At 47.9% G+C, this 278119-nt stretch overlaps 17 protein-coding genes across 26 annotated transcripts in view; 11 read left to right on the forward strand and 6 right to left on the reverse strand.

Moving 5' to 3' along the window:
- Positions 1–5933: 5933 nt before the first annotated feature.
- On the forward strand, positions 5934–22868 carry ACE (angiotensin I converting enzyme). 2 transcript variants are annotated; one of them, XM_065651139.1, is made up of 25 exons: positions 5934–6143; positions 9429–9596; positions 10923–11010; positions 11386–11529; positions 11767–11958; positions 12116–12213; positions 12411–12583; positions 12863–13086; positions 14580–14724; positions 15052–15150; positions 15382–15504; positions 15989–16200; positions 16727–16863; positions 17165–17323; positions 17725–17812; positions 18016–18159; positions 18386–18577; positions 18899–18996; positions 19274–19446; positions 19894–20117; positions 20321–20465; positions 20661–20759; positions 21172–21294; positions 21854–22050; positions 22323–22868. In XM_065651139.1, the coding sequence occupies exons 1-25, from the start codon at positions 5934–5936 to the stop codon at positions 22508–22510; spliced, it is 3843 nt and encodes a 1280-aa protein (XP_065507211.1). In that variant the 3' UTR covers positions 22511–22868. The 2 variants fall into 2 exon arrangements, with proteins under 2 accessions (XP_065507211.1, XP_065507210.1); XM_065651138.1 differs by having other exon boundaries at positions 21854–22041.
- A 7096-nt stretch (positions 22869–29964) lies between these two features.
- On the forward strand, positions 29965–62290 carry KCNH6 (potassium voltage-gated channel subfamily H member 6). Its single transcript, XM_065650909.1, has 14 exons — positions 29965–30124; positions 33099–33329; positions 40574–40729; positions 47255–47466; positions 51563–51991; positions 52689–53088; positions 53379–53578; positions 56015–56267; positions 56728–56921; positions 57763–57862; positions 58151–58438; positions 59321–59501; positions 60573–60771; positions 61042–62290. The coding sequence occupies exons 1-14, from the start codon at positions 30049–30051 to the stop codon at positions 61327–61329; spliced, it is 3207 nt and encodes a 1068-aa protein (XP_065506981.1). The 5' UTR covers positions 29965–30048; the 3' UTR covers positions 61330–62290.
- Positions 62291–63088: 798 nt separating this feature from the next.
- On the forward strand, positions 63089–79659 carry DCAF7 (DDB1 and CUL4 associated factor 7). Of its 2 annotated transcripts, XR_010607522.1 has the most exons (8): positions 63089–63433; positions 69365–69523; positions 69931–70042; positions 71096–71214; positions 71827–72036; positions 72600–72717; positions 73232–73462; positions 78744–79659. XR_010607522.1 is itself a non-coding variant. In XM_065651333.1 (7 exons), the coding sequence occupies exons 1-7, from the start codon at positions 63296–63298 to the stop codon at positions 73402–73404; spliced, it is 1029 nt and encodes a 342-aa protein (XP_065507405.1). In that variant the 5' UTR covers positions 63089–63295; the 3' UTR covers positions 73405–79659. The 2 variants fall into 2 exon arrangements, 1 of the variants encoding a protein (XP_065507405.1); XM_065651333.1 differs by having other exon boundaries at positions 73232–79659.
- A 5977-nt stretch (positions 79660–85636) lies between these two features.
- On the forward strand, positions 85637–123959 carry MAP3K3 (mitogen-activated protein kinase kinase kinase 3). Of its 2 annotated transcripts, none has more exons than XM_065651041.1 (17): positions 85637–85814; positions 91281–91402; positions 91751–91840; positions 94333–94373; positions 97217–97316; positions 97760–97873; positions 100844–100964; positions 108480–108613; positions 109261–109334; positions 110135–110202; positions 110439–110531; positions 111356–111547; positions 112756–112904; positions 114633–114764; positions 115388–115517; positions 116766–116943; positions 119334–123959. In XM_065651041.1, the coding sequence occupies exons 1-17, from the start codon at positions 85811–85813 to the stop codon at positions 119560–119562; spliced, it is 1971 nt and encodes a 656-aa protein (XP_065507113.1). In that variant the 5' UTR covers positions 85637–85810; the 3' UTR covers positions 119563–123959. The 2 variants fall into 2 exon arrangements, with proteins under 2 accessions (XP_065507113.1, XP_065507114.1); XM_065651042.1 differs by having other exon boundaries at positions 109261–109322.
- Positions 123960–126153: 2194 nt separating this feature from the next.
- On the reverse strand, positions 126154–137413 carry LIMD2 (LIM domain containing 2). Its single transcript, XM_065651228.1, has 5 exons — positions 137291–137413; positions 129636–129772; positions 128019–128063; positions 127671–127810; positions 126154–126873 (listed from the first exon to the last, which is right to left on the reverse strand). The coding sequence occupies exons 2-5, from the start codon at positions 129675–129677 to the stop codon at positions 126714–126716; spliced, it is 387 nt and encodes a 128-aa protein (XP_065507300.1). The 5' UTR covers positions 129678–129772; positions 137291–137413; the 3' UTR covers positions 126154–126713.
- Positions 137414–139994: 2581 nt separating this feature from the next.
- Positions 139995–159327, forward strand: LOC135998167 (E3 ubiquitin-protein ligase RNF113A-like). 3 transcript variants are annotated; one of them, XR_010607520.1, is made up of 12 exons: positions 139995–140096; positions 140824–140900; positions 141011–141115; positions 141705–141812; positions 142081–142190; positions 142396–142502; positions 143038–143127; positions 144000–144093; positions 144735–144841; positions 145344–145586; positions 153427–153566; positions 157001–159327. XR_010607520.1 is itself a non-coding variant. In XM_065651299.1 (10 exons), the coding sequence occupies exons 1-10, from the start codon at positions 139997–139999 to the stop codon at positions 145430–145432; spliced, it is 987 nt and encodes a 328-aa protein (XP_065507371.1). In that variant the 5' UTR covers positions 139995–139996; the 3' UTR covers positions 145433–146896. The 3 variants fall into 3 exon arrangements, 1 of the variants encoding a protein (XP_065507371.1); XR_010607521.1 differs by having other exon boundaries at positions 145344–145446; XM_065651299.1 differs by lacking the exons at positions 153427–153566; positions 157001–159327 and having other exon boundaries at positions 145344–146896.
- Positions 147310–157433, reverse strand: STRADA (STE20 related adaptor alpha). 4 transcript variants are annotated; one of them, XM_065651294.1, is made up of 13 exons: positions 157393–157433; positions 157085–157180; positions 155809–155866; positions 155073–155101; positions 151839–151941; positions 151293–151414; positions 151043–151151; positions 150803–150926; positions 149864–150035; positions 149142–149246; positions 148641–148882; positions 147988–148030; positions 147310–147462 (listed from the first exon to the last, which is right to left on the reverse strand). In XM_065651294.1, exons 2-13 carry the CDS (start codon positions 157118–157120, stop codon positions 147310–147312), a joined length of 1296 nt encoding a protein of 431 aa, XP_065507366.1. In that variant the 5' UTR covers positions 157121–157180; positions 157393–157433. The 4 variants fall into 4 exon arrangements, with proteins under 4 accessions (XP_065507366.1, XP_065507368.1, XP_065507367.1 ...); XM_065651296.1 differs by having other exon boundaries at positions 157109–157180; positions 157393–157432; XM_065651295.1 differs by lacking the exon at positions 157393–157433 and having other exon boundaries at positions 157085–157371.
- On the reverse strand, positions 157919–168180 carry CCDC47 (coiled-coil domain containing 47). 2 transcript variants are annotated; one of them, XM_065651292.1, is made up of 13 exons: positions 167917–168180; positions 165481–165743; positions 165272–165379; positions 164921–165095; positions 164495–164616; positions 163833–163898; positions 163378–163479; positions 162934–163044; positions 162267–162352; positions 160970–161028; positions 160143–160252; positions 159804–159971; positions 157919–159492 (listed from the first exon to the last, which is right to left on the reverse strand). In XM_065651292.1, exons 2-13 carry the CDS (start codon positions 165736–165738, stop codon positions 159412–159414), a joined length of 1446 nt encoding a protein of 481 aa, XP_065507364.1. In that variant the 5' UTR covers positions 165739–165743; positions 167917–168180; the 3' UTR covers positions 157919–159411. The 2 variants fall into 2 exon arrangements, with proteins under 2 accessions (XP_065507364.1, XP_065507365.1); XM_065651293.1 differs by lacking the exon at positions 167917–168180 and adding an exon at positions 167441–167538.
- A 131-nt stretch (positions 168181–168311) lies between these two features.
- DDX42 (DEAD-box helicase 42) lies at positions 168312–185366 on the forward strand. The gene is made up of 18 exons (XM_065651290.1): positions 168312–168362; positions 170216–170452; positions 170959–171109; positions 171722–171783; positions 172838–172874; positions 174149–174298; positions 174557–174661; positions 175233–175352; positions 176061–176237; positions 176739–176867; positions 177730–177829; positions 178504–178551; positions 179070–179167; positions 179940–180216; positions 180875–181101; positions 182267–182377; positions 182777–182878; positions 183322–185366. Exons 2-18 carry the CDS (start codon positions 170232–170234, stop codon positions 184051–184053), a joined length of 2847 nt encoding a protein of 948 aa, XP_065507362.1. The 5' UTR covers positions 168312–168362; positions 170216–170231; the 3' UTR covers positions 184054–185366.
- Positions 185367–186917: 1551 nt separating this feature from the next.
- Positions 186918–192717, reverse strand: LOC135997883 (parathyroid hormone/parathyroid hormone-related peptide receptor-like). The gene is made up of 13 exons (XM_065650793.1): positions 192655–192717; positions 191762–191867; positions 191188–191298; positions 190970–191094; positions 190723–190817; positions 190175–190361; positions 189572–189725; positions 189361–189421; positions 188782–188848; positions 188417–188515; positions 187904–188041; positions 187766–187807; positions 186918–187280 (listed from the first exon to the last, which is right to left on the reverse strand). Exons 1-13 carry the CDS (start codon positions 192715–192717, stop codon positions 186918–186920), a joined length of 1611 nt encoding a protein of 536 aa, XP_065506865.1.
- A 4263-nt stretch (positions 192718–196980) lies between these two features.
- LOC135998030 (G protein-activated inward rectifier potassium channel 1-like) lies at positions 196981–201356 on the reverse strand. Its single transcript, XM_065651076.1, has 3 exons — positions 200718–201356; positions 198586–198802; positions 196981–197573 (listed from the first exon to the last, which is right to left on the reverse strand). The coding sequence occupies exons 1-3, from the start codon at positions 201354–201356 to the stop codon at positions 196981–196983; spliced, it is 1449 nt and encodes a 482-aa protein (XP_065507148.1).
- Positions 201357–203471: 2115 nt separating this feature from the next.
- MPP3 (MAGUK p55 scaffold protein 3) lies at positions 203472–219620 on the forward strand. Its single transcript, XM_065651439.1, has 19 exons — positions 203472–203561; positions 206585–206686; positions 207154–207272; positions 207769–207846; positions 208119–208199; positions 208492–208629; positions 209364–209445; positions 210183–210268; positions 210944–211018; positions 212044–212240; positions 213132–213196; positions 213995–214015; positions 214999–215040; positions 215437–215601; positions 216082–216162; positions 216559–216652; positions 216949–217057; positions 217490–217612; positions 217882–219620. Exons 2-19 carry the CDS (start codon positions 206662–206664, stop codon positions 218059–218061), a joined length of 1761 nt encoding a protein of 586 aa, XP_065507511.1. The 5' UTR covers positions 203472–203561; positions 206585–206661; the 3' UTR covers positions 218062–219620.
- Positions 218211–224445, reverse strand: LOC135998272 (ras-related protein Rab-18-B-like). The gene is made up of 7 exons (XM_065651438.1): positions 224366–224445; positions 223119–223174; positions 222925–222986; positions 221775–221847; positions 220719–220837; positions 220438–220504; positions 218211–219861 (listed from the first exon to the last, which is right to left on the reverse strand). The coding sequence occupies exons 1-7, from the start codon at positions 224428–224430 to the stop codon at positions 219686–219688; spliced, it is 618 nt and encodes a 205-aa protein (XP_065507510.1). The 5' UTR covers positions 224431–224445; the 3' UTR covers positions 218211–219685.
- Positions 224446–224519: 74 nt separating this feature from the next.
- DUSP3 (dual specificity phosphatase 3) lies at positions 224520–234021 on the forward strand. The gene is given in 4 exon segments (XM_065651435.1): positions 224520–224606; positions 224608–224741; positions 230164–230390; positions 231991–234021. Coding segments are annotated over 4 exon segments (639 nt in total). The 5' UTR covers positions 224520–224534; the 3' UTR covers positions 232197–234021.
- A 2251-nt stretch (positions 234022–236272) lies between these two features.
- SOST (sclerostin) lies at positions 236273–239459 on the forward strand. Its single transcript, XM_065651322.1, has 2 exons — positions 236273–236492; positions 238778–239459. Exons 1-2 carry the CDS (start codon positions 236273–236275, stop codon positions 239197–239199), a joined length of 642 nt encoding a protein of 213 aa, XP_065507394.1. The 3' UTR covers positions 239200–239459.
- Positions 239460–260898: 21439 nt separating this feature from the next.
- Positions 260899–265135, forward strand: MEOX1 (mesenchyme homeobox 1). The gene is made up of 3 exons (XM_065651301.1): positions 260899–261370; positions 263683–263855; positions 264575–265135. Exons 1-3 carry the CDS (start codon positions 260923–260925, stop codon positions 264695–264697), a joined length of 744 nt encoding a protein of 247 aa, XP_065507373.1. The 5' UTR covers positions 260899–260922; the 3' UTR covers positions 264698–265135.
- A 12834-nt stretch (positions 265136–277969) lies between these two features.
- The window catches only part of ETV4 (ETS variant transcription factor 4), a 7656-nt gene continuing 7506 nt past the window's right edge, over positions 277970–278119 (forward strand). Inside the window, exons 1-2 of the mRNA XM_065651140.1 lie at positions 277970–278014; positions 278102–278119. The exon at positions 278102–278119 is cut by the window's right edge and continues 79 nt beyond it. Coding sequence (XP_065507212.1) covers positions 277970–278014; positions 278102–278119 — 63 coding nt within the window. The remainder of the gene's footprint in view (positions 278015–278101) is intronic.

The following is a 278119-nucleotide window of genomic DNA, read 5'->3' on the forward strand; positions in this document are numbered from 1 at the left end:
CTGGAAAGGGCTGATTGGGTGTCTGGGCAGAGCGAGGGGAGGATTTTCCAGCTGAGACCCTTGGAAAAGTCTCAAAGGGGATGGAATTTGAGGGGTCCATCCTTTAGGATACCTAGCAAGACAAAAAGCTTTGTCCTCTGCTGACAGCAGCACTGCTGTAATACAATACGAAACAGCTTTATAAATGTTTATAGCCACATCCAGCCAAAATGTCTTGACTTGCAGCAGCCAAAAGGACAGGAGACCTCAGCATTACATGATTCAATGTACACGGCTGCTTGTCCTATCCCCACAGTGGGGGTCCCTGCACCCACTACCACGAGCAAGAGGACTCAGTGGCAGCCGGTCTGGGGACAAACAAGCCCCTTAACGCTGGCCAGCACCCTCCTCTTCTTCGGGAACAGCGAGCCCTTTGTAACCAGCTCTTTAATTAAAGACATTGCCAGAGGCAGAATGGCTTTATTAAATCTGCCTGAGCTTTCCCTGAGCTGGCTATAATGAAATCCTCCCGCATTGCTGGGACCGTGACGTGCCAGGCGGGTAGAAGAGCCAGTGCTGGCTGTCCCAGCATGGACCCGTGGGGCTGGGGGACAATCAGGGGTGTTCAGGGATGCTCAGAGATACTCAGGCATATCGGGGATGCTCAGGGATGTTCAGAGATGCTCAGGGACATTCAGGAATTCTCAGGGATGCTCAGAGATTTTCAGGGATGTTCAGGGATGCTCAAGCATGCTCAGGGATGTTCAGGGACATTCAGAGATGCTCAGAGATGCTGAGGGATGCTCAGGGATGTTCGGGGACATTCAGGGATGCTCGGAGATGCTCAGGGACATTCGGGAATTCTCAGGGATGCTCAGAGATGCTCAGGGATGCTCAGGGCTGCCACGTCTTCCTGCAGATCCGGGAGTCAAAGCAGCACAGCAGTTGCTGCTCCAGCTCCCCAGGTATCAGCCAAGCCCGGCACCCACTCCAGGTTTGTCCTGGGCTGCCAAGTACCGGCGGATCAATAGGAGCACTATCAACCGATAATTTGTGGTAAAAAAACCCAGTAGTTCCTGCCCCTCCCCAGTGTGGGCAGCTTCCCCTCCCTCTGCCTGAGATTATCAAATTACCATTTTGCTGATCTAACCTCTTTCGGGTTGTTTTTTTCCCCCTTTCTTAAACCAAGTTTTTATCGCTAAGAAATGCTAATTTGCAAGATGCCTCCCCGGAGGATCGCGATTCAAGAGCCCAGCTGCCTCGGAGGAGCTGAGCTGCCACCTGAAACAACCCCAGCCACTGCAGTTCCCTGCGCAACCCCAAACCTGGGGCAAAATTAACTTTTTTTTTTTTTTTCCATTAAATATAAGATTTTTAAAAGCCGTTTTGGAAGGCTGTGCAGCTGCCAAGGGAGCGGCTCTGGGGTAGCTCAGGATTAAGCACAAATTGTCCCACTGGGTCATGTCGGGGGGTGGGTCCCCAGTTCTCTGGGGTCCCACAAAGGCTGAACGATGGGTGATTCCCAGCTGGGATGAAGCTGGATGCTTCCCACGTCAGGGATCGGCGCAGCTTGGCTGGAAAAGACCCTGGTTCTCCTCCTGGCTTTAATTCCACCTCCTCGTCCTCCTCCTCGCTGGGTACAGAACTTTGCTGAGCCAAGCAGGTGATAGGATCAGTGCAGCCACTTGCAAACACTTCATCTTTTTCAGAAGAGGCTGAAGGCACATTTATGGTGATTTTTTTTTTTTTTTTAATAGCAGCTTGGATAAACAGCCGCGATAACCTGCACCGGGCTCGCAGCAGATGATTAATGCAGTCACGCTCGCTCGCCTCGGGGCTGGGATTGGTTTTGGTTATTAAAGAAGAGAAAAAAAAAAAAAGAAATATTGGACTTTGCCATGTTTTATTGGGCTAATGGGTGTGGAGGGAACATGCTGGCCTCTTCGCTCACCCTGTATCGGTGCCCAGCTGGTGAGGAAGATGGGGGTTCAGGCATGAAGGATGGGGAAAGAAGGATGAAGAATGAGAGATGAAGGAGGAGGGATGAAGGACGAAGGATGAGGGATGAAGGAGGAGGGATGATTTCTGGCCAGGCTTTTACTTCTTGCCCCGTGATGCTCCTGCCCACGTGCCTGGCACTGGGTTTATCTCCTGTGCTGTGGCCGGGGGTTCCCAGGGGCTGATAATCAGGGTCTTGCATTTATTTATGACTCTCCCAAGACACGGGCATTGTTTAGAGGCCCTGACCTGCTACCTGCCCTCAGGACACAGCATTTTCAGGGCTGTGCAATGTCATAGAGCATCCTTGGGCTGCTGGCACTGATCCCAAGCCGGGGGACAGAACCAGAGATCCTACAGTGGAAACCACGTCTCCATCCCCTTCTCATCCACCTCCTGCCCCACTGAGCTGCCAACCTGGCTCATGGGTTTCCCCTGTGCTGGCACCAGCCTCCCCATGGCCAGAAACCCTTGTCCTAGGGCAGGCACGTGCTGGGTGGCGTTTTTGCGGAACAGGGTAAAAATCATGCCGATAAGGAGAGTTTCTGCTGCGTTCAGCTCCGGGCAAGAGCTGAGCGATAAAGTGTTTCTGGCGATAAAGCAGCGATCAATCCTGCGGCGCTGGAGGTGAGCGCCCCGTCCCCGTGCAGGAGACACACACAGGACTTTAAATCTATCTTTTATCCAGGGAAAAGCTGGAAGCAGCCCCGTAATATTGCCAAAAACCCTCAACAGAGATAATTTGCATCCAGACAGCAGGATCCCTGGGTCCTTCTTGACATCCTGGTCCCCAAGCCCAGGTGACATGGAGGGGGCTGCACTGGCCACAGCACTTAGCCTAGTGGTTCGTGATTGTTTTATTAGTCACGGGTTGAAATAAATCACAAAAAATCGGGTTGCTTGGGGTGTTTCGTTTATTTTAAGAATCAGAAAAAAACCCTGTTTGTTTAGATGAAAAATTCGGATGGGAGATGGGGTTTTTCCCTCTTGCTCACGGCAGCATCACCGCATCTGGGAAAGCAGCTTAGCAAATTATGCACTATGATAATTGATTGAATTCATCAGCAAATGAAGCAGAAGCCTTTAAATTCAGGGTTCGGAGAGGGAGGGAAAAAAGCCCCCATCATGCAGTGATTTGTACCAACCAGCACAGGAGCCATCGAGAAAAGTAACACGCCTGTGTAGCTGGTAAAAAAAAGTGATTTTTGAGGTTTAAATCAGGAAGGAATCCTTTCTTTCCCTTCCAGAAGCTCCTTGGTTGCTCAAGCAGAGAGGTGGATCAGATGGGAGTTTTGAAGCACTCTTGAAGGCTTTGAGAAATGAGATGGGGAAGCCAAAAATGTGACTCATAATAAAAGGGAAAATGGGCTTGAGTATCCCCAACCAGAGGCTGTAGAGCTGTGACATACCCAGTACAATCACCAAATCTTCCCAGTCATCCCCAAATACCTGCTTTTTCATGTGACCACCCCTGCTCACCCTCTCCCATCACACCCCAATACCTTTCAGCTCCCCTGAGGAATATTTGCTGCCAATACTTGGGGACACCAGGGCTGCAGGCAGGGAGATTTTTGCGGCTGGGGAGCTTGTCCAAAATGCTGGGAGCAGCTCAGGCTCCTTCGCAAGTGAGGCACCCCCGCGGTTGCACCCCTGACAAGCTGCAGGGATGCTCTGGTCATCGCACACGTGTCCGCGCACACGAGCTGCAGGGAGGGGGGCACAAGGTCTCCGTGCAGCTGGTGACAGCGATGCAAGCCGATGGGAAGCATCCTCCCGGCCCAGGGACACCACGTCTCGCCCGGCGTCCCCTGAGCCCGCGTTCCCACGAGCGGTTCAGCATCCGTCTCCGTGGCAACACATTTTTCACTTCCTTCGATGCCTCCTGCCCCTCCGGGCTGCGGTGCCGGCAGCCCCAGGGAACCCTGCGCGCTGGGCACAGGTGGGTGTCCAACACCCACCCCGGCACCCTGAGAAGGGCGGGGACAGTGGGGACCCATCCCCTGCTCTGCAGGGTGCCCCTTGGGTGTCTCTGAGCCCACCCTTGGGGCGCAGCACGGATTTGGGGCAGCACAGAGGCACCTCCAAGCTTGCAGGCATCTCACCTGCCTTCCTGGGCCAACAGCCACTTCATCCGCCGGCGCTCTCCCACGGGTAGGATGATTTTCTGCCTTTTTCTCCTAGCCGGAGCTTTTCAGGAAGGGATGTCACAGAGCTGCGGGCATCCTTGGAGATGCAGCTGTCCAGAAAACCTCTGGCCCAACACAAAGTCCCGCAGCGTCGGCCTTGGAAGATGCTCACGTGCAAAATGACAGCAACCTGCTCTTCCCCTGCGGGGTCAGAAAAGCCTCCCTCCCTGGGATTTCTGGATACCAGTGAGATTGCAGAGCCCGTTTCAGCCATGCCACTCACCCGAGATCCCCGGCGGTGCCGGAGGTTGTGCCGTAACGCCCCCGGCACCGGGAAAACCCCTCCCCGGCACAGCTGGGAACAGCGCTGGGGGGCACAGGAAATCTCCATTCGTCGGCGCTTGGTCACCAGCCAAACTGGAGCCAAACCAACCAACTTTTTTCCAACTTCCCAGTAAAATGGAGTTTCCAGGGACCTGTGATGGGTGGGGAAAGCGGTCGGCAAGGGGGGGCTGCAGGAGGATGGCGGCTTCGCCCCCGGCTCCGCAGTGTCTGGGCTCCCAGGTGGTGCTGGTTCTGTTGCGCACCAATACAGGCTTGGAGTTGGGGGGATGAAGGTTTTTTTGGATGCCCACATCAGTAGGGCAGGGTGGGAAGCTGTGATTTTTGGAGGGAGGTTTAATAGACATCAGAGGGTCACAGGCTCCTAAATCCCTTTCTTTTTTATTTTGGAAATGGGTCTGCAAACACTGTAGGGTCCCCAGCCCTGGCAGGAGGACGTGTCCCTTGTCAAGGGGCCGCGCTGGCCCCGTGGGGTCACCCCATGGGGCCGTGGTGGTGCCCAAATGCGCTGCAGCACCCAGCGGGGCCGACAAGTCAAGGGGTTTCCATCTGTCCCCCCCAAAATAAGCTGTCCCCTCTGTGGCTTGTGTCCACTGTGTCCCCATGGGGTGGTGGCCTCAATGAGGGGCGTTGGGGTCAGCCAACCCGAGGCCAAAGCTCAGCCTGGGCACGGCTCCCAGGGCTGAGGCCAGGCCCTGGGGGAAAGGGATTTAGTTATATAAAAAAATCTTTTTTTTAAAAAAAAAAAAAAAAAAGGGAACTATCAAGCCCACCAACACGGGTCTGGTTTTCATTTTGCAGGAACTTTTTGTTACTCTTTTGTATCAGCCTAATTCCCCCAAGTCCAAAACACTTGGTGTGATGCGATGGGTTTCCCCTCACAGCCAGCAGAAATAATCCTTTTCTCCGAAAAATGAGGTTATGCCGGGAGGTGGGTCACCTTGGCAAGAAGCAGCGGGAGATGGACCTTGGCTACGCCCCAAGCCACTGCGCTCGCCCTCGTGCCCCGCAGCGGGTGGCCGGGACGCTGCCGAGGGACACTCGCCGCGTGACACCGGCGTGGGGAAGGGACGTCCTGCCAAGAGCCGCGGTCCGGTCGGGCCGGATCCCCAGGAGGGTCCCGGGACCCGCAGCCATGGCGCTGCCTCCCACCCACCCCATCCTTCCTCCTCCGATCTCTTTTTCCCACCTTCCCCTTGATTCCCCTCTGTGTCCTTCCCTCCCTGCTGTCCTGGCTTTGTCCCTCCTGGCGTGGCCAAGCACCAAAAGGACTTTGCACCCCAAGGCAGCGCTCGCTCCCCGCTCCTTCCCGCGAGCCTGGGAGCTGCCGAGAAGGAGAGCAAAAATGCTTTGGTCTTATCTGCGAGGGGAGGCAGGCTCGGTGGGCAGGGTTTGCGCGAAGCCTGCTGGCTTATAAGCAGCCAGCAGCCGAGGCAAAGCCGTCTCGCAAGGCACCGAACGGGTGTCCCCCCCCTTTTTCCCGTCGCGATGTCCCCAGCGCTGGGGCTGCTGCTGGGGCTGAGCCTGGTGGGTGCCCTTCGCCCCGGGCTTGAGCCCCCCCAGTCCGACCCCACCGAGGAGGGGGCTGTTCTCTTTGCCAGCGCCTACAACAGCACGGCCGAGCTCGTCCTCTTCGAGAGCGTCTCGGCCAGCTGGGATTACTACACCAACCTGACGGACGAGAACGCTGCTCTGCAGGTGGGTGGTGGGAGGGGGGGGCGATGCCACCACGGGGGTGTCCCTGGCAGTGGGGACTGGGGCATGGTGGGGACACTTGGAGCTGTCCCCTTCGTCCCCGCAGGCTCCTTTAGCAGCACCCCGGCGTGGCAAATCAGGGCTGGGACGTGTAGTCCGGGAACAAGAGGGTTTTGCGTGAAATTTGCCCTCGGAGAGGCTCTGCCCCAGAGCGGCAGCCCTGGTCCTGGAGCAGAGTCTGGGTTATTTTTAGAGGTGGTTCCCTCCTCCCTGCACCTTCTACTTTCCTCCCCCCGCTTTCTTGGACGGGGGTCAGGTGTCAAGTGTCCCTGTCCCTCTCCCTGCCCGGTGCCACCACGTCCCCGCGCTGTGCGGTGCCGGAGCCCCACCGTGTCCCAGCACTGGGGCTCTTGCTTTGGGGCAGACACCAGGAGCCCAAAGTGTGCACAAGCAACAGGGTGGCATTGAGACCAAGGCTGCCACCCCCTGCCCCTGTGTCCCCACCCCAGCTTTGGGCAATCAGGCTATGGGGGACTTGTCACCAGCCCAGAGCGCTGGTGGGGAGCGATGCTGTCGGCATCCCGCAGGCGTGTTTGCTGGGGGGTTGTGTGTGTTTGGGCTGGGTTTTGTGGGGCAGGGAGTTCGAGCAGCCCGGAGGGAGCTGCAGAATGGTGTGGGCGGGGGAACCATAGTCCCCGGACAAGCTGCAGAGTTTTTCCCGACTCTTGCTGTGCCCAGGGAGCTGCTGGGTACCCCGGTGTGGGGCACAGCCACGGTGCTGCGTGCAGTTCAGAGATATACCTGCCACCCCGTATAGCTTGAGGTGCACGGGTCAGTGAATCCCTTACGTGCGTTCAGGAACCCAAACATCGCCCCTGCACCCCAAGGGCTGCCATACAGACCCGAACACCTCCGGATGCCACGGGGCTGCCCCGCAGCAGGAAGGAAACGTGCTTTCCTGCGCCGGGGGAAGATCAACGATGGGTCTGGCTGCTGCCAACTTGGCAAAACACCCCAGAGCACCCAAGTGCCCCTTCAGCCGTCTTTCGGCGAGCTGACGCGATGTCTGGGCACAGACCCAGTGGCTGCTGCAGATGTTGTGGTGGTGACGGGGACCTTGGGGCAGAGCAGGAGCATCCTGGCCACGCCAAGTCCAAGGTTAGGGCCAGAAAAGCACATTGCATGGACTTTTCCCAAAGGGTGTTTCCAGGCTAGCTCTCACCCTTTTCTGTGTTAATAAATGCCAGAGGATCAGGGCCAGGTGACAAGGCTCCCAAGCCATCCCAGGACGCGGAGAGGACCTGTCCTGAGATCGTCCCAGCGATGGGGCAGCGGGGAGGTGTGCGGTGGCATGGGGAGAAAATGAGCCCTAAAGGGTTAACAGCCAGCCAGCACCGCCCAAAGGCTGAATTTTGGGGATCTGGAGAACTCCTGGGTCAGGCAAACCCCGCACAGGTCTGTGGCGCAGCAGGAGCTGAGCCAAGGCCACCATGGTGTGGACTCCTCCAGGACCTGCCACCAAAGTTGGCCACAGGACAAAGTGACAGGGCGCAGGAGGCTGAAGGCAGCAGCCCCCGGCCACGCAGGGACGGACAGAGGGACAAACAGGGAATTCAGCTGTGGGAGGGGGAGATGAAGCATCTCCTGCAAGCTGGGGCTGTGAGCGAGAGGCGTTTGGGGTTCAGGGGCTGCTCGTGGGTGCGGAATGTCTCCGGGTGCCCAGGGCAGCCCCAGTGCCCGGGGTCGCATCCTGCTGAACCTTCCCTGTGCAACCGGGAGCAGGGAGGGACTGGGTGGGGGTCCCTGAGCCTCCCAAAGGAGCAGCGCCACAGAGAGAGCTCCAAGTTGGGGGTGAAGGGCCAGGGCTGGCGGGCACGGCCGTGGCGAGGGGATCTCAGGCAGCACCACCAGCCTTGGCTCGCTCCTCCAGAGCTGTCAGGAGAGTTTAGGGTACGATTCGCCTGACCAAACACAGGCGTGTGTTCAAGGAGAAGACAAAACACAGCTGGACTCTGCTTCCTACAGCCGCCCAGCTCTGCAGCGGCGCCTGGGAAGAGGTAACGACATTCCCTGTTTCGTGGGGTCATGCAGGAGCATCTTGCTCTAGTACAGGGCGGCCGTGGGGCTGGCGCATCCCATCACATTCATTGGTACCCCAGTGATGCTGTGGGTGCTGGGACGTCTGAGGGAGGTGGTGGGTGCAGCCAGGGTCACCGGGTACTTCTGGCATCTCCATCCCCGTGACTCCCGGCCGCGTGGGTGCCTGTCCTGGGCAGCCCCCCACCCTGCCGCACCATAACTCCCTTCCAGCCGAGGGAATGTAAAGATTAAAATAAAACAAACCAGGCTCGCTGGAGCCAGGCTAAAAATGCCATGAATATCAGCTAATGAGCTCCATAAATCACGCTGGGATGGCACACGGGCAGCGAACAGGCACTCTGCACCTTCTCACTCCATCTTGAGCATTACTCCTCTTGAAAGATCAGTGTTTCTCAAAAATACAGCTGACACTGGCTGGGCTGGGGTGTGACCACCAGCAATACACCCTGTCTCTAAATCATGGCCATCAGCTGCGGCTCCAGCTGCCTAAATAACCCCCCATGGTGCTGGCAGCTCCTGGTCATCCCACAGCCCTGGGGAGGGAGGTGGAGGCTGGCAGGAGAGGGGTGACAGTGAGAGTCCCAAAACTGGGGGCAAATGGGTGCCCCTCTGCATGGTGAGACCCAGACATGGCACTCACAGGGCACAGGCTGCAGAGAGCCAGAGGAGAAATACCTCGAGTTGGCAAGGAGGTGTAGGAAGGAGAAAAGTGAATGTGACATCTTTGCAGCTTTCCTTTGGGCTTCTGCAAAGGTGAGAAATAGCTGGAATAGGAATTAAATGAAGCTAGAATGCAGAGCTCCTCCTGAAACTGGGGTCTGGAAGCTGCCAAAGCCAGCCCGGGAGCACCCGGATAACCCGCCCGTGTCGGGTGGACACTCCTGTCCTCATATCCCCACCCCATCTGGGCCACAACACCCTGGAGCTACTTCCAAAACGTCTTCAAAGGCGCCTTGGCGGGTGCTCGGCGGGAGCGCCGCAGGCAAGCGGGGGCTGCAGACGTTGCCACATCAGCTGGAAGTTCATGTCTCTATCTATGAATGTCATGGATCGTGGACAGCCCTGTCTGCCACCTCGCGTCCTGTCCCCTCTGGCTCCCGCAAGCCCTGATGGCTGTGAATTTGTCCCCCAAACCATCACCTGGGTGCTGGCATGTCCTGAGTCCCCATGTCCCCTCTCACCGCGCAGGTCCAGGCATCGCTGGAGGAGCAAAACTTCACGGAGCTGTGGGGGAAGAAAGCCAAGGAGCTCTACGGCAACATCTGGAGCAACTTCAGTGACCTGCAGCTGAGGAAAATCATCGGCTCTATCCAGACCCTGGGACCCTCCAACCTGCCCCTGGAGAAGAGAGAGCAGGTGAGTGAGGTGCCAGCAGAGCCCTGGGCACGGCTGGGGTGCTGCAAATCCCCTTAAAGGGATTTTTCCCAGCAATCCAGACACTGTTGCTGACCCATTGTCCCTCCATTGCGTTTTGGGAGTGTCTCTCTGGCTTTTGCACAGGGAAGATGGTGATGGGGAAAGGAGATAGGGTGGTATATCCAGCCTACTGGCCCCACCATCCAGCCCTAACCTCATCTCAGAGCTATCCGAGTGGGAACCGGAGATTTCCTGCTTACACAGAGTGGCCTTGGGCGTCACCTGGAGACCAGCCAGGCTGTGCCCATGGCTGGGGGCCAGCTGGCTCGACCCCCCGCCCCAGGGCTCCTGAAAAGCGAGGCTGCTGCAGCCACCTGCCTTCTGAGCCGTCCCTGCCAGCCCGGGGACGTGCCTTTGTCCCACAGCTCCGCACTAGGGACACCAGGACATCCTGAGCGTTCCCCATCACGATCCTGAGCTTTCAGGATCGTTTACCTAAACGTGACCTGATTTCAATTTCCGTGCATGAAAATATTGCCCAGGCTGAGGCTGACGGCCACTTGCCTCCACACGAGCGCAGGAATGTTGGAGCTGTCATCCCCCCGCAGCCTTCCCCACTGAAACCCCGGCAAAGCAGGGTGATACGATCCTTTCCGGAGAAGCGTCGGCCCAGGTTCCTTCCAGGAAACCCATCCCTACCCTCTCCCAGATAACACAGCATCACGTCTCCTCCCCGCACATCATCCACATTTCGCCTGTCCCCAGCAGCTCCGTCCTGTCCCCTGGTACCCTGTCCCCATCCCCTCCAACCAGAGCAGAGGGATGGAAGTGGAGAGACGGACGGAGCGGAGGAATTTCCTTCCCTGGGAATGGGCTCCCCGGGCAGGTTCCAGGAAACCTCCTGTTGCTATTGTTTGCTGTTGTTGAAGTTCACAGAAATAAATCCCCCTCCTCCTCCTGCTTTGCTTTTTTTTTTTTTTTAACCCACTTAGATAAACAGGCTGTGCCGCAGCCCCGCTGACAAAGAGCTTTATAAATAGCCCCGCTCTGGGACAGCACGAGTGCTCACGACACATTTGAGGGGGGTTCAGCGAGCGGCTGTGCATGGGTTGTCTGTCCCAAAGAGCCTCTCTGCTTCCAGCATGCGAAGGGTGCAAAAACCGTGGGTGATAACACGCTTATCTCACCAAAACCGTGCTGTGTAAACATACCGATCCTCCTCCACATCCCTTCAGACACGCACTCCGGAGCTGGGAAGTCTGTAGATCCCTCCTGAAGGGCCATCCCCATCCCTTTCCAGCCCCAACGCCTTTTCCTTCCCCGCAGTACAACACCATCCTGAGCGACATGGACAAAATCTACTCCACGGCCAAGGTGTGCCCACCCAACGGGACCTGCTGGGACCTGGAGCCAGGTATGGTCCTCATCCCTCTGCTCCCCATGGCCGTGGGTTTGTCCTGGTCCCCACCAGCAGGTTGGGGCTGGCAGGTCCCACCCACGTTTATCGAAGTTGTTCTGGGGCAAGGATGGATATTTGGGTCTGGCATGATGGTGGCAGCACCTCTGCAGAGCTACTGCAGGATCATAGAATCATGGAATAGTTTGGGTTGAAGGGACCTTCGCAGCTTCCCCAGTGTCCCCCCTGCCATGAGCAGGGACATCTGCACCAGCTCAGGTTGCTCAGAGCCCCGTCCAGCCTGGCCTGGGATGTCTCCAGGGATGGTTCAGCCACCACCTCTCTGGGCAACCCCCTGTCCTGCCCCTGTCTCATGTCCTACTTGTCCCTCAGACATCTCAGACATCATGGCCACCTCCCGCAGCTACAAGAAGCTGCTCTACGCCTGGGAGGGGTGGCACAACGCCGCAGGCAACCCGCTGCGCGCCAAGTACGAGGAGTTCGTGCAGCTGAGCAACGAGGCCTATCAGATGGACGGTACGGGCAGAATGGGGTGGTCAAAGATCAGGGGTGATAAATGGGGTTGAGGCAATGGGGTGGCCTGTTGCTCTCCCCATCCCGCATGCAGCAGGCACCAACTTCTATTTCCCAGTGCCAACAGTTTGGGAAAGGGACAAAAATCCTACTGCTGTCCCACAGTCCCAGCTCTTGGGGCCGGGTTGGGGGGCAGCCCCTGAGGGTGGGAGCCAGGGGTCATCACTGCCTCCCTGGCAGGATTTGAGGACACAGGCAGCTATTGGCGCTCCTGGTACGATTCACCCACCTTCGAGGACGACCTGGAGCATCTCTACAACCAGCTGGAGCCCCTCTACCTCAGCCTGCATGCCTTCGTGCGGAGGAAGCTGTACGAACGCTACGGCCCCAAATACATCAACCTCAAGGGTCCCATCCCTGCTCATCTCCTGGGTAAGAGGAGGAACCACCCAACCTGTGCCCAAGGGTGCTGGTGGAGCCAGAGAATCACATGCAGGGCCATAGTGGGACAGGGATGTCCCAATTCTCGCTGTGTTTCTCTTCCTCCTGACCTACCACCAGCTCTGCTCCAGCTCTTTTATCTTCTCAGGCAACATGTGGGCTCAGCAGTGGAACAATATCTATGACCTGATGGTCCCATACCCTGAGAAGCCCAACCTTGATGTCACAAGCACCATGGTGCAGCAGGTGATGGGCTGAGGGACTCATTGGTGGCAGCGGGGGGACAAAAAACGGGGTGTTGGCCAAAGCTTGTTCATAACATTGACCCCATGGGAGTGGTTTCTCATACCTCATACCCCATGGTGCTGGGAGAGCATCAGAGGTGATGTCCAGCATGTGGGCAACCCTTCCTCAGCCGTAACCTCCTGCCTGCTGCCCACCAGGGCTGGAATGCCACCCGCATGTTCCGGGTCTCGGAGGAGTTCTTCACCTCCCTGGGGTTGCTGGAGATGCCCCCTGAGTTTTGGGAGAAGTCCATGCTGGAGAAGCCAACGGATGGGCGGGAGGTGGTGTGTCACGCCTCGGCCTGGGACTTCTACAACCGCAAGGACTTCAGGTGCGTGGGGGCATGTAGGGTCCCCAGGGCTACAGGGTGAGACCCTCCTCCATCCCCCTTGGTGGTCACCATTTTGGCCACTCCAAACCTGGTTGTGTGGCCCAATCTGCCAGCTTGTGGGGCAAGGTCTTGGGGCACCATGCTGTCCTGCTTTGCCCTCCACTGGGTCTTTTGCTTCCCCATGGGGTGCTGCCACCCTCTCAGGGACTGTGGAGAGTTCTTCCCAGGCAGCCGAGGTTCCTCATCCAGCTCAGGCAATGCTCTGTTTTCACCTGTCAGGATCAAGCAGTGCACAACGGTGACCATGGAGCAGCTGTTCACGGTGCACCACGAGATGGGCCACGTCGAGTACTACCTGCAGTACAAGGACCAGCCCGTGTCCTTCCGCAGCGGGGCCAACCCGGGCTTCCATGAGGCCATCGGCGATGTCATGTCCCTGTCTGTCTCCACGCCCAGCCACCTCCAGAAAATTGGTCTCCTCAGCAGTGCCACTGAGGACACAGGTATGGCAGCTGCCCTGGGGAGCTGGGTGGCCTGGAAGGCTCAGGCACTGTCCATGGCACCAGGAAGGGTTTGGGACATGTCAGAGAGGGCTACAGTCTGGTAACACAGCCCAGAGAAGGCAAGACCCTATGGCTGGTTGTGTGCCTTTCACCCATGCTTTGTTCCACATACAAACCGTTCTTGTCTCCATGGGTCCATGCAGGATCCATCTTGTCTCCGTGGGTCCATGCACAACCTCATCTTGTCTCCATGGGTCCATGCAGGATCCACCTTGTCTCTATGGGTCCATGCACAACCTCTTCTTGGCTCCATGGATCCATGTAGTATCCTTCATGATTCCATCCTTTTCACCCCCAAGCGCAGGAGAGATGTTCTTCAGAGTTTGTCTGTGCCCTTTCCTTCCCCATCAGAGCCCCAAACTTGAAAATAGCAGCTTGGTGCTTGATCGGCTTTGACCTTTCAGGCATTGCCCCCCTCCCTCGCCAAGAAACATCCACCCCAGGAGCTCCTGGTGTAGCTCAGCAGAGGTGGCACGAGGACAGTGAGCGGGTGACATGTCTGCCTGCCAACCAGCACAGCGGAGGAGGACTCGTCACCGCAGGGCACTGCCCGGCTTGGCAAGAGTCTCTCCCCCTCGCAATGTCTCTCAGCCAACACGTCAAAGCAGATGGCAGCAGCAGAAAACAAATGTTCGTAGACCTTTGCCGCAAGCGTCTGCTCTGCAGAGGAGGAACAGTCCCGGGACCCTCCTGCCTTGTCATTAAATATGTTCCATGACGGGGAAGCTGTGGCAGCAGCCAAGGGCTTTGGGCCGATGCTGCATAAACACCATGGAGCAGATGGTCCCGGCCTCAAGGCATCGCCACCAGACTAACCGGCCATTGGCAGCCGTGCTGCCACAGTGATGGCAGCCAACAGTCCCTCAGGGCAGTGCTGCCAACCCCCCTCTGACCCCACAGCTCCAGATGGGTCTCCAGCAGGTTGTTTTCCAACCTTCCTTCCCCAGATCTCTTTGTGGTGAAGGGGAAAGCAGATGTCGCTATCTCCTGTGCTTTCCATGATATGGTTGTGACTGTCCCAACATGGACCCCAGCTCTCGGTCCAAGCCGTGAGAACCTTTGCAGTGGTGTGACAGCTGTGCAGACCAAAGCTCCTTCACCCTGTGTCCCCCAGGGTGAATGTGTGAAGAGGGAACCATTAGACTTGAGCTCACTAGAGACCTTCTCACTCTGAGAGACAAAGGGGCACTGCAATTGTCACTCCTGTTGTCCCTACTCTGTAGAAGGGCACGTGTTGCCCCAACCAGGAGCTGCATCTAGAAGAACCTCCTGTGCCCTATGCAGCTTTTGCTAGGGAGCAAAAGCAGATGTTGAAATGCTGTCCCCATTTCTCATCCAGATCTGCTCACCCTCTTGCCCACAAAAAGTCTGGTGACCATAGTGCTGGCCAGCCAGATTCCTTCCCAACCTGGTTCAGGCTCTGTTTCATGCAGAGAGCAACATCAACTACCTGCTGAAGATGGCCTTGGAGAAGATCGCCTTCCTTCCCTTTGGCTACCTCATCGACCAGTGGCGCTGGAACGTGTTCAGTGGCCGCACGCCCCCCAGCCGCTACAACTACGACTGGTGGTATCTGAGGTAGAGTCAGCAGAGGTGGATGGGAGTGTGGAAGCTGGGGATGTGCAAGGAAGGAAGGCAGGAAAGAAGAAAGAGAGGAAAAAAGGGAAAAAGTAGCCATGGAGGTGGTTGGAGAATGATGGGGAGGTGGGATGGATGGATGGATGGATGGATGGATGACTGGATGGATGGATGGATAGATGGGTAGATGAGTAGGCGGATGGAAGGATGGATGGAAATACATGGAAGCACACTCTAATTGTGTAGACTTCTTCCCTTCCCACTCCCTGTCTTGGTTCATCTGCCTCCCTCTTTCCAGCTCACGCTCTTGTTCTCTGTTGTCTGCAGAACCAAATACCAGGGTATCTGCCCTCCAGTTTCAAGGAATGAAAGCAACTTTGACCCTGGAGCAAAGTACCACATCCCTGGGAACACCCCTTACATCAGGTAGAGGAGCTGCTGGCAAGGGGATGGGGTCTTGGGGAACAGGTGGAATTGGGGCTCAGCTCTATGGGCAAGGGACTGGGATGTGTCACTCCTGCTCAAGACACAGACTATCCAATACTTGGGACCACAAATAGTTGGGAGCGACATGTGGCCGGGTGCCTTGTCCCCACCCTAGGACTTTTCTGCTTCCTTTTGTTGCCCAGCGCTTATCTTCATGGGCTTCCTTGGCAGGTACTTTGTGAGCTTCATCCTCCAGTTCCAGTTCCACAAGGCGCTGTGCCAGGCAGCCAACCACAACGGCCCCCTGCACACCTGTGACATCTACATGTCCAAAGAAGCCGGAGCCAAACTCAGGTGGGGACAGAGGAGGGTCGGGACAACCTCCACGGGCAGATGTGTGCATGGAATCTGATGGTGTGCAAAGGAAGGAAAGAAGAAAGGAAGGAAGGAAAAGTGGCTGAGGAGATGGCTGGAGAAATAGCTTTGCAGATGGATGGATGGATGGATGGAAATACATGGAAGCACTGGGGTGGGGTGAGTGGTCCTCACCAGAGCACTGCTATTGTCCCTGTCATGAGCTCCCACCCAGACAAGAGGTCACTCTTGTGTACATTTAGTTCCTGTTGCCTCCCTGGGTGTTAACAACTGCATGAGTATGTGATGGGGAGTCCTCATTCTCACATGCAGGACAGATGGGGGGCTTCAGAGGCATTTCCCAGGTTCATGTCCCACTCAGGAATAACATCTCCAGCCCTTGCGATGCTGAGATACCATCACCACTTTTCTCCCATCCGTCCCCTGGCCTCATGCTGGCTCTTGCTGTCCCACTCCTCTGCAGGGAGGTGTTGAAAGCTGGGTCTTCCAAGTCATGGCAGGAAATCCTCTTCAACCTCACCGGCACGGACAAGATGGATGCTGGGGCCCTCCTGGAATACTTCAGCCCTGTCACCCAGTGGCTTCAGGAGCAGAACAACAAGACCAATGAGGTGCTGGGCTGGCCCGAGTTCGACTGGCGTCCCCCTATCCCTGAAGGCTACCCTGAAGGCATTGGTAAGGCTGCAGATCCATCCTGGCTATGGGAACGGGCAAGAAGAGGTATCCCAAGGGATGTCACTAACCCTGAGGTGGGACAGTGTTGGGGGAGGTCTCTGCTGTGGGTGGTGAAGGTCATCATGCCAGCAAAGAGAAATAACCATCTCCACATGATGTCCTGCAGGGTGTCATCAGCCAACCTCTTGACATACCGTTGTCTAAAGCCATGGCCCTGCTGCTGTAGTAATGCCATCAGTCATGGCGTGACAGGTCATCTGTTTTCAGCAGCATCCTTTCTGCCCAAGTGGGAGGGTCTAGAGCATGCACCATGTCCCGTTATCCCATCCCCTGTCCAATAGAACACCCCAGCAGTGCCCCTCTGCCCCCATTTCTTGGCTCAACCTGCTCCCCAGTTGTGGTAGTCTTCAGTAGACGTGCAGTTCTGGGAAAAGCTCAACCGTGGCTTCTCTATGGGGTGGTGCTCTTGCAAAGAGAAGGACTCTCCTGACTCTCTTTCTCTTCCCCCGTTTATCTCCTCCTCTAGACAAAATAGCAGACGAAGCACAAGCTAAAGAGTTCTTGGCCGAGTACAACAGCACGGCCGAGGTGGTGTGGAACGCCTATACTGAGGCATCCTGGGCCTACAACACCAACATCACCGACTACAACAAGGAGATCATGGTATGGGAATGACCCTGAGGTTGTGTGGGGAGAGGTGATGGCCAAGGCAGGCATCTGGTACCCAGGGCACATTTCAGATGAGCTCTGAAAACCAGGGCAGCCTCTGCCCCTAGTCAAGGAGTAACCTTCTCACCCAGGAGGTGCCTCTTCCATGAAAACCCCCATCATGAGATGAGATACCCACAAGGGCAGCCATGGGGAGATTGTCAGACATAGCATACCGGGTGGTGCTTCTAGTGATGGCCTGTATCTCAGGGATCTCCTTGAAGTAACTCCTCTCTGTCCCCTCCTGCACTTGCAGCTGGAGAAGAACTTGGCCATGTCCAAGCACACCCTGGAGTACGGCATGAGGGCCAGGCAGTTCGACACCTCCGACTTCCAGGACCAAAGTGTCATACGCATCCTCAAGAAGCTGAGTGTCATTGAGAGGGCAGCCCTGCCTGAGGATGAGCTGAAGGAGGTGAGCTGCAAGGGGACAGAGCAGGGATGGGGTGTCCCTTGCCTCTGCCCTGTGTGGAGACACAGGCTTCTCCCAGCTTTTAGGAAATCACACCACCTGCCCTTGAACAAGGTGATAGTTTGGTACCTTCTACACAAAACCAAGATCCTTGTCTCCAGGGTTTCCCACTCCAAGGTCACCTATCCCAGGCTGCAGTGGGACCTGGCTGCTTGGGTGGCAATGGCACGTTGCTTGCTGGCCCCAGTCCCTCCTGTATGGACATCACTTTGCCTCCATTTGGGGTCATGCTTGGCCTTGGAATGGACCAGAGAAAAACCCCTGGGGACATCTCAATAGGCTGTGACATTCCCTGAGGGCAGGAGCAAGGATAACCAGCTCATGTGGCCTGATTTTCTTTGCAGTACAACAGCCTCCTCTCAGAAATGGAGACTACATACAGTGTAGCCAAGGTCTGCAGAGACAACGAAATCTGTCACCCCCTGGATCCTGGTAAGATCTGTCAGGACGTCCAGCAAATCATCTGCAACAGGCCCAGAAAGGAGGGATTTTTTAATTGGGACGTGGAGAAAGGTCATGAAGGGGCCTTCCCACCTTCTCTGTGATGGCCCCTGAGCAACACGTTGAGTCTAGCACCATTACATCAGTCCAGCCCATCCAGCAGCATCACTTTGGCTTCATTGTTCTCTCTTCAGACCTCACAGACATCATGGCCACCTCACGGGACTATGACGAGCTTCTCTTTGCCTGGAAGGGCTGGCGGGATGCTTCTGGGAAGAAGATCAAGAGTGACTACAAGCGATACGTAGAACTGAGCAACAAGGCAGCCGTGCTCAATGGTCAGTGCTCCACTCCCTTAGAGACACACTATGGTCTTAACAACCTGTGAGGAGAGGATTGGGCTGATTGTCCAACTCAAAGCCAAAATATCAAGGGCGTGGAGGTCCCACCAACTCCCATGAGATCCACTGTCTCGTGGATATGGAGGGACCTAGGGTGGCTGAGCAGCAAGACAGACTCTTGCTCAAGGAGTGTCTAACAGCTTCTGTTCTTCCCCTGCCACAGGCTACACAGACAATGGGGCCTACTGGAGATCCGTGTATGAGACCTCCACCTTCGAGGAAGATCTGGAGAGGTTGTACCTGCAGCTGCAGCCCCTGTACCTCAACCTGCATGCCTACGTACGCCGAGCCCTATACAAAAAGTATGGTGCAGAGCACATAAACCTCAAGGGTCCCATCCCTGCTCACCTGCTAGGTAAGGGCTCTGCTAGGCCCTCGAGCAGAACTGTCTCTCCCACCAGGCACAGCTGGCTCCAAGTCATGCCAAGAGTTGAGGTTGGTCTCTGTTCAGCTCTGGCCAAAGGGCCAAGGCCCCATGAGAAGAGTCTGGAGAAGCCAGTCTGCCCCAGCATGACTTGACCGCTCCTGCATGGACAGGGTCCTGCTCACATCACCCTTGTGCAGGCGGGGACCAGGCAGGGTGATACTCTTCACGCAGGAGTCAGGAGTAACTGGTTGACTTTGCTCTTCTCTCCATTTCCCTCCTGCCATGCCGTTGTCTTCCTGTCCTTCCCAGGCAACATGTGGGCCCAGTCATGGTCCAGCATTTTTGACCTGGTGATACCTTTCCCGGATGCCACCAAGGTGGATGCCACCCCAGCCATGCAACGACAGGTCAGTGCTTCTCCAGGTTGCTCTGGACACAGCACCCTTTGGTCATTGCCATCATCAGTGTTGCCAAATGCTCTGGTGCTGCCAAAAGCCTCCATGGCTCATCTGTATTCTCTCCCCACCTGGATATTCCAAGGGCTGGATCCAGCCCTAGTCTCCCCCAAAGATCTCCCCTGCCCAGAGGAACAAGGCTGGCACTGGCCTCCCATCCTTCCCAGCCCCAGCACCCCCAGCATCCCCTGTTGGCCCTCACCAGGTCCTCTGTCTGCTCTGTCCCCAGGGCTGGACACCCAGGAAGATGTTTGAAGAGTCAGACCGTTTCTTTACCTCTCTGGGCCTCATCCCCATGCCGCAAGAGTTCTGGGACAAGTCCATGATCGAGAAGCCAACAGATGGGCGGGAGGTGGTGTGTCACGCCTCAGCCTGGGACTTCTACAACCGCAAGGACTTCAGGTGCCTGTGGGGAGCAAGTGGTGGCCCCAGCTGACATGGTGCTGGGGCACATAGCAGTGTCTTTGTAGAATAAGGGCATGTGGCCCAATGTCACCACAATGTCTCTTGCCCTGTTGCTGTGGCAGCCCCACTATGGCATTGCCACTGGTACCCAAGATGCAGGTATTGCTGGCAGGAGATCTCACGGCAGATGGAGGGCAATCAATGCTTTTCCTGCCATGGAGAATGGAAAAGCTGGTGAACAGGGACAGGGAATGGGCAAGGACAGCAGGAGATGCAGGAGAAAATAGAAATACCGACCCAACGAAAAAGGACCAGTCCAGCCTGACATCAGGGGACACATGGAAAGGGAGGTCAAAGGGAAAAATAGCTCATGGGGCTGTGGTCGTTCTTGGAGATTTTCACCCCAGCATTGCCCTCACTTCTCCTCCCATCCCGCATGTCCAGGATCAAGCAGTGCACCGTGGTGAACATGGACGACCTAATCACCGTGCACCACGAGATGGGTCACGTCCAGTACTTCCTGCAGTACATGGACCAGCCCATCTCATTCCGCGATGGGGCCAACCCTGGCTTCCATGAGGCTGTTGGAGATGTCATGGCCTTGTCCGTCTCTACCCCCAAACACCTGCACAGCATCAATCTGCTGGACCAAGTCACGGAAAACCAAGGTGAGCTGGCAGGGGAGCACCACACTGCAAAGGTGAGGGGGCTGCTGGGGACAGCTGGAAATGCAGAGGGTCAGGATGGGCTGGGCAGGGTGGAAGGGGTCAGGGACATAAACCTGATGGGGACACCCTGCTCTTGGGCAGAATGACCCATCTGCGGTGGAGAGGTGGGTACAGCCTTGCTCACACCTCCTCACCCTGGACAGAAAGTGACATTAACTACCTGATGAGCGTCGCCCTGGACAAAATTGCCTTCCTGCCCTTTGGGTACCTCATGGACCAGTGGCGCTGGAAGGTGTTTGATGGACGGATCAAGGAGGACGAGTACAACCAGCAGTGGTGGAATCTCAGGTGTGCTTGAATTCAGACCCCTCTTTGGTGCAAGGACCATTGTCCTACTGTTTTCTCCCATGGCCCAGTTGGCTGTAATGGGACGCAATGGAATATCCAACCCCTCACTCTGTCCTCACACCTCTGCTGTGTCCCCTCCCACCTTACCCCACTTTCTCCTCCCCATTCTGGGCTGATTCTCCGTTTCTGGCCCAGGATGAAGTACCAGGGTCTGTGCCCACCAACACCAAGATCTGAAGATGACTTTGACCCCGGGGCAAAGTTTCACATCCCTGCCAATGTCCCCTACATCAGGTGAGTACACAGGGCTGGGGCAGGAGGAACACCGCTTGGACACAGAAGCAGGATCTGCAGTTCAGATGTCAGCAATGGCACCTTGTTTAATGGCTGGCGGGATACTTGGTTGTTCTGAGGGTGTCTGGCAGCTCCAGGGACCCTGGCAGGACCTCTGAGAGGAAGGATTTGGGTGAATTTCTCCCTGTCTGAGGAGGACGGGCTCATGCACCCAGGCAGCCATAAAACACATGTTAAAGGAGAAAAGCCATCAGCAGGTTGGACTGAGTTGATTCAGGTGAAGGTCCAAAGCCAGTGATGCTCCTCCAGACTGAGAGGGTACAACCAGGGGACGAGGGGGACCACATCGTCCCTTGCACAGCCACAAGCAGGGTCGATTCCCAGGTCCTCACCCCTCTACATCCTCCACCAGGTACTTTGTCAGCTTCGTGATCCAGTTCCAGTTCCACCAGGCGCTCTGTGCGGCAGCCGGGCACACGGGTCCCCTGCACACGTGTGACATCTACCAGTCCAAGGAGGCTGGGAACCTCTTGGGGTAGGTGTGTGGGCAAGATACTTACGTCCTCAAATACCTTCAAGCCAGCCCAGCAAGACAGGAGGTACCACAGCCCCTGGTCATCCATCCCCTCCCTACCCCGGTATGAGATGCTCTGGTCCCCAGTCCTGGGGTACAGGCAGGGGGGACCTCTTGGAAGGGGCACCTTGGGCTGGGTGCTGGGGCTGTGATTGCAAAAGCTGCCACTAGATGGTAGCTGGAACCCTGGCAGGGGGAAGGCTCCCTCCCTCCTCCTCCTCATCCTCCTCTGCAGCCCCCAGTTCCTTAGGGAAAACAACCCCCTCGCTTCAAGAAAAGCTCCTGCAAAATTAACCCTTTCACCCAGGAACTACTCTGCATCAGGCTGGATTCACTGAAGGGCTTTAAACCATGTAAACTCCCCCTTTTCCCCAAGCAAAACTTCCTTCACTCTGCTCCGGGGTCACCGACTGTACCCAGGGGTGCTGACACCAAAAGCCCCAAGCCCTGGGGAAAAGGGAAGGGCTGGTGGCCAAGAGGGTGATGGGGAACTCACTGGAGCCGATTTCTCCTGCCACAGGGAGGCCCTGAAGCTGGGTTTCAGCAAGCCATGGCCCGAAGCCATGGAGCTCATCACGGGGCAGCCCAACATGTCAGCTGATGCCCTGCTGAGCTACTTTGAGCCACTCACGACATGGCTGGTGGAGCAGAACGAGAAGAACGGGGAGGTCCTGGGCTGGCCTGAGTACAGCTGGACTCCTTACGCAGGTACAAAGAGCTCAGCCCAGCACAGCGGGTCCATGATGGGGCAGAGCTCAGCCCTCACCACGGCCAGGATGGGGCACATGGGAGAGATGGAGCTGTCTTGATGCTCCTTGGCCACCCCAAAAACCACAAAGTGTTTGGATGCTTCCCCTTGATTTCCCATGGAGCTGAGTCTAAAGGGGACACAGCATCCAAGAGACCAGAAAAGGGAGAGCTGGTGACCCAGCACATCCCAGCCCAGAGCCACCGGTACCAACCATGTCCCTTATTTCTCCATTTTCCAGCCCAAGCCAGCGCCGACCGAACTGATTTCCTGGGCATGTCCCTGGCCAGCAATCAAGCCACAGCGGGCGGCTGGGTCCTGCTTGCCCTGGCACTCGTCTTCCTGATCACCACCATCTTCTTGGGCGTCAAGTTCTTCTTAACCAGGAGAAAGGCCTTCAAGTCCAGCTCAGAAATGGAACTGAAATAAGCGAGGGAGCACGGACAGGGTGCAAGCATGGGCATTGGGGCAGGCTGGCAGCCATGCCATGGGCACATTTGCCAACGAAGCCGCGGGTTTCCACAGCCCAGGACTCCTCTCTCCAATCAGGTCAGGCGTTTTTTTTTCTCCACTATGCAAGAGCCAAAGCAGAAAAGAGCTATTTATTTGTCAACGTCTGCATCCGGGGAAGAGAAATTCAGGCACCGGCAGGCACGGAGCCGTCACGGGCTGCCCCAGCACCCAGGGCTGAGAGCTGGTCCAGCCTGGGCATCCATCAGCCATCTCCAACCTGTGGGCAAAGCCACAGGGACTCCAAGTGACAGAGTGCAGTTTGGGGAGGGACAGAGCACATTCCAGCCACTGGTTTGCCCACTCCAGGGCTGTACGCTTGCATGGATGAAAAATAAACCCATGTCTTGTCACCCCCAGAGCAGCAGCTCGGCTCCTTCTTGCGGGTGGGCTCGGAGTTCAATGGGATGGAGCTGCCACCCCAAACCACTGCAACCACAAGCCCCTGGGGACCAATCTGGCTTTGGGGTGACACACCTGCAGCACCCAATCTCCCCCATCCTCACCATGATGGCTCAGCATCCCCACTGCCCCTAAACCGCGGCTCCCATCGCAGCTGACAGCTCATGGAGTACATGCCTAAAGAAGGAGCTAAATTGGGGCCAGAAATCCCTAAAGTCCAGGCTCAAATTGTTCAAAGCATTGGGGGGTCACCAAGCCCAAGCTCAGACAGGGCTGGATCTTGCGGCTGCTGTGGTTCCAGCACAGGAATGACATGTTTTATATAAGAGCCAGGGGGGCTCAGAGGTCAGCGATCGCCTCCAGCTCCTGATTATCTTGGGATCAGCCACGCTTCAGGCTTTCCCCCCTCCTCCTCCCAGTCTTTCTTCTCCTTCTGTAAATAAAACTTCCTATTTGTTCTGCAGTGATTAGGTGCAAAACTAATCCCAGGCTGGGGATAATTGCAGCCTTACAGAGCCGGGATCTGCTGCAGCCTGGAGCAGCAGGGGAAATGAGGGGATCTGGGATCCACCAGTCCCCCTCCCATCCGACGACCTCTGCCCTTGGTCATGGGGAAACTGAGGCCCAGGAGAGGCTCATTGAACCCGGGAAAGGTGCAGAAAGCAGGTGTCTGTCCACCCACGCTCTGTTTTTTGTTCGCTTTCAATCCTCCTCCCATCACAGCACGCCCACGGGGAGGTGAAACCCCGACCGCTCATTGTTCCGCAGCCACCCTGGCCGCCTGCGCTCACCCCACGTTCTTCCCATGGCCGTGCCCTGATGCATCTGCTTTATATCCCGGCACACCGGGCACTGTCCTCTCCCCCCTCCCCGGCAGCGCGATGCTTGCACAGCAGAGACCTGGCACAGTGAGAGCTGGGGTTGAAGCCAAATGTATTTTCGGGCTGGAAAAGCGGCTGGTGCAGGTGTGCTCCATCCAGCTCAGCTCTTCACTGGGAAGTTTTGAGCCCCATGGCTCCTTTCTGCCCCACTACTGGCAGAACAGAGGTCTCCAAGATCATCAAGTTCTAGAAATTTCATTAAAATTGCTTTCTGGAGGAAGAAGAATATATCCACACTGAATACTCACTCAGGGATGGCAACACAAGCTCAGCCCTAACTAGACATCAGAGAATCCATTTAGAATCCGACCGTCTCCTAGAATCCTGTTTCTCCTGGAACCGCTGCCCCAGGCAGTGCTGGAGTCACCATCCCCGGAGGGGTTGGACAGATGGAGATGAGGTTCTCAGGGACATGGGGCAGTGCCAGGGCTGGGTTAATAGTTGGACTCCATGAGCTTGAGGGTCTCTTCCAACCAAAATGATTCTACAATTCTATGAATGGACACTGGAGGCAGCTACAAGGGTGGGTGATGTGTGCACTGAGCTGTGGTCTCCTGGCCAAAGATAGACAACCCAAGCCCACAGCCCATCTAGAAGAGACAGCTGGAGACCTGGTTGCCTTCAACAGAGGTCCAAGGTCCACACAACAGAGAAGACAGACACCAGGTCACCTCCAGCACAGGTCCAAGGTGCCATCCAGGATCTGGGGCAGGACACTCAACCCAGGGAGAGGCTGAAAGTCCCACCTTGACCTTAGATGGAGCTGCTGGGGGGCAGGCAGGTGGAGCTTTTCATGGCAATGACAGCCTGCTGGTGCCTGCAGGGTTCTGCCGAGCTGGCAGCAGTGTTTTACGAGGTACCTTTAAACGGAGGATGATTTCCCCTTCCCCGTTGCGATAACATCTGGAGAGATTTTGCTGCCTTCTGGCTCCTGCATCATGCTTTCTGCTGAAATTAGGAGGCTTAGCAAAATTATTCCCCAAGGAGAAAATACAGAGGGAAAGAAAAAAAAAAAAAAAAAGGGAAAAGAGCAGAAGAGGAGATTCCTCCTCAATTCGCAGAACTCCTTGACAGGGAGCTCGGGAAGCAGCAGGTACCCCAGGCTTGTGGGGGCTGCCCTGCACCACCCTGCCCATGCATGAGGCTCCTGGAGAGGAGAATTGCTTAAAAATCACACCAATTTAAAGCAAGAAACACCCTGGGTTCCCTCCACCAGCCTGGGGACCCTTTTGGCACTGCAGAACCCCTTTAATTTTTTGAGGTTCCGTTTTTCTAGGTTTCAATTTTTTAGGTTTCTCTATATTTTTAGGCTCATTATCCGCCATGGGAAGGCAGCTGGGGGGGTTCCCACACCCCGTGGCCCCTCGGTGCTGGTGGGGGCCTGGCCAAGCCGGGTCTATTCTTAGCCGGCGGGTGGCCGGGCAGGAGCAGACAGGGTGCACGGGGCCGCGTTCCTCACATTCCCCTTCCCCGGGGACAAGGAGCGCCTGGAAATGTGCAGCCGCAGCTTGGCAGAGGCCGGGGGCCATCAGCGGGGGCCACCCTGGGCGGGAGACATGGGGGAAGCGGCGTGGGGGGGTCCCAGGGGACAGCAGAGGTGTCACAGGGATGTGGGGAGCGGTGGTGGGGACTGGGGGGGATAAAGGTCCATTTGGAGGTGATGGGCAAGTTGGGGACCCAAAAGACACCCCCCCCCCGCAAAAAAAGCAAGATCAATCCCTGCAGCTTTTCCTGTTGCTTCCGAGTGGGACATGGCCCTTGTTGGGGAATAACATCCGTGACTTGGTTTAATGTCACCGAGTCCTTCCCAGGTTTGCAGGGCCCTCCCCTGCGATGGCGTGGCAGAAAGCCCAGGCTGACGAGGGTTAATTTTGGCTGCACATTTCACTGTTTTTCTTTTGGGGTGTTTTGTTTTGTTTTGTTTTTATACTTAGTGAAACAAATAGTGAAAGGCTGGAAAAATAACATCACAATTTGGAGCGGTGGGGTGGAGGAGGGAGTCAGGACAAGGAGCATCCTTCTCCCTGCAAAAGCCTTTTACAGCCCAAATTCCTCCTTCTGCTGTCACATCCCTGGAGCATCCTCCAAAATTGAAGGGCAAAGCCGGGGCATGAGCCATGCCAGGCGGCTGGGACACCCGAAACTGCCTGGGGACAGCCCTGGTGGCTGCAGGCAGCTTTGGGGACCGCGACAGCCCCGTCTCTCCCTCGCCGGCTGTGTTTGCAGTGTGGCTCTAATTACAGAAATGTGGAGAAATGCCGTCTCTCGGTCGGCAAACATTTCTCCCGGCAAGCGCCAGCCAGCAGCTGCCGTGCTGGGATTCAAGTGAGCGCCCCGTCCCCTCCATCCCACACCTCCCACCCCAAATCCACGCCCCATTTCATGGCTGTAACCCCCTTGCCTGACACTCCTGCACCTGCCCAGGGCAGCCTCTCGCCAGGTGGGTGATAAATCCCTGCGCAGATTATAATTCCCTGCACTCCCCGGTGACTCCTTATGCACTTGTGCTGCAGGAGCGGGGAGGGGAAGGACACCCTTGGAAAGCACCTAGGGCTCATTTGTCCTGGAAATCGGGTGGTTTCCCACCGATTTCCCAGAGTGTGAGAATGAAGGATGGAAGGGGAAAGGAGCAAAACCTCAAAAACACTCGAGGAGGAGGAAAGACGTGAGGGAGAGAGGAGGAGAGCAGGGTGAGGAGAGCAGGGCAAGGAGAGAGAGGATTATTGCTCAGTTGAATTAGAGGGAGCCCTTCAGCTGCCTTGAACAGCAGGAGAATTTGCCCAGAGACCCCAATTCTTCCTGTTTGGGATAAAATGTAAGCACAGGATTAACTGCAAACATATGCTTAAGACCCAGAAAATCGAAAGAAGTCTGGGCAGAAAATGCTCCGAGGGCAAGGAGGGCACGGACCGGCAGCCTCGTGGATGAACCGGCTCTGCTGGGATGTGCTGGGAGGGACTGGGAGAGTGGTGGGGGGACTGGGAGAGCCATGGGGGAATGGGGAGAGCCACAGAGGGGTTGGAAGAGCCATGGGGGCACTGGGGGTTCTCCTGGAGCTCAATTAATAATAAAGTGAAGGGAATGACGTGACTCAGCTCCACCTGTGAGGGCTTCATGGGGCAAAGGGTTGGTCAGAGAGGCTGTTCCACCAGCCACACGATGGGATGGGACTCTCCAGCCAGAGACAGGAGGATCAAAGTGGTCGCACTGCCATGGCCAGAGCAGGACAAGCTTTCCTGGGTCACCCCACAGCCCTGGCAGAGGGGGCTGGGGACACCAGGGCTGTGCCCTGTCCCATGCCCAAAACCCCGCCGGTGCCTCTGTGCTCCCCTCTGCAGCCCCATTCCCTGCTGGGGGGGCTGCGAGCCGGCACGTGGCCTTATCATCAGACACATCCGTGTCCACGTGATGTGTCCGTGAACATCCCGGGCTGATTTATGGGATGAGAGGAGGGCAGGGGGCCAACCTTAAATCCTGACTGCTTGGTGATTAATAATCATAATTACGATCATATTAGCTGTAGTAATAATAGTTTGCCTTCCTTTGCAGAACTGGTCATCCAGGAATCTCAGCGCAGTTTCACAAGGTTGAGTGACCAGCATCTCTATTTTCTAGCGAGGAAATTGCGGCACAGAGCTGTCTCCCTTGAGTCACCCAGTATATCAACAAGAAAACAGAGAAGGCAGCAGCCTGGACACCGTGTCCCTCTCCCTCCCCCATGCTATTAAGCCGCATCTGTGTAATATAGAGCAAAACATCCTCCACGACTTGCAGTAAATCATGGCAGAGGCAGCGTGCAGAGTGGATAGGGGGAGATAATGGGTTTTTCACCCTCTTCAACAATAGAACAAGTTTTTCTCCGCTGGGAAAGACTGACTTCTATGTAAGATGGAGATAAAAGCAGTACCAGGGCTCTGAAATGGGCTTGCAGGGCACCTGCCTTTGCTCATCCACTTGCATTGCTGGCCCAGGGACAGGAGGAAACTCTGGCGGGCAATGCTGTGGGTCAAATGCCCCATGGGCATGGCCTGACCCCGATGTGTATTGCTGAGATGCACTGGAATATTAATTGAAAATCCCAGCAAAACACTCCTGCTGATGATAATGGACCATAATCCTCTTAGACCAATTTCATGCCTGAAAAATCGTGCATAACAAAATAATAATAGAAAGCCCCTTAGTGGACACTGTCCTTAGCAGTGGGCCCAGGGAAAAAGTGCCGGCCAGATGAGATTACTCAGGAAGGAAAGCGAGCTGGTCCCCATGGCCTTCACCTCTGAGGGGCACGGAGAGGTGGGCAGAAGAGCTGAACTTGGGGCTGGGGCTGAACAGCTGCCCTGGCAGCGCAGCACTGTGGTGGGACCCCTCTGTCCCACAGAGACCTGGGGACCCACTGGGACCTCTCTGCCCTACGGAGCCCATGGGACCTTCCGTGGCCACAGAACCCCGAGATCCCCTGGACCCTCTATGTCCCCCTGAGCCTCCAGGACCCCCCAGACGCCATGTGTTCTCCTGAGTCCTCAGGACCCTGCGTGTTCCCCTGAGCCCCCTGGACCCCCTGGACCCTCAGTGTCTCCCAGGGACCCTCCGTGCCCGCAGACCCCTGTGCCAGGCCGGGCCCCGCGATGCCAAGCCCCCCCATACGAGCAGCCAGCCCCCCCCGCCCGCCCGGTCTTTCAGCACCACGGCGAGTGGACAGCGCCGGGCACGGGGCCCCGCCCCCGGGACCCCCCGGAACCCACCGGGACCCCCCAAACCTCCTCCCCGGCAGCCCCAGCACCTCAGCCCTGCACCCCCTCTTCCATCCCCCTGCACCCCATCTTCCTCCCCCTGCATCCCCCGCCATCCCCTACTCTGCCCCCCCCGCGCCTACCGGCACCCTCTCCCGTGCTGCACCCCCTCCTCTGCACCCTGCACCCCTCAGCACCCTCTCCTCTGCTTCTGCACCCTTGCACCCACAGACCTTTCCCCCCCTCCAACACCTGCACCCACCGGCACCCTCTCCTCCGCCTCTACACCCCTGCACCCCAGCATCCCCTCATCTGCCCCTGAACCCCCCACACACCCCCTCCGCACCTACACGCCCCCCTCCACCCACCACCCCTTGCACCCCGGCATCCTCTGCCACCCCCAGCACTCCAGCGCCCACTATCACCCTTTCTTCTGCCACCCCCTGCACCCCATCACCACCCTCCCCCATCACCCCCACTCCCCAGCACCCCCCAGCACCTCCTCCTCCAGCACCTCTCTCCAGCCCCCCAGCCCTCCTTCCTTCACCACCCCCTTTCTCCAGCGCCCCCAGCGCCCTTCACCTGCACCCCCACCAACCCCCCCATCCCCAGCACAGCGTCCTGCCCCAACACCCCAATACTCCAGCACCCCTTGTCCCAACACCTAAAGGACCCCCCACTCCATCCCTCCCATTACCTTCTGCACCAGTAACTCAAGGACCTCACCTCCATCCCCCCAAATACCCTCTGTCCCAGCCCCTCAAGGATCCCCTTCCCTTCCCCCCCATCACCCTCTGCCCCAGCACCCCAAGAGCCCCCCTTCCATCCCCCCCAGCACCCCTTGTCCCAGCCCCCCAAATCCCGCACCCCCAGCACCCACCTGCTCCCCACCCCCGATTCCACCCCCGAGCACCCCCAGTCTGCGGGGCCGGTGCCGGGCGGTGCCAAACGGCTGCCGGTGCCGAGGGACCCCGGGAGGGCACCGGGGAGACCTGGGGGGCTCCACGGGGGGGGCGGTACCATCTCCCCGGCCGGCAGCTGTTGCTGCTGACGGTTCCCCCGGAGCCTCCGGCGGGCCGGGGCAGCGGTGACTAAGCACTTTGGGGGTTTCTACACTTATTCTTTTATTCTATTATTTTCTCCCCCTTTCAAGCGGGTCCTCCCCCCGCTTCCTCCCCCTCTCCCCATCCTCATCCTCCCCGGCCGCCCCCGCCCGGAGCCGGGCGCGGCAGGGCGGGCGGAGGGGTTCCCCCTTCCGGCCACCGGGAGCATGGGAGCCCCGGGCCGGCGCGGCTCCAGAGCTCGGCCAGCCCTGGGGTGAGGCGGAGCGGGGCCGTGCCGTGCCGGGCCGGGCCGTACCGAGCCGCTCCGGGCTCGGGCCGCGCTCCCCCGCCGCCCCCGCGGGAAGTTCCGCCGCTCCCGGAGCGCGCAGGGCGGCGGAGCGATGCCGGTCCGCCGGGGCCATGTGGCCCCCCAAAACACCTACCTGGACACCATCATCCGCAAATTTGAAGGGCAAAGTGAGTACCGCACCCCCCCACACCCTCCGGTCCCGCTCCCGCGGCTGCGGGCAGCCCCCCAACTTCGGGAAACAGCGGGGAGAAGCGGGGGGGGGACACAGAGCGGGGCCACCCGTGGGGTGTCCCCGGGGAAATGAAGGCGCCCCTCTCATCTCCCGGGGGGGGAGAGGGGTGGGCGACAGCCAGGCAGTGTCCCCGCGGGTATTTATAGACAGGGTGACACAAGGGGGGACGAGCGGTCCCAGCCCGGTGGTCCCCCGAGGGTTGGGGACACCGCGGCCCCCCGCAGTCCCCGGGCTGGGAGGGGGTCCCCGGGGTGGCGGGGAGGGGTCCCGGCTGGCAGGGCTGGGGGACAGGGGCGAACGGCAGCGCCGACGGGCTCGCTGCCTGTTTGCCTTCAACTCGGCGCAGCTCGGAGGCAGCCGTCCCTGGTGAAATGTTGCCATTTGCTGTTGCTCGGAGTAATCCCTTCATATGAATTTTTGGGCTGATTTTCGTGTCAAATCTAGCGAGGAGTTTGTGCGCATCGGGGAGTGCTGGGGTTTGCGTGGGGCTGGGTGGGGGCCGTGGGGAGGAGGCGGCGGGGGCTCCGCTCCCACTGTCTGGGCACCCCAATGGGGTTGGGTCCCCCCTACGCAGCCAAGGATGAGGGGAGGGGGACAGGGGACTGGGGTCACCCAACAGCTGTGCCCAGAGGGATGCACCCCCCACTGCCCCGGCTCGCTGTGCTTTTTCTCTAGTGTTTGCCGGGTGGGCAAACGTCCCCGGCGCTGTCATGCCTGCCCCGGCAGTGAGTGACGTGACCCTGGGGATGGGAAGCGAGAAAAACTGTCCCTGGTTCCTATCAGCCTCCAGTGGGAAGCGGCAGCTGGGGAGCAGCGGGGGCACACGGCGCAGCGTGCCAGCGGGGAAGCAGCCAGGCCCCCCCGTCCCTGCCTGTGCCCTGCCTGTGCCCTGCTGCCATGTCAGGCACCAACTGGGCTCTGCCCAAACATCACGCCGTGCTCCCCTGCGGCACCTTCGGGGTGTAACAGGTGTTGGGTGGGAGACACCAAACCAGCCCCCCAGCCTGGTCACATTGCAGTGTGTCCTCCCCTGCTCATGGGTGCCTTCACACCCCCTGCACTCCCACGGGTGCAGCAGCACCCAGTGAGTCCCCGCTGGAGCCGGAGAGGCCCAGTGCTTCCCTCCCAGCGCCGATGCAGAGCCCCGGTACCATGGGGGCAAAGGCAAATCTGCAGGTGAGGGCAGGGCAGAAAGCAAATGTGGGGTGAAAATACCCCCAAGGAGACCAGGCTCTGCAGCTCCTTCCCATCCCAGCCTTGGTCACATCCCCCGTGCTCAGCACCGCTCACTCCGGCGCCCTGCCAGCCCCGTAAATCCTGTCCTGTGCCAGCCCAGCCTGCAGCCAGCCTGGATGAGGCCCGTGGGGCTGGCGCTGGATGGGGAAATGTTCATCACAGGTGGGGATTGTGCCCCAGGAGGGCGGCTCTGGGGGAAGGTCCTCTCCTTGTGCTGCCTTCCAGCTGGCAGAGCGATTTGGATCGAGAAGGATCGGGAAGAGGGAATAGGGAAACATTTGGCCGCAACGGTTTGTGCCATTTGCAGCGCCGGCACCTGCGTCAGCCCTGCGTGGGAGAGAGAAAGGTGCCGGGGTGGGAGTCCCCCAGGAAGGGCCACCGAGCGCCGGCACAGGGTGGGATGAAGCAGGAACCTTCAGTGCAGCATTCCTGGGAGCACTGGTTTTACTGGGAGGCATCTTCACTCTGCAGGTGACATTAGAGAGAGCCCTAATGTGCCAGGAGTGGGTACCCCCAACCCACCGGGTCCCAGGACTGAGTGCCAGAGCTGTGTGGAGCTCTCACTTTTGGGTGAAATTCCTCCCAAGGCTGGAGCGCAGCCGGGCTCTGGAGCACACAGGCTGCAGATGCCATTCCTGGGTAATCCAGGAGATTAATTGGGGTCTGGGCTGGGAGGCAGCTTCCAAATGGACCCTCTGCTCCGACCTGGCTCTGGCTCCAGCCTGGATCTGATGCCAAGCACTGAGGGAGATGCTGCTGGGGGAGCACGGCATCCATCGCATCGGCATCCATTGCATCAGCATCCACAGCTCTGTCACATCCCAGCAAACCTGTCCCAGAGAGGGACTTCCCCAGCCCAGCACCCCCTGATCTCCTTGTAAGAAAAAAACCAAACCAAACAAAAATCAAACCAAATCAAAGCTCTAGGCTGGGTCTCCCCCATGATAAGGACAGGAGCGGCTGGATGACGTGGGCAGCGCTGCCACACACCCCGGCATGACAGCGAGTCCGGCCCCAGCCCAGGCAGCTGCGGCACCAGGAGAGGACAGGGCAGCACCGCTCCCTGCCTCAGTTTCCCCTCTCCTCGACCTAAACCCTTTTCTTCTTGAGCACAGGGACCACGCAGCCCAGCAGGATCTGGATTTCAGCTTCAGCCTGAAGGCACAATTATCCTATAAAACATTAGGAGAATCATTAGCGTGATGGGTTTCACCCGGCTTCCCATGAAGCCAAGTCTCGCGCTCACTCCTCCTCTCGCCCCTCGCCTGACTTCAGTAAATCTGAGCAAGGGTGGGAAGTCTCTGAGATAACTCAGGTCCCTGATAAGCTCCTGGGGAGGGACGGACGCTGCAGCTCGTCCCTCTGCCTGGGGACAGATTAAACAGCAGCGAGTCCCTGCGTGCGAGTGCTGAGACATCAAGGCTGTGCAGGTTCACCCACCCCAGCAAAAACTTCCTTTAGTGGGGACCCACCGCTTTGTGTCCCCCATGGTCACCGATTTGCATTAAATTGGGGGAATTTTGTCTCTCTGAAGAGCAGGGCAGCACCCAGACCCGTCGCCCATGTCCCCATCCCTGCACAAGCCCCACAGCGGGTGGCATCAAAAACCCCAAGCACCTCCCATGCACCCAAGCTGTCCCCACTGCCCCCCTAAGCCTCCTGCCTCCCCGCAGACCGCAAATTCCTCATCGCCAACGCCCAGATGGAGAACTGCGCCATCATCTACTGCAACGACGGCTTCTGCGAGATGTTCGGCTACTCGCGCGTGGAGGTGATGCAGCGACCCTGCACCTGCGACTTCCTCACCGGCCCCGACACCACCAAGAGCTCCATCGCGCAGCTCACCCAGGCCCTGCTCGGCTCCGAGGAGTGCAAGCTTGAGATCCTCTACTACCGCAAAGACAGTAAGAGTCACTTTTTTTTGGGGGGGAAGGTGTCATCTGCCCCGGGATTTGGGCTGTCAGAAGCCGGTGGTGGGAGGTGAAGAGGGTGTGATGCTACCCTGTTTCCCTGAAAATAAGATCTACCCCGAAAATAGGCTCTAGCATGATTTTTCAGGATTTTTGAGGATGCTTGAAATATAAGCCCTACTCCAAAAATAAGTTACAGTTCATTAAAAAAACTCAATTTAAATAGTGTCCAGGCACCTATACATGTAAAAAAGTACCATCTTTTGGAGCGAAAATTAGTATAAGACACTGTCTTATTTTTGGGGAAACAGAGCACCAGAGCATCGGGATTGCACCCAGCACCAGGGCTTTGCCTGAGGCGAGTCCTTGGTGGCACCCGGCCATCTCTGCTGTGATGGGACACTGTGGGCGTTGGCAGCTCGAGCGATGGAAGTTGTTCCCGGATTATTTGCGAATCGGGTTGTTTGCGAGCCTCTGGTGACGGCTCAGAGCTCCCGGGGCAGGCGATGGCGTCGCTGCTGGGATCTCTGTGTCACAAAGAGGATCCCATGGGAAGGGGACAAGGGTGTCCCGGTCTGCGCTCCCAGAGGACATGAGACAGACCCTCCATCTCTGCCAAAAGCGGGTGCAGGCGACGGCCTCGGAGCCGCCTCTCCAGCCAGCAGGATGCGGCTGTGCGTGCACAGATGGAATTACGTTAAGATGAAAATGAAGCTTTGATGGAAAATACCTAGTGATTAGTTCTAATACTGCAGGAAGTTAAATAAATATTGGGTGCTTGATGCTGCAAACCCGCAGTGGCCAGAGCTCCCAGGGGCGGGGAAAATACAGATTGGGTGCTTGCTAGAGGTTAAAAATATGAAGTATTTCCTTTCTTTTCAACCTCTGGAGCTTTCCCATTGCTTTAGATTGTATTGATGGGGGCTTGGCCCGAGCAAGGGGCTGCATCCTGCCGTTGGCAGCTCGCGGAGCAATGGAGAGCAGGAGAAACAACTGGAAGCGAAGGGAAGGAGAGGGCAGGAGTGCTGGCTCCCAGCCCAGCGCCCTATCTCGGGGCTGGGACCCGGTGGTCCTGGCCGCCCTCCCAGACCTTATCTCCCGGCTGGCAGCCAGGTGCCAGCGTATCGCCCCGGGAATTATCCTGGCAGCACCCCATGTGTTAACCCGCAAGATCAGGCCGCTCACCAGCCACATTTCCCATACAATTTTCCTTCCGTCCTCTCCAAGCGACCCGGTTGAGGATGTTCCCGGTGGTGCCCATTCTGGGTGAGGTGATGCTGGGGCTGGGGTGTGAGTCCCCCCTTGGTTTGCAGGGACCTGGCCGGAGCCCAGCGCAGCCTGGGAAGCATGAGGAGACGCGGGCACACGCTGTCCCCTTGTTCCCATCCCAGCGCTATGGCAGGGACAGCATCTGCAGCCCTGTCCCCCTCCCTTGGGATAGTTTCCCCATCCATCCCCGATCCAACGCCATCCTCAGTGCTTTGAAGCTCGAGGGATGCTCCGTGCTCTCCTCGCAGCCCTGCTCTTCCTCTAGGCCACGGGAAACTCTCAGCGCAGCTCTGAGATGCTTTCTTCTCTTTTTTTTATTTAAGAAAAAAAAGCCCAGAAGCAAACCCTTCATGTCTATTTTTAAAACCCAGCCCCACCGGCAATATGCTTTCCAATTGTTTCCCCCCAGCACTCAGCCTGCGACCGCTCAGCCCATTATAAATGGGTCTTATCGGCAAAGAAAAGGCTTTCGCATTATAGGGAGCTGCTGCTTAATTAGCCGGCGGAGGCTCCGAACCCGCCTGTCCTCTTTTTTATACTGGCGGCACCAATCTCCAGCCTCAAACCTGCTGTTTATTACTGCGGTACTCCCGGCTCTGCAGCTCGCGGGGTTGTTTCCTCGCTTTTCTGCTTGCCAGAGACATTATTATACCCCAAATGTGGCTGTCAGAGCTTCCCTGGCAGGGCCAGGGTGGGATGGATGGAGGTGGGTGGGATGGGGGGCACCCATGGGTGCACAGGCAGGGTGCTGTACGATGGTGTCCGTGGGGACGGCCCCGCTGCTCGGTTCTTGCTCATTTGCCCACGCTGTCATTAGGTAATTATAAAAGGAGCCATGGGTGCTGATGGCGAGCCCAGCTCTGGGCAGCCGAAACGGAGCCAAGAACCAAATCCCAGCGGGGGAAGATGGGACCAGCCCAGCAAGGACAGTTGTCCCTCCCTGTCACCGTAGCCCCAAAAAGGCTTCGGAAAGCGGGGAGAACCCGACCGTGGCACATGTGGGCTCTAATCCCGCGCTCAAAGCCGGGAGATCAGTGAAAAGTTAATTTCCTCACAAGATGCTGCACAGCTGGGTCATCACAGGATCCCCTCCTGCTGCGGCGAGGAGCAGCCACGGCCACCGCTCCTGGCGACACGGTCCCCGCGGTGGCCAGGGCTGAGCCGAGTGCCCTCCAGCGTCCGCTGGGGACGGCACGGGGGGCTGAGCTGATCCAGCGTGGGGGTATTTCCCCCGCAAGGGTGATGTGCTTGGCAGCAAAGCCACCAACAAGACCCCCGCACGGGGTCCCCGGCACGGGGCTGGTGGCCGCAGGTGCCGCGGCGCTGGCATGGCCCGAGCGGCAGCAGCTGGCGGCGCCCGCTCCCGCTTCGTCGGCATTAATGTGACGTTATGAATATGAAAGGGGAGATGTAGGGACGAGACAGCTGGAGCAGCTGGTGGGGCAGCCGCCCTCGGCCCCTCTGTCCCTGTCCCCTCCCACAGGAGCAGTTTGTGCCGGTCCCCTGGGGCCGGGGATTAGGGACCAGATCAGCCCAGCAAACTCATTACACTGGTGCTGTAAGCGGGGATTTCCCGCGGGGGGCTATGGAAGGAGCGGCGGGACATTACAGAGAGATTAAGGCACCTGGTGTCACCCAGGATGTCCCTGCACAGCTCCCTATGGGGGCTCACAAGAAGCAGGAGGGAAAATCCTGCCAGGAGCTGCTGGATCCTGGCACCACTGGGGCTGGTGCCGGTGGCCGCTGGGAACCTCTGCTGCTGCCCATGGGGTGGACAAGGCAGGACAGAGGGGACAAGGCAGGACGGAGGGGACAAGGCAGGACGGAGGGGACAAGGCAGGACGGAGGGGACAAGGCAGGACGGAGGGGACCTCCCAGGTGGCGGCGGAGCAGGGAGACACAGCCAGCCGCAAAACCCCAACCCCAACTTGAGCTCTTTGCTTTTACAAAAACATGTGGGTTTTAAGCCAAGCCGGAGCCGCTCGCTTTGCGTGCCTTCAAGGGTCAGGCTTGGCAGAGCCGGGCTGTGACCTCGGGAAGGGGACAGACACCATGGCCCAGCTCCAGACTTATAAACATCCCGCCTCGCGATGACAAACGCTCTGGCCTCGGAGATCCCGCAATGCAGGGACGATTCTGCCATCCTGGGCACGGCTGCACCGCAGCTCCAGCCACCCCCGTGCCCCAGCTCTGCCCCAGGGACAGCGCGATTGGGGTACAAAGCTGGAAGAGACACGTTTCCCATCCTCTGCTGCTCCTCAGATGCTTGGAGCAGATGTCCCATGAACAGAGGGACAGGCCCAGAGCATTCCCAGCACCCCCAGGGACAGAATCACAGAATCATTTTGGCTGGAAAAGCCCCTCAAGATCATGGAGTCCAACCGTTCCCCCAGCCCTGGCACTGACCTGAGAACCTCATGTCCGTCTGTCCAACCCCTCCAGGGATGGTGACTCCAGCACTGCCCTGGGCAGCCTGTTCCAATGCCCCACAGCCCTTTGGGGAAGAAATTGTTCCCCAGATCCAACCTCAACCTCCCCTGGCGCAACTTGAGGCCGTTTCCTCTCATCCCAGGAGGCTTTTTTCTGACATCCCTGCCCCAGCAGAGCCCCTGATTCCCACCCCGAACCCTCCATCCCCATCCTTGCTGGCTGTTACATTCCCAGTGGCCCCATGCGTCACGGGGACGTGGTCCACGGGATGGCCGGACAGCCCCGGCAAACACTGTCAGCGCTGCAAGCTTTGGCCACGCAACCCTGCGCTAAGCTGGACTAATTCCTACAGCCAGTGGGGATTTAGCAAGTGGAAGACCACGGGCTTGGATGCGGCCGCTCGCTTTGTTTGCAGAGGAGGTTAAGCTGCCTTTTGCCAGCCCCCTGTATTGATCCAGGACTTCTTTTGGTTCCTGGGGATTGGAGCATCCTTCCACCCACACCCCAAAACATCTTGCTGGGCTTGAAGCATCCTTCTTGCAGCTTTGTTGGTGGTACCCTCAGCCACTCAATATTCCTGGTTTTCTGCACTTCCCTTGAAAGTTTCTACCCAGCCCTGATGTTGATTTATCCCCGGACAGGAGCAAGGCTCAGCCCTCCTGAGCATCTCCCCGGCTTCGTCCCCATCCCGGTCCCTGGTCCCTGTCCCCTCCGTGCCCTTCCCAGCCCCTCTCCTCCGCCCCGTTATATAATACCACTATAGATTTAGCCACTCTGCCATGAGACCCTGCAGATTAAATCTCTCGGCCCGGGGGGAGGGAAAAGAGTCGGTCAGAGCTCCGAGGGCAGATTAATAGCTTGCTTTTTTAATATTCATAACAATACTCGTTTGTGTCCGGCTCTCGGAAACCCCCATGTCCTGTTGATTAGTTTAATACTGATGATACCAACAAATGCATTAACCACTAGAGGCTGCGGAGGATAAGAAGGCTGGGGAGGGAGGGCCCCCGACTATGACATTTTTAATGTTATTAAGCGCTCATTTTCATCAAGGTCAGAAGACAAGATGGGTCGGAAAGCGCAAACCTCCGAGCGCTCAGCTTGAGGGAGGTGGGCTGGGTGTTTGGAAGATCAAACCCACCCCAGGGTTTTAGGGCATGAGCTGTTTTTCCCAGCCCATGAAAACCCATCACATTGGGTGTGGAACCTTCCAAAACACCATCCATGTCACATCCCTCCTGCTGAGCCCTTTCCGCAGCCCCTGGGCTGAGTTTTGCCCCCGGCAGGCACACAGGCAGGTTGCGATTGCCCCCAGGGTTCCTCCAAGAGATCATTTAGCAGCTGGATAAAATTAGATGGATGGAGACAGATTAGCTGAACAGCTGAAGGGAAGAGACGGGCAGATGGATGGGGACAGTCGATCGAGGAACCAGGGTGGGAGCGTGGAGCTGGGGTCCCTCCCGGGGCCGGCTCAGCCCACCAGCACCGCAGCATGGCTGCGGTTACTGGCTTTTGTGGGGAAGGATGGGGAGGTTTGGTATTTGCACAACCCAGACTGGCTCGCTGCAGGGAAACTGAGTCAAGGCACAAGGGTCTCCACAGAGCTGGGGGTACCCCAAATCACAGCTGCCCAGAGACCCCAAATCCTGGAGGACTGCTCTGCCTTTGCGCCAGGCTTAAAGGAACACACTACTCCTACCTCCATCCTCTGCGTCATCCCCTTGGTGCTGTCCATGCCGTGGGACATGCGTCTGAGCCAGGAACCGAGCTCCTGGCATGTGGGACTGTGCCTGGTGGGGCTATTTTTGGGGTGATCCCCCTGGGATCAGTGTGGGGCTCCCAGCAGCCCCAGCCAGGGCTGCTCAGGCTCAGCAGGATCAAACCAGGCACCAGCTGCCTCCCAGCCTCCTCCCAGCTGCTCCTTATATCCCTCCAACTGGATGTAACTGGGCCCAGTTTTCAGCTGTTCGGCATCAGACTGGGATTAACCCTTTCCATGCCACCTAGGACCTGCTGGGACCCAGCTGCCATGAGAAGAGCAGATAGGATCATGGAATCAAAGAGCAGTTTGGGTTGAAGGGACCTTCGAAGTTCCCCCAGTGCCCCCCCTGCCATGAGCAGGGACATCTGCACCAGCTCAGGTTGCTCAGAGCCCCGTCCAGCCTGGTCTGGGATGTCTCCAGGGATGGTTCATCCACCACCTCTCTGGCCAACCTGGGCCAGGCTCTCACCACCCTCAGGGCCAACAATTCCTTTCCTCATGTCCAGCCTCATCATCCTCATGTTCTTCATCATCATCCTGCTGAGCATCACACAGGACACCTCACACCCTCGGCATCACCTACAGGACACCTCTCGCCTTTCAGATCCCTAAAAATCCTGACAAAAGGAGAGAAAAGGGCTCGTTTCTTTCCATGCCTGCAGCGTGCCCGTGCGTCCCTTCGAAACAGCTTCATCTGCTGAAAACCCCCCCCGCCTCCTCCCCAGCTCACACGTTTAAGTGGATTTCCTCTCCCTGTGGTGAACAACGATGAAATAAAGAAAGAAAGAAATAATCCCAGCTGCCGGGCCCTTTAAACGGATTTCGCCGTATCCATTTCTTTCCCGTTCTTGTGCGTGTGTGTGTGTGTTTGTGTCTGTGCACATCCCTGACGTCACGGCAGATTTTGAAGTTGCCCGATGCCGGCCATCTGCTCCTGATTACGGGAGGCCCTGAGCTCCTTAAAATTATACGCAGAAAGGCCGACATCCCCCTCCCGGCCGTGCAGGATTGGGGTGGCAGCACATCCCTGCCAGATCCGGTAATCCCCGGTAATCAGAAAAGAGGCGAAATCAGGGATCCGCACCCGGCAAAACCTGCCGTGGAAGGAGGTGGCTTTGCTCGGTACCAGCCAGGCAGCGGTACCCGCTTGTCCCGTCCTTTTGAAGAGGTTTGGGGTAGGAACCCGGGGGGTGTTCGGGGGGGTTTTACCATGTCCGGGGTCCTCCCCGCAGCCCCCATCACTCCCAGGACACTGAGCGAGTCCCTGTGCCCCCTCGTGCCTCAGTTTCCCCATGGCAGGAGTGAGATAAGCCAGTGCCTGACGGCTCCGTGCGGTGCCTTAGGGGCTGTCCCAGGGTTGGGATGGGGACATGGTCAGGGTGGCCCTCATTGCCCACATCCAGGACATGAGACGGCTGAACTCAGTCCCCAAAAACTGCCTGGCGATTGCAGGGCAATTAGCTACGGGGCGATTATAAGCAGCGTGCTTAATGAGGTTAAACCACTACCTGGGACTTTCTGAGTTCTTAATTACCTACTCTTTAATTGCTGCTCTCAAGTACATTAATACAAATGACTGCCTGGGACAAAAAGGAAAAAAACAGGCGAGATGCGATCTATGTGAGCTGGGATGGGCTCACATGGGCTTCCAAATCCTCCGCTTCCCACCAAGATTCTTAAAAAACCACTTTTCTGCCAAAAATGTTTTGTGCTGGGGGAGTGGTGGGTGGGCAGAGCCCCCTGTGCATCCCCCCCTGAGCATCTCTCTGCTCGGCAGCCTCGTGTTTCCGCTGCCTGGTGGACGTGGTGCCGGTGAAGAATGAGGACGGCGTCGTCATCATGTTCATCCTCAACTTCGAGGACCTGGCGCAGCTCATCGCCAAGAGCTCCAGCCGGAGCCTGCACCGTCGCCTGTCGCAGAGCCTGCGCGGAGGTGGGTGTCACCGGGGACGGCGGGAGGGCAGCGGAACATCCTCGGGGTTCTCCCCGTCCCGCGGTTTTCTCGGGAGCTGCTGGGGGATGAAGGATGCGCCCGTGGCGGGGTGGGATCCCGCGCCGTGGGGCTGAGATCCGTGTTTCTGCAGCCGATCCGGCCAAACTCTGAGTGAAAAAAGGGCTGTTTGAGTCATCTGTGCTCCTCGTACATGTACACCAGCCCACACATGCCTCCCCAACCCCTGGGGACGTGGGGACAGGCGTGGGGACCGACCTCCCTGCACAGGAAGGTGCATTTTTATGGCGAGGGCATCTCGCTGTGAGCGGAGCTGTGGAGCCCCCTGCGCACCCCCTGCCTTGCTGCCTCCTTTCCATATTTAATGCTGGGAGGTTTTTTCCCATCAGTGGCTTGGGCCACCTCTGTGTGTCCGCAGCACCGTGTTGCCCAGGGCAGGACGTGCTGGTATGGGACGGGACCTGCGTGCGGGGTCACTGGGAAGGCCGGGGGACATTTGGTGTCACCGACGGCGTGGCTGTGCTATGGGGTTGTCACTGCAGGCGAAAGGCACAGGGATGGTTGCGCTGGGATGGCTCTGAGCTTTGGGCTGTTCCCCGCTGTCCCCGGCTCATCCCGGGGTTTTGCGGGGCTTTTGGAGGCAGCGGAAAATTCAAACTCCCTTTTTTTTGGGAAGGCTGGATCAACGGGAAGCCGTGGGGAGGGCGTGTGGATACCCAGGGATGCAGATGTTAGACCCAACCATGGGAAGGAGAGCTGTGGCTTCTCAATACCCTCCTGCTATATGGCCCTTGGTGCCAGTCACCTGTATTTTAGCCAGGGCAATAATCCTGCATCTGTCTTCATACAAACACTCCCTGGGGATGCGGGTCGCTATAGGGAGGATTTGGGCCTCAAACTAAAGCTGTGCGAGCAGCCAGAGTGTGTCCCAGGGGGTGGCACAATGGGACCAGGACCGGACCCAGGGCCACATCGGGGACCCACGGGGACCCTTCGTGCTGCCCGCTGTATCAGTAACATGAGTTTTAACGCATTCGCACTCGGTGCGTATTTATATCCCGGAGCCATGGAGGTGTTTGTATGTGTGTCCACGGGTCCCAGCGGAGACGCTCTGTGCGGTGATGGTTTTATATGTTCTCAGGCCAGACACACACAGAACTTACGGACATATGTGTGCGAATGTATATATTACCTGTGCATGCATTCCTATGTCTATGAAGTGATGCAATTTATATTTTTGGCATATCACTTTAGTACCGGTTAGCCTCTATGCACAGACTGCTGAGGAAATGCTAAATTCCAGCACGGGTGTTGCTTTGCATCCCCCTCAGCTCTCAGTACATCTTGATACATGATGCATCCATACCCCATCCCACCTTGAGCTGTACCTTTGGCTGCAGAAGGCACCCGGATAACAAGGGTACTTATTGCTTCCCTGCGCGTTGGAGGTTGCGCTGTGCATCCCCAGGAATGTTGCTCGGGTTTCCCACTCTGGTGCTGGGGAGCGCGGAGAGGCTGGAGCTGCTGGCGCCAGCCCAGGTCTCTCGCTCGTGTGCGGGTTTTCTGGCTCAGTCTTTAATTACACGGCCGCAGGCGGCTGCGTCGCCGCTCCCCGGCTCGCCGGTGCGCAGGGAAAGTCGGCAGCTTGGCTTCTTCCAGCTGAAAAGCTGCTCTGGGTGGCGGGGATGGGGTGAAGAGGGAGCCTGCATGGATTCCCTATCAGCGGGGGCGTTTTTGGGGAGCTGGGTAGGTCGGGAGCCTGTTTGAGCAGCTTGGTGATGTGTCAGGGCTCAGTGAGGGAAGCGAATCCTTTCACAACCGAACAGCTCCTGGATGCGCTGCTTTGTCCCAGGGGAAGATGTCACAACCGGGAGCACTGGGTCCCGCTGTGGGCACTGCCGGTGCCTCTCCACGTCTGGCCCCGTCCCCTCCTCAGCCTCTCCGCAGCCCCTCGCAGCCCCGCTGCCCTCGTCCCGCTCCCCGTCTCCGGCGACACGGTGTCCTGGTCCCCCGCGATGGCAGCAAGTGACCCCCCTGTCAGTGCTGCATCCCTCACCCAAAATCCAGAACAACTCCAGGAGCAAAATTGCTACCTTGTTTCCCCGAAAATAAGACAGGGTCTGATATTAATTTTTGCTCCAAAACTTGTTACTTTTTTACATGCACAGCTGCCTGGACGCTATTTAAATTGACTTTTTAAATGAACTGTGACCAGGGCTTATGTTTGGAGTAGGGCTTATATTTTGAGCATCCTCAAAAACCCTGAAAAATCATGCTAGGGCTTATTTTCGGGGTAGGTCTTATTTTCAGGGAAACAGGGTAGCACTACTGTTTTTAATGCCCTGCTAGCTTACCATCTCTTTTGTGTGTGTTTTTTTATTTTTTTTTCCCCCAAGTCTCACTGAGGAGATTTAGAGGCTCGATTTCCTCCAGGTCCAAATCCCTTAAGTGGCTTTACCCTCTTTAATTGGCTTAGGGATGCTCCGCACCTCTCCCATCTCACATCCACAGTTGTAGGGGACTCTCCTCCAGCCCAGCAGTGTTTTCTGCCAGGTCGGGCTCTGACTTGAGCACACGGCGATGTGATGGCACGGGCATAGCGAGTGTGTTGGAGGATGAAGTGGCACGTACACCTCCCAAAGTCACCCCAAACTCTCCGCAGCCTCTTCCCCTGCCCCGTCTCGCTCCAGCCGTCACGTGCAGCTAGGTTACATCTGTCTCTCTTGTGTTTTGTTTGTCTTTTTTTTTTTTTTTTTTTGTTTTTTAACAAGGTCAAGGTAGGAGGTTGAAGTTTAGTCTCCCGTCCCTGCGGCGACTCACAATCCAGCGGAATTCTCTGCCCACCAGTGAGTTTGATGGAGTAGCCATTGACTATGGAAAGGTAACCGTAGCCTTTGTCTGATATCAGCCCGTGCCTCAGGCCAGGTCCCAGCGCTCTTCCTCCGCTCTCCCCATCCCGCTCTCCCTCGGCTGCCGTGGCTCGGGCCATACCCAGCAGTAGGGACTCCAGTGCCGGGTCAGCGCTGAGCGCTGGTCCCAGTAAGGGCTGGTGGTGAGCGGCGGTGCTTTGGTGGCGTGGGATAGAGCTAGACGGTGCTGCCCCGCGGGGCCAGCGCCGCTGCCGAAGCTGGGAGGAAGGGCTGGCTCCGTAGTGTGAGTTGCCGGGGATGGTGGAGCTCCAGGGAGTTGTCCCCACCTCGAGGAGGGGACGTGCTGGTGGCTGCAGAGGCTGGAGCAGGTCTGCTCTGAGCAGGGACTTGCAGGCAAACCTCGAAAGGGCACATAGAATCGTTTTGGTTGGAAGAGACCCTCAAGATCATCGAGTGCAAGCGTTAACCTAACTCTGGCACACGTTTCCCCATGTTTTCCTGGCAGGGACCAGGCAGCTCTGGCTTAGTCCTGCAGCAAAGCCTGTGCTTGGTGTGATGGAGGGTGGCACTGTCACTGCTGGCACAGTGAGGCTGAAAATGTTGGTTGGACCTCTTTAGAGATTGCTGTTCTCGGTGGCTTCTTGACTGTCAATAGCGCTCAAGGTACCTCCAGGCAGAGACGTGTTGTTTAGTGCAAAGCTGCAGCTCGAGGCACAGGGCTGTGGGCAGGAGGCTTTTGCTCTGCTAACGCATCCCCGGACGCCAGGTTCTCACTGTGCTGGGTGTATCTGGACAGCATGGACCACGCTGCTTCCCCAAATCACAGATGTGAGGAGGTGAAAGGTGCCTGTCTTCTCAGAGGTTGTGCTTGTGGGAAGATGAAGACATTGTGTAGCGTTATCAGATGCTGAAGGCTCTGGGTGCCCCCAGTTGAAGCTGCAGTGGTTCAGGTGGACACACATGGGAGATGTGCGTTGAGGACAACCTGGTGATCCACAGCTTTGGTGGAGCTTGGTCAAGTGGCGGCAGCCCAGCAGATGCAGGGGCAGCCCAGCAGCCAGCCCCCCCATCCTAAAACCTGCAATAAAGTCTTTAGGGATGGTGAGAAGTGCCACAGTCCCTCCCATGCATATGACTGGTATGGGTACAGACCCACAGGTTTCTGCTCCAGAAGGTGGTTCCTTTGTGCACCCCATTGCAGAAGTCGTTAAAGGCTGGAAACTCTTTAGGTCTCCAGGGGAAAAGGTTTAGCGATGCCTGAGGGTTACTACAGGAGGAGGAGGACCACATACAGCAAAATTTGGAAGCCCAGCAGCTCCTCCAGTGCCTTCTGGTGCAGAGCACATCCTCTCCCATAGACAGGACCCCAGGGACTGACCCTCGGTGGTGGCCTGAGCCCTTGCCCTTGGTGAGGGAAGGGCAGGTCCACGTGTGGGACGTAGGGACACCTTGGAAAAGCTCACAGCAGGGCAGGTACTCCAGGCAAGCCTATCCCTATGGTCTCCTCTTCTCTTTTTTGCTCTGGCCTGCTCCCCAGCTGCGCAGCATCCCGCAAACCGCCCCGCGGCCGCCCAGCCTCTCCTAGGAGCTGGTAGGAGCTGCCAAGTCCCCAGGACTCGGTCACCCCACCACAAAGCAGGTCCTGGTCCCGGTTGGAGGTGACCTCAGGAACCGCAGCGCTTCCCAGCCCTCTGCTCCTCCTCTTACCTCCCCCGGCTCCCCCTCCTTCCCCCCCAGCACGCGAGGACTCCTTCTAATAAAACGCTTTCTCCTGGCTGTCTTAAAGCCTGGTGGTGACTCCTTGATTTTGAGGGACTTGAAGACATCGCCCAAGGAGAACTGTGTGCAGTCAGAGACCGAATCCCTCCTGGAAAAGGAGCGGAGGCCGAGCCTGGAGGCTGATCCCACCCTACAACACTCGTCCCCGAAACAAGAGCCTCCCTTGGTGGGCCCACGAGGGTCGTACTCTGCCTGGGGTTTCTTTCGGTCTCGCCCCGGGGGCAGCTTCCACAGCCTCCGCAGGGTCTCCTCCTTGGACAACTTTGAGGCTGCGAGGTCTGAGTTCCAGAGAAAATTCAGGGAAAGGAGGGCAAACTCAGGTAGGGGAAAAACCCCGGAGCTGTCGGTGCTACTGTGGGAGCCGTGGTCCTGGGTGATGGCCCCGGTGCGTTTTTGGGGGGAGGTCTCTTACCCTGCACTGCGAAGTGGAGATAAGTTGGGGTCTTCTCCCCCAAACCCGCTGGTGTCTATGTGCAAGCAGGTCCTGCTCTTTGGGTAGAGCCATCGGTGGTGTTGCCTGTGAGGTGTGAGGCCGCGTGAGTTTGCGTTTGGCTGCCCCACATGAGGGACATCCCGATACCATCACATCCAGACCTCTTGTTCTCATGAGAAAGATGATGACAAGTGAGATGGAGGTCAGGGAAGAGAAGCCTCAGTAATTGGGGATGGAGAGAGATCAGTCCGCGGTGTCTGGCTTGAGAAAACGGGGTGGGGGATCATGATCCTCAAAGAGTCACACGTTACGGACCCTCAGGAGGGGACACAACGTAGGGGGAGGGAAGGGGAATGAACAGGGAGGAGAAGGGTGGCAGCAGGATAGCTGGTGCTAACTGGGCACTTTCATAATGTCTTCAGACACCTGCCCGTGACACCTAGAATCATCATAGAATCATAAATAGTTTGGGTTGGAGGGACCTTCGCAGCTCCCCCAGTGCCCCCCCTGCCATGAGCAGGGACATCTGCATCAGCTCAGGTTGCTCAGAGCCCCGTCCAGCCTGGCCTGGGATGTCTCCAGGGATGGGGCATCCACCACCTTTCTGGGCAAGAAGTGACCAACACTTCTTGGGTCAATGTCAGAGTACAAGGGATAGAAGGGGTAGAAAACTGACAATATAACCCTGCCCTGGCTGTGGGAGATAGAGAGGTTGGGACACACTGGTTACGGTGCTTGGGGCTGATCCTGCAGCCCTGGCTGTGGGTACATGCTCCCTTCCATGACCACACATGGCCACAAGCCTGACCATGAACTGACCACATCTGGGGCTTCCTCCTGGTCCTGCACTGGGGTTACCAAGGGAAAACTGCTGGGATCCAGCCCCACTACAGCTCTTCTTCAAGAGAAAGCTCTGACCTCCATACCTGGAGCATGGGGGTGGAGGAAACATCTGAGTGGGGACATCATCCAGCTCCTGGCTCAGTTTAGTGGCCAAAACCCAAGGCAGCAGCTCAGGAGCTGTGCTGGGCAGGCTGAAGCATGCAAGGGTGGAGGAGATCCATCTCCTCCTTCATCCGTTTTCCTGCCAGTTTTGGCATCTCTCTCTGGTGGGTCTCATTGGAGCTGGTCTCCAACCCACCACAGTCTTCAGGGGTGGCAAAGAATATTGCGTGCCTCTATGATTTGGCAGCTGCTCTGAGCCCTCTGAAGGAGGTTTAATGGTGAAAAGATGGGTGATATGTCTGAAAAACAGCCCCCTCTCAGGAAGAAGCCAAGCCTTCATGGCCAGGCAGACATTGGTACCTTCTGGTGGCACCTTGTGGTGGTCCCCAACTCCTGAATGTCCTACACTGAGGTCAGGGCTCTGCAGATTGGCTCCTGCTCACACTGCCCTTCTCAACGCTCCTCTCCATCCTCTTCCAGAGACTTCCCACGTCAAACCCAACCCTCCAAACTCCACCTCAGACTCAGACCTCATGAAGTACCGGACCATCAGCCAGATCCCCCAGTTCACGCTCAACTTCGTGGAGTTCAACCTGGAGAAGCACCGCTCGGGCTCCACCACGGAGATTGAGATAATTGCTCCCCACAAGGTGATGGAGCGCACCCAGAACGTCACCGAGAAGGTCACACAGGTACGTGGGAGGTGAGATGCCACCGAGGCAGTGGTGGGGTGGTGGTCCAGCTGCTGGGGTATGATCACAGCCATTCCTGTGGGTTTTGGAGGAGTTTTAGCAGAGAGTGCAGTGATACCTGGAGTTTGCAGCCCAGGAAATGCCCGTATCCTTATGTTTGACTTTTGTCTCTTCCTCTGAATGGCTGAAATGCCTTTTTTCCCCCCTTAAAAAAGTATTTCTGGTGATTCGTGGCTGGGGAAACACCGGCATGAACTGCTAGTGGTGTGATGGTGGCTTCGAAGGGGACACACATGTATGCGTGTGTGTGCATGTGGCTTTGTCCATGGGGGAGGCTCTGGCCACCGTCTCCTGCCCCCAAAGCTGGGGTGGAGCCCCCCAGGAGCACAGGTGGCCCTGAGGGACTGGGCCAGGGACCCCCACCAGGAATACAGGTGGCCATGCCCAGGGCCACGGGATCCCCTGGGAGACAGCAGGTGGCACTGCACTGTCACCAACACGTGTGGCACTGCCCCGTCGCTGCAGGGGACACTGGTGGCAGCGCACTGTGTCTGTGGGGGACACACACGGCACTGTGCTGTCACCACGGGGACATCAGTGTGTGTGAAAGGTGCTGCTGCATCCCACAGTCCTGGGGTGGGAGCTCTTACAGTGGGGAAACTGAGGCACGGGAAAGACATGATATAAAAATATATCTAAGGACACCATTGCCAGCAGCAGCTGAGGGGCAGTTTAATGAAAATGCAGCCAAGTGACCCCAGAAAAGCCTCTGGGCTTGACAGTTTGTTCCATCAGAGCGGGATGTTCTGCAGGATTTTCCTCTCATCTCGGTGCAAAACTTTATCCCTGCTCCCCACAGCACGGGCCAGTTTTTAGGCTTGTTGTCCCCCTGACTTGTCCCCTTCATCCCAAAACCTCAGCCCCTCTGATCTGAGGGTGACCACAGTGACCCAGGATCAGCCCCTGAACACCCCAGTGCGACAGCAAGCAGCCTCCATGCCCGTCCCCATCACAAGGAACACTCATGCACCGGGGACCACAGGGGTGACACTGTCAGGGTGACACCGGCCGCTCGATGCCTGGTCATTAGGTGGTTGTGGGGTGATGGGATGGGAGCTGACGAGTGGTGGCTGCAGGGCCCACGCGGCATCCACAAATCTTCCCTTCACCTTAAATCTCCAGGCAGGGTGGGTTGGGATGGGGATGGAATGGGATGGGATGGGATGGGATGGGTTGGACCTCTCCTCCCCATGGCCTCAGGGGACCCAGGTGTCCTGCTTGTCCGCACCCCCATGTCACCCACGCCTCCCGCCAGCCATGGCTCCTCGTTCCTTGACACTAAATAATTCACCGGTGAGGTAGAGACGGCGGCGAGACGCTGGTAACAGCGTCTAAAAATACTGTCTGGAGGGCAGGGAGAAGCAGCCACAGGCTGGTCGGGGGCGTCTGTCCCCGCAGCGAGCAGGCAGGGAGGGCAGGTCACAAGTGCAATGAGGGTGCTGGGCTCAGCCCACGAGGGCTGCAGCTCTGGGACACGGCCAGAGGCACGTGGGGACACCATGGGGTTGGTGCCACCAGGCTGTGGTCCTGTCTCGCAGGTGGCACCTCTGCCAGTCCCCTCGAAGTGCCCCATGGGTGGTGGTGGAGCTGGGCAGGAGGGTGCTGGGGACAGGGATGGGGACAGGGATGGGGACAGGGATGAGGGTCCTGGATCCGTGCTAGGAGGGACATGGGGTCAGTGCCCACCTGCAGCCAGCACCGTGGGCCTGATCCTGCCCCGCCTCTTGTACCTGAGGGTCTCCTGGTGATTCTGGCGTGGCCACCTTCCCCAGCCCGCTGTCCCCCTTCCCATTCCCATCCCCAGCACAGCGGGGAGGAAGGCGCGTGGCCGCTGGAACCCACGGGGCTCGAGCGGTGGCCTGGGTTAGCCAGGGCCGTGGGAGCCCCCCCGCTCCGTCACCCGCACACACCCGGCTCCCTCCTCCCTCCCTCCTCCTCCTCCTCCTCCTCCCTCCGGCCGCTGCCTCGCTCGCTGCCCGGCACCCAGCACCCCGCTGCCGGCACCCAGCACCCCGCGCCATGAGCCTGCGGCTGCCGCTGAAGCCGGTAAGTGCCGGGGGAAGGGGAAGAGGGACAGGGCACCCAGTGGGATCGCAATGGGGGACACCCGGCACTGCCACCCCCAGAGACTCCCGGGGCCACCCAAGGGCGCACCTACAGCCCTCCTGTCCCCAAGGGGGAGAGAGGGACAAGGCTGCAGCTGCCTCCTGGCTCTGCTTTGGTTTGGATGCTGTTTTGGGAGCAGTTTCTTTTCCCTTTTCTGCCTCAGATCTTTGGGGTCCTGGCTTTTTATTCATTCCTGCCTGGAAAACAACAGGGCTTGACCTGCTCTTGCTTCTGCTGCAAGACCCGGGTGCCAGGAGCAGGGACATGGGGCAGGGCAGGTGCCCCAGTGTGGGGAGCAGCATTTGGGGCCCCAAATTCAGAACTGACCCTACAGAGCTGCTCCCGGCAGGGCAGCATGGGGGGATTTGGCTGCTGAGGGTGGGAGCATTGCTGGTTTTTGCAGACACATGGCCCAGGAGCACATCTCGAGTGTGCTGGGCACGTCTGAGCTTTGAGATCAAGCGTTTCGCTGAGGTCTCCTTGTCCTCTTCCCCGCCATCCCCGCAGCAGCCGGTCCCCAAGCCCAGCCGGTGCCTCATTCCCCTCCGCAACGATTGTGTTTGGGTCACTTTTTCCTATCCCTCCCCTGTCCCTTTGCCAGCGACGTCGGCAGCTCCCGCTGCCCCATTGGCGCTTGCGTCCCCACGGGGGCCCCAGCATCGATTGGCTTTGATTAATCCACGCCGGGCTCCCGAATGCCCTTCGCAGCCGCGTGTTTCCCACCCGCCCGGCCGAGCCCGTGCGTCCCTGCATGGGTGATGCCACGGCCCCGGTGCTGCGCCCGCCGTGCCGGTCCCTGCCAGGGCGTGCAGTGTTGGGGACCCCCATGGGGGACACCCAGACTTCGAGGCTCAGCTGCCGCCTGGGGCGCCGGGCAAGCTGCAGGCAGGTAGGAGCAGGGGGGACATCCCGGGCACGGGACCCACCGATGTCCCCAGGGTTGTGGGACGTGAGAGCGGCTGCTCGTGGTGGGATGGGGCTGTGGGGCTGGATCCGCTCTGGGTTGCAGCACCAGGAGACCTTGGGAAACCCTTGGACAAAATGGGTGTCAGTGCAGGAAGGATCAGGCCCTTTCTTCTGGATCTGTTGCCAGCGTTGTGGTGGTGCCCATCACTGTGGCTTCGGGACATGTGGAGCATCCTCTCTCCTCTCCTTCGCAACCTGGCAAAAAGCATCCTTTTATCTGGGGGCTTGGTGCCAGGAGAGAACACTGAGGTGCCCCTCGCCCTTCTTCCACAGGTGGCACTGGTGGGTGGCACTGCAGGGACACGCAGAGGACAACAGAGTGGCAGCAACAGGCAGAGAGGATCCCATTGCCCCCAGCTCCAAAAAAGCCCCTTCAAGCCACCATCTCTCAGCACCCAAAGCAGGACGGCCCCAGCCCGCCCGGTCCCTTGCATTGTGTCCCCAAGGTGGCTTCAGAGCCCATCAGGAGCTGGTGTTGGTCCTGGAGGAGGGAGCTGGGACAGGCCTAGGAGGTGTGGGGCCTCACTGGTGCCGTGGGAGCGTGTCCCCATGAGGGGAGACAGATCTGGGGACACATGACAATATGGGAGGGTGCCTGCATGCATGAGATGGTGTTTGCACGTCGGTGGCTGCAGGTCGCTCCCTCCCTGGGGATGCACTTTCCTCTCTGCGGGCATGGTAGGGTCTGAAGGCCATAAAGCAGGTAAATGGCTGCCCCAAGGGTGCTCTGGCCATCAGAGACAGACGAGGAGCTGGGCAGAGCTTGGTGTCAGCCATAGTGGGCAACTCACCTTGTGGCCTCCTAGAGAAACACATATGGAGGCAACAAAGGTGAAAAGGGTGTAGGAAACCCATTGCATGCTCCTTGCTGCCCCACCAGCACGTGGGAGCCCTTTGCCTGGCTCCTGGCCTTATCCGACCGCTCTCCTGGTCTCCTGTCCTTCTCACACCCATCTCCTGGCAGGTGCTGTCCCTGGGCGCTGATGTCCTTCCCGAGTACAAGCTGCAGGCGCCACGGATCCACCGATGGACCATCCTGCACTACAGTCCCTTCAAGGCCGTGTGGGACTGGCTCATCCTTCTGCTGGTCATCTACACAGCCGTCTTCACCCCCTACTCGGCCGCCTTTCTCCTCAACGAAGAGCAGGTGGAGGAGAACCACTGGAACTGCAGCTACTCCTGTGACCCGCTCAACATCATTGACCTCATCGTGGACATCATGTTCATTGTGGACATTGTCATCAACTTCCGTACCACCTATGTCAACATCAATGATGAGGTGGTGAGCCACCCTGGCAAGATCGCCATCCACTACTTCAAGGGGTGGTTCCTCATCGACATGGTTGCCGCCATCCCCTTTGACCTGCTCATCTTCCGCTCTGGCTCTGATGAGGTACAGGCCGGGCCTGGAGGACCATCAGGATGGGAGGGAACTCATGGATGGATGGGGATGTGTGGGAGAGGAAAAGAGGGATGTAGATGTTTTGATGTAAGCGGTGGATGGTTAGATCTGTAAGGAGAGGGGTGGTTAGTCAGGGGGATGGACAAGGATGTCATGATAGGTTTTTATTTAGCAGCTGGGACCTGGAATTTTATTTAGCAGGGTCAGACAGCCACACAGACCCAATTGTAAGTGCTCAGATAGTGTCTAACTGGGCCCATTCCCCTTGTTGGGGAGCAGGCTGGGAGCTCGGTTTAGGGACTGGGATCATGGGATGCCCTGTGGTTCCTGCGCTACCTGGAGACCCCACCTCAGCTCAAAGCCTGTGGGGTGGGGTGAAAGGCAGCTGTTTTGGGAGCAACGGCTGGCAAGGTGAGGACCCACCAGGAAACATGGGATTGGCCTTGGTTCCTCTCAGTTGGTCACCTGGAATCCCAGAGCTTGTCACCTTTATGGTCAGCAGAGGGAAAGTGCCCTTTCTGTGGCATGATTCATCTAACCCATTCCAGATGTCACCTCCAGGACAAGGTGACTCATGGTCTAGAAATGCATTCGTACCCTTCAAAGGGAGCACGGCTAGGCTGGAGACATGCCTTTGGCCAGATTCCTCCCCTGCTTGTCCCTGAGGTTTCTCCCCTCTCCCCTGCAGACCACCACCCTCATTGGCCTCCTGAAGACCGCCCGGCTGCTGCGCCTGGTCCGTGTGGCCCGCAAGCTGGACCGCTACTCCGAGTACGGAGCAGCCGTGCTCTTCCTGCTCATGTGCACCTTTGCCCTCATCGCCCACTGGCTGGCCTGCATCTGGTACGCCATCGGCAACGTGGAGCGGCCCTACATGGAGCACAAGATCGGCTGGCTGGACAACCTGGGCGACCAGATCGGCAAGCGCTACAATGATAGCGACCTCTCCTCCGGCCCATCCATCAAGGATAAATATGTCACTGCCCTCTACTTCACCTTCAGCAGCCTCACCAGCGTGGGGTTCGGCAACGTCTCACCCAACACCAACTCCGAGAAGATCTTCTCCATCTGTGTCATGCTCATCGGCTGTGAGTGCCCGCACGTGTCCCGCTGTCCCCGTCCCTGCTTTGGAGGTTGGAGGGGCTGCTCTGGGTTGAAACAGGGAGAGCATGTGGGATTTTAAGAGAGAATCTCCCTCCACCTGTGCTCCTTCTGCACAGACAAATGGATGGAATGATAGATAGAAATACAGGTTTCAGAAACCCACTGCTTTCAGGTCCATAGTAGATGCAGATTTTGAAAATCTGCTGGTTCCAGGTCCAATAGAGTTGGACATGCGCCTCCCTGTGTCCTGCTGAGTCCTGCTGTCTTGTTGCAGCTCTGATGTACGCCAGCATCTTCGGCAACGTCTCCGCCATCATCCAGCGCCTGTACTCGGGCACAGCCCGCTACCACACACAGATGCTGCGGGTTAAGGAGTTCATCCGCTTCCACCAGATCCCCAACCCCCTGCGCCAGCGCCTGGAGGAGTATTTCCAGCACGCCTGGTCCTACACCAACGGCATCGACATGAACGCGGTGAGTGTGGGGCGGGGAGGCCCCATGTCCTCATGGCACCTTGTCCTGAACAACCTGGAGTCCAGCTCTGGATCCATCCAAATATTTCCCATGTGGACAGGCTGAGAGAGTTGGGGTGTTCAGCCTGGAGAAGAGAAGGCTCCGGGGAGACCTTATTGCAGCCTTTCTGGACTTAAAAGGAGCCAAGAAGAAAGATGGGGACAGACTTTTCAGCAGGGTCTGTTGTGATAGGACAAGGGGTGATGGTTTTAAACTAAAGGAGGGAGATTGAGGCTGGACATGAGGAAGGAATTGTTGGCCCTGAGGGTGGTGAGAGCCTGGCCCAGGTTGGCCAGAGAGGTGGTGGCTGAACCATCCCTGGAGACATCCCAGGCCAGGCTGGACGGGGCTCTGAGCAACCTGAGCTGGTGCAGATGTCCCTGCTCGGGGCAGGGGGGGCACTGGATGAACTTTGAAGGTCCCTTCAACCCAAACCATCCTCTGATTCCATGATTTCCATCCTTTCCACCAGGATGGAGAGGAGGCAGAAGAAGACTTGGGAATGTGTCTGCCTGTCCACCTCCTGCCTCCCCCTTTCTCCTTCTCCCCTCTGTCTGTCCATCCCTCCACATTTATCCAGACATTTTCCAGGGCCATGAGGGCATTTCTTGGCCGGAGAGCAGGTTTGGTGCCGGCACGCTGGTGAGGAGCTCGGAGTCCCCATCGGCGCCGAGCGCTTTCAGGCCGGTGCCTGTTGGTGTCACAGAGCCGCGGAGCCGGTATCGATCCGGCTCCTCTCCACACCGCCGGTTGCTAAGCAAAACGCATCCCGCTCTCAGCAGCAGGGAAAGGAGGGCATTTAAATAAACCTCGATCCATTTTAATTAGAGCCCAGAGAGGCAGCTGTTTGTTAGCAAAGTGGGGATCAATGGCGGAGCCGCGCTGGAGAGACGCCGTGTCTCCGAGCCTGGCGGGGAGCCTTGTGCCGCCGGCTCCAGGGCACCGCAGGGGTGAGGAGGGGGCTCAGACGGGGTGTCTCAGGCTGAGACCGGGGTGACAGGACTCGGCTCACGGCCACAGGGTTCGGTGTGCAAATGTGGACGAAAGGATGAGACAAGGAGAGAGATGGGACCTGGTACTCCCCGTCTCTTGGCCCTGGGAGGCCGTTAGCCCCCTCGTTCCCAACTCATGCTCCCTTTTTTCTTAAGACTTGATCCTTCTCCATCCCTGAGCACCAGCAGGCCACGGATTTGCATGAATTCAACCTGTCTTTGGCTGCTGCCACCTCGTTAAACAACCGGGCGGCATTTGGGGATTTGCTGCTGGGAGAGCTTCAGGTTAAACCTCTCCCACGGAGGAGACGCCCTGGGCAATAACTAGAAGCAAAGCCATGGCACCCTACCAAGCAGAAGTTCTCCTGGCTTAGTGGGAAGCTGGGTCACAAATCCCCTGTGACTAGCTAAGCTTGTGGCTTGGATGTGCCGCTGCTTGCACTGATTCCTGCTGGATCCTGCTGAGACAAAATATAATCTAATCAATCATCCCATGGCCCGATCAATTCGTCCAGTCCTGATTTCCCGGTAGGAAAACTAAGGCACTGCTGCCAGCCTGTGAGATCATGATGGAGCCTGCTTGTCCAAGATTTGGCCACCAGTGGGATGTGAGAACAGAGCAAAGGAGGCCCCAGGGCCATAATAAACCACTGGCCCAGGTTGGCCAGAGAGGTGGTGGCTGAACCATCCCTGGAGACATCCCAGGCCAGGCCGGACGGGGCTCTGAGCAACCTGAGCTGGTGCAGATGTCCCTGCTCATGGCAGGGGGGGCACTGGGGGAGCTGGGAAGGGCCCTTCAACACAAAACATCCCGTGATTCTATGAGTCTATATGCTGCTCTCCAAAAAAATAACCCAAGCCCAGGTGGATTTTACCCTGGCACCATGAGTCATTGGTGGCAGCATTTTTCTCTACACTGTGAGTTTTACCTTGATTTCACCTTTAGATTTAGCTTTTGTTCAACACAATGTATTTGCCATGGGTTTATTTAGCTGTTGCTGCACACAACTGGCCTGTGCTGCTTCTTGGCATTCAGGCAGGTGCTGTTTAATTAGGACAGCGCCTCGTTACCAGTTTGTGCTCTCATTCAACCAAGATTAGTGGGCGTAAAGAGGAAAAGGTGGATATGCCACCAGTGGGTATAAATAGCTTGATCTGGTTATTATTATTATTTATTGCTCAGGAGGGCTCTCATCCCTGGCCACAAGCAGTCCAAGCCAGGGACAGGCAGGCAGGCGTCCACCAAGGGAAGATCAGAAGATGTCCCCAGCTTTGGCTTTTTGGGTTTGGGGGCTCCCCATTTGGCACCACCATGTAACACCATGTGTCACAGCCTCCCAGGGCTGCCACAGCTGTCCTTCCTGGGGACAGTGGTGTGATGACATCTCTCCCTTGCTGTCCACAGGTGCTGAAGGGTTTCCCCGACTGTCTGCAGGCGGACATCTGCCTCCACCTCAACCGCACGCTGCTCCAGAACTGCAAGGCTTTCCGGGGAGCCAGCAAGGGCTGCCTGCGCGCCCTGGCCATGAAGTTCAAGACGACCCACGCACCGCCCGGAGACACCCTGGTGCACTACGGAGATGTCCTCACCACACTCTACTTCATCTCCCGGGGCTCCATTGAGATCCTCCGGGAAGACATTGTGGTGGCCATCTTAGGTGGAGAAGTCCTTCCTTCTGGGAGGGCGATGGGCAACGGGGCAGAGGGTAATGGGTGAAGGATGGTGGGCGATGGGCAGTGCACAAAGGGTGGCAGGTGAGGGGTGAAAGACTTCTCCATGTCCTAGAGAAGGGAAGGCTGTTCCTCAACATCTGGCTGGTCACTACACCGGTGGACAGGGGATGGAGGATCCCAGTAGACATCAGGGAGAGGCCACAAAGGAGTGAGGAGAGCCGGGCACGACTCATTAGTCCCCAACCATCACTGATGACCCATTGCCCTGCCTTGGTATCCCCATCAGTGATGGTTTTCACAGTATAATCCCCAGCATCCACAATCAAGGTCGAGTTTTCTGGGCATCCCCTTGTCCATGAGCCCCAAAGTGAGGTCTGCTGGTCGAGCACATCTGGAACTGGGGTGGCTGCCCACCTCCCCCTAACGAGTTGTCTGTTGGCACAGGGAAGAACGACATCTTTGGAGAGCCCATCAGCCTCTACGCCCGCCCAGGGAAGTCCAATGCAGACGTGAGGGCCCTGACCTACTGCGACTTGCACAAGATCCAGCGGGAAGACCTGCTGGAGGTCCTGGACATGTACCCAGCCTTCTCTGACAACTTCTGGAGCAACTTAGAGATCACCTTCAACCTGCGAGATGTGAGTGCCAGGGCTGTCCTAGGGGTTGACATGGTCAGTGCCTTAAATTTGGTGAGAGGGCTGAAGCAAGGATGTCAGCAGGTGCTCCTCACTCAGCTTGGTGGTGGATTGGCCCGTGTTTCCCAAGGCACTCGCCACGGGGTCACAGTTTCCCCATAGCCCAGCAGAAATGTGCATATAGCACATTCCTGAACTCTTTGGAAGCCATGTAGGTTGTACCATGCTCTGCAGCACCTGGAAATCATGTCCAGGACTGCTCCAGCCTGGGCAAGTGGGTCACACACATCTTTTGAGGCTGCTGGAGTAAGAAATATTCTCATACTTCATTTAGCTGGGTACCAGCTTCCTCTGAAAATTCCTTTTTAAATAATCATGTCCGTGAAAGGCTTGGAGCATTTTTGCCATTGCTGTTTGACTCTTAAACTTCATGACTGGACTTTGTCCTTTCCTGCTATTTTTTTCAGAGACACTTTTCTGGTAAGTGTTACAGAAATTACGCATTCCAGCCACCATAACAGGGTTCGACTCTAGGTATCTGCATAAAGCAAAAGATACATTCCTTGATGACAGTGCTTTTTATTAATAGCGCTACAGCTCAAGCTGGGTGCCTCCAAAGAGGGGCCCCAAACAAAGAGACCCCACGGCAATTATACCCTTACAATGTCAGTTCCCCACCCCTTACACAATAGTTCAGGCCACTGGGTCGGACAGGGCAGTGAGACGAGCCAGAGGTAGCTGGAGAATAGCCCCAGGAGGATGCTGAATGGGCTGTAGCCCCCGTGGCACCCATGGATGGGACATGGCACCCTTGCCCTGGTGACCAGCCCCTCTCATCCCTCAGGCAGACAGCGTTCCCCGCACGCCGCTCAGTGAGGAGTACGACTGCACGTACCGGCGGGCACGCCGACGCAAGCACTCCCTCTGCCAGCCCAACAAGCCCGGTGAGTCCCTCCGCGTCGGCACAGCCCAGCTTGCAGGGCTGGGGAGCGGGATCATCATTTAATTAGTGCCCTGGCAGGCACCCCGAAGCAGAGGCGGCTGCTGGCGCCTCTGTCCATGCAGACCAGCCTATATGTCCCCACCACGGGGCATCCACACTGTCCTTCCTCCCTCCCTTCCTCCCTCTCCTTAGGATGCTCCAGCCCTATAGATACTCTAGAGGGACTAGGGGCTGATTTTGCCACGTGTGGTAGGTACCCCCAAAATTAACCTGTTGTGCTGCCCCACAGACCCAGACACGGGCATCCCTGATGCAGAGCAGTATCATACCTACTCAGAGCTCACCAACCCGCAGGACCCGCTGAGTAAGGACCGGTGGGACGACCTGGGCAGCAGCACCACTCACTGCTCCCAGACCAGCGATGACGAGGCCAAGACTGGCAGCCCTGCAAAAGCTGAGCCCTTCCCCACGTCCAAAAAGGATGACTTTGCTCTGCCCACGCTCAGCCTCGTCACCACCAGCGCCGGCGGCACGGAGGTTGGCAAGCAGGCGGCGGAGAGCAGCCAGTCCTACGCAGGTAGCCACGGCTGCAGCCCAAGCTGGCAGGAGGGTGGTGAGGGATGGTTGAGTACAGTGGCTTTGTCTTGGGGCAGAGCCAAGCAACCCAGGTAGATTTGGAGCACAAGTGTGATGAGGAGCGGTTGAGGGAGCTGGGGCTGTTCAGCCTGGAGAAAAGGAGGCTGAGGGGAGACCTTCTCGCTGTCTACAGCTACCTGAAAGGAGGTTGGAGCATGGATGGTGTTGGTCTCTTCTCCCAAGTAGCAAGTGATAGGACAAGAGGGAATGGCCTCAAGTTGCACCAGGGGAGGTTGAGGTTGGATCTGGGGAACAATTTCTTCCCCAAAGGGCTGCGGGGCATTGGAACAGGCTGCCCAGGGCAGTGCTGGAGTCACCATCCCTGGAGGGGTTGGACAGACGGACATGAGGTTCTCAGGGACATGGGGCAGTGCCAGGGCTGGGGGAACGGTTGGACTCGATGAGCTTGAGGGGCTTTTCCAACCAAAATGATTCTATGATTCTATGATTTGAGGGGAGCCATTCTTATGGCCAAGGTTCTTTGCTGCCTTTTGTCCCTGGTAGTATCAGCTCTGCCCCGCCCATGCTCTGCAGTTTCTCCTGGCACCCAGGGACCACTTTGGGGCTGCCTCAAATGCTATGTGCCTTCCATAGGTGTGTTGGGTGCCAGGGTGATGGACTGTCCGTGATCACCTTGTTTGCCAGGGTCACGGATGCCCATAAGCACCTCAAATGCCAGAGTGATGGACTCTCTCTGAGCACCATGTATGTCAGGATGATGGCTCTCGAGGAACGTGTTGGGTGATAGACTCTGGAGCACCTCCATGCCCATGGGGCTGGGGGATGCAAGACAGAAGTGCTGAGATGTCCCTTCTCCTTCCAGCCACCCCCTTGGACATCCCCAACATGTTCACCTTCTGGGAGGACCGAAGGCCGAACCACCACCCAGAGCCTCTGCAACACATCTCCTTGGTACAGAGCTCACGGGACATCCCTCTGCACAGCGACTACAGGCCAGGGCAGATCGAGTCCAGGCTGGAGCTCCTGCAGGCCCAGCTCAGCAGGTGGGCAGGTCCCTGGACAGAGGGTTGGAGAGTTCCCAGGTGGGCTCTGGGCCATCACCTGCTCTCCAGGGGTGGCTGCAGAGGGCTCTGTCTCAGCAGATGGCACCTCCTGACCCCTTGGGACAGTGAATTCCTTGGGGAGGCGGTGGGAGCACTTTGCAAATGCAGCAGCTTCTCAAACCACAAGTCCTGGCCCCAGCCACAGCCCAGCACTTTGTTTGTCACTGTCCCACCACCTCGGCTGCCACTGTCCCACCACCCCCGGGATCTGCCGCTTTGCCGCTGCCTCCAAACTCAGTGCAATCGCAGACACAAAAACACCCCCAGTCTCGCCACCCGAGCCCTTCGCAAGCCTCTTCTTCGTGTTGCAAACAGCTGCAAACACCCTCTTGCTTGAGCAAATGAGCCTTGTGCACATTGTTGCCCTCTAAATACGAAAAAAGACATGATTTTTGAACAAGAAGGAAGAGCCCACCCCGGAGACATGAGTTTAAAGTCCCCAGGTAGAACCCACCTGAGCGGTTGGCTCTTCCACCCTCGGCTGCTGCCCACGTTAAGCTCAGCTCACCGCAGAGCCCACACACAGATTTGTGTCTCGCCAACGTGCCATCCCCAGCAACAGGGACTTATTCCACTTTTCCATTTCCTTCTATTCCTCAGTTAAAAGTGGTTGGCACTGACCTGCCTTGCTCCCATCTGTCGGTACAGGCAGCTGGCCTGGAGAATCAATCCAGATTAAAACTAACCATTGCAATATTTTCCCCCCTCCGGGGTAGTTTTAGCTTTGTTCAGTTCCTCGCTCCAGATCCCAGTTTGGCTCCACAAAAAAAAAAAAAAAAAAAATTGGGCAGGGGATGATTGAGTGCAGCAGGAGAGAGATGGCAGGATTGATCTCTCTGTGGCAGCCCTGGCTTGGAGCTCTGCTAAAACCCTCACTGAACGGCGCCAGGCAAAGCATCATCACCCTGGGGCAGCCGAATCGGCACCTTCTCCCCAGTGCAATCCCTGCCTGGCTGTGGGTCTGGCTCTCATGGGATGCACCATGCTAACGCTGGGCTGCTCTGTCCCCAGGCTGGAGTCCAGGATGTCGTCAGACATTAACATAATCCTCCAGCTCCTGCAGCGCCAGCTGTCCCAAGTGCCGCCCGCGTACAGCCCCATCTCACCGTCCTCCCACAACCTGGCCATGTACGGCATCCTCCCGCGGAGCCTGGAGCCGCTGGCCCCCTGCGCGCCCTTGGAGGACGAGGAGCCAACGACCCTGGAGCAGGTAAGGCCACCCTTCCACCTCGGCCGAGCTTCTTTCCTTCAGATGGGTCTTGAAATGGGTGTAGATCTTCCTGGAGATGCTTCTGCCCATCGCGGATTTTGGGGCGCAGCCTGCCACTTCCAACACTACCAGGTTGCCTGGGGAGTGGGTTCCTCTGCTCAGGCAAAAAATAGCATTTTGGAACTTGGTGCCTGATGGGGTGAGGAGGGAGTGTGGCTACATTTTTTTTTGCTTTTGCCATAACCCACCTGGTTCCTCCTTTCCCACCAGAGCCCGAGCTACACGGAGGTAGAAAAGTTCCACTTGAAATCCAGGGACTCCTCATCAAGCGGGATGCACCTCGCTGTGGCATCCGACGAAACCATGACGGTCTACTCGGAGCAGGAGCACCATTCCCCACCTCTCCCAAACCTGGAGCCTCCCCACCAAAGGGCACCAAATACCCAGGGACTCTTGCGGGGCTCTCGTTTCCCTTCCCTCCCTGAGCACTTGGAGGCATCTTCCGAGCACCAGGACATTCAGAGACACCTCTCCGACCCAGTGCTTCCTGGAAGTTAGAGATGTGGGGGCTGCAAAGCAAGTCAAGAGGAACCTCAACTGCGAGCTCGGTCAGTTGATGTTGATTTTGACTGCAAGGGTACGACGGAGGACAATGCCATTGGCTCAGGGGTATAATTTGTAGCTGTCTTCTGCCACCGTGAAAGGAAGCGTAGAGTGGCTGGCTTCCAAGGTCAACGTTTTCCAGCGGTTCCCATAGAGTAGATTTCATTTGCACATTATAGCGAACCCAGAGCAGTTCTTTCTTACAGCCACCAACGTGGCTAGGCCACGCGGTAGCCACCACCTCTTCCTTGCCGCAGCTTCCTCTCGAGAACAGCGCAAGCCGAGCGAGCTGCAGTGACCGGAGGAGAGCAAATCCACGGCTCTTGGCTGCGAGGCCACTTTGCTGCCAGCTCTTTGGAGCAGGGACCATTGCGTTGGTACTGGGCTTAGCCCAGCGGAGCCTGTGGGCATCGCAGAAAAGGTGGTCACCGGTGGAGGAGGAGGAGATCTCCGCAGTGCGGTACTGGAGGAGCTGCAGGTGGGAAGCCCGAGACAAGGACAGAGGACAGAAGCTGCCCTTGTCCTACCTGACCGCCACCGGGAAACTAAGGGCCGGCAGCCCCCGCCACCTCAGCATGCTTCAGCATGAGTCCTAGGGCACTGACTTCTCCAGCAAGGCTGATCGCGCCTTGCAAACCCCAACACGCGCCCCACAACTCCCCCAAACAAACCCAACTGGTCACCGGCCTGGGCATAAAGCACAAAACTCGAAAGCACAATCCTGGAAAGCCCAAAAGCCTCAGACACCTCATCTCCAGCCCTTCCTCCCAGCTTCTCTCTTTTGATAAAGGTTTGATAGATGCTTCCTCCTCCCCAGCCCTTTCCCCGGCAGACTCCCGCTGCATCCCCCGTAGGAGAAGCCCACGTAGCCATGCCGCTCGGTTAGATGCTGTGACAGTCCTAGGCCGCCTGCTCAAGTAACGTATCGAGCTCCCTTTGAGAGTAGTAAAACTGTGAGCATCACTTCCTCTGGAATTTTAGCGTACACTTTGCTAATAAAGATGTTTTTGGCACCTAATGTGGATCAGAGCTGTGTTTGTTGGCAGCACCCGTGAATTCGTCCCCGGCGGTACAAAGCGCAGGCGCTAATCTGCAAAGATCCTTGTTGCTTCACCCAGTTGCTTCGCCCAGGGAGCGTGGGGCTAACGGAACCCACGCGCGGGTCTTACAGGTCAAGGATGGGACCCCAGATTGCCACAGTCCCGCCAAGGGGACTTTAGTTAATTAGTGACAATCTTCTCCCCATCCGTCACTCGGAGGAGGCGGGACTCGAACACGCGGCACCGCCGTGTGCTTGAAGCGCTCCCCGCCCGCCGCGGGATGACGTGACTGACACCGCTTCCAGCCAATCGTTTATCAATAAAGGCTCGAGAACCCGCCTCACGCCACTGCGACCCCTGGTAGCCAGTAAGATGTCGAGAATGAATAAAGCCTCCCTCTGGGGCGGGGTCAAGCACAACGGTAGGTCATCCCAGCGAGGGGGAGAGCGTCCGTTTGGGATGAAGGGCAAAGCGACCAATAGAAAACCGAGGAAGGCCAAACGGACGGGAGAACTACCCAATAGATGCTCGAGCCTTTAAGTGGCAGCCAATATAGCCAACCCGCACCCAGTGGGTGGGGCTTCCCGCGTGGCTTCCGCTCCCGTTGTGTGAGGGGCCGAATCCCAAACGGCCTCCGCGCCGCTCCCGCCGCCGCCGGGGTCTGGAGCCGGGCCTGGGGGCGCGGCCCGTGCTGCGGCCTCCCCCGCTCCCCTCCGGCCTCGCTGCGCGCCGGCTGGCCACTCCTCTCCCAGCCCGCTTCGCCTTCCCCCCGCCTTCAGCCGGGCCCATCGCTCCCCTCCGAGCCTACCCGGGTTTCCCCCTCAGCCAAGCCCGCTGCTCCCCTCAGCCCCGCCGCTGCCCGCGGCCCCCTCGGCCGAGCCATGTCGCTGCACGGGAAGCGGAAGGAGATCTACAAATATGAGGCGCCCTGGACCGTGTACGCCATGAACTGGAGCGTCCGGCCGGACAAGCGGTTCCGTCTGGCGCTGGGCAGCTTCGTGGAGGAGTATAACAACAAGGTAGGGGGGGACGGGCCGACCCTCGGCATCCCAGGAGTTCCGGTGGCTCCCGGGCACGACCCCCGCCGTTGGTGTGGCTGGAGGGATTATTCTTCAACAGAGCCTGGACCAGGCTGCCCAGAGCGGGTGTGGAGTCTTCTCCTCTGGAGACATTCAAACCCGCCTGGCCCGACCTGTGTGATCTGCTCTGGTGACCCTGCGTGAGCACGGCTGGGCTGGGGGATCGGCAGAGGTCCCTGCAACCCCAACTGCTCTGTCATTCTGTGATTCCCACCATGTCCTCGGCACTGGAGCCTTCAGGTGTTCCCCTGAGGTGCAGGTGCCGGCCTCGGTCCCCCTGCCTGAGTTCGGAGGTGTTAACTACAGCAGGACCTCAGCATTGCTGGAGCATCCTGGGAGGATGCTGCTCAGCGCTTTTAGGGACATGGTTTAGTGCCGGAGTTAGGTTATGGTTGGACTTGATGACCTTGAAGGTCTCTTCCAACTGGAAGGATTCTATGATTTTGGCTTGTTTCCTCCCCCTGGCCCCTCAGATTTTGGGAGACTGAGGCACTGTGGGTGGGAAGGGCCCCAGGTGCTAGTGCTGGTCACTTCTCAGCTGGGAAGGTCCCCCAACTTGAACATAACTGGCTTTTTTTCCAGCATGAAGGAAAGTGTATGGCCAGGACTAAAGTTTGTGCATATGCAGGGTGTCTGAGACTGTGTTACAAATTTTATGCTGTTCTCATTCTCCTTTCTTGCTGTGGAGGACTTCTGTGTGGTAACTTTTTTCGTAAGTACATAAGCCACTTTCATTGGTTCCTCAGTAGTCTTACTTTTCTCAGAGAACAAGGGTGTAATGAGGCATGAGATTATATCTTCAGTGTTTCCTTGCCAGATATAAGCCAAGAACCTTACACTGGTAATAGAGACAACGTGTTCACCTCTCCAAACACTTGTGCAGTCATTTCTGAACAGACTTTAATGTACTAGTCTGATATAATGAATTCATATAAATGGAAGAGAGATGAAGAAATGGGTATAGTTATAGAGCATCCTGAAGCTTGTGTGAAACTAAGATTTTGCAGTTACAGCTTTGTGTGTTTATAGCACGTGTGCTTTGTAGCTCTGTCAAGCTGTTTAATGGGGATTGTGGAAAAGGATGTCGGAAAGTTGATGTTGGGGCTTTGCAAGGATGTGATGAGGAGGTGACAGTAAAGCAAGGGTGACATCTCTTAGATTGTTAAATTAGGTTAGGACATCTCTACGTTATAGCGCTTGCAGCAGTCCTGGATGTGATACTTCTCCTGAGCACTTTGTAGTTCAGGCAGGATGAGTTGGTGTGTACAAGTCATCTCCTTGTGCTGTTGTGGTTCTGGGAGTGCTGCTGGGGAAAGGCAGGTCCCTGAGCTTAAAAACTTGTAATTTATTTAAAGACCAGCTTGAAAATGTTTTTAGTCTGTACTCTGAGAAGCTAAAATAACAAACTTGCAATCTTTTTTTTTTTTTGTTTAGAGATGGTAGAATTGGTTACTAAGGGGGGTATTTGTTTATGTTGCCTTTACCTCCTGAAGTTTGGCCCATTCCCTGGGGTTGCTCTCGATTGTGTGATCAAGTCTGCTTTTCACTTCAGGCTTCAAGTAAAGAAATTGAGTCAACCCCTCTTTCTCTACCCTTTATGCTCACAGTTGCTGCAGACAGAAATTGTGTAGGACTAGGTAAATTTCTGCTGTCTGGAAATATTCCTCAAAGCTTCTCTTGAACTCTGAGCTTCAGGACTAACTATTCTGTTGACTTCATATAAGCACCACATGCAATGAGATCTGTGTGGTGTAAAGAACTCAAAATTAAATGTATGACAATGAGATGCCAGTCTGGATGTTGCTGCTATAGAAATAAAGCTGATGTATGATTAAAAATTAAACTTGTCCAATAAATGCAGTGAAACATAACCTTCACTTTGCTGAGAGGTTTTGCTGTGCCTCTTATTTCAAAGAGCTCTGGGGGGTTTTTTTGAGGTTTTCTTGTTTGCTGCTTTTTGTAGTGCTTTCGGTAGAGGAAGATCATTAAGACAGAGCTGTCCTGGGTAATTGCAAGTGTTGTTATTGCTTAGAGTATTGATGTTGTCTCCTTTACTTTGGGGACCAGAACAAGCTGGGGGGTGGTGTTTCATCTGCTCTGTCTTTATGGTGTCGTACTGTGACTTGCACAGCTTTGCTCAATCTTTGAGAGGCTACTGAAACATTCAGGGAGTAGCTTCATGCTCCAGATTGGGAACTCTTGGTGCACAGTAGTTGTAAACTCTTTTAGCTCTGTCCATGTAAGCGATATAACTAAAGAAGCGAAGGGAAATAACTGAAGTTACCCTGTTTAAATAGCCCATAACATTATGCTGCAAAGGGTCTGGAGCAGTTGGTTTTATAGCCTGGCATAAGCAGAAGTTTAAGATTTTTACAGGGCATGCGTGAAAGCTTTGTCCTCCTGCATAATTTGCCCTTCACAGTTGAGATGTTTCATATTGCCAGCTTCTGATATCAAAATACACTTATAGGTACGGTTGGCACTAATTAAAAGGATGATGAAAACTCATTTTCATTTCAACTTTCTCTTTGCACTCATAATCTGTAGAGGTTTCTGACAAGCTCTGAACATTTCTGTTCCTGATGTTGCAATGGTTTGTTCCAAATAACTGGCTTTCTTTCTTAGCCTTAATATGCTTTTGAAAAAAAGTGGAAAAGTCTGGAATAGCAGTTCTAGCTAACTTAAAATGTAACCAAATGGGTGAATATATCTTTTCCTTATTACTCTTCTGTTTTAGTGTTTGTCGCAGCAGAAGTGCACACTGTGAGGGCATTACAGTGAAAGAAAGATATTCTTGTCTCATTTGTCTCTGATTTTCTGCAGTAATTACCAAAGCTTGAAGTGCTTACGGTTTACCTCTATAAAATGACTGTTTACACCTCTGTTTTCTGAGGAACTCAAATCTATTGGCTGCTAAACCCTAATTTACCGCTATCCCCAATTCCCACACTCTTCTAACCTCTGTCAACCCCCAAGCTAACAAGCTGTATAACTTTCCAGAAATCCAGTTGCCAAGGACTGTTTGAACCCCAAAGGAGTTTTGTTTCGGCTTGTACACCTGGGCTGATCAAATCAGTGGTGCAAAAAGAGACTCCGATTGGAAGAGCTGAAATTATTTGGGGTAGTGTTTGTTGAACTTCTTGGGTTAGGAAACTGCTCTCAGCCTTTAGTGTCTCATGGATCACTGGTGTAACAGGGGGGAGCAAAGATGTTCATAAATCCCACTGTTAACACTGTTTCACAGGCTCCCGGCTATGGCTTCATGCAAGAAAAAGAAGCCGTTAGCAAATTCTGCATTGTTTAATTCTGTGCCTGCTTCTTTTGGATCGTGTTGAAGAGAGATGTAATTTTTTTGGAAGCGAAGGAATGCTTATTAAAGGCACTTCTTTACCCAGATGCACCACTGCAATTAAGCCTCGAGTTAATAAAGACTTGAATTATGATAGGAGAATCCACATCCAATTTTAGCACATCTTGATGTATTGGAGAAACAAATAATTATTTAGCATTCCTGCCTATTGTCATAGCATAATTGCAAAACTAATGGAGATTTGAACACACTGGTCCTCGTTTTCCCACTGGAGTGAGTTGCAGGTAAATGTAGAATGGCTGAAATTGTATCCAGACTGACAGTTACTTTCCTGTTAGCATCACCTCACTCTTATCTGGGCTGGACTTGAGGCATTTCTTCGTGCAGGAGCTGGCAGCAGCAAATCTTGCCTTGCTTGCAGGAGAGGCAAGACTCTGATATAATCAGCATCCTGCAAATAATTCCATCATTCCATCTCCTCGTGTTCAGCCTGCACAAGAGGATGAATGGAGGGATTCTGTAATCAATGTATGTGATCAAGTATGAAGAGAAGAGTCGTACCTTTGAATATGCTGAGCTAGGAGAGAACAGAGCTTCTCAAGCAGTATTTTCTGCTCCTGTCTCCGGGCAGACTGATGCCTCCTGCTTGGAATTATCCCAGGCTGCTGCCAGGTCAGTGTCACACACCTGATCTTCACCACTTGCCACAAGCTCCAAGTGTTGATAATGCAATTTTTTGTTCTCTAACCTGGCCTGCCCCTAAAAATATCAGCGATCACAAAGATACTGGGTTGCTACACAGTCGTTGCTTTTTCTTCAGCTCAGAGGGGTTGAACATGATTGTGCAGTGCAGGAATATATAAATTCACACCAAGGAAAGTGGGTCCTGTGCTGTTTGAGGCTTTGCTTCTGATTATGAGTGTCGATTGTGTAGGCTTCGTACACTCATATCGAGCTGAAAACAGCATAAGCAAAGGAGAAGTGATTAGAGACCATTTGTCTTCTGATCCTGACCTTGCCACAAGATTTTCTATCACCAAGGACAATTTGCTTCCTTTGTAAAATCCGCTTAGTATTTCTGATCCCTAAAGGAGTTAGAAAGCTATTTGTCAATCACTTCAGAAGCCTGCGAGATTCTTGACTGATTCATACTAGAGTGCGAAGTAGAATAAGGAGCAGCTGGAATAAAGAGTGCAAGGCAGACACAGATTTTAGAAGCATACTTGGATATGTCTTTTAGAGTTCATTCTGGGGTGAAAAGGCTGGACTTTCTCATTGCAGCAAGGGGCAAGGTTTGCATTTTTTAAGAGCATCTCTAAATGGGCTCATAACCCCTAATGTTAGAGTTTAAGATCTGCTGAAGCATTTGTTGTTTTGTTTGTTGTATGGAAAAAACAAGGTACATTTCCAGTCTAATTTAAATGTGTAGTTTATGAACCAAACTGCATATCCCGGAATATTTAGGATTTTTCCAGATAAACATCTCAGTAAAAGTCCATTAAGCCACTGTTTCCAGGAGGAAGCTGCTCTGTGGAAAGTAGTAGGAAGTTCCTACAGTGAGCAGCTTACAAACAAATTGTAGTGAGTTGTCCCCATAATATTTGTGTTTTGACAGCATTTAGCACAGTGGGGCTTTCATCCTGTTTAGGTCTTGTACTTGCTGCTAGGTTAAACACATCTTCCCAGCACCGCATTGTTCTCTGAACACTTTCTGCCATGTCAATATTTTTCTAATAACATCATGTCTGGGACTTGAAGCATTACTTCAGGTGTTGTCATGACCAAGCTATGTGAAGATAATTTGTTTGCTCCATCTCGCATCACTCTCACAACTGGGCAAGTTAGCCCTTGCCACTGTCACATTACGGTGCAAAAACCCCCCTAATATGGAATCAAGTTATCTAGAATCTTTCAGACCTGCTTTCTTGGTCTTTTCACACAGAACGTTTGAATAATTATTTAAATATTTTGGCTTCCCCATTATTTTTTAAGTTTGAGTTCTATTTTATTTTCTGACTATGTGATTAATCTGTATCTTAATTTTGGGTGGTTATGACGGAACGTTTTAGTTAACGTGATGCTAAAACCAGCTAGATAGCGAGCTGATGTGATCTGTCACACGCTGCAGGGTTATGGCCAAAAACTCCACGATAGGGGCTTTAATTGTGGGTGGTTGTCATGCAAACCACAGCTTGTCCTGCTCTCTGAAGATGACATTGGCAGCATCAGTGTGGTTGAAGATGACTTGGAATAATGTTTGTGCAGTTTAAGCCTGCGATTTAAACCAGGCTTTGTGATGTGGAAAAGAGAAGGGTGGTCTTTAATCCTTTAGGATTGGATTTGGATTCATTGGAGATCAGCTCTTCAAAGTAAAGCGCTGTGGTGATTGCGTGTACTTCACTTTGCTTACGTGCCCCAGCTGGGAAGCAAAGCTTTAACGATTTCTCATTCCATTGACATGATGGTCCTTTTATATTGTCCTTCTGAAATATATTCAGTCTTAACGCTGTAATTATAAATCAGTATTTTGATAAAATTCTTTTAAATGTGGCTTTTTACAGGTGCAGCTTGTTGGTTTGGATGAAGAGAGCTCAGAATTCATTTGCAGGAACACCTTTGATCACCCCTACCCTACCACAAAGCTCATGTGGATCCCAGACACCAAGGGAGTATATCCAGACCTGTTGGCAACCAGCGGTGACTATCTGCGTGTGTGGAGAGTGAGTAAACCCTCCCTAGAAAAAGATGAACCATGATACTAATTGTGTGTTGCATATTGATCTCATTTTCACTCAAGACCAGGTGTTTTGAAGTGAGTTCTTTTCCTTTCAGGGTGTCTTGCCCTTGCTGTAGTGTGGAGGTTAAGACATAAAATCAAGTCAGAGCACTTAATAACTTGGGTTTTTAACCACAGTAATGTTACTAAATATGAAGACTATAGAAGCAGAATTATCATGGTAGTTGCTGTCTTAATTGCCTTATTGAAGACAGAGATGGTGATTGTTTTTGAGAGCTATAAGATGTAAAGCTGAGAGGAAAGAAACCCAGATTAACACTTTATGTTTTGGAAATGGAAGTGGAACAAGTTGTGATGTTATTTACGTCAGATGTTTCACTTTTTCTAAAGGTGGGTGAAACAGAGACCCGGCTGGAGTGTTTGCTGAACAATAACAAGAACTCTGATTTCTGTGCTCCACTAACATCATTTGACTGGAATGAAGTGGATCCTTACCTTCTAGGTGAGACTGACAAAACGCTACATTTTTGGCATGGCTTTTGAATTTAGTGTGGTGAAGCTGGGGCTGTGACTAACTGCTGTGTCATTGCGTGTCCACTGGTTAATCTGATCACTGACCAGTGAAGAAAATTCTACAGCATAGAAACTGCCATTGTCTTAGGTTAAAAATAAAGAATAAAAAAAATTGCGCAGGTCACAGAGACATTTTTGCCTTGAAAGGTGCCCTGTCCACAACAAAATTGGTTACTTTGGTTGGATTAGTTGTGTTCCTTATTTTCATATAGGGAGCCTCAGTCTTCAGGGCTGGAGAGCTGTTGTAGCACTAAGTAATGATGTATGAATACCTGAACTCCTGTGACTTATTTTTGGCGTGTTCTGGAGTGGACAGAAAACTATGTACCAAGATTTGTCTTTTGGGAAGCCATTAGAGCAGCAGGAGTAAAACCAGGAGCCATTAATTCAGTTGGAGGAGGGGGCTGAATGCTTAAGGTTTAATTATAGCCCGTGGGACAAATTGTGAATCCAAGATGACTGATCCAGCAGAGGCTTGTTTCCCAGAAGAGTGCAGCCGTTTATGTTGAGGGGATTTGCCCAGATTAACAGTGATAATATGTCATAGTAATTATTTACTACATGACTTATTTTTTGTGTGTTGCATCTCTGATCTCTTAAGAGCTTTACTACTAGCCCCACCTTCAGTCCACAGCAGAAATCAATTAATAATACGCTATCACAGCACTATGATGGAATTTTGGTTTTGATGTGCACACGAGACTTACAGGGTGGAAACGCTCATCTCGGTTGCATCAGGCTTCTGAATAGATTGAAGTAGACATGAGCTATTTACACTTTATTCCTGTGAGGAAGGTGATTTCTGTGGCTAAAAGGTTTGGGCACTTGGGCTGTTGGCTGTTTGACATTCTTGATTTTAATTGTATGCTGTTCTTGTAGCTATTTTGATCTGTAGATGTCAGAGGATATTACATTAATCCAGGAAGTGATTAAATAATTTGTGATAATATTAATTTTGCTAACAGAAGTGGTTTTCTTTCAGGTACCTCTAGTATTGACACAACCTGCACTATTTGGGGTCTGGAGACAGGCCAGGTTTTGGGCAGGGTAAATCTGGTCTCTGGCCATGTGAAGACCCAGCTCATTGCACATGACAAAGAGGTGATGATTTTTTTGGTTATTTACATTGCGTGGTTTTTAAGCAGCAAAAAAAGAAACAGCTTTTCTGTCTTCCTCCTCCTTCTTGAAAAATCTAATGATCCAAAAAGAGAATTTATTGAAGATCAAGATATACAGTTTTGAGTATCAAACTAAAACTGTACTAGTGGCTGTCAAAACTGCTGTTTGCTCATCATAGAATCTGAACTTGAGAATATGCTTGTTTTACTAGATTATGCTCCAGAACATTTTAGAAAAATGAGGTAAAACGTCAATTGTTTTGAAGTCAACTGCATATCAAAGGCAATAAGCAGCTTGCAAGATTCTCTCATTTTAACATAATATTATTTTTAGCAATTAATATAAAAAAAATCTGAGTCTGGGAAACTATGTTTAATTTTAGTGAATCATCCTATAATGACAATGCTTTTAGTTTTTTGCCTCCTTTTGGCAAGTGTAATAACTAAGAATTTGGTAGGAACACCAACTGTTTGACAGGATATGTTGCAATTAGATCTGCTATCCGTATACAAAATCCATTTTATTGCAAATTGAGGAGGCGGCGTGCTCACTAAACCCGAGGTTCTGTTTTTTCTCTGTCCTGTTACTGAGCAGGTGTATGACATCGCGTTTAGCCGTGCAGGCGGCGGCAGAGATATGTTCGCTTCGGTTGGTGCGGATGGCTCGGTGAGGATGTTTGATCTCCGTCACCTGGAACACAGCACCATCATTTACGAGGACCCACAGCACCACCCGTTGCTGCGTCTCTGCTGGAATAAGCAGGATCCCAACTATCTTGCTACGATGGCCATGGACGGCATGGAGGTGAGGCGGCAGCTCATCCGTACGTGCTAGTGGTTGTGATTTTATTTGGGAGGTGGCATGGTAGTTATTAGTAGACAGTTCGTTAAAATAAGTGGGGCAGTGTCAATACCTGAACTGCAGTATGATTGAAGATCAGTTCTTAGTGCACTAACTTCAATATATGAGAGAGAGAAATTTTGGCATTATAAACTTGAAGATCTCTGTGGCTCGTGTATGTTTCAGCTGGTTTTTAAGAGGGGTCGGTGAGCCAGTTGGGTGATAGTTTTCACATAAACCCTTAACTGCAAGTGTGTTAATCACATTGTTCTTTCTCAGTTCAGTACAGAAGGCTTAGTTTCTCAATTTGTTTGCCCTTGTTGCATCACTCACAAGCCCTCCCCGTGAAGTCTGATGCCTTTTGAGACACACTGACCACCTAGAAGCCATTTTTTGAGAACAGCATTTTCTCGCCAAGTGCATCCTTTAGGAAAGGGCTGTATTTATAGCCTTAGCTCAAAATATTTGCTCTTCTGAGTATTTTTTAAAATGCAAGTTATTCATTCAGTTGGGTTTTGTTTCTGAAGGTTGTGATTCTAGATGTCAGAGTTCCCTGCACACCTGTTGCCAGGTTAAACAACCACAGAGCGTGTGTAAATGGAATTGCTTGGGCACCTCATTCTTCCTGCCACATTTGTACAGCAGGTAAGTGTGATCCATCCCTGCCCAGCTGCGTGGGTGCATCTCTGGGAGTCTTTTCCTGCATTTGCAAAACACTCTCTCTGAAAGTTTATGCTGTTCTCTGCCTGCCTTTTGCTAAAGAATACCTGCAGTTTAGAAGCCATCAATTAGTGACTTTCCTAATTTTTGTGGAGAATAGACACCTGCTGGAGCTTATTGTGTGCAAGTGTTGAGCCCAGTGCCCACACTGTGCATCTACTTTGGCTAAGCTGTATTATTTTTATGCTCCTTAGTTTTTTGCAAACTAGTTCTTAAATGTTTTCAGTTCTGCTGATGTTTTTGAGCTCTGTGCTGGGTAATGTGTAATGATCCAAGCTTATTTTGTTGGAACATGTTTGTATCGCTGTATCTCTGGCTTGGTACTCATCAGGACTGCGACAGCCGTATCCTGTACAGCTCCTTGGACTATATGCCTGTTAGTAGTATGGAGATCTCGATATATCTTGATTCTACTTATGATTTTCTCTTCCCTATGCAGCGGATGACCATCAGGCTCTCATCTGGGATATCCAGCAGATGCCTCGTGCCATTGAGGACCCAATCTTGGCCTATACAGCCGAGGGCGAGATCAACAATGTACAGTGGGCATCCACCCAGCCAGACTGGATAGCGATCTGCTACAACAACTGCCTGGAGATTTTGAGAGTCTAACCTTCCTGCTTCATGCCACGTTGAGGCAGGGCTGTGTAATTTCCCCTCCCCTCCTAAAGTAAGAACAACACAAGTGGCCAGTATCTGTTGTTGCTTTGCATCTACTGTTACAAGAAACTGTTACGAGAATGAATGGCAGGTGTCTCCTGTCTCTCCAAGACTCTAAAATGCAGAGACGTGCTGAGCCTCTTGGACCTTCTGGGTTCTGGATTTTTCTTTTTGTGGGGTTTTTTTTTTCTTTCCCCTTCAGTTAAAGTTCTGTGTATTTGTTTGTTGACTGTGTTAATAAGCTTGCAGGCTTTTAAGTTGCTGCATATGTCCATGTGTTTGTCAGCCAGCTGAGGCAGCACATCCAATGAGTTTAATAGATGCAAGTGCAAAACGAGGTTGGGAAAAAGACATTGATGTTAACAGCCACCTTGGCAGGAATCTTGATCATTCCTGTTGTTGCTGTCTCTAAACTGTTTAAACATTTGTATCTTTTTTATATATTGGGCTAACTTTCTATTGAGTAAGGCTTTTCTCCCAAATTCTTACTTTTGATATGTGATCCACTTCCATAAGCAGGATCTATTCGTTGATACAAATCACAATGACGCTGCAGGCTCCCTGGCAGTCAAGGCCTGCCAGAATTAACTGTTGCCTTGCCTCTCTATACCTGATTACCTTGGCAGAATTTTCTGGTGCTGTGAAGTACAAAGCACTTGTTGCACAACTTCTTTACACTTTTCTGATACTAGAGGCAGTCATTACTACGGTAGGCCTTATTTTTAAATGATAACTGAATTTGTGTGTATCCTGCAGTTGTTAGCTAACAGAATGGTAATAAGTTTTGGAAAGAAGATACGTGCATGACTTAAGCTCCCAGGAGGTAAATGACTCCTGAAAAAAATGTGATTTGTAATGGACTTGGGACTGACACTTCCGATCAAATGATTTCCCCTCGGAAGGCTTACTATCTAAAGCAAAATAAAATGGTTTCACACTTTGTAGCTTGCTTGACTGGCAAATAATATGAGCAAGATTTTTGCGGTTAGCCTGTACCTTGGAGCTTTTTTTCGTTTGGCCTGTGTTCCAGGAGTTCTTGAAAGGAGCGCAAAGCAATCTTTTTATACAAAGTGTATTTTTTTGGTACTGTCAGGTCTCGTTGAATGAGCGAGATGAGTTGGAAAAGCTGGTCCACTATCCAAATGAAAGCTGCTTCTCTGAAACAAATGATTCCCTAATGCAGAACGATGGGTTTAAAAGGAAAGAAACTGGGCCATACAGGCTTAGGTTTGGCTCTTGTCATCCTCATATCTTTTGAGGATGTGCCTGAAGGCTTGTGTTTCTGTAGTGAATAGTGGATTGCTCTACAGCAGTACTTTTCAATCAGAGCTGAGTGGATTAGGCATGATAAAAATCTTTTAACGTAGCTACTCGGATGAATGTTCCGCAGAACTCCCGTGATGAAGACGTGACAACCATAGCTGGTCTGTAAGGCTATGCCAGCTGAGCTGTGATGTGTCAGAAACAATCAGAATTGTCTTTCCACCTAACAAGCGTTCACCTGCAACTGGAGGCAGCGTTATAAATAGCAGGATATAGGCAAACTTGCATCTTGTCAGTTTGTGCAGGAAAGGCAAGTTAGGAAAAGCGGTTGCTGTGGAACGGCAAAGCTGACATCGAAATTGCTGTCAAATACAGAACAGAATCTGAAAAGTTCTGTCATTCTGGACATACAGAAATATTCTTCTACAGGCTGCTTCTCAACATGGAGCTCAGAAAAGCACTACCTTGTGAATTTGATAGGAATTCATTAGGGACAGCTTTGTTCCATCACTCCTTTTTAATACTGGAGAACCAAAAGACTCTTAACATGATTCAAGCTCGTGTTTTGTCAGCGACATTCTGTGTTTAGTTGTGGGATTTTTGACAGAAAACTTGATTTGTCTTGAAGGTCAGTTTTTCATATGAGCAGCAATGCTGAGAGCAGCGTGTTCCATGGGCAGATTTGATCTAATGTCACAACAGCGTTAGCCAAACAATTAGGTTATCACTTTTTACGGTAACACTTGGTCTTCAACTGGAAAATACTTATGCAGAATGAAGTGAAAATGAGGATTTTCTTAGCAGAAGCATATAATTGCATTCACAACTTTAGATAGTTGTATAAAAATATGCACACAGGCTGGGTACTGTTTAATTACAAACAGTAGGCATAACATGCTGTGTTACTAAGAGGGAACTACCTGTAGTATTACTACTTTCTGTAGCCCCTTTTATGTTTCAAAGTCTCTTGTATAGATGGTGTGAGTAAAGGATGAGTGCATCTGTTGCTTAGCTTAAAAATGCATCTTTTGCAGCTGTAGAATTGTGCTTTAAAAAAGTCATGAGATAATTTAGTTGAAAGTGAAGTCACTAAAAGACTCCATAGGCTGTACTAAATGGCAGATGCAGTTTATTGCCAGAGGAATACAATCTGTTACGCTAAGATGATGAGAAAGAGAATATATAGAGGGGCTGGTGGTCTGAACAGCCAGGTTGTTTTTGCTACTGTTGGAAAACAATCTTGTTATGAACCTGAAGAGAATCCAGTGTCAGTCCTTCCAGCCAAAAAACAGCTTGAAGTTCATTTGTGGAATTGCGAGCTCATTCCAAACTCATCAAAGGCAAGCGAAGGAATCTTAGAGGCTCCAGTGGATTCTAAATAAAGCAGATATCCTGTTTGTTTAGCCAGTTGGGGTATCTGCTCTATCTCCAGCATATTGCTTTGGGCATAATCCATTCTCATTCTTCATATGAAATTACATTTGAAATCACTAGAGGCTGTTTTGGACCAGGGAAATGCTACTTAAAATAGCTTCTTTTCAAAGAAGTCACTTCAAAGGTTAATGACTGAAAAGACATGAAAATCCTCATGGGTGAGATGTTCTGTCGTGCAAATGGCACTTGCACAGCGAGGAGAAGTGAGAGACTTCGGTGCCCTTTTACCAGCACCTGCTGACACAATGGCAGGGAGCAAACTGTCTGCTTGCTGCTGCCAGTTTATTCGCCAGATAAAATAAAACCCTGAGACTTGTCACTGTAGCCTGTGAATCAGAAGATACCGTTTACCATATTTCACCCGCTTAACGTTCAATTATGTTGGGTGTAAAGCCCTCAGAAGCATGATTTTTTTTTTTCCCTGAAGTTTATGCAAATAAATACTTTGATATTTGATCTCAATTATTTTGTGCTTACTGCATGAGCAGAGAGTGCAGAGCAGCTGCTTATAGATGCTTCGTATCCCTTGAGTATGAAGTAACATTAAGGGAAAAATCTCAGCATCGGTGAGGTTTGCAAAGCAGAAAATCACATGCTGTTGGTACAGACGAGACTGATTCTGGGACAGAAATATTTTTCTCTGACTTAAGTGGTTGTGTACCACTGTCCAGTTGATTAATTCAAGATGCTAAGCTATCGTTTGGTTATGTTCTGTTTAAACCAAGCTTTCTGTAGATTCCTACGATTATGTGGACAACCTGGTGCTAGTACATGGGCTCTCAACCAGGAGATCCTGATCGTGTAAAACTCATTAGTGAGGTCAAAACCTGCAGAAAATAAGTTGGATGTTGAATTAGGGTGTAGTGTGCCAACTCTGTTAATTGTCTAAATGAAATGGGCTGTGTTTAGGTTGCATCTATGGGAGTTGTACTTCTATGTGCAGGGATTTAAAAGGCAAGGATTTGAGTGCTTTGACAATCTATTTAGAAAGAAAACCCAGTGGTTTCAGAGATTGCTATGAAAGGAGACTGATAATACAGGTTGTTCCTTATGGAACCCTGAAATGTACTTAACGGGGGAGGCATTGTCTCTCATAAGTCAAAGTTAATGATCCTTTCAAAACTTAGCTGTAATTACTCTCTGGAATGTTCTGGATGATAGTAAAAAGATCTATTTTTTGCCTGGTGTTGCAATGAGAAAGCCGCATCAGGCTGACTGTAGATCACTGCCTGCCAGAGACGAGGTGAGGGGAGGAGTCTGATATATTGGAATTCACAGATGCTCTTGTGCTTGTTTTAAATGTAAATGAAGAAAGCTGAGTGTGTCTGTTTTGTTCTCTTGCAGATGGCACTTTAACAAGTATATTTTTGGTAAGATTAGGGAGAGAGTCATCTTTTCCTCGGCCCTTTTATGGTAGGCATTTGTCCGTGTTTTGTATAAAATGTTAAATACAACAGTCACTGAAATCCTAAACTGGCTACGTTATCAGTATCTAGCGCACCCTCATCTGTTTCTACTGAACACCAAAAACGTGAGCACTTGACAACACTAACGTTAAACTGCAGCTCTGTACTCTGAGACTCACACAATGTTGTGAGGCCAACCCAAGTCATGTCGTGCTGGTCGTCACCCAGAGTCCGTTTTTGCTTTGCTTAGGAACTCAACAGTGTTTGCGAATCTTTCCTACTGTCCACGATGGCAGTAGTGGCAGGTTGGTTGTGTAAAGACGCAGCTGGATTCTTTGAGTAGCTTATTTTTGTGATAGAAAAAAAAATGCAGCTCTTGTCTATAAATGCACACAACCTGAATTTCTGGTGTTAGTGGTGGTTTAACTCTTTCAGGACATAGTGAAAAGAATGAATGGCCGCAAGGGCTCAGATTGCACAGATACAGTTCCATCGAAGTACCAAAGGGTTAGTTTTCCCACTACTGCTTAGCAAAATGGTCCTACCCCTCAAATCCACTCTGTTATCCTGTCAGTTAACACACGTTCTCTCTGATATTTCCTGTTTTCTACTCTCAGACCAATATTCAAGAGCAGGCCTGTATTTATAGTACTGCAGATGTTAAAAGGAGGTGTCCAAAATCAGTCCTGGAATGGGCAAGGTACTGTCAACTGTGTTCCCGTTTCTCTTCACGGAGATTCTGGGGAATTAATTGTATGTGGCACTTAAAGAGCACTTTTTCCTGCTTGGAGATGCAGCTGTATTTCCCCCTGCTTACCTGAGGAGAGTCAAATGGCTCATTCTTAAGGATATTGAGAGGAGTTTAGCATGCACATGACTTTTTTTTTTTTCGGAGGCGGGGAAGAGATGTCCAGAACTTCTGATCAGCACCTTTCACCAGCACTAAAACACAGTAATTAAAAATGCAACTAAATACCAGTCACTGAATGCTCATCCAGTGATCCGTGGCAGACTCCAGAGGCAAAGGCGCTTGTGCGTCTTGCTCGCTGCTGCCCGATATCGGATGGAGAAGTATCTCAGTGGCCTTTTGTGCAACCTCTGGTACTCGGCATCAAGCTAGAATTTCCATAATCATAAAAATGAAAAAAAAAATTCTGTGTGGCTTCCATCAAGTTTATTTCTTTTCAGAAAATCTAACAAAGTGAAGAAGCAAGCTATTTGCTGAAAAAATATGGTGGCCACGAGTAGCACTATATTCCAGCTCTTGTCCCTTGGAGTTTGCTTTCCTGTTTGCAAGACGTGCGACTCGAGTCTCCTCAGATAGAGGTGAGGATCTGTCACATCTGACCAAAGGCAGAGAAGCGAGAACCAGTGACGGAAAGAGTCCTAGTGCAGCTGAGAAGCGACGCGTTGCTTTTTTTGACAACCTGGTAAATATGAATTCCGAAGTCTACTATTTAAAAGGAACCTTTTTTTTCGGTTCGAAACTTGGGTTGCTAGCAGTGTAAAGTGTAATTTAAATCTGTTGCACCGAAGCTTTTTTTTTTTTTTTTTGTTACTGATAGTCAAGTAGGAGATGTTTACTTTTATGTGTGTTTTCCCTTCTGCTCTTCCCATTCACAGTCCTGTGTGGTAATTTCCTGAAGGTGTAATCTTTGTAGCATGATTGTACAAACATCCATATGAGATTCCTGACTTCTTGTTCTCTCTAAAAATATGTTAAAGCAATAGTAGTTTTACTTCTGTCCTCCTTTTCTCCACCTTCTGTATTGAGATTTGCAACTTTGCTATTATACTGTCCTAGAGGAATCTTAGTATCCTGCTTTTCAACAGCCATACGTTGTTGACATGGATAACTGCAGTGTCCCCATATCCCTTTATTTTTATGGAGAAAATACAAAAGGTTTTGTTACGATGGATTTTAACACCTGAGTCATGGAACCATATTGTTGAAACTCTGTAAATTTTAAGGCAATTTTCTGAAATCGCTTGAAAGTGGAATGTCGCATCCTTTTATGCTATTTCCTGCATCCTATGTAGTTTTATTCCAATTTTTTAACCTCCTTTCTAAGTTTCAGCCTCCTGTGTATTAGGTACAGTATTTTCTGCCTTTCATACTTTGTAATAAAAATGGAACATTTGTAGATTGACTGCAGTTCACTGTGTGGTGAGTTAAACTGGTACCTGTGGGGGTGAGCAGGGAACTACTTCAAATAAGCTGCTTCTGTCCTGTGTGGAGTTTATTGCTGTCAGAGGGAGGGTGGTATTTGCTTTACCTTGTCTCTGCAAAACTGCTGGAGTGTATTGATTTCTCATCCTACTGATACCCAAACAAACTTGCTAATTCGAGCTGCTCCAAGTTGCAAGTTACTCCAAATAATTAGATGGTTGGAAACCCGGTCACAACAGAACTTGAACAGAATGGTTAATGTGGGTGTACTTTAAATATTTGCTTTCTTAAAACAAACCTGCTGTGGGGTCCCTGTGTGCTTGTGTTGTTTGCGGTTGTTTTCCAACTTCTCTGCGTAGGGTTTGTTCCCTACACAACAAATGGTAATTATCTGCCTGCATGGGTTTGTTTTTAAGATGAAGGTAAGGGAGATTTTTCTTTTAATTCAAATAATTGGTCTCTGAGGCTTTTTGAATACAGGCACATTGAAGACAAAGCAATTAGGTGCTTATTTAGCTTGAAGTCTCTCCTGTGTGTGGCTGATCTCTGTTAAAGGGTATTTTTATTCACCAACTCAGTCACTAGTGTTATTGCTGGAACTGGGACTTAGAGGGAAACAGGGTGGCAGAACTTGGAACTTTGGTTTTACCTTAGACCTTGGTGAGCCGGAATGATGTCAGTATTTAGATTAACTGTAGTTACACTAAGCTGTTGTCTGACAGCATTGGATTCCTCTTTAATTCTTTGTGTACTTGCTTTGAAATAAAAGCTTATTAAGCTTCATGACCGCAGTGGAAAGAGTTGCCTGTAAAGATGCTACAGTGGTTTTTAAGCTATATATGGACTTTGTTCTAGTAATCTGTATTTGGAAAAGATGCTTTGCTTCTAATAATTGTTTGCCTTTTACCCTAGAAATGTATTTATATCCTCCTCTATTTTTTTTCTTTGAATCTGTGCTTTGGAATTCTCCAAGAAACTTTTGCAGCTTCCGCTCTGGTGGAAGAAAAACTTCTGCAAGTTGGAGCGGGTAGTGCAAAAAGTCAGGAACTGGTAGATGGTACGAGAAATGAATTGCCTGTCAGTGCGGCAAAACAGGTGCCATAAAGTCCTGTAGAAGGAATATGGGTAGAAAACAAGAGGAGAAGTTCTTTGCCTTTTGTAAATATTGAGGAACAGCCGAGATCTGGCAGGGCTGAGTTGCTTGTTCTGCGACCCCGGGGAAAGTCACTTCTTCTCTGGTACCAGTTGTATAATAAGTGAAAAGCACATAATCACTGATCAGTAAGTGGCTTGAAAATGCTTGGGGGGGAAAAAAAAAAAACAGCAAGAACCATCCACTGTAACAGAATATACTGCCTGTAAGTATAGAGAAAAAGTGGTGTCTGACATGATTTGAAGCCCTGATGCTGTTTAATCTTGTGCTTTTTCATTAGTGCTGCTCTGTAAACAGTCCAGACGGCCAGCTCAGAAGCAAGTCATGATTTTAAAAAGCACATTAAGTTTTAACGTCCTTCCTCCTCTTCCTTCTCTGTAGTTTTGCCCACTCCACAAGCAGAGCGTCCTTGGTTTTTAACCAGCTTCCGAGCCCCCTCTACTGGAGTCTTGTCAGCTGGAGGACGGGCACGGAATGGGACAGGTGCGCAGGGCTGGGAAAAAAGTGTTCGAGGCATAATTTAGGGAGTTTGATGTGCTTGATGTGTTCTGCTGGAGGTGAGGCAAGGTTTGGCCAATACATAAACTGTCCTGCAGTTGGATTACTATGTTTTGCGTTAACTCTGCATTCAGGTTTTCAATGCTGAGACCACCAGAAAAATGTTAGTGGAATCAGAGCCGCCTGGAATCGGTGCGATTTGCTGTCCTTTCAGATCTGCAGAGAAGAGTGCAGAACACTTTCATGCATCCTTTGAAGATTTATAGGGTTCCTCCTCCCTTCTTCCCTTCATTTTTTTTCTTCTTGCTGCTCCTGATCAGTGTCTCTGGCTGTGGAGACTGCTCAGCTCCCCAGGAAGGATGTGTCTACCTAAACAAGAAGGGAAACAGGAAGGAAAGAAGAAATAGTCCATCTGATAGCGAGGAGAAGCAGCTCTTTGAGTCAGGTATGGAAATGCTACCAAGATAGCAAATAAGATGATGGCATCGTGATTGAGAGACTGGGAAAAGACGCCGGGAGTTACATCCCAAAGGTCTACCGCAGACTTCCTGTGTAACTTTTAACAAGTCGCTGGCTCTCTGTGCGGTGCCCGTTAATCCCGAAAATAGGGTTTACGTTTCCTCTTCTGACTTCATGCCACATGACAGCATTAAACAATTAGGCCTCTATAAAGTTGCTTTCAAACAAATGGGCTAACTGTAAATATAGCTCCTTGAGAGTCTTGGTGAATATCTCTACCAATGATTTTTACATTAAATGGCCTCAAGCGATAGCTTTAATTTGAAGAATTAAGTATGTTTCCTAGTTGCTGTTTACAGGAATGAAGCTGCTCTTCTGGAAAGCTGCAGCTTTGAGAGGATGTGGGCGATCTAGGTGGAAAACCACAGAATATCAGTTTGTACCGCAGTGTTATTGGTAAAACAAATAACCTGATTCTTATGCACAGAATTAGTATAGCATTAAGTAGACAGTAAAGGTGAAAGATGAATTATTTTTTTCTCAAGTCACACAAATAAGAGTACCTATTTTGGTAGAAACTTTGATTCAAGTTCAAGAAGGCTGTGCCACCTTGTCTAGGGGAAAAATTAAGATGAGAGGGGTCTGCGGTGGTCCAAAAAGAGGCCTAATGGCTCTTGCATGTAGATGATGTCTATAAAATGAGAATAGAACCACAAATCGGCAGACAAAAATTGCTGGCTTAGACACCAGGCTTGATAGGTGGGTGAAGTGATGAACTAATAAGGACAAATAATTTGATTTTTTTTTTTCAATGTGACAAAGGATGAGGGAGCTTCAGTGAAATCCAGACATCCCGGGCAGCTGGAGGTGGAAAGATGGAGTTTTGCCGGGGTGGCTGTTTCCTACCGTCTGCTGGGAACTCAGGCCTTGCTCGCACAAGCTGTGCCTGGTTAGTCCAATACCTCTTGGATTTAAGCAAACAGAGTTCCTGCACGAAGGACGTTCTATCGGTCTCATTTAATGGGACTTCAACTGAGAATTTGATATGGAAACATGTAAGTAATGCAAGACAGACAAAAATACAAAAAGGCGAGGTTTTGACATCAGGGCTGGTGCAGTGGGAAATTCATACTGAATTTTACCAGTTCTGGTCCCAGGAGTAATCTCACTGAAACCTTTTTATAATGACCTTGGCACAAATAGCGAGCACGACAATTAAATTTGATGAACAAAAGTGGGAGGCTTCAATAATACGAGGGAACTAGAGTATATTACAGAACTGCTGACTTTGAAAAGTGAGAGAGATGAGAGGAAATGTAGCAGCAGAAAGTGCAAGGCTGTGAATTTAGAGATGAGGAGGAATTCGTGAAGGGTGCTAAGAGTGTATTGCTGCTTGGAAATTTATGTGTAAAGGAGCCTGGGATTTACTAGTTGATGAAGGGTAGTGATGAGCCAGTGTGAAGCTCTGAAAAAGCGTGTAGAAAAGTTGGTCCATGAGCAATAATGATGCTGTCAAGTGAGAGAGGAATTCAAACTGGAACAGGGGCAAAAAAAGGCTACCAGGAAAGTACCACAAATACAAAGCCTGTGTTATAAAGAGATAGTGGCTTACTTGCCTATTACAATGAAGCCTAAAAGGAGATATGATTATCATCTTGATGTATTTAGGGAGAAAATACCAGGGAAGAGGAAAGGATTATTTAAGTAAAAGGATAATCTTGACATGAAAACAAATGGCTGTAAGCTGGCCATGAAAATGGGATAGAATAGACAGGAAAGCTAGAGATGGTTTTCTAACATCAGAGCAATAAGACAGGAGGGACTAACGGGAAGTCTAAACACTAGCAGCATTAAACTGGGTTTAAGGTGGGAAGTTCAAGGTGGTATCTATGGAAGTGATCTAGTCCCAGCTTCTGCTCAAAGCAAGCCATCTTGAAAATAAATTAATGATATCACAGATACTGTTGTCATGCTCTGGCTAAGTCCTAAAAATTCCTCCTGGTCTGTAGGATTTAGATTCCTGCCTTCGAGAAATTTCCCTCTCCGATCTGGTTTTCTTCTTTGTGTGGCTTATCCAGTTGATATAACCTCTTTGACACTACTGCTGTGTTGCTTGCGAGCAAAACCACTTAAAAACCAATGCGCTTGCTGCGAGACGTTGGCCAGATTGAAAAGCAGCTGCTAAAACATCTGCTCGAGGTGTGTTTCCCAGCAGCAGGGTGGCCAGGGAAGAAGGGCTGCATGTTTTAAAAAAACAAAACCTCTCTGTCCCTTTTGCAGAAAAGACGCTATAAAAATATCACCCTGCAGGTGGAATGGAAGCAGAAGCTGAGAAAGAGGAGGTGAAGCCTGGATCTTCCTCTCAAAGGTATGACTTGGTTGAAATGCAGTTTGTGAACTTTGAGTAGAATTCCTGGGTTAGATTGGATGATCCTAGTAGCCCTTCTTTGCTCCAAAACCTATGAAAATCTGTTGTGTGGTATGTTTGCTTTGTTTTAGGGCTTTTCTCCCTCAAAGTTGTTTGTATTTAGTGTCACTGCTGAGCTTTTTTTACACAAATCTATTCTGCTTATGGTCTGTGTTCAAGTTCATGTGACAGGACTGCTAAATCTGAAAAAAAAAAAGTCATCAGGTGTCTTATATCAGCAAGTGAGTGAGGTCAGCAGTTCTGACAACAAAAACACTTTCTCATTAAGATAAACTCCTAAATGAAAGAGGAGGAAATGTGGAATTTTAAGTACAGCAGGTTAGAGGTCACTCCTGTGGGACAGATCCAGAACTTTATTTCCATGGTGGGTAACTTGAACAGATACAGAATGAGATTACAGCACTTAGAAACATCGTGATTGTGGAGAAAATTTAAATAATGGGTTTGAAGGCTTAAAAAAGGTAAGAGCTGTTTGCGCTGTTAATTTGACATTTGTCCCTTGTTGGGAGCTGTGGAGGACCTGGGCTGCAGATAGAGTCAAGGATTTTTTGTTAGAACAGCCACTAGGAGATAACATCTCTTACCACAACTGGCCTGGGTGATACTCTGGCTAATTGTCTCAAGCCTTTTTTTTTTTTTTTTTAACCAGAAGAATTGTGCTTTGTCTTTTGGGCTTTTTAACACTCTTGAACTATTTTTGGTTGGATTTTTTTTCTTGCCTCTTCAAGGTGCTTTTAAAGCAACAATTCAACTCGTTGCCAGGCTCTACTTAAGATGACAGAAAACCAACAGGGTCAGTGGGTGTGGGACATAATTCCTTCTCAAAGAGACTCTGATGTCCACCCAAAACAGTAGCTGAGGGGACACCTGGGCCACGGAAGGGGGGACAAGGGAGTGGGAGAGTGACCTGGTGGGGATGGTGAATGGGGTCAGGTTTGACGCAGCTCCGGGCGGGCTCTAGGACCCAGCTATAGGAGCCGGCTGTTGGGCGGGGTCACAGCGCCGTCAGACACCTTGATTGGCAGTCACTTGGGGCGGGGTCTGGACTGCCCCCGCCTAGTGGCGGGAGAGGAGGCGGGGCTACCCCGCGAGCGGAACGGGCCCCCGTGATTGGCAACCGGCGCGGAGGCGGGGCGGGCGGCTCGGCCCTTCGCACGCCGATTGGCCAACGCCGCCGTCCGGTGGGTGGCTCGGCGGCGCGGATTGGCTGGCGGGGGCGGGTCGGCCCCTGTGATTGGCAGGCGGCGGCGGCGGGTGCGCGGCGGCCGCCGAGCGGTTTGTTTTGCTCGCGGCCCAGGCGCCCTGTGGCGGCGGCGGGAGCGACCGGGACCGCCCGTCCCCCCTCGCCCCCCACACCCCCGCCGCCGCGCCGGGACCCGCAGCGCGGCCGCCGGAAGGAGGCGGCGGCGGCGGCGGCGCAGGGCCTGGGAATGTGGCGGCGGCTCTGAGCCCTCCCCCTCGGCCCGGCCGCCATGGAGCCGCGGCGGTGACAGCCCCGGAGCTCAGCGCGCCGCCGCCTGCCGGGCGCGGGCCCGCCGCCCGCCGACATGGGTGAGAACCGCGGCGGGGAACGGGCGGGGACGCCTCGCTGCCTCGGCGGGGCCTGCCGCGGGGGGGCGGGCCGCGGCCGGGGCTCCCCGCCGCACCGGGGAGGGGGCGGCGGGCAGCGGGTCCCTGCGCCCCTCCCGGGCGGTGCGATCGGGCCGCGGCCCGAGGGGGCTGAGCGGCGAACGGGCCCCTCGGCGCTGGGAAGCGGGGGGCGACCCGCGGCCTCGCCGCCGGGCCGGGGCCTGCGGGGGTTGGGGCTGCCCGGGTCCCGCTGCCCGCGGTGCCTTCGCTCCCCCGGGCCGGTGACACCGCTGGCCGTGGGCAGTCAGCGGATTTCGAGATATTTCTTTTAAAATCGTTCAATAACGGTGTTGGACTGGGAAACAGCGAGGGCCGGGCTGGTCGGTAGCGATGCCTTGAGCCGCAGACTTTGCCTAAAATAGGCCAGACAGAGGGACTGGGGAGCAGTAGGTCAGGCCTAAGAGTTGAGGGAGTTTTTGCCGCCTCTAAGAACCAGGTTGGTGAATTTCTAGACAGGGATTTATGTGCTTGAAGTTAATTAGGAAACTTTTTACTGCGGTATTAATTGTAGCTTGGGAGTCTATCAAAATACATATTTTTTTTTTTTCTTCCTCTATGAAGCTTCCATTGAATTCTCATTTGTCATACTTAACCCAGGCAGTAACACGTAAAAACAAGCAAAGGAGTTGCAGGAACTCTTTCGATAGTCAAATGTTGCCGTCACTGAATTTGAATGATTAATTCTTTTGGACTGTATGTCCTGTATAAAGAACTGCTATGGATTTTTTTGTGTGTGCGTTACCTGCTTCCCTTTTCAGTTTAAAGAGAGGTCTCATGTACTACAACTGAAAATTTAATTTCTCTGAACCAGAACTTGCTCATTTGCATTTTGGCAAGGGAATTACTGCCACCATCGTTAAGTCCTGAGCTGCCACTTTCATGTTTCTTCCCTACAACAAAGTTCAGTTTTCTAAGACTGTCCTTCATTATTTACTCTGTATGCACAGTTAGTTCTTTTTACTCATATTGTAAATTCATAAAGCGTTGCAAATATTGCCCAAATCACAAGTACAGCAAATTAATTTCCTTTGTACTTTTATTTTGTAAATACAAACATATGCAGATCCCCAAGCAGATCTCTTACAAAGAGAGGTGTAGTATTATTCGACCTGTGTCTTCTCTAAAGGAACCAAACAGATGGTACATGAGCTTAAAATAGTTGAAATGGAAGAAGTTGGGTTTCCACGCAAGTGTTTTCCAGTGACATTTGGATGCAAACACGTGAGTGCAAAGTGAAAAAGCCCAATTTCACGGGTGGCTCCACCATAGCATTCGATGTGCTGGAGTCATCGCGGCACAGCCGCAAACGTCGCTTGGGATAGGAAAGGCCTAAATTCATTAGGCAGTGGTGATCAAATAGTTTAAACGATGACAGATAACAGGCCGTGTTGCACCCTGCTTTTCTTTCATCTTGTTTTTTGTAAACCAGTCCGCAAGACGCGCGGGGTGGTTGACAGCAAGCGCTTGCTATCGCGATTTGTCGCAACTTTTTGGTGTGGCTGCTGCTGTGGGCGACTCTCATTGCCCTACAGATTGTTCCTCGGCAGCGTTTAAAATCCAAATACGGGCTTCTACTACCAAGAAACGTGCGTGTGGGTGCCCCGGCCCGGTGGTGTGTGCAGGCCCGGCTGCAGTCGAGTCTTTCCCTCGATCTCTGTTTTCCTGCCTGTGTCATTTCCTTCCCTTGGCTCACACGCACTCGTGGCCGAGCTCTGGAGCTCCCAGCTTCAGCAGCAGGGCTGAGCCTATAGCTTAGGACCAGCTTAAATCACCACCTTTTTATTTATTTTTAATTTGCGGGGGAGAAGAGTCACCCCAAGTATATACCGCATGTATCAGATTCCTAGAGAAGCTCTGATTTTTCGTTTCAGTCTACAAACCAGGTCACTCGCTATTTCCTCGCAGAACAGCATTTTGTTACCACTAAGACCGTCCACAGCGAAAGACTCAAAATTAAACATTTTCAAAAACTTTTCTCAGAGACTTAACGTGGACTCAGTTTGTCTCTGTAACTTGCAAAATGTCTCATCGCCCCTGGATCTGCTGATCACTTGCACAGACAATCAACTTTGTGGTTGCAGGCAACAAACACCTATTTGTTCACTTTTTTTTCTTTTTTAAACAAATGTAGCATCATGTCTTCTATTATCACACTATATAAAATAGCATCCTGGTTTATAGAGGTTTACAGACTTCCTGTTTTTACCAATGTGCAGATGCTTTTACTCTGAACTTTGCAATTTCATTTCAAAACCGTTTCCATTTCTGCCACAGCAAATACACTGACTTGCTCAGACCTGTGTTAGAAACCACGTATTAGTTGAAATAAATGCTTTATGTAGAGGAGTAGCTTTCTCTGTGAGCAGCAGTTGCCTTTTATCGATGTTATAAAAATCCTTGAGTGTAGTTTTTAAAACATGAAAAGCATTTCCTGGACAACATCTTTCCCGCACAAAGCAGAACTGTGTTTCCCAGACCTACTGGAGACCTGGCAAAACAGGGTCTCTCAGTGCGCTTCCAAAACTGCCTCGTTTTCCTTCGTAATAACTTTTGCATTGTGTGATTAATGTGACGCCACTGCACGTGCTTCCTTAAATCCATCTATGGAAATCTTCTATTTTGATGGAAATAAATCTATCACGATGCTGTCCTAAATGGCAACATTTTTCCCTACCCAAGCTCAGATCAATATTTGATGTTTGTTTTGTGTTCGAAAAAGATAAATACTCCATCGTTTCCCACCTCGCCAACATAGGGATGAATTACAAAACGTACGTTTTGGTACTACGGAGCCAATAGCTTAGTGTAAGACTATTAAAAAACATATAATCACGTAGGATTTAAATTCACCTGAAGTTGTTCCATCAGCCTTTGATTGTAGTACATTAAGTGTTGCTTTTTGCGTGATGAAAGTTGAGTTTCAGCATTAGCACTTGTCTACAGAGGAAACTGCATTTACGGTGAGATACGGACCTCACGGTGCACGAGCTGGGATGCTGGGCAGGTGCTGCCCTTCCCAGTTTAACCACAAAATCACAGAATATCCCAAGTTGGGAGGGACCCACGAGGCTCATCGAGTCCAACTCCTGTCCCTGCAGTGTCTTACCATGTTGTAAATTCACAAATTGCCTTAGATAATGGATAAATTCACTATGCAGCCGAGCTGCAGTCTTAATAAAGAGATATGTAATTGGTTAGATACGCATCCTTTTTGCTCGCTTTCTTATACAAATTTCACTGAAAACCGGGTGATTTATACAAAGCCTGGGCTTTGGGATCAAACACCTGTCGTCTGCGATTACATCTCAACTGTTGATCACTTTCCAGCGACCTACCAGCCTGTTGAGATGCAAATTCCTTGATTGACTCGGTTTCTTGTCATGAGTGCTTAGTTATAAACTGCTGTCGTAGCTGTTTTCCTTCTTGCCTAAAGGAAACTCTGCCAAGACAAGCTCTTCTTCATCCTCCTGGGATCTGGCCAAGCCCAAGTGGAAAACTTGCATCCCAGCTCTTCACGGCGTGTTTTGGGTGGTAGGCGCTCCAGGGCTCTGCCAGCCCATCCTCGGCGATATTTTGTTGTGCAAAGGTTTAGTCTTTGTCAGCCAAATGACTCAAATTCTGTGCTTTAATATCAAACAAGATTAAAGAATATAGAGCAAATTGCAGACACGCCACTAAGGTAAAAAGTTAAACGTTCAAATGTAAGGTTGGGACCAACTTAAAAAAAAAAAAAAAAAGTTGTGCTGTTAGCTACCTGGAACTTTGTTCATTCGTTTTCCTCCCACAAGGGGTTACTTAGTGCTGAGATAGATCCCAGCAATTATTTCCTTTGGCCGATGTGCTTTTCGAAAAGCAACCTCTCGCTTTGGTTGGGTTACTTATACCCCTCGCTCCTTTTGCACGCAGTTGGAATTTCACGGAGTGCTCTCCCTTCTCCGCTCCCACAATGTAGTTATTGTCTCATTTGGCTTGTCTTGGACAGCAGAAATTTGGTAGGTTTTGATTTTTTTTTTTTTTTTTTGGTATAGTAACTTTATTTTCTCTGTTCCGCTTTCCTTTAAGAGTGTTACTCTAATTAACACCTGCAAGTGTATTGGGAGATTTCCTTCCATTCCCCTCTACCATCTGGCCTAGGCTGGATGTTTCTGATTTTCTGGTGGTCCACCATAGAAGAATGTTTAGTACTTTGGAAAGCTAAACCAGACCTTATGGTTATACCAAAGATAGTGTTAGTGTGGCTTCCCTTCTGACTGAGACTCTTTAGATGTTACAAATAGGTATATTTTCCCCCCTTTTTGCTTCTAAACTTTGATGCTGTTCAATTCCTGCGCTCTTGAGAAGTTGCATGTGTCCCCCATCTGTCATCTTTAAGCGTTGCAAAAATCTAGCTTGTTATTCGGATATTGATTAATTATGAACCCTGTCTCCTGCATAAAACATAAGCCTTATTGAGAGACACTCATGAACAAACATGTAACATGAAACAGAAGAAACAAATAGCCCCAGCGAGTCCCTTTATGGAAAATACAGATGCGGGACGGTCCGTCATTTGCTGTACAGCAACTCTTCCCAGCACAAGATGTAAGTTATTCCCCATCCCAACCAGTGCCATGAATAAAGAATGAGCCTGTAGCCATGCTGGATTTTTAAAATCAAGCTTCAGTTATTTACAAATCGGCCTTCAAAAATGCTCATTTTGATTCCAGCACCTTAAAGTGACGTGTTTTGAGGACTTTGGGAGGAAAGGAGGAATCTAGCGCATCTTCCAGTGTTCTCGATGCTGTGCGATTAGAATCCGCTAGGGTGATCTTGAAGTCTCATGAAGTGGCTGGAACTTTGTTCCCTCAGCTTATTTTAGGGGAAAGAGAGGAATGTGTTGGGGAAATCAGTGGAAGGATTTGAATTCAGAGATACTCTGAGCTGACTCTTCATCCAGACTTTCATTTTTCTTTCTACTGGCTGTGGTTTGTTCCGCTAGCAAGCAAGAAGTCTAAGTTAACAGGATATAGAATCAGAAGGAACAGATTCTTACCAGGTTTTCCTTGGCAGAAGCACGTCAATTTGCCCTTCCTAAATGACTTGTGATGATCTAGCAAACCTGTCCAAGTTGTTCTGTTTGTTGTGAAGCGATTTGAGCAGAACCAGCAGCCGGGGTATTTATTCTGAACTTTATTGTGGCCAGATCCTTTTGTAACATTGGACAAGTGACTTAAAATTGATCCATCTCTTCATGATACAAGGTTGAGTTTGGGCTTTTTATGAGCAAATGAAATTACAGTGTATTTGCAAAGATCCTGGAAAGGATCATCTTTCCATGATCTAGCAGAAAACAAGAGCAGAGGCGTCACGGTTTGATATTCGCCTGACTAAAATTCTTGTGCATCGCAGATGAACAAGAGGCCTTGAAATCCATCATGAAGGACCTGGTCGCGCTCCAGATGAGCCGGCGTCACAGGCTGACTGGATACGAGACCATGAAGAATAAAGACCCTGCTCACTCCAACAAACAGGTAACGGAGCTTTTAGGGAGTATTTGGAATCGCGACCAGCGCAGGTCACGGTGGATCTGCTGCCTCTACCTGAAGAAGCATCATGGGTGGTTTAGCTTCTATTCTTGCTCAGGCTCTGTTGCCAACATGGTAGCTTTTAAAATTTTATTTTATTTACTTCTATTTACTTTATGGACTGGGGAGGGTACAATCAGAATAATTTGCAACATCTTAGTATTCTGCCTTACTGCCACATGTGGTTTTGATGGCGTTTGGTCTGTGTAGATTAGCTAAAAAGCGTCCCAAGCGGTTTTCTGGTTTCATGGTCATTATTGCCATTTTTTAAAAAGACTTCTCTTATTTTTAAAGAAAAAACACAATGCCAGCAGTCCACCCCTCTTGGGCAGCCCTGCAATAACAAACCAGTGTGCCTCTGCAGCGGAAGAAAAAAAAATCTCGGTAAGAAAACTGGCTTCCTATTCAATATTAGCGATTATAAATTAGGAGCATGTTTTAAATCTGTGTGCAGTGACCTTTACAGAATTCATTTAAGCAGGTTGGGGAGGCCAGGAAAGCTTTACTGACTTTGTGGTGATGTAGCGGTATGATGCACTTTTAATTGTAGTGGAAATAATACTTAAAGGGAAGCAGGGAACTGAGAAGCATAATAATGAAAAGGAAACGAGAATAATTTTGCTTTGTCAGTGTGTGCTGCGCATCATTTGGGTTAAATATTTAAATGCAAAAGCAACAAAGTGAAGAATTCTATGGCCATTATTGTCTTTAAAAAATAATTTGAGTTACTTGCTATGAAACTAGCAGGAGAAGTTGCCTATATCAGTAAAATAACTCCAGTTATATCCTTATTACAGGCTTAAGCTTTTTGGACCAGACTTTAAAGTTCACGTCTGTCTCTTCCTTCTGCTTTGTCTGCCCGTAATCTACTTGTTCAGCTGGGATCTGGGATTTCCTTGAATGTGCTGGACAAATTCATGGATGGAATAGTACAAAATCCTTTCCAAATCACTTTGAAACGTAAATTCAGAGATGTCTTAAATCAAAATATATAATGGTTATTTACGATATCGCATCACAGAACTGGAATGCTAAAGTACTAAGCTTGGATTTGATTTCTTACTCATCTCTTAGGACACTTTATGGGAATTGCTTTAAAAAGTGTGTTTTATAGGCGATGGGTTCAAAGGCAGTGAAAAGCACTGGTGTTTAACTCCTCTAGGTTCTCTCTGAAATTTAAACGCTAAGGTCTCTTTGAATATCTTTCCTTAGATCTTTGGAAAATAGAAGTGGCCAGTGTCTGATCCTTTTGGAAAAATCACCAGGAGATAAATGCCAAATTCCCCCTCCCTGTTCCCTTTGTTACAGATTACAGGTTTGGAAGCGTGCAGTGCTGTTGAGAAAGATATTTTAATTTCTTTAGGAACCAGCAAGTTGAAGAAAGGTTTCCAAAAAGCCCTGCAGATCTTTTAGTATTGTCTCATTTAACCAGTGAGAGCTTGGTCACTTCGCTCTTTCATGACCTAAACCACATATTCTGGTCAGAAATTTAATCTGAAAATCATTTTAATTCAATTTCATCCCAACAGTCCTGTTCAGTTCCCTTAGACTGGGCTACTTAGGACGGTGCAGCCTTTCTTCCCTGAAAATCCTTAATAGAAAGGGATCATTTCTCCATCAATTATGCCCAAGAAACAACTGTTTCATCAGTAGTTTGCTGGTGGACATCTTGTACTTTATTACTCCTCTGCCGTTTGTTGCATTTTTCATTTGCTGTTCACTTAAAACGAACTCTCTGGGATTTGCTTCATTCTGGTGTCTTCCCAGAGTGAGTTCTTCCTCTTCTCACATCTGAGCAAAGACCTTTGCTGAAGTTACCTGTAAATTACCCACCTGCAGATGATTTTCGCCCCACCTGGGAAGCTCGTTTGTCTGATGGATTCTGTACCCACCCCAGGAATACCGTGTACTCGTGGGGATTTCACGGGTCCCTTTGAACCGCATTCTTGACCACTGGGCCTGCCAGATATTTCCTCCAGCTAAAGAGCATTTCCTGGCCACGTTTTTTTTGAAGTTCCTAGATGTATGATTGCCTATTGTCTCAGGCTTTCACAGATGGCTTAATCTATTCCAATCGCATAAATCGCGCGGCAGAAATTACGGAGGCTTATCAGAGCAGATTTTTTTTTTTTCCCTTTTATTTTTATCTTGGTGACCTAAATTGGGATTGGAACTTTGATCCCCGGAGTTGAAAGTTCAACATGTTGACCCTTCCGTGCCACATAAACGTCTTCTGTGTTTACAGGTTGCGCAGTCGGTGCTTTTAAGACCCCGTTGCACTTTAAAAGGTGGCACATGGAGAACTTATTTGTAACTTCACAGCTTCAGGGGCTGCGTTTTTGCAAAAGCAGAGATTTAGTCTGTGTCTTAGGAATAAGGACTGTAGCGTGTTCCTTGTATTTCTCTATTTTTTTTTTTTTTTTGCCATTCAAGAAAACATGTTTGCTTTGAGAGTGCACAAGGAAAATTACCTTTAGTTCAGATAAATATGCTGTTAGACTCAATTTCAGATTTTTGCCGTGCAATGTTAAAGATAGATTAATTTTCCCTGAAGTATGTTTCTGTTTCAGCGACAATTAATAAAAATTACAACTTAGTTTTTACCCCTTTCCTTCCCTTTCTTCTTTAGCAATCCCTCCATTCCTTATGCTGCCGTGTTCACGTGTCAGCTACTTGTCCACAGCTTCGACTTCCATGGATAAATTATCAAACTTGTTTTGTCCTCATCAACCTTTTGAGGAGTTGATGCCTTCTGCAATCACCAATTGACCTGTTTTGTGTTGGTTGGGCCTTAAAATCATTATGTGATCCATCTGGGTGCTGTTACTTATGCCAGAGTTTCATTGTGAACTTATTTTTTGTTCTTTTTTCTACAGAATGATGTGAGGATAAAGTTTGAATATAACGGGGAAAGACGGTAAGTCTCTTCACGACTTCAGTTCTTTGCTCAGTAGAAGAGTTTGATTGTTAATAATTGAGGTTAAATGTTTTGTTGGCTTCACTTTCCTTGGTCCTGGATGAAAAACACGCAGTAAAGGCAACAGCAAACAGGTCATACACAACTTGGTTATTTTTTAAAATCAGTGTGTCCTGTAACAGTTTCCTTTGATTTGTTTTTATAATATCTATTTATAAGTAGATTGCAGGAGTATTTAAAAAGCTGTCCAGCCTGAAAGAAATTCAGCCTGACAGTTTTATTTCAGATATGTTCTCTTTTTGTTTCATTTGACTAAAAACAAACGAAACCGATCAAATTAGTGTCATTCTTTTCTAGTTTCTCACTTCCTGATGACCTGTCACTGTCCTGCTGTGACTGAGCAACAAATACAGCAAGGGAAAATTTTTTCATTGGTCTAAAAGTTTCCTTGTTATTTCCCCTGATACTTAGTTTTGAGATACTTTCTCTTATTAAAAAAAAAACCAGAATTAACTGGGGTTTGGCGTTCACAGTATTGTTTCCAATGGATAAAATAGTCTGGACATTTCAAAGTAGGTCTCAAAAAACTCCTTACCTGCTATTTGAGAGGAGCTCTCGATACTGTTATGGTTGTTCACTGATTCTGTGAATAGACAGAAAGGCTCCAAATGTCTTGAGCTCTCACAAAGGGGAAAAAGGGATCTTGATGCCAGGTTCCAATTTCCTTTTTCTGGAGAAATTAATTGGAGTGTAAGCGTGAATTTATATATAACTCTTCACAGACATCCTATGGGAATCCTTTGGCTTCTCCCATCCCAGAAAGTACTTCTGACATGAAGTAGTTCACAGTTTCATGATAACTTGCAAATTTAATGTTGTGGAGGTTGTACGTAGTGATCCTGGCAGCTGTTATCAGCAAAGGTTTCTGGCTGAGCTGCTGAAGATCCTCCTTTGTCAAAAGAAGGGATTTTTTGTTAAAACACAAAAGCAGAGGCACTCGCTGTTAAAGCAGACGGCGGAGAATAATTTATAAAGTCTTCCTCAAAAATTCAACAGTTTTCATTCACCAAATTACTCCGTGGTGAATTCTGTCACTATTTCTGGTGACACCGCGTTAGAACGAGGTAACTCAGAAGCAAGATCTTGTCACCGCAATCCTGTCGCCTTGCGCGTCTGCTGAATGCATTTGAGATGGCACAGAGCTCGGGGGAGAAGAAAGGGTTTTGTCGTGTTCTTTTTTTAATTTTTTTTTTCCTGAAGTAACATTAAAATGAAAAGGTTGATTGTGCGTTGGTCTAATTATGCAGTTACGCTCGCCCGAATTCCCCATTCCCAAAGCGGTGTGCAGTTACAGACAGCGAGCTCGCACCGAGAATATAAGTGTGTGTGCTTGGTTTCAGAGGAGCTGCCAGATCTGACCACAAATATTTAAGGTGGTCAGGCAGGAACGGGCTCCTTAAATCCTGCAGTCCATGATTTTGTGTTAGAAGAGTGCAGGGAGTTTTTAAACTAATAGAATTTGTGGCACCTGAGAACAGCTCTGCTTTTGAATGCATTGAGTGTAGAATGGAAGCCTTTATGAGGGGCTTCGCCTCAACTGAGAGCTAAATTACGTTCGTACAGTGCCAGAGTACTATAATTTCATGGATGGCTTTCTTGGTAATGTGTAGAAAATGTTATTGCGGGCTGCTTTTTAACAAGGACAATTATTTCTGGACGCTGTGGTCTGGTGGCACCTGGAAGCAGAAGGGGACAAGTCTGGTTGCGAGAGCAACCAACCATATGGGCCTTGAGCAGCAGAGAGATGGATATAAAGAGAATTTCTGAGCACTAATCATCCTTGGTTTGCTAGAATAGGGGGTTGTCAACTACCGTTCGTGTTTGAATCCTCTGCATCTTGACCTGGGATATTTTACTCGCTGATTCTTGTAACGAAGGGTAAAGAGTGTCCTTGTCCACGGCTGTCAAGGTGGCAACTTTCTGAGGACTTGGTAACTCCCTGCAGCAAAACATTCCACCAAAATAAACAGTTTGGGATGCTTTGCCAGAACTTCATATTCCTACTTTGCCTAAAGCATTAGAGTTTCCATTCCAAGGTAGGCAAAAACCCAACAAAGAAAACTATACCATCGTTTTCTAAAAAGCACCCATGTGCCACGGGATTCTGCAGGTTTTTATATGCATATTCTGGTTTACGCGAATATTCTGAATTATTGCAAGTCGGCTGTGCCACTGCTGTTACAGCGGAAGCAGTATTTAAATTTCGATTTATTTGGCCTCTGTAATTAAAGAAAAAAAAGCAATTTATTTAAATAAAGCAAGTTGTGAGTGACAAATGGTTGCACAGTTAGATTTGACTTCAACTCTTGAGAAAAAGCTCCGCGTTTTGGACATTTTTAGGGAGTGAGTTTTGAGTTCAGATACCGGAGGACTTAAACCAAATACTGTTTTGCTCTTTGGGCTTCTGCAGCTTTTAATTCAGCTCTCACCAAATGTATTTGTTTGTGTTCTGTGCCTGAGGCAGCGTTCTTTAAGCCAAAGTGCATAGGAGACTTATATCCTGTTAAGTGAAAGACATTTATTCAGTAGAGGATGCTTTTCTATACAGGAACAAAGGCGTTATATTTGAAATCTTCATTGGAACATTGCATTTTGTCAAACCGTTTGGAAACGGGCCGGAGATCACGGATTCCTTGCTAAAATAATTAATATCGCTTCAAATTAGAAAAGTTCGCTACCTGCCTGAGGATGAAAGGAGAACATTCAGCTGTGTTTTTAGTGGCTCAGCCATTGTGTTATCAAGTACGTCTCTGAATCCAGTCGGTGGTTCTCTTTCGTTGCAGAATTATCCCATTTGTTCGGCCCGTGCGCTATGAAGATGTGCAACAGAAAGTGAAAACCGCCTTTGGGCAGCCCCTGGACCTCCACTACATGAACAACGAGGTACGGAGCGTTGGCATCGCTGCTTGGAACACGTAACTCTCGCTCTGGGTGACGCCTCCTCTTCCCATCCCAAATTCTGTACCATTACATTTAATTTTTAGTTCTTCCCTCTAATACGAGCCAGAGTTGAATCGCTCAGCTCCAGAGGAGAATGTGCTGGTACGGACAGAACATCGCACCGTGTATTGTACGAACATCAGCGTCTCGCTTCCTTGTGTTGCTGTTGTTTGGGTGGGGGAGTAAATAAATGTATTTGAGGTATTTTGACTGTAAAAGCTACTGCAGACCAATATGTAGAGAGTCTGTGGAATAATTGAGCAATCAGAATCCTATTTGACATTCTGATTATTTTTTTTTAATGTTAGTTTACTTCCCCAATAGGTATTTAAACATGTTTTTCTATCTTTTCTAATGTGTTTTTTTTCCTGTTCTTTATTTTGCAGCTATCTATTCCTTTGAAAAATCAAGATGACCTGGATAAAGCAATAGATCTCTTAGACCGAAGCTCTAATGTGAAAAGCCTTAGGATATTACTGCTGTCTCAGGACAGAAACCATGTAGGTAACAACTCGTGTGACTGCAGCAAAATGAAGGTTTTTACCCTTAAGTCTCTGCAACATGACAGTAGCTTTATCAGAGAGTAACAGGGATTTGTAAAATCACTCTTTACAGAGACGAATGCATGTTTATCCTCTTTGCTTCAGCTTAGCTATAGGTGTCTCTTTTTTTTCTTTATATTACTGGCTTCAGCAGCTATCCAGCACTGCAGCTTTTTAAGCTGTGATATGGAGGCCATTTTATACCAAATACCCCATGACTGTATTCAGAAAACACTTAATGAGTTTGCTTTGCAGAGAACTTTTTTGCCTTTGATTAATAGCACAGTGTTGAAAGCGTGTGGAATTATCTTGCCTTTAAGAACACATCGGTTGTCTTCGAAGACAATATTAGCATTTTTTTCCTGGGTGAGAAGCCTCAAGACAGCACCCAAAGATTTTTTTCAGCGCTGTAGCCTAATGCATTGAATCCAGCCTTCAGTTGCTTTTAGCTAATAATGGTATATTCACACTTCAGATGAATTTGATTGTGTCTTGGTTCACGTTCATGTACCACAGGTGGCTGTGGCAGTGAGCGTCAACGTAGTTTGCTTTTTTCAGCAGAAAATACCATAACACGAGCAGTAAATCTTTAAGTCAGGCTCGCAAACCTGCCCAGTTTGGACAGTGAATTGAACTGTGAGCTGAAGAGGATGAAGAGCATCCGAAGTTTCCCTTACTCATGATGTGTGACTGGAGAACTTTGTTCACTCAGCCCATGTCTTTTTTTTTTTTCAGAATCAAGGTCATATATCTTTTCAAGCCAAAGACCTTGATAGCTTAAATATTTTATTTGCAAATTACAAAATTCTCTTGAAGAGTGTGACCCAAAAAGCTCCTCTGTTTGAAAGTTCAGTTGGTAGTAGCGTGTCGATTTTGAACGTTCATCCTTATTCGAGCTCTGCAGGCTGTGAGCTCAACCTCTAAGTAACCACACCTGTAATTCTTGGAGCTGTCAGGAGAATTTAAATCTACTTCTCACTATTTTTGAACTCAATAATCCATGTTAATAGAAATACAGAACCCTTTCCCAAATGACTGGATGCCAAAAAGTGTCGGAGGGGATGATGCTGTTCCTTGTCCAGTGCCCTTTCCCTGAGTGTTTGTTACTGGCTGGTGTGACCATAATACTTGGCAAGAAGGTTTTTGGTCTGACCTCGCAGAGTCAGACCTTGTTCTGCATTGTCAGGAAACAGTCTGTAAAAGGTGGCCTCAACTTTTGATAGAACACGGTGAAACAATCCTCTTTTCCAGTGTCTTCAGCTGGCAAAGCAGATGTTAAATGATAATATCTACATTTTACGTAAGCCACCTCCAGCAGACACTTAGTAAATCTCATTCCTACACCAGCCAGTACTGCAGTGTTGTCCTTTTATTAGCTGTTTTTTCCTCTTTTGCTCAAAGCAGAAACAAACAGCGAAGTCTTCAGTAAGTGCCACCGTTTCCCCCTTCTCCTCCGACTTCCTCTGCAGCTCGGAGTTGCCTGATGGTCGAGTCCTACACGTGATAAAGCAAAAGCCCCCGAGTCTGAAGGAGGTTTCTTGGCCGCATGATCTCATCCCACTGAGGGAGCGGGAAGCGTTATTTTTCCTGAAATACAGGATGCAGATTTTGTTTTGGTTGTGCTCTTTTCTTTTTCTGGGGATGGAAAGGTAACGCCGTGACTTTGGCACAAATCTGTAGATAAACCAAATTAACTTTACAGCAGTAGCTGTGTGACTAGTACTGAGAGCCTGTGTCTGTGAAGAGCATTTATATTAATGTCCTTGTGCCTCTTTCTGTGGCTCATTTGTGCCTTGTTTTGTCAAGCAACTCGCTTCTGTTGTCAGTCCTTTCTTTGTGTTCAGAAACTAACGGGAAGAACTGGTTCAGTTGAACACCTAGAGTGCTAAAGCCAGACTGTCCACATAAATTATGTGACCTCTGCACCCCTTATTCAGCTCCCATCAATCTATTCATGGTAGAGTTGATGTAGTTTAAATCATGCTCCTTCCTACTCTGTGCTAGGGCCTTATTAAATGAACAATTATTTGATACTTTACTTTTTTGATTGTGTGCCTTCACACCTTGTTCACGAGTGATATTCACATAATTTTCAGAAGACAGAATTAGTTTCTTTGGAGTCTCATTGGTTATGTTCACCTCAATAAAATAAGTGGTTTACAAGCATTAGTTAAAATCTGTAACACACAAGAGGGACTGTTCTATCCTCTTGTAGAACCAGGTGCTTTAGGACAAAAATATTAAAATTGGAGCTGTCTGCTCATATTGAGCACCTGCTTTGACATGTGTAGGGCGTCGTTCTTCTTCCTGCTTTGAGATGAAGGCACTGGAAAAATGATCTTGAATCAGATTATGCCTATAATAAATACGAATGAATAAAAAAATATGAATAAAAGCAACACAGGCAGCATTCAGCTTGGCACCTCCAAGCTCTTTGTACTCTTAAACTCTAGAACTTATTTTCACTTAGTCTCAATTGTCAGTTTACTTTTTAAGGATTGTGGGGAGTCAAGCTGCCATCTAACTGCTTCTGAAAGAGCGCAAGGTCTGGATTTTCTCTCTGCTGGCCACGAGGGCTGATAGAAATTATCGGTTCTTCCACGGTGTGGTTTCAAAGAGCGAGCTGAGCCCTGTTGGCTGCCTGGGTCGCTGCGGATGGGGACACACTGAGATTTGTTCATCCTGCGTTCGATCTGAGGCTGAGGGTAGCACGCTCTAGTTGTTCGACTCCTGTTTTACACCATCATCGTAAAGCTTTCGCTCTCGCTGCCTTTATTGTTCGTGTTCTGTGAAGTTAATAAGATCGCAGGCTCTAGAGCTGTTTCTCAGCTTTCTCGCTACTAAGCATAATGATATTTTTGAAGCTGCGGCCAAACTGCTTGAGCTCCTCGGTCTCATTTTATTTTTTTTGTTCGTTTTACCCCACAGACCAGTTCTTCGCCCCATTCTGGACTGCCCAAACAAGTCAGGATTAAAACATCCCAATCCATGGGGGATGTGAACACACCATATCAGCAGCCAGAGCCCAGAAGCAGGCATCTGTCTGTCAGTGAGTATTTTTGCCACTTCTACCTCTCTTTGTTTTGTGAAACATATATTTTGGGCACTAGTGTCTATGCTATAGCGTTCATGAAAGCTGTGAGAAACTGAAAGGTTATTCTAGGACAAGGCAGTTCATTTTCAAAAGCTCTTAATATGTTTACAATAGAATGTTTCAAAGTTCCTCACTAAGTCGTTGAACAGCTGAGGAGCTGCTGAAGGGGATGTCCTAACGCCAGATTCATTGAGGTTAGAAATTTGGAAAGCTTGCGTGAGTCCATTAAGTTTTTTATTTAGATTGGCAATTTCAGTTCATGAAACCTAGATTTGATTTTTTTTTTCCCTTTTTTTAATTTTGTTTTTTAAAGTTGGGCTTTGGAATCTGTCCTCACTCCTGTAATGGAGCATTTTACTAGTAGCACAGGAATTGTCACTGCATAGCTAATCATATCTAATGCCTGACCTAAGTTCTCTGACCTTTCACTGTCCTAATTACCAGATGTGTAGAGCACAAGGCTAATATTGTAGGTGAATGGCAAAGCTGCACAAAAAATAAGAAAAGTCAGAGTAATATGTACCTTTGTCTCATTTTCTTTATGTTTCTCTTAGCTTGGTGAACTCATGTTGAGTGGAAAGGTCCATGTAAGACTCCTGTAATTTTTATTGACTTCTATCTCTGGTAGATTTGTCTGAGTCGTCCCAATTTCTCTGTGATAACCCCCTGTATAACTATGCAGCACTATTCAATCATGCGCTCAAAGCTGTTAACTTTTGATATGGAAAAACTAAAACATCTGAGAATGCTTCAAAGTCTTCTGGGTCAAAAAAAATTACATGTGGCTTAGAATTGTGCTGCTTGGTGTGAAATTCAGTGAACAGGGAAAGAGCAGGAAGAAAGCGAGCAATAATAGAGATCTGCAGTATGAAGACAAGAGCCTAAGATGATATTCTGTGTAAACGACTTATGCTTTAGAAGTGAGAAAAGCTAAATTTTGCTGGAAGCAGAAGCAGAGAGTGGCTGTTTGTCACAACAGCTAATTTAGGGCTCGTCAGGCCTAATGCTTCAGATGACGGGGGCTGCAAATCATGAGGGCAGAACGAGGAGCTGGCAACGGCAGAGTTGGTTTGTTTCCAAGTTCTAAACCAGCTCCCTCTGGAAGAGAACTGCTTCAGTTTCATTAACTGCGTAAACTTGAGGCATAATTACAGGATTTCAGATCAGTGTTTTCAATGCAATCGTAGTGTCAAGTAATAAATCTGATTAAACAAGAACAGTCTCCGTATTGGATCTAAACCAGGGTAGATCCACACCGTTCTGACCAGAGGTAATCAGGAGATTAAGCTCGGTAGAGAAGGACTTGAGAACTAGACCAGTAGTTCCCGATTCTAAACTTGTCTAACAAACCTGTTTGTATCCTGTCTCGAGTCTGCTGATCCCCCTTTGTGCAGTTTGTTTTATTAATTTGTACAGTTTGCTGTTATGAATCACAGAATCACAGAATCACAGAATGTTAGGGATTGGAAGGGACCTCAAAAGATCATCTAGTCCAATCCCCCTGCCAGAGCAGGAAAACTTAGGTGAGGTTACACAGGAAGGCGTCCAGGCGGGTTTTGAATGTCTCCAGAGAAGGAGAATCCACAACCCCCCTGGGCAGCCTGTTCCAGTGTTCTGTCACCCTCACTGAGAAGAAGTTTCTTCTCACATTTAAGTGGAACCTCTTGTGTTCCAGCTTGAACCCATTACCCCTTGTCTTACTGTTGGTTGTCACCGAGAAGAGCCTAGCTCCATCCTCGTGACACCCACCCTTTATATATTTATAAACATTAATGAGGTCACCCCTCAGTCTCCTCTTCTCCAAGCTAAAGAGACCCAGCTCCCTCAGCCTTTCCTCATAAGGGAGATGCTCCACTCCCTTAATCATCTTTGTGGCCCTGCGCTGGACTCTCTCCAGAAGTTCCCTGTCCTTCTTGAACTGAGGGGCCCAGAACTGGACACAATATTCCAGATGAGGTCTCACCAGGGCAGAGTAGAGGGGAAGGAGAACCTCTCTGGACCTACTAACCACCCCCCTTCTAATACACCCCAGGATGCCATTGGCCTTCTTGGCCACAAGGGCACAGTGCTGGCTCATGGTCATCCTGCTGTCCACCAGGACCCCCAGGTCTCTTTCCCCTACACTGCTCTCTAATAGGTCATTCCCCAACCTATACTGGAACCTGGGGTTGTTCCTGCCCAGATGCAAGACTCTACATTTCCCCTTGTTATATTTCATTAAATTTTTCCCCGCCCAACTCTCTAGCCTGTCCAGATCTCGCTGGATGGCAGCACAGCCCTCTGGCGTGTCAGCCACTCCTCCCAGCTTGGTGTCATCAGCAAACTTGCTGATGGTACACTCAATTCCCTCATCCAAGTCATTGATGAATATATTGAACAGTATTGGTCCCAGAACTGACCCTTGAGGCACTCCACTAGATACAGGCCTCCAACCAGACTCCGCCCCATTGATCACAACTCTCTGGCTTCTCTCCTTCAACCAGTTTGCAGTCCACCTCACTACCCGATCATCCAGTCCACACTTCCTCAGTTTTGCCGTGAGGATGCTGTGGGAGACGGTGTCAAATGCTTTGCTGAAGTCAAGGTAGACCACATCCACTGCTCTGCCATCGTCAATCCACCTTGTTACGTCTTCATAAAAGGCTATGAGGTTGGTCAAACACGACTTCCCCTTGGTGAAGCCATGCTGACTGTCCCTGATGACCCTCTTATCCTTGATATGTCTTAAGATGGCACCAAGGATAAGGTGTTCCATCACTTTCCCAGGGATGGAGGTGAGGCTGACCGGTCTATAGTTGCCCGGGTCCTCCTTCTTGCCCTTTTTGAAGACCGGAGTGACATTTGCTTTCCTCCAGTCCTCAGGCACCTCTCCCGTTTCCCAAGACTTGGCAAAGATGATGGAGAGCGGTCCAGCAATGACTTCAGCCAGCTCCCTCAGCACCCGTGGGTGCATCCCATCTGGACCCATGGATTTATGGATGTCCAGATTGCTTAATTGCTCCCTAACCCAGTCCTCATCAACTGAGGCAGACTCCTCCATTGCCCTGCCTTCCTCTGGGGCCTCAGGGGTACGGGGCTCCTCAGGACAGCCTCCGGCAGAGTAGACAGAGACAAAGAAGGCATTCAGTAATTCTGCCTTCTCTGTATCTTCTGTCACCAGGGCACCCACCCCGTTCATCAGTGGGCCTACATTGCCTCTAGTGTTAGTTTTATCTGCCATGTATTTGAAGAACCTCTTCCTGTTGTCCTTGACCCCTCTCGCCAGGTTTAACTCTAAGGAGGCCTTAGCTTTCCTAGTTGCCTCCCTACATCCTCTGACAACAGCCTTATATTCTTCCCAAGTGGCCAGCCCCTCCTTCCATGATTTGTAAACCCTCCTCTTCCACTTGAGTTTGCCCAGCAGTTCCCTGTTTAACCACGCAGGTCTCCTGGCTCCCTTCCTTGACTTCCTGCGCGTCGGGATGCACTGATCTTGAGCTTGGTAGAAGCAGTCCCTGAATGTTAACCAACTATCTTGGGCGCCTTTACCTTCAAGCAGCCTTGCCCACGGGATTTCCTCCAGCAACTGTTTGAAAAGGCCAAAGTCGGCCCTGCTGAAGTCCAGGGTTGCAATTCTGCTCGGTATTCTGCTCCCACCACAGGACATTCTGAACTCCACCATCTCATGGTCACTGCAACCAAGGCAGCCCCCCACCTTTACTGCTTCGACCAGACCCTCCTTGTTAGCGAGGACGAGATCCAGCAGCGCACCTCTTCTAGTCGGCTCCTCCACCATTTGCATCAGAAAGTTATCGTCAATGCACTGGAGGAACCTCCTAGACTGAGGCTGGCTGGCTGAGTAGTCCTTCCAGCAAACATCAGGGTAGTTAAAATCCCCCATAACAACCAGAGCCTGTGACTGTGAGGCCGCTCTCAGCTGCCCGTAGAAGGCCTCATCAACTTCCTCACCCTGATCTGGTGGCCTGTAATAGACTCCCACAACAGTGTCACCCCTGCCAGCCTGCCCCTTAATTCTCACCCACAGACTCTCAACTCGCTCCTCAACCGCACCTGGACAGTACTCTATACATTGCAGTTGCTCTCTCACATAAAGAGCAACTCCACCACCACGCTTGGCTGGCCTGTCTTTCCTGAAAAGGGCATAGCCATCCATGACCACATTCCAGTCATGTGAGCTGTCCCACCATGTCTCTGTAATTGCCACCAGATCATAATCTCCTGACCGAACGCAGGTTTCTAACTCCTCCTGCTTATTCCCCATGCTGCGCGCATTGGTGTACAGGCACTTCAGGGAGCGAGCCGAGTACACCGATTTCACCCTAGGGGCCTGGGGGGCCTCCCGGTCTTTATTGATTCCAGTGTGCTGCCCCACTGATGCAAGCCCAGCTACAACCCCATCCCCCTTCAAATCTAGTTTAAAGCCCTGCAAATGAGCCCTGCTAATTCCTGTCCCAGCATCTTTTTACCCCTGTGGGATAAACCTTTCCCACGTATCACTGACCAGACTGGTGTCTTATAAAACCAGCCGTTATCAAAGAACCCAAAGCCCTGCCTGTAGCACCAGTCCCGAAGCCAATCATTTACGGACTCAATTTTTCTATTCCGTCCCACATCATCATCCGAAAATGGAAGGAGGGAAGAGAAGATAACTTGAGCCCCAGACTCTTTCACCATTTGTCCCAAGGCCTTGAAGTCTCTCTTCATTCCCCTCAGACTACGGGATGCCGCTTCCTCCCCATCTGTCTGAAAGATCAGTAGGGGGTAATAGTCCGTTGGGCGCACCAGTTTGGGGAGCGCCCTGGCGATGTCCCTGATCCGAGCTCCAGGTAGGCTACAAACTTCCCGATGCTGAGGGTCAGCTCTGCATATCGGGCCCTCCGTCCCTCTCAGAAGGGAATTGCCTACCACAATTACCCTTCTTTCTTTTTTATCGGAAGCAGTCTTGAGGCGTGGAGTCGATCGCCTCTTCCTATGTGACTTCGTAGGTGGCCCTTGCACCACATCCCCACCTACATCTTCTTCAATATCCAGGGCCTCAAACCTATTACGGAGGGGCACCTGGGGAAGCAAAGCAGGTAGGGGGGGGGGTTGCCCGCGACGCCTAACTGGAACTCGCTTCCAACCCTCCTCAGCTGTTTGGCCCCCTACTTCTGCCCGACAGTGACAGGGCAGGGGCTCTCTCAAATCCTCCCTCTCTGCCCGACAGGGCAGGGGGTCCATCACCTTATGGGGGGTTCCTCCTTGGGGCCTTTCTGCCTGGAAACAAACAAAGAAGTGCTGAAAGCTTGCGAAGTACGTGACTGAAACTGGGACAAAAAGAGTTTTCCCATCCCTTCTAGTTTGAAGTTAATGTGCATTAAAAAGAGCAACATTCCTCAGTCCTGTGAAGAAGGCAGAGGTATCCACACACATCTGAACGCCGTGTTTCTTTTTTCATGGACAAATTCAGCGCCAACAATATTTTATTTAAAAAAAAAAAAAAAAAATCTTTCTCCTTTATTGGCATTCTAAGGTATCCAAATAATGATGCCAAAGCTAACAGACTGTACCGAGTGTCTGTCGTGGGTAAACTGGATAGTAATAAGGGGCCCCTTCTGCATCCCAGTTGTACAGACTCTTTCCTCTTATCCCAGCTCGTGGTGCCTTCTGATTAGCCCGTCATCAGGAAAGCGTTGGTTTTGTTTTCTGAACATGGCAAAGTACCAGACTGTTAAATTATGAACAAGTCCAGAAGACTTCTGGTTCTGTCAGAGGTCTGATGGTAATTTGGCAATAGCTCAGTCTTGAGCAATTCTTTCTTCCTTCTCTTCTCCTGTCTTTGGTTTGGAAAAGGAGCATTCCCCTGTTTCCCGGTGTTCCAGGCATAGAGACTTTCCTATTCATACCGCATCGTGCAATGGAAGTCGAAAGTGGCTTTTTGCCTGCAGGAGATACATCTGTGTAATTCCCATCTCCTAAAGAGGACAGGCCTCAAACCTGCTGTCACCAGTTCGGAGGTTTGGAAGTAAAGATAACTTTCATTTAAAAAAAAAAAAAAAAAAGTTGCAAAGCATTCTGGCAGCGCTTGTGTTTTTTTCCACTCACTTCCTTTGATATACATTGATTTAGTGCCGACTTCCCTTTCCTGCCCAGCGCCGCTGGCCTTTCCACAATAGCGGCTGGGCCGGTGCCAGCGGGACTCGGGCTCCCTTTGGCCGCGGCATCGGGTCGGAAGGAGTGAAAGTGTGCGGCCCCCGAGCACGTTTGCTTGTTTATCTCCGCGCCAGTTGGCTCATCGTGTCACGTGAGCCCCTTGGAAAATCAGGTAGTAGCTCTAAGCAACAAATTTATATGTATTTTTTTGCATGTAGTTCGCCCTCCCATGCACTAAGCCATGGCAGCGTTGGGTCTTTTTTCTTCTGCAGTCCTCCGATTTGGTTTTCAATTTGCTTCTTCCCATGTGTGCCTTCGTTCTTTATTACAATAACTCCTCGAGAAAATATTTTCCTTGGGAGAGGATTTGCTGATCTTCATCCATCTTTCGTAGCACCTGGGTACACACAGTTAATTAAAGACAGCGTCGTAAAGAGCGCAGCTTGAGACTGTCTCTGCCTTCATGGGTGACCTTGGCTGGACCACAGCATTTCTTGGAGCTCACGGTGTGATTTGGGAGCTGCAGGTGCATCAGTCATTGCAAAAAGTATCGTCATCTTTGAGATTCGCAAGGAAAAAATAAATCCTATGGGTGAAGTTTCAGTAGGTAGCACAACAGAAACTCTTTGGGTAGTACTGTCAACAGATGAGTAAAATATTTTTCTCATTCTTTGGCCCCTAAATGTACCTTCTGTCCATCTAGCTATCTCAACTAATTAACAGAAATTGCAAAATTGACCTCCACGTGTTCTTACCCAAACTAGTCATACAGTTCCACTTTTCACACAGTAAAATATTGGGGTTATATCCAAAGGTAACTGTGCTCCCATGGGATGCTGAAATTGCTCAGTGTCAGTATGATTAGCTCAGCTGATGATGACTAGCAGGGACAGTGCTGCCACTCAGGGTATAATAAATGGTACTAGTTGAGGCAAACTTATAACCAAGGCAGAAAATCGGTTGCCCTGACAAGTGTTTTTAGTGGAGATTAGTGGTGAAGTTCATGTCCAAAAGCCAGAGATTCCTGGAGTCTTCTGCCTTCCCTGAGATGCTGAACTTATGTTCAGAAGGTTGAACAGAACAGGTTAAAAGTCAGGAACTGCTCTGTTAGGAGCTTCACCAATAACCTCGTAGCGTCTAAAATGATAATAGAGATGCTCACTGAACAATTTGCTTTTTGACACGACACCTCCTGGTTCCATTTCTGTCCAGACTGCAAGATTCACTCCAGAATTGATCACAGAGGTCTAGCGTTAGAGGTGAACATTTGGATTTTGTGTATGTGGAGCCTCATTTCAGTGAGCATAAATATCAAAACTGCCCTTCTTTCTGGCCCAGGTTCCCAGAACACAGGCCGAAGTTCCCCGCCTCCTGGCTACGTTCCGGAGAGGCAGCAGCGCATCGCTCGCCAGGGTTCCTACACCAGCATCAACAGCGAAGGCGAATTCATCCCAGAAACCAACGAGCAGTGTGTAAGTACAAGCATTAGCATGGAAAAAAAATATAAGTCCACGTGTTAAGGCACTCGCTGCTGCTCTCTGGGCTCTCTTTTTCACTGCAGAATATTTACTAGCTGTAGTTGCATTAACACCTACCTGTGTTTGTTTAAACAGTGCTTCAGGCTTGTTTTAAGTTCAGAGCCTTTGTTGGGCTGCCAGAAGCGGTTACCATGCACGTTGGGCATCGTCTCTCCGCCTCTGAATGAGCAATTTTGGTGTGCATTGCACATGTGTGCTCAGGTTTCCTATTTCCAGGTTCCTGTGACCCTCTTGCATTTGAAGCTGCGCTTTCCATTCAAAAACTAGGAAGCAAGGCCAAAGGGCAACGTGCAGGTGGCACCAGCAGAGATTCTGTTCCTGGAGTCGCTTGGGATCAAAACGCAGCACAAGGCTGACCTAAACTTTCGTTTTCACAGCAGAGTCCTTTGACACCTAAAGCACTGGCTCAAGTTTTCTCTCCTTAACAATTTCTGGGGGAGATAAAGGAAAAATGTACGTTCTGAATAGCTTTCGACTCCACTTTTCATCTGGACGTCCTCCAGGACTCTGATCCTCTTGCACATCCTCTGTCAGGCATTGCACGGAACTGATGTTGCCTTGTGATTTCTTCTGTGTTGCAGATGCTGGACCCTCTAAGCAGCGCAGAAAACTCGGTGTCAGGAAGCTGTCAGTCCTTGGACAGGTCAGGAGACAGGTACAAATGTACAAGCTGGTAGGAACTTATCTGCTCAAATCAAAATGCCAGTTGGACTTATGCAAAAGTCTGTTTTCCATCTCATAAATTTTACTGGAGAGAAACAAACTCATTTCCTACCTATATTCCAATATATTTTTTAGAGAGAATTAACTACATCTTCAGGCTGTTCTATTTTCTGGCAAAACCATACAGTGACAAACTGGTGCTTTGGTAGCTCTACATTATAAATACAAAGTTCTAAAGCGTGCTGTCTGTGTAGATCCTAGACTCTGAGAAAAATCTGTCTGCGGGGTATTTAAATCTCTTTTAGACAAGACTCTACTTGTTCATTTTAGGAAAAAAAAAAGCAACAACATATTCCAAGGTTACAGAAATATATCATTACACTAGATTCCTATGTCCTGCAAAATATAATATTAGTTCCAAAGGTAAATAGAGGGGCTCTTCCTTTGAAGAGTTTGCCATAAGCTGATGCTTTAAATCTCTTTCTTCCCTTTGCTGTTGGTGTTGCTTGAGGTGGTGCTGGGCACCTGTAATATTGGGCCTCAGCGTGTTTTTAAGTCTCAAACCAGAGGCTGGAGAACCACTGAAAAATAGCACAAACCGAGCAGAAATGTCTGCCCGCGTGGGGAAATAGTCTGATTTCAGCTTTGTAGATGTAGTGTGAAATTATTGCAGGGACACGGATTTGAGAATCACCGTTACCGATGTGCAAATACATTGGCTTTTATTTAAAGTCCTTGTAGGTTTGACTCCAATAGATTGCAAAACTTAGTCTTGCATTCTTTCTTTAATAGTCCTTCTTTCCGGAAGTCACGGATGTCAAGGGCACAAAGCTTTCCTGATAACAGACAGGAGTTCTCAGGTATGTCAGTGTCAGGTATAAATATTTGATCCTGACATTTTCTGCTGTTTGCTGGCTACCCTCCACACTTACTGGGATTGTATAAATAGAAGAACTGGGGATATGTGGGTTGAAAAAGCTATGAAGTTATTGATTACTCACCTCTGTCTAAAAAAACTGCTGTTACAGGAAAATTCTGTCTTTAGAACATATACTTTTTGAAGGAACCTCACTATTTTCCCTGCACCTCCTTCCAGACCGCGAGAATCAGATCTACGACAAAGCGGGGAAAGGTGGGACCTACCCTCGGCGCTACAATGTCTCCATGCAGCACAAGGACTACAACGATGGTGAGTTGTTTTCACACCTTCGATTCCAGGCTTGAAAAAGAAGGTGAGGCAATGGCAACCCCCAGGGACATGCGTAACTCCCAGCTGAAGGGTCTGGACGTGCCCTGGTCCTTGCGGCCGGCGCTGGAGTTAACGCTGCCACGTGTGATGACACATTTTCATTGCAACCCACGACGGCTGTTTGAAATTCTTAGTTTATTTTGCCCTTTTTGGTGATACCCAGGCTGAACAGTGACTGTGAGGGTTGAGCAGTGGACGTAGTTGTTACTCTTGGGGATATATAGTGGGTTCCTACCTCAGGGATTCATTATGTTTTGCTAACTCACAATGCAAACTTGCTTCTGGGTCTTCTAAAGATACCGCTGACTTAAAGAATTGCATCTCTGCTAGTCAGATAGCTCTGTGGAAATGAGATTCTCAGAGTTCCATCAGAGGCACGATCTTTGTTTGTCACTCTTATTTGCATGTTATCCAGAGAGATACTCCGTCTGTGTGGTTGTTAACAAGCCTTGGAGCTTGTGTGACTGCCTGTAATCCAGATTTTTGCTTTGGAAGGCAGATTTAGATCTTGCAGTACTGCACTGAGGGCATTACAAAGTGTTCTCTCCCTTCTACTTTGGGGACAATCCAAAGCTGTACTGAACTCAAGCAACATCACCCCTGAACTGTTATATTTTTGCATCTTGCCTGTTTGGCAGTAGATTCTGCTCAACGAGAAAAGACCAGAACATGTATTTTTCTCTCCCTTCTCTTCATTGCTCAACCTTCAGCCATTACCTTCCACTTGTAAGCATACTATTTAGAAATTTAACTCTTTTCTCCAGGCCGGAGGACATTTCCCCGGATACGGCGTCACCAAGGGAATCTTTTCACCCTGGTCCCTTCAAGTCGTTCCTTAAGCACCAACGGAGAGAACCTGGGCCTGGCGCTGCAGTACCTGGACCCGCGGGGACGCCTGCGGAGCGCGGACAGCGAGAACGCCCTTGGTGTGCAGGAGAGGAACATTCCCACCAAATGTAAGCGCTCACCCCATGGTCACTGGGGTTACAGGCAAGAAGAGACTGAATTCCAGACCCAATATTTTGCCGTAACTTCATTTTAAGCTGTTCAAAACCACATAATTACATGGCTGTGTGTTGAGATGGATCTGTCTCACCTACAAGACAATCCTCTTTTTCTTCTAAGAATGCATAGTCTTGCATTTGGAGCCAGCTTTTGCTTTAGGAAGCATTGGAACTTCAGCAAAGAAGTAAAAAAAAAATGTTGATTGGATCTAGATGTTCTACAGGGTTCTCAAGAGTCAGGCAAGCTTGTTTATTTTCACGATACATTAATGTTGTTGTCAGGCTTGTGGATTGTGTTTATTTTACTAGTTAAGGGCTGTATTTATTTCACTTGCTCCATAGGAGAAAGATTTACTTCTGTATTAATAGCATTCCTGGGTTCTTTTTTTGGGGACTTTACATTATCAAAAAAAAGAAATGGAACATAAATCATTACTGATGAACATCAGATATCCCTGTAATTTAAGGATTGAAATGAAGACATAAATGCAGCAGACTAAGCAACACACTAAAACACTGACTGGCAGTAAATCTGATTAAATTAGCCATGGCAAAGCTAATCTCTCAGCTCTTCTGTATTTTCACACTGTCCAGATGGCTGGTTCTTTTGTTTTTAAAGTTTCTTGTTAGATACAACGTAATTAGATGCATTGCACTGCATGAGTCTGGTAGGATCATGTTCAAAGTTAAAGCTGAAGTGCTGGTCTTTGTGTAATATGTTTTGGTATGAAGTGCATGCTGGAAAATTGGGCTCAAGTGTAAATCTCTGGGTCAGGATGTTGCTGCTTGTGCAGTAGAACAGTGAAAACTCAATTCCCTGCTATTTCCTGGTGCTGTTTAATTGCTGCCCCATCTCGTAAGATAATGATGTAGAATCCACCCTGCTGGTGGAATGAAATGTCATCACCCTCATAGAATAACTTGTCTACGGTCTATCTTTCCAAAATGTTTTGTAGTTTTCTTTTTAATGAGACACTGGTCAGCAGGTCCTGAGAGTCCAAATGGTTGGATTCTGTTCCAAGTTCTGACACTGGGAGAGTCCCTCATGTCTGTTTTCTTCAACTGCAAAACATCCGTTTCAAGGGATTGATCTTTGAAACGATCGCCATTATCTTGAAAAAGTATAATGAAAAGAAAAATCGTTACTGTTCTTTTTTTAGCTCCGAGTGCTCCGATAAACTGGCGACGAGGAAAACTGCTGGGCCAGGGCGCCTTTGGTCGCGTGTATTTGTGCTACGACGTGGACACAGGCAGAGAACTTGCGGCTAAGCAGGTCCAGTTCGACCCAGAGAGTCCCGAGACAAGCAAGGTAATTCTCATCGCAGCTTCTAAAACTTGCTGTGCAGACTTTGAGATCCTGTCAAGGGCCTGTATGTCTGTCCTCGAAAGCTGGGATCTTACTTGGTTTGTACTAGGGTTTCAAGTCATGTGGAGAGGAATAAGAGTCACTTAAAAATTACTTTTCCGTCTTATTAACTTCAACCTGAAACTAAAATCTGTTTTCTGGCTTCGTTTTTGGCTCTGCCTTCTCAGCTTTGTGGTTTGTTGCCAGGTTACTTGAGGAATACTAGACTGCCCTGTGTTCCTGGGTAGACATGGATGCGGATGAAACTAAACCCAGAAAGAGTAGAACTTTTTCCTTTTTTAAACAAAAAAAAAAAGCTGCACACACTTGCAAAACCCCCTTTCTGGGTTTATATGGTAGGTCCTGTATCGAGTGTATTAATTACTGGTCTCTGCTTCTGAATTCTCCCTGTCCTTAAAACAAACCGAACGGTGGTGTGTGAATTAATCAAGAACAGCAATGTGACAACACGTGAGAAATAGTGGAGATGGGAAGGGGCACCTTGAAATTATAGGCTGGCACGACTCCCTGCGCAGTGGATGCAGCTGGAGTGGCTGTTCGGTTCTTTGCTCGTGTTTTAACAATGTACCGGTTTGCCAATATTCAACAAATTCACTTTGATCTGGAATAACTGATCCATGAAGATTTAATTATTCTGATTTTATGAGACATTGGTGCCAAGAGAAGCCCTAACTTGGTGCGTTCTAAGTTACACTGTGTCTCTGTTGTAAATCAGACGGTAACTCTGAGCCAAGGAAGAACAGGCTGGAATATATTTTGCAGGCGCTAAAACTCCAAACCTTAAACTATCAGTTGGGCAAATTAAGCGACTTCCTCTGGTTCTATGTGTAACTGGGACTAATTTTGGGGAAACCATCATTCCTTTTTCCATAAATCCTCATGCTCTGGTACCTTTGATGTTCAGCCTGTTCGTTCTCTGGATTCGGCAAGAACCTGATACTTTTCCTGGGCAGCAAACATCTCTGATTCAGTCTGAAATTGTTGGCTTTTTGCCTTTGCGCTGTGATACCCTGTTGTTTGTGGCAGGAGTAAAGCAGAGAATCCGTTTCAGGTGCGTAGCTGCAGGTTCTTTGAAGTAAATGAGAGAGGAACTTGTTTCTGAGGTTGATTCAAGTAAAATCATCAGTGTGATTCAGAACAGAACTGGCTGACAAAAGAATGTTTTGGAATCAGTACCTGTAGTCGTGCTCTGTAATGGGTTGGGGTTCCTGCAGAGGGTTCCTGGCAATTCTGTAAGTAGATTCAGAGCTTTTTGCAATTTTTAATTTTTTTTTTATTTTTTAATTGAAAGTAACACTCACTGCCCTCAGCTTGGTGGTGAGAGGTAAGGTTATATCTGTGTGTAAAGGATGCTTGCCACCAATTTGGATGAAGGCATCCAGCTGACAGAATCAAGACAAGAAACAAAGTTTTTTCTGGTACTAAATCCACAGATGATGCTGCCTGTGTTCTATCAAAGCTTCTGCACCAATACTTGCCCAGTTGTTCTGCAGTAAGGATTAATGTGACACATGGGTCGTGTTTGCCTTTTCCAAGAAACAGGTGAACCAGTGCCATGGATTAGACTTCTGCACTGTTGTAGTGGTCTTCTCCTGCCATAACATGGACAAATTGATTGGGATGGAGTATTTCCTGGGGCCAGAACCTTATTTTCTCTTTCAACATCCGTAGGAAGTGAGCGCCCTGGAGTGTGAAATTCAGCTGCTGAAGAATCTCCAGCACGAACGTATTGTTCAGTATTACGGCTGCTTACGGGATCGAGCGGAGAAGACCTTGACCATCTTCATGGAGTACATGCCTGGGGTAAGAGCTGACACGAGCAGCACAGTCGCAGATCACAAAGTGAGATGGGTGGTTTTGTTAGTGGGTTTATTACTTGCTGTGATTACTTGAACTATGTAATCCAGTTGATTACTCTTAGGTATGCCCCTTTCCCATACTGGCTTTATAATGCCACCGCTTGCTTTTTATTTATGCTCTTCGTTTTGTTTTATTTTGTTTTCTTAAGTGTCTTGTACTTGAAATACATTCTCTTCGTGAGTCACTAAAGCCAGTTCTTTTCTTCAGTCTAAATTTGTTCTACCAAAGTCCTTCAAAGGACTTGGGCCAACTTGTAAACCGGGCTAGCTGAATTAGCAGAGTCATATCGTACAGCAAATTAGGCTCAAGCTGACCCTGCAAAAAGGGAGACTTTTGACCCCAATCAGTCTGCTGAACTATTAAGCTGTGCCCTTAATTTCTTAAAAGGGGTTTCATAGGGCAAGATGCTCTGAGAGCCTCACAAAAAGGCTTTAGAAGAGGCCAGAATTCATTGCTCAGCCGGTTGCATGCATTACACAGTCACAGCTCGCAGGAATTGAATGGAGACTGCGAGATTTGTGGTTTGTTCTTTCTTTGCTGATCCCTTCTGTTTGCTTTTGGTGCAGGGGTCGGTGAAAGACCAGCTGAAGGCGTACGGTGCTCTCACGGAAAACGTCACTCGGAAATACACTCGCCAGATTCTCGAGGGAGTCTCGTACCTTCACAGCAACATGATTGTGCACAGGGACATCAAGGGTGAGATCAGCTGGTGATTTATGTGTATAGCATTGCTAAAGAAACTCTGAAAAAAGAAACCAAGTGTTAAGAAAAGAGCTCCATGCCTGCTCTTGGCAATTCTGCTTACCGCAGGCTCTCGTGACTGTCCTGCCTCCTCTGGGTAAGCAACCCCCAGCCTTCCATGTAGAGCTGCTGGGATTAGTCCTTAATCTTCCTCTTCCCAATATAACCCTGTGGAGCCAACCAGTCTCCTGAAGAGTTAATGTCAACAGATGTGGCAGACACCACACGCATTTTTCTGTGCTCTAGAGGGACCAGGAGAGTTGCTCGTTGCAGGAAAAATACCCTCTTGTTCCTGCCTCTAAATCTTCATTGCATCCCCTCTAGGCTGGCAAAGAGAAATGAGCTGCTGATTCTTGAATAACAGAAACAGAAAACCTTGTGTACTGCTCACGTGATGCTCTTTACCAAATTTTTTCCTACCCGGTGGGTTAATGACTAGTTTGCACCCAACTAAGCCAAACTGTTAACTTGCCTGCAGGGTGCTGGATGGACAGGCTTGTTATTCTGAATTCAGCTCTTCCAGTGGGGAAGTGATAAAGCACAAGTGCATTTTATTTGAGGGCAGGAGTATTTCAGAGGCACATACTGGTTAATGGCAACACAGTATTCTTGATCTTATCATGGCTTTGGAGAAAGAGTTGGTTTTGGTGTCTAAGCCTTAGTTTTGGTCCACATACAAGCTGAGCTCTTCAGTTTGCTTTTTTCCCCTGGTGCTTCATGTTCAGGACCTCTGACCAAGTAAAGTGGAGATTGACTTGTTTATTGTAAGAGTTCAAAGCAGTTTAATTAGCTACATCTGTTACCCAGCTGACCAGAAAGCAAGGGTTCTACTCGCCAAAGCAGCATCTCAATAAAATCCTCTCCTACCCAGCCATGTCCTATGTGAGCCTGGGGCCCTGCATAGACTGAGCTGTTTACAGACAGAGGAACAATGCTGGTGCTGACTCAGCTCTCATTTCCCTTCCCCCTTCACTTCCTTGTGTTTTTCCCCTGAAGTTTTTCCCATTTGCAGCCATTAGCAATTGGCTTGTCTACAGCCTGAAATAAAGAAATGATGTTTAGCAGGTCACCTGAGGATTAATGGGGGGAAAAGCCATACCATGAGCATGGGTATTTCTGGGTTGGATATCAGCTCTGGAGGCTGCGGATCCAGCAGCTGGATTGCATGAAAACAGCTGTCTCAATTCTTTTTTTCTTGTCCAGGAGCCAATATTCTCCGTGACTCTGCTGGGAATGTGAAGCTTGGGGACTTTGGGGCCAGCAAACGGCTGCAGACAATCTGTATGTCTGGAACAGGCATCCGCTCTGTCACTGGCACACCGTATTGGATGAGCCCAGAGGTGATCAGCGGAGAAGGCTATGGAAGAAAAGCAGACGTATGGTGAGGCTTTAACTTTCTGCCCCTTGATCAAGTTACAGCCTTTCTGGAGCGAGATAAGACATACAAATTCTGTCATCCATATATCCAAAGTCAGGTTTTGCCTGGATCAAAAGCGAGACCAGTTTAAGGTGAAGTAGTCGATTTGGACTCAACACATGACCTTTGCAATGTCAACACACAACTGCTCATTTAGCTTTTCAGGAACAATTTCCACTCATTCCTGCCTCAAACTGAGCCGATTTTCTGGTTTCTGACTTTTTCTGGTGCGAGGTTTCCATCCTTTTTGTATCCCTTTTAAGAGAGAATGAAGGTTGTTTAGAGAGTGTCCATTCATTTTGCTATAAAATGAGAGAGATGCTTGTAACACTGTGGAAATGAAAGGAATAGAATTTGGGTATGTTGACAGAGCTTTAAAGGAAAGATGCCCAAACCTGGAATAACACAAAAGAGACAGGTCAGATCAGAGGTGAACTGAAGTATGCATGAATGGAAACTGGAGTCGTGCTATTATTGGCATAGCCAAGAAACAGCCTTTATCGAAAGGAAAAAGCAAAATGGTCCTGTGTCAACATGTTCGTTTTGGAGGCCTTAAAAAGGTGAGATTATAAAACTAAACACAACTACCAAAGGTGTGTTTGTCTCCACAGTAAAACAAGGTAAATGCAGTTTCCTGTACAAGCAGTGAGTGGAAACAAGAGCTGAAATTTGTCTCATATGCAAAGAGTTAAGTTCTGGATACTCTCCCAGTTGAGATGCTTGGGGAAAGAATGGAGCACGTGCCCTTCCCCCTGGGTCGGTGCAGTTGTGGATTTCCTCTTGGTGCTGACACGGGTCCGTTCCCATCAAAGAGATGCTGCCGTTGGCCGGGCTCCAGTTCCTACAATCCCCATCATTATTTCAGGGGGTCAGAACTTTCCAGTGCAGCGTTAGTCCCGGGGTGGATGCGTATGGCCGAGAGGCTCAAAGACGTAACAAATCTTGCCACCTGGCTTTCCGCCACTGCTGCAGGCCCCTCTCCAATTTTCTTTTTCCTAAATAGCAGAATATGTGAGCTATTTGTTATTGCTGGAGTGACTTGACATGAAAAACATTCCTGCTGTTTGCTGAATATCTCAAAGAAACCGGATCTGCTTAAACGGTATAAATCAGTCTAAACAATAATATATCCCTGCTTGCTCTTGAGCAAACCCCCAGCACTTGAGCACACATGGTTTGCATTTTCTGTTCTCTCTTCTAGTAAGTCTTAAATGGCTGGAAACCAGTGTAAAATGTTCACGTTGGATTTTAAACCTTGTGAAGAAGTCATTTCTTGCATATCCACTGGATTTAATTCCTTTCCTTCCTTGTCTTGGCAACTGATGCGAGTCTGCCTCTGAAAACGTCTTGTCTTTGCTTTCCACTTCAAAAGAGGGTTTAGTTTAGAGGTAGGAGAGGCAGCTTTGCCTTTTTAATGGAGTGGTGCGATCAAAACACAGGACTGGATATTAGAAGTTCACTTACTGCTTCTGCTTAATGCGTGGCCTGGAGGAAGCAATTAATCCTTTTTGAACCAAACCCAGTCACTGCCGTGCTGAAGAAACCCATCTTCCCCGTGAAAGTATTGGTGTCACGCTTGCTTTGGAAAGGTGGCTCAACCATGTCCGTCCCCATAATCATGTTCTTGCCTTTAATTAGCCTGCAGAGCCCCGTTAATTTTACTACGAGTTTTGCCTTAATGTAATGATGCATCTGCCCTACTGGCATTTTAACTTCCTACCTTCTCAGTTTGGAGCTGTTAAGACTTTAATTATTTTTTGACTGTCTACCATGCTCGGTTCCTTGTGAAGTGGAAATATGATGGTGGGTTTTTTTTCCCCACATGCACATTCTGAGGCTGTGCACTGAAAAGGGATTTTGCTGAAGGTGCTTTGTGTGATCAAACCAGCTCCGATTCACTGGACCTCAGTTACAAAGTACATTTCCTACCTTCAACTCAGCAAGTGCCTTTGAAATAGAACAGTAGCAGCAGCACCCAAAATACCACCGAGGTCAAACGGCGCCTTCGGGGCCCTCTCGTGTGTTCCTCCCGTCCCCTGCTGCTAAAGCAAATGTTTAGAGAGCAGGATTTGAGCAAAGCAGAGCTGGGCAGATGGCACTTCGGTGCAGTGAGATCCACAGTGGGAACATCTCCCTGCTCAGCACTTCCCAGCGAGCCCGACAGCAGCCAGAGCAGCGACGTTGGCAGGTCTGGCTCAGAACCTGTGCGCACACATGGTTCGCTGAGCAAAAAGCCATTTTCTAGCTGTTTTCAGAGCAGAGCTCTTGACGTTGCCTGCGTGGAAATTCTAACGCCGCGCGTTATTCTGTGAGTCAGTTCTCACTTTTTATTTTTTCCCCGTCTGCTTTTCCAGGAGCCTCGGTTGTACTGTTGTGGAAATGCTGACCGAGAAACCACCGTGGGCAGAGTACGAAGCCATGGCTGCCATTTTCAAAATCGCCACCCAACCAACCAACCCCCAGCTCCCCTCTCACATATCAGAACATTGCCGGGACTTTCTAAAGCAGATCTTTGTGGAAGCCAGGCACAGACCCTCTGCTGAAGAGCTGCTCAGACACCAGTTTGCACAGCTCCAGTACTGAATTACCTCCCTCGCTAAGCAGCTCCTGCCGGGCTTTCCGTGCCCCGTCTGGTGTAGTTGCGACTGCCCGTTGTGGTGCTGCATCTTCCAAATGCCAACTCCAGCCGTCCTAGTCCTTTGGGGGAATTATGCCAAGGAACCTGGGGTCTGCTCTTGTGCCTGATACCTTTGGTTGCTGGACTAATGTTTATTCTACCGACAGCTGTCCGAACAGAGCTGCGTTTTTGCCCTGGTTACCTTGATGTGAAATTGCAGCTGGCTGCGTGTTTTCTGCAGGACGAAGCGAAGAATCGTCTCACTGGTGGAACACGGAAGAAATCTGAACCAAAGTGGGAATTAGAAGAGCTACGCTCTTCAGAAAAGAAACATGCAACAGCCGTCCAGACCAGCTCGCTATATGTGGGTCACTGTTTTCCGGACTGCTGGGGCTTTAGAGGCGTCTACAGTACATGAATCCAGCAAAAAGCCATGTGTCATTGAGCATGCGCTCGCTATATAATTATCTATTTTTTTTTTTTCTTCTTAAGTATTCAGCATCTGAAGGTGTTCAGAAAATATTGATTCAGAAGTATGTGAATAGTGTTATTTTATAATTGAAAACCATGGATTTTGGGGTGGGGGTGAGGGAAGTCTTTCTAGCTAAATGTCAGGGTAATCAGAGAAGTTTCAGCAGAACGCAATCACTCCGTGACCTGAGATAAAGGTTCTCCCGCTGACGTTAGAAAATCCAGAGCTTGATTTCCGAGGCTTGATCTGTTGTAGAATTGAGACTGTGTCGCTTACTGTGTGTCCTCATAGCCAACAAACCTGTGCTCCTGCTCCACCTCCCTGGGACTGCTGGGTCCAAACAGAACCCTTCTGGCAGGGAGTTCTGCGGAACAGCTTTCTCCTGCACCTATTTTTTGTCTGGTAACTTTTTACCATCCTTCAAACCAAAGAGAGTTCACCTGGTGCCCAGGAATTTACTTCAGAAAAAGCTTAGGTGTTTCTTTGAGAACCTGGCCTAAAGAAGGTTGAATTTTTCACGGGGAGAATTAGCTGGACGCAAGTTTTACTTCTGCGCAGTAAGTTAGAATCAAGCTCAACCCTTTAGTGTGTGTGTTTTGTTTTACAGGTGTGCGAGTGTTCATTTAAGATTTCCATAAAATGTTATGGCCCTATTTAAATAAGCTTTTAAGTCAAACAGTGGACCAGGGAGAACGTGTAATACTGGCATATTTCTAAAATTGACTGAACATCCCCATGCAGGTACCAGCAAAATATATCCAAGTGATTTTGCTTTTGAACGGTTACCACGTCTCTGAGAACCGATGACTTAATGGCTTCAAATACCGTATGTTGATTTGGGCGCTAATAATCCTTATTTAACTCAGAAAAGACCGACAGTTTTTAAGTGCCGGGGATTCACGGAGTAATTATAAGTTATCCGTGTGAAATGAAACTAGGAGAAGCAAATTTATTATTAGCTAGAATGTTGCTTTATAGAGCAACGCTAAAGTTGTTCTGCTCTTCTATCGGAAGCTGTATTAAAGGTCCACGTTCCTCCGCTCTTCTCTCCCGTAAAAACTTGAAAATTACTTTTATAATGCAGTGAAATTAACAGTTTTTAAGTGAATGCTAATAGCAGAACAAGTAAGTTTTAGTGAAACCAAGCTCTTTGGACACATGATAAATATTGTGTTGAATTGAGAGGGGAAAAAAAAAAAAGAACCTTAAAAAACCCTAACCAAGCAAAAGCCCTAAAAGGGTTTAATAATCTGAAGAGTGTTTTTTCTGTGCCAAACAACGTGTAATAGGTGAAAACAAGCTAGTGGTGGTTTCGTTTTCGGGCCCCTGCACTACTACAAGGATGCACCGCTTAGGCTGCAGGCACTTAGGGATTATCTTTTACGAAAGCCCCTGCTCCCTAATTCATTTAATTCTAGGGAGAGCACTTCTATTGATCTTTCCCAAACCTGGAACTTCACTCCAAATTGTCGAGACACGTGCCCTGATGTTTGGCCTGCGCTTCAGTGCCGCTTGCACCGACGGGAAGCGGGGACGTGACGCTTCGCCTGCGCTTCAGGGAGCATTTTACACCGCTTTGCTGCGGTGTCGATGCTTTTGCGCCACTTTGCTGCACCGTAAATGGTTTTACGCCACTTTGCCGTGGTGTCGATGGCTGCAGAGGAATGTGAAATCGTTCCCGTAGCCCCGATGACAGGAGTAGGGTGTTCAGCACTCCCGTGGGGCCCGGTAGCGCTCCTCAAGCCTTGCAACTAGCACCTAAATATACCAAAGATTGGAGGATTTCGTTCACCACGCAGCGCTGGGGAGCGCGGTGATCCCATCTGCATCGGTTTCTCTCCACCCTTGGCTTGTCCTCACCAAATCGAGACCCTTTTCCGTGGTCTTTCCTTGCCATCCCACACGTTGCGTTTTGGGAGAGAACAGGGCGTGGGGAAACGGTGTCGCTTAATGTTTCAAAGCAACTAAATCCTCAGGATCTGTTGTGGTTTTTTACCTCATGCGCATCACGGAAAGCTGGTCCAGAGCAAAGAGCATCCCGGGCTGCTGGTCCTTTCCCCGCCAGAGCTGCTGGTCCTTCCACCACCTGCGCTGAAATGTGCCTACTCTGCCTATACACGTGTATTCCGGTCTGTATTAATGACAGTAATTAGCAATTAGTGACAGAGAACACGGGGTGCCAGCTTGGACTTTTCTCGTATTCCGGTCCCTGACCCAATGCCACCCGTTCGGCACAGGAACAAGCCAAAGCATTATTGTATGTTTGGAGATGCACTTTCATGAATGTAGTTTATATCGCTCTTTTTTAGCTCTTTTTACATCATGTAAACGGTGATGCCTCATACTTTTTTTTTTTATTTATATCGTAAAAGATCATATTTGGTGATTTTTATATATATCGACTGTTACGGGGTGGGGGGGGGAGGATGGGAAATAAATTTGACGCCTTTATGAATTTAAAAAAGGAAAAAAAGCAGCTGGTTTTGCAGAGAATTTGCTGATGGTTTATAACGAGTAGAGCCAAGCCAAAATGCGTTCTTTGTTTCCTCACAGCCCTCTTGATTGTGGAAAAGGAAGATCTGGATTCCTAAGTCTACTGCTACAGTGAATAAGTTTGGGGCCGACACTTATACTACAGTCTCTTAACACGGCCCTGGCAGGAAAACAGTCTCGAGTGGACATAAATGTAATTATACTTCTAAATTGAATTACGTCTGGCCTCTTTATCCTGGCAGAATTGGAAAAAGTTGGGAATAAACTCATTCATTTGAGACGGGAGGAGGGAGTGCCAGGCTCACAATAAGCTATTGTGTCCATTCCAAATGTCACGTCGTGATTTCTGCTGCTCCTTCCAGGGGTACAGAGTGAATATTGAGCGTCGGGATCCATGATGGAAGGTGCTGCAGAAATGGAGAATATTCTGTTTGAAGAAAAATACCTTACGGGAGTCTCATTGTCCTGAAACGGTTGAAACCGAGCAGGAAAATATCTGAGATTCCCGGCAGGAGGAACTCGGAGGGATGGGGATTTGGATTTGTTTGTCCCTGAGCTTGTTAGGAAACAAACCGTTGGCATTTTGGTCTTGGTGTGACGATTCTGTGCATTCCAGGTTATTTGCTTGTTCTCCGGTGAACCTGATCTTTGCCTGTTCTAACAGCAGCGAGTTGCAGCAATTTGGATTTTTTTTTTTTTTGACTAATATTCCAAAGGTCTTGAAGATGCTCCAAACAGTTCCCATTGCCGTTAATCACCAAAACAAATTGGCCGAGAGGGAAATTGGTACCTGCTCAGGTGCCACGTGTTATTTCCAAGTGAGCCTGGATAACTTGTGACACCGCAGTAAATATAAATATATATTCCCGCTGTACACGCTTTATCTGATGGGCAAAGGCCAGATAATTTGAGCTGTAGAGGGGCCTGATATCCCAGTGACTGGTGCTTAGGTTAGTAGCTGCTGGATGGAAAGGTTTTATAATATATATTTTAATACACACAGTCCTGGGGCTGTCACCTCAGTACCTGCCCTCGGAGCTGGGAGTATTCAGTCTGCCTTTAATTTTCAGAAGAAAAACGGGTGTATTCTGTGGTTTAATTGTGTTTGGGCTTCAGGTTTTTAAACCTCAGCCTTGTTTAGGTGCAAATCTCACTCAGCAGCTCTGGATTTCCCAGGTAGGAAAGGCAGGTGTGCAGTTTGGAAATGCAGAAAGGGACTTTACGTCAGGCAGGTATCGACAGATCAAATAAACTGTGCAGAGCAGGGAGAAATGGCTTTAACCTGGATTGTGCAGAAGACCTTGACCCAGTAGTCTATATATACCGACCGGGGGCTTGCAGTGCAAAGCCAGGCCAATGTATCATTTTATTTACAATAAAATTATCATTTATATGAAAGCCTTTTTTGGGTGGTTGTGTCCAATGCAGCGTCTCTGCCTTCCTGTGTAAGCGGTGCCTCAGGATAAGTGAATTAGACAATTAACTCGTTTTCCTTCTAACCAAGGACCTTGGATGGAGGAATTTTTTCCTTTCAGGAATTTCTTCTTTGGGACAGATGCAGAAGTGTCCTGTTTGTGAAGCGTTGCTTCTTGGATCAGGTAAGCGTGTCCTCCACAGAGCTGCCTCTGTGGAAGGGACAAAGACACAATGTTTTGGGCATTTTTTTATCTGTTTCACAGAAACCTCACAGAGACATTTTAAGGGGGTTTCTGTAGCGCTGCTGCTGGTTCACCCTGGGAAGGTCACTGTCATTTGTGACGTTGCACCTTTGAAATGTATCTGGCAGGTAAACTAAGCTCAATGTGTTTAAAGCATCTTCCTGCCTGTGTTACCCTCAGGGTTTCGTCGCGTGCAGAGTTTGCTGTTTGCCGCTCTGTTCTGTGAAACGTTCTGTATCGAGCGTGTCTGATCCTCATCAGATTCGCTTCCCTGCCTGGGTCAGGTGGCTGCAGCCTGTTTTGATAATATAGAGCCTGGTCATGGGTTCCTGCTCTCAAAATCAGAAAAAAAAGGGACTGCAGAAAACGATGGTGCAGCAGGCTGGAGATCTCGCACCTCCTGTGCTTGCACATGCTCTGCCCCTTCCTGCTACAACGACCAGAGTTTTCTGTGCTCATATATATATATACATCTCGTTAAAAATGTTTCCTGAGTGCCCCGCCGTGCAGAAAGGAGCAGCACCCGCCAAGGCCAGGGAACGGGGAAGCGAGGACAGCGAGAAAGCAGAAGCGACGCTGAGCAGTCAGCTCTGGTTTTCTCAGCCGACCTCGGGAAGGACGGGGCCGCAACCCCAGCAGCATCACCAGACCCTCGCCGCAGAGCGACCGGGGTCGGTTCCTGCGTTAGCAATGGCGAGCGCTGCGGGGCTGCTCGGGACGCAGCTTTTGTCACCGTGTAAATCGTGGTAGCACCTGCACGATGGGGACAGTTAAAGCTGAAACTCAGCGGGAGCCTCGTTGGGGTCCCTGCAGTGCAAATCGCCGGGTGGTCCCACCACTGTCCTTCAAAAATCACTTAGCTAAAAAGGAGAAATAACTTCTCCAGCAGGAGGGACGCCAGGCTCCTGGGGTCATCCAGCACATCTCTTCCCCAAAATCCGGCGTGACTGCAGCCACCCAGAGCGATGTGAGGGACGAGTTCCACAGGGACCTGGGTTAAGACCACGTCTGTACATTCTGTCTGTTCCTCCTGGGACCCCTATGGACCACCCACACCCTTCTTGTTCCCTCTTCCATTGAGCTCCCATTCCCCTGGCTGCGTCCGGACGCTCGCGGTGGTGTTTGGTGGCAGAAAGGACGGTGTTTGGTGGCAGAAAGGACGTGCTCAGCAGGAGCTGATGTTATCAGTTGATGGAACGAGGCTCTTGCTGTTACCTCAAGGGCTGTCGCTCTGCTGGTAGTCTCCGTGCTGTGTGGGCTCTGAAAGGTTTAACTCCCGTAGCATTGGAAAGACACGAGGTTCCCAAATGCTTACGCTTTCGAGCTCATCTCACATGGTGTGTGTCAAGGAAGGAGGTAAATAATAATTAAAAACAGACTCACCTGCTTTCCCTGGCTTTGCTGCTGTCCTGCCTGGCAGGGCTTGTTGGGCTCATTAATTTGTAGGGACTGTGCCGTCCAACCACGTGGGCTGATCCAAACCGGACCAGCCCCAGTCAGCCCAGTTCTGGTGCCCGTCCTGCCCCTCACACCGGCTGCGGGGAACGGAGCATCTGCTTACGGGGGCCGGGGATGGTGTTTATTGACACGGAGGGAGAAACGAGCAAACCACCCAATGTCTGCGGGGCGAAGGGGTGGATCTAATTCACCATACGGTGAATTAATTCCCTTTGAGGGTGGTCTGGGCTCCATGTGGAAGCTGGCGTGTGGTTACAGCTGGGGCAGCAATGCTGGCGTGCGGTTCGAAATGCTGGGGTCAGTCCCCAAAGGACCCGTCTGCCTCGGTCATAGTGTAACACGTATCCAGGATCAATCCTGTGTGGGCAGAGGCTCTTTCCATGGAACTGGGCAGTAAGAAGCAGACCTGACCCCTAATCCCACCTCCCCGGACCCCTGGGAACACGGGACGAGACAGGGAAGGCTCGGAAACCTTGTATTACAAAAATAAAAGAGCGCATGGCGCGATGTCACGCGTGAAGCTGCCGTGCCAGGCTCCAGCGCAGAACGTACCAATCGAAGGCAAATATAAAAAAGACAGAAACTGTTAAACAGTCGCAGGGCAACACCCTTAAGGCTGAACGATCCCAGCTGAACTGAGCTGATGTAAACCAAGGACCCTCCTTCCCCAGAGCCCCAGCAAGGCAGGATTGGGGTGGCAGGTGCTGGGAGCTCTGCTGTGACTTGTTAGGCCAGGTTAAGCCCCTAGATCGTCTCCTTTTCCATGGTGGCAGCCCCAAAATGTATGAACAGGGCTGCCGTTAAAGGTCTGGTCTCATCAGAGCCTGCAGAGAGAGGCCTTCAGGTGCGGGGGCTCTGCCCTGTCCTGATGGCCTGTAGTACCCCCCTAAGCATCCTCCAAACTGGCCTGGGCTCCCCCTCTTCCTTTGCCCCCCACTTGGGTCTCCTTTGCTTTACATCAGCTCAGTCAGCGCCCAGCTCAGCACCGCTCCGTGCCGTCCCCGCCGGGCTCCGGGGAAGGGTGGGCCGGCCCCGCTCACGCCGTCTTGGTCCCGCTCTCCACCTCCTTGTGCACCCACAGCTCCTTGTGCTGCTTGCGCCCGAAGCCCTCGTCGTAGTTGCCTTTACTCTTGAAGAGCTGCTGGAAGTGTGGCTTGCAGTAGAATTCCCCGTGGAGCGCCGCGTAGCTGCCCAGGCTGGGGAGGGAGGGCAGGGTTAGGCGGGCATGGGGACCCGGCTGCAGGTTGGGGGGAGCGTGTGGGGCTCGGGGACACCAGGAGAGGGGGGAAGGAGGAGGGGACATGCAGGAGAGGACCCCAAGAAAGGGCTGATTGCTCCCTCCATCCAGCTCGGGATGTCGGGGGCTGCTGCGAGCAGCATTAAGGTCTGTAAATGGGGGGGGTCCCGCAGGGCAGCTCGGCCTTCGCTCTGGCTCAGCTCCGCGTTACCGTGGGGAAAAAACCTCTTAGAATCATAGAATGAAACACAGAATAGTTTGGGTTGAAGGGACCTTCGAAGTTCACCCAGTGCCCCCCCTGCCATGAGCAGGGACATCTGCAGCAGCTCAGGTTGCTCAGAGCCCCGTCCAGCCTGGCCTGGGATGTCTCCAGGGATGGTTCAGCCACCACCTCTCTGGCCAACCTGGGCCAGGCTCTCACCACCCTCAGGGCCAACAATCCCTTCCTCACGTCCAGCCTGAACCTCCCTCCTTTAGTTTCAAACCATCACCCCTTGTTTTACCATAACGGGCCCTCTTCTTCCACACCAGGTGGGATTTAGCTCAGACCTGGAAGCAGGTGGGCAGATAAGCCCATTTTTTTCTGTGTCGGGTGGGCCGGGGGTCTTTAGCTGCCCGACAGGAGGAGGAAGGGCTGCGATGGGTGGGTGGGTGCGCTGTTTGGAAGGGTCTCCCCCACCCGGGCCAGGCAGGGTTGTGGTGACACCATCCATCTCCCCACCAGCAGAAACCGTGGCGGGCTGCAGCCCGGCTCACCTGAGCTTGGTGTGGCAGTGCTTGCAGCAGAAGCAGGCGTTGTGGAAGACGAATTTATCCGCCACCAGCCGCTCCATGGGGTAGACGGTTTTCTGGCAGGCGGTGCACATCTCCTTCACTTGTGCCTTCAGGCTGAAGGACTGGGCAAGGGGAGAGCAAAGGGAGAGATGACGTGGAAGGGGTTTGGCTCCCACCCTCTTCCCTGACATCCCCGCAGCCGTTTGCTCGGCGTGGAGCAGCCCCGTCTCCCCTCACCCCCCCTGTACCACCCCGCTGATGCTGGGCCCTGGGCTTTCCATCCTTTCTCCCTTGCCGTGAACCAGTAGGATGCGGTAAAATTGCAAGTACCTTGGAGCGCTGCACCGTGCTGCCTCCTGAGTTGTTCTTTGCCTCCTGAGGAGGGGAGGAGAAGAAGAAAGAACAAAATGAGAGCCTGGCCCGAGAAGCCTGGCGCTGGGTTGTGCTGAAGGAGGAGCGGCAGAGGATTTGGGGCACACGAGCAGCTTCTGCCTGGCTCAGACACGTGGTGACCGTCTCTGAACCCGCTTGCTCAGAGGCCGTGACCTCCGTCAGGTCCTCGCGTGCGAGTTGCTTTTTTCCAAAGAGAGGAAAATAGAGAGGAAAAAATCATTTACATCTGGCGTTCTGCAGCTCGGCAGGGGCAGGTGCTGCTCGGACCCTGCAGCTGCAGGAGGAGCGATCGGGCAGAGAGATCCAAACACGGAGGTGTCTGTACCTCTGTCCCCAAGGTCTGGGAGCAGAGCTCTCCCATCTGCAGCTGCAACAACTCGTCTCCTCCCAAATTGCCTTCTGCGTGTCCCCCTCGTCCCCCAGTCCTGTGCCTTCCCCAAGCTGGACCCCACTGGGTCCCAGTTTTAGCTGATGAAAATGCCCCCTTCTTTCAAACAGTCGGGATAAAAGGGTTAAATGCATTTTTAGCAAGCGTGGACCGGCCAGGACTGCTTTACACCCCCTGCGCTGTTTGTCCCCAAAGCTGGGGCAGTGTCACCCCAGAACATCATCACCCCAGAACATCATCACCCCGCTGCCTCCTCGTCCTCCCCCGTGCTGCTGCTCCAGCTCCGCTCGCCCAGCACTGCCCCATCTCTCTGCCCCCAGGCTGATCTTCCATCCCTGTTCCTCCTCCTTCCCCATCATTTCTCCTTTGTATTTTTGGAAAGAGTTTGCCTAAGAGCCGCACAGGAAACTCTCGCTTCGCTGAGCTGCCTCCTCAGACGTTTCCCAGCTGCTCTCGCTGGCTGAGGTCAGGGACGTGATTTTTCCTCTCACTCCCACAGGGCTGGAAGATGAAGCCAAAGTCAACAGAGGGACACGGGCGGCGAGGAGTCTCGGGCCGTGTAAAACCAGTTGCGTCCCTCGGCACTGATAAAACAACCGCAGGTGATCCCCTGGGGCTGGGATTTAATTTAGTGTTTCCAGGCTCAGCTGACCGGAGCGAAGGAAAACGCTGCCTCGTCGGAGCTGGGACGCATCCGTTCCCAAGGCTGCAGGCAAAACCCGCCGCTCGTCACTTCTCGGCAGCCTCCTGGCTCCGATCAGACGCGCTATCTATTCCATATCTGATATATCCTCCCTCGGGGAAGGGCCGTATCCTGTCCCAGCAGGAGATGTTCTTGAGCCTTTATGTTTTTCCATCTCCAGTCCTGAGGAGCTCGCATGCTCTCGATTGTGATCGCAGAAAGCCATGGAAACACAAACAAACAGACGGCAACCGGAGCCGAGAGAGGGTGAGCGGCTCCGGACGGACCAGAGCCCCGGCGCTGCCGTTACCGTGTGCTCAGCAAACAGCACCTTCTGCTGGGACCTTCCTGCCCCTAGTTTTGGTGTTTGAGTAGCGGTGATTGCGCCTTTGACCACCCCAACGTGGCAGGTCCGCAATGCAGCTGCTGTACACAACCCTCCATCCCCCCAAAACAAAACCCGGGTCGAAATTCTCATACGTACATGAGTTGGGGGTGGGCTGGCGGGTCCCGTGGCCTGGAACATGCTTCCTTCCCTTCCTCCGTCTATTTAATCCTGAGCTTGAAGTTTGTGGGCCGGTGTTCCCTGGGGAGGTGTCGAAGACAGACCTCTTGCAACACCTGGAAAGGAAATGTCAACAGGGCTGGTTTCGTCACCCCGAACCCGCAGCTCTGCAGGAGCTCAAAGCTTCTTCCGTGGGGTCCGTGCAGCCTCTTTGGTCTGGGGGTTTCTGGAGGGATCCCGGAGATACAGGCGCAGCAGGCTGGCCTGGAATGCTGCTCGGGTTTAGGAAGCTGGTGGCGATCTGGGGCAGGGGGGTGAGGTGCTGGGATGGGAGAGCGCGGCTGGAAATGTGGGCAGAAGGTGGTGCGGTGCTTCCGCTCCAAACCCACCCGTGGAAGGCAATCGCCAGGCAATCACAGGATAGTTTGGGTTGGAAGGGACCTTCAAAGGTCATCTAGTCCAACCCCCGTGCAATAGCCAAACCGTTAGCAGCAAGACCGCGTGTCCCAGCCAGAGCCACTGTAACCACTGAAGCACTGGTGTTACTGGAGCAAGAACTGCGATTTTAGTCTCAGTTTAGCCCAGAAAAGCCTTGCTGAACAGGGCGGATCGCAGCAGAGCGAGCAATGGGGATTTTGTCTTCTCTGGGGAGCCGGTGTCGCCTTTAGGCTGAGACCAGTAAGCTCTGGCCTCTGATGTGCTGGGTGCTCAGGAGGATGAGTTTGACAGGTCACAGACCAGCTTGAGCGCAGCAGAGAAAAATAAAAAACACACCAGCATGGGCAAATCACCCCTTTTGGTAAAAAAACAGCTGAAAAAGCACTGACAGCTCCTCTGGGGTTTTTCCCCATTGCACGTTGCCTTCACAACACCCATAAAAGGTCAGGTTTGGCGAGCCCTGGTTTGCATGTGCAAGACAGAGATGTGGGGTTGAGCAGATGATGCCGAGGGAGGAGCAGAGCGGGGAGCAGGAGGGTGACGGGGAGACTGCAGGTTTGCAATGATGGGGATCTCTTGGGGGCTGGCAAATCAACACCCCCCACTTCTGTCTGGGGCTGCTTTCCTCTTGTTCTCATAATGTCACCCCAAAACCTTTCCTGCTGCCCAAGGGTAGACCTGAGAAAGCCTCAGGGCAGGAGATGTACCAGGGTAGGGGGCTTGGGGCAGGGATGTCCCTGCTATGCCCAGTCTCGCAGTGACATTTGCAAATGTGCCCTGGGTTTTGGGGGTTCCCGAAAGTCCCAGCACCCAGCAGCTGACACCAGGCTTGCGTTGTGCCCAGCAAAGCACCCGAAATCGGCGGCTGCTTTCACATCCTGAGCAGGGGTGGGTGAGCTGGGGTTCCCCTCGCAGCCCTAGGGGGGCCTGGATGTCCCTTGTCACAAACATTTCACTGCCTCGTCTGAGAATACGGCTCCGATTTTACCTAAATCATTTCCCGTCCCCGCTGCGGTTTGGTTGTTATTTCCTGCTCGCCGAGCGGGGCGGGTGGCAGCTGCAGAGCCGAACGAGGAGCAGCCCCAGGGCTGCATGACCCGAGCCCACAGCTCCTCTTTGCCCCCCATTCCCAGGGACAAAACCTTCCCCGTCATGTCCCGGGGGTCTGTACGGTGCCTACACCCAGGGGGAACCTGCGAAACCCAGAAAAGCTGGTGCCCTGACCCCACACAGATGCACAACCCTCCCCCTTTTCACCTGCCTTTCACCTGCTCCCCTGCCTTTGCCACAAACATTTCTCCACCCCTGGTTTCCCCTCCTCTTCCCTCGCAGCTCATCTTCCTCCCCTGCCCCAGCCGCCTGCTTTCCCTGATCTCTCCATCATCTTCCTCCTGCCCTTCCCCATGAGCACACACTCCCTCTCTCCTTCCACCTCCTATTTGTTCTTTTGCTTCTCTCGTCCCCAAACCCTGTTCCCTTCAGTCCCATCCCACCCTGTGGCTTGATGTTCTCCATCCAGCCCCATCCTCCAGCTCTCCTTCCTCTTCGCATCCTCCTCCTCCATCCCTCTGTGCACGTACCCCGCTCCCAGCCTTCGCTTGGGACGCGAGGTCTCCTCGGTGTAGCCGTGCGAGTAGAAGTTGCTAAACGTCCTTCCTGCCGAAGGACAGGAGGCGAGAGGAGAGATCTCAAAGGGGAAGGGTGTGCTGAGGCGATAAGGGAAACAGAACAAGTGAGAAACCGCGGGAGGGTTTCTAGGAGGCTCTCAGCTGCTGTCGTCGCTCTTCCAAGGAGGCGTTAGTCTGCACAGGGTGGGATGCGAGCCCGGGGCCTCCAGGAGTTGAGGAACCCCAGTGGCAATAAGCTTTGCTTAAGGACACGCTGCCACGTTGATGTTACGAAGCCTTTGCCATTGCCAGGGCAACCCTCCGGTGTGCGGGGGTCTCGCTGATCTTCTGGGGAGCGCAGAGGACATCTGTGACAAAGCCAGAAAGCCTCCACGGTGGAGGCTGGCACCGAAACTGCTAGACCTGACTTTTCCAAATCTCTGTTCCCTAAGGCTCTTAGCCAGGTACACCGCCCAGGGAGAGCAGGACCGAGGATTGTCCTCTCCTGGTCGCTCAGGCAGCGATTTCAGGGCTCTGACTCGGGACAAGATGAGAATCCCTTTGCCTCTACAGCCCCTGTTCATCGTACCCCTCCTGGGACCATCTGATGGCTGGTGTGGAAAAAAAAAAACCACCTTTCCTCCAAGGGATCTGGGCTTGCACCAGCTCCCCAGGGAGACGGAGCAGCTTCTGACGGCAGCACTGGTGGCCGCAGCGTGGCAGCGAGGGAGGGGGATCCCGGTGCTCCAGAGAGGTGGCACCAGAGCTGGTGGGATGCACTTGCTGCCCGAGCTGCCGGCTCGGATCATCTCCGGTTCTGGGGGCTTTCTTTGGTGATCTCAGCACGTTGGTGTCTGACCCAGGAGCTTGTCTGGCATCTGCAGGGGCCGTGTGAGAGCGGATGGAGAGGAGCCGCGGCTCTTTTAGCGCTGAGCAGGGGGCGGTTTGGGGTGAGGAGGGCAACGTTCGTCACAGAAGCTGCTGGGTCGCAGAGCTTCTCCCCGGCAGCCTCTCCCGTCCCCTCTCGCCTTCCTGGGGACAGACGCAGGGACAGAAAAGCATTGAGGGTGGCCCCTCAAGGAAATTCCCCAATCCTGCCACCCAAGCACCGCGTTTCCCGCACCGGGGCGGGAGCGGGGAGCCTTTCCCGACCCACGGCTGCTCCCGCGGGCCCCAGCCCGGCGCTGGCCCCTCCGAAAGCCGGAGGGTTTCCGGCTCAGGAAAGCGAGAGGCCCCTTGCCGCCATCTGGTTCCCATTAGCGGCCCCGTGAAGTGGATGTTTACCGCTGGGATCGCTGTGCCGTTGCAAGAGGCTTTCCCGAAGGCAAAGAGCGGTGTGGGGGACCCGGGCCCCTTCCTCCTCCATCCCAGGGGGACGTGGAGCATCCCCAGCAGCACGGCGAGGGCACGGGCAGGGGCTCAGCCCCTCGGGGAGGCCGCCCGTCCTCTCCGCCAGGAAGCCGTGGGCTGATGGCCGTGGGGAGCGATGTCCCCGAGGTCGTGTGCAGGATTAGCGCACAGGGGACAGGCGCGGACCCTCCGGCCTCTCGCAGCTGGACGGCGTGCGAGGAGGCGGACGGGAGCTGGAGGAGCCTGGTAACCCCCTCTGGCCCCTGTTTCTGCAGCCAGCCCACACCATGGAACAAAACACGGCGCAGACCCGGCGTCAAACGGGCCAGCGCCAGGATTCGGCACGGGGAAGAGGGCACAGCATCCCCAGAGCTGCTTCGGCTTCTCAAGAGCGGACAGAAACAGTGAGACGCAGTTGGGGCGGGAGGATGGAGTGAACCCAGTGGTCGTGGCTCCAGCTTTAAGTCATGGAAGACCTTAATTCAGCTTCAGATCTTGGCTCCTTGGGTGGCTTCGAGCCAACCACTTGACCTCACCGGCATTTGGGGGCCAGGGCAGGTTCTCGCTGGCCTGACGCAGGGTGGAGGAGCAGCCAGGCCAATTCCGCGGACACCACGACCCTGTTCATCACATTTCTGACCTGCCCCTGCCCGCACCCCACGGCACGGTGAGACCTCCTGCCCGCCCGCCCCGCTAATCCGCTTTCCGTCCACGTCCTGCGCCCGGGCTGCCTCTTGAAAAGCTGCCAGTGGGCAGGAAATCTGCGGCCGAAACGGCGAGGGACGCGGACAAGGAATAGTTGTGGGGAGGAACAGGGCTGCCTTTGTCGGGGCAACAATGGGGAACCCACACGAGCAAGGGGGGAGCCCCGGGGAAGCCCCTGCCCACCCGTTTTGCTGTCCCACCTTCGTCCCTGGTGGGGAGGTGAACAGCCCTGGAAGGACCAGGGACAAAGGGGACCAGGCTGGTCCCCAACTCCTGGTTCTCAGTGACAGGGCAGAGAGGACAGGGAGATGCTGCTGGGATTCATCCCTTTTCCAGAAGCAGAAACCGAAGCACGGAGCGCTGGAGCTGCGGCCACATTTAATGGCATCCATTAAAAATGGAGTTTCTGCTCCCTGCGTCTCCTGTCTCACTAGGAGCTCGGGTAGAGCAGAGAAATCCAGCAGAAAGCCCACTGGGAGGATGAGAAGAGCCTTTTTTCCAGGCAGAGACAAATCCTTCTCAGCGGTGGCAGATGACAGAGCAAGCGGTGACGGCCAAAAATTGCAGGTTGGGAGGTTCAGGTTGGACATGAGGCCAAACTGCTTCCCTGGGAGAAAGGTTTGGAAGCTCTGCAGCACAGTACTAATTCAGCGTAATATAAACCTGGCGCAAACAAGCACAACAGACGAATAGCAGTTCATGCTGCTTCCCTCCTCTTTTCAGTTTTTCCGTAATCTCGTGCTCCACCTGGAACCCTCACCTTCAGCTTTCCTCCATAAATGTACAGCCATTTACTGTTGTGCTGGCATTATGTTCCTAGTTCTTCTCCCACCATATTTGCCCCTCAGAGGGATTCCTAAAGAGTAACGACGTTCCTTATTAGTCCTTTTTTATAGCAGGAGAAGCCAACTCCTTTTAATCCGTTCTGATAAGGTGGGTTCTACAGCCGCTGCTGCAGGTAGGTGAGCTGGTCTGGGGGCACCACACTGCAGGAGATCCCAGATCTTCGTGTTCTGGTACAAATACTGCTCTGGCAGCCCTGAAAACATCTGGCCTGCTGTGCTCTTCCTCCATCAGGAATCCTGGGTGCTCTTCCTTCTTCAGTGCCCTCACGCGCTGGGGTCCCTCCAGGCCACAGCAGCTTCACGTTGCAGTTCAGTCCCCACATCTCACCCCGGGGAAGGATCCAAGGCTCCTCCTTCCATTTGGCTGCCTCTTCCTTCTGCTCTTTCCTGTCTCCACCTAAAATGATCATTTCCCTGGGCCACTGTACCAAGTGCTTTCCTTACATCCAGATTCATGAGACCCTGTTGTCAGTTATCACACCCAAGGAAGATACGGAGCCAACTTGACATAATTTGTGTTAAAACCATGCTGCGTTTTATTCTGCTTCCCAGCGCCGTGTCTTTGATTACTCTTCCCAAACCTTATTCGAGGAACTCACCTTTTCTTTTCCTCCAATTAATGGACCTGTAAATTGCTTTTAATTTCCCCTTTCCCCAAATATGAAGCATAACAGCAAGTTCTGGAGAGGCACATCAGGGGTTCCTGAGGCTCCTTGTGTCTGAAAACGCTTGAGCTGGCCATATGGAGAAGGTTAAGGGCACACCAGAGGAGCGAGCTGTATGTCTAAAGTGTGCTTAATATTGATTGCAATAATCCCTTCACCCAGATTTAATGTTTTCCAGCCCAGAGCTTTTTGCTAACAGCTAGGTAAGCTCTGCAACACCCCCAGATGGCAGATAAAAAATGACTTAACTGGAAAGTGAAAGACAAAACACCTCTGGGGGAACGTGGCGGCTGCCTGACAGTGGACAACAACCCTGCAAGAGCTGAGGATGGTGAAAAATAGAAGAAAAACTCCATCGCCATGGAGAACCGAAGGGGTAGTTGTGGGCTCACAGCACCGACTCGCAGAAGGAAACCAGAAGAGGAACTCCCTTCCCTAATGAGAAGCCTCGTGGGATTTTTGTTGACTAAAAAAGGTCAGAAACCTATTTTTGAGCTGTATGAAAGAGAAGATGCACCCAGTCACTTTGCAAAGCCCAAGGGGCTGGTTCTTCTTAACTGGGAATTTGCTTCTTGAGGGGCTCCCATTTAACAAGGACGTTAACACTGGAGCTGTTTTGGACTAGGCTTGATCATTTGGCCCGCAATTATTTTGTAAACGATGTTAACAATTCTGCAGATGTGCTGCTCCTGGCCTTAAATACATGACAGCTCAGCTGGGGTACCAGATGTCTTCCCTGCAAGAGCCCCCACACGATGTCTTCAGTGGACAAAGCCCAGTTTCCAGGGCATGATCCAGGCTGCTGAATGATCGTGTGCTTTCAAAACTGATGCCTACTCCGTGAACGAAAACCCATCAGAAAAGTGATCCAAAATATGACCTACGAGGTAGTTTAGCTGGTCTCAAGTGATCCAAGGGGATTAGACAGATCAGACTGGCTCAAAACATGGTAGTTACAGCACTGGATGGGGTGTCAGGAGACCTGGTCTTAATTCCCAACTCTGCTGCTGATTTTTGGGTGACGGTGGGCAAATAATTTCATTTTTGGTGCTCCCTTTTCACCCCCTCAATGAAAACAGAGCTGCTCTCCTTTGTGAAGCCCTGGGCGATCCCTGGCTGGGCGAGGGTTATGTCAGAGCTCGGGGTATTTGTGTCCTTATTAAATCTCACAGTCGTGCAACAGCCTCCCCAGGGAAGCGATGAAAGACCTGTCGCTGGAAAGGTTCAAAGCCAGGCTGGAGGAGGCGGCGGGAGACACACCACGGAGAATTAGCGGGCATTAGCGAGGGGGGATAAGGGAGTCGGGATCTAGCAGGTTTTCTTCCATCTCTGCTCTTTCCGATCAGCTCAATCAAATGGATCTGGCCAGCCCCCGCTCTGGCGCGTACTGCAGCACACAACAAAGGGGGAATTGCAGCCCAGACGGGGAGCGTGAGCCCCAAAACGCTGCGGCGGATCCGGGGAACACAGGCCCGCGCTCGCTCTTGTGCCCACGAGACGCTGGGGACAAGCCCCGAGCCCCCCCAGCTCACACGGGGCAGGGGGTGCTCGCTCCCCCCGCCAGCAGCATCGCTCCCCAGCAACTCCCGCAGCTCAGCCACGTCTCCTTGCCCCCGCCCGACCCCGGCGAGGCCGAGAACAGACCCCCCGTTGTCTTTCCCCCCACCCTAAATCTGCAACCGCCTCGGCCGAGCCTCCTCCCAAAGCAAAAAAGTTCCCGGTGCATCTGGGTGGGACGGGGTGGGGGGTTTGGGGGGCATGAACCCCCATCGGTTGGGGGGCTCCTGGGCAGCGGGGCTGCTTCCCGGGGCTCTCCCCGTCTTTGCATCCCTCCCTCCTCTCCATCCCTGTCTCCCTGGGCGCTTCCCTCTCCCTCCCCACCGCTCGGTCCTGCTTTTTCTCCCCATCGCTCCCTGGGAGGGGACGAACCCCATCGCTCCCCACATCTCAGGGACCATCATTGTCTCCCGCCGAGCCGCTTCGCCGCCTCTCAGCCCCGTTGTTCTCCACCGGCCAAGACTCACCATATGCTCCTCACGGGAGGGTTTCGCCACGGCAGGGTGGGTCTGTCCGGCGGTGGGTCCGTCCAGCCGTCCCCGCCGTTGGGGTGTCGTCGCTCCCCGTGTCCCCGCGGCAGAGGCCGGGGCTGTGGGAGTGGGGAGCGGTTTCCTGCGAGCTCCCACGGCCGCTCGCAAGCCCTTTTATCGCCGCGCTGCCGCGGTGATTGGCTCCCGGCGTCACCGTCTTCCAGCCGCTCGCTCCTTTGTGTGGAGCCAACCTCTAACCCCAAACCTTCCCCAGCCCCTCTCTTCCCGGATTCCCTCTCCCTAGATACCCCCAGACCCCCCAGCAACCCCAACCAGGCTGCCAACCCCGAGAACTCGCCTCTGTTTTCCTCCCCGCCGGCAGCGTGCTTGTAATTACCCCCTCGGCGTAATTAGCTTTTGCTCAGCCTCTCCCCCCCACTCTTTGCCATGTTCTGTGTGTGCAGATGAGACTCTGGACACGGCCCTGGGTCTCTCGCCGTGGCACTAACCCACTCGTGTGAGGTTTCCCACACACATCCCGGAGGATTCGTCCCTCCAGGGTCCGCGAAAGCCAAATTCCTCCCCCTGCCCCCAGTCTCAGCAAACCGTTTGCAGGGGAAGGATCATATCAGGCAGCAGCAGGAAAGGGGGATCCCAATGCCGCCAGCTCCTCACCCTCCCAGGGGGCAAAACTGAGCTGCGATGGCTTCAGAAATGCAGGTTTTACTCCGTGGGGAGTAGATCTGCCGGGGCAGGTTCTCACGGGGAGATCAAAATCGCTGCCTGGATGGTTAAGGCCGTTCCCCCGTGTCGCCCCTGGGGTTTGGGACCAAGCGTCTTGAAGGTTGGAGGGCTGGGGTTTCCCCAGAAACGCAGCAAAACATTAGGAATAAATAGGTTCAATATTAATAGTTAAAACCTGAAGGGAACTTGGAGGTGGCTTGAGACCTGCCGAGGAAGGTGGCCGTGAGTTGGCAGAAAGGCAGAGGGGCCCTGTGGCTCTGAGATCTTTACCTCGAACCCATCCAATGGGGCATAAACCGAGGCAAAATACGTGATGGAGTGGTGGGGAAAGCTTTAATAATGATGATACAGGAATAAATATTATTGTCTGGGCTCCTCAATGCCGCGTGGTGCTACTGGAAAGAGCGAAACGCCGGCTGGAGATGGCCCTAATCCTGAGCACAGAGGCAGGTGATCTTTGTGTGCAGAGTTTGTCTGTAATTCCCCGTACAAAAAATACGATTAAGGAATTTATGGCAGTGTTTACCAGGCAAGGAGACAGAGGTGATATGATTTATCTCCTCTGTCACTCTGCATTGCCCAAATAGCATCTGTGATGAAAAGGCTCGCTGCCACCGAGAGTAAATAAAAGAGGAATTTGGCTCGATAGTAAAATTAACTGTTGCTGAGCAGATCCAGGCCCAGCCATGGGGACGGTCACATGTGTCACGCACAGGGCTGCAAAAGCCAGTGTCCATCTGGGCTCGGGGAGAGCAGAAGAGCATCCAAGGCATCGCCACGCTGCCCCGAAAGGAGGGCAGGTGTGCGGGGAACCTGCAGTGAACGGGCCCCGCTGAGAGCTCGGCACCCGCCTGCTGCCCTGGGCACAAATGCACAAACGGGTCCCCTTTTCGGGCTTGGTCTGTGTCCCTTGGCATATGTGTGCACACACGTGTGTGTGTGGGCATATGCACACAGGCTTGCACGTACATGCATGTGCATACACACACATGCATTGTGCATACACGCACATGCATGTGCATACACGCGTGCACACTCACATGCATACATACCTGCACACACGTGCACACCAACCTTCATACGTGCCCACACGCGTGCACACCCACATGCATACATACCTGCACACACGCATGCACACCCACGTTCATGCACACACAAAAAAACATGCACACTAGAGTGCTCGTGCACTCTTGCACGTGTGCACACACACACACACCGACATACACACACCCCGACGTGCATACATGCATACCCACATATGCACACACAAAAGCACACGTACACTAGTGTGCTCATGCACTCTCACACATGCACACACACACACGCCTACGCCTGCACATCTGTGCACACACATGCACACGTGTCAGCGTGTGCGTGCATGTGAACGCACATACGTGTGCACACGGACGCACACGCGTGTTCGCACACCCCTGCACGCCCGCCCTCCCTCACACACGGGGCTGGGGGCCATGCTGGGGCTGGTGCGAGGTTGGGGGTCTGCACGCTGTGGGGTGCTCAGGGTGGGCCCCGGGGGTGATGGTGCTGGGGCTCAGCTCCTTTTCCCGTTGCTATGGCGACATGAACGGCCCCGCAGCCCGCCCGCTGCGGGGGAGGTGGAGGGGGGACGGAAACCGGGGGCACCGCAGCCCTCGCCCCTCACTGCAGCCGCCCCGCTGTCGGGTTCCGAGGCCGAGGGCAGGGGACGGGATGCACCGGGGGACGCGGGGGGTGCAGGGGGGAGCGGGGGCGGCCCGGGGATGCCCCGAGGGCTCCGGGACCCCCGGCCCAGCGCGGCCCCGCTCCCTCCCCGCCAGCAGGGGGCGCCCTCTCCGGGGACACCTCCCTCCCCGCGCTGCGCCCGGCGCGCCCAGTCCTCCTCTCCCGCAGGGGGCGCTGCACAGCACGGGAGCTGTCTCCGGTGCCGCTCTATCCGCTGACATCATCTGTCGGCGGCGCAAGATGGCGGAGGAGGCGTCTGTGTGCAGCTTCGTGTTCAAGAAGCGGGGCCTGGCGGCGGGCAGGGGCCGGAGAAAGCGGCCCAGCAGCGACCAGGAGCAGGGTGAGGGCTGGGGGGGGACTCAGGGGAGGGCGCTGGGGGCCGGGCTGTGACGGTGCCCTGGGGAAGGCGAGGAAGGGCCTGGTGCCCCCCCGGCCGTACCGGTGTCTGTGTGGTGTAGGGGGATATCAGGGAAGTACTAGAAGCACTAGAGAGAGTGCAGAGGAGGCGACGGGCTGGTGAGGGGCTGGAGCACAAGTGTGATGGGAGCGGCTGAGGGAGCTGGGGATTCAGCTGGAGAACAGGAGCTGAGGGGAGACCTTCTGATCTCTGAACTGCCTGAAAGGAGCTGGGAGCCAGGGGGGGTCGGGCTCTGCTCCCCAGGAACAAGCGCCAGGAGCAGAGGAAACGGCCTCAAGTTGCGCCAGGGGAGGTTGAGGTTGGATCTGGGGAACAATTTCTTCCCCACAGGGCTGTGGGGCATTGGAACAGGCTGCCCAGGGCAGTGCTGGAGTCACCATCCCTGGAGGGGTTTAAAAGGCGTTTAGACGAGGTATTTAGGGACATGGGTTAGCACTAGAGTTAGGTTAGGTTATGGTTGGACCCAATGATTCCGAGGGTCTCTTCCAACTGAAATGATTCTACGGCTCCTCCTCGGGGGTTTCACCGGCCTCCCGCACATTCCCCTGGGTGTCCCCAGCCCACAGAGCGGGGCGGCTGCCTGCAGAGCCTGTGCTTGGGCTGCGGCCCTGCCCTGGGCACACCCTCACCCCTGGGCTTTACCCCTCAGAGAGCAGTGGCGAGGAGGGCAGCACAGTGGTGCGGAAGGAGCGGCGGCGGGACACCCCAAACCCCATGATCCAGAAGGTAAGGGAGCCTCAGCAGGCACTGGTGCAGCCGCAGTGCCTGCCAAGCTCAAGCTAGACACAGCGTTGGAGCTTTCCATCCGTCACACCTGCTGTTTGCTTGCCCCCCAGACCAGGGGATGCATGAAGGAGAGGCCTGCGTATGCCGTGAGCAGCAGTGATGATGAGGAACCGTCAAAGGAGATCAGAGTCACTTATAAATCGACAAGGTCGGCGGTAAGGACTGGGCAAGGATGTGGTTTTGCGGTGTGAGGTCAGCTGGGACCCACAGATCCTGCGCTTCATAGAGAGAATTTGCCTCTGGGAATGTGGAATCAGTCATTCCCTTTTTTTTATCTATAGATCCACCTCCCTGTCCCTTCTCTCTTAATAGACAAGCACCTTGTGTTAGGTTTATTCTCTTGATACCCCCTGCATCTAAAGGACGCCATTTAAGGTTGGCCTTTCCCTCTTAGAATTGGGACTTAAAACCCCAGGATGCCACTGGAGTTGCCCAACATCGCACAAAATTTCCAGGAAAGGGAGAGAAATCATCTGGGAAGGGTTGGGTACAGCTTAAATTGTTCTTCCCACTGGATTTTTCTCTTCTCTCTCCTCTTGGTCCAGTGAAATTTTGCCCGTTAGTATGAGCCTGGGCAGGACACAAGTAGGATTAAAAGCGGGTATCAACACTTATTCCTCTTCAGACTTATTTCCTTCTTGTCTGTGCCTCTGTACAGAATGGGAATCATGCCTGATTTGACCCCACTCAAACCTCGCACAGGTTTTCTCTTTGCTGTTGTCACAAGTTCTTCTTGTTTTTCAGAAACCTGTCGGCCCAGAAGACATGGGAGCCACAGCAGTGTATGAACTGGACACGGAGAAGGAGAAAGATGCCCAGGCCATCTTTGAGCGCAGCCAGAAAATCCAGGAGGTGAGTCAGCCATGCTCTGTAAGAGCCACTGCTCTGCAGCAGGAGCACGAGTGCTTTACTCAGCCCCTTCTGCACACCAAGAAGTCTCTTCCTCCCTGGAAATTTGAGAAGTCAAGAGCATAACTAGGGGAATTTTCTGGCTTTGTTGGTATCTTGGTGTTACAGAAGGCAGGTCTGGGAGGGGAGACCGGTGTCAGAGTGGTGAAAGCTAATCTGTCGTGAAGCTTTCCTGATACTTAATCACTTTGGGTTTTTTTTCTTTTCCTAGGAGCTGAGAGGAAAGGAAGATGATAAAATTTACCGTGGTATTAACAACTACCAGAAGTACGTGAAGCCTAAGGACACATCGATGGGAAACGCCTCTTCGGGAATGGTCAGGTATGTTGGGATGAGGCTCCGAGGACTGGGACAACGGAGAAGCTCAGGCACCATCCCCAAAGGCACCTGTTTGGGCGTTGAACTTGGCTTTTGCCACCAGCTTCTTTGTGTCTTAACGAGTCCAGTGTCTGGTTCTGACCAGGCCCCCAGGGGCTTTTTCCACCACAGCTGCTCAGCCGACCTGAGCCTTGTCCCACCCTTTCAGAAAAGGACCCATCCGCGCTCCAGAGCACTTGCGGGCCACGGTGCGGTGGGACTACCAGCCCGACATCTGCAAGGACTACAAAGAAACTGGCTTCTGCGGCTTCGGAGGTGAGCGGATCGTGTCTGCAGCTGAATGCGTGCTGCACCAGGTCTGCAAAGGGATCCAGTCTGGCTTGTGATGCTGCGTTTGTGACGCTAAGACGGGCTGTTAGTGATTTACAGACGCTTGTTTGCAGAGCTGGTGTGTGATGCTGTTGCAGAGTTGTTTTATGTGATGTTCTTGTCATTTTTATCTGAGAGCTGATGGCCTCTAATCAGTGGTTTTAAGAGTCCTGGGAAGGACTCCTGGGGTGTTCCCACCCTCCCACAGGTATTCTGGCCGCTGAGGCCATGTGAGGCGTGGGATTTGCTGTTTCTTATCCCACTTCCCATGTGTGTAAACGCCAGAGCTGTTGCTGTGACACACAGAGCATGATCCTCGTGACCTGTCAGCCCTGAGAGGGATCCTGTGCCTGCCGCAGGCACAGACAGGCGGGGAAGTAACTGAGTTTCACCTTCTGTTGGACAAAGGTCCGGCTCCCCCTCAATGCAATGTCCTGTTAGCATTCCTAGCTGTTAATTCCTCTTTCTTTGTGGTGCTCAGACAGCTGCAAGTTCCTCCATGACCGCTCGGACTACAAACACGGCTGGCAGATCGAACGGGAGCTGGATGAAGGCCGGTATGGAGTCAACGGTATGACATCCCTTTGCTCTCCCTCTCCCTGAGCTAACGGTGGGTGAGGGCACCAGGTCCTGCCTCTTACTGTGCCGTGAAGCGACTGTGATTTAGGGATATGGGACCGCGAACAAGCAAACGAGTCCTTCGCCTTCTCTAACGGCATGTGCCATAGGTTGAATGCATATTAGACAGAAAGGATGCTTTTGTTCCAAAGCTGTGGAACTCCCTGCTGCAGGAGAACTTCAGGGGCCAGTAACCACTGATGGCACAGAGCGAATGTGCTGCTTTTAGAGACCCACTGATGCCACCAGAGAGAATTATCTCCTTGTACAAGGGCAGCTCGGCTGTCGCACGGTTCCCAGCAGCAAGGTGTGGGGAGATGAGACTCTATCCTACACCCAGATACCCAGGAGGTGGGACACTTTAATGCTCCCTCACATCATTATTTTTCACTCACAGCATCCATAGCTGCGGCCCAAGTCCCGTGAGTGTTGCTCATGAACTGCTGTGCAGTTGTTGGGTGGAAGACAGTTCTCTGTTCTGTTGGAACCAAAGAGTTTGGTGGCAGCTGGTTTGGAAGAAAATCTAAAAAATAGGAGGGGGGGTTGGAGGATATGTCTCTTTATAGCAGCAAGTGGGCGAGGTAGAAGAGAATTTGCTGCTGTGAGGTGAGCAAGAGCACACTGGCTCATTAGGCCTAATTATATCTCAGTCCCACATGTGTTAGTGACATCAGCACCACCCAGATGCCAGATCTCTATTGTTTCCAGCTGAGATTCAATCTCACCTGCTGTGCTCTCTGCGCATTTAATATTTCATGCTCCACACATGGGCTGGTCTGTCCGCCTTTGCTCTTGCTCCAGTCTGGTTAACTTTCTCCTCTGCAGATGATGAAAACTATGAGGTGAGCAGTGACGAGGAGGATATGCCTTTCAAATGCTTCATCTGCAGAAGTTCCTTCAAGAACCCCGTGGTCACCAAGTAAGTGGTGGTTTTCGCACGAGGAGCCACATGGCTGCCGTTGATCAAGTCCACTAGTCGTTTACTGCAGAGGAAAATACAAACTGCCCACAGGCTGGTGGGTTGAACATGCTTGTTGTCTGCTGGGGCTTTTTGGTGGGTGGGAAAAGCCTCTGATAACCAGAGAGTCTCAAAACTGCAGCTGGAGCAGCTCCTTGGATGGGATCTCAAGCCTTTGTTGTTCAGGCACCTTTTAGATTTCCACAGAGGCTGCCTCATTACATTGTCTTTCCCCTTAACCTTGAGATTCTGTTTTCATGCCTTCGTTCCTCCTGGGCGTTGCGTGATCAGAGAATCAGAAGTGTGGGGAAGCCGAGAGTGAGGAGCAGGCTGTGGGCAGCATGGAAGTGGTGCTGCCAGCCCTCTGGCACGCTGCTGGCTGTCTCACTGGGTACTGGGGTCTGGAGGAGCTCGCTAGCGGCTCTGTGCTGTCACTCTAGTGAAGTGATGCTGAAACACCTTCCGTAGGGACAGTGCTGCAGAGGAAACTCTGTGTGCAGCTCACACTTGCATCCCCCGGGGACCAGTAGTTGGTAATTTCTGACTCCTGGACACCGTGGCTGTAGCTGGTGATGTGCAGCGGCCTCTCTGTCCCTGTACAGGTGTAGGCACTACTTCTGTGAGAGTTGTGCCCTCCAACACTATCGCAAATCCCAGCGCTGCTACGTCTGCGACAAGCAAACCAACGGCGTCTTCAACCCGGCAAAAGGTAACCGGCTCCGGGAGGAGCGAGGGCTTTTAGTAGGAACATCCGGAGCAGCAAAGGCACCACCTCCTGAGGCATCTCCTTGGCATTGGGCCTGGCCCTGAGCTCTTGGCTGCCAGCAGAGCTTCCTTTAGCGCCTGGAGACACTAAATCACAGCCTGGGTGGCTCCGTAGGCACAAAATGAGCATCTGTGCCTGCCCAGATGGGGAACTCAGGGAGCACAACTTCTGGGGAGGGTGAGAAGTGCCGTGGGAGCAGAGGCAGCAACTTGTCTGACGCTCTTGCTGGCAGCTGAGTAACACATGCTGGATTCTGTGACTGTTACATCCACTGCCCTGGACTCAGCAAATAGTGGCAGCTCCCAGCTGAGCCTTTGTGCAGGCAAGTGATTTTTTTTGTTAGGTGCCCTGGTTCTTGCAGAGATGGGTGTCACAGGATGACCTGGCTTTGGTGTGGGACAGTCCCTGCACCCAGAGGCTCATCCTGCCCCTTCCTGTTTTTCAGAGCTCATGGCAAAATTGGAAAAACACAAAGCAGAGGAAGAGGAGGAAGAGGAGCAGCAGCACTCAGAGCATGGAGAGGATCCACAATAGCAGAGCACTGTTTTGTATGTAGCTGAATAAAGCTTTTATGGGGGTGAAAAAAAAACACCTCACAGCAGTTGCCTTGGGGCCAGCAGCTACTAAAAGTGTCCTGACTGTGCCAGACCCCTTGGTTGCTGCTTTGTGAAGGCACAAGCCGGACCAGGTAAGGTCAGACTCAAGCGTTGTGGCTGAGCTGGGCTCTGCTGCCACCAGGACAGCAGCACCTGGGGAAGGAGCTGTTGGAGCTGCACATTCAGTTACTTCATAATTTCATTTTTTGACCGAGGTGCTGCTGTTTCACTCCTAACTTTGCACTGATCCTGCTTGCTTCCTCCTGCTGTGTTAACATAAAACTATAAGTTAAGTCCATAATCTTTGTGCATGGAAAGGGATGAGAAATACTAGCTTGCGTGAAGTTCATCCTTCACCCTAAAAATGCCAACTCAGGGGAAAGCAGGCCAGAGTGCTGCAGTAGATATGATTTGTTATCATACAGTGTATTCCCTCCTGTCCTTTCCGCCTGCTCTTGGTTCCTAGAATTCAAGAGGCTTAGAACTTCAGTGGGCAACACTTGTATCATAGCCCGACTATGTCACTCACTCACTCCCAGCTTTCAGTTTCTACTGAAACTTCCAGAAAAGAGCAAGAGCAGGTGGTTGTAGCTTCTTGCTTTAGTTGAAGGAAATATGTTTTTGAAACATGAAGGCAATTGTAACTAATAGTGCTGCAGGCAGCAGCTTTTTAAGTAAGGAAATGAGAGTAAATCTGCACAGCCAGCCTGTGGCATTTGTGATCCGCTCCATCATCTTGCAGAAACAGCAGACTTAAAAAAACAAACTTCAGAAATATTTTATTTGTTTTGGCAAAAAACTAGAGTAACAAACTTTATCTGGGTTCAAGTACAGTTTATAAACACAAGAGGGACCTGTTGCCAGCACCACTACTCCCATCAACCACCTATGGGACTGGAGTCAGTGCTGCACTGACAAGTGGAAAGTCCTCCAGCACCCATGGTCCTTGGAAGGGACAAACTAAAAACCTTAAATACACCTTCAAAAAACAAATACCATGGAATGGGGGAGAGTCACAGAGCCAGGAGTCGAAGGGAGCCATGTGAGAAAAGCTTTTACCTGTCATTCAGTCAGGGAAGGCAGAACAGCGATAGTAACGGAAGGCTCAAGATCAATTCTCTACATGATGTTCAAAGAGGAGTCATGAGCAAGAGGATTTAGCAAAGTCAAGTTACTTTTCCTCTGTACCAGGGTAAATCACTGAGAACAAGCTCTCTCCAGAACTGGAAAAATCCAGTGCTGCAGAGGAATGCCTGATGCAGCGAGTGTGCCTGGAATAAAAGCGGGTTGTCTTCGATCTTCCATTTTCCATCACAAAGCAGTGACATTTCAGAACATAATCCCTATTTTCCCCCACCCTCAAAACATCCCCGGTGCCAGCAATCTGACAAGCTCTGAGAAAATGCCCAAAAGCTAAGAGCTGCTTGCCTCCCCTTAAGGCACCCTTGAAAAGAGAAAGAACCAAAGAGGTGAGGGACATGCAGCCTTCAGCTGTGATATGAGGAAGCCAGTGATTCTTAAAAAAACATAAATAGAGACTAAACAGACTCGCTCAACCCATTCAAGTGATCTACCAGTGCTCAGCTGCAAGAGCTGGGGCTCTGGAATACTCCACAGTTCCTCAGGGTTGAGCCTTACCCAGCTCAGCTCTGTCCATTTGTTTCCAGGCTACTTCTTAAGTACACAGACAGTTGAAGTTCCTTCCCAAGGACCTGTAAACTCTTCTATGTGTAATTCATCACCTTTTATGAACAGGACCGATAAATTAAAATGTCCAGAAAGCTCCTCCAGAACCAGGTGTAGTCCCTGTTTTTTCTAGAATTCCCAGTCATCCACATCCAACTGCTCCAGGTTTGACACCAGCCCAAAAATCCCACTGGGATCCTGGGGCCGCGTTCCTTCAAAATTGGTGATGGGAGTGACGGGGCGCAGGAGTTCAGGGAGCGCTTCAGACGCGCGGCGCTTGATCTGCACAGAAAGGAGAGAACTCGGCTGCTGAAATGCTTCCACACAGTTGCCAATTGCAGACACGCAGAACGTGTGGTTATAGGCAGAAATTAAGAACACAGGATTATCCTCCCGCCTGCACCGAGATGTGCAGGGCTTTTGCGCAGCATCTTGTAACAACAAAGCGCTTTGCAGCCTTTTCAGCAGCATTTGGGTGCCACGAAGCACCACCCAAAGCCTCAGATCAAGCCAGACAAATTGTTTCAGGGGCAGGAGAGCCTCTGCCTCGTACTGTGCCAGGGCTGGAGCTGCTGCACAGCTGTAAGCGACGCAAAGGGCACGTCCGGCTTGTCTCAGTAAGGACCAGTACTCACCAGCAGATTTACCAAGCTGCGCTAAAATTAGTCACCAAACTAACTCAATCCTTTCAGACCACAGAAAATTCAGCAGCTTGACATTCCCACCCTCTGATTCAGTGACACAGCAGGACAAAAAGACTACAGAAAAGGCCCTGTTCTTTATCTGCAGATTAAATGAGTTCCTTACCTGCTTGAAGAAGGGATGATTAAGCAGAGTGCCTGCGCTTGGCCTGTAGAAGGGAGTTAGAGTAAAATAAGCACGCAAGAAAATGCATCTGCGTTTAAAGTCAGTGGGAGTGGAAGAAAGACAAGACCAGGGTCCTTTCTGGCTCTCATGTCTCAGCTACACGACATCTCCCTTTTGTAACCGGTAGCACTGTTTATTACGTTCATCTGATGTTTTATTCGAGCAGTTCAACCTTCTTCTGTGCAAGTTACCTACTTACACACCCCAGCATTTGGTCAAGAGAGAGTTTCTGAACAGTGGGGTGTGCTAGAGAGGTCTGTCATGGCTAAAGACGACCTTACCCTCACTACAGAGCAGTTTGTGATCATGTCCTATCGTTATCCTCTGCTGACATTTGCTGTGATTGGAACCAGATAAACAGTCTCACTGGGACCAAAAAGTCAAGTTGGTCAGTTTATTTTCCTAACACGTAGCAACTCTGCCCCACAAAGGCGGCTGCAAAGTAATTATTAAAGTGCTCTTATGGAAAGTGCTCAAAGTGTTAACAACTGCTCTTATTTTATATACTTTTGGAAAGAAAATGCTGGCACTCGCAGTTTAATGTGCCCTGGAATAGGGCAGGCGTGTGAAAAGCAGGTATCATGTGGCTTTACCTGAAATCGGGGTTCCGCTGGAGGCACTGCTCTACAAAGTTATGGAAGTAGGTGGAGAAGGTGCGAAGATACGGGTGCAGGGTCGGCTCCCCGTTGGCCGCTCTCACGTTGCTAATAGCCATGCTCTCGCCTACCCCATAATTAGCACTTGAACGGGAGGTTTTCATAGTCAGCTCATCGGCAGGAATTGTGGTGGTGTCTAACAGGCAGGGAACAGTTCCATTCAGCTTTTCCAAGAGCATCTGGAAGAGAAGGGGCATCAACATCACACACACAAAGATTAGACAGTTATCTCAGTGGATTTCTAATGTCCTCAGAATTTGGACATGATCATTCTGACACTAAAGCTTCGATACATAAGTGCTGCAATTCTATGGAAAAAGCAGCAATAAGAAGGGAATTGAGGCAGGCACAGCACCCTTCTGTCTTTGCATCCCAGTGCAGCAAGGCAGGACTATATGCCAGGCTCAGGATGAGCAAGGAACAGCTTTGCAGCCTTACCTGAGTAGAAGGCATGTCTTTAAATGGGACATGGCCGTTTGCCAGCTCACAGGCTGTTATCCCTACGCTGTAAATGTCAGATTTTGCATCGTAACCCTGGAGATTCTAGAAGGAAAAGAAAAATTAAGCCTTGTGGACTTGCGTGTTATGGAACACAGGCAATGCCCATAATTCAATATGCAGAAGAGCAAACCCAAATGATTAGAGCAGAAATAGTACAACCCACGTATAGGCAGGTTTATTGTGGTGGTGGTTTGTTTTGTTTGTTAAAAGGGCAACATTTAACAAGCTAGTAGAGATTGCATCTGCTTGGGGGTAACTGGCAACTAACTAACACTCTGCTAAAGGAGAATTTGTAGAGGTACCTACAAGAAAACTATAAAATAGATCAGATCAAATTCTGCCCCTGTGCCCACCCCAAATCTGTTTCCTCAAGCCTCTCCCCTTCTTTGCATTCCCTCCCTCTGGAGGGAAAGAAGAGACAATGTTGTTACATGGGCTTCTTAGCAATTGCCCCTTTTGACAGAAATACAGGTTTCCCCTTTCCAGGGGTCACTGGTTTTAAGGTAAAAAAGATAGAAAAAAAAAAAATAGAGCTCATCCCAAGAAAAAGTAACCCCGTGGCTCTTGTGTCCCCCCACACATGCCATAAGAACTCAGAAAATTATACAGAGATACCATTTATCACTACAAACTCGCAGTTATTTTTTTTTTAAACATACCTGCTGCAAGACTTCAGGACTGAGCCAAGGCAGGACTTTGATGCTGTATTTGGGGAAGTCATGAACAACTTTGAGTCGCTGCCCGTGGTTGATCATACTTAGGTTACTTCGCAGGCCAGAGAGGTACACCTTCCCATCCACAGAGATCAGGATATGGCTGGCTTTAACACTCCTAAAAAATAAAAGAGTAAAATAGCAGCAGCATCCCCAGGAAGACTGTTAGTGCAGAAGGGCACTGCAAAGGATTTGAGGCAGGCTGGATTTCTTTTACACTACAGATAATAAAAGTAGGGATCACTAATAACCTTGAACTTTCAGCATCTGACAAGTAATCTCACAAGAGAAGGTTTATCAGAGAAAAGAAAAAAAATATGCTAAGGGGTGAAGAGACTGATTCAGAAAGAGATAAAGAGCAGTTGTAGTGAGCCTCTATGGAAAGGATAACACCTGCTCTACTGGACGGATCAATGCACAGATCAATATTCAATCAGTCTTCTACCAAGAGGCTGCGATTCCTAAGGACGATCCTGAATGCTGCACAAAACCACTTCTACAAACATTAAAGATTCTGTTCACCCACTTTGCAGGTTGCCAAATAATGTTTTTCTGACAAGGATAAATGCAGGACTAAAGTTCTGGACCCAGAACCTTCAACAGTAACAGGGCAAACCCCCCTGTGCCACTGTCAGTCTCAATTTGGAGACTACCAGTAGTATCTGAACAAAGCCTTAATGAGTCGGACAGTGAACATGAGCTGCAGTTGTCATTTTAGATACACAGTGGGCTTTGGGATAAGTTTGTTCCACAGTGACACTGGCACACAGTTTAGTAAGATCAATGATATAATTTCCTATGAGTATCAAACTGACTTGATGAGCAATATTTCTGAGAACTTCCAACAGAAGGAAATGGATCGTCTTTTTTTTTTTTTGTAAATACCTGTGTACATAGCCCATATGGTGGATGTAGTCAAGTGCTTTCAATATGCCTTGGAGGATATACGCAATAGCCAATTCACTCATCCCATCCATAAAATGGGTACAGATCAAATCTTTTGCAGAACCTGAAAAGAAACAAAACACCTCTGAGTCAGTCAGAAAAACACCAAAGATACTTAATGTCTTAAACTTCATTTTACAGAATATGATGGTCAGACAAGGGCATTTCCTCTCCACCTACCATAGGCCATGAAAGATGTCACCACCCATAGCTCATTGTCAGCTATGAAAGTTGCTTTGTATGGCACGATGTTAGGGTGGTTGAAGAGCTTGGAAACATGAAGTTCCCCCTAAAATAATAATAATAAAAAAAGAAGATATTTTGATTCAATGTTGTAAATGCAGAAGTATGAATACAGTACTGATAAGCACCACTCTTGCTGCCTGTCCTCTCCTGAACTTGTATTACGGTATTAGCAGATTCATGTTACCTGCAGGAATGTCACCATTTCATTCGTGCAGGCCTCCAGGTTCACTCTTCTGACTGTCACGTACTCCCCTGTGGGTTTATACCTGGCCAGGTTCACAACCATCAAGTCTTCAAAGCCTCTGCCTAAAAGGAAAGACATTAAAGCTTCAGCAATATTTCTGGAACCATACACTTCTGGAGAACTCCAGTCCTTGACCCTTAAATAATCCTTACATTCATTTACTGAAACTATTTTTGGCCTTGTGAAAAGGAGCAATCATTCCATCAGATACCACCTTCCTTGGCACATATCCCATCGAAAGAAATCCTCCTAGCCAGTAACGTTCTCCTGTCTTTCAAGTTCGGAATGGAGGTAGAAATAAAATCATGCCTCTTTCAGCTGAAAGCCTTTAGGATTAGCATCTCATTTTTTATTCAAGTGATTTTAAAATCAAAGAGGACAGGCATCTAACGTCAAAACTAAGCAATCAGGAAAAGGCCAAGAAATCTGCAGAAGTTGTTCTTTGCAAAGCAGACTTCAGATCCTCCAGCCCACTAGTAGTTTTACCTATAATAGTGAGCAACTCGTAACAGCTGCTGTCTGGTAGGAAGTTGCTCATGGTGTCCCTTTTAGGGGAAGAAGCTATCGACTCGGAGCTCGCCTCATTTGTCTGGGGGAAAAAAAATAAAAAGTCAGGTCAAAAGAAATATCATATGCTAGAAAAATCATCTGCTCCTTATATTATCATCATACACCTCAAAATAATAAGACAGTACTGAATAGAGAAGAGAGAATTTAATTGCTGTTAATTTTAAATAGTTATTTATCAATTGAAATCCAGGAGATGCCTCATTTCAGAAGATCCAGACATCTGTGTTTCAAAACATGGAACTGTACCAGGTAGGTTCTTATTTGCTGCAAGCTAGAATGTCTTTAGGAATATTTGGATAAAGCCAATTACTGTTCACCTTCCATTAATCACAAATTTGCGTGCCACCATCCTGTTGCCAAAGGGAAGTTTTGTTTAGAGCCCTTTTCTCTGCACCGTGGCGCTCAGCGTTCCTGAGGCTTCTGCTCTTCTGCTGCTCATCTCTGCTAATACCAGCGCAGCTGAAGCTGCTTCACTGAACGGTACAAGTGATGAACCAACTTAGCCCAAGATATGAAGATTGGACACAAATGAAAAGAGAAGCTCCACATGAAAGCAAAAACTTAACTGCAAAGCATTAGTGCTTACAGAAAAAAAAGAGAAATAAAAATAAAAGACCCTGCAGCACGTGGGGAAGCAGCTCTCCTAAGCCTGTCAGCTTTTCTTCACTACATCTGACATTGAGCCATCTGCTTTATTTACATACACAGAAACCTTTCCAAGCAGGATTTTACAGAAAACAAACTTCAACGTTCTTCCAAGTTCCAACTCCCTCAAATTTCCAAAGTCACAAGGACAGCATCCTAATGGGGAACCAAATTTATCTGGTGTCTAAGACCAGATTTAGTTATCTCAAATTTCCAGCACATTAACTCCTCCTGACATTTGCAACTCCAGCTCATTTTTTCCACCTCATTCTTCATCAACTGCAAATGCCCTTTATCAGACCTTTTCTCATGGTACATGAAGCAGAAAAGGCTCATGCATTTTCCTAGAGTGATGGCAAATACTCCCTTTTCCAGCACTGAAAGATGGAAACACCACAGCGATAGCTGAAAAACAAGGAACGTGCTGTTCTACACTCAGTCCAGGGTAAATGTAGCGCAACGAGCATAGACATTGATTTGCCGTAAATTACCTTTAGGTCCCTAAATATACTTTGGGAGTTGTCAGTTCCACTTTGACCAGCACACATTTTACCTCTCTCTGCCTACTTTAAAATATATCTGTTTTTCAGTTAAGGGAAAAAGCAAAACTTAAGATTTGTGAATAGCGCTGTGGTACAATTTCAGCTCAAACAACTCCAGCGCAGCAGCTCAGTCCTGTTTCAGGATAACTAACCCCTGAGATCTCAGCAGTCCCCAATCCTTTTTTTTTTTAACTAGTCCTAACACAGCGCTGTTGCTTGGCTGAGAACAGGCAGCACCTTTCCTTTCAAATGTCAAACTTCTGGTAAAGAGGCCTGTCAATTCTGACTTTGATTGTATCATTCATGACTTTTTCCAGCAATTTCACAGTCCTGTCAACAGCAAGATTGCCAGGAGAGAGACACAGGCAGATGGAAACCTCTGAAGCAGAAAGGCACCACCAAGGAAATGAAAGCAGCGTTATGGAGCAATGACAGCTGGTGAAACACTCAGCAATATGTAAGTGGTTTGCTTTATTAAAGTCCACTCCAGATATAGCATAAGCCAAAAAAACAGATGCAAAAAACAACAAGAAAATCCTATTAATAGCGTAGGCTGTTTCAACAGTAATGGAAAAATACCGTAAATTCCCTTTTTAAAAGTCTTCCAGCACATCAGAGATTGTCACTCACCTCTCTGTTCATGTCAGCAGTGACCAGTAACTGAGAGTTAATGCAAAAGGAGCCCTACCACAGATTTATCAACATTGTTCAAGAGTTTAAAACAAAAAGTTAAACAGAAATGTCATTTATGAAATACTGAAAAAAAGCTCCTCAGCAGTTTCACACGGGACAACTTTTGGTGTATGGTCAAAAGCAGCTGCAAAATGAAGCTACATATAACCAGCTTCATGGCAGGATGCTCATTAAGAGCTCACTTTCTGGCTTGTTGGTCTGATTTTAATTTGAGATAGATTTAAGGAAATTAAACTTTGAAAGGCAACTAGTGTCATAAATGCCGTAAGAAGATCAGTTATGTGATGATAGCAAGGATCTGAATTTGCCAAATTGCATTCATCTGAGTTAGGAAGAGGGAATATCACTTTTGTTCTGCTGCAGTCCTCTCCACCTCCTCATTCCCTCACTCAGTTTCAGCAGAAGCAACAAAAATTTTCCTCCCATCCCTCTCCCCAAATTATGGACCTTTTTCTACAGCCCTGCTGGAAGAAGTAAGCTTTTATTTAGATGTAAAAATCAAAATGAAAGTCAGAGATACCACTACAGAGGTGACCAAACCCCAAGTGAATATTCTAACAAAAACCAAACAGATGCTAGTCTCCATTTGCTTCCTGTCCGGCATATGCCTAACGCTCAGAAATTTTTAAAAAAGGCGTGAATTTACTTGCCTTTATACAAAACATTCCGTATATATCTCGCATTTTCAGCTTTGTTTGTGCCAGTGAATTACAGACACTAGCACAAAAATCAATTATAAGCAGCTTGAACTGACACAGTTATAATCAAATCACATTTAATTTGTGTTTGTAATTAGCTTCAACTAGAGCAACACCTGCACACAGAAATGTTTCAATATGGTGTGGGCAGGTGGGAAATCATTTGACAAATATATTCTATCACAAGTTGTGTTATTCTATGAGCATTGTTCATTATGATCCAGTGTGTTTATTGTAAAAGAGTGCTATAACAGATTAGCATCTCTGCAGAATCAGATCTAAATAATCTCAAAAAAAAAAAAAAAAAGAGACCCTTGATGGGCTGGGGGAAGGAGAGACAACGACAAAAATACAAATCCAAGAGATGAAGTTGAAAGTTTTGACTTGTCACATATCATTTGAAAACCACACACCAAAATCTCCACTCCAGGGTGAAACCTGTTTCCACACTTGTAGAGCTAAATATAGAGATGAAATATATAACTAAGAGAAAAAGAAAAATCAAACTTCCACAAGGAATAATAATCTCCATGCAATGAACCACAGCACCACAGCCTGCAAAAGCCACTTACTTTTCTCCGAGAGTCACCCGGAGGCTGCTCTGGAGTAAAGAAATTAATTGTTCACCATGTTGTGTTCAACAGAGACCCATTAAAAATATAGTTGGAAAACTGAGTAAATAACCCTGCATGATATTTTTTTATACCAAATATATACAATTTTTTTTTAGACATTTAATTTACACATAACGTTGCAGCACTAAAAACAAATTGTAGTACAAGTATGTGAGTTAAAGAGATTCAAATAGTGCTACCGTTCATCTATGTAACCTGACAATTTTTTTCTTGTACCTCTAAACACATTTTAAAATGACATATCTACTTCACTTAAATACAGAAGAAACTATCTAAAGTTTATTTAAAGTAGTGAAAATTCCCCCAGTCCACCTGGAAGCTCCAGACCTGGACATCTTTCCTACGCTCTGGTCACCTTCTATGTCCCTGATCAGGAATTCTGCATCCTAGTGGGCAATTTTGCTTGTTACGCTAAGAAATACAGAATGCAGGGTCTGAAAATATAATAGTACTGCCATCAACATGACATTGGTTTCTAAATAACTCGCTAGATCTTGGACGCTTTCACATTAACTTTACAAGGCCAGCCAGCTTGAATGACCAGATCTGGTGCTGCAACCAGATTTATTCATTTCTCTTACTGTTAAGATACACATTTACAATCAAATTAATAGACCTTGCGGCTAAAATAAAACATTTCTGACAAGGTCATCTAATGAGGGGAAAAACTTACCTCCAAACAGTTCGAACTCTCTTAAGCCCTCAACAATGAACTTTTCAGACACCCACCGCTGAAAGACAAAATAAAAATCCCTCGGATAATTAGTTTTTTCATCTAGAGATAAGGGTTTTTTTTCCCCTTTCCCCACAAAAAACTTAAGAGAATCAAGGATTCTGCTGTGGTCTGAAGCTGATTAGCTACAACAGAGTTACATCCTTCCTTTGGACAAGGATTTTCTCTTGTTGTGCCCAGCAACCACCCAGTGCTACTGCTTTTCCCAACCAACATGCACTCGCAATAAATTTAATATCATTTTAGACCATTCAAACAAGAGCTTTCATACATGCACACGCAGCAAAAATAATAAGCATGCTATAAGTCCTTTAAATAGACAAATAAAAGTTATTTGTTTGGGTGTAACAGGTGTAAAAAAAAGTTCAACTATTTACAATGAGCTGATGTCTTTGCGAACTGAAATATTTTGGCTATATGCCTATTGACTGAATGCAAAATCAGAACATAAATATTTTAAAGCTGTTGTTCTCATCCAGAATTCATGCTTAAAATTCAAAGCAAGCATTAGGTTGTGCAGAGAATTTTTCTACCATTCTATTCAAGAAAAAAAACTATATATGCAGACATACAATAGAATATGCAATTTTAGGCTTGTAGAGAGTTGATTATGAAGTTAGCATTAAACAATCACAAACATTATAATTTGTCTACTTGGTAAAATAACTGAAAAAATAGCTGACATTTAGTGCAAGGGAAGCCAGTCCTATAAAGCACCAAGGAGTCTTTACGTGATGACAACTCAAAAATCACATATAATGATATAACTTTATGGCATTAAGAGTGTTTTCTCACGTGAAAACTTCGTCTCTTTAAAATGCGGCATTAAACAAAGCTGTTGTGCTTGGCTTTCCAAACTAAGTTTAAAAAAACCCAAAAAAAACTGTTGATGCGACACAGATGAAGCAATAATTCTTAAAGGGACGAAAAAATGAGCATTACTGCACTTTTTCTTAATTGCAACACCCATTAAAACCTCTTGCACCACATACAAATGAGATACAGGTGTGCAAGCAATAAATACCTCAGCCCAGCTGTTTTGGGTTTGTTGGTGTTTTTTTTTTTTAATTAGCTCCTAGTTTGCACATCGACCCCCTGCCCTATAATTAACGCGTTTTAATGTGACTTTCAGGTGCTTTCCAGGAGCCGGCCCTGCACAAGCGCAAGGCAGGTTCTACCGACGGCTGAGGGAAGGTGGAAGGTGTTCAACACTCACCCTAATCCGCTCGGGTTTACTTACAAGAAAAGACATGGAATCCGCGTTTGTTTTACCTCACGCAGCTCGGGAGGCGGGGGAAAAAAAACGGGCAACCTGCAGGTAAAGAGCGGGTCACCCCGAGCCCCGCAGCGCTCACCGCCCCGGGCCACCCGGGGCCCGGCAGCTCCAGGCCGGGAGGGCCCCAGGGGAGCTCGGCGGGTGGGAAATACCGGCCCGGGGTCTCGGCGGCCCCTCAGGGCAGCGACCTCCCGCTCCCGCCCGCCCCGGGCCCCTCACCCGCCGCTCAGGCTGCGGCCGCCGCTTACCGGCTGCGGACGCTGCGCGTGTGACGTCAGCGCGTCGTCACGTGACGCGGGCGCTCGGCGGGTCGCGCTGTGACGCCGGCCGTGAGGCGGGAAGCGGCCGGCGCCATCTTGGGGCGCTGAGGAAGCGGCGGGGGCCGCGCTCCCGCGGCCCGTCCTGCCCGCTCCTCGGGGACGGAGCCTGCCCGCCCACCGTGCTGCTGCGGGGCGTGAATGGCCCTGTCCTTGAACGCTGGGGGTAAATCCTCCATCTCCACCCACCCCAGCCTGCACAAGCAGAGAGACACCTTCCACCAGTTACAGGCCCACCCTGAGCAACCACCACCCTCACAGGGAGCAGCTCCTGGGTGGCAACAATGACAGAATGGTTTGGGTTGGAAGCTTGAAGATAACCTAGTTCCAAACCCTGCAATGGGGAAGAATTGCTGCCACCAACATCACAGCAGAGAGAACACCAGCTACTGCATGTTAAAATACTTAACACGGACAAAGCTCTGAGATGAACACGGAGTCCAGCCAAGTAAAGTAGGCAGGTGGAGTGTTTTAATTACATTTTACTCTTCTTTAGATTGTTCATATTACAAAATTAGCTGCCATGGCCCACAAATGTATGGGACTTCAGGAAAGCTGTCCATTCACTCAAAAGAGCACAAATTAATATTTCCTTTCAAAGACCTTTGTGAAAACACCACCGTATTAATCTTTAAAGCTAAATAGTGCTGAAATTTCATATAATCTGCATTAGTTTTGGTTTTAAATAATTTTACCAACCATTATAAAATTAATGTATTTGCATGTATCAGGTTACAGACATTCGCATTTAAATCAGTGTGAAGTATCCCATGCTGGAACAAGACATTTAAGCGATTGCTGTTTCAACAGCAGCTCATTCTTATTGCCTCAGTACCAAGTTTGCAGCAAGTATTGAACAAGAAAATGCAGACATTGTTTCCCCACAAAACTGTTAAAAGTCTTCTACAAGCACCAATAAAATGCCTTCTAGACTGGAAGCATTTATAAAATGCAGAGCTCTCTGTCAGTGAAGTGCTTGCACGGGGGCATTCACTTCATTCTCCCCATTTATATTCAAAAACCTGAAGTGATCATTTACCAGATGAAGAGGATGTGTGTCCTCTGAAACATTTTTACTCGCTTAGGGAAATTGGCAATTGCAGGTACTCCACCAAATCTCACTTCTGGCTGGAGTGAACTAGAAAGCAGCTGCTGAGATCAGGAGAAAAGTGTTTCAGGCAAACTTGTACAGTTAAAAAGTATTCAAGGAAAGCTGGTTGAAGCTGCTAAGTCACCATGCACTCACTCCTGAAGAAACACCATGCTGACATCACAGACATCACGTCGTATTAAGCTTGCAGCATTCAAAACCACAAGTGGGAAACTGTTCGTGTGTTCTATTCCCTCATATCTAACCCATGTAATTTTATGCACATGCCAATCATGCCCACAGGTGACCTAATACTGTTTCAGCCTGTCATTTGTTAAAAAAAAAAAAAATTCTATTCTACTGGACTTAAATCCCTGAAGAATCCATACTGCGTATGGAAGGCTCTAAGTTTTGTGCCTTTACAAGCTTAATGCAAATAAATGCACAGTAAATGCTTATTGTGCAGTTTTCCTCCCCTTAAGTTTTTTCCCCCGTCCCTCCCAATAACTAAAACCAAAGTTTAAAACCAAAGCATGAATATGTTACCAGCACACGTGGACAGGCTTACAATCTTCTGGTTTTAAAGAACAAATGACAAATAGCATTCAAGAATATTGCAGTTTTTTTCTTAAACAGACAAGTAGCAAAAATGTATACCACCTGGAATAAAATTGCCGAGACAAAGCTCTCTACATACACCTGCATGTTGCTGTAATACTTAAATAAGTAACACCAATGCAAGGAACATTTCTCTTAATGGCTGTTAGTGTTCAAAGTGTAGGATTATGGAGTTCAGTCTGTCTTTGTACCCTAGGAATTAAAGTTCTGCAGGTGGCACTAAGATGCCTCTCACACTGGAGTCACATAGCTTTCACTTTGATTTGCTTCATCTTCATCTGCTTCTTCTCAAGTTTCTTCTGCTCACGCCGCAAAGCCGCTTCCTGTAGGCAAGAACACAGAGACCGGAATGAACATGGGTGAGATCTTCAAAGAGCAAGTTGATCATTTTGGAAGAACCAAACAACCACCAGAAAACTAAAAAACCCCTCCAGTACTTGGGTTCACTTCTCGGACCACATGAGCTGGCTCCTCACTGGACGCCTCTGCATATTTCAGAAACTGGCAGCACAAACCCTGACAGTTTGTCTGCCTTCCAGCCCATAAGAAATCAAAAGTTGGCTGTTGCTGGAATACCTACATGCAGCCCTGGAGATACCGTAGGAGAAACTTTGCGGTAGCAAGTCCATCTCACCTCCAGCCGACGCTGTTTTTCAGGATCCTCTTCATTCATGATTCGCTCCTTCTCTGCTCGTTTCTTCTCCTCTCGACGGGACTGGGCAGCCTCCTGTCTTTGCACATGAGTCAGTTTAAGGAAGTTCTCTTCCACGCGAGCCCTGTTCTTATCAGCTTTTTGTTTACCCTTCGCACAGAGAAAAGCAAATGCAGTTAATACAGGTTCCCCGTAAGAAGGATGCATTATCTCTGATAGTCTTACTAGAAACATACAGCTCCCGAACTTAAGATTAAGGATCCAATGTAATGGTTGCAATTCATGCCATATTCATAAGACAGAAAAATATACACTACTTACTTCTCTGTTCAGCCGGAACTTCTTTGCTTTGTCAATGCAGTAGATAACCATGCTCATCAGAGGCAGCAAAGACTCCATGTCCTTTGGGGAAGTGTTGCCTGAACCAGGCACTGAAATAAAAGAGTTTCTTGTTAATTCAGAGAGGTTGGCAGGATTTTTCTACTTGCTATAACGTGCTTTCCTTATTGCTCACACCATTCATGAAAGGAGGATGTTCTTATCCTCCTCTTTAGGAAGGACATAACCAATTAAGAGAGGTGTTTAGCTTTGGCGAGCACATTTAGAATCTTCACACAGTGACAGGCACATTTCCCCCACACAGTCGTTCTTAGTTTTATTAGTATGGAATACAAATGTAAGCGTTGAATTCAGGCTCTGACATTAGCTTCACTTGGAGCTGTGGCCTTGAATTTTGAAGAGAATTATGGGCCTTTTCTAGAATAGACTCTCAACTACTGTTCTTGTTTCAAACCAGGGTTAACCAAGTAACTCTGTGCAAGCTCAAACTGGAAGGCGTGTGGCTCAAAACCAAACAAGCCATCTTCCAACGGTGACCTCATACAACCACCAGTGGATATCTGAGTATGAACCAACATGAATAACAGGATATTCAACTTTGCTGTTATCATGACAATGTGCTACCCAGTCCCAGTGTTACTGCTGCCTTCTGTTTACTTGTTAATCAATCAATTATGCTTTTACATGCACTGAAGTCACTCATCATATATTGTCTTCTTCAGATGACAGAACTTGAGTGTGTGACTTGCACAAATAAACCACAACACTCTCCTGAATCCACATACACCCATTCACACCAGTTCTCTTACCGTTAAATGTAAACAAGAGTGTCTTTTTAGTTTCGGGCAGTTTTGTAAGCTGACCCTCCCTGGTAGGAAAGAAAAAAAGTGGCTGAAATGAGTGAAGAAAAATACAGGCACATGAAATACCTAACATTGTTAGGGAAAAACTCATCAAGAACCAAGAGACACTTGCAAACTACTCAAGTAAAATAACCGAGATTAAAAGCCTGGCTGTAACCCAAATTTAAGTTTCAAAAACCATTCAGATTCCTGAAGTGTTTCGGTCAAAAACATGCAGTGAAAAGGCGTTAATGTAAAAAACACACTAATAGCATCATCCCATCTGATTGTCAGAGCTCATCTGAGCCCTAAGAAAGCCTGTGTATTTTTAATTACATTCAGTTTAACATATGCCCTGGTTTTGATACCACTACAGAACTTCTGTAAATGTTAGGAAAAAAAAAATTCTAAAGAGTTCAAGTCTTCACTGCCCAAAACCCCACAGTATTCTAATGTAAGAAAGCCAGACCTGCATTTCACAGATCTTCCAAAGCCTAGCGATTTCAGTACAAGGTACACATACTGCTGCCTTATAATTAAATCAAAGTATGTTCCTTTTTCTGGAGAGCAGTTTCGAGTTTTGATATGGATCGTTTATTTATATACCTGTGAGCATAATACACCCTTGCAAAAAACAGCAGCTGAAAGCACCTCAAGACTAGGAGGCTTAGAGAAACAGGAGAAATACCACATCTATGTATTTCTGAAACACAACTGAGAATCAACCTGACCAAAAGTGCCCAAGCGATGGATTCAACAGCAGAATGTTTAGTCGTTATCAGCTAGGGAATGGCAAGCAGCCTTGATTTTTTTTTTTTTTTTTAAACGCTGCAGACTTTACTTAAACCTTGTTCTCAATGCATCCAAATAGCATGCAAGTTAATGTGTTGAGTTCTCCTCCTGCAGTGTTATTTCTTGGCCTTTAAACTCTAACATGCCCCATGCCTTTAGGGAAATTACTCGTTTGTTTTCCATGCAGCTGTGCACACTGGAGCTGCCAGGTGTTATCTGAAATTTGTGGCTGCCCAAACTACAATGTAACCAGTCCACTAAAATAAATATTAAGGCAATATAGTACCTTGATCTTCTAAACTAATGCAGCGTTTGGAAGCATTGAGGGTGTATTTATTCACCTGTTTCACCTTTGCTCCCTATTTCTCTTTGTGTGCATTCCAGCAGGCTTCACACTGCAAACAAGTTTGTTCACCTGTTTCGCTTAGTGTTACAATAGCTACTGGGAGGAGAGATCTGGCTTTATACGTACTCTTGCATAAGTTTTGGACCGGAGAACTGGTCCGAGAATTGGACGGACTCAATCTTGTCAGCGTAGTGCGTGAGGAAATGTATCATCTAAAAGAGAAACTGGGGTTATTTTTTGCCAACACCAATCCATCTGCAGCCTACCCACTCCATATGGGTTTGCCAAAGTGTCCATATATCACTCAGAAAATTGCTGTGTTCAGCTTGTCATAATGACAGTAAAATTTAAACTGTCAGGGTTTTTCAGCTTTTGCTAGAATGGGCCTCAATGCACAGAATTAACATGAGCAACTCAGATATCAGATACGTAACTCATTTCAGATTTTCCAATTCATTTGATAACAGATGTCAGCTTTGAGGACCTGCAGACACACCATCAACACCCTCCTTCAAACTGGCTGTTGAAGTAACTGCGAGGCTTTGAAAGGCAGTTTTAAGCCTGCAGTTCACATTAGAATAGCAGTTGCTATGTAAAAGGAATAAAGGTGTGAGAATTACATCCTTCTTCCAGCCCTGAAGCTTCCTTAGGGTCTTGATTTCTCTAGATCTCACTAGGGCCACTTGGTTCTCCTGTTGCGATGTTTACAGGAGATAAAGATTAGAACTGTTTTGTACAGGCTGTAAGTGCCAGGGTTACCATGGAAGGCTTGTACTCATTCATTCAAGATTACCTTAGCGTCCATCATTCCCTCTGTGACTTCCCCCATCTCCGACAAGATAGCCAGCGAATCTGGAAGCCCATATTTTGCACCAGACTTAGGTTTATCACTGCAGAACTCACTCTGTTCCAAAGAGAACATGGGGAAAGAAAGAAAGAAAAACACAAGCTTGTATCGTATCAGACCAAACTGTTCCAGAACAGTGGGACCCCTAAAAGTACCTGATAAGAAACAATAAAAATAAACTAACTCAGTCACTCAGTCCGGCTGGGGACATGTCAAGCATAAATTAAAGCATGCAGTATCAATAGTCATTATTAATATCTTTTCCCCACACACTGATTCCAACAGGTCAGTCACAAGTGTTCAGCTGTTCCCAAGACAGTAAGCAATCTACAGATTAGAGGTTCTTATATCCTATTATATATCACGTTAGTATTCCCGATGTGAACATACCAGGTCCTGCATCTCTTTCTGAAGTCGCACCAGTGCTTTTCTTGTTCCAACAGCAAACACATAGGTGTCCATATCTTCATCATTCATTGTTACTTTTATTTGCTGTGGGACAGAACGTTATTAGCCCTGATCAGATTTATATGACGTACTCTGCCTTTTGTGAAACCACTTTTTATCAAGATGATGTCTTGAAGCATGATAAGACTGTTCACAAAACCATTCAAACAATAAACCCCATAGATAAAACAATTCCCAGTCATCAGCAGTTTGCATTTCACAAGCAGAAAAGAAATATGAATTATTCTTTCCAAGTGTTTCGACAGTTCCTGAACTGGAAAATATGAAATACTATGAAAAGACACCTAGCAGCTCATTTGTGTCTCATAAGAACAATCAAAAGCAGCAGAGCAGAACCGAAGGAATGCAACGGCTAATCTAAAGGGCTGAGGACGTACCACTTGGTCAGAAGCTGGCCTCATCATGCGCGCAAGAACATTCAGTAGGTCTTGTCTCTTGAGAAACTAAACACACAAGTTTGTAAACACAGAAGAAGATAGTTAAATATACCTCGAGTACACCACTTCATTGGCAGATAGTGGGGCTCAAGGAAAAAGAGGACAGTGGTAAGTACATGTTTTTCATAGAATAATTTAGCTTGAAGGGCCTTTTGGAAGTCGCCTGTACTGCTCAAAAGCAGGTCTACTCTCTGCATTAAATGAGTTTCTCAGGGCCTTGTTCCCTCAAGTTAGGAGCTGAACCAGTGTTTCATCCCAGGTGCAGTACTTTGTATTTGTCTACTGTATTTCACTGGAATTCCTGTTGGCCCATTCCTCCAACACACTAAAGTCCCACTCTTCAGCATCCAGTTACTGCCGTTTATGCTATACGTCTGGTTTCTACACTCCTTCTGTAAGCATCCACTCTAACCTAATTCAGTGGGCACAATACAGGCCTGTACAGATCTTTAGTCCAACTAGAATTCCTTTCACGTGTCCATATTCAGAACCCTATCTCTGAAAGTGAGTGAAAGAGTTGAGCTGGGACTCTCTGTTGCTCATGCTGGAAAACCTGAAAACTGGTGACAGGTAAACCGTGCTACAAAATCCCTCATTGCTACCTTTAGCTGGATGAGCATTCCTTCACAGCACACTCTTCCAGAGCACCACAAGTTATAGATGTGTTCATTTTCTTGATTTAGTTTCCCAGTGCTTGTAGCTTCTTTATTAGTGCCATCATCCCCTGAAGAAAACAACAGTGAAAGAGAACTGCAATCTAAAAATCACAAATTTAAACAGACATTCATCAGTAGGCTTAGAGCTCAGTCATTGCTGGATAACTTCACTATCACCGTGATGATTCTCAATAATTTATACTACAACCCCATAACCTAATTTCAGTACTGCTGTTTGACATAGAGCTGTTGTCATTAGTGCGATCATGTATCTGCATAGAAAAACTTACTGTCTCTACAGTCTACACGCTGCCCTAAAACCAGCTTTATTCAAATAAACTAAAACCAGATCCTAGTCATTATGGGACTCACCAACAAGAGCAAAGTTACTTTCTAGCAGTTCCCTGTGAGTATTGAACCATGCATGAGCCAGACGGTTGTTTTTGTTCTTCCCAATGATGTAATTCATGATGTAAGCGAGAAGACCTGTTACCATCAGGATCTCCATGTAATAACTCTCCCAGCTGTTCTGAAGGTGAGCAGGGACCTACGGCAAGCAAATGGAAACTCTTTTACATATTGAATGAGCAGATGCCATATACACAAACAATTTGGAAAAGGCTGGAGAAGCTCGTCCCAACATGAGTGACATTACTAGCATACAGCTTAAAAAAAAAAAGTGATGAAACACCAAATAGAAAGCAGATCAACATTTATACCTACATTAACTATTGTTATGGGGTCTTTATTTTTGCCAGGAGATGCATCTGGTTTCTCTTCATAGCCTTCAAATTCCTCATCATCATATGGTTCACTCTCAGTATCACCTTCCTAAAGGACAAAAATCAAACAGCATGAAAATCCAACGCCCAGTAAGCAAAATCCAAAATGATAAGGTGAGAAACACATAGAGGAAACAGATGAGGCATTACCTGTGTATCTGCATCAAAGTCTTCCTGATTCTCATCCTGACCTTCAAGCTCTACAGTGGCTTCTTCTTCATCATCTTCTGTAGTGATGATCCTCTGAGGAGACTCGGTGACTGCATCTTCATTAATATCTTCAAATTCAGCGAAGTCATTATCATCATATTCCATAATGTCGTCTCCATCATCAAATTCATCATACTTTGCCAAAGCAAAACTCCATGGGATGAGCAGTACAGCAATAAAAATATATAAATTTTTCATTTTCACTGAAAAAAAAAAAATCTCAAATCACACATTGCAAAAAATCCTTATCAACTTTGTTACATGACACCTCCAGTAATGCCAAACTTCCACGAACAATTGTCGGGGTCAGACCAGAGTGAAAAATAAATCCCTGCCTGATCTTGCCATCTTCTGTATAAAGTGAATATTCTTAGAAGAAAAAAATAACTTTGAAGTTGAGGTTCTAGACTCTCTTGCTTGTAGCAGGAGCAGCTGAGGCAGCAGCAAGTTCATGCCTGGCCAAGCGGTTCAGGTGAGCAAGTTCTGGAAGCAGATATGTTCTGTTCTAAAACTGACTCTTCAACAGCATCGCTCAGTCAGTCAGCGCTGCCAGCTCATTTCAAAGACCACACACTGTGCCTACAGTTGTTATTAATTAGCAATTAGACGCAGTCAGATGAGTGAATGTGTAACAACAGTAGTAAATATTAAAACACCCTTAGTTAATTTACTTTAAACAGCAATGCTCCAATAGCCTCTGCTCATTTAAAAGTGCTCATCTTCTGATTTTCAAGACTGCATGCTCAGAATCAGGTCCCATCACATCTCAGCACTATTTCTGGTTAGAAGTAGAGGTTTTTTGTTGTAAACTCCACAAAAATAAAAAGCAGGAAGAGGATGGATATTGCACTGGTCCCCAAAACCAGAGTAAACTGCAGCTCATGAGACTAAAGCTCTTTCCCCAGATCTCCCAGAAACCTGCAGAGACAGTTTAACCGTTCACCTTTTTTTACCCTCAGCTTCCTGTGCCTTTTCTGCTTAACCTCGAAACAGTCCCGTCTCCCCCTCAGACTGTACACCACTGAGAATTACATGTTACCAAGATCCAAACCAAGGGCCTGAAAAGGCAGAAATAACCCTCCTGCTGCATTTCACAGACAGCTACGGAGGATCGGCTGCATCAGACTTGGCAGGAAGGCTCATTTTACTCCCTCCTGCAACCACATCTGAGTGGGAACTTGAATGTTAATGAGATTGTTCTCTTAAAAACTTGAAATAGAAACGATTTGTTTCTAAATTAGACCAGCACTCCTCTGAGTACCATATGCAGGGAACTCACTGCTACGAATGACAAGGATGGCTAAAATAAATGCTTTGTCAAAGGGTTCTCATTCTAGCAAAACAACAGAACATGTTCCCAAGAACATTAAAGATGGGAATTACAGCAAGGCAGAGCCCGTGAACTTAGCACATTGTTTGGGTATGCCACAATTTTATGTTATTTTTAACAGAAAAAGCAAGACATTATTTACATATGACAGAATTTGCATTCAGAGGTTAAAAACACCAGGACAACAGAGCCACCTGCTCAACCAAACCCCAGCAGTTTCACAATACTAATTTCAAGACTCTTGGAGTGTATCCACTTTCAGAAGACCCTCCAACTCCATAAAGCTTTATGCAAAATAAAATTCTGCAGCTGATTCCAAAAGACAGGTGAGCTAAAGTGATGTGAAAACTAGAACACACTCCTAACTCGGCTGTCTGTCACAGGCAGAACGCATTCTACATACAAACAACCCCATGAAGCAGAATACACTTCAGCAGAAGCTCCACGATCTATAAGCCACCGACTTTGCCTTGCGAGAGGAGCCGGTTCATCCACCGATCTCCGCACAGGGGTGAGGGAAGGGAGAGGCACTTGGCCTCTGCCATGATCTGCTAAATCAGGGACACCCACCGCAGGAGCTGCTCCCCGGCCCACAGATCCCCTGGCTCAAGGCAGACGCCTCCGCTCGCAGCTCCTTCCAGGGATACAGGTCAAGGTTAGCGAGGGGAAGAACAGCTCCATGGTTCCCCACCGCCCCGGGGTCCCCCTCTCTTGCCACACACCCCCGCTTCGCCTTCCCCCGTCCCGCTACTGGCCCCAGAGGGGTTGCTGGAGGCTCCAGAAGGGTTGCCGGGGGCCCCAGGCCCCCCGGCCCCACTGCTAGTGCCTCTTGCTCCCGCGGGTAACAGCCCAGGCCCCGCACGCCCTCAGGGCCAGGCCGCCCCTCTCAGGGGCACTACGGGGCCAAGCGTGGCCAGTAACGGGGAGTGGGGAAGGGGCAGGGGTGAGGCTGGCCCGGCCGGGGAGGCGGGAGTGGGGTGTCCCACCCCAGCAGGGCGCGGAGCTGCCGCTGCGGGGCCGCGGGACGCGGCCCGGGGCCGCGTTACCTGAGTCACGCGGCGCCGCCGCCGCTTGGGCCCGGCCCTCCAGGCTCCGCTCAGCGCCCGCAAGCGGCGCAGCCTACGTGCTTTCCGTAGCGCATGCGCGCTGCGGGCCGCCCGCACTGAAGTGCGCAGGTGTGCGGGTATACACGCGTGGGCAGCGGGAAAAAGAACCCTCAGCCCCGCGGCTGAGGCAGCAGCCGGGCTCCGGTACCCCCTGCACGGCCCCGGAGCTGCCGGTGAGGGCGGCCCGGCACGCTCACGTCTTGCCCGGTTCTACCGCCCTCCTCTTGTGGCTTCACCCGCCGTCAGCGCGCATGCTCCGCGGGACGTGTTGATCTCAGCGCGTCACGCACGCACGCTGGTGCGTAGGTACGTCGCGTCTCCACCACCCCCCCCCCCACCCCGGTAACCGGGGAAGCGGCGGCAGAAGCGGCTGCGGTGCCCGAGGGGTGAGTGAGGGGGCGCGGGGCCGGGCGGGCCGGGACGGCTCAGCTCAGCGGCTCCTTCCCCGGCGACCCCCGCAGGCGGGAGCTGGCGGGACCGCGGCCTAGTGCGGGCTCGGGCAGCCGAGGCCTGGCCCGCACAAAGGGCCCGCCCCCGTGCCGAGGCCCCGCGGGCGGGAAGGCCTGTGAGAGGCTCTGCTACCGGCCCCGAGCAGGGCCCGGTGTCCTGGGAGAGCTGCGGCTCCCTCCGCAGCACCTGTCCCGGGGCGGGGTGTCCCGCGGCGCCGGACCGCCCGGCTCCTGCCCCGCTGTGCCCAGGGAAGGGCCGTCTCGGCGGGCGGGGGGGTCCCTTCTCTCTTCAGCGACCGCCTGAACCGGGAGCAGCTAAGACATATCGCTGCGTATCCCTCAGATCCAGGGAACCTGGAGATAGGGCCCGTGCCTTCACGTTTTGTCCCTTGGGACGGCGTTTGCAGGGAAGCAGAGCCTCGACAGTCAGCCTGTGGTCTCTGCTGTTTTCTAGGAACCCTCTCTCTGTACACTCACCAGTGGGCTCCATGGGCAAACAGACCAAATTCCATACTTATGACAGGATAAAATATTACTTTCTGGGGTGGTGGGAGGGGGAAAAAAGTCAGTAAGTTCAATGAGGAAGAATCCTTAGAATCAGATGCTATAACTTAAAAGGTTGCACACTGAGCTGTCAGCAGCAAAAGTGCAAAGTTCCACCTTTCATCCGTTTGTTGTACATTTTGATCTCTTATTTGCCAGGCATCTGCAGGTGTGAAAGCTGTGCAGTGTGTCAGTGCAAGTGGGAGAACACAATACCGGAGTCAGCTGCTATCATGGAGAAAACTGAACAGCAGTTTTCCCCAAAGGCTCCTAGTGAGCTGTGGTCTAGACTTGAGATTTATTGAGCAAGTCCCAGGCTAGTAAATGTGCTGCACAGGGAGCAGTAGCAGTATTTACTTACAGATTATTTTGAAGTTATTTCTCTTAGCAGTGAATTCTGATCTCATTGGAGGATTCTCATTGAATGTGAGGATTTGTTTAATAAGGTTTGTAGCCTTTGGGCCGCTTAATTATAATGCACTTGGAAACAGTGGGTGTTGTACTGTCTTGCTGCCTTAAAGGTATGGCTCACTTGACAACACAGGTGAAATAATTAAATTCCTTGGAATGGGAAATAGAAAATCTTAGTATATCAGTTCAGTTTTCTCTTTAGCTAACTGAGAAAACCAAGTTCTGAGCAGGTGTGTTATGTGGAGTATTTAAAACATGGTTTGAAAAATGTAGATTGGAGAACATTTATATGGCTAAAGGTGCTTTTGTAAGAAGAGGGGGTTGATTTTTTGGCAGAAGTGTGCCTTGTCTTGTAATGGAGCCATGTGCTGCTGTGGGCCCGCTTTTTTGGAGGTGTCTGGATGGCGGTAGTGTGGTATTTACAAAGCCCTGAAATGCTCGAGGATGGGACTGTACGGACATGCAAAATATGTACAGAGTTGACTTTTAATCTCTTGCTCCTCCTGATGTTCTAAGTTCTGGCCTTGGGTCTGTTTGTCTTAGATTGCAGAACAGACAAGACAGGCAACATCTTAAATATGCTTAAGTAATCACCTGTTTCAGAAGACAACCTCCTTGTTTTATTATTTTTTCAAATTGTGGATGTGTTTGTACTTACAAGAAAAGAGCAAAACCTTGTACTTTTTGGGAAACAGATCAAACACTTGTCAGCCACTTTTCCACAAATCTCTTTATCATGACCGAAGTTATCCGCTTACAGGAAAAATTGTGACAGTTATGTATAATAAATACCTAAAGCAGAAAGGGGATTAATTTGTCTATTCTGATTTTAACAGATATACTGGGGACATCATGAATTGGAATAAAGGTGGACCTGGTACTAAGAGAGGCTTCGGTTTTGGTGGATTTGCCATAACACCTGGGAAGAAAGAGGAGCCTAAACTCTCTCAGCAGTCTCATAGTGCTTTTGGAACAGCCGGCTCTTCTGCTGCATTTGCGAAATCAGGACCTCCTCAGCTGCCTTCTTTCTATAAAATTGGGTCAAAGCGAGCAAATTTTGATGAAGAGAATGCGTAAGTAGGGTTATTTCTTGTGTTTATCCAGCTCTAGATTTTAGCAGTTTAAAGTTTCCAAGGTCAGGGAAAGTATCTGTGACATTTATGAGGTTTAGTTATTTAGAAATAACTGCTCAAGGATAAATAACCTAACGCTGCATTACGGTGTAACAGAATCCAGGTAGCTTTATGGTGATAGTATCAAGAAAAACTGAGTTAGTCACATGCAGGAACTCCCAACCCTGGTCTGCAGCAGATTTTGGTGTTGCCCAGGACCAATTACTTCCCCTTCCTATGAGTGTCAGCCCATCACAATCAGTTCCGTAACATCTATTTGCCCTACCACCACTTTTAGCTTACAACATGAATAAAGAAATAAATACATTTCAACATATTTTCCTATGTATATACTGACTTTCATTATCCATCTCAGCACAGGAAGCTTGACTCAACTCAGAAACCGTGAAAGGCAGCATGGTGCTCTAAACTGTGTGCTGACTGGGCCATTTTTTGTTTCTTTTCAGATACTTTGAGGATGAAGAGGAAGATTCCAGCAATGTGGAATTGCCGTACATTCCCGCAGAGAATTCCCCCACTCGCCAGCAGTTTCATTCCAAATCAGCAGACTCTGACAGCGACGATGATCCTCTGGAGGCATTCATGGCTGAAGTGGAGGCAAGACCCCATTCGTGAAGTGTTTATTAATTTCTCTGGACGTACTTCTCTCCAGTCAGAAGCAGCAAATGTCACTCATGGCTTTGGCAGCTGTGTTCAGAATGTCACTTACCTTTTGTTTTTTATGCAAGATGCTGTGTTGATTAGAACTCAAAGATGGATTAGATAGGGAGAGTGTGGATATGATTTACAATAGCTGAACTATTTAACTGTTTTGAGCATGTCAAAACAAGACGACAAAGAGCTTTGCTTGTCTCAGAATATGAAATTAAGTTTTTGCGCATTTTTCACTATCTGAATTGAAATGTTCTGTATTTATCATGAACTGTTTCTTAGCTACAGTTCTCTTATTAGCTGGATTCTATCACAATGTTTGCAGGAGGAATGCAGAGAATGTGTTCTTTCAACAACATTGCCACAAAGCTACAGTATATACATTTCAAAGGAATTAGTAGGAGAATTTGTTTAGCATAATAAGATATAGAGAAAGAGAAAGTTTAGTCCAAAAAGTGTTGTCTCTGTAGCATGATAGTCTAGCTTTGTAGGAACATTTTTCCCTCCCGTGTTTTACCATCTTGGTTTTTTTAACGTCATAATTTTATGACCTGTTAGGATCAAGCTGCTCGAGACATGAAGAGACTTGAAGATAAAGACAAAGAAAAAAAGATTGTTAAGTAAGTTCTCTTTTATAATTCCCATGCCTGCCTGTGTCTTGTATGGTGCTGAGAGAATTCCAATGCATTTTGTTGATGATGGTGGTTCTGTAGACAATATAGTATATACTTAGTAAACAGCATTAATCAGCGCATGATATCCCCCCTGGGTAAAGTTCTGTGCAATTAAAATTGAATGATAGGAGGGAAGAACCCATGGTGGCATTGTACAGTAAAATGTGACAACACTGAGAGTTACCTCACATGAGAAGCCTTTCTAGGCCACACAAATTGGGGCAGCACATTGTTCTGCTACCACCTTCCAGATCAGCCTGAATAGTTTTTCTTCTTTCCTCATCCTTGCAGTGATCAGGATGCTTTGGTTTAAAATTAAGTTTATATGAGCAAAATAACTCAGTGCTGCTGTACCTGTAGCGCTGGAGATTCTTCCGAACTTGAACAAAGTTTTAAGACGTTCCTTGTAAAGCTGATATATTAGGTAGCATGTGACAATTGAGATACTAAATTTGGAGTTTAAAAACAGTTCTTATTTTTTAAAACAGTTTACATCTTTAGAGCTTATCTATCTGTTTTGACCAAGGAAGTAATGATGCTGTTAATTCTTGATATAAATGTCAGATACATTGGTAGAACTTGCATTGCATGGGGTTGATCAGATTATACCTGGTCCTGAAACAGAACACCGGATCCAAATCACCACCTGGGGAAGTTCTGAACTGGATTTGCTCTTCCTGGCTCATATTCCTCTTCAGTTATGAGACTTCTGTAGCATCAAGAGCTTAGACCAGGATGATCTTTGATGTGGCTTCTACTGGGAAGACGGAGTCCTAATCTTTCAGTCTCATTAATAGAAGTAAAAATAAGTCTTTGCAGGGTTGCTGTGATGGTTGGCATCAAATATAAAAACTCCATGGGTTGGGATTATGAATGTTACTGAGTTTTAGCGTTGTGTCTTCCACCAAATACGGAGCTCAGCGCTAATCAAATGCAAGTATGGAGCTGAGTTTGTGGAACACTTGCAGGGAAGTTTTTTTTTCTCCGCTTGTTTTTCCAGGGGTATACGAGATGACATTGAAGAGGAAGATGACCAAGTGAGTTCCTATGCAGTCTTTCTATCTTCTTTTTTGTTTGTTTTGTTATTTTTTTTTTAATCTTCCTTCCCCAGATATATAACTACTAGGTGCAAACAAAGCTCCAGTATCGCATGCAGTATCCGGATGCAGGAAACTCTAGTTGTTACCCTGCTGTCTCTACCCTTCTGGGTGTTTCACTTTAAAAAAAAAAATATATTAGGAGACAGTTTCGTTCTTTTTCACTCCATTTGAGAAGATATTTTTTCAGTCAATTTGAATTTCGACTTCTTGTACAGGTTTTTCAGTATCTGATAGTCTCATCAAATTTGAAATTAGCAGAATCAACTAACATGGAGCACCAGGGAGAGGCTGTTAAACCATGGAGGCTACTTGCAGTGAAATTTCCTGTCTGTTAAGGGCAAGAATCAGGCTTTTTGCTCTTTATTTTAAGAGGAGCTCCAGTTCTGTCTGAGGATTATAGGCATCACTGTAACAGAAATAGTCAAAGAGGAAAACCTTCATTTCAAAATGTACCTTGCTAGTAACTTGTAATTAATAACTGTTGTGTTACTCGCAGTAATGCTGAGCTTCGAAGGGTTGTCTGGCCTCTAAGTCTTTGCTTCCAATTTGGTCAAGTGAGACTGGTGTTTCTTCCAGGAGAGTGTCTTGGTGTGCCAGAGAGATTCTGTGAGACACGTACTTATTTGTAAGCTGGAAAGGTGACATGTGACTGTGACTTCTAACTTGGTTTTGTGTTGAAGGACTTTTCTGAAATAGTTTCTTTCCCATTTGCTGTTGAGTCTCTCAATGAAAAATAGAAATATTTTAATTTTTTAGAGTCTGGTTAGGGGAAGTGGAGAAACTCTTTGGTATAGTGTGTTTAAAAAAATGTAAACATCATATGCTTAGTAATATTGTGATCTCTCTTTAAAAACCTGCAGCATTTGTACTTTGCTCATGTGGAAATAAGAATAGTTTATTCTGTTTAAGCATAACAAGTCTTAGTAGAAGGAGTTGTTAAGAAGACATGTAAGAGAAGTAGTTTGGGTTTTGAGAGCATTTTGTGGTCTGACGCTTTGTTTTCTTCAGTTGTACTTGTCCTTCTTTTGAACGTAACTGTTGGTATTTATTAGAAGAATCAGTTCTAGTGAATATTTTTGTTGGTGGTGGTTTTTTTTTTCCCTCAATGGCGGGTGTGAAAGCAAACAGCCATCTAGCATATGCATCATTTAAACAAATGTATTGTTTTTGCATTCTGTTGTATGTGACTTTACCAATATGTTTTGCTGCAGGAAGCTTATTTTCGCTACATGGCTGAAAACCCCACTGCTGGTGTGGTCCAAGAAGAGGAAGAGGATAACTTGGAGTATGATAGTGATGGGAATCCGATTGCACCGTCCAAAAAAATCATTGATCCTCTTCCACCTATTGACCATTCAGAGGTAGGAGGAAGTTTATTCCTTTGTGTTCTGAGGCATTCTAGAAAGCAGGAACTAAGAAGCAGATTGAAATATGCTTCTGTCTCTGTAATATTTCAGTGCTGAGCTACGTAACTCATACTAAAAATCTTTGAAATGGCTTCGAATTAAACAAATGTTCTTGCCGACAGTTAAGAACTTTTTCTCAAAAAGACCCTTCCCCTCCAAAACTAAGCATACAGAAAGAATCTTGAGTCCTGGACTAACTAATTACCCTTGCAGATTGAATATCCACCATTTGAGAAAAATTTCTACGACGAGCATGAGGAGATCACCACTCTCACCCCGCAGCAAGTGGTGGAGTTACGTCACAAGCTAAATCTCCGGGTAAGCTGGTCATAAAAGCTTTTTTTTTTTGGACTGTCTTAATAGTTTTAATGAAGATGTTCACAGGAAACTCCTGCTTTTGAATGCCAAGCCTCCTGGATATCCTCAGTAACTTTGATTTAAGGGAGCTTGGTTTTCCTCTGCAGTTCTTAAAAGTCTTCTCTGGACTTGTCAAAGTGGGCACCCAAGATTGCCAGTTGTGCTTGGACTAAAGAACTAGGAATTGAAACTGGAAATACTATACACAAGAATTAGTTCTTCACCATTTGTGACATGTTAGTGCGGTGCATTTCTGTGAAGGGAATTATTTGGGGAAGAAGACCAGTTATACAAGGAGGTAGATAGGCTGTTTAGTGGCTTAAATTCATTAGCAATTTATCTAAATTTTTATACTTGAAAGTCCTGTTTACACAACACATGTGGAATTTGCACCCGGTAAAACTTACATCTATTCAAAAAATAAAAAGCCATTTACAGAGGTGGAGACACATTTTTTTTTTTCATTTTTGTACAGATTGCTCTTTGTTTTTCTCTTACCATTCATGAAGAAACATCTATTTCTGTTTCTAAGGTCTCCGGTGCTGCTCCTCCAAGGCCTGCCAGTAGTTTTGCTCACTTTGGGTTTGATGAGCAACTTATGCATCAAATTAGGAAATCCGAGTACACCCAGCCCACTCCTATACAGTGTCAGGTGAGCATTGTTACGTCTCTAACACGTTAGCAGAACTAAGAGAACACAGGCAAAGGTCCCTGGTGCACATGAGGATGTGTACAATTCTAGTTTCCTATGTAGAGCTGTCATGGAGAAGAATAATTGGTATTTTTAAACAGTTTCTGTTTGAAAGTCTTGTGACTAGAAGAGCTATGCAACAAGGCAATTTTAAAATTTCTTTTGGCAGTTAGAATAAAAGCCCTGTGAGCTGGACCATTTAACTGGTCATTCCTTGAAGAGCTGTGCAGGGATTCTACTGCATATGTAGATTGATAATTACGGTGATCAATGATGTGATTATAACCAAAGTCCTCATAGCAACAGTAGGGATGAACTGAGCACTTCAGGTTACAGAAAGAACAGGCTCAGGGAATTTGGTTTTAGTGTTCTTACAGCCAGACAAGATGTATCTGTGGACATGTAAATATATCCTTGGGATGTTGTACTGTGCCCAAACATTGATTTTGTGTAGGACACCAGCAGTCATAACATGATAATCACCTTCAGGCCTTAAAACAAACTAATTCAGATCTGAACTTGGCTATAAAACTGTGTGAGCATTGATGTACATTGCTATGAGTCCTCTGTATTGTGCTTTTCTTGCGTTATCTGAGTTTTCGCATAAAATGTAGCACAAGAAGATGCTAAGGTAGGCATAATATGGGTTTAGAATCTCCTTATTTTTAGGGTGTTCCAGTTGCCCTCAGTGGCAGAGATATGATTGGGATAGCGAAGACTGGAAGTGGGAAAACAGCAGCTTTCATCTGGCCGATGTTGATTCACATCATGGATCAAAAGGAGCTTCAGCCAGGGGATGGTCCCATTGCTGTGATCGTGTGTCCGACCAGAGAGCTTTGCCAACAGGTAGGTGTGTATAGAAGCATATATGTTCCATGCTGTTCTTAGAGAAGATGACAAAATTCTGGGCAGAAGTTACCAGAGAACCTCAGTAAACTATTAGACAAAACTGTGCGTTAGGAGCATGACTGCAATGTGAGCTCACGCTTCTCTTGTACACCTCTTTTTGATGAAGGATCACGACAAATCTGAAATCACAAGTTTTTGCACAGTGCTCCCATATTATTCCTAAGTATTAAGAATACTATAGATGCATAGCCACAAATCCTGTGTATAAAAGGATAGAGCCTGCAGGTTAAATTAGAACTGGATGCCTAAATACGTTTCCCAAATAATTTATTGGAAATTATCTGCGAGTATTGAAGTATTCAGCCCTGAGGATTTCTGAATCATTTCATTAAATTATTAGCTGAAAAGTGGCTTTCGGGAGCTGGAATATATTTCCAGGGTAGGTATATTTTCCTAAATCTAACGTGAACGGTGATGTGCTTTGTTTGAAATTCTCAGATCCATTCTGAATGTAAGCGCTTTGGTAAGGCGTATAATCTACGCTCTGTAGCTGTGTATGGAGGAGGGAGCATGTGGGAGCAAGCCAAAGCCCTCCAGGAGGGAGCGGAGATCGTTGTCTGCACACCAGTAAGTACCTGTATGCGCCCAGCACCGTATTTTTGTTGCTTAACTGAAGTTAAGACATACTTTTATTACTATTGGTGATGCCAGATTTGTTCTCTGATCACTGAAATCTAGGTTCTTTGCAGGTTATCAGATGTTGAGGGCGAATATACTGGATTTATTCTTGTCCCAAGAGAAACTGAGTGAAATATTAGGTATGATCTCTAGTAGAAGACAGAGTAGGAAGCAAGATCTGCTTGAATCAGTGTCAGTTGTGCGTGATACCAGCTTTTGATTGCTGAGCCTTAAATTAAGGAAGAAAATTCCCACAGTGTCATGAACTTGAGTGCCATCTTCCTGAATCACTGAAGAGTTGAAACCCTGAATCGGAATGGGTGTTGATGCTGAACCAGTGATGTAAATGAGCACCATTGTCAACTGGCTTTGCTTATTGCAAAAACTCATTATGATCTTGGGCAAAACTGAGCAACAAATGCTGGAGGAAGTTTTATTGTGGCTATTTATTGGAGTACTAGGGAAGAAAACAAAATACAAAATGCCTCCTTGCCAGAAATTGTGGGATTAAGTAGCCAGTTCATTTAAAATTGAATTGTAGTGAAGAATGAGGAATTTTATGATCGCAGCACTGGTAAGCTTAAAAAAACAGTCCAAAATTCAACTTGTCAAGCATAGTTGGTGAGAGTTCTAGGAGTTTTTATGACTTGAATATCAACACTTCTAGACTGAAGCCTTGAGATGTTTTCTGTTCTAAGTCTCTTGTAAGTGAGGGTAAAGAGCAGTTAAGTGCTTAGAAGTTGCATATTTTAACATTTTTCTAAATATGCATTAAAAATTGGTGCTGCTTTTTTTTTTTTTTTTTTAATAGGGTCGTCTGATTGATCATGTGAAAAAGAAAGCTACAAACCTCCAAAGAGTCACTTACCTTGTGTTAGATGAAGCTGACAGGATGTTTGATATGGGTTTTGGTATGTAATGAACAAAGGTCGCTGTTTTGGAAAACAGTGGTGTCCAGTTCCCACCTTTGTAGGACTGTTTATAACCTCTGTAGCTTCATATACTTGAAAATACATTAAGCAAACCCTTTATAGACAAAACTCATGTTTCATGGTCTGATGTCTGTTACTATAAAGAGATCAGCAAAGCCCTGTTGATGCCGAAGTCCAGAAACCCTGATTTTTATCTTAAAGTTGCTGAATAACTTTTGGGCAAGTCACTTCAGTGCTTTGCTTGTATGTGAATGAACCAGTGGTGTTAAAAGAACTTCCTGCTTCAATGGAAGAGGTTGGGTCATTCAGATCTGGATGATTATGAACATGTGTTCAGGCGTCATGGGGCATAGCAAAGATTTGACAGTATTACAATAATACCACAAACAGAGAGAGACCCTGGCAGGACATACAAATCTTTGCAGAATTTTTTCCTGAAGAAACTTCCAAAAGTTTCTTTGTACAGTGAAGGAACTTCCATTGCGAAGCAAAGAGCACCTGGAGGTCATAATCAAATTAAATATTGAGTGAGAGACACTCGCTCACTCTATGGTTATTTGTTAAATAAAGCAAGGAAGTTGTATTTTGAGTTATTCTACTAAATAATGAGTGTACAATGCTGATTAGAACATTTTTTCCCCTCTCCTTTCCAGAATATCAGGTCAGATCAATTGCAAGCCACGTACGTCCTGACAGACAGAGTAAGTATAAGCACGTTTCCAACAAAACTCCTGCATGGTGGGCTGCCAGTTTGGAATCTGGAGCAGAGCTTGGATTTCTTGTTCTTGACTGAGACACACAATGAGGCTTTCGCAAAAGTCCGCTGTGTTTGTTTTCAGTGTGGGCTGTTGGGAGGGAGCACGTGTGAAGTATGGGTGTCTAATCACGCCATTCAGCAGTCTGTAATCTCTCCGCAGACTTTACTCAAAGAAAAGATTAAATTAGCTGAATTAATGTTCGTATGCTTTTAGACTGCGTTCTAAGCTGCCATGAAAAAAAGTTCATCTTATTTCGGATACCAAGAAATGTGTTTCCACTTTGAGCTATTCTAATAGCATGCTTGATAATTTCTGTTAAAATGGGTAAAACAGGCTGTAGCTTCAGATCACTGACATCAGTACAGTCATACAGGTCCTTGTTTACGAGATCTCTGCTGTGTTTTCACAGTTCTGAAAGAAAGTTCATTTTTCAAGGAGTTCAAATACTGTTTTTCTTTTAGCCCTCTTGTTCAGTGCCACTTTCCGGAAGAAGATTGAGAAATTGGCTCGAGATATCCTGATCGACCCAATTCGAGTTGTGCAGGGAGACATTGGAGAGGTAATTCCACTTTATTTCTGAGCCAACTGGAGAAAAGAACCATCCTGTTTCTGTTGCCTGAAATTTATGTTAAACTGCAGTGGTCATCATTTATATTTAAGAGCAAATGCTTTGTGCTTAACAAAAAATAGTAAGGTGTTTTTGTTTATTTTTAAATTTTATTCTTTCTGCCAACAAATATTTTTATAGTGACGGGAAGTTTGATCAAGGAGTGAAACATTAATGCAGTGATTTGGTTTTTTTAATCAGGCTGAATCAATGGGTATATCCTTTTGTTTTCACTCAAGATTATCAACAACTTACAGCTTTCACAGTAAAGGATTTGAAACTGAGATACCTCCTCTCTTCTTGACTCCACGTCACGGCTCACAGGGTTTCTTCCTCTGATTGCCATGTGAATAACTTCTACTGAGGAGCATCCTCTCCATCTCAGCCCCTCCTCTTGCACACTCTATTTTAGATGTTAACAGCATCTGTCGCAAGAGCATCTAAATTGCAATACCCATCTTTAGATCAACAGAGCGCTGAACTGCATCACAGCAAAGGCTGCGCTTCGCTTCTCTCGGGTTTAGCAAAGAGTAGCTCATTTAACTTCTGTCTTTTCTGCACTGTGGAAGCGATCAGCAGTTAGATGAGAGCTGAAACCTCTTTTAAAGGAGAATTTTGGTCACTCTTTATTCTCACACCTAAATCCCTCATTTTATTCTGCCATCTGTATTTCTTTGCCACGCTGTCTTTTCTGTCCTGCTTTATTACTTATTTCTCCCTTTAGGCAAATGAAGATGTTACTCAAATAGTGGAGATTTTCCCCTCTGGCCCCAGCAAGTGGAACTGGCTGACTCGACGCCTCGTGGAGTTCACATCTTCTGGGAGTGTCCTCCTGTTTGTCACCAAGAAGGCAAATGCAGAAGAGCTGGCCAACAACCTCAAACAGGAGGATCATAATCTGGGGCTGCTTCATGGTGACATGGACCAGAGCGAGAGGAATAAAGTCATTTCGGAATTTAAGAAAAAGGGGATCCCGATACTGGTAGCTACTGATGTGGCAGGTATGAGACGTTCTAAGAAAGTGTAGTGCGTACAAGTTGTGGATATCAGCAGAAGGGCTAACACATTTCAGTGGAAGGCAACAAGGTTGGCTTCTGTGTTCCAGATGGGTTTTTTTCAGACATACACGGTGTTAGCAAGGAGTTTTATTTTTTTAAGTCTTCTAATGATGTTTAAATTACAGTCTGGCAGATATTTTTTAATATACAGAAAGAAAATAAGCTATTTCTTAAGGAAGTAGTTGGTATTCGTTAATCAGATGACACATTACACATGCTTAAATGAAGAAGAGATGGACACACTTGAAGCCTTCTCTGGAACAGCTTTTGTACCCAGACGTTTAGCTGAACAAAGAGCGAATTTCAGTGTCCTTTAGTAAAGCCCTCTCTCTTCCTTGGAAAAACAGTCATTGAAAGAGATCTCTTCCATCTCCAACTCTGTGAACTTCGAGATTGCTGTAACATGCTACTCTTGGAGAAGATATTGCTACACTTAAAATAACGAGTTTTAGCCCCCAAAGGGTGTGTTAATGGAGGTGTGTTCCTGTGGAAACTCCTTTTGTACGCTGGGGCAGAATGAAGTGGTGTGCTGGTCTGAATGGGATTGCTTTGAGTTAATTTGAGATAATCACACCTCCTGCTGTATTGTTCTTTATTACAGCTCGTGGGTTAGATATTCCTTCCATTAAGACCGTCATCAATTACGACGTGGCTCGGGACATAGATACGCACACCCATAGGATTGGTCGTACTGGCAGAGCAGGCGAGAAGGGAGTCGCCTACACTCTGCTGACTCCCAAAGACAGTAACTTCGCTGGTGATCTGGTCAGGAACCTGGAAGGCGCTAATCAACACGTTTCCAAAGAGCTGTTGGATCTAGCAATGCAGGTACGAACAAGCAAAACTCCTTGAGTAGAGGAAGGTTCTTTCCATGATTAGCACAAAATCAGGAGCACAGGGACTTATTTCTGCTTCCATCATGTGTTAGCAGTGACTTTTTGACGATCTGTAGTGTTTTTAACTAGTGTTTTTAATGGCCTTTGAAAGAATCCGTGAACACATGTAGATTTTGGAACACAATATTCAATCTATTTTGGGGTCAGGCACTGCTTAGGAAATTAGGAGCTGTGATCTGGCTGATGCCAGCAGAACACTCCAGGTCCACTATCTCATTACAATCTGGTTTTTGATATGCGTTTATGGCTTGCTATATATAGGTATGACGGATAGCTGAAGCAATTGGACTTGCGCCACTGTACTCATCAGCTCTTTAAGTTCTTGCCTTTTGCTGCCCGTGTAGCTGCTAGAGAGCAAAGGCTTTTTGGTAATTCCCAGATTCGGAGAGGGATTAGCATGCTTGTGGCTTCATTGCCAAGCAGCTTGGCCACTAGGAGTAAATTATTTTTTCTGAGACACAGACACAGCAGTTTCAGAAGAGACAGAATTTGTAAGGCAGAGCTCCACAGGGTGCCTTGGAGAGGAGAGTATAGAAGTTTGGCTTCTTCAGGTCTGAAGAAACTCTAGGGCATAAAAAAATGCTGGTGCCAACCATTATTTAAAAACCTGGAGGAGGTCTGGTTGGACTGCCCTTTCCTGGCCACTGCTTGTTGGAGGAAGTTTTGCTGACAGAACCTCATTTCTCCTTAGCTGGGCAGTGGGCTAAATCAATAAATCAGAAAAAAAAGTATGAGCAGGTGCAGAGTAGCCAAGTGAATGGCATTAGAAATTGCATTTATTCCTGGATTTATTAGAATGCAAACCCCTAAAACTTTAAAATGGATGAAAGCACAGAACAAAAAATTAGTTTTCATAAAAAGCATTTATAACAAGAAGCTTCAGACCCACATGACAGAACTGTCTACAGCTTAGTTTGCAAGCGCTGTTGTTTGTCACATCCCATCCTCTCGCAACCACTGTGGTGTTGAAAGGGATACGGTGTATTTACATTTTTCTTTTGAAATGCTCAAAATCCTTCTTTTCCAAGCCTCATTACGTGCATTTATGAAGCTTCTTATTCCCTGTGTTGAGAAGTGTTTGTCCTTCTATTGTATAGAACCCATGGTTCCGGAAATCACGTTTCAAAGGAGGAAAAGGCAAGAAGCTGAATATCGGTGGTGGTGGTTTAGGGTACCGTGAACGTCCTGGTCTGGGATCAGAAAATTCTGTAAGTAGAGATGCTGAAGAAGTTGTTTACAGATTCTCGGAACCTTTAAACTTAGTATTGACTACTCTTTAATTTTAAAAAAAATCTTAGTACTGGAGTATAGCATCTGCTTTCAAATGTTTTCATAGCTTGGGATCTTTCAGAGTTAGTATCAGAAATATCTGAAGTGAAACTGTCCTCTGCTGTGATCCTCTTGTCAAGCGCTCACTTCTTTAGAGCCACAGGGATCCAGAAGGTTTGGAGATTCTTTCCAAAACGAGGGAAGGTTTTCAAAGAGGTTTGTCATCCTTAGTAGGTGTATTTCCTGAGTGCAGGGTCAAGATAGATTCAGAGAATGGTTGAATCAGAAGTCTCTGTGTTGGATAAATCTCTACAGTTGTCCCTTGTCTTTTTTCTTAGGACCGTGGAAACAACAATAGCGTGATGAGTAACTACGAGGCATACAAGCCATCTACTGGGGCAATGGGAGACAGACTTACAGCAATGAAAGCAGCTTTTCAGGTTGGTTTGATCACTTGTACTCTAAGGTCTAACTCAAGAGGAAAGGAAAGTTAATTTGCCAAACTTGTTTTGTTTTCTGCTGCCCCTTTGCTCTCCCTCCCTTCTGGTGTCTGCTCCTAGGCTTGATCCTACTTAGGTTGCTCAGCAGCAATCGTGTAATTGCAATCAAAAGAAATGGGGAATGGAGAAACCCTTTCTCTTCAGTGTAAAAATCAACCCCACAATATAGGAGCTCCCTCCTTTCTGAGACGTCCGTTACTAATTCTGTGTTGGTGAGCACAGCAGAAATGTAATCACTCCAGAGTGACTTTTTACAGGAACTCTTTTTCCTAGGAGCTCCCCAGAGTTTAAGACAGGCTTGTCTATGCACGATGATTGTGTGTTGTGTGGTGCAGCGTAGACGCAAACATGTTCTCTTGTTTCCTTCTGTCTCTTGCCGGCAGTCCCAGTATAAGAGCCACTTCGTTGCTGCAAGCTTAAATAACCAAAAGACTGGGAGCTCCGCTGCTGGTGCCAGCGGCTGGACCAGCGCTGGCAGCTTGAACTCGGTACCGACAAGTTCAGCACAGCAAAACGCTACAAATCCTGACAGCCCGATTGCAGCCGCCGCGGCAGCAAAGGGTGTTCCAGGTTTCACCAGCACGGGGAATTTGAGCAGCGTTCCCGCCTTCCCGAGCGTCGGAGCACAGGGCTTCAACAACACAAACGCCAGCGCCAACAATCGAGAAGGCATCGGCTGCGGCAGCACCAGCGTGGCTGCTGCTGCTGGCAGTGGTGGCATAGTCAGAGAACGATACAACGACAACCGGAACAGTCGCCACAACGAAATGCCGCGCCGCGGAGAGGGAGGTGGCCGCTACAACGATGTGCAACGCCATGATGTGCAACGCCACGATGCGCAACGCCACGGAGAAGGAGGTGGTCGCCACAGTGACACTTACCGCCATGGAGAGGGCCGACACGGCGACAACCATCGCCACGGTGAAAGCCGGCACTTCGCTGATATGGGCGGTGGCAATCGCAATAACGGTGACAGCAGGAACAGCAACGAGGGCAGGAACAACGAGAACAGGAATGGGGAGAACAGGAAGGATGCCAACAGCCGAGACAACAAGACAGATGGTTTTGCTGTCCCAGAGCCCCCAAAACGTAAGAAGAGCCGGTGGGACAGTTAAAAGCTGGTGTTTCACAGCCTGGAATCTCTGCGGGTAGTGTTGTCTTTTTTTTCCAGAGGATTTCTTGGGGTTTTTGGTAACTGTTGAGCAGCTGGGGGAGGAGAAGGAAACCATGAAAACTCCCCATGCAAGCGTGGGCCGGTACATCTGCGGACAGGTTGACTCTAATGACGTGTACACACAATGCTTAGTCCAAGAGAAATCATTTTGATAAAGCTCCCTGGGTTCTGCTTTTAAACATTCAGTGCTCAAGTGACTCTCTGCCAGATTTAAACAGATCTTCTTGATGAGAAAGAAGCTGTTTCGTGTCCTTTGGAATGTTAAGCAACTGTTGTCCATAGAAGTATAAAGTAGTCTTTTCTTAACCAGCGTTCACATTTAAAAAAAACAGCCCATCTAGAGATGCTCAGGACCCGCCTGTTAAACATTAATCTTTCAGCAATTTGTTCAGTATGGTGAGTTCTTCCCCGATCTCTTCACATATTCTCTTACCCCTAAATAATTTGGTCTCCAGGTTGCCCCTAACATCTCTCCCCATCAAGTAAGAATGTATCAGTTTGCGTCGCTGAAGGTGGGATGAAGCAAGTTGATTTTTCTTTTATTTTTTTAAAATTTTGTATGAAGCTGTTCAAGGGATTCTTTTCCAGCCCAGCTAACCACAAATTCACAGGTAGTGAAGGATGGACTCCCTGGCTTGTTTGTGGTCAGTACATCAATCCCAATCCCATTGCCCAGGTATTTTTTTCTTTTAAAGAACCTCTTCTTTCCTAATAACCTGCATTTTGGTGGCAGCCTACGTAGCAGTCTTCTTTCTCTGCTGTGCCTATATGCCCTCTGTTATGAGAGGGCTGAGTGCTTTCTTCAAATTCAAAACAAAAAAGGGAAAAAATGTAGATATGCCCCAAAAGTTAAGAGGCTGGTGACCCCCAGGAAACGCAGCTAAATGAAGAGGCTTCGTTTAGAAATTCAGGGACCTGCTGCTCAGAAGCCTTTAGGGAGAACTTGAAAGGTGATTGATGAAGTGGAATAGCTCGAATATCGCCCCATATTGGACACGTACTGAAAACTGTAAAATCTTGCCTGACCATTTTTAACTCGTGTGTGTTATCCGTTTTTTAACTTTTTTCTTTCGCGCCACCAAGGAATGGAAGAACTACTTTGTTGAAACATGTCAGCACCCACCTCTGTCTTGTTTCTACTGAAAGAAGGATCAGAAACTGTCAGGTTTTCGTGAGATTGTGATGTTTTCTTTATCAGCTGTGCATTTACTTTCTGCTTGCTCTAGTAAATGTTTTATTACTGGGACAAAAATATTTAGCACGTGCTTTTTATTCTCCACTTCTTCCTTGGGCTGTTCTGGCATGTGATGGAGATTTGACTGCCTGGAGATTTCACTGTGTCCCTTTCTTTCACCAGAAGTCGTGGACTGTAGTTGATAGAAAACTTCCTGTGGTTTTCTGCAGTATCTTTCACCCCAAACTGCTTTGCAAACCTTATTTTAACTTCGATACCTCCTGGGAAATAGATTTTACAAGTGGGAAGGATACAGCTGTGTGGCAGCTGCTGGGGTTTCTCCTTTTTACCGCATCCCTCTTCTGTTCGGTAGGATTATTGAAATTCCTCACCCCTCTCTCAGCTGCCAGGAGCCTTTTGAGACCTGAGCGAGTAAATATCGATCCCCGACAGAGCTATAAATGTCGGTTCACAGGTCTGTGCTTTCTAATCCGTGTGGCTCCCTTTGTATTTTAGCTTTTCACTGGAAGATCTGGGAATGCACAGAATTATTTACATGTTCGCTGACACTGTCTCGATCATAAAATTACTTCCTCAGAAGTTACTGCCACAGTCCCGTGACCGCGTCTCATTAGAGCAGGTATGAAAAATATTCATGCGACCACCAACAAGCTGTTTAATTTTAACTGGTGTATGTACCTGCTCTCCCAACGACGACGTGATTTTCCCCTCCCCTGCGGTCTGGCTGAATTATCTGAGCATTGCAGGAGTTTGAGAATGGAAACAGGCCATACAGACTGTCTCTTTATTCACTTTTTAGCCTGCAAGAAGATCACAGGGCCAAGGCTTTTGCATGCAGTGGTCTGTGTTTATGGACAACCGTGTTTCTGCGAGCTGCACACAGATGGAAGCGAGGGCAGGGTGAGGTGCACAACAGCTCTGCGAGCACAGAGTGAGAGGAAACGGCCTCAAGTTGCGCCAGGGGAGGTTGAGGTTGGATCTTGGGAACAGTTTCTTCCCCAAAGGGCTGTGGGGCATTGGAACAGGCTGCCCAGGGCAGTGCTGGAGTCACCATCCCTGGAGGGGTTGGACAGACGGACATGAGGTTCTCAGCGACATGGGGTAGTACCAGGGGTGGGGAACGGTTGGACTCTTAAGGGTCTTTTCCAACCAAAATGATTCTATAATTCTATGATTCTTCACTCTGCCTGCCCCGGGCTGTACAACACAGGAATTGGTGCTAAATAGGTGAGTCAGACATCAGAACTATGGGCTCAGTAAATCAGCTTTATACATCCTAGAGCTGAACTCACTTTCCAGACTATTGAGGTAAGACTGAGCCTGGAGGATTGTTTTATGGTGATGATTCAAGACTTTGCATGCACAGACATAACGTCAATCACTTGCAGAAGGAAATGAGGTTTTGAACTGGCTGCTTGTTTTTAGGCCAGGAAGGTAGAAGGAGCGAGAACACGTGGCCCCTTTGCACACAGGTGTGAGGGAAAGGGAACTGTGGTGTTCCAGCTGCTCCCCACTACCCCAGCTCTTCATGCAAGGGAAAAAGGAGCCCAAAGCGTGAGGATCAGCATCTTTCCAGGCACAGCTCGATGTCCAGATGGGCGACACACCCTTCACAGCATCGTCTCCAGCTCTTTGTTGAGGTTGGTGTGATGCTGAGGCAGGTCCGTTAAGTCCACTGTATTTTCCCCACAGCCTTTCTGCCTCATCTCCTGGCCCGGACAGGGCAAAAAGTTCTCCAAGGCGAAGGAGCTGGGGCCGCAGCCCGGCAGGCTGGCACGGGCAGGGAGCAGCATACCCCACGGCTGCGGGTTCGCCGCCCCTCGCCCTGCCAAGCTCACGCTGAAGCTCGTGGTGCCGTGGGACGCCAGCCCCCCGTAGCAGCAGCTCCCCGCCGCGCTGGTGGCACGGGCCTTCTGCTTGAAGTCCAGCGCCAGGCTCCTCCGAAAATGGGCTTTCTTGATCTCCGCCTGCACCTGAGCGAGAGATCCGAGACAGCTGCTGGTGTCCAGAGCCAGCAAAACAGGCATTGCTCCCCGTGCTTTCTGCTCTTAGTGCTTTTATTTCCCTTCCAAATCCTACTGAGAGGGATGGATCTGAATTTTCCCTCTGGCTATCCCAGCCTGAGGGTTCTGAGTTAACTTCTCTCATATAATCATGGAATCACAGAATAGTTTGGGTTGGAAGGGACCTTCAAAGTTCATCCAGTGCCCCCCCTGCCCCGAGCAGGGACATCTGCACCAGCTCAGGTTGCTCAGAGCCCCGTCCAGCCTGGCCTGGGATGTCTCCAGGGATGGTTCAGCCACCACCTCTCTGGCCAACCTGGGCCAGGCTCTCACCACCCTCAGGGCAACAATTCCTTCCTCATGTTCAGCCTGAACCTCCCTCCTTTAGTTTAAACCATTCCCTGACCCTAAAGGGGCTGGAACAGGGAGCTCAGCTGCTCACGCTTCTCACTTACCTCCCCATTGCAAAAGCAGTAGATAAAAGCCACAAAGAAACCCTGCCGAGAGAGAGAGGAGGAGTTTGAGTCCTGAGCCGTGATCCTGTCCGCGTGCTCGGTGTTTGAAGCGGGGCCGGCAGCCCCGTGTCAACGCACCTGAGAGGAGTTAAAGAGCATCTCGTAATGCATCTGGATCTGCCACAGGACCCCGGAGACCTCGGTGTAGGGCATGGCCATGAACACCACGTAATGGACTCCGAAAAGCGGCATCAGCACCAGCGTGGACTTCAGCAGCTTCCTGAGAGGAGAAACGCTCCGAGCCGTTAGCGGGGACCGGCCAGCCAGCCAGCAGCCCCCTTGCAGATGTGGGCAAGCACCCTAGCAAAAAGGGCAACCACTTCAGGTTGTTTGTGTATAACTATCGCATCCCATCCAGCTCGGAGAAGGGAGCAGGAGAAGGGTTCAGAGCTTGAACTCCTGAACCTGCTGTTCCACACAAAGCGAGCTGCCAGAAGTGCTGGTTGCCATCGTCCCACCACCTCCCCTGGCTCCTGCAGCCGTTCCCGTGCCTCTGCTCTTCATTCACAACCCTCTGAGGACCCAAATCAGCTCAATGGGCAGAAAATGAGGCAGAGCAGAGCCAGGACATAGTTTTGCTGCTGCCAGCACTCGCCTGTACTGCTGCCGGGGGTCGAGCTTCCCCGTGTGCGTCTCCCAGAGCTTGGAAGCCAGCACCCGGACGATGTTGAGGAAGAGGAAGAAGTTCACCTGCCGAGAGATGGTTTTGTTGCCCGCAGTGGCTTTGGGTCTCCCCGAGCAGCCCCCTGGGATAAGGACGGGCAGTTCTGTCCCCACGCAGGGACACGCAGGTGATGCTGTGGTCCAGTGTCCTGGATCCCTCTGCATCACATGGGCCCTCCCCGGGTGCCGGGGTGGCTGGGACACAACCCCGCTGACCACAAGCAAACGCTCTGGGTCTCTCTCAATCCCCTTTCCCCAAAAAGGATTAGGAGACTCAGCCATGGGATTCTTACCACGATGGCGGCCAAAATGGGGACCTGATAAATCCACTTCATGTTCCCTGCGCTGAGGTCCCAGCACCTGAAGGGACCAGTAAAGAAACACCTTGGAGAAACCTGAAATCCCTGGTAAGGAAAATTGCTGGCTGATGGTTCCCCGTGCCCCCAGCCACCGTCCTCATCCTCCCACCCGTGTAAATCCTGACCCAACAGCAGCATTCATAACCACCATGGTGTTACAGATCAGTTTTAAATTAGCATTAATGTTCCTGGGGGTTCCTCGCCCAACTGATCTAAAACTCCTGCTGTATGTTTGGTGGCCTTTCTCCTTTTAAAATGCTTTAGAACATGCCCTATAGTGTTCATCTTTGCACTGTTGATTGATCAATTTATGGTGTAAACCTGCACCCAGCTTCCTCCCAAATGCAGAACAAAACCACTATTGGTCTGGATTACTGGCAAATTTATGAACAAGCCTTGCGTGTGTGTTCACTCCTCTTGTTCTTCTTGGAAAATTTTCATTTTCCAAAGTTCTGGTGCCCACAGATATTTCCCCCCGCCAAAAGGACTGTTGGACAAGTTGGACCCACGTACTGTGTATCTGCCAGGGAGGCCCTGACGCTGGCCCAGACGGACACGAACACCGCGGGGAGACCTGGAAGGGCAGGAACCAGAGTGAGGAACACGGATGGAGCATCAGGTTCGCAACCCCAACCGACCTGCACCCCCTGCCCTTATCTGGGCGCTCGGTGCTGCTCAGCCATGGTCTCGGCGGCCACGGCGCTGGATTTGGGTCCCTGCTTACCCCAGCCAATGATGATGAGGACCCACAGGTAGTTCTCGTTGGAGAGGAAGGCCATGAAGATCAGGCTGTGCAGGTAGAGACCTTCCACCAGGATCCAGTAGTGGTTGGTGGCCAGAAAATAGAGGAAGAGAGTCACCACCACCTTGCAGCCAGCCTGTGGGCGCAGGGACAGAGAGGTGCCCATCTCAGGCTGTCCCCTGCGAGCAAAACCTGGTGGCTTTGGCTCTCTGGCCAACAAAGCCCAGGCTGTGCCCCATGCGTGGTTCACGTCCCTCCTCTCACAGGGAGCAGCTCCCAGGCCACCAGAGCTCCACCAGCATTGGAGGTAGAGCAGATGCTCCAGGTCTTTCCCCCAGGAGAGGTATGTCCCACATCAGCGCGCTCTGAGCTCAGACAGGCTGCAAGACCCGTGGCCTCTGTAGATCTCATCTCTGTGGTGGCACCAGGATGGGCAGAAGCTGTAGGTGGCCCTTCATCCCTCCCCATCACCCCTGAGCAGCGCAGCCCCAATCTGGGAGGGTCCCAAGTGCATTCCCTTTGCACCAGGGCTCCTAAATCCCCTTTTTCCCCTGATCCTGCCTCCGGTCTCAATGCACCACTTGCCAGGTGGCTCCGTTGTCCTGGCGAGGGACCCATTTCTGCCTTGAAATCATCCTCCCGCATCTTGTCCGTCTCACTGGCCAGCGTGCCCGAGTAGAGCACCATGTCCTTCACGAAGATGCTCACGGCCCGGCAGATGAAGGAGGCGAAGAGGTGGACGTGGATGTAGTTGCGTGTGCAGTGCAGGCGCCTACGGAGAAGGGACGTGACGTGAGCCCCGTCCCGGCTGCCCAACAAACTCCTCACACGTGGGCTCAGGCAATGGGGGGGTCCCAGAGAAGGTGAACTCCAAGGTGTCAGCCCTCCCATGGCCACAGAAGCCAGATCTGGGGGCAGGTTGGGATGTGAAGCCCTTCAAGAGCAGGATGGAGCAGATGAGGAGCTGGTCATATGAAGAAGTCAAGGAAACGGGGGTGTTTGGGGGCTTTGGGAAATGCTCTGATGTTTGTGCTGGGGTTTAGGGCTGTTTCCCCCATGGGGTGTTGTGTGTGGGCAATGGGGTGAGGATGGTTCTCCCCTCACGTGGGGACGGGGGTTCAGCTCCTCCTTACTTGAAGTACGAGAGGATGCAGACGGCGACGATGAGGGAGGCCAGGGAGATGGAGTAGCCGATGGTGTACATCAGGTGCAGGCGGTCAAACACCTCCTGGAAGAGAAGGGCTGTGCTCCAGCACCCCTCTGCAGCCCTGGGCTTTTTGGGGAGCAGAGAGAAAGAGCCCCCTGCTCCCAGCAATTCCCCTGGGCTGTCCTGAGTGCTTCCCCGGCCCCCATCCCAACCCCTTTTCCCAGCAATGTCACCTTCTCGCGGCTCCGGCTCTCAGAGGAGAAGAGCAGAGCGCATTCGGTGTAATTAGCCCAAGTCTTGTTGATGCTGAGAGCCACGGCCCATGTCCCCGAGGCGCTGCAGTACCTGTAGGCGCGACCTGGGGACGGCAACGGGCGCGGTGACGGCGGCAGGAGCCGCGGGAAGCCCAGACACGTCCCTGCTCGGCGGAGCATCGTCACCCAGCGCTCACCTCGATGGTTGAAGTCGTAGATGTAGTCGGGGCAGGGGACAGAGACCTCCTGGCTGGGGGAGCCCTTCGGCCAGCAGATAATCCCGTCCCACTCCGGAAGGCAGCTGGTGTCTGGCCAAAGAGCAGAGACACATCTTGCTTGGGCTCCAAATAGAGCCACGTTGTGACCTTCAGGTTCCCCAAGCTGGACCAGGGTGAGGAAAATTTGCTGCCACGTGATCAGCCCTGATCGCAGAGCAGGGGGGGCTGGGAGGGTGGACACATTCCGTCACGTCCCACCACATCCCATAACATCCCATCCCATCCCACCTCATCCCACCTCCTCCTGGGGGGGCTGAGGCCCCTCCACAGCTCTCATTTGCAATGGACAAACTGGAAATGGTACAGCCAGCACTGGCTAATCAGTGTGATGATTTAATCAGCACCTATTTGTGCCCGGAGCAGCCGCAGCGCCAGCAGCTCCACAGACCTCGGGAGCCACGTGTCCCCGGCCCCATCCCGCTCCCATCGGAGGGGACAGTGTTTCCCAGCTCCACCACGACCGGCTGACCCGTGCGCAGGACAGGGACGCTACCTTTGATCTTCTCCAGCTGGGCTTTTATGTCTCTGTGGCATTTCTCCTTAGCTTCCACCAGGAGATAGATCTGTTCTTCTTTTGTGAGAACATCATCGGGGTCAACCTGCCAAGACAAAGAAGAGACGGGCAGGGGAGAGAGGAGACGAGTGGAACATGGACGTGCTGGGAGGAAAAGCTGCTGGAGCAGCCACAGCACGGCTGGGCCCTCCAGCCCTCCCCGGGCAGGTCAGGTTTGTGCGGCTTTGGGTAGATAATAGAATCATTTTGGTTGGAAAACCACTTCAAGACCGAGTCCAACCGTTCCCCAGCCCTGGCACTGCCCCATGTCCCTGAGAACCTCATGTCCGTCTGTCCAACCCCTCCAGGGATGGTGACTCCACTACTGCCCTGGGCAGCCTGTTCCAATGCCCCACAGCCCTTGGGGGAAGAAATTGTTCCCCAGATCCAACCTCAACCTCCCCTGGCGCAACTTGAGGCCGTTTCCTCTGGTCCTGGCGCTTGTTCCTGGGGAGCAGAGCCCGACCCCCCCTGGCTCCCAGCTCCTTTCAGGCAGGTCAGAGATCAGAAGGTCTCCCCGCAGCTCCTGTTCTCCAGCTGAACCCCCAGCTGCTCCCATCGTGTGTCTGTGCTAAAACTCAGCCGCATGTCGGGCTTCTGTGCCCCTGACAACTGTGAGGCAGCGAACCCTGCACGGGGTGCATCCAAGAAACAGAAAAACCGTCACGGTGCAGTGTATCTGTGCTTATTTAGCAGGACTGAGATGCTCTCCCCTTCCACCCAGCTCCTGCCCGGCAGCTCTGCGGAGTGGGACGTGCAGCCGGGGGACACAACTAACACTATTTAGAGCCAGGAGAGGGACTGGAGGAGCCCACGGGGCCACGCACACTTACCAGAGCCCACGCAGAGCTCAGGAGGCAGCAGCAGAGCAGAACCGCCGCGACGGGTCCCTCCATGGTCCCGCCGTGTCACTCGGGTGGGGACCTCAGGGACGGCGAGCTGGAGAAAGCAAATCCTTCACCTGGGGAATTGCTGCCAGGCCGGGGCCGCAGGTGATGGATGGAGAGAGCTGGTGCCTTGGGCAGGACAGAGCATCTTCTGGGAGCAACGTCCCGGTCCCCGTCGCGGCGAGGTGGTGACAGGGACACAGCGTGTCCCCTGGGGTGCGTCCCCCGTCCCGGCTCTGCTATAGGGAGCTGCTCAGCGGGCAGGGGGGGTTTGGGTTTCTCCCCCCACCATTCTTGCTGCTGGTCGGTCTCTGCGTCTCTCCTGCTTTAAGCAGCTCCCAGAGAATGCGCAAACAATTCCCGTTCGGATGGGGACAGCGGAGGTTTATTGGCTTAGCCCTAGGTGCTAAAATCCTCTTCGTTCAAAGCAGATTCCGCTTCTCTTTTCAGAAACTCCTCTCGCTGCCTGCTGGCTCGTTTGGCAGCTGTCCCAGCGTCCCCCCACCGCTCCGGCCCCTCCAGCCCCGGGCTGGTCCCCAGGAGCCGAAGGACGATGGGGAGTGAGGACGGAGTTAAGGTGAGGTTGTTTAGGAGTGGGATGGGTGCGCGTCAGATGGATGCTGGCTGAGCGGGAGGCAGCAATGCTCGGGGGCAATTTCATTCCCACGGCAGGCAAAATCTGACCCAGACTCTGAGTTTGCAGTTAGCAAAACTGGTTGTTTTTTTTTTTTGACTAAATTACTTGCTATATTATAGAGAGATCTAGAAAGCAATAATTGCAAGCGACGCCCACCCAGCCCCATCATCCGGCCCCCTCACCTCCCCGAATCCACGCTAGGGATCGTGAGATGACGGCAAACAGCCAATTTCCCAGCGGTTTTTAGCCACCGCCTCCTCCTGACAGACCCCGTAACCCGGCTGGCAACGGCTCAGCCTCCGGCTGGAGCGGCATTTTGGTGAGGAAGAGGCCGGGGGGGTCTGAGCACGGGGCTGAGCTGCTCACGCCCCCGTTTCCATCACTCCTGGCCCTGCAGCAGCTCCCAAACAGCAGGATTCGACCCACCCAGTCACGCCAAGCCTGAGCCGCTGAGATAAAACATTTTAGCTGCCAAACCTCCTGGGAAAAAGATTTTTCTCTGGTTTAGGAGGGGGAAGGATACAGCTCAGGATGTGTCGCTCATCCCAGTTTTTCCTGGGGTCGTTGGTAGAGCTGCAAAGGGAACTCAGCAAAGCTCTTGGGATCTGACCTGCACGTGGTGTGGGTTCAGTTAAGGCACCAACATTTGGGCCCCCTCACCAACTAGATCTAATAGTTTTTTTTAGATTAGCTTTCCCTTTAGTTATCTAACCATGGTCTAGGCAGAAACCTCATTGTGCTGATTTGTGCTCTGCAGATTTACTACAAAGCCAAAGATTTTGCAGGGCCGATGCAGCAGGGGGTTAGGAGCAACCGTTGGGTTCCCCTTTCCTTATTACGCTTATTGTCACTCAGCACAATTAAAGATCCGAGTTTCAAAACAAATTAAAAATTAGCTCCGTAGTCTGAAGCTGTTGGGTCCTCCCTGGGTCTCCGCTCGCTGCTGCTGGGAACCGGCCCCGTGTGTGGCAGCTGAGGTTTCTCCTTTTTACCGCACCCCTCTTCTGTTCGGTAGGATTATTGAAATTCCTCACCCCTCTCTCAGCTGCCAGGAGCCTCTTGAGATCTGAGCAAGTAAATATCGATCCCCGACAGAGCTATAAATGTCGGTTCACAGGTCTGTGTTACACAGAGAAGAAGGTGGATTCCTTCTCTGCGGAACACGGCAGCAGGGAGAGCAGCGTTCCAGCCGCCCTGGGAGGGAATCGAGGATCTCCCTCCTCGCCGTGCCGTAAAGAGACGTGAGCAAAACTCGCAGCTGAGCAAATCAACTCCGGGGAGCTCAGGAGAACAGAGAACCAGAGAGCGAGAGGGATGGGGAGCAGGAGAGAGAGATGGAGGATGGAGGATGTTGGTCTCTGCTCCCCAGGAACAAGCGCCAGGAGCAGAGGAAACGGCCTCAAGTTGCACCAGGGGAGGTTGAGGTTGGATCTGGGGAACAATTTCTTCCCCAAAGGGCTGCGGGGCATTGGAACAGGCTGCCCAGGGCAGTGCTGGAGTCACCATCCCTGGAGGGGCTGGACGCACGGAGATGAGGTTCTCAGGGACACGATTTAGTGCCAGGGGTTGGGTAACGGTTGGACTCGATGATCTTAAAGGTCTTTTCCAACCAAAATGATTCAATGATTCTATGGAGGGAGAAAGGAAAAAAGAATGGGAGGCAGAACAAAGGGAAAGAGCGACAAGGGCAGGAGGGGGGCAAAGGATGGGAGAGGAAAAAAATAGAGATGGGCGGCAAGGCAGAGATGGAGGAATTGAAAACTAGATCCAGGGAGGATGAGAAAATGACAGAGAGGAAAAGGGGCAGACAGAGAAAAGGGATATAGAGAGAAAAGGGAGGGAGGAAAGGGACAGAGAGAAAAGGGAGAGAGAAAAGGGTCAGAGAAAAGGGTCAGAGAGAGGAAAGGGACAGAGAGAAACGGGTCGGAGCGCAGGACCGGGTAGCGGCGGTTTAACGCGGCGGCTCCACTGCGCATGCGCGAGCAGCGGGCTGCAGGGCCGGCCACGGCCGCCAGGGGGCGCGCGGGCGGCGGCGCCGGCTCCCGCTGCTCCCGCTGCTCCCGCAGATGCGCCAACAGCTGGAAAAGCAGCCCAGCCATCCCATCGTCTCGGTTGGAAAAGCCCCTCAAGATCACGGAGTCCAACCGTTCCCCAGCCCTGGCACTGCCCCATGTCCTGAGAACCTCATGTCCATCTGTCCAACCCCTCCAGGGATGGTGACTCCACCACTGCCCAAGACCATCTCCCTGTAATTCCCCTTGTTTTTCAGTTCCCAAGACCATCTCCCTGTAATTCCCCTTGTTTTTCAGTCTGTGTTCATGGAGCAGCAGTAGATCTCCTGGCGCAACAAGCGAACATTTATTTCTCCCTGGAGTTCTGGGCAGTTTCAGCTCAACAGTGCATCTGTAACCTCCTGTGTCCATCACTCTGTATCGCAGTCCCGTCTTTCCCTCCAGCAGGCAGGAGGAAAACCCCTCCATATCTAAAATTTGTTGGAAGGTGACATTAAACAGAGTACAGAGCCATCAAATGAAACTGGGCGAAGGGAATCAAAGGCCCTGATAAAATTCTCCCAGAGGATGGGAACAGCTCAGGGTCTGGCCAAACTACAGCTCCAAAATCAGGAAAGCGATGCCACGATACTCCGAAGACCCATCCCCAAAGCTGCAGAGACTTCAGCATTAATTGAGAATAAAATGCAGCCACAGGCGAGCTTAACAGACGACTGACATGTATTGTAACATCTGTATATAGAATATACATGTGCACATTTACATTTTTTAACACATATATGTCCGTATGTATGTGAGTGGTCTACAGGAAAGTCTCGGGAGGCCACGAAATCTCCTCTGCAGCTACAGGAGCAGCACAGAACCGGGAAAACTGAAAATAGCTTAGGACCATCCTGCAGAATGCACAGCACAGAATCCTCCTGCCTTACATGTCTGGTAATTTTGATTGCGCTTGCTCACTACCGTCTGGAAAAAAACCCAAACAAACCTCTTTCACAGACTGCGATGGACAGCAGAATAGCTGAATAATAAAACAATTATTCGGAAGTGTAGAGCCCCAGGAAACCTAAGAAAATAGAAGTCTAGTTCTTGCCATTTCCTGGTGATCAGTAAGGCAAACAGTAGTTTCAGTTACGCAAGATTTGTTTTAAAACGAGAACAGTGTTTTTCCTTGTCTTCAAGGGCAGTCACTTAGAAATAACATGACACTTTAAAGAGATACTAAATACTAAAATACCAACACCTCTGTGTAAACCTTCCCTGACGTCTTTTTGGTCATTTCTACAGATTGCCATATTCCAGGGAGGGTGTTCTAAAATAACTAAGGATCTGGTCTTTGCTTCACGAAAAAGCATCTGCAGATATGGAAGACAATGTAGATTTGCAACGAGCATGCTGATAAACATAATTGGGGCGGTGATCTCTTTGGCACGACAGTCTAATCTGACTGCCCCTCTAAGTCCTATTATGCTACCTAAGCTGGATCCATACAGGACAATGATACAAAAAGGATCATTCTTCCTGAAAGTGGCCAAACTAAATTATGACTTTACTGTACGTCAGCTCTTGCAGGTCAGCAGTCTTAAAGCAGTTTATCAGCAACAACTCCTGTTGTTTCTGCTCTTAAGAGAGGCGACCAGAGTTCATTTTTCGAAGTTTGGCAGGAAAATTATCTTCCAACTTCATCTCTAGAGCGCACACACTTGGAGGATTCTTCTGTAACTCAAGATCGCTGGTAGATTGAGTCAAAGCCCGGGCATTAATTTTTAAGGCTTCCAGCTGTATCCTGTCATCACCATCAGAGGTGGGACTTATTTCTTGAATTTTCAAGAGATCTCCAGTACTGCAAGTCTTCTCTGTGTTACTGGAACTCATTCGCAGGGCTCTTCTTGGAAGCTCTTCCTTTCTTGAGCTAATCTTCTGAAGTTTAAAAGGGAGCTTGTTTTTCTCTCCTGTACTATCAACGCAGTCAAGCGAACAAACCTGTTCTCTTCTGGTTTTGTTGCTATCGACGGGACTATTCAAAGGAGATGACAGGGACAGGTTTTCTTCTTGCTCTTTAACGCTGTAAGGAGGAGTGGGGACTTCAAACGTAGCATGGAACTGAGAATAATCTACGTGGAAAAAGCCATCTTCTAGGGACATTACCGGGAGGAATCTGTGACCCCAAAGAACTTCATCTTCTGTATAGGAGGTCCTAGCTTGACACGTCATTCCTACAGAAACAGAAACAAGAGCACGACATCATAATGTGAGCAAGAAAACAGGCACGTGGAACAAAAATACAAGGTAAAGCTGCTGGATAAAAATCAATTGTAGCCTGTAAGATATCAACTTTATAGATTATAAAATGGAGGGATTGTTCCTAGTTAATCTCCCGACAATCCATGGAGCGCCTCTAATTGATTGACTAGATTTTTATGCAAATATTGGAGTAAATATTTCAGACTCACACTGAGCAAACAGCTTTTAACAAAAGCAAAACATAAAATGAAAACAGTATCAGCTCTCTAGCAACAATCCTATGGTTCGTATGTAATGCTGGTTCTTGGAAGTCACCTTGGGAGACAGAACCGTTGCTCGGCAGAGATTTACAGAATTCTCTGGCAAAGATCAGGCATGGGGGGAGCCAAAGATAAATGAAAAATTTAATCTTCCTTTCCTTCTCGAGGCTAGGCTACTTTTTCTCGAAATAGTACGTCAAGATAAAAGCCGTTAGAGACACTGCAGCCGTTTTCCACACTAAGATACAGGTACCGCTGTAAAGCTCATAGGATTTGTTCCACTTAGTGCAAACAGAGAACATTGGCAGCATTTACAAGTGTGAACTAACAGCTCAAACGTGTTCTAACCAAGCCAACAAATCTGTAACAGTCTTGACTTTAACCATACGCATGGATCCTCAATGTAGAGTTTCTTCAATAGCCGCAGCGCATTGTCAGAGGATTCACAAACAAATCAAACGCTCAAAAGACAAGGCCACAAAGCCAAGTGTCATCTGGGCAATGCCGTATCCACATTTAAAACCGACCGACCAACCAGGTGTTTGTGACTATGTGGTCTGTATTTGCACTCTAAAGCTGGATTTGTTATTTTGCATTCAATTTAAAGCAGGGTAGACTGCAAGTCATTTTGCAGCACTGGCAATTTTTGACGTTCAGCGTTCTTTTACATCGGGCTGAAAACAAAGCCTAAAAATCAGAGCACACGTATTATTCTGAATCTTACCGGTAGTCTCAACGATTCCTTCAAGGATGACAACTATTTCAAATTGCTCGCTTCTCAGTGATCTTTGTGAGAGACAGAAAAGGGGGCTCTTTGAGTTAATTTCGTGGCAGATGGTTAATGGGGACACTAAAAACAGCTGGTCAGCTCCAGTTCCAAATCCAACATCCAGTTCACACTGGTCTAGCGGCAGAAATTCTCCCTCCGGCGTCTGTCGGGACTAAAGATGAAAAGATGTTTTAGTGTGTGGGAAAACACGAAATCAACGCAATGAAGTTTAAACCTGCCCCTTTTGTGGCATTATTATCTATATATTAGGTCTGGGGTCTTCATAATGGAGATGTAAGTGATGCTAACTACCGTCAGGCTACTATATAGGACCCATTTTCTTATCATGCCACTAGATCTCATCCTCATCTACAAACTTTACCATGATATATGTATATATATATAGACAAAAATGTTGGCTACCACACTACACACCATTCAGAGTTAGATTGGCGTATTTTATTTGTACACCCTCGAGGCTCCAGTGTTTCCACTGAAACACTATGTTCACTACTAAATATGGCTCCTGTCTCAAGTACAAAAATGTGATAAGACATATTTCTTCACATTCTTTCACTGTGACACAAGTAAATAAAACACCAGCTATCTAATCGGGAGCAGAAGTGTAGCGAGATCAGCTGTCAACAGCTCCATAGAAAGCACAGCAGAAAGAGCACAAATCACAAAAAAGGCAGAACTTGCTAAAGATAAATGTAAGTGAGTTCTGGCACATTCACCATAAGTTTACAGGGCACATAAAGCAATTGATGTTAATTCACAGGCTGCCAGAACAGCCGCTATAAGGGCTGGAACAGTCTGGTTCAAGAGGCACCTCAAGGAACTGAGCAGGTTGGGCATGATGATAGTTTGAAATAAATCACATATTACTCACTGATTCATTGTCTAGTCTATGAAACAGCTGTTCAGAAGATGAACAGGGCAAGCAGGTCCACCAAATGTCCTTGTGTTTTCTGTCGCAATCATCTGCACACCAGCAGTGAGTAGCAACAGAATTATCAGCGGAAACCGCACCAGGTTGCATGGTCGGTGTCTTATTTCAACAGAAGTTTATAGCAAATTGCTAGCACTGTAAAAACACGACTGTGGCACCGCTTTTATTCCACTTCAACTTGCATTCCGCCTTGGACGATGGACAGAATTAAATACTTTAAAGGAGGCCTTCTGCTAACTTTTAATAGTTAGAGAGCAACAAAACCCACGGTTTAGCTGGTTTTCTGATTCCTACATGAACTGCTCCATTTTAACTCCTGACAGCTTGTTCCCATATATATATATATATCTCTCCAACCTCTTTCTGAATCTTAGCAGATTTTCCATTTTAAATGATATTCTGTGGCAAGAAAAATTAACAGCTCAGTCAAGCGTTCTGCACAGACCAGAAGGAAAATAGCATTTTGCATTTACCATCGTCCCATCGCCTGCTCTATCATGCTTGTTTCTGCAGATTATTAAACCAGCTGAAGACCTGCTCCAAAGAGAGGATTGCCACAGAGAATATAGAACATTTACGACATTCAAATATGATATTTTGACAAGACGTAGCTGCTGGGAGTTGCTATAATATGTCGCTTCATCTCAGTGTGTGCACACATAGTGTTTTCCTTCCATTCTACTCCTGCCCGATGTATCCTCAGGAATTCCACGTCTGCAAAACTCGGCTGCCTCCTGATGTTTTATTTTTGTTATGATCTCCTTTGAATCCCAGTTTTCTTGCATTCTGAATTACGCTGACCGTTGTCAGTGGTTGATAAAAAGATACTGGTGACAATCAAAGGGCCTTTCCACTGAAGCACCCACACAATCCCTCTGAAATGCTTGGGAGACCATGGGGTAGGAAACTGCAAGTTAAAGCTCCCCAGGTTTCCCCAAAGGGAAGAGGACGTCAGGGTCTATTTTTGTCCTAAGAGGAGGTCAGGGTCGATTTTCGTCCTAATTTAGCGTCACCACAAAATGGGTACAATCAATTTTCCTATTCCCAGCTGTCACCTTGCACACAGTTGCACCTGCCCGTGTCACCCACCGCAACGAACGTGTCCCGTCCCACCCGCTGTCACACCAGACCTCACCTTGATCAGCTTGCAGCGGATTTGGGCAGAAACCATGTGGCTGTTGCGGAGGTTGCCGACGCGGAACATGAGGCAGAGCTTGCCGTCCCGCTGCGAGACGACGGCGGCGTGGCTGAACATGAGGGTCTCGGCTCGCTTCTTGGGCTGGGACATCTTGATGAACATGCAGCCGATGAGGAACGCGTCGACGATGGAGCCCAGCAGCGACTGGAAGAGGAAGAGCACGATGCCCTCGGGGCAGCGCTCGGTGATGTAGCGGTGCCCGTAGCCGATGGTGGCCTCGGTCTCTATGAAGAAGAGGAAGGCGGAGGGGAAGTTGTAGACGTTGGCCACGCACGGGCTGTAGGCATCATCGTGCGCCCGGTGCAGGTCACCTCGCAGGTAGGCGATGCCCCACCACATGGAAGCCATGACCAGCCAGGCGACCGTGTAGGTCAGCAGGAAGATGAGCAGGTTCCAGCGCCACTTGAGATCCACCAGCGTGGTGAAGAGGTCGGACAGGTAGCGGCTGCTCTCACCGCCCAGGTTCCCGTGCTGCACGTTGCAGCGCCCGTTCTTGTCCACGAAACGCTGCCGCTCTCTGCGAGCCGGGCCCACCGCCCGGTACTCGTCCCCAAAGCGCCGGTGCACGGCGGACATGCTGCCAGCGCGGCGGGGATGCTGCGGCACCTCGGGCCCCGGGGAATCCCCACAGGGGTGACCGTGGGGTGGTGTGAGCGCCGGGGATGATCGGGAAGAGCGGCCGCGGTGGGAGCGGGAACGCGGCGGAGCCGGAGCGGCGGCGGCGGCGGGGCGGAGCTCGGCGGCGGGGCCGGAGGATGCGGAGCACGGGGAGGGGGGTGGCTTTTTGCACCAAAGCTCTGCGCTCAGAGACCCCCGGGGTCCCCTCTGAGCGAGGACAAGTGATGGTTTTACTGCTGGCGTTTTACCGGAACGCCGGGATAACGGAGTGCGGGCTGCCGGGGCTGAGAATGATAACGGGAGCGGCACCGAGAGGCTGCGCTGCCGGCAGCGCCGGGGCTGTGCGAAGGGAATCGCTGAAATAGGTCAGCTCTTAAACAAAGGAATGCGAAGATGCGCATCCTCAGTATTCCCAGTAAACCAGGCCCGGTCTGTCGGAGTTAGACCGAGACTATGTCCGTGTATCCCTGCTTACCACCGAACTAGAAGAGAAGCTGCCCAAAAGGCGGTTCCCTAGAAACCTAAGAGATTTTTTTAATTGCTTAAGTGAATTTTGGGGTTGTCCCGTGCAGGTACGTGAATTGGACCCTTGTGGGACCCTTCCAACTCAGGACATTCTACGATTCTGTGATTTCAATACAGCTGCTGCGGGTCTGATGATGAAAGATCTGAAATCAGCAGTGTTAATTACTAATGGCATTAGAAACTCAAAGTGAGGCTATGCTACTGATTCCCTCCCCTTATTTTAATGTTTACCAAAAATAATCAGTATTAGAATTTAATTCAGAGTTATATAAGAACAGTATTGTCATTCAAGTCAGTCACTACAACACCTGATTTTCAGCAAAGCGTTGTCATTACAAACCCGTAGTCTGCAGTTATCGAGTTTTTAGAAAATAAGGCTGTAATAACCGGCGATTGCATTTTGCTTCAGTTCTAGACTGGGGAACTGAATAAATCATTTGCCTGAAGTTTAATTTCAGCATTTTCACCAGACACTAATGCGTAAGCAAGTATTTTTAAGATGTTCACACTATCAGTCTTGACATTACTTCAGTAATATTTTCCATCGGGCTCCGTGCCTCGCTGCAGTAAGCGCTTTGTTGTATTGCAGGAGCCGTATTCTCCAGAAACCCAGACAATCACAGTTTTCTTCCCTCTAATTTCCTCCCAAATCAAGGATCCTGAGTATCCATTACCATTACTTCTGATATTTCTTGCAGAAGAAGGACTACAGCAGTGGAATCAGTGGGATGGCATCATCCAAGATGTGGATAAACCCCTTTCATTTAGTTTTTAACAGTCCAACAATAATCATATATCTCCAGGTGTGTACCTGCTGGTTGGACAGTTTCTTATTAGCAATGGAAAAATGTGAAGGGTCGGGAGAAGCGGAGAGAACTGGGGTTGTTGTTTCTTTTTTGTTATATATATTTTTTCCCCTCTTGTATAGTAAGTGAAAGTTGCTTCACTAAAAAGAAGTCCAAGAATACAAGAAACAGCAATTTGATTTTTTTTTTTCTCCTCATAGCTGCAGCAGACTGGTAAAGTATTCTTCGCTGTTCTTGTAATGATTAACTTATATTTGAAGAAACCGGCCGATCCTGTATGCATTTAGTAATATTGCTGCCATCGTATCTGCAAAACCACACGGAGCAAATCCTCAAACCATCTGCAGTGAAGAACTAACTGTAAAGGAGTAGGATGTATTTGATAATTACTTGTGTAACTGTAATTTTAGTAAACTGTGTTAACGTATGCGTTTTTTCCAAATGGAATTTTATTTAACAATGACCAAAGCAGCCCGCTGATGAGTCTCCACATGCCTCCCTCACTCTGTTTTGGCAGATTTTACGAGTTTTCCTACGCTTTTACAACCACAGCACCGCAGGTGGAAGCACCGCTGGCTCAGAACAAGGGAAATGTTGATTTTCCTTCACATCATTCTCTGAACCTGAGGAGAATACGGGGAAGCTGTCCTACTTTAACGGCCTGCTCGGCCCCGGGCGGGCTGGAGGAGGGAGGGCGGGAGGCGGCGCGTCGAGCGGCGCTGAGGGCGCATGAGCCGGGCTCGGAGCGGGGCTGCGGGGAGGAGAGAGCCGGGGAAGCCGCTGCGGGTCCCGCCGGGGCAGGCGGCCGCACCGCACGGCCCCGCAGCCGCAGGTAACGGGGAGCGCGGGGCGCGTTTCTCGGGCCTGCAGCGGCGGGCCGGGCGGCGCCATGTTGGGGCCGGGCGGGGCCGAGCTGTGACGCGGGGTGTGGTGGCGAAGGGCCGGGGGGGATGTTGGGCGACAGTGGCTAAAACAGCCACGAGCATCCTGGCTGGTGCCAGCACTGGTGTGGCCAGCAGGAGCAGGGCAGTGACCGTCCTGTGCTGGGCACTGAGGAGGCCAAACCGCGAATCCCGGGGGCAGTTTTGGGCGCCTCATGCCAGGAAAGGCCTTGAGGTGCTGGAGCGAGTTGAGAGAAGGGAACGGAGCTGGTGAGGGGCTGGAGCACAAGTGTGCTGGGAGCGGCTGAGGGAGCTGGGGGTTCAGCTGGAGAACAGGAGCTGAGGGGAGACCTTCTGATCTCTGACCTGCCTGAAAGGAGCTTGGAGCCAGGGGGGTCGGGCTCTGCTCCCCAGGAACAAGCGCCAGGACCAGAGGAAACGGCCTCAAGTTGCGCCAGGGGAGGCTGAGGTTGGATCTGGGGAACAATTTCTTCCCCAAAGGGCTGTGGGGCATTGGAACAGGCTGCCCAGGGCAGTGCTGGAGTCACCATCCCTGGAGGGGTTGGACAGACGGACATGAGGTTCTCAGGACACGGGGCAGTGCCAGGGCTGGGGGAATGGTTGGACTCCATGAGCTTGAGGGGCTTTTCCAACCAAAATGATTCTGTGATTCATTCAAGCCCTCAGAGCAGTCACACCTTAGTGCCAAAGCAGGTACAGTGGCCAGCAAACGACCAGTTCAGTACGATGTGGACACTTTTTGTGCACAGGATCACAGTGAGCAGAAATCCTGTGTCATAGCTGTCAGCTGGCATCTCGTTAACATGCAGATGCATTTGCTGACCTAATCAACGGGGTGATCTCCTGCAAAGATGTTAAAATGGAACTGCTTTCTGAAATGAGATCTACCATTTTGACCGCTATATCTGGATTACAGAAGCTTTGTGTTGTATCAGGCTGTGAACCACACCAGGTTTATTTTCCAAGGTTAATCCCCTTCTTTGACCCCATGTAGAGCATCAGTTCACTTTATTTAATCCTTTCCAAATATCAATGGTCCTTTTCCTAATCAGGGAACGTGGCTCAAACATCCTGTCTCAGGAACAGTGGGGCAAGGATACGTGTGAAAAATGAATTGGGGCTTAAGGTAGATATTTTTTAAAAAGGAAAAGTGTATTTGAGCCTGTTCATACTACGATGAGAAGATAGATTCATGGTTTTGAGCCCCTCTTTCAAAATATCACATGCTAGGGCCGAATTTAATACCTCGAAGCCAGCGCTGAGTATTGACATGGAACACGCCGGTGGCAAATTATTGGATATGGAATGGTTTTCATTCTTCTGACTGTTCATTCCAGTCGGTCCCGGCTAACAGGGATTTACAGAGCATGGGAGATGCCTCCATCTTGACTGCGGTGCCTGACTTGTCTAATTCTGCTGCTCCTGGGTTTACTGCCAGGTTTTCGAGATGTTAAAACATGTGTTTTCTGGATTCCTGTGGGGGATGTTGTTTCAATAAGAGTTTGGAAAATAACTCGGGTTTCCTTGGGTTTTGGTGCTAAATAAGTTTGACTGTGGGAAGCACATGTTGTTACAAAGACAGAGCACGCGATCAAAGTTCCCTTTCTTGATAATTAGAGATTTTAAATATGTGTCAAATGAAATACAATAATCAAGGAATTGGAGCGGTTGAATGAATTGCCTGTATATTTCTTTTGGCATGAAGTGTGTCGGGGGGTGTGAAATGCTTATTTCTTCAGAGCAATAGGTAATAATGATGCTTTTGAAAGTTAATTAAATAAATATGTAGTATATGTGACACACTGGAGTACGATCCATGGATTAGAGTGGAATTTCAACAGTTTCAGTTCACTTGCTTAGAGAACTCAGTTATGTTTTGATACCCAGGTGGGCTAATTAAGCACAGCAGTAGAAAATACCTGGTGCAAAACACAAGTGACTGTTGAGATTAGTATTTCAGTATGTGGTAGAGAAACTCAGGGATCTAGAACATGCTACGCTGGCGTACACTAAGTTGCCGTGCTGTACTACGGTATTTTCAGGCAGCTCATGAAAATAAAGTTGAATCAGAAAACCATCAAACTTGTGCCATGCGATCAAAATATCAGGGATTTATCTACAAATAGAAACACCAGGAGCATCCTTTATTGCATTTCGCAAAGAGTTGGAGTATCCCACATTTCTTTTTAATAGATTTTTTTTTGGCGTGCTGTTCTGGTTGTTTATTTTTCTGCAAGCATTAGCCTCATGAATTTTATGAGCGCGAACAAGATTTTTAAATGCACTGGAACACACAAAGTGTTTCATCTTGGACTGGCGATGAGGAGCATCGATTTTTCAGTTTGAAATGAAATTACTCAGGGCTCATTTGCTTTCAGTGACAAGAAAAATCAGCAATAAAAGCCTCTAATGGAATCTCTGAGCAGCGGCAGGAGCCTGAGTTGTAGCATCCTTACAACTCATGACTTGATGGAGTGACGCTCCTACCATGAGTTGCACGTAATTGTAGCGTGGTTTGTGTCAGGATGCCCAGGGGATGGAAATTCCTTTGAGTTGCACTTTTAAGAATCCCCAGAACGTTGTGGCATCTTCCCATGTGCTCTATTTCTGTGCATATGGTGTTGATCGGTGCTTTTAGACATCGCTTCTGCAGCATGCTTTTTTATTTTCTGTCTTTTCAGACGATTACTTAGGCCTTCTAAAACTATCATGAGAACAGAATAGGGAAGCATCTGCTCTCTTCAGCATCAGCTTTATCCAAGGTACCATATGTTTATTATATAATGTAATATTTTTCGTGTCACTACTTGCATAGCAGAATAACTGCAGGACTCCGCCTAATTAAGGTTCAACCAAACGCTTGAGAGGAAGATGTATTAGGAATTTATTATTTTGTACATGGTTGCTATTTTTCCTCTCGTGCTTGAGCTTTTATTATCTCTGCTTGTTTCAGGACTCCCTCTGAATCACAGAAGAAACAATCGTGTTGATTTAAGCTGAACATTTGTCTCAAGAATTAAGAACAAAGCCATGCCAGTGCTTTCGGAAGACTCAGGTAACTAATCTACATGTTTTCAACAGACCAGTGACTGAAATCTTAGTGTTTCACAGAGAAAATGAATTCGAATTGGAGTTAAATAAAATAGAATTAAGATAGTTCAATTAGATTTCTTAGCAATTACCTAAAGAATACAAGGAAGGTGGAGTAGAAAAGGTGGAAATGAATGAAGTTGGTCAGGTTTCAGGAAACACCTGGTTTCATAGGGACCCTGGAGCCACTGAATAAATGCTTCTATGGACAAACTTGGACTGCTTGGTGGCTTCTACAAATATTTATTAAAAATTAGCCCTTGTATCTGCTTCTTGCTGTGCCACTTCATTAGTATTTTCTCAATAGGTGTTGGTAAGCTTTGTTAATATTCTGCCTTCCAAGTGAATGTAGTTGATGCTAAGTCTGCAATAGAACATCCCATGACACGTGCTGGCTACAAAGCTTTTGTCCTGGTTTGAATTTAAATTTAGGATTGCACGAAACTTTGGCCCTTTTGACATCTCAGCTGACACCCGATTCAAATCATAAAGAGGAAATGGGATTTCTGAGAGATGTCTTCAGTGAAAAGAGTCTCAGCTACTTGATGAAGGTAAAAGTTCATTTATGAATGTACATTTTCCTTACAAGTTACTTATTCTGTGTTCCCTTATTTATCAACTCTCCACTTTGCCAAAGCTTTTTTTTTTGTTTAGAATTCTGTGCTGACCTGAGCGTGGATTTATTTGCACACAAACATGAAGAACATTCAAACATTTGTTGGCATTTTGTTTAGAAAAATCCTATCTGCCTTGATTGCCAAAATGCACATACAGTTCCCCATAACTAAAAAGCAGCATGAAATTATTTCATTTTTCCCTTAAGCTACTGAAGTCTTAACAGATTTTCTGTCTGTCTGTGAAACTAGCGTGAGCAAAAAGAAAAGTGAAAGACTCCTGAACAAAACACAAATAACCCCAAGAGGGGTTATTTTTCTGACACTTATCTCTGAAAAATTATATTCATTAAATATAAAAATATTCAATTGTAGGTATATTTAGGAGGTTTTGTATCTCTCTGTGGTAATAGACCTGAATAATCTTTTTCAGATTCATGAAAAACTCCGTCATTATGAAAGACAGAGTCCGACTCCTGTTTTACATAGCGCAGCAGGATTAGTTGAAGATGTGAGTAAAAATTCTTGTCTCACTCTTAAAATGTATATTTAGGGACTAGGATCCTGATTTCTGACGATTTCTTCCTGTACTATCTAGTAAAAATAAAAGAGATGAAGTAGCTTTCATTTCTTTTGGGATTCCTGTGCTATGGACTGGGATTGGTTTTTATCTGTGCGCGCTACTTTGAAGGATGACAGAAGTTTGCAAACACCTGAAACATTCACTTGCAAATATATGATCTTGCTCCTTTAATTTTGAGGTTGGTAATTTTTATTTTAAAGGTAATAGAAGAGTTGCAGACCGCACCAGTGAATAATGAAGAAAAAGAGCTACTTCAGCTGTTGTCAACACCACATCTCAGGGTAAAAAACCACGCCAGACACCTTAATGAATTTATTTCTTGCTTTCCATAGTCCACCTCCATTCTGTAGCTTTATTTAGGCTGAGCTTTGTTATCACCTGGATTTACTTTAAATATCGGTGTATACCAATATGTAGTTTACATGATGGGTAAGATAATTGCTAAATCTTTTTTGGGGGAATTTATGGTGAGGGTGGGAAGGGGGAGGTTTAAGTTTATAATGTTGGAAACATGAGAACTGGAAACTGGATTATTACCCCATTATGTTACATTTTCTTATTTCCTTTGTGCAGGCGATGCTTGTAGTACATGACACTGTAGCACAGAAGAACTTTGACCCGGTTCTTCCACCTCTACCCGATAACTTTGCTGATGATTTTGATGAGGAATCAGTGAAAATTGTTCGGCTAGTGAAAAATAAAGAACCTTTGGTACGTGTAACATAACCCATCTCTAATCAGAAAACTCTGTAGTGCAAAAGCGTTATTGTGAGTATGGACATGATCTCTGAGGAAACTGTATGTGTTGAAGCAATTATGCTTATTATACATATTAATTCTTTTCATTTTGTAGCTAACATTCAATGAATGTGCATTTGCATGACAGTCAGTGACTAAGAGTATATGTGCAATACCTGTATGTAAACATTTAATTGACAAGGTACTAATTTTATGCAAATGGGAATGAAAGAATTGATTTCCTAAGAAAAAACAGTTGCATTGGGGAAGAAATCTGCTCTTCGTATATAACAGTAGGTAGAAGAAGAGAGCAGTGATTTAATTCCTGATGGAAGCTTTGTATTGCCAGCGGAGGTAGGAGAAGAAAAAAAAATCTAATTACTTGGCTTTCCTTGCTTTTGTACGTAAAAGTGCTGGCTGTATTGTATAAAAATTCAGAAAATACATAGAGAAAACTTGTAAGAGATTTTGTTTTGCACACTTGAGTGACTTTGATCACCACAATAATGTAGGTAGTGTAAGCACTCGGCAAAGTTGGCAGAAAGGAAGTCAAGTAATGGTGAAAATTGTCAAGGAGGAAGACAAAATTTATGGACCAAATTCATTCTGGTTTAAAAGACACATTAGCTTACATGTTATTTCACTGCTGACTGTATTTTAAGTGAATTTTTTGTGTTGGTTTCTTGGGGGGGTGTGTTTTATTTCAGGGAGCTACCATCAGACGAGACGAGCACACAGGAGCGGTGATTGTAGCCAGGATCATGCGAGGGGGTGCAGCCGATCGCAGCGGTAAATTCCTGAAGAAAGGGGGATTTAAAATTGCGTTCGTAAACGGTTTTAAAATTTCCAAAGTGAGGCATGCACACACGTACTGTATACACATACCTAGGGTGATAATCTTGAGCTAAATGCAGTATTTGACCATCCATTTTCTAGAAGGCGATCATCCAGGTTTTGTTAAATAAGCTGAATTGGCCTTATTGGAGATTTATAGACTCCAAGCCTCATGCACTTTTATTAATATACAAGTAATGCAACCCCCAAATTAATGAATTACTGCGATGAAAAAATACTAGCTAATTATAGCTTTCTTCTTGATCGTTATCGTTCTTCAAATTAATGTAATCTGATTAATGTGAAACGGCTAGAGCATGTGCTTAGCATTTCTGTATTTCATCAGTCATCTATTAATTTAATTAGATGTGTTTTTGTCTAAAATAGCCGCTGAGAAAAAATGCCAACAGGCATGGGAGAAGTAGGTCTAAGCTTTAGAAAAAAAGGAAAGAATGGTTTTTACTTTTAATCTAGTGTCTTGGTTTATTCAGTGTATTGTGTTGCTTTACTGGGAAATTCTTTTATGTCATTTAACAGTAGTTAACTAACACAAGTACAACATTTCTTACTGAAACGGGATAAATAAACCTATAACTTGTAGGAGGAGGTTCACGCAGTTGACTTAGGCTGGACATCAGAGTGGCACTTTCTAATCTGTAGATTTATTTTAATTTCCTTACCATCTTTTTCAGGTCTTGTCCACGTTGGGGACGAACTAAGAGAAGTCAATGGTATCGCCGTGCTCCACAAACGACCAGAAGAAATAAGTCAGATTTTGGTCTGCATTTTCATTTTGAGATCTTTTCTGTTTGGTCGTCTAGTAATTACAATAGATGATGGAAAGAGCTACCCTTTCCTGCTTTGTTTATGTTGAGCAAATTGCAAATTAAAAGTATGTTTCCAGGAGATAAGCAGAGTATTTATAACACGGCATGTTGGCTGTGTGTCCAGTAGAGCTGTCAGTCTGTTCTTTACGAGCAGATTCCTTGCGATATGAGCAAGATTTTTAGGGCGAAAGTAGACATTAACTTTGTAGATTTTTACGTTTCACCTGCTATTTGGGAAAATACAGCGATATTTTTCAAAGGAGCGCTTGAAAATGGTTCCTCTGCAAAAACTGAAGTTAATGTCGTACTAAAAGCCACAGACACCCTGTGAGCTGTAATCCAGAAATTAATGCACTTGCTAAAAGCAAATGAAGGGATTTTAATGCAGGTCCTAATATGTTGTAGCCGAGTATTAATAGTTACTGTGGATGTCTCCAAAATGCCATTGCAGAGGATTCATGGAACATCATGATAGTGTCTGTAAAGAAGTTAAATAGTGGATTAACTGGGCCTATTAAAGTTCTGAGAAGAAGAGACAGACGCTTGCTCCTAAACTGGAACTTGAATAGTCTGCATTGTGTCCTTGTCCTGCTTTCAAAGTCAAAAACCATTTCTCTCTTCCTCAGGCTCAGTCTCAGGGATCAATAACATTAAAAATAATTCCAGCCATCAAAGAAGAAGATCGTCTAAAAGACAGCAAGGTATGCAACTTAGTGAAATACTGAAGTGTGCATTTTGCGTATTTTCACAATTCTGGCACCTCTCTAAGTGCACGATTGCTGCTGTTTCAGCGAGGAGCGTCACACACCCATTATTGAACTAAAAAGATAGTAGAGCAGTTTCTGGTTGTAAAACGCGGTGCCCTTTTATTCAGTAGAATTACTTAGATGACTTCTCTCCTCTTCATCGTCTTGGCATGCGTTCTTTTGGAGCATTCCTGAAATCCAGCCACTCCTTTTTGTTCACGTAATTAAAATGGGTGTTCCTGCCCGTCTCCTCTCGCTGTGACAGCTGCTCTGTGTCCATTAGCACTGGGCATTTTGCCACTTGCTCGAGGCACAACAGACCTGTTTGCAAACAGAGCTGCGTTAATTATTTGAGTTCATTAGCCCACTGCAAATATCTACACACCGAGTGCTTCGTTTGCCCTCCTTGATCAGCAGCTGGTCCCTTACAGGATTCCTCTGTCAGCCTCTACTTCTGCTTCCCTGCTCTCAGTTGCCAAATTTTTCCTCGAAGCTGTGTAAATCACTTAAAAGTAGTTCTGCTGTGATGTGTTAAATCGTGGTAAGATACAAATCTGAAGTTGAACAGATTTTGATGCATTAAAAGAACATTTAAAGGACAGTCTTTATAACTGGGCAACGTTGCCATAAATCCCTTTTTACTGTTTTCTCCTTCAATTTTTTTTCTGTCCGTTTGTTCCATTTTTTACTTACATAGGCTGTGAACTGTGTTTCTTGGGACTTTGAGTCCCGTGTTCCTCAATGCCAATACATAATGACTGCGTATGTGCTTGAAAGTTATTTTTCTGCATAAGTCAGTCAAAATAGAGGTGCTGTTTTTTGAGTATAATACTGATTTCAGTATTTTTCAGTACCATAAAGCATAAGGGAGAGATGAAGAGTATACAGAGCTAGCAGCATAAGCATTGGGGCAGCTTTTTAAATGTAGTTTGAAAGTCCAAACGGGCCAAGAAGAAAGGATGTGTTACTTTCTTTTAAAGGTGTATATGAGGGCGCTTTTCTGCTATAACCCCAAAGAAGACAGAGCCATTCCTTGCCAGGAGGCTGGGCTGCCGTTTAAGAGACGACACGTCCTGGAAGTCGTAAGCCAAGACGATCCCACGTGGTGGCAAGCAAAGCGTGTTGGGGATACCAACCTCCGAGCGGGCTTGATCCCCTCCAAACAGTTCCAAGAAAGGTTTGTCAGTGAAGATGACGGATTTGGTTTTGTTCAAATCGTGTCACGCCGATTTTATGCTGCTTTTTTTCTCAGGAGATGAAGAGCAGCATCATGGCAGGGTGAATATCAGATGCTTAAAGGAAAGTGCGAAAAATCTCCATCTTCTCTAATTATATAATTAACTTCCTGGCTTTCCTTGGCTAGTTTGCCATTGACTTAACAAGGACAGAAGCACTTGCTAAACAAACATATGAAATGAAATACGGAATATCAGTCTCTTGACCCTCTTGGCTTATGGAGATACTGTGTTTCACAGACTTGTACTTACACAGCCTTCCTCTTAGAGGAAACGCTGATTTATTGTGACAATTTTGAATTTATGCATGTAGTAGTAGTTTAAAAAGGCATATCTGATCTTTCTGTTGATTTCTGAGTGTGCGTAGCTGCACAGATCATTTTGGACAAAGGTTATATATTTTTGAGTTTTCTTTGAGGTTGAGAGTTTTAGGATTGTGGCAGACAGGAATTTTGCCCATCCTTTGTGAAAATGGCAAATAGAAGTTGGATTTGAAGCAGGAATAGAATATAATAGGTTGAGATTTTTAATCCTGAAAAAAAGATTAGGTGGAGAAAAAGAAATAGAAAAAAATTAATTGATAGGAGTAATGTGCTGTTGATTGCTCTGATGTATGAAAGCCTGAAATGTTTTAGTCTTCTCTCTCAGTAACTTATCAGGGCAGTCTGAGACTGTCATAGTTTTAAAGAAGTTTTTTAAAATGTTGAATCAGAGACATTTTCTATTTTTTGAAGAAAGGCACTATTCATTCTTTATTTTCAGTGCTATAACATGCTATAAATTCTTTATAATTCTGAGCTTACATGGGTAAAATAGAATTATTTTCTCTTTAGACGATTGACTTACAGAAGAGCAATTGGCACTCTGCAGAACCCCAGAACCGTGAAGAAACCCATATGTAAGTCTGCTCTGTTCCTTCAATAATGCCTCAGTTGATACCAGCTTCTCAGGATTTTTCTCTCAATAATGATGTGTTTGAATATGTGCTGTGTAATTGATTTGCATGGAAATAAGCTGCCACGTCAGAGGACTTGGGTTTGAGCTTTACCCAGCATTACTGGTTCCTCTTGTTTTCAAAAACTACAGCTGTCCCTCTCTTCTTACTTTCAAGAACATGAGGCCTTACACATCATTTAGGTGTTTTAAAATTTGCCAGTGTTCACTTTTTTTTTCTATGGTTTGAAACTTGAAAGCTGCAAAAGTAACCCTCTGCACACTTCTTAAAATTCTTACATAAGTGCATGAAATTATTCCAAGCTCGTATGAAAATAAACTGTAGCTTTAAGGAGGATAAAAATCACCTGTATCAAGATACAGGTATTCTTAGGGGAATTTTTAGGCTACAAAGAGGAGGAAGGATGCTCAACCCGATTATAAGATAGCATCACTGATTTACACGAAGCTTTTCCAAATGAGTTTCCGTTACATTCAGTGTTAGGAGGCATGTAATGATGATTGCTATTTAAACTTTTTCTCAGATCTTTCTGAGACAATTAAGCTGATAACTGGCTATAATACTAAATTTTAACAACAAAAACGTTGATAAGGGTACATTACTGCATTTTTTTTGAAGTTAGAAAAGCCTCTTAAGCAAATCAGACCAGAAGAACCTTCCTTTCCATTCCCTTTAATTTTACTCAAATAATTTGCCAGTCTTTTAATATCATACCAACTCTGCCTTTCATGCTAACTGCAGATGATCAGTCTTCTGATAAAGGTAGGTACTCTCCTAACTCATTTTCTGGCTGAATATAGACGACCAAAGCCTTTGTATCTGGTATTTAAAAAAAAAAATGAAATATTGGGCTTTGACATTTTAGAGCACCCGTATCAATCCAAATGGATTTTTCTTTGCTGTTCATTTGGACTGTTTTCTGTGTTATTTTCATTACGAGCAACTGTGTTGGGCTCATGCAGTTTGTGTCACCGTACCACACACTTTCCCAAATATCAGATATTTTCTGTTGAATTCTGCATGCTGTGATTTTTTTTTTTTTTTTTTTTTCCCACATCATACGTGCTTCTTGTGAATAATATTCCAAGTATTGATATTCCATCATCTTTGGTGAAAGGGGCTTTGGGGGTGGTCTTAGTTGGAGGAGGGGGTAGGTTGGCTTTTTTTAACATAGATTTGCATAATATTTTACATATTTGTGTATGACAAAAGCATCAAATCTTTTTTAATCAAGAATTAATAAGCAATGATAATTTAACTTAGTCAAAATGAAGCTGTTTAGAGCTCATATTTCCTTTTTCCAAGCCCAAATGATATTGAAGTATCAAGAGACAATATTCTTACACAATCATACCCATTTATAAAAAAAAAAAAAAAAGAGTTCTGTGTTGGCAGAGTCATCTTTTTTACCTAAGTCTGAATATTATACTTTTAGCAGCAGCATTGTTCAAATGTAACGAATGCCGAAAAGCATAAATTCTGGGAACCATAAATACCGAGATGTAAAATTCTCTTGTGTAGTATCAACATCAAGGATTTTTTTAAAATACAAACTGCTAGCCAAGGCAAATAGGTTTTTGTATCATTAGTATTTGTGTTAGAAAAGTGTGTGCATAGAGTGTAGGAGATAAAATTACTTCTTCCTGCAGCAATGAGCCAAACTCGTATTACAGGCACTATTTAAGATATTTCCCCTCCTCTCTCCTTTTCCCCTTTCCCCTCCCTCCCCACTTTGTAATTTACAGAAGACTGTGACTGTGAAGGATATTTCAACGGCCAGTACATAGGTGAGAAACCAAAATCCCTTTCCTCTTCCCTAATGACCCCCCTGGAAAAAAACAAAACCCAAAAAACACCCCACCCCAAAAATCCAACCCCACATAAAAAAGCAAAATAGCTTATTTACATTAATTTCCCATATATTCATAAACTAGATTATCTCTGTGCAGAGGCATAATTGGCAACTCAAGGTGATGAGAGGTTTTTTAATAGGTGGGGTGCTTGGTTTTCTACCCGATATGCACATTTTTCATCTATAAGATTGGCATGTGTGCACTGATTTGATCATAAAAACATTGTGAGAGTAACTCGTATTCAAAGACAGAATAACTTAGAGCTGAACAAGCTTGAAAAATTAGGTAAATGAAGACATGGTTTAATAGATCTTCTGCTTTCCTGGCCAGCTGGCTTACGCAGGAGCTTTAGATTAAGTCGTAAAGAGAAGGAGAACAGTGTGAACGAGGGAAAACAAGCGGAGCAGGCAGACCCAGCGGAGTTCCTCACGTACGAAGAAGTCACAAAATATCAGCAGCAGCCTGGTGACCAGCAGAGGCTGGTGGTTTTGATCGGTAAGATCCACAATTGGTTCCAATTTTTTCAACAAATAACCACAAAAGAAACCCCCAACCAAATTCATCAAATCCATTTCTCATTTTTCTACTTCACTTTCCATTGGTTTTCACTTAAACACGTGCATACTTACGCTGTCAGAACCATTGATGAAAAGGTATAGAGTAGAATTATCTAGCAAAATTTTACATGCAGTTTTAATTCTGTGTGCTTAACAGCTTCATGTTAAGCCAATTTCCCAGGAGGTCACAGGAATCTCGTAAAACTGACTGCTAAGATTACAGATTTTCTGACAATATTTGTCCAAGAGCTGTTCAAGGATCAGTTTGATGTTTGTCAAATCAAAATGTGGTGGGTCATGAGCTCTCTCATGTACAGGTGTCTTCAAGCATATTCCTGCATCATATTGTGTGAAATTGGTATTATTCTCTTTGCGGTATTTTATTCTATAGATATCTTAGTCAGTTCTATTTTATTAGGTTGTTTGGGGGCCAAATTAAGTGAGCTCAAGCAGAAGGTGGTGGCCGAGAACCCACAGGAATATGGAGTTGCAGTTCCACGTGAGTAACGTTTACTGACTTGGGTTTGTGGCCACTTTATTCCTTAAATGCTAATAACATAGTGCTGGCTGCATTGATTGATTCAGCCAACACAGGTGTGTTTAAATTTTCTTCAGAACATCCTACCAGCTTCTATCAGGTGTAAGAAATCTACTTCCTAATTTCTGTGCTAGTTACAGCACTCTGGGGAGCAAAACAACTTTGGTTTTGGTCTTATAATTTTTGATATTGAGTTTAAAACAAACTTATTTGATTTGCATTTTATGTTAATTTGAGCTTGCCAGTGTGTAACCACCTTGTTTGAGGTAATGAAAACGTGACTGGAATTAAACAGAGAAAATAAGAGTTGTTTGCAAAGGTTGATCTGTCCTGTGTCTTGCTTCCATTCTCTTCTAGATACAACCAGGTCAAGGAAAAGTCATGAGAAAGAAGGAGTAGAATACAATTTTGTCTCCAAGCAATCATTTGAGACAGATGTGCAGCAAAACAAGTGAGCTAATTTTAAAATACTGGCGTAGTTGACTGTCTTTCAAAAATATCGCTAATTAAATTTTGCACCATATGAATACGAAAACGAGGTGTAAAGCTGGACTAGTTGTATTAGAAGGGTTCAGCTTTCCATGTAAAAAGCTCTTTATTCAGTCTGGACTGTTAGTGTGAACGCAGAAATTTAGTAAGAAGCAATTTAGAACCAACATTTGACTACTGGGACTTCAGGAAACAGCTGTTGAATGTTGCAAGTTAAATATTCTTTGTGGACGTTATTTAAAAATCTTGACTTTTCAGATTTGTGGAACATGGAGAATACAAAGAAAATCTGTATGGTACAAGTCTTGAGGCAATCCGGTCCGTGATGGCCAAAAAGAAGGTTTGTTTGGTGGATGTGGTACCTGAAGTAAGTTCCGCAGCTTATTTTTAAAGCAAGCAACTATTTCGTACTAGGCTGCCAGTACGGTCTAAAAAATACTCCATTTTATTCACTTTCTAAGCACTTTCCTATTGCCTCTGAAGTGTTACTAGCGGTGCAACCAGTGCCAGTCTAACTGCTCTTAATCCCTTCATGTTAGGAGTTAATATTGGAAATTTTGATGCAGATTTTGTACCTGGGCTAGGACAAAACTTGTAATCTGACCCCAGTTGAATTCCAGGTTTAAAATTTCCAGTTTGGCCTTTTAAGTGAAACAAAAGGTCACTGTGATCAGAGGTGTAGTACACAAGATGTCACAGTGTGTAGTAGTGAAACTGTTGAACCCAGCTTGAGTAGAGCATTGATATATAACAAAACCAAAAAAATGAAAATGTTGTAACAAAACCCATCTGTTTGCAGGCAGTAAAGCACTTGAGGACACCCGAGTTTAAGCCTTATGTTATCTTTGTGAAGCCCCTCATTCCAGAAAAGAAAAAACACATCCTGAAATCTCCCACGTCAGAAGAAATCTCATCCCCCCTTGTACGTGTTTGAACTTTAACCTCTTCTTTTTAGACATTAAATAAGTATTTGGGCTGGATTTCTATGATACAGAAGAGTTCCTCGTGCATAACAGCAAGAACGGGGCACTAAACAGGTCCTAGTGGTAGCAGCTCATTCCATTGCCTTTCAAAGCAATGACTTACTGTGTCAATATACTTTAAAATGCTAGTAATGAATATATTTTAAAATGCTAGTAATTAAAAAGACACGCTGTGAATTTCATACCCTCTTCTCGTGTTGATCAGCAGGATGAAGAACAGCAGGAAGTTATTAATTCAGCAGCATTCATTGAAGAGCAGTATGGACATTTAATTGATGCGGTGCTGGTGAAAGAAGATCTCCAGAGTGCGTGTAATCAGCTGAAAACTGAGTTAGAGAAGCTAAACAAGGATTCATTTTGGGTGCCAGTCAGTTGGGTGAGGTCATAGCTTGTTATCCTCTGTTTAAGTGAAAGGTTGTATAAAAATGTCTTGTAAATATATGGATTAGAAAAGGGAAATAATGTCAAATTCACTGCAAAACTGCTGGTCTAGCTAGAAGGCGATACATAAAGACCGTAGGAGAAAAACTAAACGAAATCAGAAGCCAACACTGCCTTCCTGAATCAAAATCTTTAATAGCAGCTGTCATTTAAAAGACAATACTTAGACTAAACAAATCAGTAGAAGACCGGAGTGACTTTTAGACTGTAAATAGTGCATTTTGTACAGTAAAGTTTCACAGAGAGTCCCACACTTCCAAAGCTCTGACACTCACAACTGCAATTTTCATCTTTTGGCCACAAATATTAAGGCATCTGAAGAAGGTTCTTTTCAGGAACCAATATGCCTGCAGAACAAGCTCCTTCAGCGGGGTAGGAAGGATGTTGCAAATCCTTTCCAATTAGGCACTAAAACTAGGCTAGTTGTAAATATTTTAGTGGCTGATTTTTTTTTTGTGTCCATCCCATGTCTCCCAATGTGTCCAAGTTGTCTTGCACAAGTATTAGTCTGCTCCCTTTCCCCATCTTCCTACTGACGCAGGACAAACATTAAGACAACCTGCAAACACACCAGCTCATAAAACAGAGACTTTTTTTTTAGTCTACATGAAAATAACTGCCTGTGATTTAAAACAGAACTTTTTAAAAGCTTCTTTTCTACAAGACATCTTTGCAAATCACACCTGATGCGAGAGCACCTTGACACCAACACAGCAGCTCCAAAACGGGTGCTAAAACTTCACCAAGTAGTTGAGCTACAGCTCCACATCATTTATCATTTATCACCACCTTTGTTTGAAATCACTTAAGTGCTTCCAGAGCATCTGATTATCTGCATCAAGTCCTGAAGAAGAAATCTTAACCAGTAGAAGACTTTGTATATGTTTCTGGAGATTTGAACACACAGGATTTTTTTTAGATGGGTGTTAATAAGAAAATGCAGAGAGATGATTCTGGAAGCACCTATGCTTTACAATTATTGGAAAAAAAATATATGAGCATTGTACAGGTGCATGTTAACTGAAACTAGGTCCTGTTTTCCATTGTATGCTGAGGTCTAATCTTTCCAGTGTACTATTTAACAAGACCTTTTGGTCCTTGCATCTTACCAGTGTGATGTAATTCTTGTTCACTACATTTAACAAAACTACATTGCATATTAAAAGCACATTTCCTACATACCAGTGTCGCTGAATGTACAGAGTCTAAAAGACTCCCATGCCAATCTGCGGAAGAGCAGCTTTTCAGTAATATTACAAAATGGAGTACTAACCTTATTTTATGCTAAGGCAGGAATTTCAGAAAAAGTCCATGTTGAATGCCATACAGCAAGAGGACAAGAGTCCAAGGAGCACTAGGATTTAATAGTGAAAAATCTGACAGTTACCAGAAAAATATCTTTGCTGTGCGTAAGGGAAGGAGAAATTTGATTTTGTTCATCGGTTTGGTTTTTGGATCTATACAACTGCTGGTGGGTCAAACAAGGCACAGAGTACGGCTTGGAATTCCCCCACCTTCTTTTTTTTTAAAAAAAAAAAAAGTCCATTCACACAGGAGAGACACCTGTAGATTTAAGAGAGTGAACAAAATGCACCACATAAGCTTTTATCCTGCTGTACTGATGATTTCATTAGCTGGACTCCCTGCTTCGCTGCGTTTTTATCGCAAAGATCTGGTGTCTCCAGGATCTTTGCGACCAGCTCCTCAAAGGCACATTGAACTCCGTCCCGTGTCTTGGCACTGGTCTCTGGGGAAGTGGGAAAAAAGGCAATTTTATCTTATTTGCAGGGAGTATTCTGCTTTGTAAGAAGTTCTTTTGGAAGCAGAGAGAAAATCTTTTTAAGAAATGAGACTTCTCTATATTCTCCCTTAAAGGCACACTTTAAGTTGAATATGATAACCAGAAATGCATCCTAGTCTGAAGCATCTCATTTTCCCACCTGAAAAAAATTCCACAGCTCCCCATTCTCTCTGTAATGGAGAAACAGAAATTGTTCTCGGTTTGTGACAGTAAATCTACAAGACTACAAGTCCTGCTAGTTTGAAGAGAATATAAAACTCATGCCTATACATTATATGAAGTAAATCTGTTCTGGAGAAAAGCATTTCCAGTTGCAGTCAATGCAGAGCATCTCTGAAAAAAGTTAAAACCTACATCTATGCCTATGAACTAATGCAGCAAAAGGAACTCCTATTAATTAAGTACTCAAAAAAAAAAAAGTAAATTAACCTGTCAGTCTGAAATATAATTGTATGCTTCATTCACACTTAGCAATACCAAAATAAACATACAAATATACAAGTTTTTGGAGCAGTTACATACCTATAAAAAGCAGCGAGTGTTTCCTGGCAAACTGGAGTCCTTCTTTTCTCTCTACTTCACGATCAGGCTGCAGAGACAAATGAACGTAACTAAAATAAGCAACATTTGCCATTTTGGAGGAAGTCCCCAGAAAAGCGTCACTACAGAAGTGAAGTTGTGAAGTCCGTAAAACCACGGAATGATCAGCAACTGGATTTTCCCCCTCCACGCACAGCTACTCTTAGGGCGTCACAACTGAGTAATGTGTGGAAGAGTGTAGAAGGATGCGTTTCTAAACTGACCTTATCGGTTTTATTGCCAACTAACATCTTCACAGTGTTGCTTTTGGCGGTGTACGTGTCCAGCTCATTCAGCCAGCTCTCCAGTCCCGCAAAAGTGTCTTTTCTTGTAACATCATACACTAGCAGAGAAAAATGAGCAGCTGTGGAGTCTTGAATAATATTTACTTCATTATAGCAGAATTTAGTCCCAGCTAGCTAACTACTGCTCCCCCCTCAAAAAATAAGCCATATTAGGGAATTACAGAAAGATGTATCAATCGTATCGTCTTCCCCGAGCCGGAACGCGTTGGCTGCACTCACCCAAAGTCACTGGGGATTACAGAACATGAGCAGTATCTCTGCAATAAATCTGTGACTGGAAATCAGACTTACAAGTTGAATCTTATACTTGTTACTAGCTCCAAATTGGGCCACGTAGAATATTTTAAAATAGGCGTTTTGTCACCTCATTTAATTTATAACTAAATGCACGCGCTGCTGCTAAAAACACAAATTCTGAGTAAAAGGTGAGTTTTGGCCACCGGTAACTTTGTAACTGCATTCATTTAATCACTAAGGTTTAAAAAGCCACATCATAATCAGAATATTTTGTACATCAAGGTGTTCAGCCTTCATAAGAATCCCTTCTTTTTCTGATCAGTGTTGTCATGCAGAAAGGAACTAGTCATCCATTACTTGTGCTACAAACCTCATGTCTTACAGTAATCACATCAATAGTTTCTGGAAAAAAAAGTAAAAACAAACGAACAAACAAACGAACTCCATTTGCCCTATTACCAGAAACTCACCAAATAACTACAAAGCTAATAATTCATCTACTCGAGAGCTTGCAGTGTCATACCTCTTTATTTTTAATTCCAAATATTTTGAAGCAGCATTATTTCCTGCCAGTGGTTCTGAATACTCAGTGTTCGAGCTAATGATGCAGTAATGTAAAAAAATGGAATTGTGCCTGTGATTCTCTTAGACAACCTCCTTTTCTAAAGACATGCACATTTAGGTAGTAATAAAGAGCACACTTTCTGTAACCATGTTTTTCTTCCATATACCTCCTACCTAAAACAACCCCTTGAGCTCCTCGGTAATAACTGGGAGTCAGTGTTCTAAAGCGCTCCTGTCCTGCTGTGTCCTACAAAGGAAAAAACAAAACAAAACAAACCAACACAAAAAAAACCACCACACACGCCAAAAAAATCAAGTATAGTATTTTAAACTACACAAAATAATTTTTTCCTGATCAGTAAGGATAGTGAAACCACGAGACAACAGAAGGTGGGGAACAGTCAGAAAACATGAGCAGAAGCAACAGAAAATGGATGAGGATGGGTAGAAAAGCACAGAGAGGACTTCATTGAAAGTTAAAGTGATAAACACAGACACCTGCAACATGAGTGAGACAACAAGAAAAATCAATGGGACTCAAAAGAGAAAACCACAAAAGGCTCTTGCTGCAAGCCAAGCCACCAGGCTTAATCAGTTAACGAGAAATGAGCAATAACTGGGTTTCCAGTGAAAGACACTGCAGGAAAGGAGACACAGTGGTTCCAAAAAATCTCCCTTTGCTCCTCCGCACCAGGAAAGGAGAATCCAGCTGGAAGGACTGCTTTAAGTTTGCTAAGACTCTAAAACCAACATAAAGCATCTGGGCTGTTTCTGGTATAATACAGACACGGTCACTGCACAGCCTCGATGGAAATTATCGGTTCATGACCCAGAATATAATTTTTCTGCAGTTTACTCGACTTTAGCGCTGTCCTGGGAAATACAGACATGAACCACCTGCTTTTCTTGCACAGCCACACCTTCACAGAGGGTTTGTGAAACCCAGTTGTGTAAGTGCAGGAAAGAGCAGTCAGAATTTTTACTGGAATTGAAGGAAATCCAAACCCCAGAGCAACACAGCATTTATCAGTGTTTCGAACAAACTTTGTCTGCGATACCGTTGTATGATTACGGCAGGCACTCGTGTATTTGCATCAGGAGCACACAATGTGTATTTGCATCAGAAGCACATAACACGCAGAAGACTTAGGGGGGAAGGAAAGGGGGGAAGGAAAGGGGGGAAGGAAAGGGGGGAAGGAAAGGGGGGAAGGAAAGGGGGGAAGGAAAGGGGGGAAGGAAAGGGGGGAAGGAAAGGGGGGAAGGAAAACCCACAAAAAAAAGGGGATCTTGAAGTTCTCACACGTCTGTCAAGAACGAAACCTACCCATATCGCGAGCTGCACCGCGTGGCCGTCTACCACCATTTTCTTCACTTTAAAATCAATACCTGAGAAGGGAAGATTTGTCAGGAGGAACCGCTGAATCCCCTCGCAGCCGCCCCCGCCTCTCGCCAACGGGACCCAAAGGAAAAGAAGCGAAAACCGCCCGCGGCTCGGGGGCGGGCGGGTTCGGGACTCACCGATGGTGGGTTTCAGGCGGGGCTCGAACGCACCGCCCGTGAACCTCAGCAGGAGGCTGCGGGAAAACGCACCGCGGGCTCAGCCCGGGGCTGAGGGGACCCGGTCCGCATGGCCCCGCATCCCGCACCGTACAACCCCGCATCCCTCATGGCCCCGCATCCCGCACCGCACAGCCCCGCATCCCGCACCGCCGCACAGCCCCACAGCCCCGCATCCTGCACCGCACAGCCCCACAGCTCCGCATCCTGCGCCGCACAGCTCCGCATCCTGCGCCACACAGCCCCGCAGCCCCACATCCTGCACCGTACAGCCCCGCATCCTGCACCGCACAGCCCCGCAGCCCCGCATCCTGCACCGCACAGCCCCGCATCCTGCACCGCACAGCCTCACATCCTGCACCGCACAGCCTCACATCCTGCACCGCACAGCCCCACAGCCCCACATCCTGCACCGCACAGCCCCGCATCCTGCACCACACAGCCCCGCAGCCCCGCAGCCCCGCATCCTGCACCGCACAGCCCCGCAGCCCCGCATCCTGCACCGCACAGCCCCGCAGCCTGCACCGCACAGCCCCGCAGCCTGCACCGCACAGCCCCGCAGCCCCGCATCCTGCACCGCACAGCCCCGCAGCCCCACATCCTGCACCGCACAGCCTCACATCCTGCACCACACAGCCCCATAGCCCCACATCCTGCACTGCACAGCCCCACATCCTGCACCGCACCGCCCCGCATCCTGCACCGCACCGCCCCGCATCCTGCACCGCACCGCCCCACAGCCCCACATCCTGCACCGCACAGCCTCACATCCTGCACCGCACAGCCCCACAGCCCCACATCCTGCACCGCACAGCCCCGCATCCTGCACCGCACAGCCCCACATCCTGCACCGCACAGCCCCGCAGCCCCACATCCTGCACCGCACAGCCCCGCAGCCCCGCATCCTGCACCGCACAGCCCCGCAGCCCCACATCCTGCACCGCACAGCCCCGCAGCCCCGCATCCTGCACCGCACCGCCCCGCATCCTGCACCGCACAGCCCCACAGCCCCACATCCTGCACCGCACAGCCCCGCATCCTGCACCACACAGCCCCGCAGCCCCGCATCCTGCACCGCACAGCCCCGCAGCCTGCACCGCACAGCCCCGCAGCCCCGCAGCCTGCACCGCACAGCCCGCATCCCACTGCGCACGGCCCCACGCAGCCCCGCAGCCCGCTGCGCACGGCCCCACATCCCCGCACCTCACCTGGACTTCCCCACCGCGCTGTCCCCGACCAGCAGCAGCTTCAGGGTGAGGGCTGCAGGGTCCATCCCCCGCCCCGCCGCAGACCCGCCCGCACTGCCCGCTCCGCGCCCCGCTCCGGGCCTGACCCCGCCGGACGGCGCCGCCACAACCAGCTGACGCCCCTCGGCCTATGAGGCGGCGGGCGGGGCGGGCCCGGCCCGAGCTGCTGCTGTGCCAGGAGGCCGCTCTGGCTGAGGAGCGGCCGGGGCTCGGCCATGTCCGATTACGAGCTCTCGGTGGGGGAGCTGAACGACCTCCTGGCTAACGGGAGCGGCTGCTACAGCCTCCCCAGCGCGCACAGCAACGAGGTGGTGCCGCGGATCCACGTGGGGAACGCGTGAGTGGCCGGGCCGGGGGTGGGCGCCTGGGGTGGGCGGCTTGTGAGGCCTGAACCGGGAGTTGGAGCCGGAGGAACCTGCCGGAGCGAGGCGGGCCCGGGGCGGAGACCCCCGCAGGGCCCGGGGGAGGAGACCCCCGCGGGGCCCGGGGGGTCCGGAGCTCACGGGAACTGTTGGCCTGGGGGTGCGAGGCCTGAGCAGCCCGGGGCTCAAGACGGCAAATGACGAGTTATACTGTTAGGGGGAACTAACACTTAAAGGGTTAACCACATAGCAAGTGCCAAGCTTAGAGCTTTGTGTAACCTATGACATTAGAAACAAGGCCTTATTGATGAAAGCAAACCCTGCGAAGATAAGTTTTGCAGCATCCAGCAGCATCCTTGGGTGGATGAGAGTCCTCAGCACAGGAGGAGACTATGGGAATGATTTCCTGGAACTCATTTTAATAAGAACAACCTTTTCAGGGAAAGGTTATGAATACTTATGGGCGTTCCTGGCATTGCCGTGAATATGTAACACCTTGCTACATTTAAGGACGCTTCATGCCGAGATCAATTGCACAAGATTAGAGGAAAGGTCCTTCTTGCACCTGGCACTGAATAAACATACCTTCTTTATAACCTCGCAGGTTTTAATTTTTTATAGCCTTACAGGTTGTAAAGTTTTTTCCGCACGTCAATACCTCATAAATGGCATCTGCTAAAATGTTCGCTGCCCTGTTGAAGTCCCAAATCTAAGCTAAAATACAGGGCGTTTCAAAAAGTTGGACCCGGGTTGAAATCGCCGTATCTCCGCAACCATGAACTGCCCACGAATGAAACTCTTACCCCTTGAAAGGGTGGGGTGTAGAGTTTCAAATGGTCACCGCTAGATGCCTCGTTAAACCCTTTGTAAATTTTTGTGTAATTGTAACCTGAGCTACACTGCTTTGCCATTGGGTCTGTCTTTTTGAAACACCCTGTAGAGCTGAAACAAGGTTAAAACTAAAACAAGGTTAAAACTAGTGAAGTTGCCTAAGAATGAAACACACCTGCTCAGCTGTGTTGGTGCTGTTGGTTTTTTTTTTCTCTCCTAGTGATATTTCCTACTCTGGTTGTGCACACAGAAAAGGGAGGAGAGACAAGATGCCATGAGCCCCATCACAACACCGGTGTAATAATCGTAGGTCAGAGTGGAATAAGCTGGAATATAAAGGACAAGCAAAGCAGCAACATGGATATTAGATCTTGGTTTAACCATGTGCAAAATGACCCAAAGGAAGCAAGACTTTATTATAATAGGCGTTGCCACTCCATCTATGATGGGTCAAATGAATGTTTCTGCACCCTAAGCCTTAAAACTTTTTACAAGGGTGTGTAGTCATAGGATAAGGGGTAATGGTTTTAAACTGAAAAAGCATAGATTTAGATGAGACATAAGGAAAAAATTCTTCCCCATGAGGGTGGGGAGGCCTTGGAACAGGCTGCCCAGAGAAGCTGTGGATGCCCCATCCCTGGGAGTGTTCAGGGTGAGGTTGGATGGGGCTCTGAGCGACCTGGTTTAGTGGAAGGAACCCAAACCCAAACCATTCTGTGATTCCATGATTCTGTGACTTTCAAATATCTGCTTTGACTTGGATGGGTCAAACCTTTCTGCAATATAGGGCCACAATTATGACTACAAGCCGCAGTGATTTTATAACAATGAGAATTCACTGAGTAGCCACACCTGTGGAGTTTTAACATGGGTGTGACTGGAATCCCAATACATGGCATCAAAGCAATAGAATTTGAATGGGAACTCACAGGAAAAAAATTAAAACATCTGAGTGAGATTCAGAAACTTCTGTTGGCATCTTTTAGAATATTTTGCACAGAGGTGCTGCTGTCTGTCCTTATGAGGAACTCATCTTTAGATAAAAATGCCAACACAGTGACATTCAGGCAGGTGAGATTAAATTGGGTCATAGTGTAGAATAGCAATTTATCTGTCAAATGATTTCAAGTTACAGGCAGAGCCAAAGTATTAGATGTTCCCTGCAATACATGAAAGTCATAATTAGTGAAAACACAGAGGTAAAATGAGAAAATAAAATATATTGAAAAGCATGTTTTTGCACATTACAGTAGCCAATCTTAACCCCTCGAGAAGATTAGATAAGATTTGTGAAGACAAGTAGAAATGCAATATCACTGAAACAAGAATTATTATATAGGTAACAGACTAGCACAATTATCTATATCTTTTTAAGCAATAACAAAATGAGTATTTAGGATACAGTGAGAGCACAAATCACTTTCTATTTCTGTACAAGTCAAGATGTATTTCAGTGTAACACCTGAATCAGTGCCCAGGAGAACTGGACAGAATGCGTCTTTATCAGGGTTGCAGATGACACCAAAACAGGGGGAGCAGCCAAGACATTGCAGGGGGAGGGTTTTTATTCAGAGCAAAACCAGGACTTGGGATTATAAGCAAATAAACCATATGGCAAGACTTTATAGCCCTAATTGCTGATGCATGGTTCTCTAAGGCCTGTGTTTTGTGGCTGGTGAAATTGTTCATCTGTGTTCAAAAGAAAAACTTCTTACCTGTGTTCCTCACAGGACGAGGAACTCCCAGTCTTCCACACTGAGAACAGACAAGATTCTGTGATTATTTTTAGGGAAATAGAAGCAGCTGATGTTGGTGTCTCTCTGCTGTTGGGAGGAGCTGGTACTTCAACATAGGATGTGATGCAGCTGGAATGAAATGTTAAGGATGGGAGAGATCCAAGGGCTGTTTGTAGAGGGAGGAAAAAACAGCATACAAATATTCTTTTTACCTCTAGCTCTCTAAGGAAATAATCTATTAAATTTGCAGAAATCATTCACTGGCAATGAGTTTGTCTCCAGGGGAGCCAGTCTATGGTGCCAGATTCAACCACAATTCTGGGATGCAAATTCCTATTGATCCTGACTGCTATCAGATATAATATATACTGATCTATATACTGTTATTTAAACCACATACTCACCCCACTGAGCGTAGGAACTCACAGCTGAATTAATGCTTTTTGTTTTGGCTTTGCACTGTAGGATTTACTTCTGTGTTGCAAGCAGAATTCTCCAGGCTCTGATACTTGTCCCCTGGCACAGATGATGTCCTGCCAGATGGAAAATCTGTCAACGTTTGTTTGGGTAATGAAGTCTTTACAAATATTTGGCTCCTTGCCATAGGTTTTTTTTGGCACAGAGGGCAGAAAATGTAGATGCTTCACTCATGCATAAGGATTCATCTGCTTACGCTACAATTTAAGGGGTGAACCGTCATTAGGAGAAAAGGAACGCTCTAGATGTTCATGTAGCCGTGAATTACATGAAAATTGTGAGTGAATGCACTCAGAGAGTCATAAAAATATAAGCTAACTAATTTGGGTACTTACTTTAACTTTTTTTGAATAGCTAAGTGTCCAGTCAAAACCCTTAGGTGTGTTGCCGTCCCTTAGAAACTTGTCCAAAAAGATATTGCACAAATGCTTATCTGGAGCTCAGCTTAATGTTATGACTCCTTGTATTTGCAATTTATGACTCGAGCCAGAGGGAGATTTTCTAAAAGATTTTTGTTTCCACACGGTGAAAGCTGCCTTTAAAAAGAATACAAGGGTTTATGTCCATTTAGGCTGCCTCTTGTCACAAAGTATGCAGGAACTGTGTTATCTTTCAACTCAAGCCTTCTGTCACCTTCTGCTAATGGTGAGCAGCGGGCTCAGATTTTACTGGGAGACCCCGTGGCATGATAAAATGTATGGGGTTTTTTGATTCCCAGGAAAGTGAGGCAAATAATTGGGACTGACACATGGAAATAATCAGACTCAGAATGAAAAGCAGTGGTTTTATGACGAAAAGGAGTCGGTGGTCTCCTGATATTATCCAGTGGTTATCTCCTCTTACTATAGATTGCGTTCCAGTGCACGAGCAGAGATTTGTGCATGAGCAGTTGTGGTACTCAGCAGATGGATTGTTTGCCCTTGTATAACCTGGAGCTTTTATCAGAGCTTATGGCACTATTACTGGATCTAATTCAAGCCCGAAAGGGATGATTATTGCTCATCATCCTGCTGAGTTCTTCACTAATAGAGTAGGGTGCTCTTTTAGCCACTTAAACATGAAAGCAGGTGGTTTTGCTCCAATTACTTGATAGAACTGAGGAGCTAGAAAGGGCTTAGCTGACCTAAAAGTACTGAATGCTTTCTTAGGCACTTAAGCATCTTAAACATCGCTCATCTGGATTCTTTTCCATTCAGATATTGATTTCAACTAAGACACTAAAGATTATAATACTTGTGATGGAAACACTGAGCAGCAAAGACTGAAATATATTGCTATATTTCTGCCCTTTGGGTAGCCTCACCAGATCTTTCCGTGATTTAAAGATGTTGAACAGCACAAGGACAGATTACACCTCATAGTCTTCAGATGCGACCTTCGAAGATGCAGGAACATTTACTCCTAGTTACTGTCTTCCCGTGGCCTGAGAAGGAGCCAGTGCTGTTTTACAGTGGGTAAAATTGCCCCTAAAATGTCTGTTTGGCTGGACTGTCTGCTGGCATAGCAAGTACTGCTTACCTGGCCCTGCAAGACTGGTAGCTGACAGTAGAGGCTTTTTATGGCTGCTTTTTAAATTATCTTATGTGGATAACAGTTAATGTTACAAGTGACTATCCTGGGCTTTCTGTTATCTCCAGTATTTTCTTACTTTGGCCAGAATTTTGTGTTCAGAAAGAGTTATAATTCTATGCCGTAGTAGGGTCTAGCAGATTGAATTTCATGCATGCTCTGCTTGGTTGTCAGGAAATTAGCATTCTCCCATGCACAAGTAGTGACTGTGGCTCTAAATTTTTCTGTGAGTTTATAATCTGTAGTTAATTCACCTTTGGACACAGTATATTTAGCAACTATTAACAGAAAAATCATAGAATCATAGAATAGTTTGGGTTGGAAGGGACCTTCCAAGCTCATTTAGTCCAACCCCCTGACTGCTGCGACTTTTTAAATATCATGGAGAGTGGCTTGGCAGCTACATCAGCCAGTTCCCTCGGGACTCTGGGATGCATCTCATCAAGATTTCTGTCTGTTCAGGTTCTTCAAGTGGTCACAAACCTGACCTTCATTTACAGTGGGAGGGACTTTGCTCCCCCAGTCCCCATGTTCCAGTTCATCCACTCGAGAGGTGCGGAAAGAGAACTTGCCAGTGAAGACTGAGGCAAAAAAGTTGTTGAGCGCCTCACCTTTCTCCTCATTGTTGTCACCATTTTGCCAGCCTTCCTCATCCATGGGGGGGTACGCTGCTTTGACCTTCAAATTCAGAGGTTTTGGTTATCGATACTTTCTGGGGACATCATAAATATTGAGATGATTTACCAAGTTCTAATCATTTTCTTGACGCTTTTTAATCATACAGGTTCATAGCCAAGAACATAACGAGGCTGCAGCACCTGGGGATAACCCATGTTCTGAATGCAGCAGAGGGGAAGTCGTTCATGCACGTCAACACGAATGCAGAGTTCTACGAAGGCACAGGCATCACGTACCACGGCATTAAAGCTAACGATACGCCAGAATTTAACCTCAGCCGCTATTTTGAGGAGGCAGCTGATTTTATTGAGAAAGCACTTTCCCAGAAGGATGGTAAGGCAAACGGAATTATCTTTCTACCGTGTTTTCTCTGCATTGGATATGTTTCCTAGCAATTTATTTTGCTGTTTAAAATGGGGTTTTTTGCTCAGATTATCAGCTGAACAACCAAATCAGGAATTCAGATCAAGGGGCTGGATCACAGACACAATAAGACACTGGAATCTTCTGTCTATACTTATAGTTCTCCAGTATATGGCAAATTGGAGTCTGTCACTGTAGGGGTGACTTTGAAAAGTGAAACAGCTGCTGCATCCTATAATAGTGCCTTTCTGGGAATATGTGTTCTTAGAAGTGGTAACTCACGTGAAAAAAAACCCCAACAAACCAGGATCTAAAATTTGTTTTGTGACACTACAAATTAGAAATTAAAGGCAGAAGTGATACAAGTAATGCATTGCTAAAGAGTACTCACACAACCTGCTATATGTTTGCGTTTTTTTTCCAAATGTACAGGAAGGATAGAGACTGTAGCCTTCCAACTTCTTTACATTATCTCATTACATTATTTTATGTGATTATTAGCTCTTTATTCCCTAGGACTGCAGGAAGGCTGGATGTTTGCAATGTTGCTGATTGCCACATTACTTTACAGTGTGTTTCCTCAGAGCAGAAATCCTAGGACATAGTGTAGTGGGCCAGACGGTGTTTGTTGTCTGACTATTTCTACACACCAGTTATTTCTACATATGCTGAATTTCTGCTTAGAGATTTGCCTTGAGCTAAGAAGCCTCTGCAGCTCCAGGCAAACATGGTAACGGGCTTTTTGTTGCTGTGGTTCAAAGCAAGTTGTGGTTATGATGAAAATGGGCGTGTATGGTTCATCTGTTCTCTTGGGTCAGAAAAAAATTGACTCTGGAGAGTAGCCTGGGGCCAGATCTCCCACTGCGTTTGGGAAGGGGAAAATTTCTGTGCCTGGAAAAGCAGGTCAAAGAGGAAGCAGCTGAGAAGCAATAGAATCGAGTTAGATTTCTCAAAGGGAGCAGTGGCCTGATTCATTATTGTTGGATACCTTCCTACAGGATTTATCCATGTGATGGTTTGACCTTGGCTGGACACCACGTGCCCACCAAGCTGCTCTATCACTCTCCCTCAGCTGAACAGGGAGAGAAAAATATGACAAAAGGCTCATGGGTTGAGATAAGGACAGGGAGATCACTCAGCAATACTGTCACAGGCAGAATAGACTTGACTTGGGGAAATTAATTTAACATATTACCAATCAAATCAGAGTAGGATCATGAGAAATGAAAGCAAAACACCTTCCCGCTTACCCCTGCCGCCTTCTTGGGTTTAGCTTCACTCTTGATTTTTCTCTACCTGCTCTCCCTAAGCAGCACAAGGGGACAGGGATGAGGGTTGTGGTCCGTTCATCACGTTGTCTCCACTGCTCCTTCCTCCTCACCCTCTTCCCTTGCTCTAGCGTGACATCCCACCCGCAGGAGACAGTCCTGCGCCAACTTTTCCACAGCTCCTTCCCTTCACAAAGCCGCTGAAGGACTAATGTCATTCCATTTTACATCCTAGCTATTTCATGTTGCTTTTCAGACGTATATTCCGGTATAACCCCAATTATGACCTATCTCCCCTGCAGGCCAGGTGTTTGTGCACTGCCGCGAGGGCTACAGCCGTTCCCCTACGCTGGTCATCGCCTACCTCATGCTTCGCCAGAATATGGATGTCAAGTCTGCGCTGAGCGCCGTCCGGCAGAAGCGAGAGATTGGCCCCAACGATGGCTTTTTAAGGCAGCTCTGCCAGCTCAATGAGCAATTAGTGAAGGAGGGCAAACTGAAGCCCTAAAACAGAGCACCGTAGTAGGTTTTTTTTTTTTTTGAAGTTTCTCAAACCATCAGAGGACGTTTGAGGTGCTTTAGGTTCCCAAAGCCCAACCACTGAGCTAAATCACATCGCGTGACGGAGACACAATTCCTGCTCTTGTCTAGTGAAAGTATTTCTCGAACTCTGGGTCTGTCTTTCAAGATGGCACGAAATTGTGGCGCTGTTCGGAGCTGTTGCAATAAAGAGGTGTTTTTAGAGGGGTAACTCCCGTGATAACAGCTATTCACATGTATTTCAGGGCCCCCTGCAGACTCTATAGCGTATGTGGTTTTCATTGACGTTGAGTGTGATTTATTTAAGCCTTGTCTTGTATCTCACCAGAGCACCAGTTTCTGAGAGCCCCAATACGTCTTTGCTCAGTCTTAATTAAGTACTGTATTTTTTAAAGCTTCTTTTTCACGCACACAGGTGCCTAAAGTTTGAGTGTAGGAGCTTCCAGGAATGGAGAAGCATATATACAAATGCACAGATGCACTTGCTTGTAAAATGAAGTGTATGCGTTGTTGTGTTTAGTGTGGATTTATGCAATACACAGTGTGTTAGTAAAGCCATTCAGAGCCCAATCTTGATGCACACTGTATTTCCAAGAATATTTGTACCTCTTGCTGTTGTGAGTGACATGAAATAGTCTGATATTTAATACCTTTTTATTTTTGTTTTGAAGTCATACTAGAAAAAAATATCAAGAACAAACGTTGAGGAAAAAGCTTGAGCAAGGAAGAAATAATGTCTGTATTTTGGAGTGCTTGTACTGGATGCGTGATAAAGTCCTACATATCAGAATACAATCCCGAGGCTTGTATCGAATTACTGTGTCTCTCCCTTCTTTCCTGTCACTACTTCAGTAGTACCATGACCGGTTTATCTTAGTATAACTGATTCAACAAACATCTTGTAATAGGAGGGTGGAGAGGAATAAATAAGCCAATGCTATAAATTCGTGTTAAAAATTGAGTTCTAAGACAGTGCCTCCTATTTTGAGTTCCTGATGGGTGACTCAGTAATGAAACTATTTCTAGCTCTGCTTTTAGCCCAGGCTAAAAATAGGATGTGAGATGGATCATACCCGTCCTCTTTCAGTGTTGTCTCGCGGTGTAAGAACAGTAATGTTGCGCGTTCCTCTGCCTATTTGAGCTGGCCAAGAAGAGCTTGTATGCCCCTAATCCGTAATGATATGCTGTATACTTCTGAATTTTGGATTGTGGAAAGAAAGATTGCTATAAAAAATGGGGATGAGAGCTTCCTTTCCATGGAATATGAAATGGAGAAAGTATTGGAAGATTTGCACCTTTTTATTCTTCTGAAATGACCGCGCACCTGCCCTTTGCTATGAGATGTTCCTTACAAGCATGCTAATTAGGGAAGACATTTTTTAAAACAACTATTTGTTGCAAATAGCAACAGTACCTTTTTGGAATTGAAACCTCTTGGCTATAACTAAAATCGTGACATCTGGATTTACACGAAAATGTTTATCCTGAATAACAGTGTGGTACTTTCTGCGTAGATAGCACTCTGGAGAAGGGATGTGATCTCTAAAATATGCATATATCATAGAACAAACATATCTAGCGCGTCAAATCCAGCACAATGAAAGAAAAAGTCAATAGCTTGGGGTTTTTTGTACTTAAGAGTTAGTGAAGTTGGAGGGAGGGAAGAGTGGAGGCAAGAAGCTATTAGCATTTTATAGCAAGGAACAAAGAAGAGAGGCATCTCCAGAGGATTTGTTTGTGAGAATTAGTGTCCTATTCGTTGCTTCTATTCTGCAAATAAATCCTGGAAAGTAGTTGAGTTGTGGTTTTTTGGTTTGTTTCGTTTTTCTCTTTTTTTATAAAATTTAATTCCAGCACGCTGAGGTCGCTGGCGAGCTGACTCACCAGATGGAGCTGTTGGCTCATTATTCTTCACCAGACAGTCATCGTTCCACCCCTGACCAACACTGTTGCATGAAGCTAACCTGTTCTTGTCTTCCCGCTGCAAAAGTCAAGCCACCAGAACGATTTCTCAGCGAATGTGCTGGTCGCCGGTGAGAGAAGATTCCATTTATTCCTGCCTGCTTTGAAGAGATCACATCAGAGCATTCAGACGTATTCACAAGGTAGTTTGGGCTGGAGAACAGAAGGCTGAGGGTTCATTCTGAAAGTATCCTCGATACATCCTTTTTTTTCCCTTGTGCTTCGTTAACAGTGCAAAATCAATTATTTGTGGGGGCCTGCAGCCCTGACCACCTCTGCTTTGTTGCAGAAAGTCCTGTGAGCAGAGAAGTAGCTACAGGACACGGAGGGATGTTTTTGTAGTTAAGGAATCTGAATGTCTGTGGGATTTGGATTCTTTTCTTGCCTCTATTAGGCTTGCGGACAAGAAGTTTTAAGCTGGAGGCTAAATATAGCTTCTGATTTTTACTTCATAGATTTTTTCCTATTATTTCTCCCAGTGCGTAATACAGACACATGTTAAGACAGTTAATAGAGGGGATTAAGTACTTAGAGAAGCTGCATCAAGAAAAATTTTATGTTTTATGTGACTGTTAGTGCTGTCAGTGCGGTTCTCTGTAGTTTGCCTATGCTGACATTGAGAGCTTTTGGAAATATTCTCTAGGCAGACACTACATGAAAAGATATTAACAGAAACTGAGCTTTGATACATATAATTCTGAAGGCATTTAAACAGGGGAGTGAACAGGTTGCAATGGGTCAGTGATTACCAGTACTCTATTGTCTTCTGCTCTGCTGTTCTGCTTTTCAGCTGGACATTGTGCCTCAAGCTGTGATGGCACTTTGGACAAGGTCACTATTGCTGAATTCCAATACAAGGTGGTATTCCTATCTAATACCAAGTTAAACAAAAAATTGTCAACAGAAACCAAACAAAACCTAAAAAAATCCCCCCAAACCCACATGATTTTATTCCTTCAAGGGCCATTAGAAGACCACGTGTCAGCACTTGCGAAGAAAATAAAAATATTGCAAGGCAGAGCTTGAGATCATTGTCTAACTCAATCGTGGTCACCTTGCCTGTTCTTTGAAGGAAAAACAAAACAACCTTCAAAACAACCAACATCTGACTGCCTGTCAACCATCGCCACTATCATCTTATTTTTGCGAGGAAGAAGAATACCAGAGACAAGATTTTAAAACACGACACATGAATACATCTTGGGCATAGATGCCCTAGACATAAGGTCCTCCATGCTCTCGTTGTTGGTTGCATCATGAAGGGAAATCAGGCTGGTCACATTCCTGCGTTTAAAATAAGCAAATGTCCTACGTTCAACACCTGCCAGCAGAAGTAGTAGCATGCAATTCATTTAAAGCAAATGCAACTGCCTTTTTTTTTTTCTTTTAAATGGTAAAAATGCGAGGAAGAGCACATCAAAAAGCATGATGTACAACATCCTGCTGTTTACCCTAAGTGACATATTCCAAGTAGCTTATTTTTTAAGGAAAACTAAACAAAACAACTTATTTTGCAAAGCTGCTCTTTCCTATTTCTTCCAGTACATTCGTGAAACAAAATTTAGAGCTTCTTGTTTTGCCTGCAGAGACTGAAAAGCCACAACTACAGAGCTACAGTTTCTAGATTTGCTTCCTTTATACTGAGGGGGAGCCAAAGAACAGCAGTAAAAATAAAGAGTCTGACAAACATTTGCAAAACACAATAGCCAAAGATTCAAATATGGAGGTAGAAGCAGGTTTTAATTATATTGTTGTTAGAAACAAATACAAAAAAAGACTTGTCAGGTTGCAATTCATCCTGGGCTTGTCGCTCACCAGTGTTGCTAGGCACAAAAATGAAGCCGCATATGAGGAGTTTTTACATAGAAGTTGTAGAATATTGTCACCAACCCACGCCCACACACCCATTTTATTTCACGCTGACAAAAGCTGAGATGAATGAGTTGTTGTCTGGCCCTTCCCACTTTGTATGGCCATTGGCTGGCTGGGTTCTAAAAAGGATTTAAAAAAGGGGAATAATGTGCCTTTGCCTGGGATCTGAGCCTGTCAGGGAGCTGAAAAGCTGATCTGGGAGCTGCCACCATGCAGATCTCTTGGGCTGTATGCTCTGTCTGTGTCTTCGTACAAATTGCGTTTCGATCTGTGGAAGGGTGGCAAATGTTTAAAAATGATGCGACAGAAATCATTCCCGAGATCGCCGAAAATACAGAACCACCAGTGGAGCAGATTTTCAGCGACAACAACACAATGAACCAGGCAAAGCACGGAGGAAGACACATGCAACAAGCTCCAGACCTTAACGGTAAGAAAAATAGCATCATGATTGCTGGTTTGGATGGTTTGTAAGAGAATACTTGCTATCATATATGTTTATTTATTAAAACCTTTAGGTGTGGACCTAATGCTGTGAGTGATAGGGAGTTACATCTACTGATGAAGAACTATCAATGAAAATGTTAGAAGGGATATACTAGAGTTTATTGATGAAAAACGTCGTCTATCTATTGAACAATCCTTAGGTACTACAATGTGCATTCCTTTTCTATCCAGCTACTCTCCGCAGACACAACTCCAATACATAAAACCTGTAAAAGGTATTACTTACATTTCTCTGTGTTTTATATTACTTCAATTTCTCTGCGTTTTGTGCACTGGGAAGAAAGATCCCAAGTCATCTTTCTCTCTTTGATGGTAGGATGGGACAACGGGTTGACAGTGGAGATAATACTAGAAATTCTTCATATTTAGAAAGTGATGTCTCAGATGACACGTGGGGGTTGTGTCCAGCCGGGTGACAGCAGCGTGCTGCTCACTGGCCTTTGCCAACAGCCAAAAAAAGCTGTTAGGAAAAGTTAAAGCACTTGCCAAGGGGAATTCATGCCCAAAGGAATTAGAGGGGACTTTATTTTGCAATCTGGGAATCAGTTTGGCTACTTCAGCAGCACTGACATACCTCGTAATATCTTGTCGCTGCATTTGGCCAGATGTCCAGCATTAGCAAGGATGCAAAACACAGGCTTTGTGAAGGGAGATGGAAGATGGGGAAACAGCACGAAACAGAGAAAGGCAGTTTTAAAGAAGAGTTCCAGGGCAAACAGGTCCTCCGGAGTGGCACGTTTAGCTACCAAATGCACATAAGTCAAACTTACAATTTCCACTACTGGGCATTGCAGATCTGAGCTAGCCATCTTTTTCTGGGGACAGCAGGAAGGGAATTGTGTTTTTCTGCTGCAGCTGTCAGTTAAGGTGTTTAAAACCATATCATTAACAATATTTTAAAAGGAAAAAAAAAAAAGAAATCATGTTCTAGAGACTGCAACTTTATAAAGGTTTTTAAATCCCTAAAAGGGGCAGCACTCTGCTTCTCACAGGCAGCCCCACCAGCCACCAGGTCACGGCAGGTTGGTTTTGCTGTTACATCTGAATACCTTCATTTTTTTAGCCTCTTCCTACTCTGACATCATCTGTACCACTATATGCATATTTTTTGAAGTGGAACAGACATTTACTTAGAAAGAGTGAAGGAGACCGGACAGTTATTCAAGATATGCAATTTTCTTGCATACTGGTTTTAGAATCTTTTAACACGTAGAATCAAACTGATGATCCAAAGTGGCCAGACCTTCCTGGGACACATGAAGATGCACCAGACCGTGAATAATTTTGCAGTATGTGGAACTTGCATACATACAGGACAGGATGCATCTGCACAGAAAATAAACCTAACAGCTAAGGCAAATGCCCCTATATTTAGCTGTATCTGCCTATGTGTTGTGCTGGTACAATACACCTGATTCAGAGCATTATTTTTTACAGAGACAGACATAATTTTCTTAAATGCTTAGGGAACTTGCAAGGATTAAACTATGTGGACATGGAGTTCAGTTGTCAGCATTTTTGCCACAGCATTATGACAAGGATCATTTCATGAATGCGGTCCTTAAAACTTGAAAAAAATGAAATCTTGTCAGCTGTACTTTGATAAATATAGACTGAGCACTAAAAATCATGTTTCTGTACTTCACAAGAAAAACAAAAATTAAAATGTCTGTACAAATATTGTTCTATTGCTAATGACTCGGGGTCGGAATTCTCTTCTGATGTACTCAGGAGGGAACCACCTTGCGCACAGCGAGGAGAATTTCCCCAACAGACACAACCTGAGCTTTGAGGATTTCCACTGCAAGTAGAATTGTAAAATCACAGGGTGGTTTGTGTTGAAGGGACTTTCAAAGCCCATCCAGTGCCCGCCCTGCCCCGAGCAGGGACATCTGCACCAGCTCAGGTTGCTCAGAGCCCCGTCCAGCCTGGCCTGGGATGTCTCCAGGGATGGTTCAGCCACCACCTCTCTGGCCAACCTGGGCCAGGCTCTCACCACCCTCAGCGCCAACAATTCCTTCCTTACGCCCAGCCTGAATCTCCCTCCTTTAGTTCCAAACCATCCCCCCTTGTCTTATCACAACAGGCCCTGCTCAAAAGATGTCCAGCTTGTGCGTAGCTCAGAGCTCAATACCCGCTCCAGAAACAACAAAGTGCTTTCTCAAGGACGGGGAAGAAAGTCGTAATTAACGTGTTTCTTGCCTGCAGACGCTTCCGACTTCAGCTGCAGAGAGATGCGAACCACCCGCTACATCACCGAGGGCCCGTGCCGCAGCGTCAAGCCCGTCAAGGAGCTGGTCTGCTCGGGCCAGTGCGTCCCCTCGCACCTCCTGCCCAACTCCATCGGCAGAGGGAAGTGGTGGCGGCAGAACGCCCCGGATTATCGCTGCATCCCTGCCCACACCCGCACGCAGCGCATCCAGATGGCTTGTCCCGAGGGGGAGACTCGGACTTACAAATTCCGAGCCGTCACGTCCTGCAAGTGCAAGCGCTACACCCGCTACCACAACCAGTCCGAGCTGAAGGACTTCGGCAAAGACACCGTCAGGCCTCAGAAGAACAAGAAGCCCCGTCTCTCCAGAGCCAGGAGCAGCAAATCGAACCAGCATGAGTTAGAAAACGCTTATTAGAAGGTTGCTCTGAGTGATACGGCCTAGCAGCTCTGGATATTTTACAAAACATCAGGTGGCACACACAGGCCATAGCCTGACATTGTGACTGCAGTAGGTTCCAACTCCTTCTGCTAAGCTGGGTCAAAAGGCTCACATAGTCAAAAAAAATCTATCAGATTACGGCAGTTACGGTCTGATAAGAGAATGAGATAAACCGAGCTGGAGGTAGCAACACCTAAATTGGGTCTGAGAGGACCTTGGGGGTTCACGGGAGGTCGTGTGGCTTGTACAAGTAGGAAGGCAGAGGAAAGCGAAGCTGTTGTGGTGGCAATCGCGCTTGGTTAGAAGTCGTTCCACTCACTTTATGTGAAAAGAACGCCGAGATCCCTTTCCCACTTTTCTAAGTGCCATTCTGCAGGACAAGCGATTAGGGAAGCACCAGGAGAGTTACTACTCGGAGTTGTAGAAAGTTAGCGGTGGGAAGGATTTCAACAGTTATGGTGACTGAAGTCAAATTGCTGGGAAATTATATCCTGTCAGGTGTCCTTACGCCCCAGTTGTTTCAGCTAAAACACAAAAAAGTCAAAGTATGACACTCATGTTCTCAAAACAAAAGTGTGGCAAATCTATTTCATACTTTTAATTAAAAGACCGTAGGATTGACAGATTCAAAACTGAGATTTGACAACTAAAACTGTATTTGGTTTAGGGACGATGACTTGTTTTAGGAACAAGTAAACAAATTCTACTAAGTGGAGCAGATTTGTGAATCGGATGCTCTTCTCAAACCAGATAACCTCGCTGATGTTTGTCCTGTAAACAGCTAATAATGTGCATAATTTAACATAAAAAACACTGATTATTCCTTATTTCCTGGAACACAACAGACTTTCGTATCAGCTTAGATGTTTCGATTTACGTTTTCTATTCTGTAGAGTCTGGATTATGTGGCCACACACTTTGTAGCGCTAAGACCATGCAAGCCAAGTTCTGGGAGTAAGGTGCTGGTTCTGCATTAGAAGTGAACCTCTGCTTATGGTGAAGTCAGGAATTCCTCTAGAAAAGGCTTTGGTATGTGCAACTTTGGTAAGTTTTTAGTTTGACAGCAACTTTACTTAGCTTCTTAACATTCAGACTAACGTTTCTCTTTTTACATTAAAGAATATTATTAGAAAGTGAATCGTCACATGCTGTATATATCCTGTAGAATTGCTAAGCCTGGTGTCAGATAAACACAGTTTGGGATGAAGACGATTCCTCACTGTTGTTATTTTTTATGTAGCATTTATGCTGAAATCATATAAACTATGGAAATTTGTGATGTTGATAGATTTTTGCAATTATTTTATGTGGGACCAGAACCTAGAGAGAAAACGTATTGTTCCAGAGAGCGAATTACATATTTATTTTTTTTCTCAGAAACTATTTATGCAGTGTTTTTCCTTGTAGAGAATGAGAAGTCATACTGCTTTGAAAATATTAGTCTGTTATTTTAAATTTTAAGTACATTGTTAATAAAGTAGAAACAATGATTAATTATAGGAAGACTCATTGATTTTCAGCTGTAGTATAAAGCTGATTTGCTGCAAAGCCAATGAATTACAGAACAGAATTGTTGACTCCAATTTCTGTGACAGAGTGTCAGGGTCCTTAATTCTCAATCAACAACCTACACATCTCTAAAAAAACTCCATCTTGGAACTTCTTGCTCCAATGCACGATGTTTCTCACGGAAAATTCTTCCTGGGCAGACATGGAGCTCAGAACTATTTCAATATTCTCATTCCTGCTTCCCCCAGGGAAGGAAAACTCGGCTGATTTCAGTTTCCCTCCTACTCACAGTGACATTTCCTGATTCACACGTTCGCGACCTGATAAAGCCACCAAAGAAAACAAGAGGTCTGGGAACTGTCAGTCAAGATTTCTTGATTGAAATCTGATTGCTTCAGATATTATTGCTTCTCATAAAAAAAAAAAAAAAAAGTGTAGAATCCCCTTGCAAGTGCTGCCAATGGTTGAACTTCTTAACAATTTGATATTGTAGGCCTGTGCCCGTTTTCATTTCCGTGTTCTTTAAGAAACAAAGATATTTTCCAATTAAATCAGAGAAAACTGAGCTTGGGCTGCACATAGCGTGCAGGTCTTTCAATACAGCTGTTAAGATGAACAGCATTTTCAGGACAGCCAGTAGATAAGGTAGATATTATTTGGCACCTCATATAAAAACCCAATACAAACAGTCGTCGTACCTGTGACAACGTTTTCCAGACTTATCTTGGACTTTATAAATTTGGCACTTGGGGCTTAATTTTTGGAAATCAGCATGAACACCTGCAAGTGCTTCTTAAATTAGAGAAGCCATTCAGTTCCTCTGAAAAGCTTATGCCGTAGTCTCTACAGCATCTAGAGTGGCCGGAATGGTGGCTTTTAAGTGTTGACTGTGATAAGCTAGAGAAAGATACTTATTCCACTTTATCCAAGGCTTCATGCTGGATTCCAGGCAGTTCAGAAGCATCAGGCCTGATGCGGGTGAACCGGTAATATCTGTCCCCCAAATGTTTCACCTTAAAAACTTCCTTTTCCAAAAAAAAAAAAACCAACAAACCACCAAAAACATAAAACACAACCACACCCACAAAAAAAAAAAACCAAAACCCAGTCCTTCCGCACAGTTCTCTTTTACCAAAAGTTTCCTGCTGTTAAGCTGCCATTCAGAATCTTGCAATTTTCTGACTTAAAACATCATGGTTGGTTCTTTGCACGTTCAAAAGCTTTTACAAGAGTCCCGATGGACAGGGAGCCCTGAGGCACCGACACGACGATATTTCCTCCCAACGCCCATCCTGTTTACAGTCGCTTCCCTCTGGTTTCTTACCACAGGTTAAAAGTGGATTAGCCGAGCAGATCTGCTTATTCTTCTGTAATTTTACTCGTGAAACGGTCCCTTCCAACCACCTCTTTTGCAATGTAAGTTATCAGGAGAGGAACAAGAAATGGTAGCGTTCTGCAAACTGCTGGAAAAATCAAAATACGGGCTCTGGTACGAGACAGAAATTTAGAGTGTGACTTACTGGTCTAATAATCCATGTCAGTGTTTGTTGAAAACGTTATTTACGGCTCAAGGGACGTGCTTTACAGAGGAGGTGCCACGTCTACCTGGGGGAGGATGAGAATGAGGGCGTGCAGGAAATTTCAGTTGGTCTTTCACACCAAATCTCTACGTTTCCGCTTCTTTCCAAAGGAAAAAGCTTGGTGCTGTACACAGAGGAAATAACTGAAACCAGAGCTACTCTATAGCTTGTCCTCACATCAGTGAAACGTTTCTGGGCATGACATACCCGGGACAGGCTCTTTCAAAACAACAAATGCTTTGTAATGGGCAGAAACCTGCTGTATATTCCTTTTGTCAAAGCATTAAATAGTTTTTCTTCAGGACTGTAAACTCCTCAGGCAAAAGTGACTTTCTTTATTGCAATTTTTGCAATAAAATAGCACAATGCTACAGTAATTTAGGCGCTACTGAACTATAAAAAGTTACAAGTCACTGAATTTACTCTCCCTTGGCTGGAGACGCTGCCTGTCAGCAACTGAACAACCACCATAATAAGCAGTTCACCGAAAAACGATCGAGTTGCTTTTTTGCAGACGGGATTCACGATTTCTCCAAATCAGCTCTGAACATTCATTTGTCCCTCTTTTTTATTTCCAGCTTTGTGTAGACAACAAACCACGGCGCATTCTCTGCAATATGCTCACTGACTTACAATAAATTAATACGCAGCGTGTCTGCTTTATTTCTTTTCCTGAGAAAAATACAATTCTGCTATTATTTGGTGAAAGATAACCTTGCAGGCAGCACAAACAGCCTGCTGGTATCCACCGCGTCCCAAAGATTTTTGCGTGAGGTTCAGCTTTTTAATTACAAATTGCACAATAAAGAACATAACACTATCCAGTGAAGTCTCAGGCCCAGAAATCACATTATGTGTGTGTTCTGCAAATGTGGTCGCGAAAGTCAGCATCATGAAATACGGAAGGAATAAACATGTAATTTTTTTTAGCCATATGACATCAACTCATAATGAGCTTGTTTCACTCAAATTAGTGCAGTATATGGGTGCGCAAAACAACTTTTCTATAGTAAACAGGCTCAAAAGGCTTAAATTAACACAGAACGTGTTGATATGTAGCTTGAGTGTGGATTGAACACCCTGTGCAGCTGTAACCTGAAATGTGAACAAACTGAAACTCTCCTTGACAGGCAAGGAATGCAAGTCCACCTTTAAATTAACTCAGAGTTATTCAGTTATCCAGAATACCACTCCCCTTTTGGTCTCAGAGCCATCAACGGACAATCCTGCACCAAGTTTATTCCAGTTATATAGAAAGGGATGGACATCTCCCTTCCCAGAACTGTGGAAACGGTTTTCACGCTGCATGTTGGAGACTTGTAACACCCAGCCTCTACCCATGGAATCACAGGATGGTTTGGGTTGGAAGGGACCTTCCAAGTTCATCCAGTGCCCCCCCTGCCCTGAGCAGGGACATCTGCACCAGCTCAGGTTGCTCAGAGCCCCGTCCAGCCTGGCCTGGGATGTCTCCAGGGATGGTTCAGCCACCACCTCTCAGGGCCTTGAGCTTGGCCTGGTTGAACCTCATGAAGTTCACCCGCGGGTACCACTCTGGCCTGTCCAGGTCCCCCTGGGTGACATCCCATCCCTCTAGACCACGCACCAGGTCACTCAGCCTGGTGTCATTTTGAGCACTTCAGCATCTCAGCTTGTAATCCAGCCCAGCTTCTCCCTGGTACTCCCTGGGGACAACTGGTTCACGCTGGTGCCACAAACGCCTATTTTCTCCATCCCAGGCGTTGCGCTACATGACAGGAATCACATTTTTGCCACATATTGACCACTCAAATTCTAACTGATCTAGGTGGGGCTGTCATGATACATCAGCACTAGCACTTTACAGTGAAATTGTCCCTTTCTTGTGAATTCGTACAGCACCCAGGATGTGGAAACTTTGGCCTGTGCTCGGTGTCCATGAGGGTAATACCATTCTTTTCATCTCAAAGGGAAGAAGCCCCAACAACTTGACTGAGTTACGAGTCCAAAGTCAAACATCTCCCTGCTGAAAACTCCCACATCAGGCTGATTCTAGTACTAAACCTTCAGGCTCAAGCTTTCTTCTTCATGGCTTTCCAGGCAATTCAAATACGCTCTCAAACCGAGGAATAAAAGTGTCTTTATTCCGTGGTTATCAAGCCCCTAAATTAAACAGACATCTCTATCACTTCGCCAACAATTTAGTGCTTGTGGCATGAGGTTATTTCGATGTCTTAAGAAAACAGCTCGGCTCTGGCTAAATAAGTAGGTGATGTCATTCTTCATTCGGGCTCCCAGATTCTTGGTGTCAAAACTTCCCTCAGGAGAGGCCTTGGGACACAGTGGCTCCTCGGAGACTATTTCCATCCGTCAGATTCTCTAATCTCTTCTTCCTTCCTTCCTCCTTTCTATTTCCTTCCCTTTCACTAGAAAATGGCCAGTATTTAACTCTAATGCTTCCAGTCTGCACAACATGCTTTTAGAATTGGGTGGTTGTTGTGGTTTTTATTTTTTTTTATTTTTTCATAACCAGAAATAAAGCTTAATTTAAGGTAATTACTCTCCCATTTGGAGGGTTTTGCTATTTGCAGGGCCTTATTATTTTTTTTTTTTTCTAGTCAAATTAGCAGAAGTTAGTTTTAAAAGTGATAGTTTTCTTCTAAAAATGTTCTTCAGATTAAGGGTGGTGCTCAGAAGCAGAAACTTTTCGCTCGTGATGAATTTCTGCATGTCTAGAAACAAAAGCAGCACTATCAGGAAATCATTCTCGAGGGAGGTGAGAGGACAGGCAGTTCATTAGACTTCCAATGAATTGGGAAAATGTACGTGAAATTTCAGTCTGCTCGTTAATTAATATGAGCCTCTGAATAAATTAATCTTTAAATCAGAGGCATCCGGGGTCCTCCTAAGAGCCAAAAATGAGCAATAAACTCAGTCCACGTCCAATTTACTTTTAAGCTACACAGCTCTCAAATATATAATTGTCTTGGCCAGCGGTACCATCACCCTGTATTTACTGAACTACACCACTATTATTTTGAAGTACATGTTACATAGAGGCATTATACCCAGTGACTTAGAATTCACTTGTATTTCTCTGCAAACAGTGAAAATATGACTTTTAATATATATAGAATGCTCTGCTGTTTAGAAAGCAAATGGAAGGCCCAAGAGCGGTGGAAATAACATGTGTCTAAGGGCATTAACCTAAAACCCCGGGACTGATTATAGAAAGTTTATGGGTGGTCTTTGGGGCAATGGCAGGAACACTAAATACAGATTTGGAGCTTTGAGACCTCACGCACGAGTCTGACAGAGAAGTTGGTCCAGGAAACTATTTTCTTTTAATTAAAAAAAAAAAATAATAATAATTTAAAACCAATTATAATTAAAAAAAAACCCCACCACAACAAAACATAACTAAGAAGAAAATCACATCCAAGAGAAAACTGCAACCAATATGGGTTTCAGTGGAGCTGTACTGATTTTTGGCACCTGGATCCTAAGACAATGTTTAAAGGACCATCACCCAGATCTACGTTTACGCAGGTTAGAAAAAGATCTCTCTACTTATGAAATGTTCTGCTTAAATTCAGTGTTCTTCAAAATGTTCTGTTGTACTCTGAGAACCCTTGGCTTGCAGAATGAAGCATCAAGCACTTTAATACAGTTACAGACACAGGCCTGAGTTACATCTTCCGAGAGCCAAAACTGAGAATTCTCAGTAACGTTTAATCTCTCAAAAATAATCTTGACATACATAGCAGGTAAGAATATTTGGATTTAATGCTTAAGCTTAATAACCTCTCAGAAAATGAATAATCAAGGATTAACTTGTCAGTTGGTTTAAGCTGAGCTCTCTTCTTTGACTTCATTTCAATTACATTTTTTGCAAGCAGTTGAGGACAAGGCCAAGTACCTTAAAAAACCCCCGCACATCCTCATGGACATACTTTGTAGTAAATCAACACGTAGCAGTGTTATTTCAACCTATTTTTACTCAGATGTGATATTAAACTCTACACAGGTACCAGGTAGGATGTTTCTTTAGTCCTCTTTTACAATTATATTAACAAATACAGTTCTCTTCCTTAACGTGCTCAGTATTTTATGTTTTAATTTTCAGCAGGAAGAAGGCGTAGACATTGTCTGATGTATTTTTTCAATTGTAACTGCAGGAAGAAAATTATAGCATATTCTCTTGCCCACAGTGAAGAATCACACAGAATATGAAGATATTAAAAGGTGTATCTACAACCGTAAAATGGATCTGTGCTTTCTGACTGGGGAAAAAAGGAAAAAAATAATAATAAAAAATTGAACTTGATGACCTGATTCATTTGACTGTTTCTAAGGAAAAGAAGAAAAAGCATCTGGTCATGCTTGGGTTGAGAAGGTGACCAATCTGGTATTGCCTTGCACAAATGCATCAGATAAATATATTTTAAATACTAAAAAATACAGCAGTAAGGGATTTATCCTTAGACTAAAAAAAAGACCCATACATACGTTGCTATGTATTATTTTTCATGCTGTCACACACATCAATATGTTGCCAGTGCTAGAAGTCAAATTTCATTCGAGTCAGGTAGACAAATTTGAAAGGTCTAAATCCAGCAGGTACATTTAAAATAGTTCTAGTCATGGAGGTCATAGCACTTATCTGTTACAAATAACAGATATTTAAAGCAGTCTCTGTAGATAAATTATACTAAATGCAAAACATGGTAAAATACGGTCAGCGGGTACATTGTGAAAACTTTCAGGCTCCATGTATGGGACTAAAATAATCCCAGCCCAGTGAAGACAGGTAGGGCTGTACAGTATAAATATAAAATAATAACAAAATAAAATAACCAAAGAAAAGGAGATTAAACATTCTGGCACTTCCACAAAAAACCAGAGCCTCACTTGGTGCCCTTAAAGAAGACGTTTTGTGCTGCCAGCAGCTCGAGGGCTTTACAAGATTTAATTGCAGAGCGAGTTGAGTCAGGAGACCAGCACTGGAAGGACACACGATGTACTTAGCATCTGCTATTTTTTTTCTGAGAACATACATTTTTTTTGCTTGCTATTTAATTACACCAGAGAGGGTTTGCTTTTTTAATAGCGCTTTTCTTTTTTTCCTTTTTATTTTTTTCTTTTTCTCATTTAAGTATACTGGAAAGTGTACTGCCACCTTCTTCTCTTTTCTCTGTATCACTATACTATTTTTTTGCATTGTCTACTGTCGATCTCATTTCATTTTCCATGCAGTGACTGACTCCAAGCCCCCTTAGCCAGCTGTTGTATTTTTCCTATTGGAAATGCATGTCTTGAGGTGATTTCTCGTCGCTGCTTTTGGAAAACGCTTGGACACAAACCTCATGTGGAATATCAGCAAGTCAGATCTGAAAAGCTGAAATGGGGTGTGAGTTATTCTTTTGCCCCGAGTCCATTCGGTTTGACCAAAGCCTTGAGTCCCGTGTACGCTTGGTGTTTTGTATCTAAACTACAATATCTGGCAAGGGGAAAAAAAAAAGAAAGAAAAGCCTTTGATCCTCAGTTAAAACAGACTGAGAAAATCCCTTTATAATTGGTTAATAGTTCATGGAGCTAAAATTGTTGTTGTAGCACAATCTGTGGGAACAACACGGGAGAAACATTTCCTGCCGAAAGAATGCTGAAGTTTAATTACCGCACATCGCATGAGAGAGGATTTCAATTTTTAGGGCCGTGTGTTCAAGCAGTTACTAGGTAGCCAGCTCGTACTGGAATATTGATGCTTTAGTCTAATCTCTGCTGTGCCAGAGAACAGCAGAGGGGCCTCATTCTCATGATGGGGTAGAAGGAACGCTGCACATTTCTTAGCCCTTATCATCGCGTCCATTGCTATGCCAGGCAGTTTAATTAATAACTGTCGACGTCTTGTCATTTATCATTACCCAAAGGGGAGGTGAGGACCCTCCTGTATGCATGCTGTACAAATAAATTAAAGTCGTCTCGAGCAGTCTCACGGCTTTGCTGCTGTCAGTCACTTGCTCCGTCCTTCCCGCAGCTCAAAGACTCGCATCGTATCTCGCTCTCAGCGCCAGGCAGCTATTTATATAATGTAAAATAAAAATACATGTACATGCAAGCCCGGTGGATAATGAACCTCTGTTCATATTGTTGTAGAGAGTTCAACTACTGAGCTCACAATAGGACATTTACTGCTAGATTTGAAGTGTACATCATGGAAGAATGTACAGGAGCAAAGAAACGAGCCCTTGAGATAGTGGGAAAATGCTGCAGTCAGATAATGACATCAATATGAGCTTTTTCCACTGACTTCAAATGTCATTAGAGCAACGTCTTATTCTCATATCACATAGCTAAATACTAAGTAGTTCAGGATATGTAAATCATTCATATTGCTTTGAAATCAGATTACCATTCTGCACTTGCCTTAGGAATCTCCAGACTGGCTCTGGATACAAGATTTCATTTCTAACAGTCAAGCAGAAAAAATTCCTCTCCGTGAATGCTTTGATTCCTGGTAGCATTTTACAGCAAAGACCAATTCCGACTGAAGTGAGAAGGTGGACAGAGCTGGACTAGTAGTGTAACACGCTTCCAAACAAAATAAACCATTTATTAGAGGTGCTGCTCTGCCTTCAGGAGCACAGTGTGCCAGGGGCTGTACGCAGAGAAACAGGAGCCCCGCAGATCTTATTAAGTTAAAAAAACAATAGAATGAACCTTGTTTGCTCTGTACGATAAACTGAAGGGTGAGAAATTTTGAGGGTGATTCGTGGATGCAGCCAGAGCTTCCCATGCCCGCTGGAGACAGACGATGGAAGCACCTTGCGTTTGGTTGTGCGGGTACATTTGACTCTGAATTTGGCTGCTGAAGGCCAGTAGATTGTGCTGCCTTTAAAGAATCACATTAAGCCAAGACTCACTAAAGTACTTGTTCAAGCCACTCGCACGATTCAGGTCACATTTCTCAGGAAAATAAGTTAAATTGTGGGAAATGGCAGTTTGGCCACACTGGGTGTCCTTGCTCCTCTCTTCATGCTGCTTTCATGGGGGGGATTGAGCCTACACACAGGAGAGTTTGTGTAGCACTGATTAATATCTCTTTCTTACAGACAAACTATACATCCCACTAAGACTTCATGAAGAACATGATCAAACAGACCCCAGCACACGGACAAATGCACCAGAGCTTGTGAACTTCCCACACTGAAGGTGGCAAAGGGAGAAGCAGCGACAGGCCTAAGAGAGGCCTAAGAGAGGCCTAAGAGAGGCCTAAGAGAGGCCTAAGAGAGGCCTAAGACTCAGGGGTCAAACGGCTGAACTAACTCTGAGAGCATTTTAATAATGTGATCCGGTGGTAATTCTGGCCCCTTCTGGCCGCAGTAAATTGGCCTGTTTGGCCGAGCTGAAATAGCACGTTGTGCATGCGTCAGGAAATGAGCTCATCACATACGGAGCCTCAGCCTGTAGGTGATAAGTAAGGGCCCGACAAATTAATCTCATCAGCTGCATTCATCTTTGGATGCTGCTCCGTGCCAGGCCACAATGTGTGGGCTGGAGGCTATTTTTTTCATTTGTCTAACTTAAACAGGTAGTTCGAATTACTAGGATACAAATGTTCTGTCTGCATCCTAGATTGTTCTTGCTGAAATGGGGAAGAAGTATCGTGTCATATTTTACAGACAGGGAAACAAATTATCATGGTGACAGCTTGGTTTTGCCAATGTATTTTGAATTATGCATTCTGTAAATCTAATTAAGTGAACTTGTTGTTTTCCTTAGGCTTTTCCTCTTCAGTGACAAGCATCTTATTAATAATTGTAATTATTTGAGACTATGGAACTGCAACTATAGGGACTAGAATTACAATATTAGGACACTGTTTTTAATTCTCTGGGAAAGGAAAAACAATTCAGGTTCAGTTTCTGCTCATTATCCTTTTGTTTTCACTTTAGTCTGCTGAAACACATCAACCTGATATTCCTCTGTCGCCTGCCTGTTACCCACCGGGCTCACTCAGGAAACAGTCTAACTGGTGAACTCACAGAGTCTGCTCCTTACTACAGGATTATATTGGTTGTACACTCGATTATCTGCATTATTCCTTCTGCTGGATCTGCTTCTGCGAGGGGACTAGGAGGCCTGGATCTGCTCCCCCCGGGGTGTTTGCTGGGGACACTTGCAGCTCCTCTCGCACGACAACTCGGCCAATTTGGCTTCAGCAAAAATTCCTGTCTTCAAACCCTAATTACTGTGCTGGCACAGCACCCTGCGAGTGGTTTTCTAATTGTTTGTATTTATTTGCAAAGTCTCTGCTGCACAGGGTCCTGTGATAAATATAATTCGACTCCTGGCTAATTCTATGTTTTTTGGGGGGGAAGAGGGAAGAAGGGAGGGTAATTTCATGGTAAACCATAATTACTAGTACAAGTAGTACCTTAATTGCCAATCCAATCTGAGGGGGTAGCTGAGGCTCGAATCAGCCTCATTAGAATTCTACTTGTTCATAATAAATAAGTGGTAATTGCTAATTGGATCTAGCCTACATTATCTTCAAATGGGAAGCATTTGAAAGCGTGAATTTAATGTCGGTTCGTGTTTAATTTTGGCCATTTCCTACTTGCATTAGGCTGACAGTCCAGCACAAAACCAAACAGACATTTAAATCCCCCAAGTCTTATACTGTTATTAAATTCTAGTGGCATAGATCCCTGGCAGAAGAGAGGACTTGATAAAGCAACCTATACCCATATGTATGTGTAATGTTGAGCTCTTTTAAAAATCTACTTCCAGCTATAGGTGCAACATGTAGAAGATTTGATCCTGAATGAATTGCCCTGTGGAAATATCCTTTTGACTTTCAGGTCACCATTTCTCACCTTTTCTAATGAAGCCACACTCCTTCCCAAGTTAAAGAGGTCGTATTTTATTATTTGGGTCATTCATGGCTGGAAACCATGATTTCTGAGGAACAGTTGTTATGATACATGGATAACTTCGCTCCAGATGTATATCCAATATGTATTTAATCACAGGCATGACACAGGTATATTTTCCACACTTCTTCCTCGCCATTTACTGACCTAAATACCTGAGATGTTCCTGCAGGCCTAAAACACTAGCAAGCATAAAGAAAGTGTTATAAAACTATTTCTTCTGATGTTTTCCTTTTTTTTTTTTCCTAGGAACTCCACTAGTTGGAAATACTGTGCTAGACCTAAAAAACACGTTCTGACTTCTAACTGATACATGTGTTCAGCTGATTTGAGCATTAGACCATTATAGCCATGAAAATTCAGTCAAAGACACTTAATTTCCAATGAGCCTTCCCATTCTGTTGTTGTTTTCTATTGACTACCAACAGGGAACAGAACGTTTCTTAACTACAGCAGGTATAGTGGCAGTACCTTTATATTTTATGAGTCCCCTAAAAAAGATATGGGTAAGAAGCAACTGTAGGAATTAGAACAAACGGCACTCTATGGCATCATCCTCAAGTCTTGTAGCTCTTTTTAATGGCGAAGAGTAATATTAACTGCAAGACTGACCGGCCAAAAGACAAATATCCTCTCCAAATCCTATCCAAAAAGTTTGTCTTTAGTATAGTCCAGAATCTATATATTTACCTGCTATTGTTTACAAAAAATAAGAGTTTGCTGACTTCTAAGCATATCCAAATAGATGATAGATAAAGGAAAAAACAAGTGTCAGGGTGTTCAAGCCTGCCAGTAGCGGTATATACTCCTACCTGCATGGTCACAATATGATGTGTACTTGGAACGGATGGATCAGTAGCTCCTCTTTGCCCTATTTTTAGATTTTTTTTTTTTTTAATTTGGAATCCCTCAGAGCCAAATCTTGAGTTTTTTAGCTAAGCTTCAGTTCTCATAGCTTCTAGGCAAATACCTCCTTATTTGCCAGGGGGCTTAGGGCCCTGGAAACCCAGCAAGGGGCAAGTGGAGGAGCTGCTCACACTCTTTCTTACCAAGCTAAAAATCACTGGTTTTCTATCAATCAAACCCTACGTGAGGCCTCCTTCAACTCGCAGGCTCTTCACCTTTGTATTATGATCCCGCTGCAGTCACTGTCATGGCAACAGCAGAGGCCATTCCAGCAGGAAAAGCTGCCTTAGCGACTGGGAGGGAGCCTGTGGACTGGGAAGAAGGCGGCACGGTGGGGACTGGGCCTGAGGAAGGCCAGGACATTTTTTTCAGAAAAGAAAAAAAAAAATAAATTAAAAAAAGAGAAAAAGAGAAAAAGAAGGGGGGAAAAAAAAGAAAAAAGAAAAAAAAGGGGGAAAAAAAGGGGGAAAAAGAAAAAAAAAGGGAAAAAAGAAAAAAAAAGGGGAAAAAAGAAAAAAAAAGGGGAACAAAGAAAAAAAGGGGAACAAAGAAAAAAAGGGGAACAAAGAAAAAAAGGGGGAACAAAAGGGGTGAAAGGGGGGGGGAGAGGAAAAAGGGGGGGGAGAGGAAAAAGGGGGGAAGAAATAGAAAGAAAAGAAGAAATGAAAATGAGAAAAATAAAAAAAGAAAAATAAAAAGGAAAAAGAAAAAAGAAAAAGAAAAGGAAAAAAGAAAAAGAAAAAAGGAAAAAATAAAAAGAAAAAAGGAAAGAGAAAAAGAAAAAAAAGGGGGAAAATTTAAAAGGGAAAAAATAAAAAGCAAAAAATAAATAAAAAGGAAAAAAAAACATGGAAAGGATAGTGGTTTCCTCAAAGATGAATCTGGCTGCAGAGAGCTCTTCTGGCTGCAGCTAACAGGAAAGACTTGACAAAGATCCATCCCTACCCTTCCTTCTCGTTACACAAGCCTCTCTCAGCACCTTCTGCTGATGTTCCCCATTTGGAGAATCCTCAAAGACATTCGTGCCCTTCACCTCGTTCCTCCAACTGCCCGTGAAGGTGCGTAACAGTCCGAGGCAAACAAACAGGATCATCCTGGAAAACTCACGTATTTACTCCCAGACGACCATCTGGAAAACACACTTTGTATTTTGCTGAAGGACCCTGGAGTGTCCAAGTTCTAAAATAAAACCAAACGAGGATCCAGCCACACGGCAAAGGTTGTAGGTAGGGAGAGCCAGCAACGTGTCCGGGTGGCCAAGAAGGCCAATTTTACAGCTAAAACTTCGGGTCATTTTAGAAATAATTGCATGTAAATGTCTCCACCCCGTGGTGTGAAGTGGAAGCATCTTCAGAAAACTTCTGATGTGCTATTTTATGCAAAGGCAACAGGTTCAATTCATCGTATAACAAACACGCTGTACTCGGCCTTTCTGCATAGAATGACCCATGTCCTGCACAGCATTGATAGTTTTCTGATGCCAGGTTTAAGACATTCTTGTCTTTTAACTTTTTTTTTTAGGTATTCATTTTTTAATTTTATATATATATTTAAAAAGCGTTTAGGACAGTTCGGTGTAATTTAATACAGAAAACAAGGCCTAAACCCTCTGCTTTTCCTCAAGTCACTTGAGTGACTTAAGCATTTAGGCTTTTAAAAAGTATTTATAAGTATAGCCTAATTAACTCTGTGCAATTTTGGAATGTACACGATTTTTCATAACCATATTCTGGACAGCTCGCCATCATCTTAAAATCAACTTGTCCATCCAGGTCCTGTCCCCTTGCTCCCATTCCCTTTATAGTTTTCAGCTGGTAAGCTCCCGGTTTACAATATAAATTCCCATTTGGCAAATCCATTTGCCTGATCTATACGCTATTATCTGATTTTTGTAACCATAATTCTCATTACAAAGTAATAATTTGTCAAAAGAGCATCAGTGACTGATGTCCCACTGGTCAAATACATAACAAAGCATCAATTTATATTGTGTGTATAAATACACACAAAAAAAGGTACAGAAAATAGAAGCACTACATGAACTGAAGTGCTAATTAGTGTAAATTTGCACCTCATGGGCTACAGAACTTCCAATGGTTCAAAAACAATGAACCTGGTGCACAATTAAATGGAAGTTACGTTGCATTTACAAAGGCTGCCAGTAGAGTGAGATCCTCCTCCACCACCAATTCCTCAGCAAAAATCACAAGGAGAAAAAAGTTTAAATTTAATAGAAATAGGTTCTCATTGCCCTAAGACGTAAGACAATACACTAGTTGTAATGTGTTCTATGGGTTCGGCAGAATTCCCTAATGAAACCACAGATGGTAACTGACTGAACTTCAATTACTATATAGAATTCCATAGGACACCTTTAATACCATAATTTGTGCCGACCTCTTCAAAATTATAAATATCCTGTGACTATATTGCAAATAATAAGAATTTAAAGGATTTTTTTTAAAATTTAGGCAACTAAAAAAAAAAAAAAAATTGTTGTCCACAAGTCATTCAGCATAGGAATGAATTCTGGCTCTTCCGAAATTTTTTTCCAGAATTTTCGTTTTGTTCAGTTAGTTCCAGTAACAGAGCTCATACAGCACAACAAAAGCAGCACCAAAGGATGGTCTGAAGAAAAATAGTCCAGATGTCTTAGCACTGCAGAAATTTAAGAGCTTATCACTTGGCAGATAATCCTACAAATTTATTTCTTAGGACCTCCAGAAATATATGGGATTCTTATTACAATAAAACCTGAAAACGTTGCAGTCTCTCCCACCTCAAAACGCACAAACCATGCACTAAAGTGTAGATTGGGTCATCTATACCCACAAAAATGGTTTGAAAAGGTTGAATACTCTGCTCGTATCTGTTCCTTGGGGATGCTCCGGTTCCTGTTTCTTTCGTGTGGTCTGATGAAAACAACAGATGAGCTTTGCAATCTGCCAAAAGCTGAGCTAATTTGGGATTTTTCAAAATATTTGCCCATCAAACTCTTTAACTGTTCCTTAGCTGATCCTAAAAAATAGTCTTGGTTTAATAGAAAGCTGCTGGTGCCTTGGACGTTGTTCAGGATGCTCGGCTCTTCGTGGAATAGCCACAACAGCAAACACAATGGAAAGACGGGACTCATTACGTTAAAAAAAAGATGATTTATCAAAGTTTTTTGGCAAGTGGGCTTTCCTGTCTTGAGGATTAATGTTGTAGCAGAGACACTGCTTCCTTTTGTGACCTTTCAATGAAAGGATATTCCCCTCATCTTTACACGGCACTGGGCTTCAAATCCAGAGGAAAAAGAAAAGGGGGTGAAAGAAAAGGGGATAAAGAAAGATGAAAGACACAAGCAAGGAATACAGAAGTTGATGTTTAGCCTTGCAAGCAGAGATCTTTCCTGCCTTAGCACAAAGCTACTGAGATAACTAAATATATTTTACCTCCTGAAATTTCTAAGTCTCAAGACATGGATATATTTACCTGTTTTCATGCATATTTGTTTCTTGATAGCAGAGAGAAAACAGTGAGAAGAGCTGGGATATTGTTTGTAGCCTGATATAAGAGAAGTACCAGTGAAAAAAACAAACTGAGAAATGGTAATACGACACTAGAGCTCATTAATTCAATATAATTATTTAAGATGCCAATGAGTTTTTCCTGCGAATGAACCCACTGAGCCCAGTTAACCCCACTTTGCCATCATTTGCCCGTCACCCCTTTCCTTGCTAAAGCCCAAACCCCTTGTTGTACTAAACGTAATAATAAAAACAGCTAAAAACTAAAAAGTGATCCTTCAAACAAATAGCGTTAACACTGCCAGATTAGGTATTGTGTAACGTCATTAAGAAATTCCCAGCTAGTGGGTTTTTTTCCTTTTATAAATAGTATTTCTGCAAACTTAAAGCTAGCCACCTCTTTCTTCTGCTTTTTGCTGTTTCTGCTCTCTGTCCCAAGATAAATTATCATATAAGTGTCCCTGAACACATCTTGATGCTTCCTGTACCTGAAACAGGGTTTTTTTTTTTTTTTCCCACTATGTGAAGCCATCAAATCTAATTAATACCGGAAATATTGACTTAGTGCTAAGAGAAACATTATCATTAAATTACAAATTCTTGTGGTAGTGATGCCAGCTCCCCATCTGCAGAGCAAGTCGGACACTGAATCTCAAAGTATCAGACAAGACTGTTTTTAGGAAAAAAAAAAAAATCCTTCCTAGTTCTGCTCAGTGGTTTGACTGTACGGCTCCTACCAACTAATAAAGGCTCCACCAGCACCCTCCGATATTCCGAGGATTCACATTGCTCTGGTCATAGAGATGCCTTGAAAAATTTAGTTGAAAACCTGAGAAAGTTAAGAGAAGTGAGAAATTCAAGCAGTCTCATGAAAGCAGAACAAATAGGAGATCGCCCAATGACCAACACTATGTATATTAGTAAGAACAGCTGAGGAAGAGTAGATCAGTGAACACCCAACAATTTTTCCTCACGTTACAATGACTTTTGCGTGGCAGAAGATGACTTTCTAATGGAATATTGAACTGTCTCCAGTAGCACCTGCCGTGCCAATGAGTGCAATTTTGTACCAGTATCCATGCACTTATCACTAGATACTTGCTAATACAGCAGCTTCAGGCAGCAGTATAAATTCTTTTAATCTTTATTTCTGAACCCCTTGCTGCAATGACTTTTAGCCCAACCCCACGTTCATTCTTCAGGGAAACGCTGCTATTCAGCAGATATACAATATTTGGGAGTGTTCACAAGGGAGGTTCTAAGCACAAGGGAGCACAAAATCTCAGACATAACCCCTTAGAAACTGAACTTCATGATCCTGCAGCGCTGCCGTTTCCTTCAGAAATTATTATCCCTTCTTCACTGAAACCGTACCAAAAACTTCAGCTTGGTGCTGGTGAACATTCATTCCCAGCACTGCAACTTGGAAAGAACTCAAACACCAGAACATGATTAAGAGGCTATAGCGATTGACTTAGAGATGAAAAGTCTGAAATACATCTGGCTACTGTTTCAGGCAATTTATCATAGATAGTGCAAAATTTTATAACTCACTTGGATAATTGATCTCCACCTGTGCAGTACCAACAGGTCGGTACTCAGAATAATGAGATGGAGTCAGCATAAGTGAGAACTGAGTCTAGGCACTAGGAAAGAGTGGGGAATTGTCTTCCTCAAAGGGAAAGTGGAACACCCAAGCTGTGACAGTCAGATCTCAGCAATATCCTAGAAAATTACACCAAGAGCAGCTGTGGATCCAACCCAGGTTGGATGGGGTTTTGAAGAACCTGGTCTAGTGGAAGATGTCCCTGCCCACGGCAGGAGGTTGAACTAGATGAGCGTTAAGGTCCCTTCCAACCCAAACCATTCCATGATTCTATGGAAACGTTTTATTGTTCCCTACTAGACAACTACCCACAGAGACTCTAAGTAACCTAATAAAATTTTTCCATCTTTAACTTCTGCAACTAAGCAGCAGCTTCCTGGATCTCTTATTGGCTCTTTGGTGCTCTCCGGCTTTCTTTTATCAGTGCTAAAATGCACAATGTAGTTAATAGAAAGATTCCTCAACATATGAGGAATTCCCCAGTGTTGGTCCAGTAATCACATGGAGGAAAACTTCCCAGTTACTTCAGTTGCAGGCATGGCAGGTCATAGCATGTTGTCGTTTATTATTTATTAAGAAAAAACAACTTTGGAGAGTACTATTTTTTAAATGAAGAATGCTATTAACTTGAAATTTGGCAGCTTGTAAAATTTCAAAAGTAGACCTTGGTGCCTTGAGTTTTCTCCATAACAAGCACGTAAATTTTTCTTAAACTTCTAACAAGATAAGCATCTAGCCAGTGTCTCTCTGTTGTGAAGCTGAATCTTCCTCTGCCTTGAGATCAGAGTAAAATCTGATATCCAAGAAATCCCTTTGGATTTTGGGTGCAAAAGCACCAGACACAACCATACTGGGTCAGGTGCAGCAAAGGCGGTGGGACCCAGAGCTCCAGCTTTCCAAGAAACAGCACGAGCACGAAGGTGGTTTAGAAGAGAGCTACATTAAACTTGTATGAGATGGGTCAGGTCTTTATTAAGAAAATTGCCTTTCCGGGAGAAAGAAAAAAAAAAAAAAAAAAAGAGTGAAGACATGGCACAACTTCTGTGATTTCACCTTCGTGAAGTTACGCAAATCACTGTGCAAGGTCCCAGGGTGAGCCAGAGCTCAAACACTTTCCTGGGGGAGCCCCAGAACAAACTAATAGAAAGCTCAAAGATAAATCCCCGTTTTCCAGCCTTTGGCTTGTTACGGGAGCATTCATTACAAAAAACTGACCTTCATCCATGTCATTTTTTTTTTTCTTCTTCTCTACCCAACACAGCGCTTGACTGAAGAGATGTTGACTTTACGAAGGTTAAAGGTGGCCGCCTCGACCAACAAATGGGATTTTGCAGGAGGGGAGGGTTGTTGTTCTTTCTCCTTGCAGGAATGAAGTGTCAGGAAGACGCAGAGGTCAAACCAGCCCCTGCTGAGCAGCCGAGTGACAGCGCCAGCTGCAGAAGGTGCCGGAGCAGCGCAAGACCCGCGGGTTCTCACATTTGGGAAGGGTTTGCCACCTCCTTTTCCCACAGCTGAACTTAGAGGAATAACAGCGAGAGCTCCGTTGGGAAAACAAGGTCCAAGCAGTTTCACTGGGAACACAAAGTGATGCGCGGGAATTGAGTCGTGCCCGATGGATGGACCTTTGCTTGGACCTCATGGGGATTCCCCAACAGGAGCCTAAAGCTACTCCTGGCTAAAGTTAACACTAAAATAACAGGCAATCCTCATTTCCCTTCTATCCCCCAAGCATACGTGCAAGGACATAAATGCATTTTTGCATAATTAGCCAGATCATTTTCTAGACTGAAAATAGGACTGGAAAACAGACATAGGCTGGAATTCGTAACTCGTGTGACTCAAGTGAGTGGGTGCTATACGTGTGATAACACACAGGGAGAATGTAAATGAAATACTTTGCATTGGCAAAAAGTTCTGGACTCTTAGATTCGGCCAGTACCTGGAATATTTTCAGAATTCATAATTTCATTATAACCTGGGTTCTTTCAGAAGAAGAACAGTCTGGGAGATGTTTCCTCCTGCCAGTGAGTGGGAAATATGTTTTCATGTTTGTTCTCTAATACAACACAGCAACAACTTTAAATATTTAGGAGAGTTCTACCTAGAGAATGAATTAGATATCAGATATTTAGTATTTTGCAAGAAAATCAAGATTCACTTGACAGAACAGTAGTTGTTGTTCTTGTTCAGAAATATTTGGACTAAACACACCTGATTTCTTGGAAAAGGTCAAGCTCTAAGAACCAACAGATAAGGACAGGCAAACTTTTTTCCTTTTTCTCTTTTTTTTCCCCCCCTGCTTCCTTGAAATGTTACAATTCTGAATTACACAGAAGTCGAATAAAAGTATTGCTTAAGCCCCAGTGAAAAATGAAAGCTCTGTGTCCATCTGCTAAATCTCTGGGTCTGTGAGAGAACACAAAACCCAGCACAAATGGTGGGAGAGGGGAAAGACACACACACAACATATAGCAAGACCTCAGGGAATAAATGTTGGAAATGGTTGCAAACAGATTACGGAAACATGGAATACACGCGCACACAAACTGTCACTGAAAACATGGAAAACAACCTTGAGAGAAGGGCAGTAACCCCAGACAGCAGGTTTGGGGGCATTCCCAGCTGCCACACTTCTGTGAAAAGGGGATTGAGAACAGATTCCCTGTTAATGTCTTTTCAACTGGCTCTAGGGTCAAAGAATCTGCTTTCTGTTAGGAAAAAACTATAAAACTTCCAACAAAAGATATGAAAAACATGTCTCCCATTGGCATAAAAGCAGGAGGTTTCCTTGCAAGGAGTGACATATTGAAAATTCCCTGGAAAGTGGAATACAGAAAGAATAACTGCCACTGGCCGCAAATTCCACTCTCGGCAAATCCACGTGTTACAAAGCCAACAGAACAACACAAATCACTCAAAACCTTGCATGTGTGCACAAGCAAGGTTCAATACTTAAGGCCTAAATCCTATTTTTTTTAAGTTATATATAATCAATGAAGTCCTTTCTTACTTTTATTTCCCACTTCAGTTCTTGAAATTTGGCATCTGTTGAATTCTGTGTCAGGGCCTTTCCCAAACCCAAGACTTGGGGAATTTTGTTAACAGTGCAATAAAAATAACTTCATAGTGTTACAAGGAAACATTAAAGCCTTTTTCTGTGTGTGCTGCTCTTTCCCTTTTAAAAAAAAAAAGGGATACAGACATTGTTTCTTTAAAAGGCTCCATCTGCAAATCCCATTAGATGTGCATATAAGGTTTCGGATGATTAATAGTCGCCTGCTTTGCTTTGGTTGGAGGGACCAAGTGTGTGTACGTTAACCCCTCCTTCCCCTCTCTCACATTTCACTTTGCAAACTTGACACTCTCTCCCCAGCACAGTATTTAAAAAGTGTTTCCCTCATGTCCAGCACTTCACAAGGAAACAAACTTCAAGCCTTGGGAAGCGATTTGGGGCATCGAGCTGGTTACTGGTTTCCAGTTGGGACGATTAAGATGTTGAGAAGAGTTCGCCGAGTGACAAATCTGCGACAGCGTAAAACCCACAGACAAACTGTTGTTTGAGGGGGGAAAAAAATCTATTTTGTAACATTTGGGAGGGTTTTTTTTTTCCCCCCTTCTGCTTTGGAAGCCTGAGCTAGAACCGGTGGCGAAGGTGGGAACCCAAGGACTGGAAGCCGATGGATCCCACCAGCAGCAGCTGCATGCGCGGCCCGCAACCTTCTGCCCCAATTTGGGGGAGCCTGCGGAGCACCCCGGATGTCACCACAGCTTCAGGACTCCACCACTACCCACCGGCACCGTTCTCCTGCCATCAAAAAGCAGATTTTACTCCTTACGCCGATTTCTCCACCTCCTGCCTGGTGACTGCTCCCCATAGCTTCCCACAGGAGGAGCGGGCGTTTGGGGAGCAGCACCCCCCTTTCCATCCCTCCGACTGGCATTTTGCAGCGATGGAGGCCAGAAGGCGACTAAATCCAGGGCTGGCTTTGGGTTCTGGGGAGTCAGAAGGCAGCACCCCCCATCTAGTGAGCGCAGCGGTGGGAATGAATGAAGAAGAGGAGGCGCCGGTAAATACGACGAACGAGACGGAGAAAAAGGCGTCCAAACGGAAAAAGGAAAACTCAGGTAGGTGACACGAAATCAGGGTTGTGGGATGGTACGGGCTACAGAGCATCTGTAAGATCAGGAATTACAAAATATTTTCCTCATCCACTTTATTTCTTAAGAGAATGGCAAAGAGCAAAGATCCCACATCTTGAGCTGCCTGTGCTAGCTGGAAATGTTACATTAGGATTTTGACATCTCGGTTTATGCTAAGAAGTACAAGATGCAAAGTCTCCCTTTAGACATAAGTTCTGTTTGGCCTCACTAAATATTCAATGTTTTCACCCCAAAAAAGAAGGTACTAAAAGTTTGCCCGGCAGTACAGCGTCCAACAATGCAGAAAACGGAGACAGTTTTCATTGTGTCATCCTAGCTAGTAAAACATTCTTTCTACAGTGCATTATTCAGTAATTTCATACTTATTTTAACCTCCCATTTGCTGCTATCTCAAATCCAGATATGTGAAATACGCATAACATTTTTTCTCCTCAGAAAACTGTTAAAAATTAGGATGCTCATATGCATTCATTTGCTATAGTATTTGTTTACAGGCTACAATGTGCTTTTCCCACACAGCAGTGCAATTTAATGGGGAATATTTTCCAGTATCCCCATTTTACAGGTAGAGGACACAGTAATAAAATATTCATCTTTCGTTTTTACAAGTTGGCTACAGAAGAGCCACCTCTAATCCAACTTCCATTTCTCCATTTTGCAATTTAAACAACAAGCTTGTGTTCGTGCTCTATCACACAACTATCACGCAATCTTTGTTCTCTTCCAATACAAATAGGCTGTCAGGGAAAAAATAAAATAACTAATATTCCTAACCTCTTTATCCCCAGAACCCAGTTTACTCCCCTCAGTTATCTGTATTTTCTTTAGAAACCCAGCTTTGTAGAATTTAAGTTCATTTCTATCGAAAAAGCATGTTTGCGGCAAAAAATTCCCAAAAGTCCAAATGCAAAGAAGTTTAAAAAAAAATTAAAAGTGAACAATGTTTTTCTTCAAACATTTGCTAGTCATAGGTAAACAGTAATTTTCAATATACTCAGAGGGTTATCTTGATTCTTAAAAGGACTGATTCCAAAACACATCTCCCTGTTTTCAGTAGAAGATGAATGTTCCTTCTATTCTCTAACACCCTTGACATTTTCTTTTCATACTTGCTGCTGTCCCATATACTTTTCCTTACAGAAAAAAGCAAACGTCCCAAAGGGAGGGCTTTTCATTTCACTCCCTTCTTGGCTTACCAGACAGCAGCTCGAATTATTTGATACCCCTCCTGGAAGCTTTTGCTTCCTTCTGTCCCAGACAAAACAAAACAAATGAAGGGAAAGTCTATGAGCAATTTTATTGTGATTTTACTGTGGTGTGCTTCCTAAGTGACTTTACCTTGCACCCTGCACCAAATACCATCACCACGCACTTATAACACAATACACGTCATACACCTAAAGGAGACCTACAGGAAAGCTGGAGAGGGTCTTTCTACAAGGGCATAAAGTGTCGGGATAAGGGGTGGCAGCTTTAAACTGAAACAGGGGAGTTTTATATGAGATATAAGGAAGAAACTCTTTCCCATGAGGGTGGCGAGGCCCTGGAACAGGTTGCCCAGACAAGCTGTGGATGCCCCATCCCTCGTACTGTTCAAGGCCAGGTTGGATGGGGCTTTAAGCAACCAAATCTGGTGGAAAATGTCCCATGGGTAGAACTAGTTGACCTTTACGGTCCCTTTAAGGTCCCTTGCAACCCAAATCTCTCTGTAATATACACAAAGTGCTAACTTGGCTGCCTGTTGCTTGGTAGATCAGTGTAGAGTGATAATAGGCGTATAAGGAATGAAAGTAAAGATCAATCAAAGCATAGAATCATTTCGGTTGGAAAAGCCCCTCCAGATCACGGAGTCCAACCGTTCCCCAGCCCTGGCACTGCCCCATGTCCTGAGAACCTCATGTCCGTCTGTCCAACCCCTCCAGGGATGGTGACTCCAGCACTGCCCTGGGCAAGACGTGGGGAAGGAAACTATTTCAATCTAACGACAGCAAGGAATGAGAACTTTCTTCCTACAGCTGCTCATTGCTGACCTTGCAGGCCCAGGCCTGCACTTCTGCCCCCCCTTCCCAACCCTGAGCTGTCCCCCGTTTTGTCCCCTTGAACCCCAGGCTGACACCACTGGCAAGTGACGCTGAACTCGAGGGGTCATAACACAAACTTCTTAAAACTTCCGCTGAACATTTCAATTAATTAATTAGCAACAGGCCTCCGCGATGCACGTGTTCACACAGGTCGGCATAACTGCAAATTACACGGCGTGTGTGCTTGCCCCTTAGAAACGCCGAACTCGAGCAGCAAGGCCGAAACGAGCAGCAGATCGCGGAAGGAAAGGACGGCTTTCACCAAGGAGCAGCTGCGGGAGCTGGAAGCCGAATTTGCCCACCACAACTACTTGACGAGGCTCAGGAGATACGAGATCGCCGTGAACCTGGATCTCACCGAGAGACAAGTACTTCCCAAATCCTTGCATCCCCAACTTCTTCCTCCCCCACAACTTCTCCCTAAAGCTAAAATCCAGATATGTTACCTAAGGGTGTGCTTTTGCAACGTAAGTAGTTAATAAACAAAATTGTTTGTCTAAACTAAAGACAGATTTGGGAACAGCTGATATCTTGATATCTACCGAGCTGTTGTTTACCACCACTCATTGGTACATACAAATATGTCGAGGCTTACAGGTGGAATACGGATATCACCTTAGGCTGCGATTACCAGGAAATTATTAGGATGATATATGTTCCATACACACATTTTTGCTGGGTCAGGTAGTACTTCGAGGTGGTAAGGAAAGACAAAAATGTACAGTTCTCTGGAGACAGATATTTCTGTCCTCCCAGTGTGATCTCAGTCAGGGTTTCCTTATCAAAGCTTAGTGGAATTGCTCAATTAAGTGAAGCAAATTACAGTTCCTGAAGCATTAAACGGGAGGGACATAGATTCTAGGCAAAGTACTTGTAATACTTTTGCAGTTCTCAGAGAAACATCTGCCTGGAACGGTTTAGAAAGAATTGTTCCTGCCTTTGCCAGAGAGACGGATTACTGAAACTTGTTAGGTTCCTTTCACCTTTTCTTCTAGAGTTCCACAAAGCATCTGTCTATTGGCCCACATATACGCGTAGGTTTGCACGGATGTAGGTGATAAGTAACTATTTGCTTTTTATCCCCCAGGTCAAAGTGTGGTTTCAAAACAGAAGGATGAAGTGGAAACGTGTGAAAGGTGGGCAACCGGTGTCCCCACACGCACATGACACAGAAGATGTGGACTCTGCCGCCTCCCCCAGCTCTGACTAGTCCTTACAGCACCGGGAGAGGCATACGAAGAAATCACGGACCAGAAAGTGGATGTAACACCACTCCAGGGCAGCTACGCCGTGAGACAATCCTGCTTGCAAAACCTGTAGCCCTGAGTCTTCCAAAGGTGTGTGATGCTTGAGGTTACAGCGGCAGTTAAAGAAACGGAGGCAAAAAACCAAAGGAGGGCGTGATTTGGATTTTTGACTGAATGAATTTACCCCTCTCTGGAATTGTCCTACTACCACAGATGTCCCTCCAGAATAAAAGCTGAAAACCGCTGAATATAAAGCAGGAATAATGTTGTCCAGGCTCTCAAACACTCAGGTTGTCAGTCAGCAACAGATAATTCAGCTGTATTCTCACCCAGCCTTTCCCTGGTCACATCTATTAATTTTGTATTTGGGCTTGCCAAGGCACATTTTCCTTGTGTTTTACTTTAAGAGAAATAAATACTTTGACAGTCACCGATTTTTCGTGCAATGAAAATTGAACGTCTGTACAACTAGGCGGTAAGATTACAAAATAAATATTTGAGACCAAAACTATATACGCAGCATTCTGCTTACCAGTTTCAGAAGAGATGGCTTCACAGTGGCAGTCCAAGAGGACAGGTCCCTTGTTGATAGCAGCAATTTGCAGAGGGAGATTTCTTCCAAACTTACTGTAAACCCTGAAATTAAATTGCTAGATCTCAGTTTCAAATATTTTTTTCAAAGCAGTTATTGCCAAATGTCACAGCAGGTACAGCAGAGATTAAACCTTCAACACAATAGCCATTACTATCTTGTTTTCAACATTTATATCTATTTAACTAAAGGAAAGCTCCTCTGTAGTCCTGCGTTTCTTTTGGATTTATGGAATCTCGCTGGAAACCCACAGTTTTCTTTGTGAATTCAGGATTGTCAGGAGAAGTGGAAAACAATGTTGTCTGGAGTGATTTAGCTGAGTTCACTGTCTGCAAATTCTCGTTTTATTTTTCATTGGAGACAAAACTTTCCTCCGAATAAACATGTACATGTGTATGTTTAAATTACATATAAAACCATCTCTTAATCTAGGCATTGTGTGGATTTACACTCATTACTTACCGTCTTCTAAATCAATATCTGGATTTAGGAATTTTACAGTTAAGTGACCAACTGAGCCCTTTTTGCTAACTTGACAAGTGAAAAGCTATAGAAGGTATTTTCAATTTCAAACCAAACCCAGTAGGTGGAGAAAGGAGAATCTCTCTTTAAAAACGCCATTATATCTATTATGCATTTAACAAACTGAAGTGTATGCAGAGGGGTATTTCCCACTACTTCTTGGACCAGCTAGACAGATATTCAGCACACACTGTTACTCTTGAAGAGTCTAGCCATCTCTCTAAAAAAAAAAACCACAAACACAATGTGCAGTTTGTCACCATAACCTTAAATGAATGCTGCATTTAATGCAAATTAAAAATTAGTTAAGATGATTAGGAGTGTGCACGTCCTCTCTCTGAGATAGACCTACCCGTGTCTCTTCAGGTCTTTATGGTAAAGAAACACGACCCTCGGTTTCCTCCCAGGACACACCTGCGTGCAAATGGTCCGAGATGTCGCTGGGAGATGGAGCAGACGGGAAGTTCTGGTCAGATCCCAGTTAATCCAGCAGCAATAAGCTGAGGTGTACTATGACAGAGCACTGTTATTTGGGTTACAAACCTGACATTAATAATAGGCTAATAACCTCAGCGTTCAGGTTACACGAAACTAGTTGACTAAAAAATAAAAATGCCTATGTACAGATGAGAAGAAGCTACAGTTTTACTGTAACTTTGAGACCAGAAAATGGTTTTGCTTAAACTTCGGTGGCTTCTGATTAAGCTTTGAACAAAACTCGCTAGTTTAGCTCTTGGCGACCGCTGGAAAAAAAAGCTGGTTTTGTGAAGAAGTCTGGTGCTAACTCAGCCATCCCACCCTCATCCCCAGGAACACAAAACACCATGGGGCAGGAGTTCTTTGTTTCTCATCCCCTTGGAAGCTCTTAAGCCCATTACACCCCGTACATCACCTCGCTGCCTCCTCCCTGTTGTGCTCAGAGTTTGCAAGCTGCAGGAGCTCATTTTGTGATGAAAACTTTTGGGCTCTTGGCTTCCAGCATAAAGCAAGAATCAGCTCCTCACCCAGAAAGGAGGCCAGTAAATCTTCTCTTCCAAGGAAGCTGTCAACAGCAGTATATCGCATCCTAATTCACTTAAAAAATAGTCAATGGGACCTCAGTCTGTGCCTATAATTACAGCTCCTAAACAGTCCTGGCTCTGTTTTTTGTGAAATAAGGTACGAGTCACCTGTGAGATCATTTTATGATTTTTCTGCACAAAACCATCTGCTTATTCTAAGACTTCAGTGTCTTGTGAGGGAACATTTCTCTCCTGACATCAAAGCATTTGACCCCTGAACCTCTGGTGCTAAAAATCTTTCAGGCAAAATCTGTTGTCTGGGAGTAAAAAAATCTCTGACCTGCAATTTTTTTTTATTTTTATTTTTTTATTATTTTTTTTACAGAAATACACATCAAGCTTTATTCTCCTCACAGAAGGGAAGTGAGCTACCTGGGGATGTTTGGTGATGCTTCCCATGCCCGATTCTCCATAAATAATCTGAGTGCACAGTCACCCACATACCACTGGAAAGGTCTGGCAGGTCTTCCACAGGAAGCACATGCAGGCAGAAAAAAAAAAAAAAAAGAGATTTTCTCCCCATATAAGGCCAGAGCAAATTGCCCACAGGGAATGGAGCTATCTGTATAAACACAAAAATATGTGCTGTGGCTCTTTCTATCTGTGCTGCCTCTTATAAACACAGGAAGAGAAGCACTTTCTGTAGACTCAGATTTTCTGAACATTTTATCTACCTAGCCAGATGCCAGCGGAGCATAGACCTTGATTTGGTTTATATGGTTGCTGTATCCCACGAGTCCACCATTGCTAGCCCTCAGTTTCCCTGCAGCTTTCTACAGCATTAAATCAGTGATTTTTCCAGTCGATGGGTTATTTTTAGGTTGTCCAAGTAGCTCCAAAGGTAACTACGGAAGAACGTACTCATGTGCGTACATCTGAAAAAGTCTTAGACAGGTCCACAACCCCACTAGAAAAACTCAGATGGTCCATAACTTCAAAGCATCTCTGATTTTCAACATCAACTACACCGTTACTACGCCCACACCAGCTAAATCAGCTTAGTAGAGAACAGGAGACTCAGCAGCAATGGTGTGATTTTGGAAGATGATGCTACTGTGAACTCCTGATCTAGTTTTCTAGCAGTTGTCTAAGAATACCCCTGCGTGGTTTTTAACCAGGTTGTTACTTTTCATAATCAAATGCAAGAAAAGGATTTGCAGAAGAAGCCTACTGCATCCTAGATCCAGAGACAAAAATTGGATGTTGAATATGTGCCAAGGTGCTGCTGTGCTTGGCCACATCCCACCCATCTCATGCCAAACCAGATGTCTGCAGGGCCTTTCTGTCATGCCAGGAACTCCAGCAGTAACAAAACAAAACTCTTCTGCTTTCCTGCAGCACAGACCCCTCATGAGAGAATCCTCTCTATGTTGCAGGTTAAACCAGATTCTTCTATTTACAGTCTGGTTTAGTACAGGAGAAAGAAGAAATCCAGCATTAATGAAGGACAGGGATGGGAAACAGGGTGGGTGACCTGTTGGAATATATTTTCAAATGGTTTGACGATAGCGAATTCACAGCCATGGGCAGGGTCACCTTCGGTCAGACCAGGTTGCTCAAAGCCCCATCCAACCTCACCCTGAACGCTCCCAGGGATGAGGCATCCACGTCATCCCGGGGCAACTTGTTCCAGTGTCTCACCACCCTCCTAGCAAAGAATTTCTTCCTTAGATCTGACATAAATCTCCCCTCTTTTAGTTTAAAACTGTTGCTTCTTGTCCCGTCGCAACAAGCCCTGGAAAAAGTGACTCCTGCTGCTGCAGATCTCGGTCTCTCCGAGAAGGAGCCCTTCTCGGTCAGGATTACAAGCTGCTGAAAAGCCTGAGGAACGGATACTTGCTCACAACTGCACTTTTCACCGAGGCTGGTAATAAAAAGTGTCCAATAAAAACACGACATTTCCTTTTCCATAAGCTATTACTTAAGTGGATATGACTGTATTTCATTATGGGGACAGCAAAGTGAAAAATTAGAAGCAGCAGCTCTGTTTCCCTTCAAACAATTTTTAAAGCTGTAGCATATCCTTGCTAACGTTTTGTTAAACCACCTGCTCGTGCTGAGAATTTGCATGTGTAGGATGCAGTGCAAAGCCCTCAATTAAAGTCCCCGTACGTACAGCCCTCCTGATTGGGGGGTACGGTGTGCCTAACAAACCAAACCCTTCAATTCACACCGCCTGGAAAACAAGAGACCCCTTTTAGGAAACACCTCGCAGCCAGAGGTTTTGACCGGGTTGCATTCTACAGGAGCAAAGCGTCGGAAATTCTCCTGGAAGCAGGATTTCCTACACGCACGGAGACAAGCGCACACAACGGCTCAGGGCAGTTTACGGAACAGACACACCATTTTTCAGTCCCCCCCATTTTCTTCCCCCGCGTCTAGCAGTGCTCATACTGAGCTCCATCAGCCGCTATCTCATAGTTTGGGTAATTCCCTTCCCTTGGGGAAAGCGTGCAGCCCCTCCGAGAAATATTATATGTCTGCGTTAGCGACTGGGCTCTGAGCGCTGGATCCCCGCAGCACTTCTAGATAGACAGGAAATCCATTTTCTTCCAGCGATTACAGTAGAAGGGCTTCTGTCTGACCGGGACTTGCCTGGTGCGGCTGTAAAATAATCTCCCAGCATCAAGCTATCGCCTTTCAGGCCATATTTGTGAATTATAAGGCGGTTTCCACTGCAGACTGGGTATGGGCAGGTGTTCGCAGAGCCCTATGGCTTCTTTGTTTTATGCAAGATGCGTAGGCATCGGTGTCAAAGATTGCCTCACTCCCTATGTGAGGAAATGTAAATAAAACGTAAATAAAGACAGTTTTCCTGTATCCTTATGAAAATCCTTTAGCTATGCTGCCAAGTATCCCATGGCTCCTATTTAGCAAACAGTAAGAAGATACGATTTGTTCCATCTCTTTCGCTCTTTCTGCAAGATAACTGGATCCCAGAGTCCCGCGCGACTTTCCCGGTGCTGTCTGCTCCCGTCTCACCGACACAGAATGACCTCATTTGTTTTGGCTGGTAAGAACCAAGAGAAATGCAATCCGGGGTCTATAGTTAATTGGGGTCAGGTTGAGATGATTTATGACCTGAGGAATGCGTTCGCTCTTGACACTATCGTACCAACAACACTATCAACTGGGTATGAGCAAACTCCGGAATCAAATTAAAATCGGGATTTTGCAGAAAACGAGAAGTAGCACAGGAAAACCTGAGGGAGGAGGCAGAGCAGCGGGCAGATGGGGCTGTCTCTGATCTACTAAGCACCTTCTCCTTCCACACTGTCAATCAGTTAAACCTTCAAGTCCTGATTTATTGTGACTCAGAGGAGAGATGTTGCCAGGAATGGGTCTGCGCCAAGAAAATTTCATCTGTCTGGAATCTGACAGAGAAGGGGCGGGGGGGGGAAAAAAAAAGTTTGGAAGTTTCAGAGGAAGGTGGGATTTGTCCTCGTTACAGTGTTTCTGTGTTCGCTCAACCAGCTCACCTTCGGCTTCCCGGAAAATAGTGAAAAAGTGTTTTTTCCATCGCTCAAGAACCTTGAGCTCGATCCCGAGTCCACGGGTCGTGCAGCACAACCCACGGCCCCGAACAGCGGGAGCCTTCAGCAGGTTCCTCCGTGCCTTTTGCTGTAAATCTTAAATCGACGTCTCTCTTTTACCTGCGGGCTTCAGGAAAAGATTACAGGAGAGTTTCTCCATGCTATCCTATGGGGATATGAGCCCCCCTAAAAATGTGAAGCTGCTTAGGAAAATGAATTATCACTACGGAGGGATGCAAAAAACCAGCCTACAATGAATCATCTCTGCTATATCTCAGAGACATCGTCTAACGGCACATGCTGAAAAAGCAGAAAAACATGAGACTGAGTCACTCCCAGTAGAAGCCAGAACCCTCCAGTTCCAGCACAAGGAAAGCTCAGAATGTAATTTTGTCCTTATAAATCTTTCCGACTCGCTCTGATCTGCAAGACTGACGCAGAGCGTGGCAATAACTACATTTGGCAGCGCTCTTTGCTACCTGCAGTTTCACTCCCAAACAAGCAGAGCGCAATAACACGGGGGTATTTATTCAGCTGTGCCTCTCCTGTGGATCCTGGGGAGAAAAAGAGATGTTCTGGCCTCATTAATCACTCCTTTCTTTGCTGGAGTAAACAGGAGGAGCCCCAGGGGGTTGTCTTTGCTCAGGAGGTTCCGCAACGCTGAGTTTGCTGAAAGAGCCACCTTCGCTAAAAAACACTAAAAAAGCACAAAGATCCTTCACTGGAAGGAGATGATGATGAGCTGGGGCGGCTACAGATGATAAAAGGATTGAGCAATGGTCCAAGAAATCCTCTCTGGCCCTCCCATCAAATCGAGCAGCATCTCGACTGGTTATACCCTGCGCTGCACCCGAGGTGAACAATTCCTAAAACGTTCTTGCACTGGAAGTTATTATAAGGAAAAATCAAGGTTTATTTCCAAAACGTGGGTTATTGCTTTTAACGTTGGGCCAGGAAGAAAGAGTCGTTTCAATTCAGCACATGAGGGTTAGGAAGGGGATTTTCCTGGCTTCCCCATACAAATATATCCAGTCAGAAAAAGACGACGTTATTTACTCCCTTCAGGACCAAGGGTGGACTATCCTGTGAGGCGCATTTACGGCTTTTAAACCACAAGTTTAATTTCACATAAAATACATATTCTATTTGGAAATCTTTAGGTTTTCGGTGTGCCACGTACAGCATGGACCTCAGCCCATCAGGGGCTTCATTCAGAAAATGTGCTGTAAATAGGTGACTCACTCCTTCCCCTCGCGAAGCACCACGGTCTCTTTGCCAAGCCTGCTTGGCCGACCACCAGCACTAAACAGTTTATAAAGAAAACAAGGTAGAAGTCCGATAAAACAGGATCCTTCTCTTCAGACTTCCAGAATCTGGAGTTATAACGTAATGTTTAAGGAAGAAAAAAAAAAAAATCTCAGCTCCTGCCACACTATGACCTTCCAGTCCCAAGGCAACTTCTTTACAAAATAAGCTCTCAAATCGTAATTCTACGGGTTTTTCTTCCTGCTTTTAAAAACAGTAGGCAGAGGTTACACTTTCTTTTTTTTTTTCTCACCCTGTCTCCTGGGATTTACCAACTTTCTTCTCCGTCCCCCTTTTCTGCTTCCATGTAGTAAGAAAGTCGGAGACAGCAAGTGAAAAGCAAAAGGGGTTAAGTGTCCCAGGCGGCAGATTTGCTGTATTATTTCCAATATTTTTTTAAAATTGAACATGTGGGAACAGATTTGACCAATACTTCTGCTTCCACATGGATGTTTTTAGCTTCTTTCCTGCGATTCACGTGCAAGAATAAAGTCAGTATTGATTGATCAGGACCTAGCACTGGATAACTAACTTTCCTACATCCCTGACTTATTTTGCATCACTGAATTTCTCCTCATTTTTACATAATGAATGGGGATGGCGGATGATCTAGCACTTTGTGAAAATATTTTACAAGTTAATTGAGCCAAATTAAGCCTAGCTGGAATTTAATGCGTAGCATAGCATGAATTATTCGATTTTCACTAGGTCTCCGTTAATAACTTCTGTCAGGATGCTTTTCGCAGTTTTGTTGTGCTTTAATTATGTTCCCACGTCTGGTGGATTCCTGTTTAGTTTCTGACATAACAGCACAATTTCCTGAGAAGCAGCAGTAGCAGGGCAGACACTCTGCTTTTTGTCTTCTAATCTTAAAAATCCATCAATATTGTCTAAAGCAAGACAAGAGAAAGCTGCTTTCGGCACTAAACAAAGAATCCTATGAGAAATAGAATTTTTTTTTTTTTTTCCCGCAACTTCTTTTTTTTGGGGTGGGTTATTTCGAATTTTTATGCCAGAAAACCCTTTCCTCCATAGTACACTCTTAAGTCCACTAGATTAATCCTCTGTACTGTCCTAGGCTCAAAATGTCACCCCAATTACTAGGCTGGCTCCTTCAGTACAAAAAAGCCAAGTGATATTTCTAAGTATACTGTGAATTAACTGCTTGGCGGGGGAAGAAATTAGTTCAAAGTCCCGCAAGATGAGCCGGTCACTAGACCAGTGATCACCATTATCACCACCCACGTTACCGGGTGTTCTGGAATTCCCTGTTGTGAACTTCTGAGTCTGAAAACCTGATGGATTGAGCTGGCGTTTCTCCTGTATTTCCTTCCACCCGCTGGGTGTTTTCTTGCAAATGTGCAAATTATTATACCAAGGTGGGAGCCGGGCTGTCTGCAGTGCCCTCTCCTGGATTAGAGCAGGACAGATGGATCTTTTCTGGCCTGACAGCATTTGGAGGGTTAAAAGTCCACCGCGAGTTTTGTGGCTTCTTTCCAAAAGGTTTCAAGTTAACACCAAAGGTCTCCTTATAGCTCACTCGCTTTAATAGATTTTTTCCCATTGACTTCTTGCTTTATAGTCTATCATTTCCTTTTCTGCAGGGGAGCTATTTTCTGGGTCACTGATCCAACCAACTTAAAAGGGATTTCATTGATTAGGTTTTATTGGTGGTTCCTTCAACCATAATGGGATAAGTTGCTGGTACCTGCTAACAGCTGCGTGTCTCGCTTTGGTACCCCGGCTCTGGACATCACCAAGTGAAGTCTGGGTTTCTCTCTCCTGCCTTAATTAAGTGCTTGGTAATTACTAGCACCTTCTTTACCGCCTCACTACCTCCCTTGCTTTTGTCCTTTTGCATTTCTGTACAGCAAGGCGGCTGCGTGGCCAAGCGTTGCTGACAAAATCACCGACTTGTTGCATGTGGCACCTTATTCCAGTAGCATCTCGGTGTCTCTCTCTGCTCACACAAATATCCCCCAACTGAAGAGCCGCGTACCCACCAGCATCACAAGGACAGGTGAAGCCAGATCATGGCTTTCAAAACAAAACTGAGCAGAGTGTTTTAGGCCAGAATTACTCTTAAACAGTGGAAACTGAGGGGTAGAGCAAAGAACAGGAAAAAGAGCAGGAAGATGGGGACAGACTTTTGAGCAGGGCCTGTTGCGATAGGACAAGGGGTGATGGTTTGAAACTAAAGGAGGGGGATTCAGGCTGGACATGAGGAAGGATTTGTTGGCGCTGAGGGTGGTGAGAGCCTGGCCCAGGTTGGCCAGAGAGGTGGTGGCTGAACCATCCCTGGAGACATCCCAGGCCAGGCTGGACGGGGCTCTGAGCAACCGGAGCTGGTGCAGATGTCCCTGCTCGGGGCAGGGGGGCACTGGGTGAAGTTTGGAGGTCCCTTCAACCCAAACTATTCTATGAGGAGAACTCAATGTAATCGCACATCATCAGGCCTCAGAAACTGAAGACAACGAGGGAATTTCTCTGCACTTCACGTCCCTTCCCGGGATACATGGAAAAGGAACGAAGGGCAGCAAACTGCTGCTCGGTCCCATTTCCCTCGAAGACACGTCCCTCTCTTGCACTTCATCCCCACGCTTCCTGAGCGGAGATTTCTCTATTTGCTCTCACAAGTGCCCTGGTACATTATAGCCATATGACAATCAATTAACTGCTCACTCTATCACAATAAAGAAGCCACCCAACCTTATATAACTCTTTTAAATTGTTTTCCTACATTATAACATTTTGCTAAACTTATTCTGCCATAACTTACATCATTTAATTTCTCAAAGTGCTAATAATTTAATTACTTCCTTCCTGCAGACAAAGTGCCTGAACCGTCTTCTCTCATTCAGAACATTATAAAAAGTAGCTGGCATGAATACCTAAAAGGGGGAATTTTATTCACCAGACCATATAGAAAACTGCTTTTTCCAGAGTCTCTGTCGTGTCTCTTGCATTTTGTTTCTCCACAATGTAAAAATATCAGCTTGATGTTTCCTGCTAAATGCCAGCAGCAAGAAACAGTGACCAAAAGAAGAGAATTAGGACAACTCAGGGAACATGCTCCTACTCCCCAGCCCCTTCTTTGCATCCCATCATTACTGAGGTTGAGTTGGAGCTGCACACACTATTTGGCATTTCCAGTGTCAGGATTTCTGTGTATTCTCAGGTATCGTGTCCCTCCGTAGGCAAAGATAACTGATATCGATAGGCAACGACAAGACCCAGCACCTTATTCACAATATTCCTCTCCAAGGAACAACAGGGTATTGAAGAGCAGCTGGGCTGATTTCATATCTGACGTTCAGAAATCTGAGCTCTTCAGCCAGCTGTTTCTTTATTATTATTATTTTTATAAAGCTACAGGTCTGCTCCTAATCCATTTTAGAGCACGTAGAAAGGGTTTTTTTCAGCTTTCAGTTTGTTGCTTTCTGAGACGTTTGTCATTTGTTCCTGTTTGTGTCAGGATCTAGCACTGGGAGCTTTACGTTGCACTAAGCACAGCTGGTGGGAGCTGCAGGGGACACGGCTGAAACCCAGCACTGGGTTTTCTCAAACCACTTCAATAGATGGAAACAGCTACATCATGGGGGTGGATATGGGAGGGGGATTAAACACAGAACTCAATTGCAAACCAAGAAAAATAAGCTATAGAACCAGGGAAGAAACATCTCGGGCAGCGTGAACTATAAAACTGGAATAAATCTACTGCTAATACTTTGTAAGCATGAATCAGTTCATCTCTGGTTGGTGTATCACTTCTGAACCCTTCCCACACTCTACACTTACATTTAAAAAAATGCGCAAAGGTAAATAATCACCCTGAAAGTTAATTGCTGAGCTGCAAATAGAAACTCCAGAATCATATCCCCACATTTGATGAGTCCACCTTCAAAAACAAGTGTGACGCAATCGTACAATGAGCACACGAGGAACAGAGGAGAAATTATCAAACGAGGGGAGCTACGCAATTAGTTGTTTGTAAGTTCTACTAACCTTTTGCTCATCCAGAATATTTCCCGACACGAAGCCAGCAGCTTTCCCAAGAATTCACACCTTCTCACTTCTCTCGTGCTCTGTTTATAGATTGTGCATCCTCCAAACTACCAACCAACAACATTTCTACTATTTCAATGTTATGAAAACAGAAGAAAGAGCTCATGTAGATCCCTGAAGAGACCACAGGACACAGAAAAAAGCAGAAAGACAGAGACAAACGGATTTAAAGCATAATTCACCCTCTAAGACCATTGTTGTCATCAAGGGATAAATCAGCGACTGGCCTTGCTGGTCATCAGCAGCATCAGTTTCACCTTGTGATAATTAACTCACCATCAAGATCAGCTGTGCCATGATAACAACAGCCCCATTCTGTTAGTGCTTAATTATCACTTTGCTTTTAAGGTGACATGCTATCTGCTTTTTGTTTCCAGCCTGAGAACTCATAATAAAAGTGAAACGTGTCAAATAACTGGACTAAGTTGCCCAGACTGGTGGAAGAAAAATATTTTTTCTGGTTTTGTGAATTTTATGCCTCTTCTCTCCTCTTTGTTCATTAAAGCGAACACACATTACAGTACAAAATCCCATCCAGTTTAGAGTTCAGAGCACAGCCATATATTGAAAGCAGATCTAAAGTCACAAAGGTTCCATTATCCCTTAACCAGGAAATGTAGCACTACTAACTGAGACAAAGTGCCATTTTGCTGTGATATGTATAGAAAAAAGTGCAAAGCAGGAGTGTCTGTTGACACTAAAACTTTGTAAGACATTTAAAGTATAAATTTCCTAACAATCTAACCAAGAGAAATATTCTCTTCCAGCTCTACAATAAAACTAGATTGAAATTAACAGCCTGAATAGGTTGGTACAAAATATAGGAAGCAGAAACAAATTCAGTAAAGCTGAAAATTCAGAAGATTAACTCGCATGCTTCAGTGATCTTCTTAAACCAGAGAAAGTTTAAATTCCAACGTGGCGCTGAACCTCGTGTCTGCAATGTTTGGGGCTGTGGCCTGCCAGTAGAAAGGTCAAAATATATATTGACTAAATACTTAAAACATGTTACTCTGCAGAAAAGACACCCCTTTTATAGCAAATATATCAGTGCGTCACATTGGTGGTGTTAGCGATAGAGAAAGCGTGAAAAATGTAGTTTCCATTTAGCCTTAGGGACAACTTTCCCCTTTCCTTCTTTATTTCTTCTTTTCCAGGAGATGACTTTCCATTAATGATTATCTTATTATTGCCAGGTCCCAACTGTTACTGCTATTTTTGGTAGGATGAATGGGATCAATAAATATTAATCGTGATCACAGAACCCGAAAGGAGAAATCTGAAAAAATAACAGGATGCATGTACATGGCACAGAAACCGGCACTTGACACGCACAAAAGCCCCACAAACCCACTGGGGTTTTTTTGGCGTGCAGATCCCAGGACTAGATTTTTATGTTATTTTCTTGTCCCTTAACATTTGTGAGAGTAAAACTGATTTTGATAGCCAGGGCTTTCACTATCTTCACTCCAGATGCATGAGGGAGATTTTTTTTCTAAATTTTGTTAAAACTTCACAAACTTCCCCCGCAAGAACCGAACGTAAAGAGTGTTCTCAAATGCGCCTGTGCGGCCTTTCGTGAATGAACTTCGGGAGGGTTTTTTTTTTTATGAATGGGAGCTCCGTCCTCGAATGAATCCCAGAGCACTGCGATCTGATTGGCCCGGAACGCTAAAGCCACGCCCACTTCTCCACTGGACGAATGCCAAGAAGAGCTGGGATTGGCGGGCGTGTCTCAACCCCGGAGCTTCATTCACAAAAAAAAAAAAAAAAAATTCAATGAAACAAAGGGCTGTGAAGGCGGCGATGAGCCAATGGGCGGCCGCCCCCGGGCCCACGGCGGCCTGAGCGCCCGGGCGGGGCGGGGCCGCTCGGGGCTCCGCGTGGGTCGCGAACCGGCACCGGCTGCGGGACGGGACCGCGGGGACCGGCGGGGACCGGCGGGGCGGGGGCCGCTGTCCCGGGGTTACGTGGGGAAAACCGGTCCCGGCTGGGAGCTGGCGGGCTCGGTCCCACTTCGGATCCCAAGTTTCGGCAGCCGCGGCGCGATCGCCGCCGCTCCCGGGAGTACCGGGGAACCCGGAGGGGACCGCGGCAGGTGGCGGCCACCCCGGTGGCTTCTCCAGGTGGGCGCCGAGGTAGCGCACGGGCGGGAGGATGAAGGGGTACCTGGACCAGCAGGTGCCGTTCACGTTCCCGCAGGTGAGCGGCGGCTCCGGGCTGGGGGGGCTCCGGGCTTGGGGAGGGGGGTCCGGTCAGGGGCCCCGCGGTCACCGGCTCCTTCCGCAGCAGCCTCCGGGCCAGGCG

Source organism: Caloenas nicobarica, chromosome 24 (assembly GCF_036013445.1).
Source record: "Caloenas nicobarica isolate bCalNic1 chromosome 24, bCalNic1.hap1, whole genome shotgun sequence".
Lineage (NCBI taxonomy): Eukaryota > Metazoa > Chordata > Aves > Columbiformes > Columbidae > Caloenas > Caloenas nicobarica.

Bases quoted from the DNA above. Each gene is read 5' to 3' on its own strand.
- ACE (XM_065651139.1), top strand. From the start codon at position 5,934: ATGTCCCCAGCGCTGGGGCTGCTGCTGGGGCTGAGCCTGGTGGGTGCC. The intron at 11,959-12,115 runs GTAAGAGGAGGA...TTATCTTCTCAG, and splicing joins CATCCCTGCTCATCTCCTGG to GCAACATGTGGGCTCAGCAG. The intron at 20,760-21,171 runs GTGAGTACACAG...ATCCTCCACCAG, and splicing joins GCCAATGTCCCCTACATCAG to GTACTTTGTCAGCTTCGTGA.
- CCDC47 (XM_065651292.1), bottom strand. From the start codon at position 165,738: ATGAAAAATTTATATATTTTTATTGCTGTACTGCTCATCCCATGGAGT. The intron at 164,617-164,920 runs GTGAGTCCCATA...TGTTTTCTTCAG, and splicing joins AAGTAACTTTGCTCTTGTTG to GGGATGATGGCACTAATAAA. The intron at 160,253-160,969 runs GTAAGAGAACTG...CTTTTATTTCAG, and splicing joins ACTCTTGTTTACATTTAACG to TGCCTGGTTCAGGCAACACT.
- LOC135998030 (XM_065651076.1), bottom strand. From the start codon at position 201,356: ATGTCCGCCGTGCACCGGCGCTTTGGGGACGAGTACCGGGCGGTGGGC. The intron at 198,803-200,717 runs GTGAGGTCTGGT...TTTCATCTTTAG, and splicing joins TCCGCTGCAAGCTGATCAAG to TCCCGACAGACGCCGGAGGG. The intron at 197,574-198,585 runs GTAAGATTCAGA...CTGTTTCTGTAG, and splicing joins AGGAATCGTTGAGACTACCG to GAATGACGTGTCAAGCTAGG.
- MAP3K3 (XM_065651041.1), top strand. The intron at 114,765-115,387 runs GTAAGAGCTGAC...CTTTTGGTGCAG, and splicing joins TCATGGAGTACATGCCTGGG to GGGTCGGTGAAAGACCAGCT. The intron at 115,518-116,765 runs GTGAGATCAGCT...TTTCTTGTCCAG, and splicing joins TGTGCACAGGGACATCAAGG to GAGCCAATATTCTCCGTGAC.
- LOC135998167 (XM_065651299.1), top strand. From the start codon at position 139,997: ATGGCGGAGGAGGCGTCTGTGTGCAGCTTCGTGTTCAAGAAGCGGGGC. The intron at 140,901-141,010 runs GTAAGGGAGCCT...CTTGCCCCCCAG, and splicing joins CAAACCCCATGATCCAGAAG to ACCAGGGGATGCATGAAGGA. The intron at 144,842-145,343 runs GTAACCGGCTCC...CCTGTTTTTCAG, and splicing joins CGTCTTCAACCCGGCAAAAG to AGCTCATGGCAAAATTGGAA.
- STRADA (XM_065651294.1), bottom strand. From the start codon at position 157,120: ATGTCTTTTCTTGTAAGTAAACCCGAGCGGATTAGG. The intron at 148,883-149,141 runs GTAAGGCTGCAA...CTTCTCTTCCAG, and splicing joins AAGACATGCCTTCTACTCAG to ATGCTCTTGGAAAAGCTGAA. The intron at 148,031-148,640 runs GTAAAGCCACAT...TCCCTTCTACAG, and splicing joins CAGCGGAACCCCGATTTCAG to GCCAAGCGCAGGCACTCTGC.
- DCAF7 (XM_065651333.1), top strand. From the start codon at position 63,296: ATGTCGCTGCACGGGAAGCGGAAGGAGATCTACAAATATGAGGCGCCC. The intron at 71,215-71,826 runs GTGATGATTTTT...GTTACTGAGCAG, and splicing joins TCATTGCACATGACAAAGAG to GTGTATGACATCGCGTTTAG. The intron at 72,037-72,599 runs GTGAGGCGGCAG...TTGTTTCTGAAG, and splicing joins TGGCCATGGACGGCATGGAG to GTTGTGATTCTAGATGTCAG.
- SOST (XM_065651322.1), top strand. From the start codon at position 236,273: ATGCAGATCTCTTGGGCTGTATGCTCTGTCTGTGTCTTCGTACAAATT. The intron at 236,493-238,777 runs GTAAGAAAAATA...TCTTGCCTGCAG, and splicing joins ACAAGCTCCAGACCTTAACG to ACGCTTCCGACTTCAGCTGC.
- LOC135997883 (XM_065650793.1), bottom strand. From the start codon at position 192,717: ATGGAGGGACCCGTCGCGGCGGTTCTGCTCTGCTGCTGCCTCCTGAGC. The intron at 191,299-191,761 runs GTAGCGTCCCTG...CTCTTTGGCCAG, and splicing joins CCAGCTGGAGAAGATCAAAG to ACACCAGCTGCCTTCCGGAG. The intron at 187,808-187,903 runs GTGCGTTGACAC...CTCTCTCGGCAG, and splicing joins TGCTCTTTAACTCCTCTCAG to GGTTTCTTTGTGGCTTTTAT.
- DDX42 (XM_065651290.1), top strand. From the start codon at position 170,232: ATGAATTGGAATAAAGGTGGACCTGGTACTAAGAGAGGCTTCGGTTTT. The intron at 172,875-174,148 runs GTGAGTTCCTAT...GTTTTGCTGCAG, and splicing joins TTGAAGAGGAAGATGACCAA to GAAGCTTATTTTCGCTACAT. The intron at 176,238-176,738 runs GTAGGTGTGTAT...TGAAATTCTCAG, and splicing joins CCAGAGAGCTTTGCCAACAG to ATCCATTCTGAATGTAAGCG.
- MPP3 (XM_065651439.1), top strand. From the start codon at position 206,662: ATGCCAGTGCTTTCGGAAGACTCAG. The intron at 208,200-208,491 runs GTAAAAAACCAC...TCCTTTGTGCAG, and splicing joins TGTCAACACCACATCTCAGG to GCGATGCTTGTAGTACATGA. The intron at 209,446-210,182 runs GTAAATTCCTGA...CATCTTTTTCAG, and splicing joins GGGTGCAGCCGATCGCAGCG to GTCTTGTCCACGTTGGGGAC.
- MEOX1 (XM_065651301.1), top strand. From the start codon at position 260,923: ATGGATCCCACCAGCAGCAGCTGCATGCGCGGCCCGCAACCTTCTGCC. The intron at 261,371-263,682 runs GTAGGTGACACG...CTTGCCCCTTAG, and splicing joins ACGGAAAAAGGAAAACTCAG to AAACGCCGAACTCGAGCAGC. The intron at 263,856-264,574 runs GTACTTCCCAAA...TTTATCCCCCAG, and splicing joins TGGATCTCACCGAGAGACAA to GTCAAAGTGTGGTTTCAAAA.
- KCNH6 (XM_065650909.1), top strand. From the start codon at position 30,049: ATGCCGGTCCGCCGGGGCCATGTGGCCCCCCAAAACACCTACCTGGAC. The intron at 53,089-53,378 runs GTGAGTGCCCGC...GTCTTGTTGCAG, and splicing joins CTGTGTCATGCTCATCGGCT to CTCTGATGTACGCCAGCATC. The intron at 53,579-56,014 runs GTGAGTGTGGGG...TGCTGTCCACAG, and splicing joins ACGGCATCGACATGAACGCG to GTGCTGAAGGGTTTCCCCGA.
- LIMD2 (XM_065651228.1), bottom strand. From the start codon at position 129,677: ATGTTCCAGGCCACGGGACCCGCCAGCCCACCCCCAACTCAT. The intron at 127,811-128,018 runs GTACTTGCAATT...CCCCTTGCCCAG, and splicing joins GCACGGTGCAGCGCTCCAAG to TCCTTCAGCCTGAAGGCACA. The intron at 126,874-127,670 runs GTGAGCCGGGCT...CTCCCTCCCCAG, and splicing joins CACTGCCACACCAAGCTCAG to CCTGGGCAGCTACGCGGCGC.
- LOC135998272 (XM_065651438.1), bottom strand. From the start codon at position 224,430: ATGGACCCTGCAGCCCTCACCCTGAAGCTGCTGCTGGTCGGGGACAGC. The intron at 223,175-224,365 runs GTGAGGTGCGGG...GTTTTCCCGCAG, and splicing joins AGCGCGGTGGGGAAGTCCAG to CCTCCTGCTGAGGTTCACGG. The intron at 222,987-223,118 runs GTGAGTCCCGAA...TTCCCTTCTCAG, and splicing joins CCGCCTGAAACCCACCATCG to GTATTGATTTTAAAGTGAAG.